The following is a 225,616-nucleotide window of genomic DNA, read 5'->3' as shown; positions in this document are numbered from 1 at the left end:
GCCATGGAGCATTCTAAGCAGAGGAGGGACATGACCTGGAGGCACATTACCTGACTTGTGTGTTTCCATGCCACTGAGGAGTTAACAAACTGTGAGGGGTGAGGGCAGGGACCAGGAGACCAGGTATAGTGAGGCTGGACTGGAACAAGAGGGGAGGGAAGAAATCCCCCAACCTTTACTCATCTCCATATTTCCTGCCCACCTAGGCTCCCAGCAGTCTGAGAGGTGAGGCTGAGGCTTCAGCCCAGGAGGCTGAAGGTTGGGGTGAGGGTGACTTGGGGTGGGTCACAGCAGAGAGTGATGGGTGGGGTCACACCTGGCATCTCCCACACCAAAGTGGCTGGACCACTTGGGCAGATGCGTGGGCTGCTGACACACATGCACATGCCACATGCCGAACTGGGAGCAACCCTGCTATGCCCTCACTGGGCTGGGACAAAGTGGCCAGGTATGAGGGTTCCCCTTCAATCCAGGCATCCCTCCTATGGGCTCAGGATCTGACACTGATCCACTGGGCAACTGGGGCAACTCTGCTTCTCTGGGCTTCAGTTTCCTCATCTGTAAAAGAGGAATAATAATAGTACCCATACACCGGAAAAAGAATAACATATGCAAAGGCCTTGAGGTAGAGCTGTGCCCCAGTATTTTTCAGCCTTAAATTCTCCCTAGGGTCCTGGCCCGATAGCTCAGCTGGTTAGAGTGTCGTCCTGATACACCAGCCAAGGTTGTGGGTTTGATCCCCGGTCAGGGCACATACAAGAATCAACCAATGAATGCATAAATAAGTGGAACAACAAGTCGATGTTTCTCCTCTCCCTTTCTCTCTCTCTCAAAATCAATTTAAAAAATCTTTAGCCCTGGCTGGTGTGGCTCAGTTGGTTGAGCATAGTCCCATGTACCCAGAGGTCACCAGTTTGATTGCAGGTCAGGGCACATGCCCTGGCTCAGTCCTGGGGGGCCGGGGGGGGGGAAGCATGCAGGAGGCCAGCAGATCGATGTTTCTCCCTCTCTCTAAAAATAAAAATTTTAAAAATCAATAAAAAATATTTAAAACAATTCTCCCTAGGACTGGAGCTGGAAAGGCCATCAAGAGGAAGAATCTGCCCTAGCCAGTTTGGCTCAGTGGTTAGAGCTTTGGTCCTCGGACGGAAGGGTCCCGGGTTTGATTCCTGCCAAGGACAGGTACCTCTGTCACAGGCTCCATCCTTGGCACCGGTCAGGGTGAGTGCAGGAGGCAACCAATCGATGTGTCTCTCTCACATCGATGTTTCTCTCTCTCTCTGTCTCTCTCTGTCTCTCTCTCTCCCTTTCTCCCTTCCACTCTCTCTGAAAAAGCAATGGAAAAAATATCCTCTGGTGAGGATTAAAAAAAAAAAAAGAGGAAGAATCTGCCTGTGCAAAACTTGGAGGTGAGCAAGGGACTGGCACATCCAGAGGATGAGTGGGGGTTTGAGAATTCTCTGACTGCTGCAGTGGGGCTGGGAGAGGGGCCACCGGGGTAGGGTTGAGGCTAGAGATTAACCAGCACATCCCCACGTCTTCCTCCCAGTGGAGGCTGCGGGGCCGGGCCAGCCCCCCGCGCCCGCTCACGCAGTCCCACCGCCGGGAGATGTCCTGACTCACATCTCCTGGCGCATCCGAGGGCAGCTGGACCCCCGGGCTCCTCTCGCCCGACTGGGGCTCATCCCATGGAGGCCTCAGGGGCGCTGTGGTCACTCAGGCCCGGGCAAGTGCCGAACACCTCTGTGCTCTGTTTACTCACCTGCGAAAGGGGAGAAATGAGAGTTCCTGTCGCACGTATGAGTGCAGGGCTGTGCTTAGTAAGCGCCCGAGATTACACTGATTATGGCGATTATGGTGATTATTAGTCACCTGGACGAAAGAGACTCCCCCGGAGTTCGAGGAACCCCCATCCCCTGGCCTCAGTCCTGGCGCCTCCCCCCCCCTTCGGAGCCTCAGTTTCCCCACCCCAGCTCCGAGGGGGGCGGCGGGGCGCAGGGGCGGCGGGCACCCGCCTCTGTGGCCGGCAGGGGCAGCACGGAGCGGCCCGGGACGTCCGGAAGGGCCCCGCCTCCGCCCGCCGCGCCCCGCCCAGCCCGGCTGCCCGGAGCCAGGACGCGGCGGCGGTGGCCGGGACCCGGACGGCGCGCGGCGGTGTCGGGACGCGGGCGCCATGGCGGCCGCCGAGCGCCGCGCCTTCGCGCACAAGATCAACAGGTAGCGCGGCCGCCGGGCTCCCTCCTGGCGGCCCCACGTGCCCGAGCCCCGCCCCAGGGTGGCCCGGCCCCACCCCGCCCGTGCGCCCCCCTTTCGAGCCCCTTCCGCCGGCCGCAGGTCCGCCGGGGCCGCGAAGGCGGGAGGGCGGCGGGGCCGAGCTGGCGTCGCGTGTGGGCACCGAGCGCGGTGGCGGCCGAGGTCCCCCTCGCAGCCGTGCACCGTGGGGGCGTGGCCCGGGGGCCTTCCTGGAGGCGGTGGTGCGGGGATAACTGAAGCCGGGCGTCCTCTGCATCCGCTCCCAACCTCCTGGCCCCTCTCCGGCCCCCGAGTCCGAGGGTATGGGAGTGGGGTGCGGCCTTTATGTCCCATCCTCTGAGCCTGGTTTGGGGCTCAGGGATTTCGGAACTGGGATAGTGCTCCTGGCAGCCTTTGAGTCCCGTGGAGAAGTTTCCCGTGCTCTTCCCCCCACCAGGGTCCCGTGTCCAGCTGTCTGGGGGGCAGGGGACAGCTGTGGATGCCCCCCCCCCCCCCCCCCGCCCTGCTTCAAGCTCTCCTAGCACCGGCTGGACTGGCTGGGGATGGATGGGTGATTGAATGGAGAGAGTGGGGGCTGGGGACGGAACCAGCTGGTGGGCAGACGGGGGAGGGGACAGCACCAGGCGCTGGGGGATCCATTTCCGTGACTGAAGATTATGAGAGGGATGTCGGACTCTGGGGATGGACAACCTCTTCCCTGTTGGGGCTTTTGCCTCTACAGAGGGATCAGAATCTGCTTAGTGGTCCTCTCCACAGGGGACCTGACCTGGCCACCCCCAGGTGAAAAAGCCACCCTGTGGGTCCACCCCTGACCTGATGGAGACACAAGAAAAAAATCTCACCCTTGGAGGCAGATGCAGTGGGGAAGACAGATGAGAAGCACAATAAAGTGGATTATTTGTTAGTGACAAGTTCTGTGGGGATACACAAGGCAGAGAAGGGAGACAGGGAGGGTGGGAGTTATTTTAGTTATGGGAGGTGGGTCAGGAATGCCTGGGTGAGAAGCTGACGTTTAAACAAGTATCTGAAGGAGGTGAGGAAGGGGTCCATTCCCATATGTGGGAGGAGGGTCCAAACTCAGGGAAGGGCCAGTGCAAAGGCCCTGTGTGTTCACAAAGGCATAGTGTGTGAAATCATCTGAGACTAGCCAGGCTGGTGAGAATGAGGAAGGGGACAGTGGTAACAGATCGTTTAGGGCCTTGTGGGTTGTGAGAAGGACTTTAATTTTATCCTGAGTGAGAGATGTGGCCTGGTGTCTGGGGCAGTTTTTATGTCTGTCGTCGCTATGTCTCTGAACTATCTCTCTGTCTTGGAACTTTGGTGTCTCTGAGCCTGTTTCTTTGCCTTTCAGTCCCTATGTCCTTGGGTGCTGGCTTCCACTCTGTGAGTAAGAGGGGTCCTGGGTCCCACCCTGGGGAACAGATGCTACCGAGCCCAGGGTAAGAAAAACAGAGAAGTTCCTGGGACCCCAGTGAACCATAAGCAAATGGCTGAAGTCTTCTAGTTACTCTGTGATGAGTTCCCCAGAACTGTCCAGTGGACACCCAGATGTCTACATACTCAGATCTGGGCCTGTATTCATTCATTCATTCATTCATTCATTCATTCATTCATTCATTCCACAAATACCATATTAACCTGAACATAAGATAGTCCCCCAGTTTCCTATTGAACAGAGTCTAGAAAAAAGATTTTGGAGGATAACTTCAAAGTACAAACTCCTACGAATGTAAATAATATAGATAAATGTTATTGTATATAATGTAATTTGTTCATTTTTTCACTTGTACTGTTTAAAATAAAATACAATATAGAATGGTGATAATGACGAGCACTTATAATATGCTTATCACATGCTTATTTCCATCTGGGATGTCAATTGTTTGTCACCAGAGTCTCTTGATGTAGGTATAACTACTGAAACTGAGACTCAAAGTGGTTAGGTCATTGTTGAAGGTCTCTTGTGGGGAAGTGAACCCAGGAGTGTGTGGCCCCAGACCACAGAACAATCTTGGAAACTGCCTCTTCCTGCTACCACATCCCCCTAAGCGAGTCTATTCATTCTTCCTAGGCATCTAACAGCAGCATCTTCATTCTGCCCCTCGGTGGTTTGATATGGGGCAGCTTGCATGTCTCATTTAAAGACATAATGATTTGTTGGACTAGTGGAGGTCCATGAAACAGACATTGACAAAATTCCAAAGGTACCTCTAGGATTTCAAGGAAATGGCTCCTTCCTGCTCTGTCCCAAAATATGTCTGCAAATATGAGCACATGCAAATATCATTACCTTTTTAAAAATTGTTATGTAAAACATGCATGCAGGAAGGTGCAAAGTTCACTTATAAAACAAATGCCAAGGAAAAATCACTTAGGTGAAGATGCGCGCTATCTCCTGCTTCCTGGGCCTCCTCACTCCAGCAGCCCCTCCTGAGCTGCACCTGGTTCTGCCACTTGGGATCACCTTGCCAATGGTGGCTGCCATCCCTTTCTCACTTGTGTTATGGTTTCTCATCCAAGGTGGCTCCCTGTCTACTGTGGGTTAGTTTTGCCTGTTTATTTATTTATTTTAAATTTTAATTTTTAACATTGATTTGTTGTTCCATGTGTTTATGCATTCATTGGTTGATTCTTGTATGTGCCCTGACTGGGGATTGAGCCCACAACCTTGGTGTATCAGGACAATGCTCTAAACAACTGAGCTACCGGTCAGGGCTTAGTTTTGCCTGTTTAGAGCATCTTATAAATGGAATCATGTGGGATGTCTAGTTTGGGGCGCAGCTTTCATCCAGCATAATGGCAGGAGGAGGGCTTATCTGTCCCCTTGCCTGTAGTCAGGTTCGTCCTTTACATTGCTGCATAGTATTCCCCCACCTGTGAATTCTCTGTCTTTGGTCAAGGAACATGTCAGTTGTTTCACGCTGGGGCTGTCACCATCAGGGCTGCTGAGAACATTTTCGGCCATGTGTTTCCTGCTGAGTATCTATGTCTCCAAGTGGAATTGCTGGATGGGCATATCTTTAGTTTCCCTTGAAAATTACAGGTGGTTTTACAAGGGGGTTTTACCGCCAGCACATGAGAGTTACTGCTGTTCTACTTCGTCACTGGCGCTCGTAATATTTGTTTTTAAAATTTTCTGCCAGCCCAGGGGCGTAGGGTGGGGTGTGAAGAGGAATCTCTTTGTGGTTTTATTTGGATTCACTTCTTCCCTCACTTTTTGCACAAGTGGGAACACACAGCATTCGGGGCTTCTGTTATTCTTGTTCTGGTTTATCGTCCTCCTCTCCTGTGAGGGTAGACCTCTGTTAATCCGGCCAGCCCTGGGGTAAGGTCCACAATCTCACATGAATTCCCAATGATGCTCTATCTTCCCCTCTGAGCATCTCTTTAGTGTCACATAGGGTTGTCAACTTTTCACCTTCAGAGGGTTGATCTCACTGATAGCAATAACCCACCACCTGATCTTTAGTTTCCCTCGTTGCAATTGTGAGATCACTTCCTGGGAAAATCACTCAGCTCAGCAGTTTGCTTGCGTTTTTGAAACCTGCTGTACATGGGGGCATCTGATATGGAGGTAGAAAGACAGGAGTTGGAGGTGACTCCCAGGGGTGGGTTCCAAACACTTGAGAGGGTGGGGCTGCCCTTAGTGAAACAGGGAGACAGTGGGAGGACAGGTGATGGTCATGCTATGTGTGGGATGCCTGTAAGACCCCCAACATGGGCACATGGAGGAGGCAGGTGTCACATGGGGCGGGCCAGAGGATTCATTAGTGTTTAGAAGGTGTTGAAGCTCCAAGGCTGGGTAGGACTGGTATGTAGGGTGCGTGTGGACCGGGATGAGGTAGGTTCAGGAGCCCCCTGTTCTGGGCCCTTTTCCTCGCCATGGGCCACATGGAGTGTCTAGCACTGAGGGGCACAGACTTTGACCTCCAGCCGCCCAGGGTTCAGTTCTGGCCCTGTGGCATTCAGCTGCTGACCCTGGGTGGGTTAGGACTCCTCTGAGCCTCCCTCACATTTGGTTCCAAAAACAGGGCCAGAATTCCAGTTTCCCAAGGTCCTCTTTGAGGCAACATGGTGACAGCGAGCCTTAATTGACTCCTTACTGTGTGCCAGGCCCTACACTCAAAACAGCTCCATAAAGTATGGATACTGTCCCCCCGATCTTGAGGCCCACAAGGGGGAGGTCAGCCGCTCATGCTCGCCCAGCTCCAAGTGCAGAGCCCTGTGACTCAGCAACTGGCTCCAGTGGCCATGGCGTTGTGGTCCTATCCTTTTCACACTTCAGGGACCTCTCCAAGCCTAATGACAAAATGAAGCTGGAGCTCCAGCCCTCCCCCCGCCCCTCTCCCTGCTCTGGGGCAGCAGCTGCAGAACAGCTGGGACCAGGACACAGACGGGTCCCCTATCCCGGCATCTTTTGTAAATTACCCCCAAAGTCCTGTGTGCCCAGGCTTCCAGAGGAGGCAGCCCAATTTTGGGAATTTCAGGACAAATCCCTAATTTTGAATACCCTTTGAATTTTCTGGAAGTTCCCCCTCCCCCACTCAATAGAAGCAAGACTCAGGGACAGTTGACAGAAAATAAATAGAATACAGGCAAAGCAATAGAATACAGGCAAAGGCTGGGGTCTCAAACTGTAGGCCCCATGTTGGATCAGGGTCATGGTGAAATTTTGTTGCACCCACACGAATTTGAATTCAGAGGCTTCTGGAGGGGGCTAAGGTTCTCAATTGGCCTCAGTCTCCCCCACCCCCATCCTGTCTTACCTGGGCCTACTGCAAACATCCATCTCATTGGTGGCCTGTGGGCCATCAAGTTTGCAATCCTCAGCATAGTACTTTTTGAGGTACAACTTTTTATTTTGAAAATTTCCAAGCACATAGAAAAGTGGGAAGCAGAAAGGAGGTTTGAACACTCGGGCAACTGCCTTCTCAATTTTAGGAGGAATTGAGGCCCAGAAAATGTGTTTCAACTGCCCAAAACCATACCGCTAAAAGGTCTGGGGCTTTCCCCAACTTTAAGTGGATTTAAGAAAGTTGGAACTGGTGGGAGTTTGGGAGGGATTCACTCATTCCATCAAAAAAACACATTTATTGAGCACCTGTTATAGGTAGGGTCCAGAGTTAGGGTTTCCGTGGGGACCACACAGTCCTGGCTCCTGCTTCACAGGAGCAGGAGTCCATGCTCAGAGCAGAGAGCCCAGCCTCAGGGCCTTTGCACTTGCTGTTCCCACTGCCTGGTACACTGTTCCCCCAGACAACTGCATGACCCTCTGTCCTTCCCTTCCTTCCAAGCTCTGCGGAAGGGTTGAGGGCCTGGAGGATCCCTGCCCCCACTGGGTCTGTCCCACATTTTCCTGCTTGCTCCCTCCCCTGTGGGTCTTCTCCCTCCCTGACTTTGAAAGGCAGTGCAGGTTTAGATTACTGAGGCAGGCCACAGCCCTAGCCTTGGTTGTGGGGTGTGCTCTGAGAGTTATCCTGGCCTCATACATCAGCAGCCTCACCTCAGACTCCCTGGGAACGTGAATGTGTGGAGTGCCCTCTGATTGCCAGGCCCCTGCTCAGCTTCCCACAGCAGCCCTGTGAAGTCAGGGCAGCCACAAATGGGTAAACTGAGGCTCAGAGGCAGGAGTGATCTGTCCAAGGCCCCCCAGAAAGCATGGGATGGGGCACACATACTAAATGAGTTGTTTGAGGGACCCCAGGGTGGACAGAGGTCCCCCAGATGAGAAAGCAGAGACCAGAGGGCTGGCTGGTTGGACAAAGAGGGATCTATGACCCCTCGTGGCCCTTCCCAGTGACAGTTGTCCCTGTGTGTGCTTGGAGAGGTGGCTAAGAAGGGCCCAGAGTATGAGATCTGTGGATCTGGAAGCCTAAGTTCTCTTGGCCAAGTGGTCTGTTTTTTTCTTGCCACAGCCTGGATTTTTCTCTTGTAGAATGAATTTGTTGGCCCCAAAGCCCAGGTTCTCAGGGCTCCGCTGCCCAAGTTTTCCTACCCCCAGTGGCCCCCTTCCTGTCCCCACAGGACAGTGGCAGCCGAGGTGCGGAAGCAGGTGTCCCGGGAACGCAGTGGCTCTCCCCACTCCAGCAGGCGGTGCAGCAGTTCCCTGGGGGTAAGTACTTGGGAGGTGCCCCCTACCCAGACCCTGCCTTCTGGCAGAGGTGGGGTTCCCCTGGGCCTGGCCTCTGTCTCACCCACTCCACTCACTACTGCCCTGTCCTCTGGGGAAGCTGAGATGACTTCAGTCCAGCTGTGGCAGGGGAGGGGTTCCTGGTCTGGCCCCAGTGCTGTCCCCATTCCTGCTTCCCTGTGAGTCTGGAGGGTGATTCCCCTCTCTGCAGCTGCTTCCTGGGGGCCAGGGTGGGGGGATCCCAGTGGGTGGTCAGGGTGGGTGGGGGAGAGGCTCCAGCCTGATGTAGCTCCACTTCCTGCTGCCAGGACCACCCAGACGAAGATGGGGGAGGGCAACCTGGGGGTTGGGAGGTACATCCAGCTGCAAAGGGAAGGGGGTGGGGCCATCTTGTCACTGGGCCTTAGGAATTGTCTGTTTCTTTGCTGCAGTCAATAGGCCTTTCCTTCCACCATTAGTTCCCTGCCCTTCCAGGCACAGGGTGTGATTTCCTGCCTGGAAAGAGGGGTGGGGCAGTCCAAGCTGGAATGAGAGAGGAGAGTCTGAGGTCACTGCCCTTCATAGAATCTCTACAGCTCCAGCACCCTCCATGGCTCCCACTGCCCTCTTATTTGAGTCTGAGGCCAGCCCATACCCACACTCACCCTCCACCCCCACTCCTAGTATCCAGGACAGGGGTGACAGCCACTTTGCTCTGACCCAGGTCCCACTGACTGAAGTCATTGAGCCCCTGGACTTTGAGGATGTGCTACTAAGTCGGCCACCAGATGCTGAGCCTGGACCCCTCCGAGACCTAGTTGAGTTTCCAGCTGATGACCTAGAGCTGCTGCTGCAGCCCCGAGAATGCCGGACCACAGAGCTCGGGATCCCCAAGGATGGGTGGGTTCAACTCCACTCCCTCCCTGTTCATAACTTCACTCTGCCTCCATGCACCCCCTTCTCATCAATACTTCCTTTCCCATCAAACTCTCAACAGCCCTGAATTCAAATCCTGCCTCCTCTGTGTGACTTTGGACAAGTCACCCTCCCTCTCTAAGCCTCTATTTCCCTATCTCTGAAGCAGGCAGAAGGGCATGCCCCACCTCACTAGTCACTGGAAGGACTAACACTAGGCCCTGCCTCTGTTTACCCTGATTTTATTTTGTGCAGAAAGCTAGATGCCCAGGTGAGGGCCGCAGTGGAGATGTACACAGAAGACTGGATCATCGCCCACAGAAGGTGGGTCTGGCTGGGGGCAGCTCAGGGTGGAGGGTCAAGAGGCCAGGTCTGAGCCCAGAAGAGCCCATTGTCTGCAGCCGGTCCTCCTGCTTATCTGCCCATTGTCCCTGCAAGGGCAGCTGGGCTTCAATGATGGTGTACGGGCGAGGTGGATGGCCTTGCAGGTATCATCTGGGCCTTGCAGATGTGTTGGAGTACATCGAGGAGCCCTGGGGATCCCTGATCCCTGCTACCTAACCAGCCCTGCCTCCTCCTAGGTACCAGCATCTGAGTGCAGCATACAGCCCTATCACCACAGAGACCCAGCGAGAGAGGCAGAAGGGCCTCACACGCCAGATTTTTGAGCAGGATGCTTCTGGAGATGAGAAATCTGGACCAGAAGACTTGGTGAGGGAGCCCCGGGTGGGGGTCACTGAAGGGGTGTATATGTGAGCTCCAGCCCCAGCTCTCAGTCACATGTGATGGCAAATGACCCAAATAACCTTGAATTTAAAAGGAAATATATTGACCCCATGAGCGGAAAGTGAAGGGTAATAATTATAAACATTTATTAAGCGCTTAGTGTATAGTAAATATTTAATACTTGTCTTTGTTTTGCATCCTGTGAGGCAGGGCAACCATTACACCCATTTTACAGATTAAAAAATTGAGGCACAGCAAGATGATTAGAGGGCCTTTACTGTCCCACAGCATCTCTAGCCTATATTTTGTCGACCGACATTTATTGAACAGCTATTTTATACCAAATAATAATTATACCAAGAATTATTGTTATTGTTTTCATTGTTACTACTTATAGATGTAGCTGGGGAAATGAGGCCCTTACAGTTATGGTCCAGACCTGGGGTCACAGAGCTGAGCTGGGATTTGAACCAGGGCAGTCTGGCTCTGACCATAGTTCTGTCTGGGAGGTCATGCAGGATCCTGGGCCAGTGACAGTCCCCCAAAGGAACTCTCCCTCCCTTGGCAACAGGGAGCAAAGTCCCAGAGAAGGCTTTCATTGGCCCAGCCCAGGTATGTCCTTACCTTGGAGCCCATCTCTGGGACTGGTAGATGTCGTGTTCTGATTGGCCAGATGAGGGTCCTGTGAAGCTCAGAACATGGGGATAGGAGTAGTCTTCCCAACAATGGTAAAGGAGGGAGGCTCGCCAAATAAGTTTCTAGAAAGAGGGTCAGCAAAGCCCCTAGGTCACCCTTGTAGTGATGACTAAGTGCTTGTCCATTCTCTACTGGCAGGATGACCTCCGGCACTCCTCAGGCTCCCCAGAGGACACGCCTCGAAGCAGTGGTGCCTCTGGCATCTTTGACCTAAGGAACTTGGCAGCTGACTCACTGCTGCCCTCGCTGCTGGAGCGGGTGGCCCCCGAGGACGTGGACCGACGCAATGAGGCCCTGCGGAGGCAGCACCGGCCCCGCACCCTGCTCACCCTCTACCCAGCACCTGATGAGGTGGGAGCCTGCAGGCCCACATAGGCCCCGAGGCCAATACCCGTCCAACTGACATGTATCTCTATATCTTATCCCACCCACATGTACTGGGTGCTTACTGTATACCCTTTATTTTTATTTAGTGGCTTATATTGGATGCCTAATATGTACCCCCCATATTTAGTCAACCAATACTTATTGTATACCTTCTCTATAGACCTCTCTTTAATCAAACAGAATTTATTTAGTGTCTAGTATATGCCTGTATTTATCTAACCAGTGCTTATTGGACACTCAATGTGTACTTTTATTTATTTTTTCATTTAAAAAAATTTTTTTAAATATATCTTTATTGATTTCAGAGAGAGGAAGGGAGAGGGGGAGAGAGAGATAGAAACATCAATGATAAGAGAGTTGTCATTGATTGGCTACCTCCTGCATGCCCTGACTGGGGATCGAGCCTACAACCTGGGCATGTGCCCCGACAGGGAATTGAACCCCGATCTCCTGGATCCTAGGTCAATGCTCAGCTGCTGAGCCACGCCCGGCCAGGCTACATACTTTATTTTCATTCAATGGCTTTTATTAGACATCTACTATATACCCTTATATTTATCCAGTCCACTTTTATTGGGTACCTAGTATTTTCATTCAACCATTTATTGGGTCCTTACTGTATCTACCTATATTTATTGAATCAGTGCTTATTGGGTATCTGGTATATATATCTATATGTGTCCAGTCAGCATTAATCGAATGCTTTCTGTATATATCTGTTTATCCAACTTTTAGTAGGTACCTACTCTATACCTCTATTCAGCTGACATGTTTGGGTGACTGTTATATGACAGGCACTGGGAATAAAGCCATGAACAAGATAGACCCAGTCCCTGCCCCCAAGTTCGCAGTCTAGTGGAAGAGAGACCCTACTACCAGGAAATTACAACCCAAACAGAGTAATACCATAATGATGTGCTGATAATTGTCCTTCATGTGGCCCTCAATGTCCCAGCCACATGGCCCATTGCAACAGAGCATTGTGAGCACTTGGAGGAGGTGCCTGCCCAGGCTTCTGTAGTCAGGAAAGGCTTCCTGGAGGAAGTGCCAGGTAAGCTGCAACTTAAACCATGAGCAGGTGTTGGCCAGTAAGGAGAAGGGGAGAAGAAAGGCATTATAGGAAGGGGAACAGCATGTGCAAAGGTTCAGAGGCAGTGGACTTTAGGTTTAGTCAAGCTGGGGGTAGAGCTGGTCTCAGGCTGTACATTCCAAGCTCTTCTTGGAGGATGTCCCAGCTGCCCCCCGGTTCTTGGCAGGACGAGGCCGTGGAACGCTGCAGCCACCCGGAGCCGCCCTGCGAACACTTTGGACAGAGAATCCTGGTCAAGTGTCTGTCACTTAAGTGAGTGTGCTTACCTACCCCCCTTCAGACATGCAAGGGGACCAGATAGATTATAGTGTCATACTATAATCTATCTATTTTGCAAAATGGGACTTGGTGCTCACTGCAAGAGCAGGACCATTAATGTGCAGCTATAAGACTCATGAGGCCTTGGGTTTTTAGGCGGGAAATAAGACTTCCTTTTTTGTTATTCAAAGCCACCAATCCTTAAGTGCTGTGTGCCAGGCTCTGTTCTCTGCGCTTCACATATATTAATTCTAATCTTCACTACAACCTTGGGAAGTGGGCACAAGCTGGGAAACTGAGGCACAGAGTGACAAAGTCACTTTGCCTAAAATCACACAACTTGTGAGGCCAGATTCCCCATGCTCCCACTCTGTTGCTGGGACCCAGGTGGAGGGGGGTACTGGTGACTCTGGGATTTGAGGCCCCCTCCACATCAGCCCCCTAGGGAGCAGCCAAAAATGCTTGGGAACTGAGCTGAACAGGATGTGGCCTTGGACCTGAGCCTGGCCCTGCCCCTTCCCACCCTGAGTTCCTGCTTGGACGGGGGCAGGAAAGGGAGGCCTGGTCTGGCTTAAGGCCCGAGTGGGCGGCCTGCCCCAAGCACAAGGGGTGGGAACTGGCTCTGTGGGCTCATCCAGTCATTCAACACTCATTGAGTGCCTACTGTGTGCAGGGTGTTTAATAGTAGGATGACCACACTGGGACACAGTACACACAAAGGCAGGGAGACATCTGAAAAGGGAAAAATGAGACCAAGAGGTGGGGTGGGGCCGAGCCGTGCAGGAATTTGTGTTCAGTGCAGTGGGAAGCTTTAAAATTTAAGTTTTAAGCCTGGCTGGGTGTGGCTCAGCAGTTGAGCGTCGGCCTGGGATCCAGGCGATCCGGGTTCGATTCCCAGTCAGGGCACATGCCCAGGTTGTGGGCTCGATCAATGACTCTCTCATCATTGATGTTTCTATCTCTCTCTTTCTCCCTCTCCTTTCCTCTCTCTGAAATCAATAAAGATATATTTAAAAAAATAAAAAATAAAATAAAATTTAAGTTTTAAGATGCTTCCTTAGAAGGCAGGTGGGGCGTGGCTCAGTGGTTGAGCGTCGACCTGGGATCCAGGGGATCTGGGTTCGATTCCCGGTCAGGGCACATGCCTGGGTTGCAGGCTCGATCCCCAGTCGGGGTCATGCAGGAGGCAGCCAATCAATGACTCATCACTGATGTTTCTCTCTCTCTCTCTTCCTCTCCTTTCCTCTCTCTGAAATCAATAAAGATACATTTTTTTAAAAAAAGAAGGCAGGTGGTGAGTGGGAGCCAGCAAGGCAGCGTAAGACATGCAGGTGGTTACAGTGGCCATTCAGGCAAGCGAATATGAGACTCGGCCCAGGGTGGCACAGGTGACAGAGGACACCACAGAGAGGGGACACAGGAAGACCCAAGAGTGGAGAATTTTAAGCTGGGGGGAGGGGTATTGTGCCAAAAGCCGCTTCTGTGCCAGTTGAACAAGGGCCTTGATTTTGGTGGGAGGGGCTCTGTGTGTTACTGACAGAGGAGGGGGAAAACTCAGTGCCTCAGCTTCCTCTTTTGCCAAATGGGACAGGCCTTTTCTGCAAACCTGTAAATGGTAGTTCTGTGTAGCTCAGTGGGAATTAGATGCCCTCATGCTGTGCCAAGGTTGAGTTGGGCCTCAAGAGGGAGTAGAGGGTGTGGATGGTGGGAGTATCAGGGACAGCCTCTGCCAGATCGTCCCATTCACCCACAGGTTCGAAATCGAGATTGAGCCCATCTTTGGCATCTTGGCCCTGTATGATGTGCGGGAGAAAAAGAAGGTAGGAGCCCCTTTCTTCCCCTTCCTCCTTCATTCCCCTCCTTGTTGCAAGGCTGTGGACTTCCTGGAGGTGGTGGCTCAGCTTCCTTTTGTGCTCCCAGATCTCGGAAAACTTCTACTTTGACCTGAATTCAGACTCCATGAAGGGATTGCTGCGGGCCCATGGCACTCACCCGGCAATCTCCACCCTAGCCCGCTCTGCCATCTTCTCCGTGACCTATCCCTCGCCTGATATCTTCCTGGTCATCAAGGTGCCCACTGGGACTGGGCAAGGGGGGGTAATGGTGAATGTCATAAGCGTAGTCCCTGCTCTCATGGAAGAACACAGACATGTCCCAAGAAGGATCAGGTCTCTTGTGGGGGAAGCACAGGCAGTGGGCAAGCCTGGAGGAGGCTCCTGACCCAGCCCACGTCAACAGAAATCACTGAGGGCTTCCATGGAGAGGTGACAGCTGAGCCATGAGTGGGCAGCTTATAGAGAAATGGCATCCTGACATAGGGGGACAGACCATATATATATTGATTTTAGAGAGGATGAGAGAAAGAAACATCAATTTGTTGTTTTACCTATTAATGCATTCACCAATCAACTCTTATATGTTCCCTGACTGGGGATCAAGCCACAACCTTGGTGTGCCAGGACAGTGCTCTAACCAACTGAGCTACCTGGCCAGGGCCTAAAATATTTTTTTAAGCTGAGAGCTTTTCAGTTTATTAGGGGAGGAAAAACCTAGTTGGCACATGTATTTAGGATTTTCTCTTTCTAGGAGTGAGCTTAAATTTCCTTTCCCAAAACGTTCAATTAGGTTACACTAATGACATTAATTGAGCACCTATAGGCCTGCACTGGTCAGTCAGGCTTCACAGGGATTCCCACCTTTAGTCCTCACAGCATCTCTGGGAGGTGGGGGTTGCCATGGCTCCATTTTATAGGTGGGGAAACTGAGGCACAGAACATGTAAGGGACCTGCTCAGGATCCCACAGCCCAAAGTGGTCAGGATTGAAGTCTAGTCTTATGGCTCAGAGCCATGCTTGGAGTGGCGTCTGTTTATACTGACAAAGAATTGTAGATGTAGGGAAAATATGGAGCCTTGGCTTTGAGGTGGGTTCAAAAGGTGGGGAGGAGGCAGCTGGCCAGGCAAGTCAACTCCTAGCACTCAATCCTGAGGACAGGGGAAGCCATGGGAAGTGTTGGAACAAGAGCTCTAGTGTATGGGGTGTCTGGGGGCTTATGAGAGGTCCAGGAGGTTGGGGGTAGGGTGGGGAAGTCAGGCTCCTGCAGCTCCTCACTGGGCCTGCCTGTCCTCAGCTGGAGAAGGTATTACAGCAGGGAGACATCAGTGAGTGCTGTGAGCCCTACATGGTGATGAAGGAGGTGGACACAGCCAAGGTAAGCGGGTGGAGGCTGGACCTGGTTGTGAATGGGCCACCCTGCAGGGCAGATCCTGCATTCGGCAGGCCTGGGGCATTGAGCTTCTGGGTGTTGGAGGGTCTCCCCACAGAACAAAGAGAAGCTGGAGAAGCTTCGCCTAGCAGCCGAGCAGTTCTGCACCCGCCTGGGCCGCTATCGCATGCCATTCGCCTGGACAGCCGTGCATTTAGCCAACATTGTGAACAGCGCGGGGCAGCCGGACCGTGACTCGGACTCGGAGGGTGGTGAGGCGGCGGGGCTGGTGGCCGGGGGCGGGGCTGTACCGGGGACGGGGAGGGGCGCCCTCTGCCGGCCGGAGTCTCTACCAGGCTGAGTCTCCGAGTTTCTCTGACTCGCCCGTCTCTGTCCCCCTCCATCCCTCACGGTAACTGCCTCCCTAGAGCGCCGACCTGCCTGGACTGACCGCCGCCGCCGGGGGCCCCCAGACCGGACGAGTAGTGGGGATGACGCCTGCAGCTTCTCCAGTTTCCGCCCTGCCACACTAACTGTCACCAACTTCTTTAAACAGGTGTCGAAGCCACAGGGCAGGGGGCTAGGGGAGGGGTGCCAAGGGACACCCCTGTGGCCACACAGCCCCAGGGGACCCAGCTCACGGGGGCGGGTCTGATGCAGGAAGCGGAGAGGCTCAGTGATGAGGATCTCTTCAAGTTCCTGGCTGACATGCGGCGCCCGACGTCCTTGCTACGGCGTCTACGGCCTGTGACCGGTGCGTGGCACACCCCGTAGACAAGAGGTGTCACTCACACAGTCACTCAACAAACACTGACCACCTGCTATGTCTGACCCTGGGGACTCAACAGTGAGCATGATAGACAAATCCCCAACTTCAGGGGCTGGACATTCCAGTGGGGGGCCACAGATTAGAAACAGAATTAAAAAGACACATTGGGTCACTTGGGGGATGTAGTGGCTGGGGGGACATGGATCTGGAGGGCAGAGCCAATCAAGCATGGGGGCCAGAGATGGGAGGTGAGGGTGATTTCTGGCCTTAGTACCTGAAGGACAGCCACCAGAGGGCATTGTGGGAGAGTCAGAGCCCTGACCCCAAAGCCCAGAGAGGGTGGGGCACCATCAAGAGGCAGGTGCAAACTGGCTCCCCCTCCCCAGCCCAGCTCAAGATTGACATCTCCCCGGCCCCCGAGAACCCCCACTTTTGCCTCTCCCCGGAGCTGCTTCATGTCAAGCCCTACCCAGACCCCAGGGGCCGGCCCACCAAGGAGATCCTGGAGTTCCCCACCCGTGAGGTCTACGCTCCCCACACAAGCTACAGGTACAGCCTCAGGCCCAGTTGGGCACTTGAATGGGGGTGTTCCGGCATCATGCAAAGTGAGGCCCCCTTTCTCCCAGAGACACACAGACACCCAGGGTGAGATGCCACTGCTTGCTTTAATGGTATGTAGTCATGAAGGAACACATGTCTTTCCTTCACCTCTCCTCAGTGGGGCCATGTCTTCTGCCTTCGTCCCCACCTGCTTCTGTCTCTGCTCTGTGGCCGGAAACGGGGCCTGACAGCCTGGCTGACCCTAGCAGACAGGCAGCTCCTCCCTGTGCAGGGGCCACATGGGGCGTGGAAGCATCCCTAGGTGCATGGCTGGTCCTCAGTTCTGCCAGGTAGGCTCAGGCTGGGAGCGCTGCTGTGTGGAGTCTGCAAGGGAGATGAGGTTTAGCCAAGGCAAGGAGTGAGGGGGGGGCATCTGGCTGCCCTGTGTACCCCCAATTCAGTTGCCCTACACGCCCAACCCCCACCAGGCTCACCTCTCCTGGATCTGTCGCAGCCGGTGCTGCTGCGCCGCCATCTCCCGCCTTTGTCGCTGAACGTGGCCTGTGAGGGCCCACACAATGTGGCTCTGCTTGTCAGCACGGGCCTGTGGGGTCAAGACAGAAACCTCAGCTGGGGGCCATCTCACTTCCCATCCCCTGATCCTACTCAGCCCCCTCTCCTCATTGCATCTGTGTGACCCAGTAAGTCACTGCCACTCGTAGACCTCAACTTCCCTATCTAGAAAATGGGAAAGAAATGGGACTCACTCGGTGGGATTATGAGCATGATATAATTAAAGGGCACAAAACAGTGCTGGGTACTTATTGGACACTCAAGAAATGTGGCCAGTTGCTCTGTTTGAGTGCCTAGCATCTTTCTGGCTCTGTGCTGAGTATTTTATCTGCACTGAGTCCCTGGCCCCTCTCTGAAGCATCAATTGTTGCCTTTATTTGCAAATGGAGAAACTGAGACATGGAAAGGGACATGGGTTTTGCCAAGGGTCACACAGGGAGAAGCCATGGAGCTGGGAGGCTAACCTGTGTGTGTGTGTGTGTGGGGGGAATCTCTAGGACTTGCTCTAGAAGCAAATTCTATCTGGGAATCAGGGTCTTGACTCCCCCAGGGCTGGGAGCCCCTTACCTTTAAGGCCTCAAATTCTTGATGGGCAGGGCCCAGCCAAGCACCCCTCAGCCGGACTTCTAGCTGTTGCATGCTCTCCCGTAGCACCTGCTGTCCCTGGGCCACCTCACCCAGCGCCTGGGCCGTGGCTTCTGCCTGCAGCTTTAGGGCATCCTCTTCTGTCTGTTCAAGTGACATTAGCAGGATGACCAATTTGTCTTTGCCTGAGACGTGCCTGATTTAAACACTGAAAGTCCTGTATTCCAGGAACCCCCTCTCCCTGGGCAAACCCAGACAGTTGGTCACCCTGGACATAACTCCACTGCAGATTCTTACCCACCCCATTAAGTAAGAAACTGCAGTGCCTACCTGCATCTCCAACAAGCTTGCTCGTAGCTCCTGGGCTGCATCCCAGCCATGGCTGACCTCCTGCCCCAGGAGCCCCAGTGCACGGCCGTAGAGGCCTAGGTTGTCCCTGGCCTCCATCAGCCGTGTCTCTGTGGCCCTGTATACACCATTGAGGGCCTGGCCCAGCTGCAGGGCCCCATGGAAGAGCAGGGTCAGCTCCTCGTGCTGTGCCGGCTCCAGGCTGCCCACGGGCGCCGTAGAGGCAGGCCAGGCCATTGTTAGCAGGCCACACAGCAGACACAGCGGGAACATGGGTATGCCTGAGTGGTTGGAGGTGCAGTCACGGCGCCACTGCTGCCTCCTTTTATGCCTCAACACCCCTTTAACCCCCGGTCAATCGTTAACCAGCCAGTCGGGTGCCTGTGTTGTGCAAGGGCCTGGCAGTGGCACGATGGTTGCATCAGGCGAATGTCTGGCCGGGCCACGCTGGAATCATGCTGGCTGGGGCTCAGAGCCAGGTGTGGGCTGGGGGCACTGGGAGAGGACAGGACCAGGTCTTGCTGGGGGACCATGAGTCTTTGAGCTTTGTTTTTCCCACCTGTGGACAGGCACAACAATAATGATAACAATAGGCTTTTATGAGTTCCACCGGTTTGCTCCGAGCTGTTCCACTGCCATGATAGTAACTGCTCTTGTACCTTTCCCACAAACCTCTGATGCTGGCGACTTTGTTGGCCTGGTTGAGGACTGGGGGAGTGGGTGCAGGTGGCGGGGACTCTCCCAAGGCCACACAGCCTAACTTTAAGACCCACACATGCCCCAGATCAATGCTAACTGCCAGTTTTCTCTGGATAACTGTGGGCAAGTGTCTCACTTTCCTTGCCTGTGAAATGGGGGTGACATTAGTCCTCCTTCACAAGCTGCTTGTGAGAAGTAAATTAGTTGTTTCATGTTGAGTGCTTAAACAGCCTGGCATGCAAGTGCCCCATTAGTGATTGGTACAATCATTGTCATTACTGTTTGTCATCTTTGGTATTGTTACAGAGGCTTAATGCCCCCATTATACAGATAGGGAAACTGAAGCCCAGAAGGAGGTTGGGGCTTGCACAGAGTTGCGCCTGGGGAGGGAGGCAGACCTCTGACCCCAGCCCAGCCCCTGTGCTGACTCTAGTCTGTTTTCCCACCTGAGAGACAGATCATATAACTAGTGGCTTCTCCTGGGGGAAGTGGTAGACAGGCCCCTGAGTGGGTGAGAGGCAGGTCAGCCCCGGCAGGGCTTATGCCTGATCACTGGCCACCTGGGCCACCTTGCAACCTCATTCCTGGGCATCCATTTGTCCCCCCTGCTCTTTGCTTCACCATGTCTCATTAGTGCCACCAAAGACCTCTGTGTTTCCACCCTTTGCCAGTTTCCCTACCTATGCTCTGAGGGTGCCCATCTGTCTACAGTTCTGCCAGTCACGTTTCTGGACCGTGCCCCTAATTGCTGCTCACCTAGCCCTCAGTGCCTCGGCCATGTGGCCATTGTCCTATGTCCCAAGCCGGCTTCGTTCCAGTAGCCCAGCCTCTTTTGTCCCTTTGACGCTCCCCTTCTCCCGTCCTCACAGGAACCTGCTCTATGTGTACCCGCATAGCCTCAACTTCAGCAGCCGCCAGGGCTCCGTGCGCAACCTCACTGTGCGAGTGCAGTATATGGCAGGCGAGGACCCCAGCCAGGCCCTGCCGGTCAGTGGCTGGACCCGGGAGAGGTGGGCGAGGTGTCCATGGCTGGCCACTCATGGTCCTGCTCCCCCAGGTCATCTTTGGCAAGTCCAGTTGCAGCGAATTCACCCGTGAGGCCTTTACACCGGTGGTCTACCACAACAAGTAGGTGTGGTGGGGGGATGGGGCACTGATGGGGGGACAGGAGCAGGAAGAGGGGAGGGGAGGGGAGGGGAGGGGAGGGGAGGGGAGGGGAGGGGAGGGGAGGGGAGGGGAGTTGAGTTTCTGGAAGTGCTAGTTGGGGAACCTGAGGCAGAGAGCAGAGACAGTGGGGTCTGCAGCACTGGGGAACATATGATCGAGGGGTGGGTTAGACCAGTGGCATCCTAGTCCCCAGCTGAATACCAGTCTGGTCTTGCCAGGTCCCCTGAGTTCTATGAGGAGTTCAAGTTGCATCTTCCAGCCTGTGTGACCGAGAACCACCACCTGCTCTTCACCTTCTACCATGTCAGCTGCCAGCCCCGGCCTGGCACAGCCCTGGAGACTCCCGTGGGCTTTACTGTGAGGCCCCCCTGTCAGCCCGCACGCCCTCTCCGCAGCCTCCCGGCCCCTGCCCGGCCCACCCCTTACCCCCAGCTTCTTCCTAGTGGATCCCACTGCTGCAGCACGGCCGCCTGAGGACGGGCCCCTTCTGCCTACCTGTGTCTGTGGACCAGCCCCCGCCCAGCTACTCCGTGCTCACACCCGATGTACGTGCCCCGGCCCTCAACCTCCCACCACTCTGGCCCCCCCATAGCTCCCCAGGCTCCTGCCTCATAGGCATTATACACCTTCCTACCAACACCTGGTGCCTCACCAACCCCGTTAGCATTCCCCACTGTCCTCGTGGTCCCCCATTCATGCCCTGCCTTCCTTCCCACCAACACCCCTGGGAGCCTTGTTAGGGTTTCCAGGGCCCCTCTCTGCCTTATCACCCCTGTTATTGCCTCTATGTTTCCTACTGCCCCTTGTGTCCCTGTCTCCAACTATTCCTGCCTCATTAGTGCCCTTTCATCTGCACTCAGAGTCCCCCACTAGCAGCCCTGCCTGCCTCCTTGATCACTGTCCCTCAGGAGCACTTTAGGACTAGTTATCCCAACCCCCCTCCATGAATGCTTTATCACCCTCCCACATACCCTCAAGCTGCTCATTAATGCCCCTGGGGCCTCAAGTCTCCCTGATTCTGCTATTTCCTGATTCAATCCCTTCAATTACTGTTCACCCTGGGTCTCCATTCTCAGCCTGCCCAGTGGAAGCCGATAGTGCTCCCTCCCAACTGCCCCCACCCCCATCTCTAGGCTAGGCTGGGGGCAGGGTGCCCAGGCAGGACCATGCTTAGGCTATGGTGTTGCAATAGCTGAAATGACGGGCTGGCAGCCTGATCAGTGGGGGAGGGCCAGTCAGGGCCCACCCGTGCGTCCCTCCCACAGGTGGCGCTGCCGGGCATGCGCTGGGTGGATGGCCACAAGGGCGTGTTCAGCGTGGAGCTCATGGCTGTGTCCTCCGTGCACCCTCAGGTAGGTGTTAGGACAGGAACCCAGGAGTTGGGCAACAGCTCCCATTGACCGGGGAGAGGCCTGGCCGTGGGCCATGGACATGATTTCAGTCAGCTGGCCGGGTCTCCCAGGAAGCTGCTGACTCAGGCATGGCAGTAGTGCTGGTGGCTACTCCAGCTGGGGCTTTGGCCCTTTGCATGGTCTCTCCTCCCTTCCATTTGTCCCCTGCTATGTCTGTGGTTACTCCCCCTCTCTCCTTCTTTCCTTCATCTAGTGTCTCATCCCTCTCCTTATTTTATTTTGAATTCGTTGACTCCCTGGCCTCAGTGTCTCTGCCCATTCAGCCCCCAACTCAGTCCCCTGAGGGCTTCCTGGACCAGGGCTCCTGTCCCCTCCCCACTCACCCCTGATCCCCCACCCAGGACCCATACCTGGACAAGTTCTTCACCCTGGTGCATGTTCTGGAGGAGGGCACCTTCCCATTCCGTCTCAAGGACGGCGTGCTGAGCGAGGGCACTGTGGAGCAGGAGCTGCGGGCCAGCCTGGCAGCCCTGCGCCTCGCAAGCCCCGAGTTCCTCGTTGCCTTCTCTCACCATGTGCTGGACAAGCTCGTACATCTGGTCGTGCGGCCCCCAATCATCAGTGGCCAGATTGGTGAGCAGGCATGACCTCAGATCTCAGTTTCCCCATCTAGACAAAGGCCCCTCAGTCCCCTGATCCTGGGTGACCTCCCCTAGCCCATTATCCCTCTGGCCTTAGTTTTCCCATCTGGAAAATGACCCCACCCCACTGAGCTGAGAGCTGGTCTTCTGTGACCCTTTGATGACCACATGACCCCTTGGGCCCTAAAGTCTCTCTCAGGAAGGTAGGAGGCCCTGGGCCCTAGAACCTGACCTCTGTTCTACCCGGCAGTGAACTTGGGTCGTGGAGCTTTTGAAGCAATGGCCCATGTAGTCAGCCTCATCCATCGGAGCCTAGAGGCTGCCCAGGACGCCCGTGGTCACTGCCTACTGCTGGCTGCCTATGTCTACTATGCCTTCCGACTGCCTGGCACTGAGCCCAGCCTCCTGGGTGGTGAGTATTGGTGGGAGAATCTGGAGGACAGGAAATATCCTAGACAAAGGGATATTTGCAAAGGGATATGTGCAAAGGTTCTGAGGCCACACAGACCTTGGTTGGTTTGGGCAACTTGCAAAAGGTGTAACTTTTTGCTCCACCCCCAGGGGTGTGGTCTTTGCATACTTGCTGGTAGGTGATTCAGCCAATCAGCAAGCAGAGACTCAAGCTGGGTTACCTGGGTTTGAATCCCAGTTCTGCCTCCTACAAACTCTAACCCTGGGCAAGTGACTTCACCTCTCTGAGCCTGTTTCCCCATTTGTAAAACGTCAGTAATGTGCCCCGTTTTTCTGTGGGTGCTGGCAATAGTAAGTGACATAGTAATCCATGCAAAATGCTTGGTACAATGAATACTCAATAAAGCTGGATTTTTTTTTCTCATTTGCTAAATAATTAATAATAACCACTACCCCTTCTGGGCACTTACTGTGTGCCAGGCACTATTCTTAGTGCTTTTAGTCTCCCCAGAATTGTTAAGATGCAGCAGCCATTACCATACCCATTTTACAGGTGAGGAACCTGGAGGCTCAGAAAAAGAAAATGACTTTGCCAAAGGCAGCCCACTGGGAAGGGGCAGGCCATCAGGGCAGGTATGCAGGTGGCCGACCATATTCCCTCCATGCTCAGGGGCCCCTCCGCTGACAGTGCAGCCTGCCACGCTGGCCCGTGGTCCTGGCCGCCCTGCAAGCCTCTACCTGGCTCGCTCTAAGAGCATTAGCAGCAGCAACCCTGACCTGGCTGTGGCCCCTGGCTCTGTGGACGATGAGGTCTCCCGCATCTTGGCCAGCAAGGTAGGGTGAGGGGGTCCCTGGAACCCTCAGCCTCAGTGGCCATGGTTGCCAGGTGGGTGGGTGAAGGATCTCAGTGTTGATGGAGGACAGGAAACAACAGACAACAGCTTGACCCTGGGCAGCAGAATCAGGCTGTGGCTGTCATAGGTTGGGAGCTATGACTTGGGCTTACACTGGGTTCCACACTCTGGGGCTGACCTGAGGATGGGTGGCTGGAGCTTGGCCTGGTTGTAAAAAGAGCAGTGTGTACATAGTGCAGTAGGTACATATACATATGTACCCCATACATGTAAATACATGGGTTCGTATATGTGTGCGCCCCACATATGTACTGGGGGCGCATATACATGTGTACACAGGTTACAAATGTGTGCCCCATGAGTGTACATACATGGAGCATATGTATGTGTGTACCCCATGTATATATGTTCACAGATGCATATCCATGTGTCCCCCCTACATGTATATAAACAGGTACATATACATGTTTGACCCTATGTGTGTATATATGGGTATAGATATGTGTGTGTCCCATGCACATGTGAACACAGGGTCATATGCTCATGCACCTCATGCACATACATGCACACCAGTTTTCCAGGGTTGCATGTGGATACCTACATGGGCAGTGTTCACACTTTTTTTAAAAGATTTTTTTATTGATTTTTAGAGAGAGAGGAAGGGAGGGGGGAGAGAGAGAGAGAGAGAGAGAGAAAGACAGAAAGAAACATCTATATGAGAGAAAAACATCAATTGGCTGCCTACTGCACTCCCTCTGCTGGGGATCGAGCCCGCAACCTGGGCATGTGCCCTAACCAGGACTTGAACCAGCAACCTTTCAGTGCACAGGATGATGCCCAACCAACTGAGCCCCACCGGCCAGGGCACAAACTTGGTTTTTCATGCTGGTTTCTTTGTTGTCTGCCCATGGATTCTACCACTTACCCATGTATCTCCAGGGTATCGACCGCTCACACTCCTGGGTGAATTCTGCTTATGCTCCAGGAGGCAGCAAGGCTGTGCTGCGCCGGGCACCCCCTTATTGTGGGGCCGACCCCAGACAGGTGCCCTCCCTTCCTGCCCTTGCACGTGTGTGACCCCACCTCAGCATGAGCTCCTTCTAAGTCCTAGCTGCAGCTGACTAACCTAGAGGGGCTTGCCTAAAGGAGGCGGCAGAACCCTTCTGCTTTTGTTTGGGTTTATGGAGTTGGTATGGTAGATATCACAGGGTCATCTTAACCTTCTGCTGTCACATGGACCATGCCTCAGACAAAGACAGAAGGGATGGGTGGTATGTAAATAGCATGTAAATGATATGCAAACCCAACCACTATAACCTCACTGCCCTGCATGGCCTATTTCTCTCCCTTTAATCCACTCTGTTCAGGAGACTCAACTGTTCTCTTGACATAGCAACCTGAATGGTCTCAAGGGGACAGAGCTGAACCTCTGGGCTCCCCCATCCTGTTTCAGACAAAAAGGGAGCCCTGTGGGCACCTCCCTTTATTCTACCCCTTCTCAGATACCTAGTATGTGGAGGGACTTTGCTTTCAGACAGACTTGGGTTTCCTGGCTCCACTGTGGGTTCGCCCTGCACCCCAGGCCCTGAATTTTCAGATGTGGTAAAGATTCGAAGTAAAGTGCTCAACGCAGCAGTCTCCAGCCTAGGAGAGTGTTAGGGCATTGCAGGTGGGGTGCTGTTGGTGACATAGATCCTTGGCCCAGCCTCGCCCCTGAGCTGCTGGCTAGTTGGGGAGATAGACACCAATTAAACAAATGCACCAGTGTATGAGTGTGCAGTGTGAAAATGCCTGAAAGGAAACAAGCAGATGGGGCCACAAGCCTCCCTCTGTGTCGTCTGGGGGCTTTTCTCCAGAGAGATGACATTTTTTCTGGGACCTGAAGGGTAAGATGGAGCCAGGAGGCCACAAGGACTGGTTTCCTTGCACACGGGGCCCTAGGCCCTGTTCCAGCTCTGTGTCCATCATTCAGGTGACCTGCACGATATGGTGGTCACAGGGACTATTAGCAGTATGGGCAGGGGGACTTTAGGACGGACTTTTCCCAGGATTGCTGGGAATCTGGGTTCATGGGTTCTCCTAGCCCCCCTGCATTTTTAATAGGACTCCCCCCACTCACTGCCCTCAGATTTCTGAGGTGTCAGCTGGGCCTTGAAGATCACGTAGGATGTGACTAGGTGGCAAGAGGGTGGGCATTCCAGGTAGGAGGTGGCACTGAGGCTGGCCTTTATAGTGGATGGCCCATCTGGTGCATGCTTGGAAGCCAGGGCATGTGGCTGGGATTGTGGGAGCTGGGAGGCCCTCCACTGCCAAGGCAGAGGCAGGGCAGGTCCCAGGGCAGGGCCACCTCCATCATTGGACCTGTTCTCCCTCCCAGCAACCTCTCCTCCTGACCAACAAAGGAGGAGGGGAGAGTGGAGCTTGTGCCCCATACCCGTTTTACAGATGGGGACACTGAGGCCTGGTGAGGCCTCGAGGAAGGCTGGAGTGGGGCCAGGCCTGGAACCCGGGGCTCTGAGCTGCTCCCACTGCCTCTCATCACCATCTACCTCCTCTGTCCTGTAATTCTTCCTCTCCTCTTCCATCCTCACTTTAATCTCCCTGTCTACAGTCTTTCCTCCACATCTGTCCACCCTGAACTCACTCGCTCACACTCTCCACCCTTGTCCACACTCACTCTTACCTCTGACCACACTCTTTCTTTACTGTCTACAGTGATTTTTCCATCTCCACCTACACTTCCCCACGCAGTCTCTCAGCTGTGCCTCTGCTGGCTCCTGCTCCGTCCTTGCTCACCTCGCACGTCCCGCCTGTGGGCTCTCTGGTCCACATTCTCACCTGTTCTGTTCACCCTGCTTGTCACCCCCTTATTGCCTTCCTTGTTGTTCTTGTCTCCGTCACACTCTTTCCTTCTCCGTCCACACCCCCGCTGCCTGTCCACATGGACACATCTTTCCTCTCTCCATGCCAGCCGGGTCTTTTCCCGTCCATACCATTTGCACCCACACTAACCCCTCCTTGCCATCCCATCCTCTTCACTCCATCCCATCGTAGGCCATCGACCGCAGCTCTACCCGAACCTCTTCCTACCTCGAGAGCTCCTCCTCGGCCCCACCAGCCACCCAGCCGAGACCCACTGTGAAGAAGGTAGCAGGAGGCAGGGGGTGGGTGACACAGTTTTGGCCTGGGCCTGCCAGAGGGGTCCGGAGCTCCTATTCCCTGAGCCCAGCAGGGTGTGGAGAGCCCAGGGGAAGGGCACATCTGACTACTGCTCCCTCTCTCCTGCATGGCCTTCTGCTCCTCTAACCCCAAGCCCTCCAGCTTCCCCCTCCCCCTCCATGCCCTCCAGAGGGGGTAGGGGCGGGCCCCTCTGCTCTCTGTGACCCCTGCCCCTGCCTCCAGCTGCTTCACGAGGAGCTGGCTCTGCAGTGGGTGGTCAGCGGCAGTGCCGTGCGCGAAGCAGTCCTGCAGCACGCCTGGTTCTTCTTCCAGCTCATGGTGAGACGTCTTCCCTGCCTGAGAGCGAGAGGCCCCAGGGGAGACTCTCTCCTTGGGGAGAGAAGCCCCCTGAGATTATACCTGAGACTCCTGAGAAATGGCCGCAAGAGACCCCCCCACACATAAGGAGAGAGATAAGAGACACCTAAGGGGATCTTTCCCTGGAGAGAGACCCCCTGAAACCCTTCATAGAAGACCCTCCCCCACCTTCCCTATGAGACTGTCTGGAGAGGACCCTGCCCAGTGAGGAGACCCCCCCCCCCAGGAGATATCCACAGAGAGAGAAGGAAAGCTCTGTGGAAATACTGGGGACACCACCAAAACTCTTCAAGAGGTGCCTTCAAGCCCCCACCCCCAATTGTCTCAGACCCACTCAGGCTCTGCCCATGGCCTTCTTAAGTCCCGCCCTCAGCCTCTCAGGCTCTGTCCTCAGCTCAGAGCTACCATGGGGCTCAAGCCCCACCCCTTATGCCCACATTTCCCTCACCTCCCTTGCTGCTAAAATACCATTTGCAGCCCCTCAAGCCTTGCCCTGGCTCTCACCCGGCCCCCAGGTGAAAAGCATGGCCCTGCACCTGATTCTGAGCCAGCGGCTGGACACGCCCCGCAAACTTCGCTTCCCCTCGCGCTTCCTCGATGACATCGCGGCTCTGGTGGGCTCTGTGGGCCTGGAGGTCATCACCCGGGTCCACAAGGTAAAATGGCAGGGGCCTCCGTGGGGGAGGGGCTTGAGAGAGGACATAGAACCGGCCAGTCAGGGACACCAATCCGGCCCAGGCCTGTGAGACCATGAATCCCATTTACTGGGTGAGTCTGTACATTCAGTATCATTTTTTGACTACCTATGTGTGCACAACCCTGTGCTGGGCGCTAGAGACACTGCAGTGAACAAAACAGACCCAAATCCTTGCCCTCATAGAGCAATTAGGGAGAGACTTGAAGGAGGTGAAGATGTCTATTTGACCTCTAGAGGAAGGGCATTTCAGGTAGGGGGAATAGCAAGTGAAAAGTCCCTAAAGTAGGACTGTGCCTGGGTAATTTGTGGAGCAATGAAGTGATGACTATTGCTGGAATGGTGTGAGCAAATCAGGAATGAATGGGAGCTGGGGGAGGCAGAGAAGTGACAGATCCCTTAGCCCTTACCACAGCGTCAGTATACAATAAGTGCTCAATAAATGGACATTAATGTTCTGAGACCTTGACAGTTGTCTAGGCCCTGGATCATTAATTCCAATGCCCTCAGGAGTTAGGTAGGCAATAATAATGATAGTAATAATACTGAGCATTTATTAAGTGCTTACTGTGTATCTAAACACTTGAGATGAATCACATCATTAAATCATCCCAACAACCCCATGAAGTTTGTATTATTATTTCCATTTCACTGATGGAGAAACTGAGGTGAAGAGATAACAACCTGATACCGCACAATTGAGAAGGAGCAGAATCGGAGATTTGAACCCAAGCTACCAGGTCCAGAGCCCACACCCTTATCATCAGCTTTAGTTGGGAAAGTGGGGGGATGAAGGACCAGAGGGCATGTGCTCATTAGCTGTAGCCAGAATGTCTGATTTTAAAAGTGAAATGGGACTTCTGGATTTTATGGGAACTTTCCAGATTTTTGAAACACCAGTCTGGCCCAAGCCAGCCCTTGTGCAATTCCCTGTGACCTCTGGGCTGGTCTCAAAGGCCTCGACCTTGTTCCACTGGAGCCTCCCCAAGGGCTGACATTCCCAGGGGCTGACCCAAATTATGAGGAAACCACCCTGAGAAAAGGTTGCAGAACAATGCCCCTGAGAAGCACCATCGTCATAGCTGCTAGTGGGGCATCGGTGACGGGCCACAGTGGTTTCACTCATGGAGCACCAACTGTATCAGGCCCAGTGCACAAGGCAGACCCAGCCGCTGCCCCACTGTGGACTCAGAGCTCAAGCAGATTTTGTATTTTGTTTCTTTGGGTTGCAGGGAACTAAGAGGCACTGAAGCTGACTTGTGAGGCCAGAGTGACTCACGAGAGCATGAGGGAAGGAAAAGCATCAGCTGGGCCTTGCAGCTATAGCAGCCTCCTTGCTGTTCCCCACATTTGCTGGGCACATCCTTCCCCAGGGCCTTTGCCGTATTCTTTCCTCTGCTTAGAATACCTTTTTTCTCATCCTTTGGGCTTCTCTCAAAATAGCAACCTGTTCAATTTGTCTTCGAAACACATAGAATTATCTGGAATCCTTTGGTTTATTGTGGTCCCCACCCTCCCTGCCCCCACTGAAACTGAGCCATATGCTAGTACATGCTCTTTAAATGATTGCTGAGAGCTTATCAGTTAGGGCAGAGGTTAATTTGCTCAAACATAATCACAAGTGGTTTAAATGTGACCGAAGTTTATTTCTGAGCATAAGTGGGCTGTGGGGGCTCCATTGTGTGAGCCTGGCCATCACGGTTCATTGTGGTGTTCATCACACTAGTTGCACAGCTGTGCTCAAGGCTGTGGGAACAAGAAGACCTGCCCCTTCCATTGAACTGGCCATGGTACTTGCCCTCGAGTCCCATTGGCCAAAATTTGATCATATGGTTATTCTCAGCTGCAAGGAAGGCTAGGAAATGTAGTCTTTACTCCTCTCTGAACTCATACCCTGAGTGATGGGGAGAGGGGATCTAGCAGGGAGTCAGTAGCCAGTCTCTGCCATCATGTTGTGTTATTTAAATCTGGTGAGAGAGGAAAGAAAATAGTGTCCTAAACAGGCCCCTGAGTAGTGTGGACATGTAAGTGTGGGAAAGGGAGGGGACAGTCAGAGGGAGGAGACAACCAGGAAGGCCTGGCGAGAGTGCAGAGATGGGTATGTTAAGACCCAAGGCTCTAGGGCAGTGATGTGGCTCCTGGAGGTCACTGGTGGCCTTGGTGAGAGCCAGGCCCTGCGTGGGGACTGAAGTTTGTTGGGCTGTGTGAGGGTGGGCTGACAGGCCCTGTGTTCCCAGGACATGGAGCTGGCTGAGCGCCTCAATGCTAGCCTGGCCTTCTTCCTCAGCGACCTGCTGTCCCTGGTGGACCGTGGCTTTGTGTTCAGCCTGGTCCGGGCCCACTACAAGCAGGTAGGGGTGGGCATATGGGAATGGCGCACCTGCCTATGGGTGACATGGTGGGTGGTGGGTATGGCACGCAGAAAAACTATAAATGTTACTCTCTAACGCCCTCCCTGGCAGGTGGCCACACGGCTGCAGTCAGCCCCCAACCCAGTGGCACTGCTGACCCTACGCATGGACTTCACCCGTATCCTGTGTAGCCATGAGCACTATGTGACCCTCAACCTCCCCTGCTGCCCCCTGTCGCCCCCAGCCTCACCCTCACCCTCCATCTCCTCTACTACTTCCCAGGTGGGTTGGCCTCACTTCTGGCTCCTCCCTTGACCTATGACCTCTCACCTTCAACTTGTCTTCTGGGGTTCCCTAGTCTGTCCATTTCACAATGGGCCACTGCCCAGGGGGACCACTCTCTTACCTCTGACCCTTCACCTCTGACCCCTCATGCTTAGCCCTTTCCTGGGGACCAGGTTCTAATTTCTCACCCCTAAATCTTAACTCACAGACTTGTCTTCCATCTGCTGTTTCTCAGACCTCTGACTTTTACCGCATTCCCTTCACCTCACAGATAGGTTAACCTCATTCTCTTACCTCTGACCCTGAACTCCATGCTCACTGTCACCTCCAGATAATTCCAATCTCTCACCTCTGACCCTTAACTTCAGATGAGTTCATCCTAATCCCTCACCTCTGACCCTTCACTCCTGGACCCCTAACATCCCTGCTTCCTGCCCCCTTCACCCTCTGCAGAGCTCCACCTTCTCCAGCCAGGCCCCAGACCCCAAGGTGACCATCATGTTTGAGCTGAGTGGACCATTCCGACAGCAGCACTTCCTCGCTGGGCTCCTGCTTACAGAACTGGCGCTGGCCCTGGAACCTGAGGCTGAGGGGTGAGCACAGGCCCTGTTTGGCTTCAACAGGTGGGAAGGTCTAGGCACTATGTCTGCTCTATCCTGAGCACCTCACTACTCCACAGGGCATCCCAGCTGCACAAGAAGGCCATCAGTGCCGTGCACAGCCTGCTCTGTGGCCATGATGTTGACCCCCGTTATGCCGAGGCCACAGTGAAGGCCCGTGTGGCTGAGCTGTACCTGCCGCTGCTGTCGCTCTCCCGGGACACACTGCTACGGCTGCATGATTTTGCTGGTCAGTGGGCTAGGGCAGGATGGAGTCACACAACCCAGGGGCTTGATTGACACAGAAGGCTCAGGTTGGGAAAGGTGGGAGAGCACAGTTAAGAGTAAAAACATGGCGTTAGGGTCAATAGATTGGGTTCAAGTGCTAGTGCAGGGCTCTGGCTAGCCATTAACCTCTCTGAGCCTCAGGTTTCTCACCTGTAAAATGGGGACAGTGGTAGCGCCAACTACTTCCTATAGTTATGTAAAAATTTGCAGAGCTTTAGCACTGGTACATTGCCAACCCACAATAAATGGGAGATGTTATAATATTTATTAGCTTCTAAGAAGAGAGGATGTGAGGAGGGAAAGTGGGGAACATTAGGGTAAGAGGGCAGTTGGACCCTGCGTTCGGTCATTCACTCATTGCACATTCATTAGCACTACTTAGGAACATATATACAGTGGTTGGAAGCACAGACTTGGGATTTGTGGGTTGATCCCCTTCATCATTTGGATGAAATTCTTAGTCTTTATTTCTTCAAATTTTTTTCTGCCTTCTTTTCTTAATTCTTTCCTTCTAGAACTTCAGTTACACATATGTTAGACCTTTACATCATGCTCTCTTCTGTTTCCTATTCTTTTTTCTCTCTGTGCTTCACTTGGGAAAATTTCTGTTCACCTATCTTTGAGTTCACTACTCTGTCTTCTTCTATGTCCAGTCTTCTGTTAACCCCATCCATTGAGTTCTGAATTTCAGGTGTTACATTTTTCAGTAGGAAAATGTCTATTTGATTTTTTTTTTATAGGTTCCAATTCTCTTGAAATTCTCCGTCTTTTTACCCATTTTAGTTCATCTTTCCCACTACTTTTTATTTTAGTCTTTGTTTGCTTTTGGTCATCTACATGCGTGCTTCTATTGTCTGTTTTTATCTCTTATCGATTTGTTCCCTGTCTCTTCACACATCTAGTAGCTTTTTATTGTATTTTGGACATTGTATATAAAAGGATCATCAGGATGGAAGCAATGTCATTTTTCCCTAATGAGGTTTCCTCTTTCCTTCTCATCAGCAGATGAGTTAAGGGGCTGATCACCTCAATCCAGTGAGAAATTGAGCTTGGTTAAGCTGTACTGGAGCTATAGTTAGACTCAGATCACCTTTTGTTTCAAGAATCTCTAGGGTGAGACCTATTCTGTATTTGTTGGCTGCTCCTCTCTCTGGGGAGACTTTTTGTGGGGGAAGGGGAAGGTAAGGGGCACTCATAGTATCATAGATTTTTAGAACCAGACCATTTAGGTTAAAATCCTCGCTTTACTATGTACCTACCTGCTCGTATAACTCCAGGCAAGTAACTTAACCTCTACAGAAAGGTTAACCTCAGTTTTCTCATCTATAAAGTAGGAATAATAAAAGTACTTATCTTACAAGGTTTTTTTTAAAGATTAGTACTTAATCTTTTTAAAGTTAGAATAGTACCTGGCACATAGGAGATGCTATGTAAGTGCCAGTTGGTGCCATAATAATAACAGCATACATTGTTGTTGTCATCACCATCATCATTTTTACTATTACTACTTCTGTGGGCCAGCCCATGTTCTGAGTGTTGAGCATATAGCAGTGGTCAGAGTAGATATAGTCCACACCTTTGTGGGTACAATGAATGTATCTGATTACAAGTACAATAAGTGAGTTCTGGGAGTAGTAACTGGAGATTCCACCCTGGTCTGGGGGATTGTATCAGGGAAGGCTTCCATGAGGAGGTGACCTGTGAGCTGAAATTCGAGGCAGAGGGACAATACTTACCAAGGACTCATTCTTCTCTCCCCTTGCTCTTCCCCCTAGAGGGCCCAGGTCAACGGTCAAGGCTGGCTTCAATGCTTGATTCAGACGCAGAAGGGGAAGGGGACATTGGAGGCACCATCAACCCCTCAGTGGCCATGGCCATCGCTGGTGGCCCCCTGGCCCCTGGCTCCCGGGCCAGCATCTCCCAGGGCCCAGCAACTGTGAGTACGGAGCTGGTCTCCAGAGACACTATCCAACCTGGTAATAGAAGTTACGTAATGAGATTCAGATCAGCCAGTTCTCATCTTATTTGGAGAAAATAAAAATCAACTCTGTCCCTTCTGAGCGCCTTCTTCCCTCTCTGGCCCCAGGGTTCTCGCTCAGGCTGTTCCCTCTCTGCCGAGTCCAGCCGGACCCTGCTGGTGTGTGTGCTGTGGGTACTGAAGAATGCAGAGCCAGCCCTCCTGCAGCACTGGGCTGCCGACCTGTCCCTCCCTCAGCTGGGTCGTCTCTTGGACCTGCTGTACCTCTGCCTGGCTGCCTTTGAGTACAAGGTTCGGCATGGGGGGGTGGAAGGCAGGGGGATAGGAGCCAGGCTGAGTATGCACATAGGGCTCTTGGCACTGTGGTCTGGGCATCAAGGGGTGGACCGTCCCCATGTGCCAGTTCCTGAGGGTAAAGGGGTAAACTGTTCCTGTGCTGAGCCAAAGAGAAAAGGGAGACATGTTTTCATGAATAGAATTTGGAAGGCGCTGAGAGCTTGCAGTAAAGAGGAGAACTGTGTCTTCAAGCATAGGGTCCCAGAGGTCGGAAAGAGCCGGAAGAAGCGGGACCAGGTTAGCCCAGGTCCCATGGAAAAGGGCAGTCAACCTGGAACCCGTTCTTTGACCTCCTAGGGGAAAAAGGCCTTTGAACGCATCAACAGCCTCACATTCAAGAAGTCACTAGACATGAAGGCTCGACTGGAAGAAGCCATCTTGGGCACCATTGGAGCACGACAGGAGATGGTGCGACGGAGCCGTGGTGAGAGGGAGGTGTCCCCACCAGCTGCTCCTACCCTGTGTCCAAGGGGCCCCAAGAGGGCCCATCCTTACCTCTGTCTGACTCACTTTTCCCAGAAGAAGTCCATGCATCATCCCCATACACATGGGTATCTGTGTCCCCATATATTCTCACCTGTCATTCATGTCTAACTGTGTAGGTCCACTCAGCAAGTATCTGTACCACCCAGTGTCCTCACAGGTTATTGCACCTGTGTATCTTTGTGCCTGCGTACTTCTCACAGTCATGTGTGTCCTTATGTTTTTGCACATCTGTGAACATGCGCCTACCCATCTCAGAGAGGAGCCCGTTTGGGAACCAGGAGAATGTACGCTGGCGGAAGAGCGTCACACACTGGAGACAAACCTCAGACCGTGTGGACAAGTAGGTGTTGGCCAAAGTAGACTAGTTTCCAGAGAACTGGCACCTCAGGGGCACCCTAAGGAGGAGAACAGCTCAGCTATAGGGTAGGGTCTGGCTTCAAGAGGCTCCCCAACCCCCTCCTCTCCCCTTTAGGACCAAGGATGAAATGGAACATGAGGCCTTGGTGGAAGGGAACCTGGCAACTGAGGCGAGCCTGGTAGTTCTGGATACACTGGAGATCATTGTGCAGGTAAGGCTTGGTCTAGCATCTCCCTAACCTCTGACCCCACCCCAATGCCTTGTGATCTTGGACTCTAGAATCCCTTTCCTTTCCTGATTCCATAACCAAACCAGTCTCTAACAGCTGGATTTCTGATCCCGCAGACGGTGATGCTGTCAGAGGCCCGGGAGAGTGTCTTGGGTGCGGTACTAAAGGTCGTGTTGTATAGTCTGGGTAGTGCCCAGAGTGCCCTCTTCTTGCAGCATGGCCTGGCCACACAGCGGTCCCTGGTGTCCAAGGTGAGCACCACTTGGGACCTGTGGGTCTCAGAGTCATAGTGACAACCCAGTCATTGAGCACCTACTGTGTACTCAGCAACTGCATGAGGCAGACACTCCTTAGCCACTGTTTACAGAGGAGAGAACTGAGGATCAGAGTGGTAAAGTCACTCACCCAGGGTCACACAGCAAGGGCTTAACCCAGGTTTGACTTCAAAGCCTGCTGTTCATGGCCAAAGAAGGTAGAATACAGAGAGGTGCCCCTGCCCAAGTCCCCATGGGGGACCTTCTGATCTAGCATGAGGAGGAGCTGACCAGTGTCTGTCTTGGTCCTGGGGGCAGTTCCCAGAGCTGCTGTTTGAGGAGGACACAGAGCTGTGTGCGGACCTCTGCTTAAGGCTCCTGCGACACTGCGGCAGCCGCATCAGCACCATCCGCGTGCACGCCAGCGCCTCACTCTACCTCCTCATGCGCCAGAATTTCGAGATTGGCAATGTAAGTAGGGGCAGCCGGCCAGGGGTTGGGTGTGGTAGATGGAAGGTGGGCAGAGAGGGGGTAAAGTCAGCATGTCGAGCAGGCCCTGGTGAGTGTCCGAGGCCCACAGGTGTGCTCTCCCTTTCTTCCCCTTCAGAACTTTGCCCGTGTGAAGATGCAGGTGACCATGTCGCTGTCATCCCTGGTGGGGACGACACAGAACTTTAGTGAGGAGCACCTGCGACGGTCACTCAAGACCATCCTCACCTATGCTGAGGAGGACGTGGGGCTGCGGGACAGCACTTTCGCTGAGCAGGTGACCCCACCAGGCCCCTGCCCTACTCTCGGCAACCCAAGGGTCTTTGCCCTGCCTGCCCGAATCCTGATCCCACCACCTTGGCCCTCTCACTTCCCAATGAGGTCCACTTTGCCACTCCAGGTCCAGGACCTGATGTTCAACCTGCACATGATCCTGACAGACACGGTGAAGATGAAGGAGCATCAGGAGGACCCCGAGATGCTCATCGACCTCATGTACAGGTGAGGAGGGCTGGGGGGACCTTCAGCCACTCACACCCAGGTTAGGGCACAGATGAGTAGATACATGAGAAAGTGAGGAGGGAGCAGGTGAGTAGATACATGAGAAAGTGAGGAGGGAGCAGGTGAGTAGATACATGAGAAAGTGAGGAGGGAGCAGGTGATATGAGGGACAAGTGAGGAGGGCCGGCTGAAGAGGGGCCAGGAGAGCAGATAGATGAAGAAAATCAGGTGAGCGTGGGAACAGGCAAGCAGACAGGTAAGGGTACAAGTAAGGTGGGGGCTCGTAAATGAACAGATGAAGGGGTGCCAGACGAACCTACAGGACAAAGACTAGAGGAAACAGGTGGGAGAGGTAGGTGAAGTGCAAACAGTGGGGTGACACATCAGGGGAATAAGCGATCTGGAGGAGAGGTAAGGGGTATTTAGTAAGAAACTGGGGAGTGGGAGATGGAGAGGCAGGTGATGCAGATAGGGAAGTTAGGGGCCATACGGGAAGGATGGGCCTGGGTAGGTAAGGTGAAATGGTGCTTGTGCAAGGGGATCGGTGAGTAGGCTGTGGCCCAGGGTTCCACAGGTAGAGTAAATGGATGAGCAGAAGGACAAGTGAGAGAATGACACTTGTGGACTGGGTAGTGAAAGGATGGACAGTGAGGACTGGATAAGTGAGGGACTGGACACAGTGAGGACTGGATAAGTGAGGAGACGGGTGAATAGAGGAAGAGGGGAGATGGGGAGACAGGTGAGAGGTTGGACGGGCAAGGAAATAAGCGAGGGACTGGACAGGTGAGACAGAAGGGGGATGGACAGGTGAGTTAAGGGGTAAGGGGATGGATAGGTGATTTAGGTGAAAGGATGGAAGGTAGGACAGGTAAGGAAACCGGTAAGAGGATGGACAGGAGAATGGATGGACAAGTGAGGACACAGGTAAAGGATGGACAGGTGAGACAGGTGAGGGATGGATAGGTGAGACAGGTGAAGTGTGGACAGGTGAGGAAATAGGTGACTGGATGGACAGGTGAATAAGGTACAGATGAGGAGACTGGCTGGTCGGTGGGGCAGATGGGTGGGGTAATAAGTGAAAAGGTGGACAGGTGCGAGGCAGACAGGGTGGGCAAGGTGAGTCCCCATCCTCACATCCCCCCTCACCTGGGCACCAGGATTGCCCGGGGATACCAGGGCTCCCCAGACCTGCGGCTGACGTGGCTGCAGAACATGGCGGGGAAGCATGCAGAGCTGGGCAACCACGCGGAGGCCGCACAGTGCATGGTGCACGCGGCCGCGCTCGTGGCTGAGTACCTCGCTCTGCTCGAGGACAGCCGCTACCTGCCCGTGGGCTGCGTTTCCTTCCAGGTAAGTGGGCAGAGGGAGGGTGGGGGCTGGCACATGTGGGGCCGGGACTAGGCTCTGACACCACTTCCCACCCCAGAACATCTCGTCCAACGTGCTGGAGGAGTCAGCCATCTCCGACGACATCCTGTCGCCCGATGAGGAAGGCTTCTGCTCCGGAAAGCACTTCACGGAGCTGGGGCTGGTGGGGCTGCTGGAGCAGGCGGCCGCCTACTTCACCCTGGTGAGGCCCGGGCTGCTGCAGGACACCGGGCTCGGGCTGGGTGGCATCATAGATCTGCTGATGGTCCAATACCTGCTCCCCGTTACTCAAGGGGAAGCTGCTGCCTGGCCCTTTCCAGGTGGGGGATTTACAGAGAAGAATAGGGACCCTTAAAGGCCCCCATTACCTGCCTTTCTCCCTATTAAACCCTTAACATACAGGCTGGATATTTTAAGCCTTTCACACATTTAGCTAGTATTAAAAATGTTTTTATTATAGAAAATTTCAAGCACACATAAAAGAAGAAAGTTGTACCCCTAACACCCCCATACCCAGCACTCAAATTCATCAACCATCTTATTTACCATCTTGTTTCATCTCCTCTTTACCCCTAGCTTTTTTGGGTTTTTGTGTGTGTTTTTGACATCTGAAAAAACAAGATCCCAATTTTCACAAATTGATGAAACCGAACGTGATCATTTGGGTTTATAAACCCTTGCTACTCAGTGTGGTCAGAGGACCAGCATTGTAGACATCACCTAGGGCCTGTTAGAAATGCAGAGTCCTGGGCCACCCAGCCCTCTGAACTCTGCATTTTAACAAGATCTCAGATTCCTGTACACACTGGAGTCGGAGAAATTCCAGCTTAAAACAAATCTGATATCAGTGTCACACCTGTGTGCAGCTCTGGCTGAGAAAGTCCCATTTACGCAACTTTTGTCCCACATGACCAAGTTAACAGGAATTATTATTTTTTTTTAATCCTCACCTGAGGATATTTTTTCCATTGCTTTTCAGAGAGAGTGAAGGCGGGGGGGGGGGGACATTGATGAGAGAGACACATCAATTGGTTGCCTCACACACGCACCCCGACCAGGGCCAGGGATCAAGCCTGTAACTGAGGTACATGCCTTTGGCTGTAATCAAACCCGAGACCCTTCAGTCTATGGGCTGACGCTTTAACCACTGAGCCAAACAGGCTAGGGCGAGGGTATGTTTTTTATTGATTTTAGATAGAGAGGAAGGGAGAGGGAGAGAGAAGAAAAAAAACATCGATGTGAGAGAGAAACATCGATTGATTGCTTCTTGTACTCAGCCCAAACAGGGATCCAAACCACAGCCTGGTTATGTGCCCTGACTGGGAATCAAACCCTCAACCTTTTGGTGTACAGGACAAAGCTCCGACCAACTGAGCCACCTGGCCATGGCATGCATGCATTTCTTTTTTTTTTGAGATAAGTTTCTTTTTATTTTTTTATTGATTTTAGAGAGTGAGGAAGGGAGAGAGATAGAGAGATAGAAACATCAATGAGAGACATCGATCAGCTGCCTCCTGAACGCCCCCTACTGGGGATTGAGCCTGCAACCCAGGCATGTGTCCTGACCAGGAATCAACCAGGAATCTCTTGGTTCATGGGTTGATGCTCAACCACTAAGCAATACCGGCTGGGCAGCATGCATTTTTTGATAAGTTGATGCCTGGGCATTTATTTTCCATTGCTGTAAAGGGACTTCTCCTCCAATTTTCTTTTTGTATGAAAGCAATTGGTTTTTTCTGCATTTTACTTGTTGGAGATGGGGACTTTGTTCCAAAAGGTTTTCTGGCCTGCTGGGGCTGGTTGTGTCCCTATGCTGTACAGTTCCTGTGTTTCTGGAAACTGGTAGTTACATCTGGGGCCCCACTCAATTTCAGGGTCAGGTTGCCCATCAAGATCTCTTTTCTATGGTGCCAGCTCTCAAAATGATATTGTTTCATTATCATCACTTTACTGGAGTCTCACAGACAAAGGCCTGTGGAAGAAGGGGAAGAAGCCAGAAGGTAGACATAGACCTGATAGTCAGCAAACATCCCAGGGCGCTTGCTGTATACCATGCTTGATGTTAGGGATAAGGGGCACCCATGAGCGGTCATTACCATGTACCAGGAGGCAGTGGCAAGGGAGGTCTTAGACACCAGCTAGGTGGGCTGGTGTTCGGCTCCTCGCCTTGAGGAGCATCTCCATGTCTCTGAAGTTCAGTTTCCCTTCTGAGGAATGGGGTGGGTGGGGGAACAGTACCTCCTCCCACCAATGAAGGAACATGGGCAAAGTGCAGATATACATAGTGCCTAGTCTATGGTAAACATGGTGGAGACCACAGTGGGGGTCTGTAGGGTCCAAGTGGAAAGGCTAGTGCCCCATCTGGGTGGGAGTGACCAGGGTAGGCTTCCTGGAGGAGGTGGTGGAGGATGGAGCCTTGGAAGGTGGGTAGGAACACAGAGAAGAGGGCAGGAGAGGACCCGGGAGGGAGCTGGGGACCCTGACTTGCTCCACCCCACCCACAGGGTGGGCTCTATGAGGCAGTGAATGAGGTGTACAAGACCTTGATCCCCATCCTGGAAGCCCACCGTGACTACAAGAAGCTCGCTGCTGTGCACGGCAAACTGCAGGAAGCCTTCACCAAGATTATGCACCAGGTGGGCCCACGATGCCCTCTGGGACCCTGCCCTTGTCCTCCCCACCCCACCCCCTTCCCAGGCTCAACTGATCTTGACTCTTCTCTTCCCCACAGAGCTCTGGCTGGGAGGTGAGTCAGCCTGGTGGCCATCTGCCTCTGGGGCCCCCAAGAGGCTAGTCAGCAGTTGTCAGGGACAGCCACCAGGGGGCGCTGAAGGAGCACAGCTGCCTGGACACAGGCGTAGGGGCGTAGAGGGAGATGACACACCCCCACTACTTTCCCCCAGATCCCCCCTCCCTGCCCCGGATCTCCAGGGCAGCCTGTGACTCACCCAGCTGGGAGCTCTCCTGAGACACCCCTCCCTCAGGCAGGGCCTGCTCAGTCACTGCCTGGGAGGGGGGCTCTGACTCTCCCTCTGTCTGTTTCGTTTTCTCTCTCTTTGTGTCTCTTGGTCTCTTTCCCTCCATTTCTCCCTGTCTCTGTCTCTCTCCCTGTCTTGATTACTCCCTCTCTGTCTCTCTTGGTCTGTCTCTCCCTATTTCCCCAAGCTCCCCCAGGAATCTCTGCTCCTCATTGCCATTTAATGCTCCCCCTCTCCCGCCTTTCCTCCACTTGGGTCTATTTTTAGGCATCTCCTAGTTTGGGGAGAATTTTCTGGCCAAAGATGGCAAGAACCCAGAGCCAAGGCAGGAGAGCTGGGTGGGGGCCGGGTGGGGCGGGCAGGTCCCCTCCCTCCCTGGATCTCTGGTCTCATAGGGCAGCAAAACCAGGACCTGGGGGTTTGGGGACTCTGACCTCTGACCTCCCCCATGACTTTGTCTCTCTGTCTCCTGCTCCCCACCTCCATCTCCTGGTGCCCACCCCACTCCTGGATCTGCCTTGGTGAGTGAACATGGAGCCACCCCTTCCTTTCTGGTGGTAGTGGTGGGGTCCCTCCTTCTAAACTTAGGGCTTGAGGGGGAGAGGATGCCCTGGAACAAATGAGGCAGAGCCTCTATACCAAGCATTTATTGAGCACCTGCTGCATACCTAGCCCAGTAGGCATTGAGGACACAGCTGTGAGCAACATAGCCCCAGTCCTTACTTCATACTGGTATCCAGGCTCCGAAGAACTGCATGGGATGAGAAGGAGAAGCAGAAAGTAGAGGCTTGTGTTAAATGAAGAGGAAGATTTGGGGGAGGTAGGAGACAGAAGATAGGGAGAAAGAGCCAAGGGTGTAGGCAGTTGGTGGTGGTCTGGGTCCATGCCCCAGTATTCAAGAGATCCCTCCTGCCTGTGGCTCTGATATGTTCTTGGGGTCCTCACATCCCCACCTGAAGTTCTCTGGATCCCCCCTGCCTGTGTCTACCTCTTCCACATGTGGGGCCCAAGGACCTGCATCTCTGGGGCAGGGGGACCTCCAGCAGGGCATCCTGGGCAACAACATCCCTTCCCACAGCCCCAGCGTGTTTTTGGAACATATTTCCGCGTGGGTTTCTACGGTGCCCGCTTTGGTGACCTGGACGAGCAGGAGTTTGTATACAAGGAGCCATCCATCACGAAGCTGGCTGAGATCTCACACCGGCTGGAGGCACGTCCCGGTGGTGGGGGGTGAATGGGGCACAAGGCTGCCCTGGGGTGGAGTGGGGGCTGCACCTGCAAAGCCTGAGTCAGCCCTGTGTCCCCAGGAGTTCTACACAGAGCGGTTTGGGGAGGACGTGGTCGAGATTGTCAAAGATTCAAACCCTGTTGACAAGACCAAACTTGACTCCCAGAAGGTGAGGGCTCCCAACCATCCCCTTAGGGTCCCCAAAATCCTGTAGTCAGGGTGTCTCTAAGTACTATTTCCTGGAAACCCTTAAATCCTTTTTCTCTGGGAATCTCCAAAGCTTATCTCCCTCGGGGACCCCCAAAGCCTTAACCTCAGGTAATTCCCATACATAAGGAGACCTGGCAATACCGGGTGCACAATTCCCAGACCCATGAAGGCCCAAATCCCTTTCTCCAGGGACAGAGTCCTGCTGGGAGGCGGGCAAGCCCCACGGGGTATGTTGGGACTGTGGGAATCTCACACCTGAGCCCTGTGCCCAGGCCTACATCCAGATCACATATGTGGAACCACACTTTGACACCTATGAGCTCAAGGACCGTGTGACCTACTTTGACCGCAACTACGGGCTGCGCACCTTCCTGTTCTGCACGCCCTTCACACCCGATGGGCGTGCTCACGGGGAGCTGCATGAGCAACACAAGCGCAAGACTCTGCTGAGCACAGACCATGCCTTCCCCTACATCAAGACACGCATCCGTGTGTGCCACCGGGAGGAGGTAGGTGGGGGCCCCAAACCTGGGTTGGGGGAGGTGAGGGGACTCCAAACTCCAACCTCCAGACCCGTCTCTAGCCTCAAATCTCTACCTCCAGCTGATCCAAGGCTGGACAACAACCAGACCAAAGGCAGCTGAGCCAGGCCCTGGCAGACTCAGGCAGGCAGGAGCCCCCACACACTGTTCATTACACAGCCACTTAAACCCCTCCCTCCCCAGCTGCCCTGGACTGGCTTGGGTCAGGATATCTTCAGGCCCCAGCCAGTGCATGCTGTACCCTGACTCTGCAGACAGTGTTGACACCAGTGGAGGTGGCCATCGAGGACATGCAGAAAAAGACACGGGAGCTGGCCTTTGCCACCGAACAGGACCCACCTGATGCCAAGATGCTGCAGATGGTGCTACAGGGCTCTGTGGGGCCCACTGTGAACCAGGCATGGCCGGTAGGGGATGCAGGCTGCCCGAAGCTCCCCAGGGTCCATGCAGACACCCTCACAAGGCCCTCTCACCCCACAGGGTCCCTTGGAGGTAGCCCAGGTGTTTTTGGCAGAGATCCCGGAAGACCCCAAGCTCTTCAGGCATCACAACAAGCTACGGCTCTGTTTCAAGGACTTCTGCAAGAAGTAGGCCTGACCTCACCCATTAGAGCCCCTCCAATCTTCATCATGGCTCTCTGCCTACTTTACCCCCCATTCTAGCTCCTGCCCCACCTCATGAACTCCTCCATCTCTGGTCTTGCTTTCTCTCCTGAGTGCCCTGCCATCTGGCCCTCAGGTGCGAGGATGCGCTGCGGAAGAACAAGGCCCTGATTGGGCCGGACCAGAAGGAGTACCACCGTGAGCTGGAGCGCAACTATGCCCGCCTACGGGAGGCTCTGCAGCCCCTTCTCACACAGCGCCTGCCCCAACTGCTGGCACCAACCACAGCCAGCCTCAGGTGCCTGACCCGGGCCCCCCATCCTAGAGAGGGCAAGAGGAGGCAGGCACAGGATAGGGATTGTCGTGCATATCAACACATGCACTTGGCTTTACACAAAAGGATGTGACTACTTGGACGTGTGCATAAATGTACGCTCTGGGCAGCCATCTCGAATCCTGGTGGGTCAGTTCCCAGACATGCGACTTCATCTTCCTGAGGCTCGGTTTCTACATCTATAAAATGGGCATGATACAGCTCTCTGGTGGTAGGTTCCAGGAGAGAATCTGTGAATCCATAGCCAGATCAGAATGGATGTGAAAGGAACAGGGAAGACTCTAGAAGAAGCTCTGGAGGAGGAGGAGGGAGAGGGCTGGGAGCATTATGGCATTGGGGGCCCTGTGTCCATGTTGACCCACCACATTCCTCCCCCAGGAACTCCTTGAACAGAGCAAGTTTCCGAAAGGCGGACCTCTGAGCTCATAGGGCCTGAAACCACACCCAGAGGAACCAGCACCCTAGCCTCAGCTATGTGCCTTTCTGGGAGTCTGTCCCACTGCCCACTTGGGGTGACCACATTGCATGTGGTGCTGGGCCCTCTGTTCCTGTCTGTGCACTGATACTTCTTACCTTTTTTAATTTAAAATGTTTTTTATGAGCAGCCTGTGTGATGTGGTCCCTGGGGGCTGGGTCTTGCGTGCAGTCTATCCACATACCCTGATCTTTGACAGCCACTGAGACCCTATTGGGTGCCAGGGACACAGCAGTGACCACAAGCATAAATGCCTGTCCTTGTGGGGCTGACGTTCTGGCGAGGAAGGCAACACACAAATGAAAATGTCACATATGCACATAGGGAATAATAGTAACATTTATTTTTTTAAAAGGAACATTTATTATTAAACCCTTGCTGATTGCCCAGCCCTGTACTAAAAGGCTCCGAGAGAGACACTGCCCCATTCATGGGTCTTTTCGCCCAGAGGAACTCCAATAGGCCCCTGCCTCATGGTCAGTGAATCTTCTCAGCACCACTATCAGGCAGAGTCTCAAGCTGGTCTTAGAGATGGGGAAACTGAGGCACCGAGCGCTGAAAGGCATGGTGGGGCTGGGTGTGCAGCCCAGGTGTTAGCCAGGGCCTGTGCAGCCTTGAACTGACCCAGCCCCCCGCCTGCCCCGCGCAGCCGTGTACCAGGCCTGCACTGGGCCGCTTCCAGCCCCGGCCTGCTGGGGGAGGGGTGATCTCCCGCCGCCGCAGCCGCCCTCTGCGCCCTCCCGCAGCTGGGGCCCGGCCAGCCCCGCCCCTCCCCCCTCAGCGGCCCGGCTGCAGCAGGCGGGGCAGGACAGAGGGGGGCCCCGACCCGGGGACTCAGGGAGCGGAGGCGCGGGACCGGGCCGGGCAGCCCCACGCGCGCGCACACACCTGTCCTCCGTGTGATCCGCCCTCGGGGCCGCATCTCCCCACCGCTGTCCTGCCCGCGGCGACTTGGGGGCGGCCCCGGGCCTGGGGGCGGGCACACTGGAGGGGGCGGGGCGGAGCTGAGCCCGGGCCGGGAGGCCGGGAGGCCGGGCGGCGGCGCGCGGACGACTCGGGCGGCGGGACGCGGGCACGGCGGCGGCCGGAGCGCGGGAGGCGAGTAGGACCCGGGGTCGGGTTGGGGTTCGAGTCCGGACCGGGGTTCGAGCATGGTCCCTACACCTCCGCCAACTCCGGGGCGTGACCTCGCGCGTATCGACCAGTCGCTGCCTCCAGCTCCACCATCTCAGCCCAAACTTCACGACTTTTGAGTATCTCTGCCCTGTTCTCATCTTTGACCCCCGTCCCTGTTTCTCTCCCCAACCCCGTCCTCCTCTTCCATCTGCAGCTCTCGCCCTGCCCCCCGCCCCATCACTGCCCCCCTCTGCCGCTGCCCCATCTCCGCCCTCCCCGCCTCGTTCCCTCCGCGCGGTCCCCCTGCGCCTTCGCCCTCCGCGGCCGGCGGGAAGGCGACCGGGCGTCCGGCTGGGCTGGGCCTTGGCCTGGCGGTTGGGCCGGCGTGGGGAGCGGCAGCTGTTTGCCATTAGCCAGGGACCCCGCAGGCCCCGCCCCTCCCTGCACGGGTGGGGTCCTCCTCACCCCCATCTTTGGGGCGGGCAGAGGGGCGGGAAGACCCTTAGAGACATCCAGCCGGGTCTGCGAGGGGGAACTTAGGGAGACCCCGTCGGACATTCGTGCCCACCCGGAGCCTGTGCCCCTTCCTTGAGCCCCTACCTTGTCTCCTCTTTAAGTGTCCTATCTTCCTTTCTCTCTGTGTCTATGTTGTGTCCCCCCGCCCTGTCCCCCAGGGGTTCCATAGAGGGAGAGGGGCCTCAGCCCCAGGCATCCGCACCCCCAATCTGCTTTCTCCACCTGGGGTCACCTAACCTCACTGAGGATGACCAGACCTGTCTCTGGCTGGGAAATGGGTTAGAGGGATGTGGAGTGAGGGTGAGGGTGACTTGGCCCGCAATGGGGGAATCGGCTAGGTTTCGGTTCAAATCCAGGACCAGCCACTTACCCGTCCAGTGACCCTGGGCAAGTCACTGCACATTTCTTTGCCCCCAAGTTCCCTATCTGGTGGGGTTGTCTGATACTCGGATCATTATTGTAGTTATTACTATTATTCACCCCATCCCTGTCCACCTCCAGGGGTCCCCACAGGCTATTCCAATCCTGCTCCCTGTCTCCAGTCTCTCGGGTCCCCAGAAATTATTTGTAATCCTGTTGTGCAGGGGATGAATCTTCAGGTGGAAGACCAAATTTCCTACATTTGTGTTCCAGGCATTGCAAGACAGAGAAGTTAGGATAGAGACAGGGAGAGACAAGTAGAGAGAGACGCAGAGAGACAGAGACGTGGAGAGAGATAAAGCAAGACGCTAATCAAGAAACAGGAGGGGTGTGAGAAAAGGACCAGCTCGGCAACCCCTGGAGCCCCAGCCCCGCCTTCATGCCCAGCAGGTGTCCCACCTGGCTCATCCTCCCAGGTACCCACTGCTCTGGCACCCACAGGTTGGAAAGGGTCCTCCCTGGTGGTGGGATGGGTCTGGGCCTCTGCAACAGGGTAGCTGGAGGTCAGACAGCAGAAAGGACTGGTTAAGCTCAGGCAAAGTGTTTGGGACAAAAGGACCCTGGCTGGACTCCAGGATTGGGAGGGTGAGTTAGTGAGAGGCCCTGATTGTCCCTCCCCTTTGCAGCCTCCAGGCACCCCCTCTTACTTCCTTCTGGCACCCCCATGACTTCCCGGGCCACCGCCCTGGCTGCTGGGCACCCCTCTCCCCAGCAGCCGGACATGCCCTGGGGGTGGGCAGGAAGTTCTCGTGTAGCCCGGCAGCGAAACTGTTTATTTTTAGAGAAAATTGTTTCCATAAAGGGGAAAGGCTTTGCTCTTTTTTGCCTCCCCACAATTTTCCCTACCCCCTCTACCCCAGCTTTCCTGACAGAACTCTGTTTTGGGGTCCCCTACCCTGAGCTGTAGCTCTGTTTTTGTCTCTGGGTCTCTGTCTCTTCAGATCCTTGCAGGATAGCTGTCCCCCTATTAGCACCCCAGCCCCCTGCCTACCTCAGCCCCCATCTGTCCCCATAACCAGCTCCTGGCCTGGGCTGAGGGAAAGGGGTGCAGGAAGGGTCAGGCCTGTAGGGCTTGGGGCCCCTGGCCTGGGGGCCTTGTGGAGGCGGGCCTGTAGGAACAGCTGGAGACTGTCCAGGAGCTGGACAGATGTGCGGGCAGGCTGTGAGGTTTGGTTTCTTTGTTCTAGGCCCTAGGGCCCCCACCCCACCCCACTCCTTTCCACAGCTTGGTTGGGTGTGCACCTATGAGAGGGTCCTTATTCGGGGAACAGGGGTGTTGGGAAGGATAGCTGTGGAGGGTGGTAGCCACATCCCCTCTCCTTCCCCTGCAGACCCTTCCTGACTCCAGTCTCCATTGCCCCCTCCTCCCAGGTAAGCCTCAGCCTGTGCTGAAGGCAGTTTGATTCTGAGCCTCCCAGTGACTTTTGAGGAACATCTACAGAGGGGAAGATGGCCCAAGTCCTGCACGTGCCAGCTCCCTTTCCAGGTCAGACTTCTGGAAAGGAAGAGGGCCCTGCCTGGGGGTTGGAGGGGAGAGGGGTGGGAAGATGGGCCTGACCTGGAGTTCTGAGGGAGGGAAAGGGTTCTGGGGGTAGGGGGAGATACATGGCCCTTCCTGGGATGGGGGATGGGGGTTGGGGGTGGACACAGACTTGCCCTGAGGGCCTGAATAGAGACAGCTTGGCTCTGTCCTGGAGGGAGACAGGGCCCTGTCGCTCGCGGGTGCGTGTGTGTGTGTGTGTGTGTGTGTGTGGAGGGGTGTTCTAAGACTGGAGACAGTTGAGCAGTTGAGGGCCCGGTGGGCTCCCATCCCTTAGGCAAATAAATCTTGACTCTCCCAGGAGGGGATCATTAGTTTTCACCCCCAGACAGCAGTGTTCAGAAGTTCTAGCTTTTCTCCTACCCTAGGGACCCCTGGCCCGGCCTCCCCACCTGCCTTCCCTGCCAAGGAGACTGACCCTCCCTACTCCGTGGAGACACCCTATGGCTACCGCCTGGACTTGGATTTTCTCAAGTATGTGGACGACATTGAGAAGGGCCACACGCTGCGTCGCGTGGCCGTGCAGCGCCGGCCCCGACTCGGCTCGCTGCCCCGGGGCCCTGGCTCCTGGTGGACCTCCACCGAGTCGCTGTGCTCCAACGCCAGCGGGGACAGCCGCCACTCCGCCTACTCCTACTGTGGCCGCGGCTTCTACCCCCAGTATGGCGCCTTGGAGGCCCGCGGCGGCTTCAACCCCCGGGTGGAGCGCACCCTGCTGGACGCCCGGCGGCGCCTCGAGGACCAGGCCGCGGCGCCCACGGGCCTGGGCTCCCTGACCCCCAGCGCAGCCAGCTCCACCAGCTCGTTGGTGGGCGTGGGGCTGCCGCCCCAGACGCCCCGGGGCTCGGGAATGTCCACGCCAGTGCCGCCCAGCGCCGGGCACCTGGCCCACGTTCGGGAGCAGATGGCGGGTGCCCTGCGGAAGCTGCGGCAGCTGGAGGAGCAGGTGAAGCTGATCCCCGTGCTCCAGGTGAAGCTGTCAGTGCTGCAGGAGGAGAAGCGGCAGCTCACCGTGCAGCTGAAGAGCCAGAAATTCTTGGGCCACCCTTCAGGCGCCCGGGGCCGCAGCGAGCTCTGCCTTGATCTTCCGGAGGCTCCCGAAGACCCGGTAACACTGGAGACCCGAAGCGTGGGCACGTGGGTCCGAGAACGGGACTTGGGCGTGCCTGATGGCGAGGTGGCCCTTGCCGCCAAGGTCGCGGTGCTGGAGACCCAGCTCAAGAAAGCACTCCAGGAGCTGCAGGCAGCTCAGGCCCAACAGGCTGGACCCCAGCCTGACCCCCAACCCCAGGGCAGGCCACCGCCAGACAGCCCAGTTCCTGTGGACACCGTCCGGGTGGTAGAGGGACCTCGGGAGGTGGAGGTGGCAGCCAGCACAGCCGCTGGGGCCCCTGCACAGCGGGCCCAGAGTCTGGAGCCCTATGGAGCAGGCCTGCGGGCCCTGGCAACATCTGGAGGAACAGAGAGCTCCCCTGTGTTCCGAAGCCATGAAGTGGTGGAGGCAGTGTTCCCCTCGCCCACTGCATCCACTGGCAATGTCCACTTGGTGAAGAAGATCAGCATCACAGAGCAAAACTGCAGTGGGGCAGCAGGTGAGCCATAATGGGCAGGGAGGACAGTGGAGGGTCCCTCTTTCTTCATTTGAACAGCAGGGTCCAGCCACAGCCACAGCCCTAGCCCTCGTCTTCCACCATACATATCGCTCCCTATCTTGGAGCCTCTGTCTTTTCATCTGCAAAAAGGGAACAGAATTGTGCCACCAACTCAATGCTGTAGGGATCATGCTGAAAAATTGGGTCTCTATTAAATGTATGTTCTCATGCTTATCTATTGCATTGTAAGTGTCCAGAAAACAGAAAGTATTTGGTGAGGAGCATCCCCAAGAGGTTGGTTTGCTGAGCAAAAAACCCTTCCTGTTTATTCAGTAAGTGGCAGGAACCAATCTCAGACCAGTTTAAGCAATGAAAAGGAAATGTGTTGTTCACATAACTTAGTGATAGCTTCAGGCATAGCTTGATCCTGGTGCTCTGGAATCTCTAACTCTCTTTCTCTTCCTCTGTGCACCCTGGAGGCTTCTCTCTCAGGCCAGCAAAGGTGGCCCCACCACTCTGGGCCTCTGTGCTTGCAGCTCAGTGGAAAGGGAGCCCCTCAGTCCAAATATTGCCAGTAAAAATCCCAGAGGTGGCACTCATTGGCTGGCTTGGGTCACATGCCCAACACTGAGGTAATCATTGTCCCTCACTGCCTAGCTCCTCTGGGTAGAGGAGCCCCACTCAAGTCCTGTGGCCAAGTCCTGAGGGGTGCTCCCTAAAGGAAGTGCTGAGTCCTCATGACAAGAAAGGGGATGTGGGATATGCAGCTGCCCACCACTGCTGCCCTGAAGCCCCTGGGAGAAGTTGCCAGAATGATTCATAATAATAACAACAGCTGTTCTTTATCAGACACCAGCCTGATGCCTGGTGCTGTGCTAAGTGTTTCACCCATAGGGGAGCTAAAGACAGGGAGCTGTGCAGCCAGGCAACCTGGGTTGAAATTCCACTTCTTGTGTGTCCCCGAATGAGCAACTTCTCTTTGGACCTCTGCTTTCCTATCTGTAAAGTGGCATAATAATGGTCCCTACCTCTAGAATGCCTGTGAATTAGCACACACAGTAAGTACTCAATCCTTGCTTATTCCATGTCTGCTGATGATTTTCAGGTCGACTCTATTTATAGTTGGGGAAACTGGGGCTTAGGGAGAAGCTGCACTTGCCCTGTGTCACATAGCCAGGAAACGGCCAAACCAGGATCTGGCCTGAACCTGCAGCAGGGCTCAGAGGTGGGACCCAGGTTCTCATCCCAGCCTCATATGTAGGATGCCCAGAGCCTCATGCTGGGACTCGAGGGCGCAGCTGGAGGGTGGGGACCCAGCTGTGTTTTCTTGCTTTTCCATGTTTTCGGCCAGCGCTGGGCACCACCCCTCTGTTCTGTATCTATTCCAAACACCCAGCCCTGTGACTGGCCTCTTGCCAGGGGCCCCGCCTGGCCCAACCTCAGGGTCTCTGAGAGGCAACCTTCATTCCAGACATGCCTCCCAGGACAGTCATGGGGCCTTCTGCCTGCAGGACACACAGACATAGCAATGATCCCACCCTAAGCAAGCTGCCACCCCCAGTAGTTCTTCCTTGTGTCTCACTTAACTCCGTCTTGATGTAGTCAGCCCCAATGTGCTAATCCATTTTAATGTCTGCTCATTCAGCAAATGTTTATAGAGTTCCTGTTATGTACTAAACTCTTCTAGGCACTGGGGACATAGCAATGCACAAGATAGACAAAAGCCCCTGCAATAAACAAATAAGAGACCATAATAAATAAGTGAAGAAATATTATTTCAGAGAACACCAGTTTGAAGCAGATAATGTGTTCGATGGGGTGGAGGCCTGGGTTTCCCTGCTCCCTAGCTCTGTGCCCTTGAGCAATTTATTTAACCTCTCTGTGTCTCATTTGCAAATTGGGGTCCTGACAGCCTGATGCACCAGATTAATGTGAGGCTTACATGCATCAATTCATGTTAAGTGTTCAATGGGGGCACCAAGATATAGTGGGTACTCAAGGATTAGCTGTTGGCTCTGAACCAAGATGTGAAAGTAAGGAAGCAGCCAGATGGCAAAGAAGTGGGAAGAAGAGTCTTCTGGGAGGGCATATAGCAGGGGGAAAGGCTCTGAGGTGAGGAGGGGCATGGGTGCATCCTAGGTGTTGAACAAACTGGAATAGGATAAGGCTAGAGAAGTGAGGTCCAGGATAGCCTGAGCACAGGGGTGGGTCCTTCAGGCTTTGTAGACTGGTGAGGAGCAATATAGGAAATAAAATGAGATACGACACTAGGAGGACTTGACAAATGTTTGGACCATGTATTCACTTAGGTGGGTCAGCTAGATGCATAGTTGAAGGGTGGGGAGGCTGAGTGACAGTCTTCCCCTCCTGGAGCACCCCAAAGTCCTGGCAAAGGCACCACAGAGAGATCAGTGGGAGAAAGGGTGGCCAGGCACATGCATCCCTGGGGTCTCTCCAAGACTTTGAAATTTCCTCTGCTCTTGTTTGAAACATGTTTCTATGAAAGCAATTTATATTCTCTGCGGAAGCTTTGGGAAGTACAGAAAAATCTAGAACACCAACCCCCCCATAAACCTATCACTGCCCAAACGCAGCTGCTGTCAACACTTCTGCTTTTTTCCTTCCAAATTCTTTTTAATATTTTTATTGATTTCAGAGAAGAAGGGAGAGAGAGAGAGAAACATCAGTGATGAGAGAGAGTCATTGATCGGCTGCCTCCTGCACGCCCCCAACTGGGGATCGAGCCTGCAACCCGGGCATGTGCCCTGACTGGGAATCGAACCATGTGCTCCTGGTTCATAGGTGGACATTCAACCACTGAGCCATGCTGCCTGGGCTTCTTCTGAATTTTTTAACACAGAAAATAATATGTATTTTTCAAATCTGGTAACATGAGGCTGGTGGAATTTGTTGTTTCTTTTTATTTTACTTTTAAAAGCATTTAAGCAGCCCTTACTATAGATCAAGGCATTATTTGACTCCCTTTTAATATTTTAATTCATTTTAATCCCCATGTTATAGATGAGGAAACTGAGGCACAGGCGGATTAAGGGATTTGCCCACAGTTCTCAAAGCAAGAATTTCTAATTTCTTTGATTTCTTTGATTTAACATTTTCCCAGGGACATTTTCTCATGTTATTAAGAATTCTTGGGATGCATTATTTATTTTTGAACAGCCACATCACTCTTAACTCTCAAGGGTGCCATGCAGACGTCTTTCCTCAGGAACTGATCTGTTTTTTCAGCACAGGTTTCTGAAAGGGCATTTTTGAGGGCCTTGATGTCTGTTACCAAATTGCTTTACACTCCCTTAGGTTCACTCCTTTCCAGCACTGGGTGGCTAAGTAATTTACGTTGTTAACAATTTCTTTTGCTCTTAAGGGGCTCAAACCCGAGTTAATGAAATTTCTTCTGCCCATGGTAACCACACTGATACTGTTTTACTTTACTCTTTTTTCACCTTCATTTCCACCCTCAATGATGAGAGTCAATAAATATTTTCAGCTTTGTGGGCCCTATGATCTCTCTTGCAATGACTCAGTTCTACTTGTTTTTCCCCAGTTTTATTAAGGTATATTATATACAATAATATGTGTGTGTGTATATATATATATATATATATATATATATATATATATATATATATTTTAAGTTCTCTACAGGTTTGGACATTCTTTTTATTATTATTGATTTGAGAGGGAGAGAGAGAAAACATCAATTTGTTGTTCCACTTATTTATGCATTCATTGGTTGATTCTTGTATGTGCCCTGACTGGGGATCGAACCTGCAGCCTTGGCATATCGGAACAACACTCTAACCAACTGAGCTACCCGGCCAGGACAAAAATGTGTATTTTTAATTTTATTATTTTTTTAATCCTCACCCAAGGATATGCTTAGAGGGGCGGGGGATAGGGAGAGAGATGACCAGGGATCAAACCCGCAACCCAGGTATGTGCCCTAACAATGCTCAACCAAGTAAGCCACTCCAGCCAGGCAAAAAATGTGTATTTTTAATGTATACATTTTGATGAATTTGGTGCCTCAGTTCTGCCTTTGTTGCATGAAAGCAGACTTAAACAATATAGGTATTAATAAATGAGCGTGGCTATGTGCCAAGAAAACTTCATGTCTCAACACTGAAATGTCAATTTCATATAATTTCCATGTGTCCCAGATGGAATCCTTCTTTTAATTGTTTTTCCAACCATTTAAAAATGTAAAAACTGCCCTGGAGGCCAATCTCTGCTCTATGCCATTCACACACCCCCTTCATCAGTTCTTAGCCTTCATCCCACTTAATATCATTCCTAGCAATCCACTTTCAGAAGCTTATTTAGATATTTGGGTGTCCTTGAAAAATATGCCTTGTGTGTGTTTCATTTCCTAAAATGGTATTGTGCTTTAGGGGGGAAAAAATCTCATTTCTTATTTTTTCCTCTGTACACAGTTTTTGAACTCTTCATACTGATGTTTATAAATCCGGTTTGTCACTTTTAATGCCCTAGTATGTGCTATACTTTTCTTTTCTGATCCCCCCTTGGTGGGCACCTGGGTTACTTCCAACTCCTGACTGCCGTGAACAGTGCTGGGACCATCCTCACCTGTTCCCTTCAGTAGGGTCACTGGGCCACAGGAGATGCACAGTTTCAGAAGTTCTGTCTGATCCTCTCTGGAAAAGCTGCCCTTGTTCACATTCCCACCAGCCACGCTTGGTTCGGAAGGCCCATTTCCCCACACCCCCACCAACATACAGTTTTATATGTCTTTCTAATGTTTTGCCCATCTGGTGCTGGTGCAAAGTGGTATCTCCTTGTTTTAATTTGCATTTCTTTGATTTCTGATGAGGTTGAGCATCACTATATGTTTAATAAGATCCCTCTGTGGATCACTTATTTGCCTTTGTCCATTTTTCTTTGGGCAGTTTTGAGAAGTTTCTGACATATTCCAGGATAGGGGTTGGTGAACTATGGCTTGTGGGCCAAATGCAGCCTGATGCCTGTTTTTATATGACTCACAAGCTAAGAATGGTTTTTATGTTTTTAAATGGTGGAACAATATGAAAAGAAGTAACATTTTGTGACATGAGCAAAATTATATGAAATTCAAATTTATAAAAACACAGCCACGCCTATTCATTTACTTAGTGTCTAGAGCTGCTTTTGCACTATTTTCTACTGAGACCTTATGGCCCACATAGCAAAAGTATTTACTGTCTAGCCCTTTACACAAAAAGCTTGTTGACTCTTGTTCTAGAAGATTATCACTTGCCCATTTTTGGCATTGTATCTCCTCCCAGTCTGTATTCTTCTATCTGTTGATTTTGTCTATGAGTCTTGGGTTTTTTGTTTGTTTGTTTTTATCAGATAGAAATCTTTATGTCAGACATAGTTAAACCAATCGTATTTAAAAAATTTTTTTCCATTATTATTAAGATGTAATTGACATATAACATTGTATTAGTTTAAGGTGTACAAATTAATGATTTTATATATGTATATATTATGAAATGGTTACCACAATAAGTTTTATTAACATCTGTCACCTTACAGTTGTTTTTTTTTTCTTATGATGAGAATGTTTAAGATTCACTCTCTTAGCAGCTTTCAAATATACAGTACAGTATTATGAACTACAGTCACCATGCTGTACATTACATCCCCAGGATTTATTTATATTATAACTGGAAGTTTGTACCTTTTCACCCCTTTCACCCATTCCCCATCCCCACCCCTGGCAACTACTAATCTATTCTCTATCTATGAGTTCAGTTTTATTAGATCTCACATATAAGTGAGATCACCTTCTATTTTTCATATATGGTCTGTGCTTTGTGGAATTTTTTTATTTATTTGAAGTTTCATTTGTTGAGGGTTGAGTGTTTTTTTTCCCCCATTACAGTTGTCATTCAATATTATATTAGTTTCAGGTGTACCACATAGTGGTTAGACATTGAGGAATTTGTAAAGGAATCTTTCCCCTTCCTGAGGCCCCAGATATTCTACATTTTCTTCCTGTGGTTTTGTAGTTGTACCTTCATATTACCCCTTCAGAGTTTATTTTCTGTGTAAGGCCTGAGATAGGGTTCCAGCTTGATTTTCTTGGCTAGAGTAAGCTGCTTTCCCCAGCACCACACCACAGAGCCCACCCTTGACCACTGGTTAGTGGAAACCCCTCTGTCTTACTCCCAGTTCCCTGAGGGGGCCCTGTGCTGGGCTCCCTCTCCTCTGTTCCCTTGGCCCATCTTTCAAGTAACAATGCCCCACTATTTGGACTGTTCTGGCGTTGGCATATATTTTACTCTCTCCTAGGCTGGGTTCCCCATCTCTGCCCATTTTTGTAAAATTATCTTAGCTAGTCATGGACTTTAGTTTTTCCATATAAATTTTGGTATCAGTTTGCCCCATCCCCCAGTGAAATAACAGCAATAAATATCATCATTTTTATTATTGTTATTTTAGCATTGCAGTGTCTGACCTTGACCTCATCATGCTGGAAGGAGTCACCCAAGGTTTTGGAAGCAGGGTGTGCTTTTCCTTGGGGCGGAATGGGCCGTGGTACTACTCCATTTTTTTTAATCTTTAAAAAAATTGTGGTAAAATACACATAATATAATATTTACCATCGCAACCATTTATAAGTGTCCAGATCAGTGGTATTCAGCAGTCATATTTTTTGTGCAACCATTACCACCAACCATCCCCAGAACTTTTCTATCTTCCCAAACTGAAATTCTGTCTCCATTAAACACTAACTCCCCCTCTCCCTCCTCCAGCCTCTGGCACCCACCATCTACTTCTTGTCTTTATGAATCTGACTCCTCTAGGGACCTCTTGTAAGTGGAATCACACAGTAGTTATGCTCTTGTGCCTGGTTTATTTCACTCAGCAAAATACTGCTTTACCTGATTTTTTTACCCTCCGAGGTATTTAAATTAGGGGCATGAATTTGGGGCACAAGGTACAAACTGGCCATCTGCTTCCTGACACATTTCACTTGTCCACATAATGTTTTTGTTTGTTTGATGTGAATTTATTGACAAAGTTTAAAAAAAAAAACCAGGAGCCCTGGCCGGGTAGCTCAGTTAGTTAGAATGTCATCCAGATACACAAAGGTTGCAGGTTCAGTCTCCAATTAGGGCACAAACAAGAAGCAACCAATGAATGCATAAATAAATGGAACAACAAATTGTTCTCTCTCTCTGCCCTCCTCTCTCTTTCTAAAATCACTTTTTTTTTTAAATCAGGAGGTTCACGTAAAAACCAGCTCTGGAATTGGCCTGGCCCAAGCCACACCCTGGGCTGGGGTGCTGTCTGTGTGCTCATGGCCAAGTGTCTCATCTTTTCTATGTGCTTGTCCCAAGTATTTACTCCCTGTTTTTAACTCAAGTTGAGTGTTGCCCAGGGACTTGAGGAGGTAGTTACTGTGGATATTAGAAGAAGTTTTAACTGTTAAAGAGAATTAAAATGAATTGGTCTGTGGAGCCTGTGGCCAGTGGCAGGAAGGGGACGTCCTGGGGAAGTGGTGACAAGGAAGCCACACATTGGCTGGGGGGGCCTGAACCATTCCAAGACTTGGACAGCCACTCACAGTGGCGACTAGACTTTTGTTCCTCATTTTAGGCTGGTGATCTGGGCCTGGAGCTCCCTGCCAGTTCCATTCCCAGGTGGACAGGGGGCACCCTCAGGGCCTTGTGCCCACAAAGTCACCTCTGTCCTTAGACCAAGCTAGGTGGGTTTTCTAAAAAATTGTGATAAGATATGCATAACATAAAATTCCCATTTTAAAGTGTCCGGCTCAGTGGCATTAAGCACATTCACGCTGTTGTGCAGCCATCACCACCACCCACCTCTAAAACTTTATCTTCCCAAACTGAAATTCTGCCTGGGTGAGGTTTTAATTGTCATTTTCCAATAGCTCTATTGTTTCTTTTCCCAATTTATTAAAGTAACACCTGCTTAGAGTTAAGTAAAGAAGGAAAAAGGAGCCGAATACAAAATGACGTTTTTAGCACAGTCCTTCTGTAAAAAATAAAAATAAAAATCATAGCCCTAACCAGTGTGGCTCAGTTGGGCGGGCTTCATCCTGTGCACCAAAAGGTTGCCGGTTCCCCTCTGGGTCAGGGCACAGGCCTGCAGTGCAGGCTCAATCCCCAGGACGGGTCATGCAGGAGGCAGCCGCCAATTGATGTTTCTCCTCTGTCTCTCCCTTCCTTTCGCTCTAAAAAGTCAATAAAAAATCTTAAAAAAGACTTTAAAAAAATCATAATATTAAGTCTTATCAAAATAAAGTTTGCAATTCTCTTGAACTAGCAGATGCTTCTTGAGCACTCTTGAAGTGGAGCCATTGTCCTAAGCACTTCATCTCACCTCACTGTCTAGTCTACAGAAGATGCCAAGAGTAGGAATGTCATTCTCTGGAGGCACTGAGAGGTTAAGTGAATTGCCTGAGGTCACATCTGCTCCTAGAAGATGTGATTCAAACCTGGTTTCCAGACACACTTAGTATGTTGTCGGAGGGGGGTCATGAGCCAGCACTGTGGGGCCATAGGACCTTCCCTGTCCCTGACCAGTGTGGGGCAGGCAACAAACCAGGGTTGGAATCAGATTCTGCTGCTTGATCACTGAGCAATCCTCTGGGGCCTCAGTTCGCTCATCTGTAATAATTCCACTTCTCATGGGCTGGGAAGAGTTGATGAAGTATTGGAATTAGCCCTCAGAGCCCCAGACCCCAGGAGGCAGTATTATTACTGTTATTACTTTGCTGTTGTTACCCACAGTGAGCCCCTCTTTCCTGCCCCTCCAGGTCTCCCACAGCCTTCTGCAGAGTCATCCTCATCACCCCCAGAGTCTGCAGCAGCCTCGCTGGCACAGCCCAAGAAGAACACAGGCTGGGTGCCTACCTGCAACACTACCGACAGGGAGCCCACCAGGCAAGCAGCCTCATGTGAGTCAGAGGAGGCCAGAGGTGCAAGTAAGTGTGCGTGGCTGCCAAGAGGGACAGAGCACTGGAGGCCCGGGCATGGGGTCTGGCTGTGGGCAAACCTTGTGACACCACCTCTCCCCGCAGGTGGGCCCCAGGTGGGCATGCGGTCCATCATGAAGCGGAAAGAGGAGCCTGCAGACCCCAAGGCCCATCAGAGGAGCCTCCAGTTTGTGGGGGTCAATGGAGGGTAAGAGGAGCCCCTAGCACACTCCCCAGCTTCCATGCCCCTGTTTGTTCCAAGAATATACCAAGGACCTGGCCTAAGCCCCTCACTTTGATTCATTCATTTAACTAATGCACAATAGACAAGTGAGGAAACTGAGGCACAATGAGGCTGAGTGCCTTGCTGGAGCTCACGTGGTGACCAGGAGTCTGCCTAGATGGTCTGGCTCTAGATGTATGCTCTAACCACTGTACTATGTTACCCCCTGGAAGGTGCCAGATTAAGCTCCCTGCCCTGATGAAGCTTTTGGACTATCGGGGCCTCAGGCCCCAATGGGAGGTCCCAGCAGTGTGGTTGGAGCAATGACAGGGACGCTCAGGCAGTGTGGGATCTTGGGGAGGCACAGATGTCCCAGAGAAGTCACTGAAGGATGAGCACGTGTGCTACAGGACAGCAGGACCTGGCAAAGTGAAGGGGGGTGGGGTGAGAGGGCTTGCCTGGTGGAGGGCACAGCCTGGATAAAGGCTCAGAGTGAGAGGCAGCACAGTGACATGATTAATGGGGGGCATGGGGAGCGATGGTCAGGGACAGTTTGAGACCTCAAATGCCAGGAAGCTTAGACTTTGTCCAGAGGAAGCAAGAAGCATGAGGGACCCATTCGAGGTAAGGCAAGGGTCTTACACCTGTGTAAGGAGCAGAGGGTGTGAGAGGTACCGAGAGATAGAAGGAAAAAGCAGTGTCCCTCCCTGACCTCCCCAGCGTGATCCCAGTCACAGCTAGTGTTTATTGAGCACTTACTAAGTGCCAAGTGCTGTTAAGACACATTCCTGAAGACCTGTGAGGTCCATGCTGACGTTATCCCCATTTAACAGATTGGGAAACCAAGGTCCTGTAGTCAGAGCCCCACACCCCTTCTCCACCATTTGCTATCCCATCTGCAGCATCTCTCCTGCCCCACTTATCCCTCTTCCCCAGGTGTGAGTCCTCATCTGAGGACTCCAGCACGGCAGAGAACTTCTCGGACAATGAGAGCACAGAGAATGAGACCCCAGAGCCCGAGGCAAGGGTGCCAAGTGTGGCTGAAGCCCCCCAGCTCAGGCCCACAGGTGCAGCAGTAGCCAAGAACAACCGGGAGGAGTGCCAACTATCTCGGGAGGCTCAGCATGTGCCCACAGCTGAGGGGGCATCGGGATCAAATGTGGAAGAGATCCGGTCAGTTTTCTGGGTGGGAGGCAGGGCCAGGGTTGTGTGTGGGGTGACCTCAAATCCCTCCATCCAAGCCTTTTGAGTGAATATCCCATCAGTCATGCACATCTTAGTCTAAATTAGCAGAGAAGTACTTTTCTCCCTCTGGGCATCTTGAAGGCTTGGAGGCTTTGATGAAGAGCCTGATGGGAGCAATTGGGCTGTTGGGTTAGGCAAGTAAAGTCCTTAAGCTACCCACCTTTTGGGGACATTTTTGTCCCACCTGTCTATCCTGTTTATCTCTTTTTTTCCTTGATGAAAAATCTGGCATTAGGAACATATTTTCCACCTGCCACTGACCACTTGGAGTAAACTAGCCTGTGTGCCCACTTTCCCTTGGAGTCTGTTTGTCCCCCATGTATGCCTGTGGAGTATAGTGTAAAAATTTGTTCTTGGTGAAGGGGCCTCTGAGGTTCTACCAGTCAGGTGAGCCCTGGAAGGACTGGGTGAGTGCCATGGTAGAGAGCACTGAGGCCCTTTCCGAGCACCCCAGCCAGATGTCGAAAGTAGGGGAAACCCAGGAGGCTGAGGTGGGTGTTCCTGAGATAAACTCCCTCCCCCTCACAGGATGGAGCTAAGCCCTGATCTCATCTCAGCCTGTCTAGCCTTGGAAAAGTACCTGGACAACCCCAATGCCCTCAGCGAGCGGGAGCTGGTACGCGGGGACCCTGGGACTGGGAGGGCCCTCCTCTGCACCCTGGCTTCTCCTCATCTGCAGTGCTCCCTGTGCCAGCCTCAGGGGGACCCTGGGAGCTTGGGGGCAGTGTGCTTGAGTCGTGGGCCTTAGAGAGGGACCGGGGAGGTGGGGAAGGGCCTGAGGATGATCGCCTGCTGGCAAACCTGGCCTTGGTTCCTGGTCCTTCGGGAGCTTGAGGGAAGGGGATGTCGTATTTCCCTCCACTGGTGTCCACACTTGCCTTTGAAGGACATATCCAGGATGGAGACGCTAACAACTTTCTCTGGGGGGCAGATCTTGGATTGCAGTGTCCCCACTTCCCTCTAGGGTCCTTGTCTAGGATGGGGATATAACACTTTACTCTAGGGGCTCCTCTTGGTGGGGTGCCCACACTCCCCTCCAAGGCTCCGGTTCAGGATCGGGACATCCGCACTCCCCTCCTGGGGCTTAGCCCTGGAGAAGGTGGGCTGCCGCCTGCCCTCACACCCTTCTTTCCGACCTGCATCCAGAAAGTGGCCTACACCACAGTGCTTCAGGAGTGGCTGCGCCTGGCCTGCCGCAGCGATGCCCACCCTGAGCTTGTGCGGCGCCACCTGGTCACGTTCCGGGCCATGTCATCACGGCTGCTGGACTATGTGGTCAACATTGCTGACAGCAATGGCAACACTGCGCTGCACTATTCTGTGTCCCACGCCAACTTCCCAGTTGTGCAGCAGCTGCTGGACAGCGGTAAGCCCTGCCAGGCAGGCTGAGGGGGCCCGGGAGAGCTGGTCAGCTGCCACCCTGCTTTGGTGGTCTGATGGGGAAGACACTGCCCTCCCACTCTGGTGGGGGAGATGCAGGCCCTACCTGTAGCCCCAGTATTCTGGGAAGGCCAGCCATGGTTCGGGGAAACATGTGGCCCTTCCACCATCCACTTAGACCGCTGTACAGTGGAGGTCATGCCTCTGGAACCCTAGTCTGAGGGATGGACATGTCCTCCAGCCTGGGGCTTGGAGAGAAGATGTGGTCCTCAATTCGGCAGGAAAATATTTTCCTTTCCCTAGTCAGACTGGGAAGACACAGACTCCTAGTTTGATGAAGGAGGTGGAACCCAGAATCTGATGGAGGAGACATAGACCAGTCTGAGGGAGACTGGTGTTCAGGTTAATGAGGGAGACACATCCTACTCCCAGTCTGAAATGTGGGTGCCAGTGCCAGGGGAGCAGTCTGATGGAGGAGTGGGATGGCTTCAATTATAAGTGGAGTGGCTCCATTTAGAGGAGACAGGTATCAGAATGGAAATGGGGGAAAACGAAGGAAAAAAAAAGAATGGAGACAGGTATCAGAATGGAAATGGGGGGAAAAGAAGGAAAAAAAAGAATGGAGACAGGTATCAGAATGGAAATGGGGGAAAAAGAAGAAAAAAAAGAATGGAGAAGGACATCCTGGGGCAGAATGGGGTTCTCAGTCTGAGAAGAGGGAGGAATTAGGCCACGTCTGGACTGATGGAGGAGACATGATGCCCAGTGCTCATTATGGTCGAGTGAAACAAGCTCCATCCCGGTCTGATAGCAGAGATGTGGCCTGGTCCTTGGGGACCCGCCCCCAGACCGAGGCAGGCCTAGCTCACATCAGCAGGGTCTGAGGGCTCGTGTCGTCCTGCCCCCTCCATCAGGTGTCTGCCAGGTCGACAAGCAGAACCGTGCTGGCTACAGCCCCATCATGCTCACCGCCCTGGCCACCCTGAAGACCCAAGATGACATCGAGACTCTCCTGCAGCTCTTTCGGCTTGGAGACGTCAATGCCAAAGCCAGCCAGGTACGGGCCCTGGGCAGCCTTTCCCATTTACTAAGTCCTGGCTGTGCCCCAAGCCCAAACATGACCTCGTTTCATGCCCAGGAGAGAGTTCCCACTCCACAGACAAGGAAACTGAGGCTCAGAGAAGCAGAGTCATTTTCTCAAGGTCATATTAGAGGAGGGGGATTTGAAGGGAGAGGATCTAGCTCCAGAGCCCTGTTCTTATGCCCTTCCCCGACAGGCCGCCTGTGTTGCAGGACCTTTTGGTGGAAATGGGTGGGGGATGGGAGAGGACATGGGGGTCCTCAGCCTTTCTTAACCTGACACCATCCCCCATGCTGCTTGGTAATTCATTGGGCAGCAAGTGGATGCCAGAGGCTCAGATAGTGGACAAGCAGGCATGGCCCCCACGTCCTGAAGCTCACTAGCCAGTGGGGAGCTCTGGGAGCCATGTGCATTTCAGGCAGCATGGAGGTTGGAGAGGTTTGGACACGGGCTGCAAAAAGCCACTAGAGGCGTTGCATCGGTGCAGTGGTGTGGCCCACTTTCTGATTTGAAATCTCCCTCCAGCTGCATGTTGGGAGCAGAAGCTGGGAGGCAGGGGAGTGGACAGGTGTAAGGCAGAAGAGTAGGGCAGCTAGGACACAGCGAGGAGGGGAGGGAATCAAAACAGCATAAAAGTGGGGAAAGAAAGAAGCAGGGAGCTGCGGTGCGCATACAGGAGCAGACCCTGCTTGCTTTTTTTTATTGATTTCATGTTTTTTAATTAAAAATAATTTTTTAGTGGTTTACTTTTTTTAAATTGAGGTGAAATTCACATAACATTAACTCTTTTAAATGTACAATTTAATGGCACTTAGTACATTTATAGTGTTGTGCAACCATCACCTATATCTATTTCCAGAACATTCCCATCACCCCCAAAGGAAACCCTGCACCCATTAGCAGTGACTCCCCACTCTCTCCCACAGTCCCTGGCAACCACCAGCCTGCTTTCTGCCTCTGTAGATTTACCTATTGTGGGTATTTCATATAAATGGAGTCAGGTAGTATGTGCCCTTTAGTATCTGGCTTCTTTCACTGAGCATAATGTTTTCAAGGTTCATCCATGGTGTAGTGTGCATGCCATAGTGCTTCATTTCTTTTGAAGGCTGAGTAATATTCTGTAGTATGGGTTTACCGCAGTTTGTTTATTGTTCATGTACTGGTGAACACTGGTTTACAAATTTTTATTGAGGTTCAACTGACATAGAGAAAAGTGTACAAATCTTAACTTGATAAATGTTGACATATGTTTACACCTGTAAGTTAGGCACCTGCTTTAGGTGGGGGTGGGGAAAGGAGTAGCATTTCCCTGAGGAGGCGGCATTTAAGCTGAGGCCTGAGGAGTGAGAATGAGACAGCAGGAGGAGGGGGTGATGAGCAAGTGCAAAGGCCCAGTGGTGGGAAGGACTGATTGAGGCACAGAAGGAGGCCAGGGAGTGGGGGTGCTGTTAGCGTCAGATTAGTCAGGAACCATGAAAGGTTCCAGTGCAGGGTGACATGTCTTGGAGCCTGCGTAGTTCATAAGCCTGTTTCTTGTCCTGCCCAGGCAGGGCAGACAGCCCTGATGCTGGCAGTCAGCCATGGGCGGGTGGATGTGGTCAAAGCTCTGCTGGCCTGCGAGGCCGACGTCAATGTGCAAGATGATGACGGCTCCACAGCCCTCATGTGTGCCTGCGAGCATGGCCACAAGGAGATCACGGGACTGCTGCTGGCTGTGCCCAGCTGCAACATCTCACTCACTGACCGCGTGAGTCAACACTCAGGTGCACCTCAGGGAGGGCAGGAGCTCAGTGCCAGGTGTCATTATAGCAATGGTGCTTTTCAGGATGGGAGCACGGCTTTGATGGTGGCCTTGGACGCGGGGCAGAGTGAAATTGCATCCATGCTGTACTCTCGCATGAACATCAAGTGCTCGGTGAGTCTCAACCCTGGCAGGACAGGGGGTGGGGGCCTTGGGAGGGGACAGATGCTTCTGAAGAACTTATGGTGTATGGATCCTGAGCCAGGGACTTAATAGTCATCTGATTGTTGAACTTCCATGGTGCCCCATGAGGAAATGAGTCACAGAGAGCTGAGACTGCATGGTCATGGTCGACATAACTATTTGAACTTGGTTCTCTGGTTCCAAACGCATGCTCTTAATCACTATTCACTCATTTGAGAAATATTTACAGAGCACCAGCTGTCTCTGGCCCTATTGTAGGTCCTGGCAGTCACAGCACTGAACAAAACAAAAAAGTTTCTGCCTTCATAGAGCAGACATTCTAATTAAAAGACAAAATAAGCAAATTAGTGTATCATAGCCAGAGAATGGTAAGTACTGGGATAAGAGGGAAAGTGGGTGATGGAGGAGCTACTTGAGACCTTGATGAATTGGTGACATGTGAGCCAACACTTGAGGAAGTGAGAGAGCAAGTTATGTGGCTCTCCAGGCAGAAGGAACAAACAGTGCAAAGGCCCTTAGGCAGGAACATTCTTGGTGTGTTTGAGGGGCATCAAGGAGCCCCAGAGGGAAGAGACGAGGGCAGGGAGATGACGCCACAGATCATGCAGGGCCTTGTGGGCCACACAGTGAAGACTTTGGCTTTTAAAGCATGTCATTGTATCAAAGGCCTTGAGAGGTCTCACTGTAAAGAAACCTAATTTAACTGTGTTTAACCCAACATTGCTCTTATTTGATCACAGAAGTCTGGGTTTTTTAAAAATCTTGTCTGTTAGCAAAACACTCTTCCAGAAGAGTAATAGGAGGGTGATGTTGATACTAGCTGTGTCGTAAGTGCCTGGTGGAGAAAAAAGCCCTTCTAGTCTGGTGGAGCACAGTCCCTTCCAGTCCAATGGGGGAGACGGAGGCAACCCCTGTAGGTGCTCAAAGTGATACTCTTGTGTAATGGAGGAGACAATACAAATACCAAGTGCCTACTGGGTGTGATTCCTTGAACCTTCCACAATAACCCGATATGTTTGCATAAAGTACTATTATTATTTCTGTTTTTCAGGTGGGAAAGTTGAGGCTTAGAATGGTTACATCCTTGGTTCAGGGTCTCACAGCCAGGAAGGGGCAGAGGCCCTGGGGCCTGTCTGACTCCAGACCTTGGGCAGGAGCCTCGCTGCCCCCTCCTCCTCACCCCCACTTGCACTTGCCCCAGCTTCCCTGAGGCATATCTGGGACCGGGTTCAAGAGTAGCATGGTGGGTGTCGACCACAGCAACTCCCCAAATGGTCCAAGAGAGGGAAGGTTGCAGAGACATATGCCATCTGTCTCCACCTGGCTCTCAGGTTCTTCTGAGGCTCCAAGTTTTTCTGGCTTCAGGATGCCTGGGCCTCAGTGGTGACACTCAGGATCACCTGGGGATCAGCTTTCGACCTCAGTTTCCTCAACTGGAAGATCGGGGTGATGGGCTGGTGATGCCTTGCTATCTGATCTGTGCTCCTGCCCCCAGGGACTCCTGAGGGAGGAACCCCAATTCTCCATCACTGTCTACCTGGACCACTGCCATAGCCTCTGCCCCCCCACTGTCCCCTCCTGTCTGCTCTCCCCACAGCAGCCAGAGGTCACTGTGGACACCTGAGTCAGAGCACACCCCTCCTGTACTCACAGCCCTCTCTCACTCCCACCTTAGTTGGAGAAAAAGCCAAAGTCATCTGTAAAGCCCATCAGGCCCTGCACAACAGCCCTCACCTCCACCCCTCTGTCCTTCCTCTCCCCCCGCTCACCGAGCTCCAGCCACACCAGCCTTACCACCGCCCCTGCTTCAGGACCTCTTCACTGGCTCTTCCCTCTGCCTGAAATTCCCTGCTCAGCCCCCTTGGCTGGCCCCTCAGCATCATTCAGCGCAGACATCCCCCTCCCTGACCACCTGCCATCCACTTTCATTCCCTTCCATCTCTTATCCCTGATGAAAACCCTCTCCTGCATTTATGTATTTGCTTCTTGGAGGCACCTCCCCCAAAGGTGGCCTCCTTGAGGCCAGGGGATCACAGCCTCTTGTTCGCTCACTGCAGCTGCAGGGCTAGCCAACAGCGCGGCGCCTGGGAGGCAAGGATGCCAAACAAGGAATTCTTCTCGTTTCAGTTTGCCCCGATGTCAGATGACGAAAGTGCTGCATCGTCCTCCGCAGAAGAGTAGCCATGAGAGGGGACCAGAGGTGCCTCCCCTCGGGGGCCAGTCAGCCCCAGAGCAAACCGCCCCTCCTCCCTTGTTCTTCCTCCCGGGCTCCTTCCTGCCCCACCCCTCGTACCCACCAAGGCCTCGGTCTCAAAGGCAAGTGGGTTTTTCTTCTGCTTCCCAGGGGGAACCCTTAACAGTGACAAGACTCCAGCTTAAAGTGGGGTTTTCCCTGTACCCCAGTTCAAAGCAGCCACAGTGCAGACCAAAACTACATTCTCATATAAATTGGCGCCAGAGGCCGATGCTGGGGCGTGGGTTTGTGGAGAGCCCTGAGAACACTCAACTGGCAGTGACGGGGAGGAGGGCAAGAGGAAAAAGTATTGTAGTTTTTGAATCACCATCGGGGAATGGGGGAAATCATACTACTTGTTGCCAAATTTGAAAGTCACTGGAATTGCTTATTCTCGTTTTAATCCTGAGTGTTATTACACACGGGTGGCGTCTGGAGTGGCTTAACTCCCCTTTGCCCCCCTGCATTTAATTGTCTGGTATATAATAGTGTTTTGTCCACTCCCCCCAGGCAGCTTCTTGGGGGAATTTTGTTCACAAAACAGATTCTGTCCTTGTCACCGGGAGTAGGAAATTTAGTCCCTTCTGCTTTCTCGCTGCCACTACAAGTGTCGCCCCCATTCAGGTGGGGGGAGCCTCAGGACTCTCAGCAGCTGAGATGTGTGAGCCGATGTGTGTGAGTTCATATCAAGAAATTACCCCCAAATCTGACCCCTCCCCACATGGAGGCCCCAGCAAATATTAATTTTCCTAGAAAATCCTTCAGACCTGGAGACACAGGAAATGAATCCTGTTCCCAGAGCCACTGATGAGTCCCTGGGCTTAGAACCCGGGTTACGGGCCGTCCTGATCCTCCTCAGACTCCAGAATTTCTCTCTTCAAAGGAAAGAAAACAGGCCGTGTGTTTGTTGGCAGAGCATGGGGCCGGCTCCAGAAACCCCATGTGTGCACAATTAAAAGTTGGCTGCCCCCGGAGGGCTCCCAGTGCAAACTTAAAGAGGCAGGGCCTTGCTGAAAACCAAACAAGGGCCAGCTGGGTTTTTTTTAACCTACACGCTTTCCGGAGCTGCCTGGAACAAGGCCTGCTGGAAATAGGGCTTGCCAGACACTCACAGTTTCCTTAATGGCCTGTTTTGTCCCCAGAATCTCAACATAGTTTTCTTTCCTGTTCCTTCCTTTTGTGAACCAAAAAAAGAAAAGGGATAGATTCCGAGCCTCCAGAAGTGCCTTTGTGACAGGGGAGTAAGACCTCTAGCTAATAGGTGTCCTGCCCTCCCTTGTCCAGTTCTCAGCTTGGTTGCCAGAGTCGAAGCCAGACCACAGGAGGACAGATCAGGCCCTGAGTGCTCACATGTTCATTCAATAAAGCGAAACGCTGGCTTCTCTCCTACAGAAGTGGGTTTCTTGGCTTGCGGGAGTCTGGCTTGCTTTGATTTTGATTGAAGGGATCAAAATCTTTTTTACTTTGTACCCAAGACAAAAGAGCTTGATGGTCAAAGGAGGAAGGCACCCTAGTGTGTGTTTGTGTGTGTGTGTGTGTGTGTGTGTATGTGTGTAAATTGGAGAGAAAACAAAAACCAAAGCTGCTTGGGGATGTCCACTGGTATCTGATGGAAGGAAGGCTGCAGCTTTGGGCAGCTTTGAGAATCGGTACAAGAGTTGTGTGCCTATGTGTCCTGGCCCAGAGTCAGGGGGTGTGTTTATTTTAAGCTTCTAGAAGCAGCCCATTGACACCGCCATATTTGTCCCTGTGTTCTCCTCTCCCCGGGGACCCATTGCGCTTGGCGTGATAGACTACCAGGGGTCCTGCCTTTGTCCCCATTCTCTTCTCACATGTATTCATGACCTTTAACTTTACTTTCCAACCATGGTACGTCCATAAAGACAGTATTACACTTAAATGAAGTATTCCTTTTTGTAATCATTTTTTAGATAGTAAAGGAATTTAATAAAGCTACCTTATAATAATGCCGATATCTGTGTCTGATCTGTCTCAGTGTATTCCTCTTTAAGCTTTAAAATAGGTACCTTTTTTAGAATTTACTTATTTTGAACAATGTTCATAACTACAAAAAAGTGACAAAACTATTATACCAAACTCCCTTATGCTCTCTCCTAGACCAGCACTGTCCCATACTGTTGCCCAGTTACTTTCTCACAAGTAATTGCCCTGGACCATGTGGCTGTTTCTATTTAAATGTAAATTAATTATCATTAACTCCTGCCTAGTATAATTAACGTGTGCCTGGTGACTATAGTATTGGGCTCCAGAGATAGAAAACATTGCACTGTGGCAGAAAGTTCTAACAAACACCCACAGTGAAGATTCTCAAACAAAATCTTTACAGAATATTTTTTCCTCATGACAGTAATTCATAGCAATTGTAAAAGGCAAAATTCAAACAATACAGAAATGTGTGGCATAGTGGAGGGTGCCATGGTCCTCCCTAGTATAAACACCTGCAATGTGAACACTTTGGAGTATCTCCTGCCAAACCTTTTTCTAAAATGTTTTGCTGTTTTATTTTTTGAGTTATGCATACATTTTGTGCACAAGACATGCACAAAAGTGGACTGCTCCATGGCTTTTCACAAACTGAGCATCCTGGTGTCACCAGCACCAGGTCAGGAAGTGAAGCATCCTGGGCTGGCCCTCAGTCTCTGGGCCCCTTCCTCTCACTCCCTCCAAAGGTGATTGATGATTCACGATTGTTCTCCTGACTTCTCACTTCCTGTTTTACCTCTGGATTTTTCTACCAGGAGATAATGGGTGGTTTTCAGAGGTTTTAGGAAACCCCAGGAATTTTATGCAAAGTTGTATATTTCTGAGCAGAAGGTCTACTGCACTCATCAGTTTTTCAGAGGAGTTTGTGAGCCAAGAAGGAGCCTTTGGAAAAATTTTTTAAAAGTTTTTTCTCACAAGTAATTGCCCTGGACCATTTTGTCATCTTTGTTAATCTTGTTCAGCTAATGCTGAAGAACCCATTCCCCACCACCATCCAGTTTCTTGCTTTAATTTTTTTAATATATGATTTTTTAAGTATCTTTTTGTTAATCCTCACCTGAAGATATTTTTTCCATTGATTTTTTTAGAGAGTAGAAGATGGGATGGGGAGAGAGAAACATCAACGTGAGAGAGACACATCATTGGTTGCCTCCTGCACCTGCCCCAACCAGGACCTGGAATCGAACCCTCGACCCTTTGGTGCTTGGGCTGACTCTTCAACCACTGAGCAACACCAGCCAGGGAAATCCAGGGAAACATGATTTTTAATTGTGGTAAAATATACATAACATTTACCATCTAAACCATTATTAAGTGTCCAGTTCAGTGGCATTAAGCACATTCACATTGTTGTGCAGCCATCACCACCATCTATTTCTAGGACTCTGTCTTCCCAAACTGAAACTCTGTCCCCATTAAACATTAGCCTTCAGCCCCTACCCCAGCTCCTGGTGCCATTCTTTCTGCACCATGAATTTGCCTGCTCTAGGGACCTCATATAAGTGGAACCATACAGTATTTGTCCTTCGCGTCTGGCTTATTTCACTTAGCATAATATCCTTCAGATTCATCCATGTTGTAGCATATGGCAGAATGTCCTTCCCTTTTAAGACTGAATAATATTTCATAGTATGTATATACCACATGTTGTTTATCCACTCATCCAACAATGGACACCTGGGTTGCTTCTACTTTTTGGCTACTGTCAATAATGCCGGTGTACAAATGTTGTAGACAGCGGGAACAGCACCAGGTATTAGACTGGTGGGGTCGGACTACATCTGGGTTCAGCAACCTTGGTACTTGAGTTATGGCTTGGAAAGAATTCAGAGCCAAGACTCAAACTATAAGAGAGCATTTATTTGGTAAATCACAGAAGTAGAAGTAACATGTAGAAGAAATGGGCTTAGGAAACAAGTTATAGAGGTCAAGGAAGGGCCCTTGGAGCTTGGGAGTCAGGAAGTTAATGGTAGAGGGCGAAAGTAAAGGCCCGGGTGCCCAGGTAGGGAGAGCACTCTGGGTCTTCAGTCCTAAGGGTTTTAAGGGTGGAAATCATAGGGATGGTCCCAGGGGAAGATCTTAATGGAATATTCATCAGCTTTCCAGGTGTGTCCTTTCAGGGTCAGGGTCTCCACTGATTGGTTGGCACCAGGGCAGGGGGTCATTATCCAATGCAGCTGGTCCTGAGGTCAGCCATGGGGTTGCTGGTCTGGTTTTGTTGCTTTTCTGGGCCTGGAGCTGAAATACAACTGAGCCCTACATGTTATCTCTAGGGAGGAAAGGTCAGGGGATCCATACCACATGATCATCTATATGCTAGGGGAAGAAAGGTCACCCTGGGGGTGGTGTCCCACCCTACAATTGTCCTTTGCTAGGCACCCAGGGCTTCCCACCCTGGTGACCTTCTGTACCTGGCCCATCATCCTTGCTCTGCTCATGTCTAACTGCCTACCACACAAATATCTCTTCAAGTTCCAGCTTTCAATTTGGGGGGTATATACCCAGAAGAGAAATTGCTAGGTCATATGGTAATTCTTTTTAATTTTTTTGAAGAACTGCTATATTGTTATCCATAGTAGCTACACCAAGGGTGCCAACTTCTTCACATCCCCGCCAACACTTGTTATTATCTGTTTTGTTTTGTTTTGTTTTGTTTTGTTTTGTTTTGTTTTGTTTTGTTTTGTTTTGTTTTGTTTTGTTTTGTTTTGAATCCTCACCCCAGGACATGTTTATTGATTTTAGAGAGAGGAAGGGAGAGAGGGAGAGAGAGAGAAACATTGATGTGAAAGAGAAACATCAATTGGCTGCCTCTTGCACACACCTCAACAGGGGACAAACCCAAAACCTAAGTATGTGCCTTGACTGGGAATCGAACCCACAACCTTTTGGTGTAGGGGGGATGCTTCTCCACCAACTGGGCCACATTAGCCAGAACTGTCTGCCCTTCCTTCCTCCCTCCCTCCCTCTCTCCCTTCCCCTCCCTCCCTCCATCCCTCCCTCCTTCCCTCCCTCCCTCTCTCTCTCCTTCTCTCTCTCTCTCTCTCTCTCTCTCTGTCTCTCTGTCTTTATAGTAGCCATTCTGCTGGCTGTGAAGTGGTTCTAGCTTTGCTTTTTGGAAAGGAGATGAGTGGCCTTTTTTGACTGGAACATTTATAACCGTCAGGCTATGGTTGTACAATCTCAAATGGCTTATCTCTTGAACATCCCCTCCCCCAGCTGATAAGAGAGCTATCATTAGCCCATGGCTTAGAAAGGTTAAGAACTTGCCAAGGTCACAGGTAAACTGCAGAGCCAGAAATTGAACAGAGGTCTTATCGCCTCTTTATTTCACTCTGCATTAAGTAATCCACCCCATTGCATTTAGGCACAGAAGGTGAACCCCTGCCACCAAAGGTCACACAGCTGATGATGACAGAGCAATGTCGTCATCCAGTGTTCAGCCATCGGGAGGATGAGCAACACTGGCCTTGAGTGCTACTCTGGAGACGTGGCTCCATGCCCAGACACCAATATTTCTGCAGGAAATAACTCAGGTGTCATGACTTCTTATATGTGAGTGTGTGTATAATATTTTTATTAATTTTCAGAGAGAGAGGAAGGGAGAAGTAGACAGAGAGAAACATTGATGTGAGAGCAGAATATCAATCAGGTTGCCTCCTGCACACCCCCTACTGGGGATCCAGCCTGAAACAGCAACCCAGGCATGTGCCCTGACCAGGAATGGAACTGATGAACTCTTGGTGCACGGTGCATGGAACGATGCTCAACCAACTGAGCCACACTGGCCGGGTTAGGTGTCATGACTTCTATATCTTCTAGCTGGTCCATAAGACAAAGGCTGGGGAGCTTCTTAACCCAAAAATCTGGGAATGGTCTTTTGGGGTCCTAAACTCAAAAGCTATTCAAAATCCCCAAATGAATGGATATTGGTTCATTTTTTCAAAGAAGAGCCTCTTTCATTGCTTTCATCAGGTTTCAAAGGGATCCATGACCCAACGAAGACTAAATAAATATATTTATTAGTCCTAAGTGTGTCCCTAGCTACGTGACCATAAAAACATGACCCCTGGGTCTTGGCAGAAACTATTTCATGGAAGTAAGCTCTGAGTAGGAAGGTGGCCCCAGGCCTGGGGCTTAGGACCTGTCAGATTCCTAATCGTCAGTTGAAAACATTTCCTGATGGCTCTTTGATAGCTTCTTTCCTCCTTTCCTGGCTGTGCCTTCTCTGTTTTGCTGACTTCTCTTCTTTTCTACAATGTCTATAGTTGGAAGGTTTCAGAGCTTAGGCCTTAGACCTCCTCCTCTCCTTACTCTCCCCCAAGGTGGTCTCATCTGATCTCAGCTGCACCCTGACAACTCTGGATTTTTATTCCCAGCCCAAATGTCTCTGCAGACTCATGTAGCCAAGCAATCACCTTCCTGATAGCTCCATGTGGCCATCTTCCAGGCATTAGCAACTTCCCCAAACTGTTCATTTCATTCAGTCCCTTACCTCCAACCCTGATCCTCCCTCTCTTGGCCACTAGCACCACCATTCATCCAGGTATTAGACTAAATACCCAGGAAGCTTCCTCTTTCTCTTCCTCATTCTATACATCCAGTCTTCCCGCAAGTTCTCTCAATTCCAAAAGATCTGGAATCAAGATCTTCCCTAGCTCACCCCTACTTAATGCATTCCAATGCTTCCTATTACACTAGAAAAAACTTCAGGGCTCCTGGCAACCCTCTCACTCACTCCACTCCAGCCACACCAACCTCCTTGCTATTCCTTAAACAAATTAAATTTTTCCCACACCTGAGCAACCTTTGCTCTTGCTCTTTCTTCTCCCTGGCTATTTGTATTCCAACACCTTTTCATCACTCAGGTCCTAGTTCATATGTCTCCGGCTCAGGAACTCCAACTCTGATCACCCTCCCCCACCCCAAATCTAGTGACTATCCTATGACCCTGTGTAACTGCCGTCTTAGCAGGTGTTCCTGTCTAAAAAGATTCTGTTCATGTTTTCTTGCTTATTATGAGGTCTTGCCACTACAGCAGTGACTTTCAATGATATTTTTATGTGCTCTATAGTAATATAAATTTCACATGTGACCCAGCCATCCAGGTGTTATGGCTGTGTAACAAATTACCCCCAAATTTACTGGCATTAAACAATGGCATTTACTTTCTCACAGATTTGCAGTTTGAGCAGGGCTTGACGGGGATAGCTCATTTCAGTGGCTCTTGATGTCAGCCAGGATGGCCTGAAGGCTGAGAGCTGGAATCATTTTTGTATTCATTCACTAGTCTGATGCTTCATGCTGGCTTAACTAGGGCCTTATATGGGACCTTTATGTTGCCTGGGCTTCCTCTCAACATGGCAGCTGGGCTCAGAGAGAGAGCATTCCGAAACTGAGAGACAGAGAGAGATACAGAGAGCTAGCACCAGGCAAAAGATGTATCCTAGTTTCTGACTTAGGCTTGGAAGTTGTACAGTGTCCTTTCTGCCACATGCTATTTGTTGCACAAAGTCCTGCTCATGTTCAAGAGGAAAGGAATTAGAGTCTACCTTTTGATGGGAAGTGGCAAGGTTGGAACTACAGTATTTCTGTAGCCATTTTTAAAAAATACAATCTGCCACACTTAGTACACAAATGCAGAGTTAGGAGTGTCCCCAAACAATACAAGTACTTAACTCGCCTTCCATACACAATGTACAGAATTTTTCCATTACATTTTGTAGAAACCATGATCCACTGCATATATTTCTTCACCTCAGTTTGAGGAACATGTCACAAGCGTGCAGTTTGTCTTTCCTGTAACCCTGCACATAGCATGATGCTTGATGCTTCAGGCACCTCGCCGGCTAGCGTTTCATATGTTTTATTTAACACCTATATAGCTCTTAGTGAGTAACAGATCGTCCTAATTTAATCATCACGCCAACCCTGAAGAAAGTGCAATAATGATCCTCATTTTAGTGAGAAGGAAAGTGAGGCACAGAGGGATGAAGTTATCTGCCCAAGGTATTAGCTAGTAAGCAAGGCTGGGATTGGAATCCAATAAATCTGGTGTAGACTCCGTCTTGCTATGCGGCCACCTGTAGAATTTACCGATGTATTGTGAGTCTCCCACGCACACTGTAGAGCCTCAGCTCCACTAGAAGCAATTGGCTGCTTAGCCGCTAGAACGTCGCCCCGCACACTGCAGGTGCTCCACCCGAGAAGTTACCAGCTTCAAGCTCTAGCAGCGGCTTTCTAGTCTGCGCACGCGTATCGGGTAGGACTCCCGGCGGCACCACCCTCCCCTGCGTTCGTTTGGCCAGGGTCGGTGACTGACGCACGATCCAGCGCAGGCGTACTAGGCGAGAAGGGGCGGGCCCCCATTTGTTAATGACTGACGGAAGACCAAGCCAATGGAAATGGGTCGCTTCAGGAAGGGGGCGGGCCGCGCAAGCAGTTAAATCTGCGCGGGATTGGCGCTCGCGGAGTCATGGCGGCCTTCCGCGACATGGAGGAGCTGTGCCAGGGCCTGCTGAGCCTCCTGGGCGCCAACCACGCCGCAGCGCAGCAACGGCGGCTGCTGGGACGCTACGGGCAGATGATGGACCGGCTGCTGAATACGCAAGATGGAGCCGAGCAGCAGCTGCGAGGTGAGGGCGGGGGCCACCGCGGGGGCGTGGCCCGGACCCAGGGCCTGCAGCCGGAGGGTGCGGCCAGGAGGGCCTTGAAACACCCTCCCTCCTGGGTGCCCCCAAGCCTTGGCCTATTTCCCTTGGGACTAGCAGGCGGGCGCTGCTCACTCAGAGCCTCAGTTTCTCCACCCGTAAAATGGGCTTTAGGATAGCAGCCATCTCCAGGGGTTTAGTGGTAAATATAGGAGTTTGCCTGGCGCAATTCTGAGTGCCTGGTGAGCAGGGACTGGGGGACTCCGGGTTTGAATTGGGGCCCAGGAGTCAAAGCGCCGGGTTTAAAACCCAGCATCTCCACTTCTTGAGGTTGTTTAGATGTTTTACTGAGCACCTGCTATATGTCAGGCATAGTGCCAGCCCTGGATGGCAGCAGGGAACAAAACAGACAAAGTCACTTAGGGGAGGTGATATGCTAGTGGGGAGACGATGTAGAATAAACAAGAAAAATGGAAAGGTGAAGTGGTGAAGGGCTAAGGTGAAAAACTAGGTTGTGTAGGGAGGAGTGGTGATGTTTTGGGGGCGGGGTCAGGGAAGGCCTCCTGAGAGGAGGTTTTAGCCAGAACCCCAAGGAGGTGAGCGAGGGAGCCAGGGCTATAGTCAGGATTAAATAAATTGATGTGGATAAAGTGCCTCCTGCTTTATGCGGAAAGAACACTGGACAAATAGTACCATTTTTGTAAAATCCAAGACGCCATCAAACATGACTCTTAGCCCTGGCCGGGTGGCTCCGTTGGTTGGAGTGTCTTGCAGTGCACCAAAAGGTTTCTGGTTCAATCCCCCATAGGGGCATGTCCAGGAGGTAACAGATTGATGTTTCTCTCACACATCGATATTTCTCTCTCTCTCCCTTCCTCTCAAAATCAATAAACATATCCTCCGGATGGATTTGGGGCTGGAGAGAAGAGTCAGTGTTCTAGAGAGCTGGGGCTTTGAATCAGTGAATCCCATTCAAATCTAGGCTTTGGAGCTATGTGCCTGTGAACAAGTCCCTGAACCTCTCTGGGCTTCTGTTCTTCACCTCTCAAATGGTGGGAGGGGTTAAGCCAATTCTCTCAGAGGGTTGTGAGAATACACGGAGTAGGGGCTCCCAGGTTATCCTGCACACTTAGCACACACTCAGGAGGGTGAGTGGAGAAGGGGCAGGAAGTCTTAATAAGAAGGCCAGACGCTCAGCGCTCCTAACAGGAAATCAGCAGGCACCATCTCAAATAGACAAATCAAGAAATAGCATTAGCAAATTATTTAGAAGTATGAAGGTCAGTGCCCAAGAAAATAGTGAAGAGTTGAGAGTCCCTGCCTCAGAGGGGAGGAGAGGCTTAGAGAGGGGGCGTGTGTGCATGCATTTAAATTTTCACAACCAGCCTGGTCAGTGCAGCTCAATGGTTGAGTGTTGACCCATGAACCAAGAGGTGGAGGTTCGATTCCCGGTCAGGGCACATGCCTGGGTTGTGGGCTAGATCTCCAGCAGGGAGCGTGCAGGAGGCAGCCGATCTATGTCTCTCATTGATGTTTCTGTCTCTATTCCTCTCCCTTCTTCTCTCTGAAATCAATAAAAACATTAAAAAATTAAAAATTTCACAACCATATACATGTAATAATACTTCGATTAAAAATTAACAATGTCAGTTTGTAAACACTTAAATGCCAGCCCTTTGGGAAGCATTTTCATCTGTGCTTTCTCTGAGTTGGCAGCTTCCTCCAACTCTATGGGAAGGAACACAGTAACCTTAAGATGTTTTTAATCTTTCTGGGTGTTTTATTCAACTTGTGTTTATTCCGAGTAGGTATTGGCAATACATGGTGACTATAAGATGTACTCTCTGATTTGAGAAAAAAAGAATAAATAATTCAACGTGAAAGGGGCTGTCATGGGAGCACAGTCCTGCCCCAGGAGGGAGAGGAGAGTGCCCCACTGTCTGTGTCTGGCATTACCTATGAGGTCTGGATATGGTCCATGGAGGACAGGCAGGTAGAGGCCCAGGACTGTGAAAAACCGGGCATTTGCACAGTGAGGTGTCTTTGCAGCCAGAGCAGAGAGAAAAGCATGTGTTGGGGTGAAAAGTAGGGAGAAAAGAGGCTGGCAGGGATAGTGAAGGTGCTCAAAGGGACCTGGACCTTGTCCTAGAGACACTGGGGAGCCATGGGAGGTCTTTGAGGAGGGGAATGACTTCACATTTGGCCTCTAATGCAGCCACTCTGAAGGCGGAGGGCAGAAAGGATCGGCAGATTGGCAACAGGGGAGAGCAAGGCAGGGCACCGGGGGAGGCTGTCCAGGTGGTCCAGGAGGGACAAAGGACTTGCACAAGGGAGGTAGGTGGACCTGCCAGTCCTGGATGGCCAATTGGAGGCAGAAAGTGAGTCAATCCCAGGTTTCTTGCTCAAGCAACAGGATGGACTATGACGTTGTAAATTAAGATTAGGTGGGCAAAGAAGGACCTGATTTATTTATTTATTTATTTTTGAGGATTCAGACGTGTTTCAGTGAAATGGCAGCACTTAGGCAAGGTCCAAGTGGAACTGTCTAGTGGATGTTCAGAAATAGGATGAGCAGTTGGGGAGCTGAAGATAGGGATGCGGGAAAGTTCATTGTTGATGGGGGTAGTTGAGGCCACAGGCGGCTGATGAACCACTGTCTGCTCCTTGGGCTCTCCCAGGACAGACCCTAGGAAGCCCGAGTTGAAGGGCCTCAGCCTTCTCCCACCCTGCAGAGATCCTCAAAGCAGAGAAGGATGTGGCCCAGAGCCTTCTTGATGTGAAGGAGCAGGCGTGCCAGGGGGTTGCTGAATTGCAGCAGATTGAAGCCAAGCTTCAGAAGGCCAGCGAGGAGGATACTCACCTGAAAGCCAGCCTTCTATATCCTTTTGTACTTGGGCCTCAGCCTCACCTGGTAGGTGTGAAATCATTCACACTAGAAAACGTGCTTGGTGGTAGAGGCCCTGGGCCCCATGTGGCTGGTTTTAGCACATAAGCAGCCCTCCCTCCAAAACCAAGGATCCTTAACTGCCTGCTTTACTCAGCTCACCAGGGAGCTAGAGGACCTCAAGGAGATTGAGGCTGATCTCGAAAAACAGGAGAAAGAAGTTGATGAAGACACAACTGTCACCATCCCTGCAGCCATGTAGGTCCCATAAATGCCAGTGTGAGTGTGTGCCTGAGTCTGTGTGTTCAGTCCCACAGCTCTTTGTTGGGGTTGACGCTGGAGTAACTTTCTTTTCTCTTTTTTTTTTTGGTCTTTTTGTACAGATATGTGGCTCAACTTTATCACCGAATTAGTAAAATTGAGTGGGATTATGAGTGTGAACCAGGGATGATCAAAGGCAGTATCCTTTGTGGAGAAAAGGAACCCTGTGCACTGGTGGTGGGGCTGTAAAATGCTGTAGCCGCTGTGGAAACGGGATGGCAGATCCTATACACTTCTGAGTATAAACGCAAAGAATTGAAAGCAGGGACTGGAACAGATACATCAACGTTTGTAGTAGCATTGGTCACAATAGCCAAAAGGTGGAAGCAACCCAAGTGTCCATTGATAGATGAATGGATAAACAAAATGCGGTGTACACAACACATATACAATGGAATAGTGTTCAGCCTTAAAAGGAAGGAAATTCTGACACATGTTACAACATGGATGAACCTGGAGGACAAGCTGGGTGAAATAATCCAGGCACAAAAAGACAAATACTGTAAGATTGCACTTACATGAGGTCCCTAGAGGAGTCAGATTCATAGACACAGGAAGTATATGGTGGATGCCAGGGACTGGGGAGTTAGTGTTTAATGGGGACGGAGTGTCAGTTTTACAATGACAGGGTTCTGGAGATGGGTGGTGGTGACGGCTGCACAACAGTACGAATGTGCTTGATGCCGCTGACCTGCACACTTAAACATGGTTAAGATGCTAAGTTTTATGTTGTATGTATTTTACCACAATTTTTAAACAAAGATAGTGGGTTATTAGAGCTTAAATTTTTCTTCACGAAAATTTGTTTCAGCCTCTGAATATTTTACTAACAAGTTTTTAAAGGCAATATCGTTCCACTGGGGGTCATGGCGAGGGCTGTGTGGCGGGTTTCCTTACATCGTGCCCTCAGTCCATCGTGGCCCCAGCGTTGCCCAGCCCATCCACCTGGACAGCACCCAGCTCTCCAAGAAATTCATCAGCGACTATCTTTGGAGTTTGGTGGACACAGAGTGGTAGCCAGGAGCCTCGTGGACTATGTCTTGCACATAGCAGGAATCATTTGTGGTGTGTGGTTAGTGCCTTGGTGCTGAGATCAGCTTAAAATTAAATGTTACACATAAATGGGATTTTTATTGGATTTCTTTTCCCCCCTGATTTTGGCCTCAAATGCTGGACTGGCCTGGGCTAGGCAACCATAGAGAATGGACTTAACTGTGCCAGGCCTGTGACTTCACTTCTGTGACAACACTGTACAAATGACACTGTAGTGTATGATGACAAATTCCAGGTCTTTATCATTTATTATTCAAGTTTGGCCCTTTTTTATTGATTTAGGGTGTATCTTTGAGTGCCACTGTATGCCAGAACTATGCTAGGTACCCAAGACAGGTGAAGGTGACAGAGATTCCTTTGGCCCATGGAAGAGTCATGTGTGAGCAGATGCCACCCTGGAGCTATGCCTGGCCAAAACATTTCCCAGTCTCTTTTGCTTAGTTCAGGCCAATGAAATGTAAGTGGAAGTGTTGTATGAGACTTCTAGAAGGATCCTTAAAAGGCAAGGGAGTATACCCTTTCTTTCCCCTCCCCTGTCCTCTATTTTCTGTAATTTGGGTGTGATGGCTAGAGTCCTGGCAGCTATATTGCCACATGTAAGGAGGGGTGCAGTTCTCTAGGAATGATAGGAAACTGGCTCCCTAATGATGGTAGAGCTGGTATCAGCTTTGGACTTCTTTAAGGGGGGAGAAGTTAACCCTAAAATACCTTGTGTGTGCCATTATTTTTGTGTTTCTATCACAACCAGCCAAAATAAGCCCTAACTGATTAAGCAGGTAACCTAGACCAGGGCTGTCCAATCAATGTGTTCATCTAAACCTCATTTTTGGTGATTTGGGTACTGCTAAGAGTGGGGAGCTTGTGGCCTGCCCACCTGAGGAGAGATATAGAGTCTCATTGATACCTGTTGCCCCCTAGATACAGCTTTGCCTGAAGCCAGGAGCTAGTTACATGAACCTCTGGGTGTTGGGTTCCATATACCTCTATACAGCTGAATTGTTTACAGTAAGCACAATTAGTGTTTTAATCAGAGAGGGAAATTCTAGGCAGAGGGAACAGTAACTTCCAGCAGCATCTGAGCACATCCAGTGAGCACTACATACAGTCCATTTCAGTGACCCTCGGAGGTCCTGGGGCAAGAAATCCTGCCTGTTGGGCTCTAGAGAGATGGACCCAATAAAGAGGGCTTGATAGTCCCTGAAGTGTAAGAAACCCCAGTCCATTTGTCTCACAAGATATCCAGAACTTCAGGGGCCCCGCTTCAGTGCCAGTGCCTGGCTATACATATTCAAGTAAATGTTCACACAGCCCTTCTGGGCTGCTTCTATTTTCCAGATCAGTAGAGTCTTACGATGTGAAATGGGAGCAGAGTCCCCATCTGTACCATCAACGTCCAAAGGGCAAAAGATGACCTGCACCAGGGTTTTCCCACCTCAGCCCTGATGACTGTCAGGGCCAGTCATTCTCAGTGGTGGGGGCAGTTCTGGACATTGCAGGACATTTAGCAACATCTCTGGCCTCCACCTGCTAGATGCTGGGAGCACCCACCTCAGTTGTGACATCCACAGATGTTTCCAGCTATTGCCGGTATCCCTGGGGGAGGCCCCCACAAACAAGGCTATGCACCAGCCTTGCCACCTCAGCCAGGAATAATCCAAGCTTTGGCCTGTGGTCGGCTGAGTAACAGTGTCACTCTGGTGGACATTTATACTAACAATGCTGGCCTCCCCACTTGCTCACCTGTGTGGGTGAGGGTGCCAGGAGTGCTCCTCAGCCCAGCTGAAAGTCCAGGGTGGGAGAAGAGCATATTTCCCTCTAGCAGAGTGCCTAGGAGAGAAAGCAGGCAAGGAGATGGGTTCCGTTAAAGAGGCTTATCTGTGCCCCTGGCCCAGGGCCTAAGTCCCCTATGGGCCTGCTATCCCTCCCCAAGCAATAGCCTGGCTTTGTTCTAGGGCGGTTCCATGGAGGCCTTTGCCTGCCTGGAGCTCAGTTTCTCCAAGAGGAAGAAGGTCCCTTTAGGGAGGCTGCATGAATCCAGGCTCAGAGGGCCATGTCTGTCCCCTACACTCCAATCTCCAGACAGTCCCAGGGATTGACCCAAAGAAGTGAGCAAGTTGGGGCAGAGGGGAGGGGAGAGCATGGACTGGCCAGGCCCCTGCCTGGATAGGTTCTGGGAGGTGCTTGAGCTCACAGGAGCCGTGAGAGGCCCTGGTCCTCTAACATGCCTGGGCCCTGACTCACTGCTGGGATCTGGCCAGATGCCTGGGACAGCCAGCAGGATAGGCTCAGGCCCACAGCCTCTAGCCTGCGCCCCCGCCCCCGCCCATTCTTTCTCTGAGAGCCTCTCCATTGGCAGCTACCAGCTCTTTTCTGAATTCCAGAGGCTGGCCAGAGGCACGCAGAGCACTAGGCCCAGCCCTGTGGAGGAAGGAGGAAGATTCATGTCCCCAGGACCAGGGAGTGGGGAGCCAGGTCACCAGACCTTTGAACTGAGGGTCAACCATACACCACCGCTCCCATTCCTAATCTTGCACCCCCACCTCCAGGGCTAGTGTGGGCCTGGCACCATCCTCAGTGGTGAGGAATATACATTTTACAGATGGGGAAACAGGCATGGCACGGACCAGTCAATTACCCAAAGTCATAGAACAGTGATGCCCAGCTGTAGGGCCCCAGGGTCCCTTGGCTTTTCAGATGAGAAGAAGCCTCTGAGATGTCTGCCCCTTGTCCAAGGTGACACAGGTAGAAAGAGACCAAATGAGAACTGGAACTAATACCTCTTCTTGGTCAAGCCCTAAAGGGTGACAGAAGCAGGCCTAGGTTTCTAGATAGGAAAAGTTATTGACTGGTGATGGCTGGTCAGATATTGCACACCTGGTCAACCTGGCTAATAGTGTAGCTGAGAGGCCCCCCTTACCCTGGACCTCTGACAGGCTTGGCGAGCTGAGGCTGGGGAAGAGGCCAGGAGGACTGGTCTCTGGGCATCAACACGGTGTTTGGATTCCCTGGGACTCTCCATGTGTGGCCCACACTGGTTCAACTGCATGGTGGCCCCAGGACCTCCTAGTGGCCTCCCTGACTGACTGAGAAATGTGACTGCACGTCTGTGACCTGCCAACCCTCCTTCAGGAAGCCATACTCCGGTGGAAATCATGGTTGAGCAGATGCGGTGTGCCTGGCTCCATGTTTTCTTACAGGTAAGGAAACCAAGGCACAGAAAGGTAAAGCTATTTGTGTAAGGGTTTGTTTGCAGCTGATGGTTGGCATAGCTGGGGTTTGAATTGGATCCAGAACTTGAACTTAACCCTGACCTATGAGTGAGGTCATTTCATTGATAAACACTGTTGCTATTTGAGGGGAGGGCTTTGTAGGAGGCCCAGGGAGGAGGTGTCATGTGAGCCCAGACCTGAGCCCCCAGGGGACAAAAGTATGGAGACAGTGATCCAGGCAGAGGGAATAGCAAGTGCGAAGGCTGGTTGTTCTGGAACCAAAAAGAGGCCAGTATGGAGGGAACCCTGAGGTCACAGGGCTTGATCACAGATTCCAGGGGGGCTGTTCTCACTATGAACCCCCAAGGCCCCTCCTTCATTGTAGGCAGCGTGGGAAAGGAGGCCAGAGTGAGTGGGGGCAGCCGGGCTGGGCAGGGTGGGGCTCGGGAAGGAGGAAGCCCCTCCACTGAGGGCAGGAAGCTGCATTGAAACATGAGCTGAACTGCCTGGAGGGGAGACTGGACCAGACCCAGGGGTGAGTGTAAGGCCTGTGCACGCTCACACAGCCCTCAGCCTATTCCTTCATCTTGGGGATTCACTTCCTGAGGGAAAGTGTGCTGCTTCCCCCCACCCACCCCCATGGAGGAGGGCCTGCCAGGCAGGGCATTGGGGGGCAGCTTTCCCCCTGCCCCCCTTCTCCCCCTTCCCTTCAGAGGACCTGGGCCCAGCCTCGCAGGCTCCAGCCTGACTCACCACAGGCAGCTGTGGTTTGGGATGCCAGGCCCGGGGGCGGGCAGCATCAGAGGACTTGAGATGGAGCATGGGGCTTGGGAGAACAGCTTCCTCTGCCACCCACCCGACCTGCCAGAGCTGTCAAGCTGGCACCCCATATTGGGGTGGCAGCCCCCAAACTCCAGACTGCTGCCCCTTACCCCTCCAGGACCAGCACCTTGGGTGTGTGCCAACCACACAAACCAGAGAACTGGCCATACGTCCAAGGGCTGAATCTTACCTGGGTGATACACCTTTCACTAAGGGACCCCATTCTGAGCCCAGAGAACTGCAGCCAGAAAGAGGATCACCCCCATGGTGAACATCTCAGGCTGGTGGTGGAAAAAGGCAAGGAGAGTCGGTCCAGGGACCCCAGCCTCTCCTTTCCCATATGTAAAGTGGGCACTGGTCACCGCTCCCTCAGGCGGCCATCTCCGGGAACAGATGCGTTAATCCTGGAGACATGTTTATCCTTATTTGTCACGAAGCTCTAACCCCAGTATATGCCATAGTCAGTGCCACAGTGGGGGCCTGATGAAGGACAACAGTGACTATTCCTTTAACAAAACCACTAAGGCCAGAGACCAGAGACTCCCACTACCTCTGGCCTCTCTCTCCCATGTACTCCATCCTGCCCCCACCTCCTCCCAGCTCCCTCAGCCAGCCCCGTCACCTCCCAGTGCAGGTCATTCAAGTTCATTTGGCCTGTTTGACACATGACTGAGCATAGAATCAGTCAATCAACCAATTATTGACCGCCAGTGTGCAGGCCCCTGATGCTTCCTGTTCGGCCTGTTCAGCTTTCACTGCTAGAGGCATTTTGGAACCTTCCCAAGACAAAAGGCGGAAGGAAGGAAGTGCCACCCTGTGGACAGAAATGATAACAGTCCCTGTGGCTCCTGGCCTTCATCTCCAACTACAGATCCCCACCCCCCAACCGACAGAACAGGGAGGTGGGATTAACCTTGGCCCTGTTTTTCGTTGGGGAAACTAGCTCAGATGGGCTCAAGGTCATCCATCTCAACCCAGGTGACCAGGCCTAGCCTGTCTTCTTTCCCACTCCAGTGCCCTGACAGCCCAGGTCGCCTGCTCCGGGGTCTATTCCTGCCAAGCCTTCTCTCTGCTGTGTCGTATTTCTAGTTGGCTCCTTGTCTCCTATTTGGTCTTTTAAAAAATATATCACTAAATATTTTAAAAATATTTTTATTGATTTTTAGAGAGGAAGGGAGAGTGAGAAACATTGATGTGAGAGTGGAACATCAATTGGTTGCCTCCTGCACACCCTGCAAAACCCAGTCACGTGCAACCTTTCAGTGCACTGGACAATGCCCAACCAACAGCCACACTGGCCCAGGGCCTCACTATTTTTAAATGTGATCAAATACACAAAATGTATCATCTTAACCATTTTTAAGTATACAGTGGCATTAAGCCATCGCCACCATCCATCTCCAGAACTTTCTCATCTTTCCCAACAGAACCTCTGTTAAACACTAACTCCCCATCTTCCTCCCCCTGCGGCTGGCAGCCACCATTCTACTTCCTGTCCCTGATTCTGACTCCTAGGCGCCTCCTATGACCAATCAGACAGTGTCTGTTCTTTTGTGACTGACATTTCACTGAGCAAGGTTCACGTTGTAACATGGGTCTGAATGTTCTGTTTAAGACTGAACACTATTCTATCGTAGGAACAGACCACACTTTCCTTACCCACTAATTTATCAATGGACACTTGGGTTGCTTCCACCTTTGGCTGTTGTGAATAGGGCTGCTATGAACCTTGGCATACAAGCAGCTGTTTAAGTCCCTGCTTTCAATTCTTTTGGGGTGTATATACCTAGAAATAGAATTGCTGGATCACACGGTAATTCTATTTTTAATTTTCCAAGGAACCACCATACTATTTTCCACGGCGCCTGCACCATTTTACATTCGCACCTGCAGTGCGCAAGGGCTCCGATTTCTCCACACCCTCACCAACACTTGTTATTTTGTTTTGTTTATTACAGTCATTCTCATGGGTGAGGTGGCATCTCATGCTCTGCCCCATTTTCTTATACTTAGGTCTCTGTAGTAAGTTCTTTCTGTCCAAAGACCTGCTGTGGGCTCTGACTAGACCCAGTTGATATTTCGGGTCTGTCTGTGGTTTGACTGCCATGCTCAAGGGCAGGGGTCTGAAATGGCCACAGGCCCCGGCTCAGGTAAAGCTGGGGTGCATGAGTGGAAGCGTGGGGTACTGAGGTGGACCGCAGTGTGCATAGCAGACACCCAAGGCTCTAGCCAAATATTTCCATGTGGAATTTGAAGTTAGATTCACCAAACTTCTTTGGATTTGGATTGTGAAATCTTGATTTTTGTATCAGTGATGAATGCAGTCAAGTTTTTATCCTTTGTATTATCCTTTAAGGGGCCCAGCAATCTGAAGGGACATGCCCTTCAGAAATACCACGTCCATGAGCCTGTGTGTGTCTCAGACCTAACGACCCCCCCCCCCAAATCCTCACATGGCCAGTTCCTATTCTTTTGGACTCAGCTCAAATGTCACCTTAGAGAATCCTTCTCTGTCAGGTATTTGTCTGTCCCATTATCCTGTTAACATTCTTTTAAAATATAGTAATTTTATCTGTTTCCCTTTCTAAAATGTCATGTCCTTGAGAGCCCAGACCCTTAGTCACTTCTATTGCAGTGTCCTACGTGCCTAGAACAGGACCTGGCAACACAGTGGGTGCCCAATAAATGTTTGTTGAATGAATGAACAAGCTGGAGATTTAGTAAAACCCCAACTCAGGGGAGATGCAGCAGAGTCACTCCCCAGCTGAGCACTCACCCCCAGGCCTGCTCCCTCTGCATGCCCTTCTCCCAGCCCACTAACTGACAAGGTGGGGAGGAGGGGACAAAAGACAGGAGTGCGCCAGGTTTAGCCAATGGTTCATTTAAGAAATTTAATTGGTCAAATAAGACATTCAGACTATAAAAACATTCTATACAGTGGTTTAAAATCAAAATCTGTCCCCCCAAAAGCAGCCCATACAGACAACGTGGACACGGCTCTCCTGAAGAGCACTGCGCACAGGCTGCGCAAATCATCTGCACAGAAAGACGAAGCATCTCAGTCGCCCCTGATGCAGACCCCTGAGGGGTCACCCAACAAACGCAGCACCCAGGGTTTGCAAAAATAAATAGATCTATTTTTCATATATGAGTGATAAATGTTTCAACAAATATACAAAGTGCAAACATAAAATGCCCCACTCATATGTACAGGGCTCTATTTACAGGCTTCAGAAAGAAACACCTTTCACAGTTTCCTGCAGGTGGGCACAGTGTTTGGTGGGTTTTGTAGTGCACGGCTGACAAGGGAGCCACAGGAGCTCCTCCCACTATCTCTTGGGTTGTAAATATGACACATGTGACAACTTCTGAAAGCATTCTTGTTTCATAAGCCCCATACAATGACCGCGCCCAGGGCATGTCTTAGAGCTGAAACACCATGCATATTTCAGATGGACACCCATCAGTGACAACTGTCCTGTTGCAGAGATTAATGGCTCAGGGGCATGTGCGTAGAAGTGGAAACACTAGTCAGATAATCACGATCTTGGCTTTGAAACGCTGGGAGAAAGGTCCTGAGACAGCACCTCATCCCCTCCCCACTCCCAGGTCCTCCCCAACCTGGGAGCCCATCCCAGCCAGACCAGAAAACAGTGCAAAATAATATCAGATGTAGCCTTACAGAATGTACAAGCCTGAACTGGAAAAGTGCAAGGGCACCTGGAAGGGGCTGGGACTGGGGCATGGGGCTGGGGTCCAGACAGCCACCTCAGGGGCTGAAGGACACTACTAGAGGTTGGAGGCCACTTATCTTCACCCACAAGGTACCTGGGTGTCTTAGGCACTCAATAAATATTAAGGACAATGGGTGGCTCAGTCTTTCCCGAGGAACTGTTGAGGTCCTAGTGAATGAATGGGGCTCAGTTGGCCATCCCCGGTGTGCTGGATTCAGCCATGTCATCACCAATGCCAGAGGCCCTTTCCCGGCTTAAGGGAAGGGCACACACCTGGCTTAGAAAACACTAATTTCATCCTGATCTAGGGGTAACAGAGCAAAAGCTTACTCTGCCATCCATCAAGGCTTGCAAGGCAGAGGTAAACACATTTACTCCTGAGGTTAGGGGCTCAGCAGTTGCCTGACCCTGTGGGTAGCACCTGTTCTCTGGTGTTCAAAGCCACTTGCTTTCTCTTAGTGTCCCTCTGTCTCTTAGTTCCTCAGGTGAAGAGCCAATTGAGTAGAAAAGGTCAAGAAAAAAATTTCAACCAAAACCCATTCTGTGTGCTCTTTCACCTGCCTCCCAGACGAATAAATATATAAAACACAGCTCTGGCAGACAAGCCCATGGCTGCCAGCGTCGAGGTGCAGCCGCCAGCAGTGCTTTTGGCCACTCCTTTGAACGGAACAGGAGGGTGTCAGAGGTCTGAAGAAGGGTTTTGGGAAGGTCAAGGGTTTGGGGAGAAAGTGTTCTTCCTGTCCTTGACCAGCAGCAGGTTCTGGGGAGGGACAGGACTCGAGGCAGCAGCTTATGCCATGTCATCCTCCATCCTGACCATCTGTCTCTGTCAACAAAACGATAAACGCCGGAAATAATCAGTCCAACATCCAGTAAACATGGCCAGAGGCCACCTGCTCCTCATCACAGGCCCGGACCAGCACAATCACTTCCGCCCTGGTCTCCTGGCTGCTGACCTCTATTCCAGTCTGTTTCCCCCAAGGCGGCCAGAGGGCGTGTGTGAGCACCCAGCCCAATTTTGCCCTCGCCCTTACTCTTATCCAGTCTGTCCTCCCACAGCAGCCACCAGGGGGTGCTTGTGAGCAGTAGAGTCAGGCCGCATCCCTCCTCTTCCCAGAGCCCTCCATGGCTTCCCCTTCACTCTGAGCAAAGCCCAAGTCCTTCCCATGGCCCACAAGGTCCAGCTCTATCTGTAAGGCTCCCTCACTGCCCTTGTCTCCTCTCTCTTTCCCCCTCTCCCCACTGTAGCCACACTGGCCATGGTGTGATCACAGGACTCAAACACACCAGGCATGGTCCAGCCTCAGGGCCTTTGCACAGGCTGTGCCCTCTGCACACCATACACTTCCTGCTTAGGGAAGCCCGCCCAAACCACCTTATCTAAAATTGCCTCCCCTCTCTCCCAGCCCCAATGGCTTTCCTCTGTTTGTCGCCATGACTTATGGTCTCTCCTATCCACCCCTTTGCTCCCCAACCATGAGGATGGCTTTGGAGGATCTTACACCCTCACAGGGAAGCCATGGGCCCCCAGCTGGGTGGGGCACTCACCGAGGGGTAGGTGTAGCCATCCTGGCTGTGGCAGATGTGGACCTCGTCCTCCGTGGTCTTCTGGTACACGGGGTTGTCAAAGTTGATGCTGTTGATGCTCTTCAGTCGCCAGTTCTTCCAGACGAGGAAGGTCCCGAAGCACAGGAGGGTAAGCAGCGCTGTGGGACAGGCAGCCTGGCGTCACTCCCTGCCTGAGCTTCGCCCTGTGCCTCGAGCGACCCAGTGACGCTACCTTTGAACTCTCTGCCTTTTTATTTGTTAATGGTTTTGTTCTGACTTAAAGAAATACTTGCTCATTGTAAAAATTCTATAAGCACAACCAATCTCTCACTTGAAGACCACTGTGATTGCCTCACCCCATAAATGCTCAACTGTTGTGGATCCTTCCAGGTTTCTTCTGGGAATACCCACACGTGGGGATGACCCACCCTGCCCGGGCATGTAAAACAGTCAGGCCTGTGCCCAGAGGGTGGGAGACACTTAGGCTCTGCTGGGAAGACCCAAGGCAGGTACACGCTTGGAGGCCACTGGAGAGGCGAGGGTCCCACCTGCCTTGTCTGTCAACCCACAGTCATACCACTGTTGGGCACCAAAGGAAACTATCTGTGGGCAGTCTGGATGTTGAAGGGACACCTCAAAAGGATTTCCTCAGAAAAGGGCAAATGAATGTGACGCTAAGCCAGCTATGACTGACAGGCTGCGGGAGGGAAAGCGGAGCTCTCCAAACCTCCCCTGTGAGAGAACCGTTCACCTCCCCTCCCCCAAGGGTCAGGGAGGCCCTTCGTGCAGCCGCTGTCACGGCACACAGGGACCCCGGCCTCATCTCTCCACCTGACGTGTCAGCTGCCTCACTTTGCTCACTGTCAGCTCCCTGGGGGCAAGGTGTTTATTTCTTTCACAGCTGTGTCCCCAGTGCCCAGGATTTGGCACACAGTAGGCCCTCAACTAGATTTGTTAAATGAATGAAGCTAGAAAGGGGAGTGCCGTGATAAACAGGACCCCTGGTGGCGACACTCCACTCCTGAGAGAAAAGGAGCCTAAGCAGGGAGGTCAGGGAACTGAGGGAGGGCCCGCCGGTGGGCTTACCGATGGGGAGGACAATGTACAGCGCGCTCGCACTCCGGGGCCTCTCCTCGTCCACTCTGATAGGCATGTCACCTGGGGCTGCATGGGAGAAGGGAGAGAGTGAGGCTCAGACTATCAGCCAAGGCCATGGGAACGCAGCAGGTATATGATGGCTGACACCCAAAGGAAAACACCTGATGCCTCTCATTGTCCTTAAAAGTTCAGAGGAACTTGGGGCATCTCCCAGGTTTGAGGGGTGCCATGCTGGCCTGTGCCAGGGCCTTGTTAGCAGTTGGAGTTACGGGACTCAGTGTGGTATTAAAAGGGTTCTTTAGCTCAGCACTGAGAGGCACTGGGGAAGGGACCATGGGTCTCTGAGGTGAAAGCCTGCAGTTACATTCCCAGTGGTCCCCCGTGAAAATTTTCAACCTGGTTCTGCATTTGATGGCAATGAGCCTTTTTTGCATTGGGTTCACCAATTCCAGAGCCTGGGTTAGATCACACCAAATCCCATAGTCCTGTGTCAACTATCCCTGGCTAATAAAAAATATTGGGGTGGGGAAGACGCCTCATTATATAACCATTTACCATGCAAATGCACCTGGGCCAGACAACAAAGGGGCTCAGTGCAAATGAAAATTTAAAGGTCTCTAAAGAGAAAAATGGGCTGGGAAGGTTGAATAAGCCACATCTGGGCCTCATATACGCTAATAAGCTGTGGTTACCATTGTGAGTCACATTCAAATCCACTTGAGTTTTAATTCTACTGGCTGTTGGACATGTGTATGCAAAATTTATACCCAATATTACATTTGTGCATATTTAACAAACCTTGTAACAACAATAATCTAGGGCAGCAGCAGGGTTTTTGAAGAGTTTTTCCCTTAAAAGGGCTCCTCTGCCAACTTCCACAACACTGAATGGGCCTGTCTGTGAAATGGTTTTTCAAGCAGTGCCCCCTACCCCCCACTCCAAGTGAGAAGGGTTCCAGGCATCCCATATGCACAGCAGTTCCTGTTTTATCTCATTTATGGTTGAACAAAGGCTTCAGCTACTCGGAGGTGGGGGAAAAAAATGTCTGAAACGTGCTGATGTGACTTTTTTTTCTGGCCAGAAAAGTCCATGAGCTCCATTTCCGGCTGCTCAAAAAACAGGTTGGACGCCCTCTGGTGGACAAAGACAAATGGTGGATCATCAATTCACCGAGCCTAGTTCTGACATCCTTCAAGGAGGTCATGACCTTAAGGACAGGCTAGGGTGAGGGGAGTCACTGGCCTCAAGCACAAGACTTAAAGGGCCCCCCAAAATTCAGTAATTCAGTAGTATTTTAATGCATTATTTTTAAAAATCAAAATTAATTCCAATACCCTGTGATGGACAAAATATCCAGATTTTTAGGAAGACTGGATCTGAAGCTACACTTGAATGATCCTGCTTACAGAACCCTAGGTCCGATCAAACTTTATTTACAAGACCAAGTGGTTGGCCCCACAGGCTATAGTTTGGCGATTTGATTTTTTTTTAAATGCCAAATAAAAATATTATTTGAGTCCTGAGTTTCTTGGTGCTCCCTCAGATGCTGCCCTGGGGAGTACCTCACCTGCCTCACCCTAGTTGTGGCCCTGCTGGGCATACACCTGAAAACAGGCAGTGAGTGGGCCTGGACAACACTTCACACTCCTAGGCCCCTGCACCTGGTGGACTCTGGGATTAGCAGCCATGATGCGCTGGGCTCTTCACACAAACTAGCCTATGGGATCCCCACTGTTACCGGGAAATGAGTGGGCGCTGCTACTAGCCTCATTTTATAGGTAGGGAAACCAAGGCTTCAGAGATACACGGACCATGTCAGAGAGAGTCAGCAAAGGAGCCAAAACTAACTCCACTCTCTAGCTCTTCATCAAGGTGCTCTGGCCTCTGAAAAAGCCCATCTAGATGCTCATCAGGATGAGCTGGGGGCCAGGGTGGTCCTAGCCTTTACCTTGGTGGGGCTTGGTCACCATCTTGGTGGTGGTGAGCTCAGGAATGGCCACAGTTGAGTGACCCATGGTGGCTCCCCGGGTGGTCACAACAGGTTCAGTGTCTGAAAGAATAAACATTTCCTGAGTGCCCTGTGTCCCGAGGAGCACTTTGATAGGTCTGTGCTGTTTACAACAACACATGCCAGTGAGTGCCAGTGGCCATAAAGAAATAACTGAAAACAAAAGCAGTGAAAATACAAACCCACTAATATCTACTTTCAAAAATGGAGATCTGCAGTATTATGGACACACTGGCTCCAAACTGAGACTTTCTCTGAGGATGAGAAGAATTGAAAAGGGCAGATTCTATTTCAACAATATACTTTCTATAACTTTTTTTTTTGAGCGAGAAACATCAATTTGTTGTTCCATTTATTTCTACATTCATTGGTTGATTCTTGTATGTGCCCCTAGCTAGGGATTGAATCTGCAACCTTGGTGTATCCGGATGATGCTCTAACCACCTGAGCTACCCGGCCAGACCTCAACAATATACTTTCAACACATAAACTTTGGGGAGGAGGAGGGAATCACAGCATTCATTACACAGCACCAGGACTTTGAGAGTAGCTTTATGAGTCACTCAGGCAGCCCTGTGGATAGGCCCATGCAGTGGAAAAGTAAGACTTTCTGCCAATAACAAGCATGAAACCGAGTCCTGCACCGACAGCTCCTGAGTGAGCAGCCTTAGAGGCAGATAGTCCAGCCCCAGTCAAACCTTCACGTGACTGTAGCCCTCGCTGACAGCTTCACTGCAACCTCCTGAGAGACCTTGAGGAGTGTACCCTGCATAAGCCTTGAATCTAATCTGAAGATCTTTTTCTTTGAAAGTTTCTGGATAGAAGGGCAAAACAATGAATATAATGAAGAAGGACAATACTATGAAAACAAGATGAATGACCCCAACTCTGCAGAAAGAAGGAAAAAGAAAAGGGAAGATGGAAGGGAGGCGGCAGTTTTCTCCACATTGCTTGTTATGGATGAGAAAGGGCTGTTAGCACGCACAGCGGCCTGCTCAGTGCCGGGAGAGCACATGTGAAATAATGAAATTTACTCTCCTGGTATCTAAGGCTATAGTATCATCAATTACAAGCAAGTAGTTCCTTAAGAACAGAGCCCAGCTGCCACTGTCAGGGGATACTTGTATCACACGGGCACAAGTGTATAAGCCACCAGCACTTGAGCACAAGCTTTCCCTGGGAGGGACTTACGATGCTGCCAGAGGCACCTGCACCCTTTCTTCCTACACACCGGAAACGGACTGGTCTGGTCAAGGACCAGAAAAATCAACCTTGAGCAAATGTACCCCAATTTTTCTGTGAAAGTTTTATAATTTGAAACTTTCAAATTATAATTATAAACTTTCAAATTATAATTTGAGACTGAATGTAAGATAATAAAAAATAATCAAGATATGCAGAAAAAGAGAAATAAAACAAAACAACCAACCACACAATAATGTAATATTTTCATAGGAGTTAAAAGGAGTCACTTAAACGTAGTAAGAAACAGGGTTCTGAACTGAAATGAACAGAAATATTTATGGCAGCAACAAAAAAACACAACAGTTTGTAGTTTTTTGGAAGGAAGGCTCAGAATCACATATTAAAGTCCACAGTGGTTTTTTAAATTCCTAAATATAAAGAGATTTCCCCTTCCTCAAAATAACCCAACTTATGAACTTTGGGGAAAATTAAAGTATATTAAGCTAATGGGTAAACTTCCTGACTAACTGGACTGCTAAAGGGTGCAAGAGTGGACGTGCCAGAAGACTTCAGAAAAACACTAATATTTGAAATAAAATAATTAATTGTTTTAGCAACATTAAAAAAAAAGAATTATTGAAAAGGGCCATTCCTCACCCAATGGTAGTGTGTAAAATCAGTCACCTCCCAAGGAACCCGGGAAGGAGTAGACCAGATAGCAAAGGTAAACCGAGTCTATCTGAGTGCCCAGCATAGTGCTGATATGAAAGGCCTTTAACATTCACGAAAGGCGGGCTATGGTGACCCCAGCTGAAGAGTCCTCACAGCGGCCTCCTGGGACCTCACGCTCCCATTTGACAGATGGGCAAACAGAGGCTCAGGGCTGAGCCGAAAGGGTGAGAGAAGCAGAGTTTGTGCCGGGTAGGCTGGTGTCCCCTACCTGGGACGCAGCTCCTCTTGTCCTCAGCCAGCAGCATGCCATCGGGGCAGGCACAGGTGAACTTGGGTGAGTGGGGATTGATCTGCGGGGCCGGGAGACACAGGTACTGGCAGCCACCGTTGGGGAGGGTGGTCTTCTCACACCAGTTCACCCCTGATGAGGAAAAGGCAGGGAGTAAGGGCAAGAATGAGGTCAGAAAATTCTAGAAAATTCCAGAGCTCCGTCAGGGAAGTGGGGGAGGGGGCAGCCACTCCACCTTTACCTCTTGGCTGTATGAGGTTGTGGAAAAGGACGATGTCCTCTGGGGACACCAGGTTTTCTGCCATCAAATGAATGTCGGACCCTGTGAGACGGTTGGCGCTGAAAATGGCTTCGTTGATGATATCCGTCCAAAATACTTTATCCTACGTGGGCATTAAGGAAGATGACAGATCCCATCAACCACTGGGACGGGACAGACCACTATCTTCCGAACCCCTGAATCTCTGAGGTTCTCTGGGAAGAAGCAGTTCTAGGTGGTAGCATCATTTCTTCTTTTTTACAATAAAATTTAATTGTAGTAAAATGCACATGACATAAAATGTACCGTCTTGACCACTTCTGTGTTCAGTTCCACAGGGTTAAATGCATTCACCCTGTTGTGCAGCCGTCACCACCATCCATCTCCAGAACTTTCTCACCTTCCCAAACAGAACCTCTGCCCCCATTAAACTCACTCCCCAGCCCCTGGCTCCCCCCACCTACCTCCTGTCTCTATCCATGTGACTCCTCTAGGGACCTCCTGTGAGTGGAATCACACGGTGTTTGTCCTTCTGCGTCTAGCTTGTCTCACTCAGCACAGTGGCCTCATCCATATTGTCACAGGTGTCAGGGAGAATTTCCTCCCTAGTTAAGGCTGAATAATATTCCACTGTATGGATGGACCATTGTGTTGACTCATCCTAGACAGACACCTGGTTGCTTTCACCTCTTGGCTATTATAAATCAGGCTGCTTGAACATGGGTCTCCCAGCGTAACATTTCTTTAGAGCAGAATTCCCTCACCAGGGTGCTCTTTGGGGCCAGATAACCCTTCGTAGTAGCTCCCTCTTGTAGGCTGTTCAGCAGCACCCTGGCCTTTACCTGCTAGATGCCACTAGTAACCCTCCCACAAGTTCTGACAGCTGAAAAGTCTCCAGACATTTCCAAATGTCCCCTGGACACAAGATGCCTCCACTTGAGAAATGCTGCTTTAGACCTTTTAGGATTCTTTTGGAGAATAAAACAGACATAACTGTTTAAGAGGCCTAAGACCTCTTCACCGTTGCAGGCAGTTTTCTGAGTTAGCCTTGGCTTGAATGAACTAGAAAATGTTTGTTGACCTGTGTGTATGAGCGTTCATACAAACAGCACTTGGCCACGAATGCCCTCAAGCCCCAAAGAGGAGCCAAGTGCTCCCAGACCCCACCTCAAAGATGGCCAAGGAGAAGGGGTGTGCCAGCCTTCTCTTGTCCTCCAAAATTGTCTTCCGGTTCCTCCCATTGACATCGATGCTGGAGATGGAGTGGAGCTTGGAGTCAACCCAGTAGAGGCGGCCACTGGAAAGATCTATAACCCACAGATGGACAAGGAGAGGTCACATGCTGATGCTTGAGGAGCCTTTGGGCCTGGCCACTCTGCTACAGGAAGGGGCCCCCAAATGATCCAGTGGAGATGTGGCCAGAAAAGCAGCTCTGGTCACACCCCTGTGGTGTGTGAGCCTGAACCAAATGCTGGGGGGGGGGGGAGGCGTGGAATTGGATGGAGGGTTTAGTTTCGGGTTATAAAAACCTTGAGGAGTGCATGGTTGTGTTTAGGGGCAGCCTGGCCACTCTCCTCTCTCCTCTTGACTATGCTCAACCCCTGGGGACCACAGTCCCTCTAACATACCCAGGGTGATTCCATTGGGCCACTGGATGTCCTCTGTCACCAGTGAGTGAATGTCCACACCATTCAGGCCCCCCTTCTTGATCTTGGCAGGAGTCCCCCAGTCTGTCCAGTACATGAAACTGGAGGGAGAGCAGTGAGAACAGATATTCAGATGTCAGTGGGGGCGGCCCCCAGCCAAGGATGAAGAGCAGCTTCCACCTGAAGCAGCCAGGCCAGGGCTCTGAAACAGTCCACAGGGAGACCCCAGATTGCTTCTTTCTGCTCCCCAGACTTGCCTACCCTACCTACCCCAGGACCTGCCATCTGGCGAGATCTGGCAGGATTTTAGAACCTTCAAGAAAAAAGAGAGGTTTTGATTCCAATGTCAGGATGGGGCCCAGGAATTTGCACCCTAAACACTACTTTCCGACGGGTCTTATGATTTTTTAAATCATTTTGCAATTTTAAATTTTTATTTTTTTGCTTTTCCAATATATATATATAGGCATACCTCAAGATACTGAAGGTTTGGTTCTAGACCACCGCAATAAAGCAGTGCTACTTCCTGAGTGGCAGGAAAAAAGGGGGAATAAAATTCTAAATTTTCATGTACTAAATAGCAGTGAAATAAATCGTGGCCCCTCCGGGGGACCCATGCCTGCTTTGCCCCCCTGTACCACAGGGTCTGTCCCATCTGTCAAGCTCAGAGCCAAGTGCTCCCTTGTCCTCTGATTTCAGCTGTCCATCCTGGGGTTGTCAATGCCCCTCTGGAATTGTGAAATTCCCCACATGACATGCTGCGGTGGCAGGTGTGGTCTGACACGTACAGACAGGGTCATGCTTTCCTTCAGGAGACCTGCCCTGTGGGCCCTGGAGTTGCTGCGTCAGCCACCAGCCCCTGTGGACACCAGCCTGGAGCCTCCACAGGGGGGTAACCTTCACTCCCTGTCACGTCCCCAAAAGATCTGTCTATCGATTAACATTAGACCTGCATAATCTTACTTTTCTCGGATCCTATCCTGGCACAAGAGACTAAATCCGAATTTTATTTTCTAATTTCTAATAAGTATTAATTTCTAATACCAATTTAAATCAGTATTTTAATTTCTGGGTTTGGATTCTATTCCACAGGGAAGACTTTTCAGAGTTTGCCTCCACCTCAGGTGATACAACAGACGTCAGAGGATGGATCCTCGTGGCCCCAAAGGGCATGTGGGGAAGGCCCCCATTCCAGCCCCCACCTCAGTCTAGTCTACTTTAGGCACAAACCTCCCCCCCAGGAGTCCTAACTGGTTCTTCATTCTCTCTGACCCCTCAGCTGGGGGAGTACCCACCCATGAACGGGATCCACCACAATGGCCCTTGGCTTGCAGTCTTTCTCCTGGAACAGGGTCTTTCTCTTCACACCCTTGGTGTCAGCCACAGAGACGGTGCCCAGGATGGAGTCGGTCCAGTAAATGTTGCTGTGGATCCAGTCCACTGCCAGCCCGTCGGGGGCCTGGAGGTCCTCCTCGATGACAGTGTCGTAGGAGGAGCTGGGCACTCTGTCGATCTGGGTGCTGAGGAGGGAGGAGGAGAAGTCAGTACCGGAGGCCATCGTTTCATCCAGGGCCAGGCTGGGCGCGGGCTGAGGCCCACCTGTAGATCTTCCTTAGGGACAAGTCCGACCAGTAGATTCTGTTGCCGGCCACTTCCATGTCCAGGGCGACCACATTCTTCAGGTTGGGGATGAGGCTGGTGTATTCACTGCGGTCCAGCGTCATCTTCCTCACCTCGTGGCGGTTGGTGAAAAAGAGGTAGGCGATGGTGCCTGTGGGGCCACAAAGGGCGCTCAGGGGAGCGAAGGGGCCCCTGACCCGTTAGTCACCCTGCGGGGCCTGGCTGATCCAGGGGAGACACCCAGGACATGGGATGGATGGTGCCTCCGGGTGGACACGGTTCTGACGCTCTGACTCTGGAGCCTTGCAGATCTCGAGGGACAGCCCCTCCCAGGCCTAGCAGTTCCTAGGCATAGCCACCCACTTGCTTCAAATGCAAACTAACCAGCCCACACCCACCACCTCCTTCCCCTCCTCACACTCCAGGCCACTGTACCCTTGCCCTGGTCACAGGCCAGGAACCAGACAAGCAGGGACAGTTCCTACACCCCAGAGCCCGCTGAAATTATTCTAACTAGCCAGTCCTAAGCCTGTTAACTCTGCCTCACCTGTTCCTTCCCAAGGAAACCGCAACAAAGGCTCTTGCCCACATTTCCCCCGCTCCCTCCGCTTCCATACCAACCTGGTGCTATCCCATGGAGCCCTGCCTGGTGCAATGTGTCCCCTCCTCTTGGATCTGTGAGTAACAAACTATCTTTTCAATGGCAGTGTCTCCTGATCTGTTGGCCTCACCATAGGTGCATAGTAATAAAATCTACATTTTAAAATACCTGGGGTCCAGTATTTTACATTTGAGAACAGAAAGATGAAGAAACGATCACGGTTAATGTGTACAGAGTGGTTCCTTAGTGTACAGAGTGGTTCCTTAGAGCAGGGAATCCTTTTTAGTGCTTTTCCTACTAATTTTTCCCTCGTTGATCCTCACACTCCTACAAGGCAGGCACTGTTGTCAAACCCTTTTTACAGATAAAGGGATTGAGGCCCAGAGAGGGAAAGTGACTTGCCCAAGGTCACATAGATAGTGAGTGACAGAGCCAGGATTTGAACCTGGGTCTCTCTGACTCTGGGAGCTGTGCTGTAACCATGACACCAATATGCACCAACAAACTGGCCACTTCTACAGCTGACCTCACTCAGAATTTCCCTTCCCCTGGGATGGCATCTGTACAGATACTGACCCCTACAGATTGGAATGAAAGTAAAATCTCAGATCCTGGAGGATTTCAGGAATTCAGCCCCGATTTTTTCCAGAACCAGGACATTCATGAGGATGTGACAGAGGGAGGACAGGAGGCTGTCTAAAGGGATGACAACAAGGGAGAAGGAGTGAAAGCCTAAGAGACGCTTGGGGAAACAGAAACAACTCTAAAATATTTCTGCAAAATTGACCCTCGCTGGAATCAAACCTCAAGGGCAGAACATGATGCAAAACAAAGAAGGTTTGGGCGGCAAATCTGCAGAACAATTACACCCCCGAAAACACAGGATCCCTTGGTTTAGGCGATTCTAAGAATTAGCGCACGCTTACAGTTCCAACCTAAAGTTCAGGTAGGGAAAAAATTCAACTGTTTCTACTATTGTTTCATTATGACCTATTATATTTTAGTGTCTCTTAAATGCATTTACTTTTTGGAGGGTACAAGTACCTTTTGCTAATAAGAAGAGCTGGAGGAGGTGCGGGCTGTTTGGGGCCATGACTTTCTACCTCATGCACTCTAATGTCCCCAGAGGGGCCTGAGGGCTGCAAACCATCCCCCAGGGGGTTGACCTTTGTCTGCTGAGAAACCAGACACGTGAGGGCAGCCTTTCAGCAAGCCCGATTCCTAACTGCACGTGTTCCTTTACCTGCCAGAGGTCTCTCGGGAGCAAACACTCTGTCCACAGAAGTTCAGATGATGCAAAGTTCAGATGATGAAATTCCCCACCCATCTGTGTTCGGAACAGCCAGGCCAGGCCCTTCCTGCCGCCTCCGTGCACTCACCCACAGCCTTGCAGGCCTTGGTGACGGGGTCCAGCTGGAAGCCCTCTTCACACTCGCACTTATAGCTGCCCTCAAGGTTCACACAGAGTTGGCTGCAGGCGCCGGGGTCCTGACACTCGTCGATATCTACAAGTCGGGACAGAGAAAGAGGTTTGGGGCACGTTCCCTACAGGTAGAGTGATGGGCTCCAACCCAAAGCTATGCCCCACAGTGCAAATGGAAATGGGGGACAGCATCTCCTCTGGGGAAGATCTCCAGGGTTGGCGTCTCAGTAACTATGAGGTTCAGAAATAAAGTTATAAAAACAGCTAAGAATCGTCTCCAACAATTACCCCTTACCTCACCACTCGCTTCTGGGTTAAGGCCAACAGGTCGAAGTTGTGTCAGCTGAGAAGTTTTTTTAATTACTATTTTTATTTTTAAAATTTGTTGGTTTTAGAGAGAGAGAGGAAGGGGAGAAAGAGAGAGGGAAAGAGAAGCATCAATTTGTTGTTCCACTTATTTATGCATTCACTGGGTGATTCTTGTATGTGCCCTGACCAGGTATTGAACCTGCAACGTTGGTGTATGCGGACAATGTTCTAAGAAATTGAGCTACCCAGCCCGGGTTCTATCTTTAAATTATTAATCCCAAAATGCAAGAACCAAGTGCTCCCCAAGGGCTAAGCCTGTGCTAGACTCCTCGTGCCTGTGACACATTGTTAAATCCTCCTAGCAGCCTTGTGAGTGCAGATGCCCATGTAACAGGTAGGGAAACCAAGGCACAGAGGGCTTGGCCACCATATAAGAGGAAAGGGCTGAGGAGGCCAGGAGCCCACGGAGCTTGGGAGTCACCTTCACATCTTAGCGGGTCCGCCAGCTGGAAGCCCTCGGGACACAAGCACTCATGGCCAATCTTGAGGTCTTTGCAGATGTGAGAGCAGCCGCCCTTTTTGTCCAGGCACTCGTTGGTCCCTGTAACGGGTGGGGCACAGATGGTCACGCTCAGGCTTCCGGCCACCCTTCCCAGCCACCCTCTGTTTCACTCTCTGTATCACAATCACCACAATGAATGTGAGGCCAGTGAAGTACCATGACCCCTAAGGGGACTTAAAATAACCACTGTCATATGCAATGCCATAGATGAACCTGGAGGACACTGTGCTGAGTGAAATAAGCTAGTCACAAAGGACAAATACTGTATGATCCCACCTATATGAGATCCTTAGAGGAGTCAAATTACAGAGACAAAGGGTGGAATGGTGGGTACCATGGGGAGAGGGAGGGAGAATTAGTGTTTAACGGGAACAGAAGTTCTGTTGGGAAGATGAGAAAGTCCTGGAGACTAATGGTGCCGATGGCTGCACCACTATGTGAATGTGCTTAATGACACTGAATTGTACGCTTAAAAATTATTATAATAAATCTTCATTCAATCACAATTTAAAAAATTTTAATGATAAAAACTGAAAACCACATATCACAGTTACATACAGGGGTGGGCAAAAGTAGGTTTATAGTTGTTTGTATGGAAAATAATACAATAATTAATAAATAATACAAGAATAAACTCTGTGTTTTATGAACTCACATCTGTAAACTTACTCTTGCTCATCCCTGTATATTTACTCATTTAATCCTCCCAGCAACCCTAAAGATAGGTGGGAAAACTGAGGCATGTTGAAGTTAAATGGCTTGCCCAAGATCACACTGCTGAACTCGAACCCAGGGCGGTTTGGCTCCAGAACCCAAACTCTAACTCTCTACATCAAGTGTAGGCCAAAGCCAGCCTACCACCTGTTCTTAAACAGCCCAACAACTAAGAATGGTTTTTAATATTTAAATAGTTAAAAAGAAAAATAAGAATTGGCGTGGTCTCTCTTCTTTCCAGTCCCCCTCTTCTTCCCCTGTTCTTCCCCCACAGGCATGCATCTCCTAAACTCTAAGGGACCCCCAAGAGATTTGCAACCAGGGAAGCAATAGGCAGCAGCAACTCATCCTGGGTTAACCCCTTGAACCTGTCTCCAAGGCCCTCTCTTCTCTGACTTCTCAGTGAGCCAAAGCAGCCCAGCCTAGTCTCTTTCTTGTTGCTTCTTCTATCCTAAATCCTTCCTTGTTTCACTATTCTAGCTTGAATAAATGTACTCTCAAAAAAATAAATAAAAATAAAAATATTTTGCACCACATAAAAGTTCTATGAAATTCAAATTTCAGTGTACATAATAAAGTTTTCTTAGAGCTTAGCCACACACATTCATGTGCATGCAAATGCATTCATATGGCTGCTTTCCTGCTACAATGGCCTAGTTGAATAGATGTGACAAAGACCGTATGATGGGAAAAGTCCAAATATTTCCACAGCTATGGGTCACAGAACATTGCTGAAACTTTACAAGCATCACATTGGCCAATCCCCAGCAGCCTGAGGATGTGTGAGCAACTACAGTCCCATCCTACAGATGTGAAACTGACACTTGGAAGCAAAACCACTTATCCCCAAGACCCCCACATCTGTCTCGCCCCAGAGCCAAAGCACTTGGGGCATGGATGGGCTGGAGCCTTGCAGCGCCACAGCACCCATGTCTGGGTCCTGCTTCCAGCTCCCCACAAGCTCCAAGAGCTGCCCGCACCCCGGGGCTCACCACACTCCTTGATGGGCTCATCCGACCAGTCCCGGCAGTCTCGGACCGAGTTGCACACTTTGTCCATGGGGATGCATTCACCACTGTGGCACTTGAACTTGTTGGGGCCCTTGCACACAGTCACTATGAGAGCCAAAGAAGAGGGTCAGGTGCTTCTGAGCTGCAGGACCCTGTTTAGTGCTTTTTAATAATATAATAATTTATACAAGATTATATGCAAATATATTCACTAATAAAACATAATAACTACTGAACACCCGTAAACCTAGTTTAAGAATTAGAATGACACCAAAAGCAGGATTGGGCAAACTATGAAACATGGCAAAACTGCTTGTTTATTTACATATTAAAATATTTAAATATTAAAAGTTTTACTGGCATGCAGCCCAGTCTATTCATTTACATACTGTCTGTGGCTATTTTCTCACAACACAGCAGAGTTGAGTAGATACAACAGAGACTGCGGCCCACAAAGCCGAAAATATTTACTATTTGGCCTTTGTGGTAAAGGTTTGCAGACCCCTGACCTAGATGATCACACTCCCTTCTCTGTCTCATCCCGCCACCCTCTGCTACACTCCCAGAGCAACAATGATCCTGAACTTTGGGTTTACCATTCCCGTATTTTTTCATTAATAGTCTATTGAAAATGTATGAATGAACAATATATTACTGGATTTTGCTTGTTTTCGAGTCTTGTAAAATAACTGCATTCAATAACCTCCTGCAACTTGCTCTCAGCTCTGAAGTTATGAGGTTATGAGAGCTTCTTGCTCTCAGCCCTGAAGTTATGAGGTTCTGTTGCTTCTTGGCCTTTGGGCTAAGTTCAAGTGAAGCTATGAGGTTCACCTGCCGCCTAAGGGCTGTGGCTTCATTGTCTGAGCTGTATGATTGGTATTCTACTGTGTGACTACATCACCATTTTAATATTATTTTCATACACCCATGTTCATAGCAGCATTATTTACAATAGCCAAAGATGGAAGCAACCCAAGTGTCCATCAACTGATGATTGGATAAACACGTGACCCATTGACCTAGGGCTCTCAAGGCATGGAGCTCACCATTGATGCAGCCAAGCTCATCACTCATGTCCTTACAGTCATGCTCCCTGTCACACTGCTGGCTGCCATGGATGCAGGTCCCATCCAAGCACTGGAACTCATCTGGCCGGCATGTGGCCACAGCTAGGAAAGACAAAGCACATGTCCATTTTTCTCAAGTAGAGGCGAAAATGGAAGAACCCTCACCTTTGAAGAGTTGATTTTCCAACAGCCTAACAGGAGTCAGCCTTGGGGACAGCATGTAGACGGAGGAACTTCAGGCATGAAAAACTCACCCAGTCTCCTCCACTAGTAGAAGACAGTGGCTCACTCATTTTATCTGTTTCTTTGAACAGGAAAAAGAGGAAAGAGGTGGCCTTCCTTCCCACCATGCAGAGAAGCTCCCCAGGTACATTTGTTTTCATATTCTAGAATATAACCAATGTAGTCCTGGCTGGGTGGCACAGTTGGTTGGAGCATTGTCCTGTACACCCAAAGGTGACGGGATCAATTCCTGGTCAGGGCACATATCTAGGTTGCAAGTTTGATCCCGGTTGGGTTGTGTATGGGAGGCAACTGATCATGTTTCTCTCTCCCCCCTTCCCCCCCCCACAAGACAATTAGTCAATTTTTAAAAATAAAATAAAATATAACCAACATAGATTTTAGAAGATTTTCTTTTATGGCGGAAAGTACTTTTTTCTTCAATAAAGAAGAATCATAAAAAATTATTACTAAAATAACAAAGCAAAGTTTGGAAAATTGGAAAGGGGAAAAGTACCCCAAATCCAAATATCCCAGCACAATGATTAAGGTTTTCCTAGACTTCTCTCCAGTTCTGCTTCATATGCATTTTTTAGATCACATAATTCATTAAAAAACTACAGACCCAACAAGCCATTCTCAGCAGAAAAGCAATAATATGGTCCCAATCTAGACAGAGGCAGGCCAAGTAAGTCATAATAAATCAGGTAAATACCACTGAGTATAATGTAGTCATTCAAATGACTGAGACAACAAACATGAATGAATGTTGATGACATGACACCATGTGATAGACGACATTACAATTAATACTCAGAGGACGCACGTGGTGACTGGAATGGGGTACTGCCGGCCATGGTTCAGACCTTGACCTCACACAGGATTTGTTTTATGCTAAGTTGTTACACTATATGTGTATGTTTTATGCACTTTCCTGTGGGCTACATTTCACAATAAAAATGTACACAATTTAAAATTTTGATTTTAGGATGTCAGTGAGAAGAGATAATAAATCTGTGAGCAGAAAAATTCCCTTCCCACCTTTAAAAAAATATATTCAGCCCGGCCAGCATGGCTCAGAGGTTGAGCATCGACCTATGATCCAGGAGATCCCCGCTCAATCCCCAGTCAGGGCACATGCCCAGGTTTCAGGCTCAATCCCCTGTAGGGGGCGTGCAGGAGGCAGCTGATCAATGACTCATCATTGATGTTTCTCTCTATATATCCCTCTCCCTTCCTCTCTCTGAAATCAATAAAAACATATATATTTTTTAAAAAGCCAAATTCTTGGAGCGCTGTGTGTTCAAGCGGACACTTGCTCTGCTGTAATCTATGTAAAAGGGGGAGGACCCTATTTTTAACCCATATGTATATCTTTGCAAAGGGAAAAAAAACAACCAAAGGCACTTTAACAAAGCCTAAACTCTGACGACAGCTAAAATGATAGGAGGATGGGATTTTCGTTTTCTCAGTTATGTGTCCTCAGAAGATTATGCGGCCTTTCAGTGCCCCAGTTTCCCTATCTGTAAAAAGTAAGGGAAGCCTGCTCACAAGTGATGGAGATTAAGTGAGTTTGTGTTAAGTTTTAGAACAGATCACATACAATGTCATGGCATTGTTTTTAAAACGTGATGTTTCTAAAGGTTTAATTACATCTACACAGTGATTACAACTCTATGAAAAGTGACACAGAAAGAGGAAAATACACAAGAGGATTCAGTGACTCCACACCGCCAGCCTCAAAATAGCAGTTTGTGGGTTCAAGGAGCACTGACACAGGGCCAGAGCCAAGGCGAGAGCTGTTATCTGCACTGTTCCCAACACAGGAGCCACTAATCGTGTGTAGCTTCTTAACTCTCAGTTAATTAAAATGAAGTAAAAATTCTGTTCTTCGGTCGCACTACCTGCGTTGGCTAGAGGCTACTGCACTGGGCACGACAGACACAGGACGCCTCCACCATCGCAGAGAGTTCTATTGATTGGCAATGGACTCTAACCCCGGCCTGCCAAGGCCAACGCTATTGCTCCATCCTAAGGGGAGGACACCGCGGCACAGTGAGGTTGAGTCCTTGGCCAGGGGTCACAGAGCTGCGCCCCCAGCCAGGCCTGGAGCACAGGATTCTTTCTGAACCAAAATAATACCGCAGCTGTGGCTTATTCCCCTCTCAAAAAAAGAGGTTAATTAAATAGGCAAGTGATTTGAAATCGTTTAACCGCCTAAAGGCACCACCAGCCCCACACCTGGGGGAGCACAGGGACAGGGGAGGCGCCCTTACCGCAGTTCTCCTCGTCAGACTTGTCCTTGCAGTCGGGGCTGCCGTCGCAGCGCCAGCTCGGGTGGATGCACTCGCCGCTGCGGCAGTGGAACTCGAGGGCCAGGCAGGGCTTGTCCGGGTGCTTGGCCGACGTGTTGCGGCCCCCGCAGTGCTGCGGCCACTCGTCCGAGCCATCGTCGCAGTCGGGGTCGCTGTCGCAGGCCCACAGCGCAGGGATGCAGGAGGAGCTGTTGCACTGGAAGCTGGCGGGGCCGCAGGTGGGCGGGGGGCAGGACTCCTCGTCCGAGCCGTCCAAGCAGTCTCGGTCGGTGTCGCAGACGAAGTCGGGGGCGATGCACTTGCCGTCGTGGCAGCGGAACTCGTCCTGGGAACAGGTCTTGGGGGCTGCGGGACGGAAGGAAGAAGAGCCGCTCACCAGGAGCCCAGCACAAGCCCAATGCACAGATGGGGACACTGAGAGAAGCCAGACCCCAGTTATGTGGACCCTGCAGAAGTGGGGGATAGCGGTCGGGGGTCCCAGGCTGGGAACCTCGGACTCTCAAGCTCCATCCGGGAGCCCCCTCGTGCCTCAGGGCCCCTATTACCAGGACTAGTGAGTAAAGCTCCCAGGTTGGGCTGGCAGGCAGGAAGCGCCAATTAAGGGTTTGCGATTATTATTATTATTAAAAGAGACCCTCCCCCCCAAAAAAAGTGGTAATTATGTGAGTTGATAGAGATGTTAAGTAATCCTACTGTGGTAATCACTTCACAGTATACTCATCTCTTGGTATCCTGGGGGGATTGGTTCCAGAAATCCTGCGGATACCAAAACCGAGAATGCCCAATCAAGTCCCTTGTATATTTGTACTTGTCTAAAACCTGTATTTGCATGGAAACTGTACACAGGCCACAGCAGGTTATACTTACACATCACTTCATTTGCCTAAATTCAGGATAGTTCTCAATATGTGGCAAATTCAAGTTTTGTATATTGTGGCAAATTCAGGTTTTGCTTTTTGGAGCATTCTGGAATCCCCCCCACCCCCAAATATTTTCAATCTGTAGTTGGTTGAGACCGCGGAGGTGAAACCAGCTATTACAGAGGCAGGATACATATGTGTATCAAATCATTGTATCTCAAGCCATACTCTTTAAACATTCACGTTTTGCTATCGTTGTTGCTTGCTTTAATCGGTGAATATTTTTATTAAACTCTCTACTATATAAGAGAAACCTAGGAAAGCTGTTTGTGGGCCTTTTGGTGTTGCTCCATTGAGTAAGATCGGCTGACCTGGCAGCTAAAGCTTCTACGGCAGAGACTCATGGAAGTACACGGGTTTTCAGTTCACATCTGCTCAAGACTGCCTCCACGGCAGCCCCCCAGGTTCGCAGTTGTTGGTCCTGAATCAGTTTGTTCCTGCCACCCTCTCAGACAGAAATCTGGGTCTCTGGGCCAATCAACTCTAAAATGTGGCCTGAGTGTCCTGGAGACAGGTAATCCACCTCCACTGAGTGTGACAGTTCATTTGCTGGGAAGTCACCTCTGCAGCAGCTGACATCCAGGTCTTTTCCTGCCATATTTTATTAGGAAGATGATACAGAGTCTGTGTATAAGACACACTGGTGTTGGGGATGAGGGGCTCTCCAGGATGTCTGTCCAGGATGCCCACGGCTAGGATGAGCTGCTCTCCTTCACTTAGTGCTTAGAGACGGCCCAGTGCTGAGTAGGAACCGGCCAAGCAAGACCCCTTCCAGCCTACTATTCAGTTCCTTCTTTTTTTTCCCCATTTCCTCTTTGCTTATCTTCGATGGCCACCTGGAATTACTCTTCCAGCAGGAAGAGCTTGCTGATGAGGTCTGCAGTGGCACTGGTGGAGGCCTGCTGGGGGCTGTAATCTGGTGTGGTCTACACACGGATGATGATTCTGTGCTCAAGGGGGTAAGGGACTTTGTAGCCAGCAAACAGCACCTGTGAGTCCTTCAACAGCTGTGATTTAATAATGTTTCCTAGAGTCTGATCTTCTTTGTTGATGGTAAACAAACAGGCATTGGGTACCTTGGAGTCCTTGTTAATGGTGATCTTGCTTTCAAACAGCAAGAATGACTTGAAGGCTGGAGGGGCGTTCATCATCTTAATGCCATGGCTGCCTCCAAAGTCGCACCTGCAGCCGCCACCACCTCCAGAGCCTATACTTACACAATGTTATATGTCATTCATATCTGAAACTGGAAGGAAAAAAAAAAAGAGTGCCTGGAAAAGAACACCTATCCACTTTATTTTAAAATGTTCCCCAAGAAGTCATTTCATCAGATTACCACTAAAGAAGGTTAATTGTGTATTTCTAAGGTAAATGTAAGTAAACGCATTTTGTTGTTTTAAAAAGTCTCTTAAGGCCCCAGCTGGTGTGGCCCAATTGGTTGGGGGCATGCAAGAGGCAGCAGATTGATGCATCTCTCTCACAACAATGTTCCTCTCTCTCTCTCTCCCTCTTTCCCTTCCTCTCTCTCTAAAACTCAATAAAAATCTTTTTGAAAATCTCTTAAGGATTTTTATATTTTGTGAATTTGAAGATTTAATGTGATCTTAGTTATTTAATTTTTCCCAGTTATTTGGGTTTTGAAATGAAAAAAAACCTACACAAGTAAAAAACCAATAATAATAATACATAAAATCAAAGAGCTGCCCTAGCTGGTTTGGCTCAGTGGTTCGAGCGTTGGCCCGTGGACTGAAGGGTCCCAGGTTTGATCCTGGCCAAGGGCACATACTTCAGTTGCAGGCTCAATCCTGGCCCTGGTCGGGGCACGTGCAGGAGGCAACCAATTGGTGTGTCTCTCTCACATTGATGTTTCTTTCTGTCCCTTCCACTCTCTCTGAAAAGCAGTGGAAAAAATATCCTTGGGTGAGGGGAAAAAAAAAAAATCAAAGAGCGAAGACAGACACCCAAATCCAAAGTGAGCTCCCTTCCAGGACTCTTGGCCTTGTTTCTTTGCAAAAGCCTCAGCTTTGTGAAGCTTTCTTCCTCTTAATGGTTAGTTGGATGAGCGAGTCTTGGTGGGTGAGTACCTACTGTGTGCTTAGCCTCCTGGGGTGGCTGAAGGTGGTCACAGTGGCTCACTGATGGAAGCATATGCCATGTGGAGGACACTTGGCAAGAACAGCCTCACCAAGCATGCTGATAACCCCAAGAGGGGCACCATCACTACCTGCTGCAATGCCTTCTAGTCAAGGTGGGTTTCAATGGGTGGGAGGGGATTTGGTACAAGCCCCAGGAGGTAGAGCTGAGTGAAGAGCCGGCGATCCACACTTTGGGCAAGGCTGCCTGGGGAACAATCTCTGCTAGCAGCCCAGAGCCCCATTGGGCCGCATGGACACCCTGTCATGCGAGGGGCCACACTTACAACAGCCTTGCTCGTCGGAGCCATTCTCGCAGTCCACCTGGCCATCACATCTCCAGAACTCAGGAATACAGCGGTTAACACGACCCCCACAGGCGAAGTCCTCTAGCCTGCAGGTGACAGACTCTGTGGGAAAAACAGGATTGAGTCTTACCTTGAAGGAAAAGCCAATCTGCTTCACCAGTCCTAGCTGTGCAAGGAAGAACCCAGAGTTTTCAGAAAAAGGGTGCCTTTCTAGGTCAAAATTTAATGGAACTTGTTAAAAATCAGACGCTAGGTTCTGGAATGAGATAGAGGTGGTAGATTGTTCAACACTGTGATGTATTAATGCAACTGAACTGGTCACTTTAAAATGGTTAATTTTGTTTGTGTGAATTTCACCTCAATTTTTTTTTTAAAAAAAAAGAGCCCGGCCAGCATGGCTCAGCAGTTGAGCATCGACCTATGATCCAAGAGATCAAGGTTCGATTCCCAGTCAGGGCACATGCCTGGATTGTAAGCTCGATCCCCAGTAGGGGGTGTGCAGGAGGCAACAGATCAATGACTCTCTCATCATTGATGTTTCTCTCTCTCTCTCTCTCTCTCCCTTCCACTCTCTGAAATCAATAGACATATTTAAAAAAAATAAAAAATAATAAAGAGCTGTTCAGCCCTGGCTGGTGTGCTCAATGGTTAGAGCGTTGGCCTGTGCACCAGAGGGTTGAGGTTTTGATTCCCAGTAAAGGGCATGTACTTGGGTTGCAGGTTCGATCCCTGCCCCCAGTCGGGGTTTGCAGGAGGCAATCAATTCATGTGTCTCTCTCACATCAATGTTTCTCTCTCTCTTTTCCCTCTCTCCCCCTCCCTTCCACTCTCTCTAAAAAAATCAGTGGAAAAAATAATGTCACTCCTTGGGTGAAGATTAAAAAAAAAAAAAAAAAAAAAGAGCTGTTCAAGTAATATCTTGGCTTTCCATCTCCCAATTCATGGTTGAACATATCAATCTAATGGCCAAAGTCCATCTCATCTGTCACCCACTATCATCAAAAAGGGTTGGGATGGCCTGGCCAGGGTGGCTCAGCAGTTGCATGTCCATTTACGAACCAGGAGTTCCCTGGTTCGATTCCCAGGTCAGGGCACATGTTCACGTTGCAGGCTCAGTCCCCAGTAGGGAGAGTGCAGAAGGCAGACGATCAATGTGCTCTCTATCCCTCTCCCTTCCTCTCTCTCTAAAAAAATAAATTTAAGAAAGCATATTTTTAAAAGGGTTGGGATAGGTGTAATACCCAAACGGGACTCACTGCATGTCTCCTGGGACTCATCAGAGCCGTCCTGGCACTCGGCACTCCCATCACAAACCCACTTGTAGGAGATGCATTTCCCGTCCTGGCACTGGAACTCATTTCTCTCACATTTGTCTTCCGCTGTGAGAGGAGAAAAGGGGGAAAAAGTTTTAATGCCAGGATCAGAAACTGACCATACTACCTATGTCCATTTCCTGCCAACTGAAGAACGAACCAGAAATATAACCCTATCGTAAAACTCTGGTTCCCAGGAAATGAAACATGCACAACAAATTCAATTTCATGAACCAAAAGTATAGTGGAGGATGCAAAAAACATATCCAAAAGTGAGACTTGTCCACAATGTGTAAGACTGACATAATAGTTTGGTGAGTCCAAAGTATGAATTCACTGGGATCTGGGAACAAAATATTAGCACTTTCATGCACGTTAATAAAGTAAATTATTTAGCATATTATAAACCTATATTGGAAACAGTAATAACAAAAATTGACACTGCAAAACCATTAAAACTGAGGTGATTTCTCCAGTAGGTAGAGAGGAAATAGAAAGAAAAATTATGATAAATTATCAATGTGGAGGCCAGAGAGCAGGGACCCAGCAGCAAAGGTAATCAAATATCTGAATGTCAGATCAAAAGAAATGGAACAGAAACAGTAACCTTAGATGTAATAAGAGAAAACTTTTCCTAGAAAAAGAAAGACTCTGGCCCCAGCCAGGTAACTCAGTTGGTTAGAGAAGCGTCCCAATATGCCAAGGTTTCGGGTTTTGATCCCATGTCAGGTCACAGACCAGAATCAACCAGTCCGGCCAGTGTTGCTCAGTGGTTGAGCATCAACCTATGATCCAGGAGATTCCGGTTCCATTCCCAGTCAGGGCACATGCCCAGATTTTGGACTTGATCCCCATTAGGGAGTATGCAGGAGGCAGTGGATCAATGATTCTCTCATCATTGATATTTCTATCTCTCTCCCTTCCTCTCTCTGAAATCAATAAAGACATCTTAAAAAAAAGTTGTTTAAAAAAAAGAATCAACCAATGAATGCATAAACAGGTAGAACAGTGAGTCAATGTCTGTCTGTCTCTCTCTCTTTCTCTAAAAATCAATTTTAAAAAAAGACTTTGCTTTTTAGGTAAAAATGAAGACAAAGTGTTTGGGAAACTTTCTAAAACGCTATTTTTGCACCTTCGAAAAGAGATCAAAATTATATTGACTGTGCCCTGGCCAGTCTGGTTCAATAGTTAGAGTATCAGCCCACATCCTGAAGGGTCTTGGGTTCGATTCCTCATCAAGGGCACATACCTGGGTTGCATGTTCGATCCCCAGTCCTGGTCTGGGCAAGTGTGGGAGGCAACCAATTGATGTGTCTTTCTCGAATTAATATTTCTCTCTCTCCCTCCCACTCTGTCTAAAAATCAATAGAAAAAATATACTAGTGTGAGGATTAACAACAACAAAAAATTATATTGGCTACATTTCCTTTTGGATATATATATATAATCCTCACCAGAGGATATTTTTTCCGTTGCTTTTCAGAGAGAGCGTAAGGAAGAGGGAGAGAGAGAGAGAGAAACATTGATGTGAGAGAGACACATCGATCGGCTGCCTCCTGAACACACCCTGACCAAGGTTGGGGTTTGAGCCTACAGCTGAGGTACATGCCTTTGGCTGGAATCAAACTCCAGACCCTTTAGTCCACAAGCCTACACTAACTACTGAACCAAACCGGCTAGGGGTCCTTTTGGATATTATACTTTAATTTAGAATGCACTGCTATGTGTAAACTGGAATCAAAGCCAACTTTTATTGGTTGGTGATTACCTGATAATAATAATCTTTTAAGCTCAAAGTATAAACTTTGATTTCCTATGTAAACTAAGACAATGAGGCAATTAAAAACTCTGATCTGGCTTATTTCAGCATACTTTATATTGAATAAGGAAATAAGACAAAAATAATAAAAGCAGCTAGCAGGATTTTCCTCCTGAGTCAGATGTTATGTAGGCAAACAGTATGTAAAATAAAAGTTTTGATTTATGGCTATATTACTTATATGTTTCATTATCCTTGAAGATGGGTAAGAAGACTTTTCCTTTTATCAACTGATTTTGAGTATTAGCCATAACAAAAAAATTGTTTAATTGTTTGTGCAAAATTTAGTCATTAGCTCATTTTGCACAAAGGTAATTTACACATGCATCATACTTGAAGCAGAAATCACATCTCCAGAAAGTTATTCCATTCTGAGAGAAACCCCAGACAAAAAGATCTGAAGAGCGTAAATCCTTTATGATGCTGCTGCCCCTGAGAGGAGCCCTTCCTTCATTCTTCAAGCGGAAGAAACAAGATCTTGGCCTTGGCCGGGTGGCTCAGTTGGTTAGCGTGTCATCTCCATAAGCCAATGTCGGGGGTTTGCCTGGTCAGGGCACATACAAGAATCAACCAATGATGCATCAACAAGTCAATGTCTGTCTGTCTGTCTCTCTCTCAAATCAATTTTTAAAAAAAAGATCCTACAAGCTGTGTCATACAGTCTTTTTTATTTTTTCCTGTTTCTTTTCTCCTTGATATTCTCTTTAAATGCCCACCAGTTTGAAAACCACCTTCCTGTAGAATGGGACACCGTTTGCTATGCTTTATTACTCTCCTCTGGCTTACTTCAGGAAATTGTTCCACTATCCAGAGTGTATTACATTTATATAAGGGGCAGACAGCCATGAGATGCCAGGGAAAGGTAAGATGGGTTGTGATTTTCCATGACCTGATTCCAGCTGTCAAGGAGTGTTCTGCATTTGTAGTACTTTTGGAGGACCTTGCAAAAAGATTATCTTTCACTGCCCTGGCGTCTGTGGAGCACAATTAAACATTCGGGTTGCTTTTCCTTGTAAAAGTTATTTTAAAAATAACTTATTTTACTTACGGATGTATGTATGTATTTGAGTTCTCAAATATGCGTGGACAGACAGAGAAATCTGATTTGGTGTTCCTGGCAAAGGGATCCATGGAAGGGATTCCTTTTTTCACTTCTACTATGATGATTTCCCCAGCACTTTGGTGCAGATTCCCTGAGAGGCAGTGTAGTGAGTTGTTTAGACAGATCTGGGTGTAAATGGCTTTCTAGGCCATTTAACTAGACTGATTTGGGCAACTGACTTAATCCTTCTGGGCCTCAGTTTCCTCATCCGTAAAATGGGAGAGAAGCTCAGTTCCTATTTTCAAGAGAATGTTGTGAGGATTAAAGATCAGAACAAAAACAGAGCCCTACCCAGATGCTGACATAATAAACTCAGCTTAAAAACAAGCTGGTGATGTCTTCATCCAACAGACATGACTTTGCAATAAAAAGGGACAAATAGCCCTGGCTGTTGTGGCTCAGTTGGTTGGGCATCATCCCATGTCGCCGGTTCGATTCCTGGTCAGGGCACATGCCCGGGTTGTGGGCTCGATCCCCGGTAGGGGGAATGCAGGAGGCAGCCGATAGATGTTTCTCTCTCTCCCTCTCCCTTCCTCTCTCTCTAAAAAGATCAATACAAACTTTTTTTTTAAAAAAAGGGTAAAAATAGCTGATAAAATGCATCGACACACATGACTTGCTGAACATTACTTGTGTCTGACTTATTTTGTTCAAGAGTACATACTCTGCATCTATATGAAGTTCTAGTTCAGGTGAAACTAATCTAAACTAGAACACAGATTAGCAGTTGCCTCTGGTGTGGGGGCGATAATTATATTAGAGAAAAGGGCACAAGAAAACTCTGGGAGGCTAGAAATAGTCTATATCCAAATGAGAGGTGATTATATGGAAACAGACATTTATAAAAACTCACTGGCCCTGGCCTGTGTGGCTCAGTTGGTTGAGCATTCCTCCCATACATCCAAAGTTCGCTGGTTTGATTTCCGGTCAGGGGAAAAAACCAGGTTACAGGTTCAATCCCTGGTCGGGTGCCTATGGGAAGCAACCAATCAATGTTTCTCTCTCCCTTCCTCTCTCTCTAAAAAAATTAATTAAAAAAAGAAACTCACCGAGCTGTTGTTCACTTTATATCTGTCCATTTTATAGTATGTCGATTATACCTCAATTAAAAACAAAACACTCTGCTTCTTCAAAGTTCAATTCCAATGCTCCTACCCAAGATTAGGAAACCAGTCAAGTGAGATTAGGAGATATATTAGGGGGCCCAGAGGAAGAGAGAGGTGATCAAGAGAGAAAAACAAGGACTGTTTCCAAGAATCAACAGAACTTGGTAAGTGTGAATTAGAAGGCCCAGGTGACAAAGACAAGAGTAGAAGAGAGGGCGTGAAGAGGGAAGGGAGTGAGTTGACCTTTGGAATCTGTCATCAGTGCTGATAATTGTATTGCCCAACCACTGATCATAACAGGATGTCTCTTTTGGGGATGCCTCTACAATACACCCCACTGACTCACAGCTGAATCATAATCATAATTATGCCAAAAGCAGGAAATGATACTTCTCCCTGCTGTTGGCACACAAGGTGGACAAAAAGCAATTGGAATTTGAGGAATCTCCAAAAAAAAACTAAAAAGGAAGTTCAGGCAAGGGGTACTGGAGATGAAGATCTTGGAGGAAGAGCTTCTGTCATCATCCCCCTCCTCCCATTGCAATCAAAGCTTCGGTTACCACTATAGACATAAGAACGTCCAAACCTGTAAAGAATTTTTTAAAAATCCTCCCCTGAGGATATGTGGGGTTTTTTAATTGATTTTAGAGCTAAAGGAGGGGAGGGGGTGTGAGAGAGAGAGCATTGATGTGAGAATCCGTTGCCTCCTGCACTCGCCCTGACCGGGAATTGAACCCAAAACCTTTTTGGTTCACAGGACTACACTCCAACCAACTGAGCCACCCGGCCAGGGCCCTGTAGAGAGTTTTTGTAAGAGTTTATTTGAGCCAAACTGACAACAGTTGCCAGGATGCAAGATCTCAAATGCTGGGCAGAAAACGACAGTGTTGCACTTTCTTTTATGCATTTGAGATTACGTGGAAGGTAAGTAAAATTACATGAAGGAATGAGAAAGCAAGGTGGGGATTGGATTATAGGACAGTTAACAGGATCATGTGCTATCTTAAGGGTGGTTATGCTTATTTCAAAGGTGTCTTAACCTAGATGCACAGAAACAATTGACAGGGCTTGCTTAAGGCAAAGGTAAACCTTTTTTCAAGTTACATGCCTGATGTGTGACTACCCACCATGACTGTCAAGTCAGACATTTATGATCAGAACATCCTGTGAAGTTACTTTCTGTAGAACCACTTTTTCGTCCATACCACTAAAGCTCTTGCTGCCCAGAGTTTGCACAAAGACCCATCTTACAAATAAAAGGTGCCACTGGAAATAATAACATCTTAAGGCCCTTTAAAGAGCGATAAAGATAAAAAATAATAAACCCCTTCTCTGGACATCAAGCCTTCACTTGGTAACAGTTCTCCAAATATTTACTAGGCCCAGATGGCTGAAGACCTCACCACTACCTATTTCTTTCAGACCAGGTCATCCAATAGCTGGCCATCAGTTTCAGACAATGTTTGAAAAGTAGATGGATTTTATTGTTATAGGGTCAGCCAGACAGCAGTTGGCTGAGAAATACGTTCCAGGGTGTTGCTGGGGGATAGGGGGCGGGGGCGATGGCAATCAGAAACAGGGAGCACTGCCCTGGCTTTTTTTTTTTTTTTTTTTTAATATATCTTTATTGATTTCAGAGAGAGAAAGGGAGAGGGAGAGATAGAAACATCAATGATGGGAGAGTCATTGATGGGCTGCCTCCTACACACCCCCGACTGGGGATCAAGCCTGCAACCCGGGCATGTGTCCTGACTGGGAATAGAACCCCGATCGCCTGGATCCTAGGTTGATGCTCAACTGCTGAGCCACACCCAGCCAGGGTGTCCTGGCCTTGATAGCTCAGTTGGCTAGAGCATTGTTCAGATAATCCAAAGTTGTGGGTTTGATCCCCGGTCAGGGCACATATAAGAATCAACCAGTGAATACATAAATAAATGGAACAACAAAATCATTTTTCTCTCTCTCTCCCTCCCTCCCACTAAAAAAAAAAAAAAATCAATGTTTAAAAATATTTAAAAAACACACACAACAACACAGGCAACACTAAGTAACAACACATCAGAGAGGTGTCCCCACCGCAGACAGAACTATCTAAAGTAAGGGAACAGAACTAATTCTGTTCCAAACACCACAGCCCAAAGAAACCACACATCTTTCTTGTTTCTTCCCTATTGCAGAAGCAGGGTTTGGGTTTCCCATGTCAGTTTCAGTTAAATTTCAGCAAAAGTAAAAGAGAGCACACACTTCCGTATCTCCTTCTGCTGGGGATGGCTAAAATTACATAAGCACTGCACCCCACCCCACCCTTGAAATGTCTAATTCTAGCCCTTAAATCTTTCCTGTTATCAGTGACAAGTCAGGAAAAAGTTATCGAAACAGAAAAGGAGAAAACACATTTCTGTTTTTTCTTAAGCACACAAATGAGGTAGTAAATGCCTTCGATGTTTGCTGTCCCATGCTACTTGTGGACAAAAAAGGGGCCACATTCAAACTCAACAAGCTCAGGGGAGGCTTGCATGGCAGGCTCTACAAACTCAGAGACTGAAAATAACCACATAGGATGGCCAAAACATAAAAATTCCTAACTAAAAGCGAGTCATGGCAGGTAGTCCATCCTAAGCCTGTAGCTTCCTTGACAAAGGTCAATCTCTACCTTAAGTGAGCCTGCCTACTGTCTTTTTGCATCTAGGATAACATATCTCTGAAAAGTCAGAGTGTGCTCGCTTGGGCAGCACAGATATTAAAATTGGAACCATACAGAGAAGATTAGCATGGACCCTGCACAAGGATGACAAGTAATTCATGAAGTGTTCCATATTTTTTCTGAGAAAAAAAGAAAGAGTAATCTTTTCCAAATCCCTCGGGCACAACCTCTGCACCAGACCAGGAGACCACAGAACCCCTCATTTTTACCTTGTTCCAGAAATACTATCTGTTTTGTAGGTTAATTGTTAACTATCCTGTATCCGCCAATGTAAAAGAAGTACGTGTCTCTCCGGTTTACTCTTTTTTTAATGTTTTTATTGATTTCAGAGAAAGGAAGGGAGAGGGAGAGAAACATCAATGATGAGAGTCATTGATCAGCTGCCTCCTGCATGCCCCTTACTGGGGATCGATCCTGTAACTCGGGCATGTGCCCTGACAGGGAATCGAACCTCGATCTCCTGGTTCATAGGTCGACACACAATCTCTGAGCCACACTGGCCGGGCCAGTTTACCTTTATCCAGTCTTAGAGATTTCCCCACTTTGCTTTCTCTCGCCCCCTTAACCTACCACTAATGGATTTCATGTAATTCTCCTTATGCTTCCTACTTGGATTCTAATGTATAAAATTAGCTGCAAAACTGCTATTTTCTGGAGCATTTTTTTTAGTCTGTTGAGATTTTGCTTCCGGGCAACTGTCATTATTTTGGCCCAAGTGAACTCATAAAAATTCTTTGTAGGTTTGGATGTTTCTTACATTGACATACTGAAGATAGTTGTGGTAAGGGAAATCAAAACTATAGATAAAATCATTTCCTAGAAAAAATAAATGACTGGAACTAACAGACTCAGCTGAAAATGAATGAGAAATCAATTTACTAGTGCTCTTTTCCAAGCTCAGATGCCAAGTTATTTTCCCCAGGAGTAATCTCAATGGTAGATTTTGTTGCCAGCAACTTTGGGGAGTGGTAGCATCTCCCTGTCAATGTTCACTGCTGGTTACTTACAGTGTCTTAGCAACAGTCACTTGTTTGATAGCTGGACAAAGTGTGGATGTTATTAATGTACTTAACATGGAATGCTAAGGGACCATCAAAGTACCCAGCAACAAAGGCATCTTGAATTGAGTCTTATCAGGGGAGGAATCCCAGATAAGAGCAGGACTAGCCTGAAAAGACAAAATGAGGTACATAAATCCCCTTAAAGGTTTGCAGCCTCAAAAAAGCTCTCCCTATCTTTTCCCAGTATTGCCCTGGAAGAAGTTACTAAAGCAGATACAAGTCTTAACAGGATGCGCTATTTTCTCTGAGTTTGGGTGTGCCCTTGGCATATTTGATACTCCACACAAACTGTTATATCAATGTAGATGTGAACAAAAACCATCTCCAATTTTGTGTCCCTTCATGCTGTGACCTTTGACCAAACTCACTGTCCTTAGTAAACATATCATATCTTTCTGGTTAACGAGTATCTGTGATCCTTAAAATCAAACTATAAATACTTTTGTTAGTAATGACCAGGATGAAAACAGAGATGAATATCAAACTGGTGATAGTATGGACTACCAGGATGTATGGCCCTTGGCACTACTCCATTCTTTGTCTCTTGGTCTTATCAATCATTATTACCTGAGTTATAATATTTAAAAAGGTGCAGTAACAGGAGTCTTTTTTCTTTTTAATCCTCACCTGAGGATATTTTTTCCCACTGCTTTTAAGAGTGGAAGAGAGAAACATTGATCATTGTAAGAGAAACACATCGATTGTTTGCCTCCCACATGCTGCCTCCCACACGTGGACCAAGGGGCTGGGGATTGACCCTGCAAAGGAGGCATGTGCCCTTGGCTGGAATTGAACCCAGGACCCTTCAGTCCTTGGACAGATGCTCTAACCACTGACCAAAACTGGCTACAGCAGTAACAGGAGTCTTTATCGGAGGATAATTTGCACAAAACTGTTGGGTTGTCTCTTCCACTCCAACCCAATCTTCCCTCAAGTAAACAGATTCTGTGATAGTCTATGGAATTGCCTGTTTCATTCATCGGTCTTAAGATACCTTCTCCTATGGTGGCCATTACATTTTTGCTCCATCGTCAGACAACTACTAAGGGATATTTATCAACTAAGTGAAAGCCTGCAGTTCAGATTCTAACTACTTTCATTTCCAAAGGAAGTGGACAAGAAATCCCCACCACCACCACCTGAAAAGCTTTGAAGACAGCCAAGGAGCAACCTGGAGCAACAGGGCTGCTACAGCGTTGTGTTTGCACAAGAAGAGAGAAGTAGCTGCCAGCTGTCAGGAGTCTGGGGAACACATCAGGACTCAAGCTTCCTTCAGAACAGGAGATACATCAGATCTCCAGCCACCCAGTGGGAGAGAAAACTAAAGTAAGCTACACATCTTGCTCAAGGCCTCACTGCCATTATTTCCTCCTGGGGAAGGAGTCAATCAGCGTGTAAACTACAGGTTAGTCAAGTGTCTCTTGATGGAACCACCATCCCTGCACTTCACAACTGGTGGCTGAATCATTACACTAGTCCTCTGCTATGTGGCTGCAACCTACCTCCCCCTCCCTCCTCTCCCAGCAGAAACTCATGTGTCACAGGTAGAGATTCCAGAGTTCAAAGTTCTCCAATCAAAGCCAACCCCCTCCCTTATTTAAAAAAAAAAAAAAAAAAAAAAGCTTCCTGCAATCCTGTTAATCAGACAACCCCCCTCCTTTTATGGGTTGAACCTGTTCTAAGTAGGAAAAGGGCTATATTATCCAGGGCAAGGTCAAAGACCTCTGGCGGTTCATTTCAAGCCACTCAGGATTGCGCACCAATTAACCTCTTGTCCAAATCTAAATTTGAAACCCCCTAAAGTGAAAAATCGTCAGAGAGGCAGTTCAACTAACCCCACTTAGGAGCCTCTGAACAAACAAGGCACCTGAGGGGCCGTTGGGTGTCGCACCCTCGCAGTCCCTGCCCAGCCCCGAATTTCCAGTCCCCCCCAACCAAGGAGAGCAGGTGTTTCTGAGGCAACGTTTCAGCCTCGGAAGGAACCGAGGTCCTGAAGGTCCCGGTTCTTCACGACAGCTACAGGCACCGGGCGGGCGAAGCGAGCGCGGCCTCGAATGAAAGCCTGGGCACGGGTCGCGGAGGAAACCGCGGCCTTCGCCGAGGGGACCAAGGCGCTCAGCGGGCTCCTGGTCCACGCTCGCGGAGGTGGCAGCAAGAGTCCGGGGAGTGTCGCCTCCTTTGTGATAGGAGCCCAAGACCCACGTGAGAGATGGGATCTCTGCGGGCCGCCTCAGTCACAACACTGCGGCGCGAACCCCGCGCCAGCCCCGCCCCGCGCGTGCGCCAGCCCCGCCCCGCGCCGCGCCGCGCGCGCGCCTCCGCAGTTGCCGCGTCCTATTGGTCAAGGGGAGAGACTCGAGGCTCGCCTGTTTGAATCGCGCCCAATGGGAGATCGGGAGCGCCCGCGGCTGGCCGGGGGGCGGGGTGGGAGGCGTTGGCCTTGGGCAGAAGCGCGCGTGCAGCGGCTGGGGAGGATGCCCTCTGCTCCGCTCCAAGAGCCTGCGGAGCCCTCGGGCAACACAAAGCGGACTTGGCCGCCTCAGGCGGGCGCGGGGAAACCGAGCTTCGGGTCACCGTCGCCCCTAGAATAAGTCTGGGAGCGGGGTTCCCCTCCCCATTCCAAAGCTGGAGATCCCGTCCCTGGGTCTGAGGGAGACAAGGGGAATATCCCCGTTCGACAGGACTTGTGGGGAAAGCCGTACTCCGTTTCCTCTGACTCCCCAAACCCTCGCACCCCTTAGCGTTCTCTCCAGCTGTTTGGGAGGACTTTGTGCCATTTTCCCAAGTCTCCCAAGGATGGAGTGATTTTTCGCTGCCCCCCCCCAAATTACCAAGGGGGCTCACCCCCATCCTGCGCGGGCGCCTGGAGCCACCCTTACCTGCAGCCACCTCCGCGGTGAGGAGCAGGGCGAGGAACCAGCACAGCCTCATGCTCTCAGCTAGGCCCCGGCCCCGGCTGCTGTTCCCTGTTCGCAGTGTCCGCGCTGGAACCCCGGGCTTCGCGCAGCCCGGCGCAACTGCACGCGGGGCCCCAGTCATTTGAAGCATTTCAATGTGAGGTTTCTCATAGGGGGAGGAGCTTGCAGTGGGGTGATTTTCAAATATCTTCACCTCGCTGCTAGAGGAGGAGTTTCGAATAGCTGATGTGACAAGGCCCCTTAACCCGTGAAGCCCTGACTGGGATTCCAGTGCTTTCCAGTGCCGCTCCAGGGCAGGACCCTTTCTTTGTCGAAGTTAGGCAGCCCGTGAAGAGCTGAGCCTCCCCAAACTGGAAATGTGTCTCCTGAAAGATCTTCTTTAAATTTCCCTCAACTTTTCATTGCTACGTTTTTGGTGTCCAAATATGAAATGTCCTTCCAAAACGTCTAATTGGCTAGTGACAATCTCTCCTCTGCCTCAATAGGAAAAACTGGATGTTGGAAAAGTTTCCCTTTCATTTCTCTAATTGCCTTATGTAGATTTTAACTGAGTTTAGTCCTATATAGTTTTTTGATGGTTATTCCAAATCACAGTATAAACTGTAATCAGTGAGGCATTTAAATAAAATCCTTACAGAAGTACAACCAAAAACTGATTTGGTCTTGTGGGATTCAGCACTTGGATGAATTATGAGCAAAAACATCTCTAAAACAACTGACCCATAAATATTGATTTATCCTTTTAGGAGAAGGAGATGAACGAGCAGGCCACTTCCTCTCCCCAAAGAAAAATCAAAACAAAGCGGAGCTTTCAGAGCTGAACCTCACTGCCCAACCCACAGAGGGCTGATGGAGAGCAGCTTTTAAGAATCAGAAGTCTTTTGGGATTTGTGCAGTTGCCAGTGGCCTCTGGCCAAAAAGGCTCACATGAGCATCTGACAGTCTTGGAGAATTACCCCAAGAATGAGTGGAGTTCTCTGGGGTTTACAAACTGAGCATGGCAGGGCACACTAAGCTCTCAGTACGCTGGTGGAGAAACCCATGAGAGAAGGCAGAAAAGAGCCAGAGCCCTGGTTGGGTAGCTCAGTCGGCTAGAGTGTCGTCCTGAAACGCCAAGGTTGCAGTTCAATTCCAGCCTCAGAGCACATACAGGAATCAGCCAAAGAATGCATGAATAAGTGGAACAACAGATTGATGTTTCTTTCTCTCCTCTCTCTCAAATCAATAAAAAAAAATTGAAAAGAAAAGAGGCAAAAAGGGACAATTGAACCTTCAGAAAGAAAAACAGTGATTATTACAGAGGAAGAAATTTATAAGCAGAGTGGTAATTAAGAGCCTCAACTTTGGAATCAGACAGACCTTGGGTTAATAAATTAGCTTTCACAACCTGGGAAGGAGAGAAAATAATGCCCTCTTCTCTTACTTGGCAAGTTCAGTGCCAGGGTCAAATGAGATAATTAGCGATCACCTGGGCAAGGATGGGCAGGTTCTGGGAGTTGCAACATTTATGAATGTGCCACCATTAAATTCCATTCCTGCCCTAGCCAGTTTTGCTCAGTGGTTAGAGCGCTGGCCCACAGATTGAAGGGTCTCAGTTTAATTCTGGAGAAGGGCACGTACTTTAGTTGCAGGCTCACTCCCCAGCCCTGGGTGGGGCACATAAGGGAGGCAACCAATTGATGTCTCTCTCTCAAATCGATGTTTCTCTCTCTCTCTGAAAAGCAATGGAAAAAATCCTCAGGTGAGGATTAAAAAAAAAAATCCATTCCTTATACCATATGCTATGTTTCTTTTTTCAATCAATTAGGATCATAGGCTTGATTTCCCTTCAGAAAAATTATAAGATATAACATGCTCTGTTTCTGTGGTGAGCACAGCTTTCCCTTAACCATCTGATGGGGCCCTTCTCAATAGGTCTGGAAGTAATGACCAGGAAGGGGCTTTCTTCAGAAAGGAACTTAGCTTACTATGTCTCCAGAGCTAGTCCTGCTTAGATGTGAAAAGGGCCACAAAGCTCTGACAAGAACATTCCTGGGGTGCAAGGTCCCCAGGACAGCTCTCCCAAGTCTTCCATTTACCTGCCTGTGGAAATCACAAGGCCCCTTCTGTTCCTAACACAACACATGGACATACATTGCCCCAAGGACAGGGTCACACGGATCAATTTCTCTACTTCTACCTCTTGGAGCCTCCATTGCTCTTTTGCAATTAGCTCAGAGGGTTATTAGGTAAATTTATATATACTTGGTATAATAAACATCTTATGTGGGTTTGATTGGGGGAGCTGTCTTAGTGTTGCAACTGCATCTTTTTTCTTCTCTTCAGGGAAGACTTTCTTTTTCCTGGGCACTTAAAAGTAATCTTTCTGTGGATCCACTTCATTTGAAAGTTCCTGGGCTTGCAAAATAATTTAAGACAACCCAACCTGCCTAGGCTGTTTCCTCATTCTAATGGACAGCCCGCCTTGTCCTGGCTTTCACCTCTCTAATTCACCAGGTGGCTCAGACTACAATAGTCTTCACCCGAGGAAGTCGGGCCTTTTGGCAGAGGTGAGCCATGGCAGATGTGGTCTGGCCTTTGGCCCAGCAGTCAGCAGAGAAAGGATGAGTAACCAACTGCAGGTGCCTTGGGGCTTTCCAGTAGGTGCAATTAGGGATCTGCCTTGGCTTGGTTGCCATCAATTATTTCCATAAAACACCCATTAGCCACGTGGGGGCAGAAACCATGGCTTATATCTCCAATACCTGTGTGTAGTAACGGTTAAATAAGTGAAAAATAAGAGCAAGTATGGGTGTGATTGCAACATCAGAGATGTGCTGTTTCTGAATTCCACTCTTCTTGAGATTTTGATAATTCGGAATTTAAATTTTGTCCTGGGCTGTCAGTCCTTCCTTTCAAATAGAACACCAGACTTGAAAACAAGCCTGTATTGAGAACATTGAGAGAGCCCTAAGTCAGGGTGTGTGTGTGTTCAAAACTGAACAAGATATCACTTTGTCCTCAAAGACTTCAGAAGAGAGAACAAGGCAGGATATGTCTATGAATGCGGGGCTGAAAAGTGCCTGAGAATGCAGAGGCCAATTTTAGCACACACAAAAAAAGTATATTTGCATTTAGTTCAAATCATTGAAAACATTCCTGTGGTTCAAAAATAAAATTTTATTTTTTTTAAGATCAAGAAAAAGGCAAGGATGCCCTCTTTCATCACTTCTGTTCAACAACATAGTATTGGAAATTCTAGATGCCATAATTTGGTAAGAAAAATAAATAAAAAGCATCCAATTAGAAAGGAAGATGTAGAAACGAAGAAGTTTTATGTGTAGAAAACCCTAAGAATATACACAGACACACACAGCTGTTAGAACTAATACATGAATTCAGCAAAGTTGTAGGATGTAAAACAACACACAAATAAACAGTTGTATTTCATACACTAGCAAAAAACAATCCAAAAAAGAAATTAAGAAAACAATTTCAATTATGATAGCACCAAAAAGAAAAAAAAAAATCTTAGGAATAAATTTAACCAAGAAGGTGAATGACTTATACATTAAAAACTAAAATATGTTTCTGAAAGAAATTGAAGACACAATAAAGGGAAAGACATCCTGAGTTCATGGATTGGAAGACTTAATATTGTTAATATGTTAGTATTACCCAAAGCAATCTACAGATCCCATTCAATCTCCATCAAACTCCCAATGATGTCTTTTGCAGAAAAAGAAAAAAAAAATCAACCCTAAAATTCATATGGAATCTCATCGGACCCTGAAAAGCCAAAATGATCTTAAAAAGAACAAATCTGGAAGTCTCATACTTCCTGGTTTTAAAACTTACAACAGAGTGATGGTAACCAAAACATTGTGGCATTGACAGAAAGACAGACATAAGCCAATGGAATAGAATAGAGAGCTCAGAAGTAAACTCTTGCGTGTATGATCAAATAAATTTCATTTATTGATTGATATTAGAGAGAGAGGAAGGCAGAGAGAGAGTCAGAGAGAGAGACAGAAACAGTGGTTTGTTGTTCTGCCCATCTGTGCATTCATTGGTTGCTTCTTGTATGTGCCCTGACCAGGGATCAAACCCACAACCTTAGTGTATCGGGACGATGCTCTAACCAACTGATCTACCCGACCAGGGCTTCTGTTTCTTCTTCTTCTTCTTCTTTTTAAATATAGCTTTACTGATTTCAGAGAGAGGAAGAGAGAGAGAGAGAGAGAGAAACATCAATGATGAGAGTCACTGATCGGCTGTCTCCCGCATGCTCCTGACTGGGGATTGAGCCCGCAACCCGGGCATTTGCACTGACTGGGAACCGAACCACGATCTCCTGGATCTTAGGCTGATGCTCATCCACTGAGCCACGCCTGGCCAGGCTATTTTTTTCTTTTATTGTTTAATTTTTTTAATTGATTTTTAAAGAGAGGCAGGGAGAGAGAAACATCGATGTGAGGGAGAACATCTATTGGTTCCCTCTGTACATGCCTCGACAGGGGATCAAACCAGCAACCTAGGTATGTGCCCTGACTGGGATTCCAACTGCCACATTTTGGTGCACAGGACAATGCTCCAGCCAACCGAGCCACACCAGCCAGGGGTTTTTGTTGTTGTTGTTGACACTATTACAGATGTCCCCATTCCCCCCCCCCCCCCCTTGGCCAGGGTTTTTTTAAACTTTCACAAGTAAGGGAGGAGTAGGGGAAGATAAGGGAAGTCAAGTGATGGGGTGAGGGTGTGTGTGTAAGGAGTTCATGCAGGGCCTTCTGGGTGGGAGTGAGGACTTCAGCTTTCACACTGACAGAGCTGGGAACCGCAGCGGGTTCTGAGCAAAGGAGGGGCATATTCTTAACAGACTCCCTCTGGCCACTGTAACAACAGCCTAGGGGCTGTAGGGAGGTGAGGCCAGAAGGTGTAAGACCTAGAAGGAGCCCTGGCCAGGCAGCTCAGTTGGTTAGAGCGTCATCCTGATATGCCAAGGTTGTGGGTTCCATCCTCAGGGCACATACAAGAATCAACCAATGAGTGCATAAGTGGAACAACAAACCAATGTTTCTCCCTCCCTCTCTCTCTAAAATCAATTTTTAAAAAATTAGGTAAAACAGTCCAAAAGGCAAACAGTGAAAAACCTCTTCCCACTCCAGGCTCCCAGTTCTCCTTCCCTTTGGCCATTGGACCTGCGACAGTTTCAAGTGTATCCTTCTAGAAACATTTTAAGCATATGCAAAAAAGTAAGCATGTCACAGTTCCCTCCTTTTGTTTCTCTGGAAAGTGCAGCACCTGTGCACAGTCTGAACCCTCTGCTTTCACTGCATAATGTCTCCTAAAGAATGTTCTGGATGAGAAGGTGGCTTTCACATGAGGTCATCCATGGACAGGATTTCAGCAGGCAGGAGAGGTGCTGAGGTGGAAGTGGGGAGAGCTGATGGGGGGGTATGGCATGGTAGGAAGTGGGAATGAAATTGGGATGGACACCAGAGGCCTTCGCATACCCCTTGTGTAAAGGAAGCTATTTTAGGAGAAGTGAGAAGCCAATGAGGCCATCAAGGCTGGGAATGGCAGGATCAAAGTGGTAAATTGGGCAGATAACTCATTAATTAGGTCACAGAAAGGGGAAGGGAGAGTGATAGGAGGCCTGGGCAAGAGTGGGGAGGGGCAGGGAGAGAAAGCGGGAAAGAGGGGGAAGTTCACACTACTTAGGTTATACTTTATACTTAACTCTCGGGCTGGTTATTTATCCACTTAAACCCTGAAATGACAAGTTCAGTCATTAATGGTTCTCACCTTGCCATTGTTTACGAAATATGTCCATGTGAAATGCATGGCTTACAGACTGCTCCCAGGTGGAGAGTTTCCTGGATGATTCTGAAATATCTGGAATGATGTGGAAGAACCTGGAAAGCTTCAGAGGTTTGAGAAGTCTGCTAGAAGTGGGAAGAGTCAGCACTCCCTCCTGATTAATACAATTTTGTGACCTTGGATAAATCACTTCTCCTTTCTGGGTCTCTCTTTTCCCCTATTTATTCCTCTCTCGAGTCTCTACTCTGTTTCAGGAACATTCTAGGTGCTGAGGACACAGCAGAAACAAGACAAAGACCTCATCCCTCCTGGAGCTGATGTTGCTCCAGTGGAGACAGGCAGGAAACAAATCAGCAAGATGATTTCGGATAACCAAATTCATGATAACATGAAGAGGAGGGATTAGTGTGCCAGGCGCCTATTTTTATTACTTTTTAATTGGGACATAACTTACATACAACAGAGTATACAAGCCTCAGGTATTCAGCTCCAGAGATTTGTTTTATATTATTACAGCTGTGTAGCCACCACCTGGAGCAAGATAGAGAATATTAGTTGCGTCCCTCCCGTCACTGGGCTGACCTTAGATAATGGAAAGGAAGGCTCTCTGAGGATGGAGACATTTTAGGTAAAACCTGGACAGCTAAATGGACCTGGCTGAGGGAAGGGCATTGTGGGCAGAGGAAAGAGCAGGTGCAAGGTACCTGAGGTGGGACTGAGGTTAGAACATTCCAGCAGAAAGGAGGCCAGTGTGGCTAGATGGAGTGGGGGGAGGCGAGGGCAGGGAGGTGACAGGAACAGGTGGTGTAGGGCCTTGTTGGTGGCAGGGAGGACTTTGGCTTTTTTTTTTTTTTTTAATATGTCTTTATTGATTTCAGAGAGAGGAAGGGAGGGGGGAGAGAAACATCAATGATGAGTCATTTATCAGCTGCCTCCTGCACCCCCCCCCCCACTGGGGATTGAGCCCAATACCCTGGCATGTGTCCTGACTTGGAATATAACCATGATCTCCTGGTTCATAGGTCGATGCTCAACTGCTGAGGCATGGCAGCTGGGCAGGACTTTGGCTTTTGCCCCAAGTAAGGTGGGAGCCATGGAGGATTCTAAGCAGAGGAGGAATGGGACCTGACTCAGTGCTCATAGGCACCCTCTGGCCACTGTGGGAAGGACAGACTGAAGGGGCCCAGGGTGGGAATTGAGAAATCAGGGAGGAGGTGACTGTACTGGCCCAGGTGAGCGATGATGGGGGTGGGATCTGAGTGGGCCATGGAGGTGATGAGGAATGGTCAGATTCTGTTTACATTTTGGCTGAGATGCCACAGGAAGTCCCAAAGGCTAAGATCAGGTTTTCATTTGCCAGCAGTGTTCTTGGTCTGCAAAGGCCTGGGCTGCGAGGCCTCCTGGATGGCAGAGCTGGGTGTGCATCTCTCCGAGGCTGCTGAGAACTATGCTCCTGAGTTTCCTGACTGCTGAAGAACCGAGGTGGAGAGGAAGATGTGGGTAGGAGCAAAGGTGGGCTAGAGGTCCTGACTCTAGTCCAGTTAAGACTGCACATCACTATCTGGGTAGCAAGTGGCTACTGCCTTGGGAAGCTCATACCCCTGGGTTCCACTCTGAGAAGGCAAGTGCTTTTCACTCCATGTCCTCCTACAATTGATGTCTTAGAAGGATGCGTCATTTTCATGTATTTTTACTTGTGTGATTAAGAAAAGAGTGAAGCCTAGGCTGGTGTGGCTCAGTTGGTGGGAGCAGCATCCCATACACTGAAAGGTGGTGGGTTCGATTCCCACTCAGGGCACGTACCCAGGTTGTGGGTTCGATCCCCGGTCAGGGCACGTATGGGAGGCAACCGATGCATATTTCTCTTTCACATCAACGTCTCTCTCTTTCTCTCCTCCTTCCTCAAAAAAAAAAAAAAAAAAAAATCAATGAAAAACATACCCTTGGGTGAGGATTTAAAAAAAAAAAAAAGTGACAAATACTGTGTGATCCCACTTGTGGGAGGTCCCTAGAGGAGTTAAATCCATAGAGACACAAAGTAGATGGTAGGTTCCAGGGGCTGGGGGAGGATGGCAGTTAGCTTTTAATGGGCAGAGTTCCAGTTTAGGAAGATGAGAAAGTTTTAGAGGTGGGTGGTGGTGTTTGCATAACAATGTGAATGTGCTTAACTCCACAGAGCTGTACACTTAAAAGGGGGTTAAAATGTAAATTTTATGGTGTGTATTTTGCCACAATTAAAAATAGAAAAAGAAAAAAAAATTGTACTTATTATTTTTTTTAAAGTATTGATTTCAGAGAGAGGGACAGGGGGAGAGACAGAAACATCAATGATGACAGTCATTGATCAGCTGCCTCCTGCACACCCCCTGCTGGGGATCGAGCCCGAAATCCAAGCATGAGCCCTGACCAGGAATTGAACCGCGATCTCCTGGATCCTAGGTCGATGCTCAATCGCTGAGCCACACCCAGCTGGGCTATTTTTTTTAATCCTGATCCAAGGATATGTTTTTCATAGGTTTTTTTAAAGAGAAGAAGGGAGAGAAACATTGATGTGAGAAACACTGATTGGTTGCATCTCATATGTGCCCCTACTGGGTATCGAATCCATAGCCTGGGTATGTGCCCTGACCGGGAATTGAATCCCCAGCCTTTTGGTGCACAGGATCATGCTCCTAGTCACCCGGCCAGGGCCCTACTTGTATTTCTTCTTTGTGGGGCTTTTGAAAATGAACAGCAAATAGGAAGGACTCCACTGTCAGTTCCTCAAAGTATTCAGCAAACAAGTGAGCATTTTTCAGTTTCCACCAATTCACCTTTCCCACATTCCCCTCCTGTTGATTACTTACCAACAAGCCTTCATGGGTGTCATGAAATGTCTTGAAAACATACCTTTTTCGGATTCTTTTAGGGAGGGCCTACATGCTCCCTCCCCTAGATTGTCTACAAAGGGAAGAAGGGGCAGGAAAGTGACTTTTTTTTTTTAATTTGATTTTGAGAGAGAAGGAGGGAGACATATTAGTTTTCCCATTTACTTATGCATTCATTGGTTGATTCCTGTAATGTGCCCTAACTGGGCAGATTGAACCCACAACCTTGGTGCACTGGGACGACACTCTAACCAACTGTGCACCTAGCCAGGGCAGGAAAATGACATTTGAGATGAGGCTCAGGAGATTTGCCAGGTGAGACATTATGGGAAGAGGGACATGTGCGTGCAAATGTCTGGAAGGCTGCAGTGTTAAATTCCACTGTGCCTGAGGTTTAGAGTGATATGGCTGGAGAGATGTCAGGCTCAGATGATCAGGGCCCCATATGCACTCAGGAATTACAAGTTTAGAAGTCTCTGGGCACATGGGACAAACAGCCTGGCGAGGAATGAGAGTGGAAGTTGGGGAACCATGGAGCTGACCACACTGTTCCAGACTAGTGATGGTGGTGGTGGTGACTTAGGTGGGGGCTAAGGATGGAGAGTTGGATGGACTGAAGAGTTACTTAGAAAGGAGAATGAGCTGAGCTGGGGGACTGACTAAATGGTGGAGCCTGAGGGAGGGACAGCTGACTTGGATAGTTGGGGGCCAAAGGGGCCACCTGTGAGGTAGAGACACAGGAGAAGGTGTGGGTGGAATGATGAGTTGGGCTCTGGCCACCTTTTAAGTGTATTAATTAAGCTCCAGAAGATATGAGTGACCTCACTGCAGTAGAAATCTGAGACCATGACATAAACTAAAAGTAAACATTTCTGTTGAAGCACACATTGGTGGGGAATCTAGAAATGGTTCTTAAAATGTATGAACACATGACCAGGACCTCCCCAGCTTGGAGAAGCTCCCAACTTCATCTTCTTATCCCTTGTCCCTAGCGGTAACAGTGCTTTGAGATTTGGTACGTTTGGGGTGTATCCTGATACACCTTTCTCTAAACGCTTATAGGGCAGGGATATGATCCAAAGCAAATATCCGGCATCCTGTGTGTGCCCAAAATGGCATCTTGCTGGACATTTCATTGTGCACCTTGCTTTTATCCTTAACAGTGCTCTAAAGATCTTTCCATGTTAGTTTAATTAACTTGTGTCAAAAAAACCTGTTTTTGGATGTTCTAATTACTGTTGCTGCTTAGGAAATCACCCTAGTGGCTTAAAACAACAATCAGTTGGGAAGGGTTCAACTAGGTGGGTGCACACGATGGGGGAAGAGAGCTGGAGCAGCTGGAGGTTGGCCAGCCATTCCTTTCTAATATGGTCTGGGTGGTCTCTCAGCTTGGGCTTGTCTGGGCTTCCTCAAAACATGGCAGCCTCCAGGCTGTTTCACGGCAGCTGGTGGCTTCAAGAGTAAGTGTTCCAACAAGCAAGGTGGAAGCTGTGGTGCCATGTATGACCCACTCTTAGCAGTCATACAGTGTCACTTCTACTGTCTCCATTGATTATCACTGAATCTAAACTCAAGGGAAGAATTTGGGAATGCAGACAGGTGCAGGCACTGTGGAAAGCAGTCTGGAGTTACCTCAAAAATTTTAAAAATGGAACTGCTTTATGACCCGTTGATACCACTTCTGGGAATTTATCTGAAGAAACCCAAAACGCTAATTTGAAAGAATATATGCAACCCTATGTTCATTGCAGTGTTATTTACAATAGCTGAGATTTGGAAGCAGCCCAGTATCCATCAGTAGATGAGTGGGTAAAAAGCTGTGGGATATTTACACAATGGAATACTACTTGGCCATAAAAAAGGAAACCTTACCTTTTGCTATAGCATGGATGGACCTGGAGAATATTATGCTAAGTGAAATAAGCCAGTCAGAGAAAGACAAACACCATACAATTTCACTTATAAGTGGAATCTAAAGAGCAAAATAAACTAACAAACAAAATAGAAACAGACTCATACAGAGAACAGACTGAGAGCTGTCAGAGGGGAAGGGGGTTGGGGGTGGGTGAAAAAGGTGAAGGATTAAGCAAAGAAAAAAACCCCTCATAGTCACAGACAACAGTATGGTGATTACCAGTGGGAAAGGAGGGTGGGGGAGGTAGAAGAGGGTAAAGGGGGGATAAATCGTGATGGAAGGAGACTTGGTTTGGGGTGGTGAACATACAATATATAGATTATAAAATTGTACACCTGAAACTTACATAATTTGATTAATCAATGTCACCCCAATAAATTAAATTAAAAAAATCAGACCCTATGTCTTGATGAGGGGAGTTGCAAGGTTCTAAAACTGCAAGTGGGAAGGGAGATGTCATTGTGGCATTCTGTCACAAACAAAGTCCCAATCTTCCTGATCACCCTCTCCCAGTCCCAGCTCTGAAGGCACTCTGTGGGCTCCTGTTTCGCCTTGACATCTGACATCCCAGCCTTAAGCCATTCCATGTAAATCCCCACCCATGGCTTGCTGTCTCCCCTGCCTCCTTGGACACAGAGACCTGCACCCCACTGTTCAACCTACCACGCTTTCCATGGAGCCATTTCACTCTGCCAGACCCAAGGCCTTTCCTCCAGACTCAGTACAGGTCCCTGCCACAAGCGTGAATTCAAATCTTTGTGGTCTTGCCCAGCTGGCGTCGCTTGGTGCTTGAGCACTGACCTATGATCCAGGAGACAGCGGTTTGATTTCTGGTCGGGGGCGTGCAGGAGGCAGCCAATCAGTGGCTCATCATTGATTTTTCTCTCTCCCTTCCTCTCTCTGAAATCAAGATACATTCTTTAAAAAATCTGTGTGGTCTTGGCAAGTGCCTCAACTCTCTGAGCCCCTTTTATCATCTGTGAAATAGGAACAAAGTTCCCCATCACTGAGGGTTGGTGGGAGAAATGGGGAAGGCACTGACTAGCAGGACAGAGATGGAGGGGAAGGGCCATCCTGATGGGTGCTGAGAACAAAGGCTGGTGGGGTGGGAGAAGGGAGCAAGCAGCTGTTACCAGGAGTCTCAGGAGTTAAGGCTGGTGGAGGCCCTTGGTTCATGGCCAGTGTCCACATGAGGTTGGTTCCAGGGCCTCAGGCCAAGGTTGATATGGAAGAGCCAGGCCAGAGATTGCAGCTCTGATCTCTCAACCCTACCAGAGCCTGTGACATTTGGCTTTGCACATGTGGATGCTCAAACTAACACTTTCTGTTGATTCCCTTCATTTTTTCCTCAAAACAATTGTTTTCCTTTTCATTGTCACAGAAAATACAGTAATGCCTGAAGAAGGAAGTGGAAACCTTCTTGAACATCTTTATTTATTTTTTCTCCCAGCTGAGGTGCAGAGAGCTGTCAAAGGCCACACAGGCTGGAAGTGGCAGGGCCAGGATTCAAATCCCTGACCATCTGGTGGCAAGCCCAGCTTGAGATCCACCTGTTCCAAGACTAGCTGTGCAGTATAGGGCAAATGCTTCCCTTCTCTGTGCCTGTTTTCACATCTGAAAATGGGATAATCACCTAATGGGTAGTGAGCTCACACCTCATTTCCTGGGTCTTCAGGTTTCACAAGCTTCCTTTTCAATGTGGCTCCCAATGCCTGGCTCCCTCCTTTCTTGGCAACAGAACTGCACCTTTAGATGGACACACAGTCAACAGCAGAAAGGCTGCATCTCTCAGCTTCCTATGCAGGTAGGTATGACCATTTGACTATGTTGTGGCCAATAGCGAATAAGAGTGACGTATCAGTTTCTAGAGAGGGTCTCTAAAGGTTGGGGTGGGGTGGTGCCTCCTTGTTCACAGCTGGAAATGTGTATTGGATAGAGCCCCAGTAGCCACCTTGGGCCATGAGGTGACCTTGGCATGTGCTCTTGCACTTTGAGGCACCAACTCCAGACTCTGACATGAACTCGTGTCTAACTTAAGTCAATATAATTTTGGATTTTGTTGCCATTCACCAACAAACTATATCATATTTTTCTTATTTTTAAGTTCTAAGTGTATTCCCCCCCACACACAGTCAAGGGACTCATTTTTAGTAAAAATTAAAATAAATTCAAATGTATTAAAATAAAATCAAAGCTATTTAAAAAAATGTGAACTTCCAAAATAATGGAGTGAGGATCTTGGCAAATTTCATCCCTAATAGTATAAATGAAACTAGACAGAGTTGTCAAAAACAACCATATCAGGATTCTGGAGGTTTATCAAAGGCATTTGACAAATTAAGAGTTTATTCAAGAAGACTGAATGTCATCTAAGGTTATAGTCTTGCCCCATCCCTAATGGCCCAGATTTGAGCAAGACAAACGTTAACACTGAGACTTCCTAGGAATAAGCCTTCCTAGCACTGTGGGACCCCGTTATCCGTTGAAATTCTGTTTCCTGGTACCTCTCAACAGTTTGGCTCAAAATAAACTCACAAAAATTCTTTAAAAAAAAAAGAGAAAACCCCCCCGACTGAATGGCAGAGTAGTGGAGATTGTGTTTTATTTGCCTGGGCCTCCCAGCTTCTTCCCACTGCCATAAAAATCACTGCTGGAGGGGACTGACTTGACTTGGAGCTGGGTGGAAAAACCTTAGGCCCCTGGGGATACTGGAAATAGGGATCTCAGAGTAGAATGAATGGGCTAGGCCAAGGTCTCCTATCTAGCTTGAGGTAGGGATCCTGGTTGCAACAGACTGATATAATCAGACAGGAAGTCCAGGGAATGAGACAGCTTCAGTTGGCCCCACACATCCCAAAAGGCTGCATGCATGCATGGGAGAGCTGGAGAGAGCCCCATGAATCCACAAATCGGTGCAACCTGCGCAAAAGGGAGGCTGTGTGCATGTGCTGAGAAAACGCAAGAGGGACAGGCAGGGAGCAAAGGTAGGTCTGCAAAATGAGCCCAGGCCACTGGCACGAGGCCTCACTGACTCCTGTGTTTGAGCACCGCTTCTGAGCCATCACTGGCTGACCTCGAAGCCAAGTTGACCTAGTGTAACACCTAGATTAAAAATAAGGAATTAAAAACAAAAACAAAAAACTGAGCAGTCATCAGCTGCTGCACGCTGTGGGGAAGACAGAAACTGTAGTTAGTTCAGCAATGACTAAGTAAACAAAAAACAAAACAAAAACACAACTCCCCATGTGAGGAATCAGAATTCAGAGTTGTTACAATCTACTATTTTTAAAATGTCCACTTTTGGTTCAGCTGGTTAGAGTGTCATCCTGATATGCCAAGGTTGTGGGGTTCGATCCCCAGTCAGGGCACATAGAAGAATCAACCAATGAATGCGTATATGAGTGGAACAAATTGATGTTTTTCTCTCTCTCTTAAAAAAGATAAATAAATAAAAATAATAAAATGTCAACTTTTGAACAAAAAATTTCAAGATATGCAAAGAAACAGGAAAGTGTGACCAACATTGAGGAAAAAAAGTAGTCAATAGAATCTTTTTCTGAAGGGGTCCAGATGTTGGACTTCAAAGCAACCATTGTGTTAAAAAACCTAAAGGAAACTGAAGGATTAAAGGCAAGTATAACAACGATTCATAGAAGGTCTTAATGAAGAGACAAAAATTAGAGAAAAGAACACAAATGAAGTTCTGAACTTGGGAGCCCTCCCTGTTCACTGGGCTCCCACATACCCTGGGCTTTGTGTGTCATGCACTGACCGCTTTGTATGGCACCTGCCTGTTTATATGACCATCTCCCTGATCTCACCTTGGCTGCTGGTAGGGAAGGGACAGAGCTGCTTGCTTCCTGTGTGACAGGGCGGGCTTGAACAAATGATGGGGAATGACAGTGGCACCCAGTAGGGCCAAAAGCCTGAGCTTGTCATTAGCTGGTGTGAAGCCCGGGCCTCAGTATCCACCCGTGAAAGAGGCTACCTGGGATCTGGTGACAGGACAGGAGGCTCCACAAAGGCTGCCAGGGCTTTACTGAAAATGTGCTAGGAGCCGGGACTGAGTCCAGCAGAAGAAGGCAAAGTTATGAATTTTGTTGTTGGTTTAATTTATTACTGTTTGACATCCAGTGACACTGACATACCCTCACCGGGCCTGCGGTCCCCGGGCCCGGCAAGTGTGACCTGTCCAAAAAATACAGTACAAGGAGTGGACGGCTACACACATGCATCCACAGCTTAAACTACAGTGATTCCAAACTGCGGCCGCAACAGTACTGCCAAGAAAGGAAAAGAAAAACAGGTGTCGTGTGTTCCCCGATTCATAATTCTCTGTCATTTTAAACAGTTAATGCTGTTAACAAACTCTACTGAGCCAGGACAGGACCAGACACAAACAGTCCTACATCTTCTCTGCCGTATAAATATGGAAGATTTTCGTTTATACAGTTTTACCCCACGTCTGAAACTACATCTGTTGCTACCCGTTACTGCTAAGAGCTACACCACCTCGGCCCTGGGACGAGGGGGTTAGGGTCGAGAATCTGGAATGTCGAGATTCAGTCTTCCTCGCTGCCACTTCCTGAGCGGTCCTGGAGGGGGAGAGGAGACAGCATGAGTTGTCTGTACCCTTGAGGGGACCCTGAGACTGAAACACTGGCGCAGGCAATGGAACTGCTTTTCCTGGGTGTATGTGAGCAGCACAGGGATTGTGAGGGTGGAGTGGTCTTTGGCCTCAGCCCCTTCTGCCACGCCACACCCCAATGCGATTTTTCTCCTGAGGACTGGCCCCTGTGCCCACACTGATTCTTTCTTGGGATCTAGGAGGCTCACCAGGCCCTCCCTGCTCCATCCCTATGCCCCTGACCTTGGGCTTCAAAACCACCTTGGTTGTTCCTAACCACGAAAGATCTTTACTAAAGATCTTTACTCTTCTGTTTAACATTTTAAGCAGCTTGGCAAGGGCCATAAAATGCCCTGATGGATCTGGACTGGGGCACTGTTATAGCCCAGACCTCCTCTCTTGAAACATGGGCACCCCTCCCCATGTTCAGGACATCATCGACCCCATCATAAGGTCATGTATGTCTCTGGTCAGATTTATTCCAAGATACTTAGTTTTGCTGTTATTGCAAATGGCTATACAAGAAGACCACCACCAAAATAGTGCTTACTACTGAGTCTGGTCAGGAGCCTGGCCCCATAATCTAGTCTACCTCCCTACTTTGTAGAAGTGGAAACTGAGGCTCAGAAGTGAAGTGAACTGCCCAGGTCCCACAGCAGGGAAGGGCCAGGTGTCTGGACTGGGATCAGGAGGCAAAGCTTACTTAAACACAGCAATTGGGTCTGCTCCCATACCTTACCCGCCAAAAACTGCCCACTGTGGGCTTGACAAGCCTGCAGCTTCTCCCCAGTGTGTGGGGACCACAACCTGTGACAGGGGACATGCATCAGTCCCATTCACGATGTTTGTTCCATGTCATTTTGTAACTGGGGAGCCAGGGATTTTGCTTTTTGTGGTGTTTTTTTTTTTTTTTTTTTAGCATTGTTAGGAAATCCTGCTAGGCAGGTCAGAACAGAGCCAGGAGCAGAGACCTGGGCACATGGTATATGTCACATGGGGTGAGAACAATGGCAGCTGTGGCTGGACAGCAAGGCACTGAGTTGGCTTGGGGAGGACAGATGCTGAGGGGATAGGGACTATATGGGGGGCATCTCGAATCTCAATGTCTCCTGCCCTTGAGCTCAAAGACCTGGTCCCACCTTGGGCCATGGCAAGACAGGCCTGGGGTCCTGCCAAACAGCTGTGCAGGCTGATGTAGTGGGAACAGAATGGGACACCCACCCTGTTCCCAGACACCCACTGGTGCTAAGAGCACTGCTTCTACAGTGTCACATGGACTTGGGCTTGAGTTACATGCCATATAGCAATGAGCCTCAGTTTCCCCACCTGTGGAGTGGGGATGTGAGAGCATCTACCCTCATAGGAACCATGGTATAAGGTACCTGGCATGAGGATGGATTTCCAATGACCCAACTGCCACTGGACCTCCTGCCTGTCCCAGGGTCCTGAGGCCTTACCTCTTCCTGCTCCTCTTCACTGTCATCGTCGCTCACCACTGGCTTGGCCCGGGACCCACGGCTTGGTCGCCGCCGGCCCCCCTTCAGCCGATCCTGTGCCTTCTCCTTCCGGCCCAGCTTGATCTTCACTTTGACTGAGCGGGCTGGGGTGGGGATCAGAAAGGGGGAAAGAAGAAGACATGAGCTCTCGAGAACACAGCACCTCCTGAGTTGGGAGCACCTGGGAGCTAGGAGGGCTATGAATGGACGGGGTGCGAGACCGCTGGTTCTCTCGGGTGGGCATGAAGCCAGAGATCCTGACCATCCCAGGAAGCCACAAACACCCACCCAGGCACCCTGGGACTCACACTCGGACTCCGAGCCTTCCTCCTCGCCCTCCTCCTCTTCCTCACTCTCCTCGCCTTCACTGTCATCCTCTTTCTCTATTTTCTGCCGCACGCTGGTGAAAACGGACTGCAGGACAATGGAATCTTCGTAGATCTGGGCAGAAACACCCGGGGATTGAATGGGCTGGGGCCCAATGTGGGGGTTGCCTGCCCATCCCATCCCATCCCATCCCATCCCATCCCATCCCATCCCATCCCATCCCATCCCATCCCATCCATCCCATCCATCCCATCCATCCCATCCATCCCATCCCATCCCATCCCATCCCATCCCATCCCACCCCACCCCAGCCACAGCTCTGGCCAGAGTAGCCCACGTGGGGCAGAGGGACATTTCAACTATCCTTTCCTAATCGGTGCCTAAGAGAACATCAGGATTATGAAATGGTTCCAGACAAAAGGTCAGGTGTGTGAGTTTAGATACAGCCAAAGGATCCTCCCCCAGAATCATAGTGAGTGCTTTTAAAGGCTCTGAGGAGGTCTGCAGTAACCAGAAATGCACATCCCTTGTTTAAGCCAGCATTTTCCCCATATTTATGACTGTAAAACCTCTTTTCCAGGAGGCACCTATGCCAAAAACACATGGGAAAACTTTGCTACTCTGAGACTGTGTGTGTGTGTTTCATAATAAGAGAGGACACATCCATAGGATTCAAGAGAGTCTCCTAGTGAATTCAAAATAAAATTCCAAGGTAAACATGAATTGTTCAGAGTCATCCTGGATGGATGGGACTGTCTTTCTCTATTTTACTTGTCTTTATTTTCTGCTCTTTTTTTTTCCCCAGTAATGAACACACACTGCTTTTGTAATTTGTAAAATATTCCAAGATGTTGGGAATTATTTTTAAACTAGTCAATTCAAAATGGAGCAAGGGGCATGTAGGTTTGGGGCCCAGCTGTAAAGGTGGCAAAGACTGGGAACGGCTGCCTACTCTCCCTGCCCCAGGTGCCTTCTCACCAGGGAGCCTTCCAGGTTGAAGGTCTGAGCGTTCTGACAGAGCAGCATGACATCCTTCTCCAAGTCGTTGAGGCTGCGGTACTTGTGGTTGCGGATGCGCTCCTGTGAGGGCAGAGGGAGGTGGAGGGGGAGGAGAAGCAGCCTTACCTTGGGAATCTACCTCGTGCCTGGGGACCCTGGGGCTGGGAGTCCCTCTGCTTAACAATGTCGCAGCTGAGTTTCCAGGCTCCTCTGTGCAGACTCAGGAGCTCAGACCCACTGAACACAAGAGCCAAGTGACTGAGGCCTGAGCTCTGGGTAACCCTGAAGGAGCCCTGACGCTGGTTGCCTGGTGACACATCCTTGGGACACTTGAGGCCATGAGAAATCCCAAGAGACAATGATCGGGTCTCTAGCCAGGGGGCCCAAGGTCTTCGGTCAGTGAGAGAGCCCCCTCCCCCAATCCAGCTTTACCTTAATCTTCTTGAAGTCCACGGGTTTGCGGATAAGCTCGTAGTACTCGGGCAGCTCCTTGCGGGAGGGCAGCTGGATGAACACCTCGCTGAGCTGACGTCCACTGCTACTGTAAGGGGACAGAGCAGGCATCACTCACAGGCCCTGCCAACTGAGGGAAGCCCCTACCGCCCATGGTTTGATGACAGACAGGACGAGAAAGTCAAAGCCGACTCAGGAGTTATTTCCTGTACATGTGCTATCTTGAGTGCTCTGAAACATTCCTGAGAGGCAACCATGCCTGGAAAGGCCAGGGATGCATTTCAATCCAGGCTCTGCTAACCCAACTTCCCTGACCACCTCAGCCCATGTGCCACACAAAGCCAGCCTTCGCATTGGAAAAATGATTATGCACAATGCAAAAATCTATTTGCTTGTACTGGAAGCATTAAGCACCAGCATTTTCAGAGAGGTGATATTTTGCAAGCATGTTGTGTGTCTCTTGCAGGCAGCAATTAGGAGCAGTGACTTTCAGAGAATCTGGCAAAAACCCAGGAGGAAACATGCCCTCCAGCAAGATGTTAATGAAAGATAAAAGCTGTTTTTTAGTCTTTTCCATTGAGAAAGCACTTGTTTTCCACAAGGGAACTGATGAAAGCCCTGCCATGTGTGGCCACGAGATGCCTGGGCCTCCTGTATCCACTCCTGGGTCTCACTTTTGAAGCAACCTGTGCACTAGGCCAGAAGGTCGTGCCACACCCGAGCCAGGTCCTGTGCTAGGAAGAGAAGCTAAGAGGTGACATCACTCCTGGGGAGGGAGTGAACAGGAGCTTGATTCAAGGCCTGAAAGACCAGGGGAGAAGACAATTCTCCCTGTGCCAGTCTCCCTTGCTGTTCAGTCAGCCTTGAGAATGGTGGTTCTGTCTCCAGGAACCTAACCTACCCCAGGGGTCCCACTGGGCCTCCAGAAACAAGCAGCAGAGGCCCAGGGCTGCTGTTTGAGCAGTTGGTGACCTGGTGGCAGCCCTGTTCTCTAGGACCCCTCTCCTCCTGTGTGGGGACCCAGATGCCCACACATTCTGGCCATGGTTTTATCCAGGTCCTGCTGTCAAAATGTCTGACCTGCTCGGCTGCCCCGGATCCTCTGGCTGCTTCACCACTCGTACTTTTCAGCCACTTCTCAGAGACCATTGATCTGGGCCCAGGGCTGCCAGTGGGCTGAGCCCCTTTGGCTCCGTTTCTTTCCTATAGAATTCTCAAAGGACAGAGCAGCCTGCCCACCCTATCCTGCTGTCTGCCCGCACTCCATTCTTTTTGTTCACTATACTGGAAGACAGCAGTGACAACACGATTGTTTTTCGGGTTTTGTTGCTGGATGCCCCAATTTCATAATGGCCTGAAGGAGCAGCTTGGTGAGGACTGCCTCTCTGAGGTTGTTCCCAGTGGGATCCCTGGAGGCCTTTGTTCACCTGGGGTTTTTGTGCATCATGAGGCCCCTGGCCTGAAAGACAGGGGCTGGAACCCGGTCCCCGCACCTTACTTGTCTTGGATAACCGCCATCACTTTGTCCTTGCTCTAGGCCAGGCACACTTTAACATGGGTTCTAACCAGTTATTTTAATTGTTATGATGAGGGAATTGAGGCAAAAGTTCACCTGCCTTGGCTGGACACAGCCTACCTGGTGTCTTGCCCTCCTCCGTTACAAGGGGTCACTAGCAAGAGGCAGCCTCCCACTTTCCTTCCTTTCAGCCACATCCTGCCCTGTGCCAGGTCCAGCTGTCACAGGTAAGGGAGGCTGGGTCACTCTCAGGCTGTCATTCCCAGTCAAGGAGCCCCTCCCTGGAGGCACAGGCTTCCTTTCTCTCATGAACAGGTTGGTGGGTGGTTTGGCAACAAGCAACTGAAATTCGTTTACGTAAACTCCAAAAATGAGAACAGGTAACAAAACAAGTGAAGAGCCCTCCTTTCTCACGGCAGTGTCATCCCACACTTTGGCACGATGCTGGGGAGCATTGTGTTTTACACTCTGACCCAGGACTCGCACCCACAGGCGTAAAACAGTAAGTTCCGTGGGGCGACAGTCTCCCTTACACAGTGCAGTGGACTCTGATTTCTACTCTATCTCACAGAAATGCCAGCTGGGACCCACAAAATTCATTTCACAGCCCACTAATGGACACAGACTCCCAGCTTGAAAAGCGCCGCCTGCAGTGCCAGGGCCAGTTGGGCCTAGCCACGTGCCCCATCATATGTGACATCTACGCAGGTGGCTGGCCTCAGGGGTGCATGTGGCCCTCTAGGAAGCTCTGAAGGTGGGACTCAAGTGCTGTAACACAGCAGAAAGCTTCATAATAAAACCCTCTCCTCTGTCAGCCTAAGAAATTGTTTGAAAGCAAAGAAAGAGGGCCTCCTCTTATAAACCTTTAGGGAAATTGAGTCTTTGAGGAATAAAGGCCCGCACCACCCCCGGCCAGGCAACCATTCTCAGCTATAATGAGCTCTGAGTGCAGATGGCTTCAAACTGGGTGTACGTGAGGGAGGAAGAAGGTGCCAGTACCACTGGGGACTTTTAAAACTGTCCTCTCTCAGACAGCCAAAGCCTCTTGGAAAGCCATTGATGTAGGATTTTAATTGCTCAGAAGTCCCTTGAAGAGTCAATCCCCCAAACCCCAAGAGACTGCCTTGAGGCCAAGAGCCATCCAGACTGGCTCACCAACCCTCATCTCTTTATTAGAGGTGGATACCCTACAGCTTCCCACCTCCTGGGAATAAATCCCAAAGTCCTTCTGATAGCTGCACAGTCCTCCAGGATGGGCTGTACATGGCCTCTGACTTCAGTGTCCCTCTGTACCTCCTCATACCCACCTCAAGGCCCACAATGTCACTGCTCCAAGAAACCCAGGCTCCCGCCCTCATCTCAGCACAAATATCACCTTCTCCTGTGAGTGTTCTGACCCGTGCCCACCTTGCCCTCACGTCTCTTAATAAAAAAGGAGGCTTAAGCTGTAAGACAAAGGTACACATCTTCAGCACTAGGCTCTCTGAGGTGCCCAAGACTCCTGGTGAGCCTCCCTGACCTTTGACACTGGCTGAATTTGGCCTCTTCTTGATGTTACAGGATCACACAGGGAGAGCTCCCAGGCCTGGCAGCACCCTTCATCACCATCTGTGAGATTTATCCTTGTTGGTACGTGTAGTAGCAGCTCACAGTTTAGATAACTGCTTTGTGCTCTAGAGCAGGCACCCCCCTCAGGGGTCCACTTGTCCATCCATTTGCTGTTGAGAGGCACTCAGACTGTATCTGTTTTTGGATATTATATAAAACAAGTGGCTGTGGACACTTGTGTCTGTTTGGCTCGCATCTCTCAGGAATTTACCTGGGGGCAGAAGTGCTGGGTCACAGGACAGAGGCCACCCAGCTTCAGTAGATACTGAGCCTGTGTCCAGTCCTCCAACAGCAGGTGAGTGTCTGGTTATGTGTAGCTGCACTTGCTCCTGTCGCTCCTCCTCAATGTGGGTGGTCTATGTCTTAGCTGTGCAATGCTATCTCCTTGTGATTTTAATTCACATTTCTACCTTTTCACAGGTGCATTGGGGGGCTGACAGCCTTTCAGGAACACCTATTCATGTCTTTGCTTCCCTGAGGAGTGCTCTGTTGAACACATTTATTGCAAACTCCTTCTCCAGTCTTATTACCTGGATGGTCTTTTGGTGACTAGATCTTAATCGAAGCCTAATTTATCAATATTTCCTTTTATACTGGGTGTTCTCCTGTCCTGTTAGATAAATCTTTGCCTATTCCCAGGTCACAGAGGTATTACATTTTCTTTTAGAAGCTTTGATATTTTCACCTTTTTACATTATTAGATATGAGGTCGGTTGCCCTGATTAGTCTCCATCCATAGAACTTACCATCCGCCCCACCACACCCAAAACATGAGCCATGAGGGCAGAGACCTTGCCTGTTTTATTCACTATTCTATCTTTGGCACCTGGAACAAAACCTAGGACACAGTAGGTACTCAATAAACATTTGATGGAGGAAGAGAGCTCAGGGTGAACGTTTCAGGGTCACAGGGCAAGGCTTGAACTTGCATCTCATGAGAGTCACCTCTAACTAGGGTGGCTGACCACCCCTTACCCCACGTAGTCATTTATATACCATCCTGTTATAGAAAAACTCAGGAGTCCCACTGCACACAGAGCATACCACACCAGCCTCCTGTTTTGTGAAACTTGCTCTGAAAAAGCTTCTGCAGAAATAGTTGTTCAGAACTCCATCCCCAGCCCTGTCCCATGTCTGGCTTCCCTGGCAAGGGCGGGATGGAAATGAAGGAGCCTGGAAGAATCCTGAGGCTGTCAGGATCAGCCCTATGACCCCAGTTCAGACATGAAGGAAGGAAGAGCCCACTACAGCCCTTATGCCTCCAGCCCAGGCTGTCACCCAGTTCGGCAACAACAGCAACCATGGCTGTAACTGATAACGCATATGATGATGATAACAATGATGATGTTATTCTGCCTCTGGATGTTAGCTCCCAGAGCAGGGAGATATTCCTCAACCCTGTCACCACCCAGTTCTCATCACTATGCAGGCGGTGCTCAGAGAGACCAAAGTCTTGTCTAATTTTACAAGTCCTTCTTCTTGGAGCCCAAATAGCCTTGGTGTGAACCCTTATTATTTAACCTGTCTAGACAGTGTCTGCCTCTCTGTGGAAAAGTGCCCCCCCCTACACCAACTTGGGGTTCTGGTGGGGCTGACCATCATCGAGTGGGACCACAGCACCAGCCAGCCAACCAACCAGAGTCCTTCCCTAGGATTTTCTACCAGCAGCTGGAGAAGCAGTGGTTGCTTGTGGTAGCCATGGTTCGGCCATGAGAAGTGTGGGAGGAGAGAGGTGACTGATGATTCTAGGTTCCAAGAACTAATCTTCACTAACTCCTCCATGGCCTCCAGGCCAAAGAAATCCCTACTCTGACTGAGGGGCTTAGAACTGGGTTCCTGACGTATAGAAGCCAAAAGTCTGAACTGACACATCCCTTTGAGTATATTATTGGGTTTAGCCTTAAAACAAAACTACAACTGATGGAGGAGGAACGAAGAGAATCAGAAGAGAACAGCAGCACCCTGAAAAGACAGAACCGTAAACTTTCAATATCTAAGGGATCATCTATCCATACCCCTCCCTAAACAGATGGAAAAACCACAGAGGCTATGAAAGCTGGCTAGACACACAGAAAATTGGTGGCAGGGAGGACTTGAGAAGAAGTCGCCTAGGCTAAGTCAGGGACTCTATCATCCTTTACCATACACTGCTCTAAATCAAGGGTCTGTAAACAGTCACTGTAAATATTTTAGGCTTTGTGGGCTGTGCCGTATTTGTCACAATTACTCAACTTGTCATTATTACACAAAAGCAGCCACACACTTTACATAGGCGAATGGGCTTTGGCTATGTTCCAATAAAACTTCACTTATAAACAATGAAATCTGAGCTTCCTATCATTTCACATCATGAGACAGTAGTCTCTTAATTTTCTCAAAATCATCTAAAAAATCCCAACATTCTCAATTCACAGGCTATCCATAGACAGGTGGTGGGCCAGATTTTTTTGGTTCGTTTGTTGCTGATTTGGAGATTTGGTTTGCTGACCTCTGGTGTGAAAACAACAGAAAAAATGTAACAGGAATGGTACCATACTGCTTGGTGTCCTTACTTCTACATCTTCTGATGGGGCAGATGTAAAAAATGGATCACAGCACTATCCCTTGAGCTCCCATGGTCTCAAGCAGGCACAAGCAATCAATCGAAGGTGGTGCTCAAGATAGATTCTCCTTGCCAAGTATAGAAGTGGTCCCGATCTGCCTGGAAGGACTCCCTCAGCCCTGTTCTCCTCCCTAGAGTCCAGTTCAGACAATTTTCCTATGACATCTCTCAATGATACCTTCTAGCCCTGGGTTCATTTTCTCTTTTGACTCTCAACCAGTGAACTGAGCCAGCAAAGGTCCTGGATATGAGCAACTCAGTATTTGCAAACCTGATTTAGCAAAGTATTTATCTGAAACAAATCTCAGAAGGTACTCCATAAACAAAATTTTGAAAATAAAATGATGAAACAGATAAAAAGGGAACTGTATTAGTACAGAATTATTTCCTAGGCTCAATTTTTGGGCACATTACCAAGTCAAGGATATATTAAGGATTAGAAAAGTAAGAAATCTGGGGTAGATCCACTTACTTTCAAATATTTACTAAGAGCCTCCACCTGTTGAGAATCCATCCACCCCTAAAGATGAATCTCAGTGTTGAATTTACAGCTCTATAGTATAGAAAAAAATCTGACTAAGCATGAGTAAGAGGAAAATGATATTTCACCAAGAAACCTACCAATGAGAATGGTCTGTAGGCTGCCCTGCATTCCCAGGACACTTTTCCAGCACAGTGAGTGAGTGGGGGAAGCTTTGTTGCAGGGTCCATGTGCTGAGGGCTACACTGGCTGTAGGTTCCAATGGTGATTAAGTATCTAATGAGCCAACATTTCTAATGAGCTCATAGTTGCAAATAAGCCAATGACACATCTGAGGGCACATGTCTCTTAATATAGTTCAACAATAAAAAAAAACCCTAGACCTCCTGCCCCCAACCCAATAACCCAAAGGAAACAGCTTAGTTTGAAATGAGCATTTTGGAGGCAAGATCCTGAGTTTTGGAGGAGAAAGACAGAAGGCTCAGGTCACAGAGCAAGTGGCAGAAGCTGGATCATAATCCAGGAATGCTCCTAAGTGTGGCATGCACTTTGTGTGTATGTGCCAGCTTCCTCAAGAAGACTGTGAATGCCACAAGGGTCCACATTGTGCTGTGTTCTACTGCAGCAGGCACTCAGAAGGCATTAGCTGTGGGTGACCAGGACATAGAACAAAGTACCCATGACCGGTTTATGGTACTGCAGACAGTGTTTCTCAGAGGCTGGCAGAGGTGGTCATGTGAGTGTCGGGAGGCCCAAGGCTACTTTCTGCAGAGCTGGGGGACCATGGCCTCAAGAAACGTGCTTTCTTTTCTGAATTAGTGTCAGCAGCTCTCAGAGTGCTGAGCAGGTCCATGGCAGAGGAGGCCTCAAGCCCCTTCTCAAGTGCCAAGCACATTGGGAATAGAGGGCACCCAGGGGGTGCTCTAGTCTAACCAGAGAATGGGTAGGAATGTGTCTGGGGTCAACAGATTGGGAAAATGTTGCTGCGGTACAGGGTTGACGGACCCACCTCCACACCTACCTTGAGACCCTCATACCTACTCCTTTTACCTTCCCTCCAGCTAATTTTTTACCTTAGTCAACTTACATTTAACTAGTTTCATCTCAGAAGTTCAACATTCCTGAATTCATCTTTCTATCCTTTTATCTAGCTGTCTCTTGGCTAAATTTTAAATTTTACCTATATTTTATGATTTCTTATTTACTCGACCCCATCTTCAGACTATTTTTGCCATCCTTTTCCTCTGCTTTTCTTCCTTTCCCCCATTTTATTTCATACCTCTTGTGCTACCTGTTTACTATCTCCTATTTTTATGAACATCCCTTTTCTGTTTTCCCTGCATACAAAAGTAGCACAAGCTTGTGGAAATGCACTGCGTACTCTAGAAGGTTCTCACAAGGACAGGACTCCAAGGGAGGCAGAGGGGAGGCGATCAAGGTTCAACCTGTTCACCCAAACCTACTTGTTTCCAGAGTCCAGGTATCTGTCCCTGTCCTGTTTGAAGATTTGATTCTAGTTTTAAGACCCTTCTAAACCTGCTGGCCTGTTTTGTTTTGTGAGGTAACAGTCTGATAAACAAGGCAGGTGGGCCGGCCGGGGATGGCTCAGCGGTTGAACGTTGACCTAGGATCCAGGTGATCGGGGTCCGATTCCCAGTCAAGGCACATGCCCGGGTTGCGGGCTCAATCCCCAGTCAGGGGCGTGTAGGAGGCAGCCAATCAACGACTCTCTCATCAATGATGTCTCTCTCTCTCTCTCTCTCTCTCTCTCCTTTCCTCTCTCTGAAATAAATAAAGATAAAACAAAAACAAAAACAAGGCAGGTGGAACTTGTTCCAGCAAATTCTATGGCGGGCTCAGAACCACAGCACGATTCCATAAGGGTGTCTGGCTAATCCTCCTGTGGCTCTGGGCCCCACTGGGCCCTTAGCCCAGCCTGCACCCACACTCAGGCTAGCCCCGGGCTTGATGATGGGATCAGCACTTTTCTCAAGGCATCTCATTTCGGTGCCTCTCATGTGCAACTCCTGGCAGGGTGCCGAGCAGATAGTGCTGACCCCATACCTGGACCCGCAGGCAGAGAGTCGCCTCCTTCTTCTGGAGCACACCCACTCTGACCGAGCTCGGGTTCCAGATGAAGGGCCATCTGGCCTTCCGAAGGCCAAGGCCAGAGAATCCTGAGGGATCCCTGCCCCCTTAGGGTACCACTCTCACCCTCTGCCCTCTCTCCCCCCTCCAGGGGCCCATCCTGAGGGCCTGGGAACCACCTGCAGTGACCTCTCCTAGAGAATGCTTCAACCTGACAACCTTCCCTGGGCTCATTAGTTGTCCCAGTTTTTCTTGGAAATCAAGGTATAACCTTTCAACTCTGAAGAGCCACCTTCTTTTTGATTCTAATCAAAGAGGTGCAAGGGCAGAGGTAAAGTGCAGTCACCATGGATCTGGCTGGGGCCCTTTTTCACCCACAGTTGTCTCTGTGCTGCATGCCTGACCCATTGGGGGTCTCCATAACCCAATGTAGGGGCTTCAATTTTTGTGCTGCAGACTTGGAAACAGAGAGATGCATATTGAAACCAGATCTCTGACACTCAAGCCCCACTGTCCCCACAACTACCGCAGCCTGGGGAGCACACAAAAAGGTCCTATGGGGCCCTCTGGAGCCTGACTGCCAAGGCAGTGCCTCAGTAAATTGCACTTCTCTGAAACCTTTTCCGAATCCCCAAGGGCATTTGCACACCTGCTAACTGGCTCTTGCAGACAGCACCTCTGAAGGGGCAGCATGCACAGCCTTGTGAAAAGGTCCCAACCTGACCCAGGAGCCTGTGCCTAACTTACTTGCATGCTTACATTTTGAAGTGCAAACTCTAATTCCAACTTAATTCCTTAATTTAGATTTTGATTCTGGCTGACCAGTGGATTCTTTGATGCCATTTGAGATTTCTAATCACCAAGGTGACGCGTGTGATGCCCTGCACTCTGACTTGACCCCTGTAGGCGCCCCTCAGCTTCCTCTGGTTCTGGGAAACCTGTGCACTCGGCCTTCAGGCTTCTGCACGTCCATCCTGTCCTATCTGCCTGTGACACTCGTTCCCTCCTCTTCCCTTGGTGGGACCCTGCTAAGCCTTCAGGCTCTGTGTATGAGGCACTTCTACCTGAGGCCACCCTGAGCGCTGGGGTTGTCTGTGCCAGCACAGGTCAAAGGCACAGTACTATAGACTCTCCAAGCTTTTCCCCACTATACCCCTAAAGCACAAAGTGCATTTTCACTACGATCCAATTGAGGACCACTGTGGCTGCAAAGGCCAGATGCCACACAACTCCAGGAAGTGCCACTCACAGGGCACACAGGGCTTTGGGAGGGAGGGGCAGGGCAGCCCTGAATCTGAACACACATGAAGGAAGCAAAGCTTACAAAACAGGACATTATCTTCATATGAACGGGGATGTAAATACAAAGATAATATTATACCAGATTGCACTGGTATTTAAAATACAACTGGGGGATCTTGAAACAAACAGTGAAAAGCAACATTTGGAGTGATACCAGCTGAATGAAAGGTGGCCCTGCTCAGACATGCAGCAGAGGCACAGCTGAGCCACTTCTAGTGAATTACTGCATCAAGGTGCAACCCTGGCTCCCACCTGTGGTCACCTGGGACAATAACAGCAGCACCACACCCTCCTGCTCCACAAGGCAGGCTCCCGACATTAAATTCAAATACTGACAACGTCCTGATATCATTCTTTGGCATCTAGGAAGAACCATCATGTAACAATTCATTCTCTCCTGGGCTCCAGACTGAACTCAAGTATAGAATTTAGCTAATTATAGGGTTCTGGAAAGCAATTAAAAAAAAATACAAATGTTTCATTTTCTCTTTCTGGAATGGAGTAACTGAAAGCTTGAGACAAGAAAGTGTGAGTTAGACACCCTCCAATTTTATTCCACCCCAGTTCTTTGGTGTGGCGCAGTGGCCAGTCCTTTGCAATCTTCCCAGTGTGTTGTAGTTGTAAAAAATTTAACCCGGCCCAGAAAGAGTCTGGCCTTTGCCCTTGGCTCCTAGGAGACTGTCTCTCAACCCCTCTGGAGTATCCTGCCTGATGGGTACCCTGGGCCCAGATAGTCTGAGAATGTGATTTAGGGCAGGGGCACTGGGTTACATGGTATCAACTTGACCTACAGAGGAGCTGGAGACATGTCAGTCACATGGGCAGTCGGTCATGTCTATGTGACCAAATTATCAAAAAAAATCTAGGCAACAAGGATTTCCCAGTTGGCAATGCTCTGTGCATATTGTCTCATAACGTTGTCAGTGGTATCTTGGCCTCCAGGGAGAGGATAACAGAAAGCACAAGGCGTGGAGCTCTCCTGGATGCTGCTCCATGCACCTCTTCTTTTAGCTGATTTTAATCTGTATCCTTTTGCTGTAATAAACTATGAGCATGAGTATAACACCTTTCAGAGAGTTCTGAGAGTTTTCTAGAAAATCGAGCCTGAGGGTGGTCTTAGGGACCCCAAACTTTGCAGATGGTGTCAGAAGTGAGGGTGGTCTATGGAATGGCACTTAACCTCACAACAGGATGAACCACATTGTTTTCCCTCTGGTTTCAAATTCAGTTTGTTAAGAACATCAGAAATATTATCCATTACATAAGTCAACTTTGTACCTAAACATCATCTTTAAAAGCATCTGCAAGATGAGGTAACTTTGCAACCAGGAATATGTGGCTGTTATCCTGAGTTTATATGCGCGCGAGAACTCTTTCTATATGACCACCGGCAAAACAGTAAGCAGAGGTCTTGCTCCAACCTCAAACCAAATGTTTCTCAAGGCTAGGACATGGTAGCTTCCTTTAATGGTCATATTTGCTGTCTCATTTGTAATTCCTCTATAGTTCTTCCCAGTCTAATGGAGAAATCCCAGTTCTGTGATACTATCCATATCAGGAGGATGTGAGAATAAATGTAAACCATGCATCACACCCTCTGATAAGGTGCCCTGCCATGTGGGTCTGATATCAGCTGGGAGTGCAGCTCTGTGACTCCAGTGTTGGTGTCCTCATCAGACTGGATCTCAGAATCCCTACCAGGTTCTTGTCATTCTGCAATAGAATGGTCTTAACAAGGGGTCACTGAATCCTAAAAGCTAGTTTTCATTTATTGCCTGATTTCTCACTCAAACCTTATACAGGCTGAGAAAACTGTAACAGTTGCGGAAGCCATTTTTGGAGCATGATATACAGCTAAATATGAGGCTAAGAAAGGTCTTTTAGTGAGTCATAGGACAACTAAGAAAGTGAACTGAGCCTGGCTGGCGTGGCTGAGCAGTTGAGCATCAACCTACGATCCAGGAGACTGCAGTTCAATTCCTGGTCAGCGACCCATGCCCCAGTTATGGACTCGATCCCCAGGGGGATGCATGCGGAAGGCAGCTGATCAATGACTCTCTCATCATGGCTGTTTCTGTCTCTCTCCCTTCCTCTCTCTGAAATCGATAGATATATATATTAAAAAAAAAAAAAGTGGACTGATATTTGACATATTTTTTGGGGTCAGAAAACATCTAACACCTCATTAACAAGTTCAGGCTGCCGTTGCCAAGTGTTTTTTTAAAGCTGAGGTATAACCTTATATAGGGGAGTGCACACATCTTTAAGTATACACCTTGATGACCATTTTCATGTATACAATCAGGCTAACAGAAAAAATATTCCCAAAATCCCAGAAAGCGCCTTCGTGGTCCTTCCCTGTCAACTTCTCCATCTTGAGGTAAATACTGTTCAAATGCCCATTGTTGTGGATCAGCTTCTGACCTTCATATAACTGGATGCACACAGTAGGTACTCATTAGTGTCTGGCTCCTTTCACTCAACAAATGTAAGATTATTCCAAGGCGCAGTGACATTTCTGGTTTTGTGGCAGTTAGAATTGTGCTGTACAATTGGACCACCATTGATATTCTTCCAGGGGTGGACACTAAGCTGTTTCGTTGGAGGAAGTTACCATCAAACCAGCTGTGGACATGCTTGTACAAGTCTTCTGGTGGACATGCACCCAGCTCTCTTGGGTTTACAACTAGGATTGGAGTTGCTGGGTCAGAAAGTTCATCCTTTATGTTGAGCTTTAGAAGATACTGCCAAAGAGCTGCACGTCCCTTGAGCAGCGTGTGCGGTCCAACAGCTCCACATCTTTGTCAACACCTGAAGGAATTGAAGACACTCTGTTCAGTGTGTAAGGCATCTCACTCTCATTTGATGTTGTCGATGCAATGATCCTGAGCACCTTTTCACATGCTGATTGCTCATCAAAACATCTTCTTCCAGAAGGTGTGGCTGTTCATGCCTTCTGCCCATTTTAAAACTGGGTGTTCTTTTCCCAGTCTGTGGCAGGAGTTTTCACTGTCTTCATGAGTGTGTCTTTTGATGTACAGTTGTTCTTACTTTTAGGGAAGTCTTTTAAGGGTAGTGGCATTTGTATCTTGTTGAGGAAGTCTATGCCTACTTCAAAGCCATGAAGATTCTCTCCCATACCTTCTCCTAGAACTTTGTTTTACCTTTCACATTTACGTCTATTATCCATTTCAAACTAATATATGTGTATGATGTGATGCAGGGTGAAGGTCTACATGGCTATCCAAAAGACCAGCATGACTTTTTGTCCATCCTTGCCTCACTGACCTTCAAGGGTCTTCTTTATTTTGGTAATTTTAAATTTCCCTTGCAAGAATACCATTAAGAAAAAAACATGGGGTCTGTTTTCTTTTTTAAAGAGAATCTTTTTAATCCTCACCCAAGAATATGTCCTTTTTTTTTAAAAGTTGATTTAAGAGAGAGGAAGGAAGAGGGAGGGAGGGAAGAAGGGAGGGAGGGAGGGAGAGAGAGAGAGAGAGAGAGAAACATGAATGTGAGAGAGAAACATTGATTGGCTGCCTCCTGTACGCACCCCAACTGGAGACTGAACCTGCAACCTGATATATGCCCTGATTGGGAATCCAACAGGCAACTTTTGGGTGCATGAGGTGACGCTCAACCAACTGAGCCACAATGGCCAGGGCCATAATAAGATTTTGTTTATTTGCTAATCCTCATCAGCGGATATTTTTCCATTGATTTTTTAGACAGAGTGGAAAGGGGGGGCGGGGAGGGAGAGAGAAACATTGATGTGAGAAAGACATATCCATTGGCTGCCTCCCGCACGCAGCCCAACCAGGACCAGGGAATGAACCTGCAACCCAGGTACATGTCCTTGACCAGGAACAGAACCTGAGACCCTTTGGTGTGTGAGCCAATGCTCTAACCACTAAATCACACTAGCCAGGGCATAAGATTCTTTTTAAAGGTCACTGTATGTTTTATTTGGATACCACAGTTGTCACCCCCCCAAAATGTCATGCTTAGTAAGAGTCCCACCAAATGATGCACTAAGAGCTTATGCCTCAACACTTTTTGCTCCTACAGATTTAAGTTCTCCCTTACTTTGCTTCACGACTAATTGCAAAGCATTACTATAAAATCAAGCTGTACAACTCGTTATGGGGACAGTCATATCGGCTGGTATGAACCAGAAAGTGTAGTAAGACATGAGCGAGTGAGAGCATAAGCCAAGTTCTGGGCAAGGTGCAGGCCTTGTGTCCCTAGCCACCTTCTACAGCTCCACACTACAGCACCCTGCGCTGGTAGAATGTGCACGTCTCCTATGAAGGCTGTGGGAGAACCACTATTTTATTATTATTTAAATGGTACTTGTGACCAACCAACAGATCCACTGCAGCTGAAATCACATACTGTCTTGTATTTGGTGCGGTCAGTTAACATGTGGCTGACCTGCGATGGCCCAGCATGAAAACCAGGCTTGCTCATCGTATAAGTATGGGGACAGGGAAGTGAGTGGGGAGTCTATAGAAGGAAAGTCACACCCTTTCAGCTCCAGTAACTCCAGCCTCCATCATAAACCACTGGCCATGAGATCAGCGCCCATCATAGCACAGAACTCCTCTCCTTTCACCTCACCTCATCACTAACCTCAAACCTGCAGGCCACTCCTCATCATTCTGGGGCCTCTCCACCTGCTGTTGCTTTCGCTGGAGATCTCATCCCCAGATCTCCTTTCCTCAGGGCTCCTGGACCTCCCCACCATGCTTTATTTCCCTCTCCTCATGCCGACATCACTTGTATGCTCCCTTGATCCAGAACGTAAGTTCCATGAGGGCAGGGGCATTGCAACACATAGATTCAAACAATGTCTGTGGAATGACTGAGCCACTAATGGACTCACAGGCACATGGAAGGCCAGGCAAGGCACCTCAGAGGACCCCCAATGTCTGCTCACCCGCCCAATTCCTCGGCTTACCTGTCCTTATACTTGATAACGGCGTCCACGATCTTCTTCATCTTTTTGGTGAGGTTTGGCGGGTTGGGGGAGAGCTTCTCGGCAGGTGGCCGCCCACGCTTCTTTTGCTTCTTGCTCTCCTCATCCTTGTCACGGCTGCGGGTGCTGGTGGTCGGGGTGGAGGAGCCAGCGTCGCTGTCCCTCTTGCGTTTCCGAGATGATTTCTTCTGCCGGACCTCCTCTTCGATCTCCTCCAGCGTGCCCTCCTCGATGGCCTTCAGGGTCAATAGTGGTAAAATAGGACAGCCAGCACCGAGGTTGACAAGGAGAGGCCGAGGCGCAAACCCGTGGGGTCTGGCTGGGGCGGAACACACACCAGGGCTCTCACAGGCTCCGAAAGGCCATGAAAGGCTAGCTCTGCCTTTCCAGAGCACACCCCACCCATGTCTGTCCTTCACAAACAGAAGGCTGTACTTTAAGAATTAAAGAGTTGTATCTTCACTGTGTGGAGCCCATGAGAACGGACTCCTGTAATCCCTCCACCCAGAGGTGATATTTAATACTTGTGCTCTGGACCCGCTGCATCTTTTTTAAAAATTTGGGGTAAACAAGTTTTAAGTGCACAGTTCAGTGGCATTAGGTACATTCACATTGTGTGCAGCCACCACCACCATCCAGATCCAGGATCTCCCTTCCCTTTCCATGTACATATGCACAACTAAGACAGCATGGAATCGTTACCACATACCATATAATGACTCATGCTTTTGCTTACTATATCCTGGATACATTTCCTGCCGTCTTTCTGCAACATAATGTTTAATGCCTGTTTAGTATTTTGTTACACAAAGGGCCTTAATTGTTCTTGGGCGCTTGGGTTATTTCCATTATTTGTGGCGGGTGTGGCTATTCTACATAATGCCATGACTGACATCTGTCTTTTTTGTACAGATTAGTAGAAGAGAAACTGTTGAGTTGAAGGACATATTAATTTTAAAATGATCCTGATTTATTCATTCTGAATAAGTAACCTGCATGTTTATCCCTGAAAACAAAAAGAAGAAAAGCCAGGTTTCCAGGTGAGCTTGGAATCAAAAAAGGGAGTGGGGCCTGGACCCAAAGGGATATGCTGGTCACTCGTCTCTCATTTGTCAGCTATGACTATGAAATGGGCAGGGGGCCTGGCATGGAGGACACAGCAATGAACAGAGCCAGATGGACACTGACCAAACAGACTTCCCACAAATGTGATAACTGTATTGAGTGCCAGGAAGAAGGGTGAGTGGTGCGAAGGGTGAGACATGTCCTGCTTGGAGGTGTTGGAGAGAGCTTCCTAGAGGAGGTGGCATTGAAGCTGAGAAATGAAGGGTGGGGTGAGGTAAAGGCATCCATAAAGGCATCTTGGCCAAAGAAGCACCATGGAGGGCTTGCGGCAAACAGGAGAGACTGAAAGAAGATTGGCATGGGGGAGGGCATGTACTGCAGGCCCATGGAGGTGGATTAAATACTATCCTCCAAAATTCCATCTGGAACCTCAGAACGGGATCTTACTTGGAAACAATCTTTGCAGATGTAATTACTTAAGAATGGAGTGAGATGAGTTTATCCTGTGTTACGGTGGGCCCCAAATCCAATGAGAGTGACCTTATGAGAGATTGAAAAGGCCACACAGATAGACACAGGGTAGAGACCACATAAAGGTGGAGGCAGAGAATGGAATGATGGGGCCACAAGCCAAGGAATGCCAGAGCCGCCACAAGCCAAGGAATGCCAGAGCCACCACAAGCTGAAAGAGGCAAAGAAGGATCTTCCCCTAGAGCCTTCAGAGGGAACAGGGTCCTGCTGACACCTGGATTTTAGACTCCTAGCCCTCCAGAACTGTGAGAGAATAAATTACTACTGTCTTAAGCCACCAAGTTTGTGGTAATTGTTATGACAGCCCTAGGAATATCTAATACCAGAATCTTTGGTCCCATGGCCTGCAAGGCAAGAACCAGGATGATTCTGGAGGATTTTGGCAAACAGGGCATTAGAGTAGCTATCAAAAAAGTGGTGCCAGTTACACGTCCACCACTAAGAAAGGAGCATCCTTGTTTTGGGCAAACATATTTTTTATTAGTGTAAATTTTATTGAGTATGACATATAAAAAGGCATGTGCTCAATGGGGAAAGAAGTCTTTTCAACAAATGGTACTAGGACCACTGGATATCCACATGTAGGAGAATGAAGCTGGACCCTAACTTATAGCTATATACAAAATGAACTTAAAGGGGATCATGGACATAAATGTAAAAGCTGAACTCTAAAACTTGAAAGAAAATATAGTGGTAAATCTTTGTGACCTTGCACTTGGTGATGGATTCTCAGGCATGATACCAAAGGACAAGCAATGAGAAAAAAACAGATAAACTGGACTTCATCAAAATTAAAAAACTTTTGTGCTCAAAAGGACACCATGAAGAAGATAACCCACAGAACGGGAGAAAATATTCACAAATCATACATCTGATAAGAGACTTGTAAAAAAGATATGCAGGTAGTCAATAAACACATGAAAAGATGTTCCATGCCATTAGCCACCAGGGAAATGGAATTCAAAACCACAAAGAAACATCACTTTATACCACTGAAATGGTTAAAATAAAATAGATAATAACAAGTATTAACAAGGATGAGGAGAAATTCTCTCATATTCTGCTTGGGGGAATGTAAAAAGGTGCAGCTGCTCTGGAAAAGAGTTTGGCAATTCCATAAAAGGTCAAACATAGAAGTACCATTTGATCCAGCAATTCCACTTCTAGTATATACCTGAGAGAAATCAAAACATATGTCCTCACAAAACTTGTACACAAATGTTCATAGCAGCATTATTCAAAATAGCCAAAAAGTGGAAACCACCCAAGTGTCTGTCAACTGATGAATGGATAAACAAAATGTGGTATATATCTATTAAAAAAAATATTATTCAGCCTTGAAAAGAAACAGTATGTGCTACAGCATGGATAAACCATGAAAATATTATGCCTAGTGAAAGAAGCCAGACATCAAAGAATCACATGTTGCATGATGCTATTTATACGAAATGTCCAGAATAGGGTGACGGTCAATGGCTAGGGGGAATAAAGGGAAGGAAGACGCTAAAGAGGAAAGGAGTTCTTTTTGGGATGATGAGAATGTTCTAAAATTGATTTGTGATGATAGTTGTATGAATCTGTAAATACAGTGAAAACCACTGACTTGTACACCTTAAGTGGGTGAATTCTACAGTATATAAATTATACCTCAAAAAAAAAAAAGGGTACAAAACATTATTAGCATATGGGCAAAAGGCACCCACTGTCTCAAAAATGTGGGGCTGGTGATGCTCCACAGAAGCTGTTACAGATCTGTAACTGGGCCCAAGTTCCCTTGTCAGGGGTTTTCTTCCTGGTCCCAGAGCCCTGGGCAGAAAACAGGATACTCCACCCACCACACAAGAAGGTTAGCCTGGTTCCCTGGCATGTTTCAAGAGCCCCTCTCATGCACAGCTCAGTGGGCAAGTTTGCAAGTGTGGGGTCATCTAAGCTCCCAGGCAGGGACAGGGTCACAGTTAACCCAGGAGAACCCCAGGGTGTATGACCAGAGGCAGCATCTCTCATTCTGGGATGTGGCACTCAGCAGGGTAAAGCAAAAGCCACCACCTATCTTCTGGGAAGAGTTGCTTAAAGGACATTTAAAGAAAAAAATTATGTTAGAGAGAGAGGAAGGGAAAGGGAGAGATAGAAGCATTGAAGAGAGAGACATCACATCCAACGGCTGCCTCCTGCAAGCCCTACTGGGGATGAGCCCACAACCCAGCATTCCACTTCTAGTATATACCTGAGAGAAATCCTCACATATGACCTGTCCAGGAATTAAACCAGCAACCTCTTGGTGCATGGTTCAATGCTTAACCACTGAGTCACACCGGCCAGGTGCTTCAAGGACATTTTTATGAAATAACTTCCAGGTTGGATTTTTAATCATTACCTCTGCACTCAGTGTAGATGCAGTCTCCTCCCTCCTCCCAGCCTGGCCTGAAGTCCAGGTCCTAAGGATGGCGTGCTGTTGGGGCGATGTGTCCAAAGTGAGGCTCCCTGACCCTGTCAGCGCTTCCAATCACCTCGCAGGGCGACTGTATGTTCATTAATCTCTTGCTGTGTTTCCTATGGACAGACACTCAGGACACCTGACCTCAGTATGGTCTCAGTATGATCTGCACTGTTTTACTTAAGACTTGTGAAGAAGTGAACCCTCACACTGAAAAGGCCAATTTCACCCAGCAGTGAGTTTTGAGCTGCTTGGGGATGGTGTTGGTGTTCCTTCCTGCATCTGGTCAGGAGGAACTGAGCAAACCTGACCCTATGTTAGAAGTGAATGAAAACCAAGAACGGCTGAAGGGAACCTCAGGTTTCTGACAAAGGCCGAGTCACTGTGGTTGTGCCTCTCCTCCCCCAGCCCTGACCCTCACTGGCCCTCTCCAGCATATACCTTGAGCCACTGCTTCTCCGTCAGCGAGTCACTGTAGTCCACTTCCTTGCGGTGGCGGGAGCCACGGCCAAACATCTTCTCCTCTTCTTCCTCACAAGTCAGCCGCTCCACCTCGGCATCGTCCTTAATGATCCATGAGGGGAGCTCGTCCTCCTCCATCAGGCGCGGCTTCCGCTTGGGATTGCGGGCTTCCTCACGCCTGCGGTCCAGGTCCATGCGCTAGGGAGAGGGAAGGGTGGGAACAGGAGAGCAGCGTCAGCCCAGGGACAGCCAATGGGACATTCAAAGGGCATGTTGATAAGGGGCTGCTCTTTGCCTCAGGGACCAATGCCACAACAGTAGTTAAATAGCAGCTCTGGGTATTTCTATGGCCAAGGTGGCCTGGCTCCTACATCAGGCCCTGGCTAGGGGCTCTGCTTTAGGGGCAGAGAAAACTGTAAAAAATAGGGAGGCTGCAGAAGGGGGGCCAAAAGCCCGTCCCACCCAGGAGCATGATGTGTTGGTGACGAAGGTCCTCGCCAGCACCTTGGCTTTAGGCAGAATTAACATCCTCTGAAAGGGAGCCTCAAGGACAACAAACTCAGGAGGGCAGACATTTGGGGACTGAGGGTCACAAACGGAAGGATGGCTAGGTATGTGTCCCTCTACCTCTGACACTCTTAGGACATAGAAGAAAGATGGGTCAATTAGAAGGCATTGTGAGGCCACCTATGGCTCCATTACCCACCAGGGACAACACCCAAAAAACTAAGTGTTTTTGCTCTGAGATCATCATGGCCGGGACACATGAACCTCTCCAGGCTCCCAATTTCATGTGGGTGGAAAACCGAGCTCCCTGCAGGTGTGGGAGACAGAAACGCCAACCTCAACTCCTGCCTGTGGTGCTTACCATGAACAGGTCAAATTCCTCTTCGTGCCGGGCAATCATCTGATTCACGGTCTCGTCGTCGGGCACTTCATCTTCTTCCTACAAGATTTCACATGATTAGTTTGGGGGTGGAGAGGCCAGGGTGGGTGGTGGCCGGGCTCCGAGGTGAGCGGCGGCACCCATGGGAAATGAGCTGGTGGTCCCAGTCCGGCTGCGGTGGATGGAGACCCACACAGCAGCGAGAGGCACACACACACACGCACACGCACGCTCCGTGGGATCAGGGCCCTTGCTGGCCGTCTCAGCCGAGAAGCCGAGGATTGAATGGGCATGGAGACTGAACTACCCCTCTCACCTTTAGAGGTGGCTCCTCCAAGTCGGGGTTGACGCCCGCTGGCGGAGGGGCAGTGTGGGCGAAGCTGGCACTGCCGCTGCCCGTGCTGCAGTGTCTGCTCTGTGGATAAATAGAGGACTTCAGTCTCCAGGGCTGTCAATCCGGCATCTTTCACCAGCAGTTTAGAAAAAAAAAACCACTTCAAAGAAAAAGCAAGTACTCATCCTCTTTCCTTTCAGCCCACACTCCCTTTACTCCAAAGGGATGCAAAAAAAATAAGAATGCAAAAAAGGTAAAAAAACAAAAATGAAAGCCGCTCATGCATTCACCACTCACGCTGGGGAGGGGGTCAGGGCTGGGGCTGCCCTCACCTCGTCCTGCTCCTCGTGTTCCAGGATGGCCTGCAGGAAGGCGCGCCTCTCATGGCTGGAGGACTTCTGGTCAAACATGCCGGCCTGGATCACCTTCTGGTCAACATTGAGCTTGTACTTGGCCGCAGCCAGAATCTTCTCCTCCACACTGTTGACTGTGCAGAGGCGGAGCACACGCACCTCATTTTGCTGCCCAATGCGGTGGGCTCTGTCCTGCGCTTGCAGGTCCTGGGAAAGAAACACTGGTCAGTTCCAAGCAAGCTCTTTAGAGTTTTAAGGGGAGATGACTTGCGAAACTACTGGGAGAGGCAGGAGCTTCTGATTATTGTGTGGCTGCCTCCTGCCTGGCCATTCTGCCAGCCCCAACCAGCAGCTGCACAGCCGAAAGTTCAGGTACAGGATGTAGAGCCTCTACCAGGACAATTTCATCCCAAGTTCCTGCAGAAGTATCACTTTCTACCTTAGGGATACTTCAGAAATAACTCAAGAAGATAGCTCAGTTTTGGAGGACAACACCCGGTAGTTATATTCCCAAGCAGCTCCTGTCACAGCTGCATCAGTCCCCTTGCCTACAGGACCCTGTGCTTGGTGTGACTGTATCATGGTAAGGGTATCATTTACAGGATAGGGGCAAAGTTGGACAGCATGTTAGCGGTGCCTGCTTTGGTTATGGACCCTAGTACTTCCTTGCTATGCAACTGAAACCAGCCTCTCTGAACCTCAAGACTCACTCTATTGACACGAGGCCCTCTCCTGGCTATTGTGTGCACGAGAGAAGCAAGTGGGCATTGGGTGCTCAGCCTAGTGCCTGGTATCAGAGCTTATCACTAAGCTCTGATAAAGTAACAGCCATGACTGCCAACCCTATTTATATCATCACCCCCAGCACAGAACCAGGAGGGTGCCCATGATATACTGTCAGGGGGCCGGTGCTATGTGGGGCTGAGCTTGAAATTAGCATCTAATGGGAGATGCAGAGGCCACACACAGTTGGAGACATGAGTGCCCTGTGTTCACTTCTGGGCGCCCTGGCAGGGCCAGCAATTGATGACAGCTTCTAGGCCCTGCAGTGAGCTTAGTGGCCTCTGACACTCCCAGTGTGACAGAGGGAGGACAGGGCTCCATAGGCGCCTCTGCCTGCTGACACGAGAGGCATACCCCAAACACCTCTTGGGAAATCAGCCAGTAATTAAGGTCCAGGCAGGAATTACTCCCCCAGCTGACAGTAGGAAGGGATAATAGCAAACACCCAGGGTATTCATCCATCAGATGGGCTATCATTTACACACTGATAATGGGTGCCATGCCGCCAGGCTGTGGTAAGGCATACTCATGCTCCGTCTGTAGGAGAGAAACCTGGGAGTAGCTACTGGAGGCCACTTGGGCAAAAGCAACTATATCATGAAGGGGACACACCCATGGACCAAGCAATTCCACCTCTCAAGGTTGACCTGGCTGGTGCTCTAAGAGAGGAATAACAGGGTTCCCCAAGGGGCTAGTGGTCATGCGAAAAAACAGAAACCCAGGCACCTGATAACTGGACTTTGAGTTAAAAGTCTCAGGGCCACCATATGTTGAGACAGCCAGCAGCTGATTAATGGCTCAGTAGAGACCCAGTGTGCTCACACAGAGGCAAAACACACCAGCAGCTAAAGGGAAGGGTAACATCCTGGAAAATGCTACATTTTTGTGAAAAACAACACACAGGTTAGATGCTGGCACACACTCAGAGAAGAGCAAGATGGGTGGGGAAGGGTAAAAAAATGGTCTCTATGTTACTCTGTTACCAATATTTGCATTAAAAAAGTTATTTATAATAAAACATAGGAAAAAGTTAAATATTTAAAACTGTTATATCTATAAGATACCACATCCTTGCATCTACTGGCATATGACCCCATGGAGTGTATACAGGAAAGAAACAGAGCAGCAGTACACAAAGTGCATAAAATACGCCCCAAATTTTGTTTTACAAAAGCACAAGTGTGAGAGTGCTCGTTTGGAACAAGGCCTAGAAGGTCGTGTGTCACTAAAACAGTGACGATTATTGCCAGCTGGTAGGATTGGGGCCTTTCTGTTTTCTTTCCACATTTACATTAATACCAAGATTCTTTGTATATATGTTATATATGTAACAATGGAATATATTTTTGGCATGATTTGAACAAAAAACTATTTTTGGTTTGAGAAACAGAGGGAAATGGATACTCTGAGCTTCTCTCCAAAGGTCTCAGGAGCTATAGGTGCTGCTGTTGCTTCAGGGCCTGGGAAATGTCAAAGATGCCAGTGGCATTCATAACGGTGGGCAGGGTCTCCCTGAGGCCTCATGCCTCTCCCCTCAGGGTGCCAGAGGCTTTTACCTGGTGGGGGTTCCAGTCACTGTCAAAAATGATCACAGTATCAGCTGACTGGAGGTTCAGGCCGAGCCCCCCAGCCCGGGTGCTGAGCAGGAAGATGAAATACTCAGAGCCAGGCTCGTTGAAGGTTTTCAGCAGCATGCCCCGATCCTCCGCTTTTGTGGTTCCTGCCAAGTATGATGAGAACGGGGTTAGTGGGGTAACTGAGGGGGAGGTAAGTGGTGGCAAGGTGAGACACAAAGGAACTGTGCTTTGGTGAACAAAGACCACACCTACATGTGGCCCACTGGGGCCACCTGAGGCACAGCCACACTCAGCTCATAGCCCTGAGCTGCAATTGATGACTCAGATTTATAGTGATACTACTGAATGCCACTCTCCCCACCCTAGAAGGCAAGAATAAGCCCCACAAAGATGGCTGCACCTCCTCCATATAAAATGGGGAAGCTGTAAGAACTAGACCATGTGGGGGCTGAAGCCCAGCAAATAGCCGGGAAACGAGGGCTCCCCATCAGTGCTATTGTTACCACCAACCCCTGCCCACCAGCTAATGCTGATAACACTGCAACCCCCAAACAAGCAACTGGCCAGAGCTAAGAGCCTGCCCTCAACCCTACTGCAATGGGATTTCTCAGTTCAGAGAGAATTGCCTACAGTTAGGCACACAGGTGCCTTATTTCAGGGGCTCATATCCCTTTGGGCAGTAGGCTTCCAAGAGTTACAGTGACTCTCGGGTGTTGGCCCAGGACAAGATCCTCAGCATCATGTGTCAGAAAGGCATCTAAGCTCCTCATGTTGCTGCCAGCTCAGAGCAGAGGTGCCTTGCCAAATTCAGGAGTCATTTTTGGTGATGAAACAAAAAAATTAAACACTTCCTGAAACACACCTACATGTCCCAATGAACAGCACAATGGCCTGCTGGCCATCAGAGCCTGGGCTCCAGATGTGCCCAGAGCTGCAACATATCTGAGGAGGGGCTGAGGCCTTAAGTGGGGCAGGAAGATGCCTAGGAGGAGGCGCCACCTCCCAGGTCCCCAGCCCACACCCTTACTCTTACCACTCTGATAGTGGAAGGTTCATTTTTCACAATGTGTCACTGAACCCTTCCTCCATCCTTTACTAGACGTCCTACCTATGTGTCAGAGGCCATGAGAAGTACTAGGGATGAACTATGCTTAACCCACAAAGTCTTCATCTTTATGGAAATAACGCTTGTCATGGAAGAAAAAGGGGAATAAAAAGGTAGGTGGAGGGGCACTGTGGTGGGTGAAAACACGCTTTCCAAATACCATATAGCCTCTCCTCTGGGGGTGACACAGAAAAAAAATGAGCCCTCCCAAAGGATGGAACAGCTGAAGAGGCCAAGGCACAGAGAGAGGGGCAAGGTAAGACATATGATCAGATTTGTGTTTTTAAAGGTTGCCCTGACAGAATTCCAAAAAAGGCTGAGAAAGGCAAGATTCAGGGCAGGTTCTGGGTGGAGGCAGGAAGGGCAGAGATCAACCGATAATTAGCCCAGCAACCACCAGTCCAGGCTCTGTGAAACCACAGTTCCACAAGATGCACAGTGAAAAAAAAGACAGGCACAGGGGTTTGAGGTGTCCAGCCATGGAGATGGACTTGGCAATGTGCTTAAAGATTCTGAGAAGTTGTGCGGGGAATGAGAAAACCTTCTTAACCATGTTCACCCCTATGGCTCCCAAGTTCATTTTTCTCATGAGCCCTATTCAATCCTGCCATCTGACAGAGGATGGGGACTCCCTGTAGGGCCTCCCTGGCCATTTGACATGTTACATCACATGTCTTGCATGTTATCAGCATCTTACCCAGCCCACTCCTGCCCCAAGCTCCCATGCAGTGGGAAAAGGGCAGGTGTGCAGGACTCCCTATGGGTGTACAGGGTCACAGCCAAGCAGTGTTCCCAGGAGGGTCTTGCTGCTCTTACCCCTATAGCATCTGCTTCCCTCCCTCTCTTTCCCATTCTCAGTGTTCAAGGTTCCAGCAGGTACAAGACTGATTCCAGCTCCAGGCCTGACCAGTGATAGCTCCACAGCCACCTGGGCAATGGAGAAATGGGCATGTGGCTCATAACAGCCTAATGAGAGCCAGCCCCTGGAACTCTGGGGAAATGACAGGCTGCCTCTCTGTTGGGGACAATGAGCAGGCAGAAGGGAACCCTAGAGAAGATGCCCAAGGACAAAGAAGCCAACTCCAGAAAAGCCCCTCCAACATCATCTGGACACCTGGATCCAGCTGTGGTTGTTATGTGAGTCTATCAAGACTGTTTTCTTTATGCACACAGGCTATGGGTTTGTCACTTCCAACCAAAACAGGACTGCTGGGTACCCCTTAACCACTGGACCCAACATTGTAATGCCAAGATCTAGCCACTCCCCTGAGCCATGGGCTCTGATCCAGTTACAATGCTTCCAGAGCCCTCCCTCCCAGTTCTGAAAGGGTATGTAACTGAGCATGCTGCTGGGCTCATTCCTGCTAGTACACCTAGAGTCTCTGGGCCTCACTCGGCTTTACAAGGGAGGGCATACTGGCCACAAGCTCTGCCAGCAGTAGATAATGAGACCCCTTAACAAATGTCTCCCTTGGTCATACTCACCATCGAGCCTGAGGTATTTAAAGCCGCGATACGCAAAATAATCTTCCATGATCGTCATGAGGGAGGTCATCTGACAGAAGAGTAGCACTTTATGGTTGGTGGCACGAAGTTTGGGCAAAATTCTATCAAGGAGCTCAAATTTCCCTGAGGCTCGGTAAAGGTCCAGCCTGGCGAGCAGAGGGAGAAGGGAAGAATACACATAATGTTAACAACGGCACCTAGCAGGTGGGTAAAGGAGGAGGCACAGTCCTGTCTCCAGGCTAAACTGAACCAGCCTACATGGGCTGGTCATCAGGTTCAAGGGCACAGAAGTGACTTCCTAGGCATCCACTTTCTTCCATATTCAGCAAAGCCATTTCAACCCTACTAAAATAAACTCAGGCCATCTTTGGTAAGGGTGACCACTGTCCAACTTGGATACTTGTAAGTGAGAAGAGGTGCTATTAGTAACTACGCGGCAACAATGTCTCCATTTTGTTAAAGAACCAGGAAAAACAACTCATGCTGTAGAGTGCCCACATTGAACCACACATGGCTAAGGGCCACCGCAGGTACTCTTAGTCACTTCAGTCTACAACCCCTGGTTTACAGATGTGGAAACTGAGGCTAGGGAGACAGCACAACACAGCTGCTGCTGTGCCTGAGGCAGGACTCAAACTCATCTGAGGGACCCCATTATGCAATTTGGAATAAAAAATACACCTCAAAAGAACTTTTTTGCTCTTTGATGTGGTGCCTCTGCTCTTGAAAGTGGCTTAGTATCCTGGAGAAATGATGGTGACTTTAGCTATATGAACGTTTTTAGCAAGGCAGTTGGCAATGGGCAAATCCAGATGCAGCTTCCACGTCGAACACCAGGGGCTTAATAAAGCCTGGGCTGTACTTTATAAACAATGCCAGAGAAAACAGAACCATGGCAAGGTAGGTAGCACACCATACAGAGGATCTCTCTGTCAGCAGACAGTTTAGGCTCAGAGTGGTGACGAAAGCTGGCAAGGTTCACAGAGCCTTGAGGGAAGCGCCAGAGTGGGGCCTGGAAACCAGGTCAGCCTTAGGAATTCTGCCTCTTGGGATTAATGGTGGGCAACTCTCAACCTGTAGAGGGTTTTTATTTTCTTCTTTGTCTACATTTTCTAAATTTTCTGCCATGAACATAATGCCTCTGAAATCGGACCAATGTGACAATAGCAATAGAGCCATGAAAATGTGTGAGAAACACCACTACGTGGCCAGCCTGCCTACTCTATCCAGTGGGGAAGGTTCTCACCCTTGGACGATGCCGCCAGTAAACCCCAGGTGCTCAGAAAAGGACTCCTGTAATGAAATGAGAGAGAATTCAGTGGGAAGGCAGAAAGAGGCTGCCCAGTGCCACACCTCTGACCCCTCATACCAGCTTAGTAACTGCCCACAGTGGCTCTGAGGCCACACACAGATGTCAAACACAGCCTTTCTATGCCACCCATGTCCCTTCCCTCATGTTCTTCCAATAAAGGAAAGGAAGTCATGACATAACATTAAACCACCAAAATGAGCACACGAGGACAGTGCCCGCCAGAGATCATCCTGGGAGTGCTAAAAGGGAACCCCAGGGGCACCAGGGGCATTCCAACAACCCTGAAACGTTATGCCAAAACATGAACATATGTGTGCTTTCCAAGAGTAGGGATCAAAATTCTCAAAGGGCACCATGACCCAAAAGGTTATGACCCGGAGACTTCATAAAGAAGAAAGCTGTTCTGAGTTAATGCAATGACCCAAGATGGCCCCACATGTCACTGAGTGGGAAACGCTAGTACCTTTGAAATCAGAACAACGTAACGATAGGCAGTATGACCCCACCAGGTGAAAAATGACGTATAGAGGAGTTTCCTAATAACTTGTGGTTATGTGACAGTGGGCTTTCAGGGGCTTCCATTTCTATTTTCCTGCACTGTTTAGATTCCTTCCCATAAGCACTTGCAAACAGCAAATCAACAGAGACAAATGTACAGGCATTGCCTATTCAAAATTTTATAAACTGGTTTTTTTTAAGCTGTCAGGGAGAAGCAATCTAGCTCTGCCTGGGGGCTCAGCTGTGCCTGCTGTCCCTGGTGATGGGTGCTCAGGGCAGCGCCAGGCTGGGCAGAGGGGGCCTCACCTCAATGTGCTGGAACATATATGGGTGGTTGCAGATCTTCCTCAGCTGCATGATGGTGTTCATCAAGGTCTTGGTGCCACCTTTGCCCTACAGAGGAAGAAGAGTCTCCCAAATCGGGTCTTGTCTGGGTTGGGGTAGGATGGGTGGTGGAGAGATGACTATGGGAAGAATAGCTTTAGGGGCAGATATGGCTTGTGGCAGAGAAATCATGAGTGAAGAGCTAGCTCCTGTGGGGGGTCAGAGGCTTGAAACCAGTTCTGGGGGGAGAAGAGCCTGCCTGGCACATTGGAGGGGTGGAAGGTAGGGAGTAAGGGAAATAAGACTGACAGAACTGAGGCTGAATCAGAAACACTTTGCGAGGCTAGCTTCATTCATGAGAATTGTGGCAAGTCCCTTGGGGCTGTAGCCATGACTTAGTAAGATAGCTGGCTATAGGGAGAGAAAGGATTCAGGGGTTAGTGGGTGTTGTGGGATAGAAGTAAACCAGTAAACATGCTGCTGCCACAGCTCAGGTAAAAAAGGGCCCAAACAAAACATCTAGAGGAGGAAATAGGGAGGTAGGGCTAAGTTCGAGGTACTGGGTGCATAATCAAGAGACCTGGGAAGATAACTTCAGTTCTGGTGAGGGGAGCTGGACAAGGGGGGCACTGGGACCTCAGAGAGATCCCAGAAGGCAGCAGCTAGCCCAGCCCCCATTCTTCTCTACTGTAAACAAGCCTCACCCCTGGATGTCATTTGCTAACAAGGTGAAGGGGCTAAGTGTTCATGGCTGTTGGGGCAGCTTTTTCCCAGCTCGGAAGGTGGGGCTCACTAAAACCTTCTAATTCTGTGGGAGTTAGTGCTGGTCCCTATGCTCCCACTGTCACAACAATGGGGGATAACATTTCATAAACAAAGAGGACACCAGACAACAGCTGACTCGGGAGGGTCTTAGGGACTTAAGTGTGCCCCAAAATCAGCCCATGAGCCTCTGCTCACACAGCCTTACTGGCTGAGTCTGTTCACACCAGCCATGACTTAAGCAATAGCTCTGTAATGCCCTCAGGATCACCACCAGATGGGGCCCAGACCACAACAAGCTCCAGAGGTGGAAGGCCCACTGGTTACAGTGCGCTCAAGCCCCACACACCTGGATGCCCCGAACCCACCCGCCTTGGACACCTAGGTGGGGAAGGGGGGGCTTAGGTGAACCTTCTTATCCTTCTCGGAGCCATCGGTCAGCAGCACCCCCTTGGCCTGCATGTGCCGGTATAACACACGCTGCAGGGCAGACATGTCACACTTGATGACGTATTCCACCTGCAAGGGACACATAGCGCCATCAGTGGGGGTCCAGGGGCCCTGAGCATAATCCCCCACCTGAGCCCATCTCTCTCTGAGGCAGGATGTCTCTTGAGGATGTCATCCCGGGCCCTGGGATGTGTGCTCTGATTGAGGCACATGAGGGTGACTCACAACTGGGTGCATGAAGGAAGTCATGGACTACGGTAGATGTACCAGGGCAGAGAAACATGGAGGGGGAGTCCTGGGCTGCTCCTACCCTCTACAGCATCTGCTTCCCTCCCTCTCTTTCCCACTCTCAGTGCTCAAGGTTCCAGCAGGTACAAGACTGATTCCAGCTCCAGGCTTGACCAGTGATAGCTCCACAGCCACGTGGGCAATGAAGAGATGGGCATGTGGCTCATAGCAGCCTAATAACAGCCAGCCCCTGGAACTCTGGGGAAATGATGGGCTGTTTCTCTGTTGGGGGACACATGTGGTCACCTTCTGAAGGCCTCTCTATAGCTGGCCAGAAAACAAAGGGCAAGAATGACTGGAAGGGTGACTGTGGCCAAGAAGCCCATCTGGCCAGGGGGGAGGAGAGAGAGCCCTGGGACCACTGTGGTACTACTGGTCCCATGAACAAGAATTCAGGGTCATCTCATGATGGGGAGCAGCCCTGAGAGCCCATGGCCTCCAAGCTCTTGTGATGTGGTTGGGCAGGACCTGCCCAGGCATCTAGCCCACTGACAACACATGGGATTCTGTACTCTAACCTACTACCCCTGCCTTCCACTTTAGTGATCCAGACAGGGTGAGTGGCGATCGCCAGGATGGAGTGACTCTAGAATGCCAGTGTAAGACCAAGACCATGAGACCATAGGCCAAGGATGACAGGAGAGCCACCTAACCAGGCCCAACACAGGGAAGCCCCGTACAATGCTGTACTGTGCTTTCTTCTACATAAAACCCTCATGGTACCTTTTCAGGCAACTGAGCTTCAACCTCCTTCTTGAGCCGCCGGAGTAGGAAGGGCCGTAGCACTTTGTGGAGGCGACGAATAATGAGGATGGTCTCCTCCTCGTTCAGGTCCACCTGGCATTCCACAAGACTTGTAAACCAAGCGTTATTTCCAAAGGGGGGAAGGGGCATGACGAAGGGTGCACAGCTCAGGTAAAGAAGGGCCCAAACAAAACATCTAGAGTAGGAAACGGGGAGGCAGGGCTAAGCTGGGCCATCTGGAGTCACCCTGCACCTTGCCCCTCCTTTTCAGACTGCCTTCTGCTTTATGAGGTATGGAAAGGCACCCTCTTCCTTTGGAAAAAGCGAGGATCTGGGTCCTTCCCTAGAAATGCCAGGACATGGAACCAAAGGCCCCAGAGCACCATGTTCCACAGGCCTTATGAAGAGAAACACAACAGCATACAGTGTAGTTTCCCTGCCAGCGCATCCAAATGAAAGCTAAGTGGCACTATGGGGGCCATATTCATAAAATAGTTGGTGTAAACTAGATGATTCTTGTGGAGGGCTCTACCACTGGGAGCCCCACATTCACTCTCATTTCAGCTGGGATGGGATAGAGAGGAAGAAATACGGCTCTCCTACGGTGACTGCTACTCTGATAAAAAGTTAATTAAAAAAAATTTTTTTTAAGTGAAAAATAAGCCCTAGCCAGTGTGCCTGGGTTGAAGAGTCTTTCTGTACACCAAAGGGTAAAGGGTGGGCTTCCTGATCAGGGCATATGCCCAGCTTTCAGGTTTGATTCTGGTTGATGTTTCTCTCTCACACTAATGTTTCTTTCTTTCTCTCTCTCATTTACTCCCTTCCCCCTTCTCTCTCTAAAATCAATTAAAACAACAAATGACATACTTACACATACAAAAAAGTGCAAAATAAGTTGACACCCGAACTTTTTTCTTCTGTGGGTCCCCTAAAAAAATCTCTTGGCAAAGCTTTTGCTCAACTTGAAAATAAATGAAACTAGAGTATTTGCTCTTCAACTAGTGGGACGGGGGTCCTGGGACTCTTGGAAAGGCCTCAGGTTCTCCTTCAGAAGGGCTTCAGCCTAAGCTGGTGTCAAGGACAGGGTACCTCGTAGATGATGCTGGCAGAGGCCCCTTCGTACACATGGTGTGGTTCCCCCAGCTGTCCTGCATCTGTCTAAGGAAAACCTCATAATTGGGAACTAGAGGGCAGTGACACTCCTCATCACCCCTACAATTGTACCTACTTCCTCCGCTGACAGGTTCTGGCGGCTTAAATGCTTTCAATAAAAATGCAGCTGGCCCACAAACACAGCTCAATAGCATGGCAGCTCATTTTCGAGTAAGCTTGAGGAGTTCATCAAATGATGAAGACCTGGCCCCTGACAACCCATGGGCCACAGTCTGGTTTTCAGACTGACAATACTACCCATGGTCATACAGACCTTGAGATACACTGGCGATAGAGATATTTAAAATAAAAATACACAGAATCTGACCGTGTTGTTCCTGTGAGTAAAAACATCCGAGCTTCCCACTACCCTTAGGGTAAAACCTAAACTCCCTAAAGAGATGGATCAACAGGTCCCTTGGGCCCTCCAGCTGTACCTGCACAACCTTGCTCTGGCCCCACAGCTTCCTCAAGGCCATATTTCCCACTGTGCCCTCTCTGTGCCTGGGGCACAGGGTCATGGAAGCCCTGAATGTTTCCCGAGTTCATCACTTCCATCACTGCTCTTCTCTGGGGCCCTTGTGGCTCCTCCAGCCTCAGGAACAAGGCTACCTGGTTCCACAAAGACACAGACTCCAGCCCTAACACCTACCACAGTCCCAGCCCATTGTGGTGGGCACTCAGTGCACACCCAACTTCTCTGAGGACGGTCCACAACCACAGTTCAGTTACCTCCCTGCCCCACCACCACATGGCTGGCCCTGCACACCCACCTTTTCTCCGGTCATGGCAAAGGGTGCGTTGAACCACTGCTCAAAGGTGCTACAGCTCTTGAAGATGGTGGGCAGCAGGAAATTGAGGAGTGCCCAGAGCTCAGGGAGCTTGTTCTGCAGTGGCGTGCCTGTCAGCAGAAGGCGGCGGGGGGCCACGTAGTGTGTGTTGAGGACCTGCGTCAGCTTGCAGTGGTGGTTCTTCATGCGGTGGCCTTCATCCACGATCATGTACTTCCAGCGGATCTGCAGGCCCAAGAGCAGGTGTTCAGAGGAGGAGAGGCTGTGGGGCTACCCCCAGCTGAGCGATACTCTCACAACCATTAGGCAAGAGGGCTCCAGGTGGAAAAGCTCGTTGAGGTGGAGAATGTGGGCATGAGAATGTCCCCTGACAAGGGACCAGCTCACCAAGAGATAGCCACACAACATGCCTCTATAAAGCATGGGGTGAGGACAAACAGAGAGACATGCTGGTGAACTGCTGCTGGATGAACAAAACAAGTTGCAAAAAAGTATTCTGGTTTCCCTCCCAAAACTACGTATGCTAGTATGTAGCACAGAAAAATCACCAAACAACATACCCCTCACTGATCAGAGGGGCCCCATGGGGGGAGGGGTGCTTCTACAGGGATGTGGTACAGTAATGAGTACATTTTCCAATCAGCAGGCTGTGCCTCTAAAGGTAGGGGCATCACAGGCAGGTTCTGAGTGTGAGCCTGGGGGCCGGGGCTGTGCTCCAGAGCCTGTGGGTGGCTATACATCTGATGGATAGGGGCTAGACATTGATTCTATCAGTGTGTGGCTGCCCTGTGCTTTAGCCTCCTGGGGACACAGTGAGGTCTGCGTGAGGCAGTGCACATCAGAGGCAGATCTGACTGGGGGGAGGATGCAGCAGCCTTCTCCCATGAGGAAACCTTGTTGCAGAGTGTTTGTTAATTAAAGCCACTGTCAGGTAAACACAGATGGCTTTGTACTGAGTCAGAGGCTGACCCCCACAATGTACATCTGCTCTCTAGGCCCCACTTTCCTCATCTTGTAGGCTTGGAGATGCCTATCAAGCACCCAATAATATCACTCTGACCAAGGCCCTGAGGCGTGGTAACTTGTAAACATCTCCTCCATCCCTGGGTCAAAGACTCTACCCTCTACTTCACTCCACTGGTTAGTGGTGAGACCAGATGCATCATCTTCAGCCTCGACCCCTCCTCAAACCAGGAAAGAGCTTTTTTTGCAGGCAAGGGATGGTGTCTGTTTTATATCTGGGTTACAGTATGTTCTCAGTAATTCACTATGGCCTAACTACAGCCACCTTCACAACTATGTCAGCTAAGGGGCCTGGGCCTGCACAGCCCCCATGAATGTGCCAGCCCAGTAGCCCAAGGCTGATGGGCCAGAGGGCCTCAGAGAGTATCATGGGCTGGTTTCACGTGGCTATGCTGAGGGAGGCACAGTCAGCAGGGACGGAGGGCTGAGGTCGCTAGACAGGTAAAGACAAGGCTGGCTTCTCCATGGCCCTACCAGGGACACTGCAGACAAGCAAGTAGGTCAGGAAGCATCTGGTGACCAGACTCTTTGGGCAAAAGCCCCAGGAGGAGCTAGCCCACGTGCTACACAGACGAACCTGTCTCTAGATCTAACCATGGGCTAGCCTAGAACAGTCAGAGAGGCAAACCCAAGGTCACCTTGACCAGGGCTTTTCACATACATAGCAGCTGTCTTTATACACATGTGCAGGGGAATCAGTGCAAAATTACTTGCAAAGGACTTTGAGAAGATGGGAAGTGTGACACACATGACAATCCTGGATTGGGCAGGATCACAGGCTCCCTGACAGCATTGAGTGCCTAGGGCTGGTGTTTTACACGAAGACATGCTACCTTCGCAAGGATGTGCTTGTCTTTAATGATGTACTCATACGTCGTTAACAAGACATTGAACTTGCCACTCCGGAGCTGGGGGACGAAAGCCCGTCTGGCTGCTGGAGAGCCCTGTGAAGAAAAGACATGCACACGATGTCAGTCTCCCAGGGACATGGGGGTAGATCACAGCTCCTGGACTCCAACCCCAATGTGCTGAGTGCCAAATGCAGCGGAGAAAGGCTTGTGGGACATTGGTAGCCTGGGCCCACTGGGAGGCTTGCTGCCTACACCACCATCTGCCTCAGTCTCAGTGGCAAATCAGCTCCCTACCTCTTGCTGGGTCCCACCCTCAGGCCTCTCCAAGCTGAAAATCAGGGCCTCCCCCTTAAAATCTCCCACTTGCTGGCCACCGAGGTCATTCCCTGACCGAAGCTCCAGATTATTTGCAATTAGCAAATCTGCCCAGGCCCTCTCCCAGGTACAAACTCCTAAACCATGTGACCAGAGCCCCAGTATTCTCTAGGTTCACATTCCACACAGAATGGTCTTCACTGGGTCCCATAAGCTTTTGCTAGAACTACTTTTAACTCCTCAAACATACCAAGGTTTCTCCACACATGCAGTACCTTCTGCCAAGACCTCCTCTTCCCATCACAGGCAGAGAGCCTCATAGCACAGGGTGAAAAGCCTGAACCCCAGAGCCCAGTGGCCAGGCATAACCTGGCTCTGCCACTAAGTGGCTGCATGAGGCCCTGTCTGCCTCAGTTTCCCCACCAGAAAACAAGCACAAATAGTCCCCACTACACAGGGTGAAATGATCAAAAATAAACATTACCCCCCAAAATAAATAAATGATCCCAAACCTGCATTAACACCACAATCCCAAGTGTATAACAGGAAAATGTGCACATATGCCTCATGCTATTAATGCAAGTTGACTTCCCTATTCATTTTTCTACATTCCCTACTCTCCTGCCCTGCCCTCACCTATGTCCACCTCCGCAGGCTGTGACATACCTTGTAGGACACCTTCACCACAGAGGGGGCCCACTTGTCAAATTCGTAAGCCCAGTTTGACAGCGTTCTAATGGGATCAAGGAAAGGAATAGTCAGGTTCTACAGGAGTCAACAATAGCTTAACATTCATATCAATGTCCCCTGGGAAGTGAGGCCAACGGGGCCATGACCCTCGGGCTGGCAGAGTAACTGATCATCTCTAATGGGGGCGAGTGAGGGAAGGTGGTCTGGTGGAAGGAACAGGGACACACAAAAGTGTGACAGTGGGGACAGGGGCAGGGAAGAATGTGACTGTATTTGGAAAAAGAGTTTCTAAAGAGGTAATTAAATTAAAATAAGGTCATTAGGATGGGCCATGATCCAATGACTGGTATCCTTATAAGAAGAGGAAATTAGGATACAGACGACACAGAGGGAAGACCATGTGAGGACATAGGGAGAAGATGGCCATCTGCAAAGCTAAAACAGAGGCCTCAGAAGAAACCAACTCTGCTGATGCCTTGTCTTCAGACTTACAGGAAAATAATGCCTGTTGTTTAAGCCACAAGGCTGTGGTACTTTGTTAGGAAAGCCCGAGTAAACTAACACACAGGTGTCTGAATGAAGGCTGGGGTGCCAATGAAGTAGGACAGCGTGGTATATGCCCTGGATATACCCAGACCTCCAGAGGTGGGCTCACTTACGAGAGAGGTACAATGATGAGGAAGGGCCCATTGATGCGCTTGTGCTCCATGAGGTACGTGATGAGCGCAATGGTCTGGATGGTCTTTCCCAGGCCCATTTCGTCAGCCAGGATGCCATTCAAGTTGTTGTTGTATAGGGACACCAGCCATTCCAAGCCCTTGATCTGCAAGGAGAGAGGTGGCCAACACTGAAGCCCATGCTTCAGAGACTCGACCAGGAACAAGTTCGGCCCTAGCCACCAACTGCCCACAGCCATCTTTATTTGGTGTTTTGCTCTCAATCACCCTACTCCTTTTTTCCTTAGGCTTATCTTCAGCAATCATTCCTATGAAATCATAGGGTTGCTATGTTAATAATATACATACATTATACAAAATCTCTTTTTCAAATACACATCTGAACTTAAATTTCTGTTACAAAGTCCATCTGTCACTGCCTGATACCAAGCCATGTAGCTCACTGGGACAAACCTGCCCACAACCATGTGACGCTTGATTCGGGAGATCTTTAGGGATTCAGGGGAACCTGCTGATGAATCCACCACAGGGCCAACATTAGCCTAACCATGTCAAGATGAACTGAGAGCTTCCCAAAGCTTGCATGGTTTCAACAATACTGGGAATTAAAGAGAAGACCGTTTTCAGTGGAATATAATGTTATGAAGGAAAATTTGGGAATTTTCTAACAGATTAAGGAAGTAATTTCTGGCCAAGTTCTGATTCCTTTGATTCCACTAGCCACTGGAAATTTCCACTGGTCATTGGCTTCGCCTCTTTGGAACTCAGTATTGGCATAGAGGTTCTGAGAGTTCTTTCAAGGGACGTTGGGATATAAGGGACACAAGCATACAGAAAATCAGGGAGATGTGTTCTTTGATCGAATATAAGCCAGCTGCCTCTTGGAAGCTTATAAATGAGCATGGAATATGGAGCCACAAAAAAAGAAATTTCTACTATGGCAGCTCTAATTCTTGGCTGTTCCAGGAGAGGTCTGACAAAAAGCTTTAGTGCCAGCGTCATGTCACCTCCATAGAAGGAAGAGCTAAGACCTGGGCTTCTGGCTCCAGACATCTAAGCTCACTCCTCACTGTCCCACACTGCACAGAGCTCCAGGGAACATGGACCTATGTCCAAACCTGGGTCTGGTACTGGTTTTACCACTCCCAAGCTGTAAGAGTTTGAGGAATCACTGCCCCTCTCTGTTTCTCAGTTGCACGCCCCCATCCTATAAAATGCAGAGAATGAGTGCTGACTTCAGAGTTGTTGGGGATTCAGGAGCTAACAGCATAGAACAAGGTATTATCCTGACCTGCACAGGTCAAGCACCCAGCAGATACTGATAAACTGTACCATTTCATTTCCTCCTGGTGGCTAACCTAACAGATCATGTTTCTACTCTACAGATGGGGAACCTGAGGCTGAGAAAGAAAGAGTAAGGTACCCAGAGACAAGAAGTAGAATGTGAACTTGGTTCTGCTCAACTTCAGCAGCCTCCCATAAGCTGGGAACCCATCTGTCGAGACTGCTATGTAGGTACAGCTCCCTCCTGCCTCACTCACCTGGTATTGTTTGAGGACACCGTTAACCATAAGCGCCGACTGCTTATCCACTCTTTCGGTGACAGCATGGGCCACAGCATAATAGGACTGCAAGCCACGAGCAAGGGCCTGGGACACGCCATACTCATCATCAACATCTTGCTTGGCATTCCTGGAAGCAAACACAATCACCATCTAAGGATACACATTTCTATCTGTGACAATGTACTTCTGACACAAGACTCTGGAGAGGCTCTTTCTGTCTGAGGCCCGGTGACATGAGCCTTAAGATAAGAAAAAGTATAACTGGACAGTCTAAGGACAAGCAAGGCAGCAAACAGAAATCAGGGGACGAGTGGGGGAAGAGGACAGCGCCAAGACTGGACTCCCATTTGTGGTCTCACAGTGGCTGCCAGGTGGATACTGGGGCCATCCAGGGAGAAGCTGGATTCTATTTTTCTGCGGGGGCCCCCTGTGAGGGAAGCTGGTGGAGTAGGAGCATGTATAGGGATGTCTTACTCAATGATGTGCCGGGCATCCACCTCAGAGACGTCATCACTGTCTGGATCTGGAATCTTCTTCTTCTCCTCCACAGGTAGGGTGGGAGGCTGTGCTGGCTGTGGCTGCTCCTCCTCTTCCTCCTACCAAGAGACAAGCCCGGGTCACCTCAAGACATCTCACAGGGACAGGCAAAGGGATTCCAGGGAGAAAACACACTTTTGGAAGCAACCGATGTTTTTACAATCCTCATGCCTTCTTCTTATCCCGAAATGTGTCATGCCTCCTCTTTGCATCTGCTTTTAATTGCTCAGCATATTACTTTTAGTTTTCCTAGCACAGAGTTCGGATACTTCTTTTTAAGGCTATCTCAGGGTACTCCGTGCGCTTTTGCTAATAGACTCTTCATGCCCCTGCCCCGATTACACAATATATACTACAAATTTATTCCTTGAATAACCTATTCAAGCAGTTTTTCACTGGAATCTCTTGGATTTTCTAAGAAGAAAATATATAATAGCCAATTTTCAATATTTGTTGCTTTTGATTTACTTCTAGCTTTACTGATATGGCTAAAATGCCTAAAATACATCAAATAATACTAATGATAACAAGCAACCTAGTTTAATAAGAGGTATTCTATAAACCTGTAAACTAAGTATAAGTTTTGTTTCATGGAAGTGATTTTTCAGCATTTACTGAGATGATAAAGGGATTTTTCCATCTGTCCTATTAATAAAATACACATAAATGCATTTCCTGGTAGTAAACCATCCTTGTATTCCTGTATAAATGATACAAAGTCCCAATAGTTATTTTCTTTATGTATAATGGAACTTCTATAAAACAAAAGCATTCCATTCATCTGCTAAAAAATTCCAATAAAATTCCAGTGGGAATTTTCTCAGGGCATGCAAAATGATTTTATAGATCATTTGGAATAATAAACAGATGATGACAGCACAAACGTTTGGGGCCACACACAAAAAATAATAACTGGTATAGACTTACCCTAACTGATATCATCATGTCTGAAGTTAATATAGGGGTGAGACTTTTGGCTGAGTCTGAGTCAGATTGTAGGCAAATTCTCTCTTCAAAACAAGACTATAGAGCTTGACAAAACTGGCAAAAGCAACCATTTCAGAGCTCAAGGAGACTGAGAAGTGTTAATGCTTGAAAAACTGCTGAACTTCGGATAAGAAGGGTGGAAATTGGTAGTGTTCTTATTTGGGACTGCTTCCATCTGTCCTACCCCCCCCAGGTTCATCATGAATATTCTGCCAGGGCAGGAGGCCACGAGGACTGGCACCTGGGGACTCAGTCATTTTATGGCAGTGGGCGATACCCATGCGGCACTGTCGGTGGAGGTGAGGCTTTTAGCTGGCATTGAGAAAGCATATTACTGACTGAGGCTGTGCCCATGTGTTGAGGAAACAAGAAAAGGCCCAGCAGAAAATAAAAGCCAGGGAGAACTTAAAAATGGCCTTAACCTGAAAGGTGTTTCCCCTATATACGCTAATCCACTGGTAGGAGACAAAAGCCTTACTAGGTGTTTGAGTACAATCTCTGCCCAATCATTGGATGACTACTAAGTTATGAAGAAATGTGTCCTATTCCTTGAGAATCAGGATTGAGAAAAAAACCAAAGCAAAGATAAACATGACCTGAACAGCACTATCCAGCAATTCAACCTAACTATCATAAATAGAACACTCCCACCCAAAGACTGCAGAACCCTTTTCAAGCAAACATGAAATATCCTCCAGAATGCTTAGCCATAAAATAAGTCTCAATAAATTTTAAAAAAATTAAAATCATGCATACAAGAGAATTAAAATAAAAAACAGGTAATCCCAAAGACAGTTTATGGAACCAAAACCAGGAGCTCTTGACACTATGATCTTAGAATGAAGTTCTCTAAAGGATATAATAGATACTCAATAGTGCTGTTTTCCTTAGGAGATAGAAGATTTAAAAAAAAAAAATCTGGGAAATTCTCAAATGCTTAAAATTTTAAAACACACTTCTGCCTAGCCAGGCGTGGCTCAGCGGTTGAGCGTCGACCTACGATCCAGGCGATCGGGGTTCAATTCCCGGTCGGGGCACATGCTCGGGTTGAGGGCTCGATCAATGACTCTCTCATCATTGATGTTTCTATCTCTGTCTCTCCCTCTCCTTTCCTCTCTCTGAAATCAATAAAGATATATTTTTTAAAAAAAAAACCCACACACTTCCAAATAATGCAAGGGTCTAAATAAATAAATACATAAATAAATTAAAAAATCACAAGGGAAATAAGAAAATGTTTTGAACTGAATGAAAACAGAAACAACAAATTAAAATGTATGGACTGTAAACTAAGCAGTGCATAGAAGAAAACCTATAGCTTTAAACACCTACATCAGAAAAAGTCTCAAATGAGTAATAAAAGCTCAGCCCTGGTTAGTGTGGTTCCATTGGTTGCACACCGTCCAGTGTACTGAAGGGTTGCTGGTTCAACTCCTGGCCAGGGCACATGCCCAACTTGAGGACTAGATCCCCAGTAGGGAGCATGCAGAAGGCAGCCAGTGTTTTGCTCTCACACTTATGTTTCTCTCTCTTCCTCTCCCTTCCCCTCTAAAAAAAAAAAAATCAATAAAAATATTTTTTAAATAATAACAAAAGCTTAGAGTGACTAGGAATCAAAATGAAAGGCAAATTACTAAATTACCAAAATGAGCAATGAAAAAGACGTCCCTACCAACCCCACGGAAATATGGTAATAAGGAACTACTATAAATAACTTTATGCCAACAAATAACTAAGATAAAATGGACAAACACCTAGAAAGACACAAATTATTTAAAAAAATCTTCTCACAATGAAGAGGCCAGTCCCAGGTGGCTTACCTGGAGAGTTCTATCAAATATTTTAAGACTAATACCAATTCTTCTCAAAACCTTCCAGAAAGTAGAGAAGAAGGGAACATTTTCTAACCCATTCTAGAACATCAATGTTAACCTAATATCAAAGCCACACAAAGATATCACAAGAAAACTACAGGCCAATATCCCTCATGAATACAGACCCAAAAATCCTCAACAAAATACTAGTAACATTACAACATACAAAAAAGATTGTAGATCAGGACAAAGTAGAACTTATCCCAGGAATGCAAGTTTGGTTTAATATCCAAAAATTAATTTACACAATAAAGCACATTAACTTATCTAATAAAGCATATTAGCAGGTAACAGATAAAAACCAATCCAACTTAATAGACAGAATGATAAAAACTTTCAATAAACTAGGATTAAAAGAAACTTTACTCAAACTTTAACCTGATGTAGGTGTTAAAGACCATCTACAAAAAAACCTACAGCTAACACCAAAGAGCAGTAACAGACTAAACTTATTATACCTAAGAGGGGAAAAAAACAAGGATGTCTGCTCTTGACACTTCTATTCAACACTGCACTGGAGAATCTAGCCAGTGCAATAAGGCAGGAAAAAAGAAATTGAAGGCACAGACAGGTAGAGTAGTAAGATTGCCATTATTTACAGATGGCATGATCTTGTATGTAAAAGTTCTAAAGAACCTACAAAAACAACAAAACTATCAGAACTAACAATATGAGTTTAGCAAGTTCATAGGCTACAAGCTCAATATTTCAAAACATCGATATAAAAAATTGTATTTCCATGTAATAGCAACAAAATATCCAAAAAATACAACTAAGAAGGTTCTATTCATAACAGCATCAAAAGGAATAAAATATTTAATAATAAATTTAACAAAAAAAGTGTAAAAATTGTACTCTGAAAATTACAAAACACTGCTAAGAGAAATTAAAGATAATTAAAATGAATGGAGAAACATTCCATGTTCATGGACTGGAAAATTAACTATTGTTAAGATGTGATTTCTCCCCAAATTGATAGATTCAACTCACACCCAATAAAAATCCCAGCAATCATTTTTGTAGGAATAAGCTGACCCTAAAATTTATATAGGAACATAAGAATCTAGAAGAGACAATAAAAGCAATAAAGCTAGAGGAATAACGCTACCTGGTTTTAAAAGTAATTATAAGTTACAATAATCAAGATAGAGTGGTAGTAGAACAAAAATAGATCAACAGAATAATGCTGGGAGGAGAAGAGAGACAGCAAAAACCTGAAAGCCTATTTGAAAAAATGACAGAAAACTTCCCTAACTTGGTGAAGGTAATAGACATGCAAGTCCAGGAACCACAAAGTCCCAAACACGATGAATCCAAAGAGGCCCACACCAAGACACATCACAATTAAAATGCAAAATGTTAAAGACAGAGAGTCTTAAAAGCAGCAAGAGAAAAGCAAGTTAGTTACCTACAAGGGAGCTCCCATAACACTGTTCATCTGATTTCTCAAAAGAAACTTTGCAGGCCAGAAGGGAGCGGCAAGAAACATTCAAAGTGATGAAAAGCAAGGACCTACAACCAAGATTACTCTACCCAGCAAAGCTATCATTTAGAATCTATGGACATATAAAGAGCTTCCCAGACAACAAAAAGGTGAAGGAGTTCATCATAGCCAAACCAGTATTATACAAAATGTTCAAAAGTCTTCTGGAAGAAGATAAAAAATATGAACAATAAAACGGTAACAAATACATACTTATCAACAATTGAACCTACAAACAAAATGAACAAGCACTACAGACATAGACTCATGGATACAGAAAAATATGTTGGTTGCCAAATGAGAAGGGGGAGTTAGGGGGATAGGTGAAAAGATTAAGAAGTACAAATTGGTTGTTACAGAATAGTCATGGTGATGTAAAGTACAGCATAGGGAATATAGTCAAAAATAATCTAATAACTAGGAGTGGTGCTGGATGGGTGTGGGATTTATTGGGGTGATCACTTATTAAGTTATGTAATGTCTGGTCACTGGGAGTGTACACCAAAACTAACATAATGATGTCAACTGTAATTGAAAATAAAAATTATTTTTTAAAAAAAACACAATGAGCTACCACTACACACCCACTAAGATGACTATAATAAAAAAGACAGATAAACCAAGTGCTGATAAGGATATGAAGAAACTGGATCCCATTGAATGGTACAGCCACTTTAGAAAACAGTTTGTCAGGTGATTTTTTTAAATCCTCATCTGGGAATATTTTTCATTGTTTTTCAGAGAGAGTGGAAGGGGGAGAGAGAGATGGAGAAAGAGAAACATTGATGTGAGAGAGACACATTGCTTGGTTGCCTACTGCACTCGCACCAACCGGGGCCAAGCCTGCAACAGAGGTATGTGCCCTTGGGTGGAATGGAACCTGGGACCCTTCAGTCTGAGGGACGACGCTCTAACCACTGAGCCAAACCAGCTAGAGCATAGTTTGGCAGTCTCTCAATGCTACTCCTAGGTACCTACCCAAGAGAAATGAAAACATATGTCTACACATAGACATGTACAAAAATGTTCACAGCAACATCATTCATAATAGCAAAAAATGGAAACACAAATGCCTAATTGGTGAAAGGGTAAACAAAGTGTGGTATATCCATACAATGAAATATGACTCAGGAATTTAAAAAAAAAAAAAATGATGCCCTAGCTGGTTCGGTTCAGTGGTTAGAGCATCAACCCATGGAGCAAAGGGTTAAAGGTTCAAGCCCCAACCCCAGGGTTTGTGTGAGAGGCAACCAATCGATGTGTCTCAATCAAATCTCTCTCTATCTCTCCCCCCCTCCTCCCTCCCTTCCACTTTCTCTAAAAATCAATAAAAAAAATCCTTGGGTGAGAATTAAAAAAAAAAAGACCATTTACTACACAGAACAAAATGGATGAACTTCAAAAACATGCTAAGTGTAAAAAGCCAGACACAAAATACTACATGTTATATGACTCCCTTTATATGAAATACTCAGAAAAGGCAAATCTATAGATAGAAAGCACATCAGTGGTCTCCTGGGGCTTAGAGAAGGGAGCAGGAACAAACTGAAAACAGACAGGAGGAACTTTGGGGGTTGAAAACATTCTAAAGCTGGTGGGCAGCGATAATTGCACATCTCCATAACTTCACTAAAAATTATTGAATTGTACACTTACTATGGGTGCATTTTATGGTATGTAAATTACGCCCCCATAAAGCTATTAAAAAATTACAAAAAAGTGTTCAATTAGTCTAAGAGTCATTAGAATGTTAGACAAAACTGAACAGGTAGCCCTAAAAAGATTCCAGTGGCTATAAAAACAAAATATACCACTTAAAAAATATATCACAAGTCAATGGAGAAGGGATGGGTTTGATGATATGCCAATTCACCTAGTACTACTGGGGACAAAGAGAAAGATATATATTTAGGTGAACAGTAAGTTGATTTTAGGCTGGGATAAATATAAAAGAGCACTTAAAAACTCAGTTTAAGAATACTCACAACTGATTAGAAGTAAGAAAATGAGGCAAACCATTCACAGAAGAAACCTAATAACACCCCTCCAAAATGTTCAACTTTCACAGCAATCAAGTAAATGCCTGTAAAAATTTCCTTTTTTAAAAAATCCTCACCTGAGGATATTTTTTTTCATTGCTTTTCAGAGAGTGGAAGGGGGGAAGAGAGAGACAGAAACATCGATGTGAGAGACACATCGATTGGTTACCTCCTGCTCGCGCGCTGACCAGGGCCAAAGATTGAGCCTGCAACCAAGGTACCTGTCCTTCGCTGGAATCGAACCCAGGACCCTTCAGTCTGCAGGCCGATGCTCTAACCACTGAGCCAAACTGGCTAGGGCTAAAAATCTCCTTTTCAAAAATGTATAGAAGTGGCAAAACTTTTTAAGGCACTTGAAAGCCTTTTAAGACACTCTCATCCCAGCTGAAGGGGGAGTGAAGACCACTCTGCTGATGCGGTGTGAAACAAACACGGCCTTCAGAAAGTGTAACCCCTAGCTCCCTCTGAGTTATCCTTCCCAAGGAGGCAATGCACAACAGGTAGAAGAGCAGGCTCTTCCCCATAGCTTTGTCAACCAGGGAAAAAGCAGAAGTCACTTTAACATGGAATAATGAAATGATTTAAAGAATATGCACAAAAAAGTAACCATTTATAATATTTTCAATGAAGAGATTACATTGAGCAAACATGTACATGATTTAATGCTTACAACTTCATACTGATGATTTCTTTTGGACAGAAGGCTGTCGAGTATTTGAAAAGGGGCTAATATGATCAAGGATGAGGGTTTTTAATTCTACTTAATTTGATTAATTTAAAATTAAAACAGTCATGTGTGGCTAGAGGCTACTGTATGGGACAGGGCAGCTATAAAGCACCAACTTTCCATCAGGACTGGGCCTTGGCTGCCTTCTGCCCATCTCTTATCCCAGGCAGCGTGGGAGACGATCACAGCATGCAGGGGTGACTGATACACAAGGGACAGAAGTCACACTACAGAGCACTGAAGGTCTTGACAGAAGGAAATGGACTCTTACCTCCTCCTCTTCTTCTGAGCCACTTTCTTCACTATCAGATCTTGGAGCTACTTCATACCTAGAAAAAATATTAGTGTTTTAATATAAATCTCCCCCAAACCAGCATAATTCATTTACCTTAGCAAATTGGCTTTTTTCCAAATGCAATCAAAATCACCCCCATCTGCCAGCCAGCTGACTCAGGATCCTCACTGCATCTGGAACTCAAGGGTCAACTCACCCTGGGTTCATCTCAAGCCAGGCCTCCAGCTGTCCTGCTTTGGGGGCATCTGTGCCTGTGAGAATCTTCCCACTTTCCACATGGATTACTTTCACAGGCAGGTCACTCATTTGGCTAGTCTCGTCCAGAGGCTGAAAGAGAGCCACATGTATGACTTTAGGTTCTGTGATGACCATATCTCAGATGTTCACTAACCATGCCACCTGGGGAAGTGCCCTCCAAATTCCATGCCCCAAAAATGGCACATAACCATGGCCAGTAGTTGTGAAAATGGGTTTCCTGTATATTAATAATTCAGGAAAAAATATATTCCATTGATGACACCAGTTTCTTTGAGGTAACTGACATACATGTGTTTATTTTCAAATAGGTAATATATTCACATAGTTCAAAATTCAAGGGTATAGAGCAGGGGTGGGGAACGTCCGGCCTGCAAAATCATGTGGTCTGGCCCTGCAAAGGCAACCACAGGCGGACTCGAAATTCGATAAATCTAGGAGCTTTTGTCATAGCTAATTTTAAAGTTGATAATTTTGTATGGCCGTGAATGATGTTATAAATATCCAAATAGCCCTAGACAGAAAAAAGGTTCCCCACCTCTGGTGTAGAGCATGGATTCTCCCCCACCCCGTCTTGGCAGTTTCTCTTTTCATAGATGCCCACCAATATCAGTTTCTCGTGCATCCTTACAGATCAATTCCATGCATACGAAACTAGGACTGGTTTCTCCCCATTTTTACACAAATGACTGAACTATTCACACTCTTCTGGTCCTTGATTTTTTTCCATTTATGATGTGTTTGTTACTTCAACAAAGGTCCTCGTTCTTTATTGTTAAATAGCTAACTGGAATATCTGAAAAACAAAACAACTAACTTCCTCCTAGCAACAAATATGAAATTCTTTGATTTCTCATTTTGAGATATCAACTTTGGATGAACATTTCCTCCTTCAAATTTCCTGAAGACTTCAGAATAAGGATGAAGTTCTTAATTTAAACCTTTGCATTGTGAAAATTAACCAACAAAAAATTAGATCAACTAAATTGGATCCAATTAAACTGAACTAAAACTGGAGTCCAGAAGGCCTGTAGAGGGAGCTCTCATGCCCTACCACTCTAAGTCAATTACATCAAACAGGAAGTAAATTACAGATCCCAGTAAGAAGAGACCTGCCTTGCAGTCCCACAAGGAAGTGCATCTACTATACTACTGCAGCAGGAGGAAGGCTTCCCTCCTGCACGGCAACAAGACCAGTCAAATGAAACCCAGCTCAAACAATGAGAAACTGTCATCACCCGAACTCTATTCCAATGAATTTTCATTTTTCTCTTGCTGACATTCTTAATTCATCCTCGTTACTATAAAAGCCTTTCATCAGTATAACTGCTCAGGGTGGCTCTCTGTTGGCTAGATGAGAAGCTACCTGATTTATGAATCATTAAATAAAACCAATTAGATCTTCAAATTTACTTAGTTAAATTTTATTAACAGCATCTTCCAGGGACTTATATCCTCCCTTCTGTCCAAAGTGCTGCACTACCAGCACCACCCACACAGCAGAGAGAGATTAGTCTCTGTGCACGAAACCACCTAGCCCTCAAAGTGGTCCACTATGGTGGGGGGGGAGACACTAACCTCAGATGCACAAACCATCAACTGGTGACTTTCACCCAAGTGCTCCTTGGGAGCGTTTAACGGTGCTGATGTCTGCACCTGCCCACCCAAAGAATTCTGATTCAACTGCTCTAGGGTTTTATAAAAGCTTCCCAGGTAATTCAAATGTACAGCCAAGGTTGAGAACCACTGGCTGGGAATAAGGACAATTCACAGCCACCACTGAGTTATGCTTCTGTTATGAAAAAGGCCAGGAAGAGAGCCCTCACCAGGAACCAACCTTGCTACACCCGGATCTTGGATTTCCAGCCTCCAGAACTGTGAGAACATAAATGTTATTTAAGCTACCCAGGCTATCTGTGCTATGGTGTTTTGTAACAGCAGCCCAAGCTGACTGAGAGAGCATCAAAATGTAATGCACAAGGAGGCTCATTATAACAATGTATGCAATAGGGAAAAAAGGAAACAATGGAAACAGGCACCAATAGGGAGGAGGTAGGTAAAGAGTTGCTCAGTGCAGGATCTTTGTAACAGCTACAAATGGGAAGCAACCTAAAGAGCTATCAATCTAAATAATGAAACAGATTCTAACGTCAACACAATAAAATGAAAATAGAACTAATGACTTGATATGGAAAGTGGCACAAGATATTGGGCTAAGTGGAAAAGGTCTAACTAATGTTCTGATTGACCCATATAGTCCCAAAATAAAACAAAGAGGATATAAGCATAAAGATTTCAGAAGTGCCTGGCTAGCGTGGCTCAGAAGTTGAACATCAACCTATGATCCAGGAGATCGCAGTTCAATTCCCTGTAAGGGCACATGCCTGGGCTGCAGGATCGAACCTCAGTAGGGTATGTGCAGGAAGCAGCCAATCAATGACTCTCTCATCACTGATGTTTCTATCTCTCTCCCCCTCTTGCTTCCTCTCTTTGGAATCAATAAAGATATATTAAAAAAAAAACAAAAAAAAAACAAGATTTTGGGAAGTTTAGAGAAGACGTGAACCAGGAATAAATATGCATGCCTGGGGCTTCCGCTTTTCATGTTATCATTTAAATTTTTTCTATAGGAAGTATTACATTTCAGAGACATTAGAAAGAATAGGCAAATTAAAAATGGATCTGCCGTTTGACCCAGGGATCCCACTTCTGGGAATATATCCTAAGAATCCCGAAACACCCATCAGAAAGAATATACGCACCCCTATGTTCACAGCAGTGTTATTTACAATAGCTAAGATCTAGAAACAGCCCAAGCACCCATCCATAGATGAGTGGATAAAAAAGCTGTGGTATATTTACACAATGGTATACTATGCAGTATATTTATACAATGGAATACTATGTGGCTCTAAGAAGGAGCTCTTACCCTTTGAGACAGCATGGATGGACCTGGAGACTATTATGCTTAGCCAAACAAGCTGGTTAGAGAAAGACAAATATCACATGATCTCACTCATATGTGGGATATAATGAACAAAATAAACTGATGAATAAAATAGGTCGAGGTATGGATGCATGGAACAGAATAACAGATCTCAGTGGAAGGGTGGGGTGGGGGGAGTAGGAGACAGGAAGAGATTAACCAAAGAACATATATGCATTACCCATGGACACAGACAATAGCATGGTGAAGGTCTGGGGTGGGGCAGGAGTTGGGTGGAGGGGGGGCAAAAAGGGAGAAAATGGGAGACATCTGTAATACTGTCAAAAGTAAAATAAAGTAAAATAATAAAATAAAAAACTTTTTAAATATAGTAAGAATACGGTAAGTGTCCATGAGGTAACATGGAGAGATATCTGAGAGACAATGCTAGGTGAAAAAACAAAACATCCAGTGGCTCATGCATAGGAAAGGCCAGCAGCAAGCATTCCGTTACTCATGCTTTCCCTCTGGGAAGTGAGATGAAAAAGAGGCAGGGAAGGTAGTAAAAACAATGTTTCTCATTTACACATCTCACTTTTACACATCCTACTTCCAACTGTCTGTATTATGCCAGAATGGTTGCTTTCAGGAGATGGGCAGGAATGTTGTGGAAAGATGGATGGGTGGGAACAGCAACCCCTCTCTGAGTGGGCCACTTTGTATGGTTCTGACTTTTGGAGCAAGCTAGTGTTTCACACACTAAATAAATCAATGAGTAAATAAAACCAACAAGGGTGGGGGAAACCACACTAACAGGGGCATAAGGGGAGAACTAATTCAAGTAGCTCTGTACACAATATTTGGAGAATAGGCTCTCGAGCTAAAGAACTCAAAACAAACACTGATCTCTAGCTTGGAGGCTCCTTTTATAGAGGGGGACACGTGAGCAATTCTGAATGTGCATCCTGCGTATTCTAGGACTAAGCAAATAGGAAAATGTATCCTGGCTAATGGGAGCCAGGTTTTTGCAGTTTCAGTATGAAAAGGGAGAAGGATAGAAATAACCCAGGGTATTGGATTAGAATTGGTGGTGTCAGTGTGATTTCAGGTTTTTTAATATTTGTATATCTAAATAACAGTGCATGTGTATATGCACACATACACCTATTTCCTACATCTGTCTGCTGAGAGGGCCTAGAAGCAATGACACCCAGGAGCAATGAGCATGCCTAGATTTTGATTTCGAAATATTCTTTGATAAAAGGAATCAGGGGTCCTTAGAGAAATGGCTGACTCCAGGGCTCAGGCAGGAAAAGAAGGTAAGTCTGGACCATTTTGGTGTACAAAGAAGTCAGGAAGCCCCCAAAGAATGATGGAGACACATCAAAAGGACACAGGAACCAATTTGAAGGGGCTCCTTCTGGCCCAAACTGGAACAACTTGAGCATGAAAATAAATACAGTCCTGGTCAGGTAGCTCAGAGCGTTGTCCCAATATGTAAGGTTGCAGGTTCGATCTCCGGTCAGGGTACAAACAAGAATCAACCAATGAATGCATTAATAAGTGAAACGACAAATCAATCTCTCTCTCTCTCTTCCCTCCCCTCCTCCCTCCCTCCCTCTGAGATCAATTTAAATAAATAAAAAGCGAAAGAAAAAAAATTAAAGAATGAAATAGACTTAAGGCCCAGGGATGGGCTGACATTTCCATGAATAAAACAACCCTGGTTCCTCACCTCGCCATCAGGTCCTATTGCAGGTGTCTGTCCTTCTGCGTTTTCTGCCTTCTGGAAATAAAGAGAGAGAAAGTCACTCCCTGATGGGGAGGCTGAGGCAACACACGCCAAGACAGCCAATCCAGTCCCCAGCGTACCTTCTTTTTCTTCTTCTTTTTTTTCTCCTTGGCAACCTGGGCTGCCTTGTGCTGCCGCACCAGCTCCGTGAGGTTAGCCACGTACTCGTCTGTCTGTTGTAAGAGGTAGGCCAAGCGCTTGTCCTTCTTCTGGTCGATGAGTTTCCGGTACCCTTCCTCATCTTCCGCCTGCAAAAAAGGTGCAGATACAGCATTTGCTTGAGAGACATGCTCATTCCTTAGCACCCAAGACGGGCAAGCCAGAGTTGAGAAGTTCACTGGGAATTGTTAACCAGCAATCAGACCCACATTAAGGGAGCTCTTAGTCACACCCTGTGCTGTGCTGTATGTAGGCCTTTCACATAACTATCACATCTCCCTTCAGTATTTCCCCAATTTTTACCCAGAGCTAGGCCCTGCCGGGACCTGGCTGCACAGACATGGTCCTGCCCAGAGCTATTTATAAAGGCAGTATCAAGTTCTGTCCCCTCTATTCATAAACATGTCCCAAATCCAAACTCTTTTCTCTACCTGGCCCAAGCAATATCTCTTCCACAGACCTCTGCAGTAAGCCCTCCCACCCCAGCTTTCTAAGAATAAATCAGATCAGATCACTCCACAACTTATAGCCTCTGTGACTCCCCATCATGTTTAGAATGAAATACAAAGCCTTCCCTGTGGCCTGCAAGCCCCCACATGACCTGCCTTTGGGACTCGGACTTCACTCCTCCCCTGCACCATTCTGTTCCAGGGGCCACTTGCTGTACCTTGCAATTGCCTTTTTCCTACCTCAGGCCCTTGACCTTGGTTCCTCAATCCCTAGGAGGCACTTCCTCCAGATGTGTGGATTTGTGGGTCATGCCTACTCTTTCAGTACACCCTGCCAATCCCACCCTTGCCCTGCTTCATTCTCTTTAGTGCACTTTCCACCACCCAAAACTGTGTGTTTTCCTTGGGCACCTATCTCCTTAGGCACTAGCACAACTCCCTTGAGGGCAGGGTTGTGTCCTTCTCTTTACTACTATGGCATCTGTACACATAGTAATGCCTTTTAATATCTACCCAATTAGAAAATCATCCAGGAATAAATGGTCAGAAACGTGGGGTGGGAGTGGGGGATCTGGATTGTACCATTGGTGGCTCACAGCCAGAAGGGGCTGCCACCTTTATCTTCTGGAGGACAAAGAGCAGCCAGCTAACTGGCTAAGATCATACAGTCATTCTAATGGTTGGTATGAGCGGACAAAGGTCTGAGGCCAGTTCCTTCAGACTCTCAAATCCAAGCCCTTTCTTTTTCTCTGTTCCACCTCAAACTCTGAGCAGCAAAATGCCTCAGCATACTGCAGGGTGATAGATCCTAGTCCCTGCAAAGCCCAGAACACACAGAAAGGGATACAGGGTTACAAATGCAGAATTTTACCATGAGCCTCCGCATCCTCTCCTTCTCGATTCTTTCATTTTCCTTCTTCTGTTCCCGCTCTGTGTTGGCGTGGTATGTGGCCACTGCCTTTGTGAGTTTTTGAATTTTGCCTGTGACTGATCGGTGATATTCTTTGAAATCCTTGGCATGCTGAAGAATGCTGTTGAGGTATTCCTACAAGGACACACAAGACAAGACTGACTACTCCACAGGAGTCACTGTAACACCTCCCTGAAAGAGACAAAACTTTAAAGGTAGCTTGTTTAAAACCAAGAGGATATATTCAAATAACACTGTAACACTGCTTGCCTATAAGGTTCAGTGTTCTCTGTGTGAGGATAAAACTCTGTGCTCTAACTGTGGTTGGAAGGGAGCTCCTTTATATTGAACAGGCAACCAATCTTGCTAAGACATGCTGACATGAACATTAACGTCTTCAAAATATTCCCACCTTCCAACCAAGTTATTCCATTGCTAAGAATTTCTTTTTTTTATGGAAATAGCAGAGCTTGGCCAAAAAAAAATTCAAAAACAAGAATGTCTAGCCCAGCCCTGGCTGGGATGGATGGAGTGTCGTCTCATATACCAAAAGGTGGCGGGTTCGATTCCCAGTCAGGGCACATACCTAGGTTGCAGGTTTGATCCCCAGTTGGGGTACATACAGGAGGCAACCGACTGATGTTTTTCTCTCTCTTCCTTCCTCTCCCTCTAAAATAAAAAAACAAATATATCCTTGGGTGAGGATTTAAAAAAAAGAAAAATGCTTACCCCAGTGTTTGATTACTATATATATACAGAATAAGGCTGAATGATATATGTACCAAAATATTAACAGTGGTCTACACCAAGTACTGACTTTTTCTATTATTTTAAACTACACCAGTAATAGATAGTGACTGGAGGAAAACTTTAGAAGATATAATGAGTGAACAACAAAGAGAATCATTCCAAATCCTACTTCAGTAGAAATTTTAGTCTCCTTGACTGATCCTGTAAAAACCTAACTTAGATCAGTTCCCCCTCTCAAGAGACTCCACGGAGGCTTCCACCTCACTCAGAGCAATAGTCCAATTTTCCCCTTGATTCACAAGGCCCAGCACACTCTGGCTGTCCTCTCCCTGTCCTCACTTCCTCCCACCTTCCCCCTTGTTCCACTCTGGCTACACAGGGATCCCTGCTTTTTACAGAACACACAGCAGGTATCAGCCCCAGAGCATTTGGACCTCCCCATCTATCTGGAAAGCTCTTTGCCCACATATCCACAGGGCTCCCTTCTGTCTCTGCTCAGATCTCACTTCCTCAAAAAAAACTTCTGCAACCATCCTGTGTCAACAGTTGCCCATCACCCTCCATTGCTGCTTTGTGTTTCTTTATATCCTATCTCCTCCCAACATGTTACATGCCCTTGGTTGTGGCCCATCTTCCCCTACCACTCAGTTTTGTTCAATAATGTATTCTTAGTTCCTAGAATACTATTATCATACAAAAAAAAAGAGAAATAGCATGTTTAGACACAAAACAAGACTCAACAATGTGCGAGCAGTGAGCATCCAGGTACATAGGTGGGCCAGCAGGGAAAGCTATGCAGCTGCTGGGGACACACCTGGTGCTTCTGCCGGCGCTTGCGCTCCTGCTCAATCTTCTGCTGCTTCTCCAGCTTCTCGGTGATGCGGGCCTCACGCAGGGACTGCCGCTTGCTGCGCTTATAGGCCTTGGCGTTGAGGGCCGTCTCAAGGGCGGTATCCCTCCTCATGCATACCACCACTTCCTGTCGCAGCTTCAGGAAGAGAAACATGGGCACACATTGGTAATGTCCACACAAAATGCACAATTACACCATGCAAGCCAGGCAGAACATTCCTGCCTCCAGAAGGGTTCTTGCAAAATGCCATAAACACAAATGTGTGTGTGTGTGTGCAGGAAGTCTGGTAAGTGCCCAAGGGTCAGGGGACAAGCACAGGTCAGGAGACAACTGCTTCTGGATACCCAGCAGAAGGTCCTCTTATACCTTCAGGTCTCTAGCTCTGCGTTCTCTCAACCACACACAAAATTTTTCTTATGGCTCATTCAAAAGTACAGCACCTTCAGATACAGATCCATTTAAGTTTCCTGCTTTAAGCTGGTAACTACCGCCCTAGGGAACCACGCTTACTCATACCAGCAATACCCAATGTGCCACCACTGTGCAGATCGTGAAGAGGAAGGAGGGCACAGTAAGCTAGTTAAGTGTAGGTGGGCACTGCTGCTTTCAATGGTCAAGGAACATTTATTTAATAATTGCCCAACAAGCAGTTATTTGAATCTAAGCATCAGGGGTGGCAGAAGGGGCCCTTTTCCTAAGGCTCCAGGCCTGAGTGTGTGCCCACCTGCCTCTGGAAGTTCAGCAGCCTGAGGGCCTTGAGTTCAATGGTTGCTTTGGTTCGCAAATCCCCGGCCAGTGACCCGGGTAGGTTTTCAAGTTCCTGAATTCGGTGAGCGATGCGAGCCTGCAGCCTGGGGTGCAAAGACAGAAAAAAAGACAGGCAATGAATGAGAGGACTGCTTACGAGGAGCCCACCTATGCCCTTTCTTTAAAGCTGGAGCATCATAAAAATCCATCCTTTGAGGGAGGCAGGAGATGGCTCAGAAAAGGATCCAGCCACAAAACACACAGGAAGGCAGCCACAGAGGACTTAGAGCTACAGCAAATAGAAAACCAGGCAGGGCACAGCTGACTTATTTCAGCAGCATGAGCCAGCCTCTGGAGTCAAGCAGGCCAGGCTCTCCCTCCAAGCCCTGAGAATCTACTTGGCCTGGGAGCTTCAGTGTCCACGTCTATGAACTGGGGAGATCCCTGAGAGCAACCTCTAGGCTGGGTCTAAAGTCAGATGGGGCAATCCCCTTACTCAGTCTTTCACACGTTTATTAAAAGCCCACAGCCTTATTGGGAAGACGAGCCATAAAGGAGTTAAAAAATTAAACACCTATGACCCTGGCTGGTCTCAGTGGTTAGAGCTGTGGTCCGCACACCGAAGTGTCAAGGGCATATACCTGTGCTGCAGGTTCAATCTGCAGTACTGGTTATGGCGCGTGCTGGAGACAACTAATAGATGTGTCTCTCCCACATCAATGTCCCTCTCTCTCTCCCCCTCTCTCTCCCCCTTCCTCCCTCCCTCCCACTCTATCTAAGAATCCATAGAAAAAATATCCTCAGGTGGCTTAAGAAAAAAAAATTAAACGTCTATGGTAATTCCAGAGATTGGGAAGTACTTTGAGGGGGCAAGAAGTGAGGGAGTGGGCAGGACCCCTATGAGGAGGTGACCTCAGCAATGAGGCCTAAGCAAAGACCATAAGACAGAAATAAACAAACGAACAACGAGAGTAGGATAGGAAAGGACAAAGCATAGGGTAGGGGCTGAACAGAAAGCTTACTAGGTGGATAAATGGAAACCCATGGCAGGTTTTAACGTAGGGAATAGAACTAATGTAAGTTGTAAAGAGAGACTTCCAACTACTGTGTGGAAACAAAATGCATAGGCAAGTGTGAGAGCAGGGAGGCCTCAGGGAAGTATAGACAAGTGGCAGTTAACAGTGAGGGGGGAGAACCATTCCTGAGGAGGGGAGTTGAGATGAATCAGTTAACCAAGGGGTCATGCACCACCTATGTAAAGGGGGATGAAGGAGGGGCTGCAGTGTCTGTGGCCCAATGAGCTGCTAGATAGAAGGTATATGGGAACAGAGACAGGAGGGTAAAGCAGGGGAACATGAAGATATCTGGACAAGTCATTTTCAAGTTGGAGGGAGGCACCTTGCTACACAGGCTGAAGCTCCAAAGCATCCACAGCTGGAATGCACTCTAGAGATGGTCATTAGGCAAAGATTTACTGATGCCTCTGGGTATATACAGTGAACGAGGCACAGCCTCTTTCCTCATGGAGCTGACATTCAACAAGGGAGGCCTGCCCTGAACAAGTTATAAATGCAATGGGGAAACGGGAAGTGCAAGGCGCTCAGGAAGTAAATCTCAGGCACCCCCGGCAGTGTGAGACGAAATATCACAGACCTACCGTGTGCCAGGCATCCTACATGGCACCCAGGAGGTCCTGGCACAGCAGCCAGTAACTAGTGATGTGTGAGAAGGATCCATTGCAGAGCTCACAGGGTTTTTTGGTGTGTTTTTTTAGTGTGATGACCAAAAGATGGATACACTGTGTTGGCAAGGAAAAACAGGTACTTTCACTCCCTCCAACATATATCTGAAAGATCTCTGTGGAGGGCAGTTTTGCAGAATCTATGAAATTCTCCTGTGTACATCCCCTGTACCCAAACAATGCCAGTTTCAGGGATTTATTCTCACACATGTGCACATGTGTGAAAAGAGAAACAAACACACAAATGCATTTACTATGACACTGTATTAACACTCGATTAGAAATAATCTAATGTGCACTCAGCCAGAGAACTGGCTGATTAAACGATGGTATCTTCACCAGGGAGAATACTGTGCAACAAGAAAAAAGAAAAGTGCCCTTTGGACAGACAGGGGATGACCTCTACTATGGGAGGAACAGTGCATATATCATGAACCATTTGGGGAAAATATGGCTACCTGTACCTGTCTGCTTGCATATGCACACAGTTTTTTGGGAAGGATACACACCAACTAAGGAGCTGGGAGCCTGGAGAGAGAGGTGTGCGGTGATTTCTGGTTGCATACCCCGTTGGCCTTTGGAACTGTGAACCACACCAACGTTTGTCAGGGCTGACTCAGTTGGCAACAGTGCTCTCACCTGTATTCCCGCTCCTGCAGAATCTCCACAGGGTCCAGGCCCCGGGGTTTCTGGATGGGGGTGATGCGGCTCTGCTTCTGGTGTAGCGGTACCATGGGGGCAGGCTGGGCAGGCTGCCCTGGCGACTGAGTCTGGGGAGGCATCACAGGAGAGGCAGCGGGCGGGACAGCAGGAGGCGCAGGTGAGGGGCGGCCGGTAGGCTGAGGGGGTATCAGCTTCTGAGGTGTGCTTGTGGGGGCAGCAGCATTTGCCATAGGTCCTGGGGAGAGTCAGGTAGTAGGAGCACAACACTGAGCTCCAGGTCAATTCCAAGGGGAAATAAAAAGCCTGCTTGGTGCTCACTGCCCCGGGGACAAACTGCGTAGGCCACACCTCCCCATCTCCTCACCTCTCACTGACCTGACATGGCAGGCAGCTTCTCATTCAGGGGTCTCCTCTCTCCTGCCTCAAGGTTCAAGCCTCTTCCAGACCTCAGCCTACATGCCCTTTCTGGAAGCCCTGCACTGATCCAAGTGCCGACCCTGAGTTCAGTCTTTCTGGGCAAGAAAGATTTTCTGATTTCCATCTCCCACGGTTCAGATGAAATCTGATTTAAGTGATTAGCTTGTCTATGCCCATTACTAAACCCCAGACTCTAAGAGGATAGGAAACAAGTCCATTTTGTCTACTGCTTCCACCCAAAACTGACCCTCAAATACTTGCTGATGACTACATTTGGTAGAAGAAAGAGAAGCTGCACACAGTGAGGAGACAGAACCTTGAGCCACCCTGTTATCTTGCCGGCCTCCCATAGTGTTAGGGAGTATTACAGGAGGGAAGGGGGAGTCAGCTGTGGCCTATAGGCTTGTAGGCATCATGTCCTGAAGCGTCATGTCTGTGGCTGCAGCCATGCCTCCCCATTGCCTCTCACTGGAGTCACAGTGGACTTGTTCATTCATATCCTTCTCTTCTTGTTAACAAATCAAAGACTCCCAGGATCTCCGTAAGTGACTCACAGGACAGGACAAGGGAGGAGTGAAACCAACCTAACCCTTTAGGAAATAACCAGGGATAGGTAAGACACAAAAAAGACAGCAGGAAGAAACAAGGGCTTGTCCTTGGCTCTCTCTCTCTAGCCAGGCTCATCTCAAGGTCCACACAACATAAGCTTGTGACAGGAATCAGGGCACAGAAATGTCACCAAGACAGAGGGAACTCACCTTCAGGCCATGGCTTGGGAGGCCCTCCAGCCGGTTGGCCCGGCATCCCGGGGGGCACACCTGAGGGTCCTGGGGGGGGCATGTTGGGCCCTCCCATACCTACACACAGGGAAAAACAAACAATAAGCTAAAATGTGTCCTATGTTCATCCCTTACCCACCCCAGTGGGCAGTCCTGTTTCCAGGGGACACACCCAACAAGCCACTCAATGTGGGCATCAAGGGAGAGAGGGGGAGCTGGAGAAAGAACTTTTATCCTGAAAGCAGCCTTGCCTACCTGTGCGCCCTGAGCACCAGGCACTATGCCAGCCCCAAGGGGGAAATCTATAGGCAGCAGAGCCCAAGTTTGCCCGACACTGCTGCCCCAATTTAGTCAGTGTGTTGAGACCCCTCCCTTCCCTGAGGGCTGGGGGTAGTGGGCCTTACCATGGGGCCTGCTGTAATTTGGAGGTGCTGGTCCTGGGCCGGGCCCAGGGCCAGGGCCAGGGCCAGGGCCAGGTCCTGTTGCAGACACAGAGGGTGGAGGTAGTGTTGGCACCTGCTGCTGCATGCCAGGCATTGGTCGCTTGCCCTGCACCGCCATCTGCAGGTGATCAGGCAGGGGCTGCCCCCTGGCCAGCATCTTGTAGGCCATGATCTGAGCTCTGAGCTGGTGCAGCTGGTTCTGGTTAAATGGTGTCGGGCCCCGGTTCTGCTGTCCCAAAGCCTGGGGGTCAACGCCATCCAGCGGGGCCCCTCCTGGTCCAGACGACATCTGTGGGCCCGAGGATGGGCCACTGGCTGGAACCGGACTAGAGGCGTGCTCGGAGCCACCCAGTGGTGAGGGGTAACCTGTAGGAGATAAAGATTTGAGAGGTCAGTTGGGAGCACACATCCAGTGATTTTTAAGGCAAAGACAATAACCTTTTTGCCAGCCTTACACTGGTACCTACCCTGAGACATGGGATGGCCAAATTTTTTCACTGTGACTCAAACAAGAGGCACTCAAGGGCACACACTGGCAACCTGACCAGCAGCCAGTGTGGTTGGTTTTGCATGGCCCACCTTTCAGTAAGTTGCTAATGGTTCATACTGAGAGGTTAGGAAAATGACCTTAGGACTCCTAGGGGTGACAAACATGAGAAAAGAAGAGAAACAAAATAATACCTTGGGAGTGCTGGTCCATGGGACTCGGTGGAGGCCCCATCCCTGCATGGCCCCCTGTCCGCATCCCCATCCCCTTCATCTGGTTGTAGCGGGGGTCATCTGACATGCCCTTCTCATGCATGGACTCCATTGGCTGTAAAAGGGGATTAACGACAAAGCAGGATTAGCAAGCAGGGACAGGATGAGGTGGTACAGCAAAGCACAGCCCAAGTTCAACATCACTGAAAACATCATGGCATTTACTGAATTGCAAACATGACCAAGCAGTTTAGGTCCAAGACATGGTTCGGGCAGCTTCTTAGGTGTCAAGCAGATACAACCAATGGAGGGTGACTGCCTAGGAGACCGGTGGTTGAAAGGCAAGAGGACAATCAGATCAGGGCACCCAGCAAGAGTAGCAGATAGTTTCAGATGGCCAGGATCCCACAAGGAAAGGACACAAGTGACAGGTCCTGGTCAGGGGCAGTTTTAGCTAGGACTCAGGACTCACTGTAATTGTCACAAGAAGACCTTATCACCACAAATCTTCAGATCAGGGACCCTCTTCCTTGGGAGACTGTAAATCAGAGGGACAGACAGAAACCTCTGCCCATGAGTATGATAACAAAACATCAGATGTCTTAACTGATCCAAGATTGGCCTCCTGCCTGCTAGCTGGAAGGGAGGCTATCTACAGCATCACTCTGTCCCTCCTAGGAGGCCCTATCAGAGCTTGGCAGAACGATGACACCTTTTTTCCCTCCTAATGTTCAGCACTAAGCACTCCCCTACAGGAATGGCTGGTAAAGGGGACATTTCTAAGACCCTTCCAGGACACTCTGATAGCCCTGGTCAAGGCAAATGTCCTGCTCTCCGAGAACTTAAATGGTGACCCAGCAAAGTCACCTGCAGCTCAGTATGTGTACAGTATGAGAGGAGGCCAAGAGGGTGCCTGGCTGGGACATGAGGGGCAACTGTCTACACAGAAAAAGGGTGGGGCCCTCGGGAGGCTGACAGGAGCCCTGGGTGGGAGCCTGCCCAATGGGCTTGCCTCCACACAGAGCGGGAGCTTTGTACAGACAAGAGGTGCCCCATCATCACCAGACCCTGGCTCCTAGGCTCTGGACACTAGACTGGAGACACAGTAGGCCTCTGAGAGATGTTTGTAAATGTACTTGGAGTGTGTATAAGTGGTTCTAGAAGGAAAAAACAAAATGGGCAGAGAGGGAAAGGGGGGTTATGCTGGAGGAGAAGCTGGCCTAAATCAGTGTTGTGTGTGGAGAGGATAGTCACCAACAACTTCCCAGGAAGGCAGTGACAAGACAGATACTGTACCAAAGTTGACAGAAATATACAGGAGATGGGAGGGCAGGGATGGGGGTGCTTGGCTGTGCTGGAGCCCACTGAGGTGGCACAGGCCAGGGGCACAGGGAGCAGCAGAGGGATGAGATGACTCTGCCACTAACTCACTGAGTGCCCATCTCTCTGAGACCCTGGTTCCTTGTCTATAAAATGGGCATAACACTCACCTATACCTGATGGGTGGGGGTGGAGAGCAGAATGGGGTGCAAACACATGGAAAGCCCAGGTAGGGAGCCCAGAGGGTTACCAGGGTCCCCTCACCCCCAGGCCGCACCATCTGCATCTTCTACCTGTGGGTCTCCTGTGGTCCCTGAGGCTAGCAAATGGCACCCTTTTCTGCAGATGCTAATACATGTAAGAGGATAGTTCCTCATTTCCTCCAACCACCTCCCAGGAACACAGAGAAAGAAGAAACTATTTGTGTTGAGAGGTTTTTTTCACCTCACTGGCAAAAGCAGCCCTGCTTGGGTCAGGTATGTGGTGACCAAATGAGGACAACTGCCCTGCTCTGTGGGTTACCTGGGGTGCACAGAGCAACAAGAGTGGAGGAGTCCACTTGCCTTAAGCAGTCTTTTAGCGATTTAGAAATTTTTATTCATTAAAAAAAAGCAATTTAGGAGTAATATTACCACATTTCCCACCTAGAACAATGGGTATGAGAGATACCCAGGGGTGGGGGGAGTTGGGTGAAATGATGACTGTCAGCTCACAGCAGGGTTCAGAACGAATGGCTCATCCTCCCGTCTCTAACTGAGAAAACCCAGCCAGTCAGAGCAGTGGGCCCAGGCCTCCTTACCTTGTGCATCTGGTGCATGTTGTCCTGAGGGTACCCTCCAGGCCCCTGGCTTGGGATGGGGTGTCCTGCTGAGGGAGGCCCTGGACTGGGCCCCATCATACTATGGGCAGAGCCAGGGGAGGGACCCGGGCTAGGGCCCAACATGGCTCCAGGGGAGGGGCCAGGGCCTGGGGAAGGGCCGGGCCGAGGAGTTCCACCCAGGGGTGGGTCTGGAGTGGACATCTTCACAGGAGCTCTGGACAGTGGTCTCCTGCTAGAGAGAAGTGGAGGTCAGTCTGAGGGTAATGGCCATCAGCTGGGTGGGTCAGGGCATTGTGAGAGGACCAGAGTTATGTCAGAAGCACCCATCTGACAGGGAGCTGGCACCTTTGACATGCAAGTCCCTGTCGCCTAGACCTTTCTCCTCCATTCCTCTGGGAGGAGGTCATACATCAGACACACAAAATCAGATAAGAGTCCCGAGGAAGGGGTAGAACAAGGGGGGGCAGGAGAGCTTTGCTTTCCTTGCCATCTTTCTGATTACAACAAAGGGTGGCACTGATCTGCACACCACTCTAATGCTTGCTCACCCTCCAATTTAACAAAAATGGACAGCATGACTAAGGCTCAAAGCCTTTGCCAGCAACAGCATCTGACTGGACCCTCATAAAGTCAACAAAAACAAATAGTCGTGCTCAGTAATACTGGTTTTCCACTTAAGGCAGTGAGACCAAGTTTCCTTTAAAATAACTGAATTTGCCCAGCCGGCATGGCTCAGTGGTTGAGCGTCAACCTATGAACCAGGAGACTGAGGTTTGATTCCCTGTCAGGGCACATGCCCAGGCGGCAGGCTTAATCCCCAGTAGGGGGAGAGCAGGAGGCAGCAGGTTAATGATTCTCTCTCATCATTGATGTTTCTATTTCTCTCGCCCTCTCCCTTCGTCTCTCTCTGAAATCAATAAAAACATACTTAAAAAAATAAAAAGAAAATAAGTTTAAAAAGCAAGTTCAATTAAAAAGAAGTATTACGTAAATAATGGCACTCAGATACCTCAAATATTTTGAGAGTGATAATCAAGTGTCTAAAGTTTAATAAATATTATTGTAAACTAAAAACTGTCACCCAGAGCTATGACCCAAAGCTTCTAACAACTCCATAAATGAACTAAAAAAAAATTCAATGATGTTGATAAATTATTCTTGCTAAGAAGAATCATGAGCTGATAAATTCTATAAATGCTTCCTACAACAAGGGTTCAATTTTCAAGTAACCCTTAATCAGTTATGTGGTTAGATGGCCTTAAATAAAATTTTCTTTAATAACCTCTTTCATCATGATGGAGTAATACAGTCTCAGTGGTGAAATCTGGAAAACACAAAGAGAATACAGAAGCTTAAAATCCTACCAGACACAGAAATAAGTGCTTGCTGGTCCTAGAGAAAGGAAGAAGCAACCGTGCCCTTCTTACCCTTCCCAGCATGGTGCAGGAGGTGTGTGGAGAGGGCTGGAGGGCTTCGAAGAGACCTTCAGAGACCCCCAGAGTGGTGAGGATGAACCTGAGACATCCAGGGTGGGCCCTCTTAGGACGGAGAGATGCCCTGGTGGTGTCTCTGGGACCCCGTCACACTTCAGTGCATCAGTCCTTCTACACTGTTCCACATACAGACACACACAGACACACCCTCATACACAAACACACACACTCTCTCAAAAAATTACTCAGCACATTGTAGGCAAGCTTTTTTTCATATAATCATAGCTATGAGGATTTTCATAATTTAATAGACTTCAACACCCCCCCCCATTCTCTCATCCCGTGCATCCTGAGTTACTGAAAAGCCACTCTCCTCTTGGCATGTCACAAATCTGGTTTGTTTCTGGGGATTTATTTGGTTTTTACAATGAGTCTTACTGCCCCTAGACTTTACCCAGCATTTCTGGTTCTAAGGAATAAATCCTGGTAAGAAGTTCAGGAACATTTTTAATTCTCTTGATTTAATTTGAAAGGTGGAGGCATTTTCCTTGATAATAAATCAAAAGCCCAAACTTCTTTGTTCCAGTTTCATGACCAAATAATTGGAGCAGAGAGGATCAGAAACTTTGGCTAGGCAGAAACCAGTGGCCACACATCAGCCTGACTGTGAAGAGACCCCAACATGGAGAAAATGCTCCTCCATCCTCTGGGCCACCCAGATTTCATCCGAAGCTCAAGAAGCCTCAGTGCTGGACCTTAAATCAACCTCACAAGAGTACTGGAGAATTTGTGTCTGCTCACAATCCCTTCTTCATAAATCCAAATCCAATAAGTTCAGGGAAACAAAATCAAACTTTTAACAATATATACAGCCCTGGCCAGGTGGCTTAGTTGGTTGGAGCATCATCCCAATACACCAAGGTTGTAAGTTCAATCCCCAGCCAGGGAACATACAAAAAACAACCAATGAATGTGTAAATAAGTGGAACAACAAATCAATGTTTCTCCTTCTCTTTCCTTTCCTCTCTCAAATCAATAAAAAATTAAAAATAAAATATATATACATTTAAGACAAACTCATTTCAAAGCCATTTGGAAGCCACATCTGACCTAATTCAGCTCTGTGTAAATATTCACACATTCTGCCACCAAAACAGAATTCTGTTGATCCCGAGACTCCACCCCAGTCTCTGTCATGTATTCTGTATCTCCTTCGTTAAAATCATGATTCTTGAGTCTGAAACTTCTGGTCCAGGGGTTTGTCTACCAGGAGGACGCACCTGCAGTCACGCTTCACAGGTGGGAAACCAAGCAACACTGACATGGCACAGCTGGGCAAAAGATGATGGCTCCCCAAGGGCTTCTCTTTGTCCCCTTCATGTCCACAGGCCCTCTCAGGCCCACAGAGCACTGCAGTGAAATGGGAAGAGGAATGGTGGTTCTGCAAATCCTTAAAGAATCCTGCAGCATCCATCAACTCACGGTTTCTTTCTCACATGGAGGTCTCTATTCTAAGTCAAGCCAACTGAAACTGACAGCAAAATAGAACCCATACCACCTAAGGAACATCATCTCCCTATCCAAAGGCAGACATGCTGACAAGCAAACACTGGGAAGTACCTTTGGAATGATGGCTCTTCTAAAGATAGTTTATACTTATAATCAGACCTTCCCACTTCTTCCCATCAATGCACGTGATACCTCCAGAAATTAACTGCCTCCACCGAGCAGGGCTAAGTTCATCGACAACACAGCACCCACCAAAGACACTGAAGGGCATCAAAAAAGATTTATGTGCCTAAGTATGACACTGTCCGCTTCTGAGAGAAGCACAGGGTTTCATGACACACTTTTAAAAATATTTGCTTCAGAAGCTGCCACCTCTAAAGAGTTAGGCTGCAATAAAGCAGGTAAGTGCACAGAGACACCATCAGCAGCAAACTCGTTTCTGGAGTAAAAGCTCAGACACATGTAGGGAGTAACAGTGATGGGGACCAAAAAAAGTACAGATACAATACAAAACCATTCCAAGCAGCACAAACGGTAGAGCTCTGTCAAACACTGAGGAGCCCAATCAGGGTGCTGGTGCCACATGTGGACAAGCACCGTCATGGTGGTGAACAGGAAAATGGAACTGGGAGCAGCTCTCTGGTTCTCAGTGTAGTACTGAGGAGCGGATTTTTATTTTAATTATCTGTAATGACTTGCAATGACAATCAGGGCATACCTAAAGTGCCCTGATTGTATGTACATATCTGGATGAATCCTAGATCAGACATAGCATTTCCAACATTCCAGAAGGCACTCTCAGTTCCTTTCCCAGTTGAAACCACTGTCCTATCACTGTAGATTAGTTTCACTTGCTATTGAACTGCATTTGAAAAGAAAATGACACAAGTAGTTGTCCTTTTGCTCATCTGGAAGAGGCATCCATGTTGTTGGGTATAGTGGTCATTCATTCTTTATTTGTCCTGTTCACAGATACTGTGCTACCAGGTTTGGGCTAGCGCGAATAAAGCTGCTATGAACAATGTCATTTGCAGGACACAGATGCTCATTTTTCTTGAGTATCCAGGAGTGGAACTGTTGATCATAAGGGAAACATAAATTTAGCTTTGGTAGATATTGCCAGTTTTCCAAATTAGGAATACAATCCTATATACCGCCCTGCCCCTAGCAGTGGGCGAGCATTTCAGTTCCTCCATATCTACACCAACACTTGGTGCTTTGCTTTTTTTTTTTTTTTTTAATGAATTTGTTTAATTACAGGCAGTACAGAATTCTGGATAGAACAAAGACTGAAGAACACACTCTGGCAAGACTTTGGACTGGGTTTACTCTGACCTCACAGCAAGACTGAAAGGACAGAGTGAAAAGAACTAAAGAGATGAGCCACTGCATGATTATTATTTTTACAGAAGTTTATTCTTAAATGTACAACAGGCTCCAAGGCAACACTTCATTCTATAGGTGACAACAGATATTGACAGAGAATCCAGATGTTCAAACAGGAATAGAATTACGGATCACCACTGCCCCAGGCACAAGGAACAGCTCATTTTTGCCAGATTTTTAAAAAATATATGTTTTTATTGATTTCAGAGAGAGGAAGGGAGAGGGAGAGATAGAAACATCAATGAGAGAGAGTTATTGATCAGCTGCCTCCTGCACGCCCCGTGCTGGAGTCGAGCCCAAAATCTGGGCATGTGCCCTGAGACTGGGAATCAAACCAGGATCTCCTGGCTCATAGGTCGATGCTCAACTGCTGAGCCACGCCAGCCAGGTGCCAGATTTCTTAATTCCACCTGTGTCCAAGGGGCCCTTTCCTGCAACCTTCGCTTTTAGCTACTCTAGTTCCTTCTGCTCCTCTTTTTGCTTCTGCTCCAATGCCTTATCTTCGTTGTCCATGTCCTTGGCCTGCTTCTTGCCACCTTCTTGGCTAAACACGGTGCCTGCTACTCCTTCCCCAGACCCTTCCACCGCCACGGGAAGCTCCAGTCTTTTTAATTCGTAACATTCTGGTGGGTGTATAATATTTTATGGGCAGATGTTTATTACACAGAAAAACAGTTACTAAGAGGCAGCCGGACAGGAGCATTGCGATGAGTGCAGAGGCAGCTGGGGAGTAATGTAGCAATCAGTGTGGCATTGTCTGAATTAGGAGACCACATGGACAGTAGGCCACAGGAAACCAGTAGAAAGCAAAGAGAACATCTACCCCAGATATAGAACATACTTGCTTAATAAGGACTGAAGGAGTGAAAGGATTACAAAGTAAAAGTTCAACAATTTTGACTAGCTGGAAAGTTGTATTTCTGAACAATAAAAATAACAGTGGTAAACACCAGACTAGCGAGTGTCTGCACTACCACAGGCCCAAGACCACCAGCTCTGTGAGAGTGTGTTTACAGCCCACAGCTCGAGCCACCAGGTACATGGCACAGATGTACTTTCCACCAGGGTGATGTAAGAACACCAATATACAGGAAACAAACATACCAAAACCAAGAGGCACAGACACCAAAAACAAACAAAACTAGAATGCCATGCGGGTAAAGCTGCAGTAACACAGGGCACACATGGTATGACGGGGAGCTCCTAGGAGACAGTGACTTCAGGTCTCATAAACCCATGTCTATGGGGTCGACAGATAACTTCGAGCCGAAGTATCAGCACCACCCCCATGGCCAAGCCTGTATCCTGGTGGGACTCTGGTCAAAAAGAGGACTACCCAGCAGTTCACCCAACAGGGGGCTGGAGTTTGTGAAGAGTAAACCAGCAGACGGCAAACTTCAAGCTTAGCACACAGAGGTCCTCAGGCATTGGACCTGGAGGCTATCATAGCCCCCAGCCTGTTCCTTCTCTTATCCCAACACTACTTCCTTGGGCCTCAGAAACACCATCTTTACCCCTCCATCCTGGCTCACTGAGAAACCTCTCTGTCCTGCTCCAGAACAAATGTCCAAGTGTTCCCAGGGCCATGGCCTTCCTCCCTGGTGCTGAGGCTGCAGGGCCCATGCCCTAATCCCATCTACTCTGCAGCATCTTACAGTCTAGCTCACTTGCAGAGGTAACAAATGATCACACCTTAGTACCAAATTGGAGATGAACGCGAGAGGTCACTAGAAATAAAGCCCAGGTGACACCCTGTTGCCCACAGGCTCCACAGGAATGCAATGGACCCTGAATATCTTATGATTTTAATTTGCATTTCCCTTGTTACTAATGTTGTTAAACACCTTTCCATATTCTTACTGGCCATCAAGATATGCACTTCTGTAACAGCTCTACGTTTCTGCTAACGTTTTATTGGAAATAAGTGGTTCAATTATCATATCCCAGTCTACGGCTCACCTTTGCACTCTCTCAAGTGTCTTGTGATAAACAGAAGTTCTTAATTTTAATGATGTCTGATTTATCAAGTTTGTTCTTTTATGGTTAATGATTTTGGGGTCCAGTTTAAGAAATTTTTGTCTACCTGTGACATAATCTACCTTCTGTTCCTGACACAGAGCTTCTAAAACCCTTGTAATTTCCTAAGTGATAGGGGCGATAGGATCATTTTACACAGAGCTCCAAAATCACTTAGAACTCCATGAGTGATAAAAGTATTTTTTGTTCTAATGAGGCTTCTCTTGGTTGGCTCCTGGATGGCTCCAGGATGGGTGGGGGTTGGTTGCCAGAAAAACCAAGCCATGGTTAGCAGCTTAGAACTTTCAACCTTCACCCTCCAGGGATGTTTACATGATAAGGCTTCCATAAAAATTAAACTACATGTTCAGAAAGCTTCTGGGTTGATGAACATATCCATATGCCAGGAGGGTGGTAAATTCCAACTCCACAGGGACAGACGCTCCTACATCTGGGACCCTTCTAGACCTCACCTTACAAGTATCTCTTGCCCGGCAGGGCTTGGCTCAGCGGTTAAGCGTCAATCTAGGATCCAGGTGATCGGGGTTTGATTCCCAGTCAGGGCACATGCCCAGGTTGTGGGCTTGATCAATGACTCTCTCATCATTGATGTTTCTATCTCTCTCCCTCTCCTTTCCTCTCTCTGAAATCAATAAAGATATATATTTTAAAAAAACACACAAGTATCTCTTCATCTGCCTGTTCATCTGTATCCTTTACAATAACTGGTAAACATAAGTAAATGTCTCCTTGATTTTATGAGCTGTTGTAGCAAATTTTCAAAACTGAGGAAGGGATTCTGGGAAACCCTGGTTTGTAGCTAAGTTGGACAGAAGTGTGGGTAACCTGAGGACCCACTACTTACAAAGGTGTCAGAACTGGGGAACAGTCCTGTGGGACTGAACCCTTAACCTGTGGGGTATGCACTAACTCCAGTTACTTAGTGCCAGAACTGAACTACAGGACAATTAGCATCAGCAAAAACTTGTAGAGAATTGCTTGGTGTAGAAAATCCACGTTTGATGTCAGAAATGTGAGCAGAGGAAACAGGTTTTCTTCTACTACCTCAAGGTCATGGGATAAAGGAAGGGAAGGAATATTTTAATATCCAAGGGGACTGTGCCTTGTCCCTGCCCCTAGTGATTTACAACTGCTGAGGATGCATCGGATGCAAAATCACAGGAAGGAAGATCCAGCCAGAGAGAGCTGTGGGCCCGTTTGGTGGTAAGGAACCGGATTTACTCACCAAGCCATACCACCACACTACAGGAAAGGAATATCATTGGTCCCACTGACAGAGGTGTCCCTGAGGCTCAGATGCCACACAGGTCAGTGGAGGAGATAGGGTCACAAAGCCAAGATCACAGTGCAACTCAGACTCTGAGTGAGGACGCTGTCGCCTACTAACTGCACAATGCTGGATAAGTGACTTAACTTCTCTGAGCCTGTTTCCTCTTCTGTAGGCTGGAGCTGAGACCAGTTCCTCAGGGGTCACAGCCAGCATCAAATAAGCTAACACATGCAAGGCACATATAGGCAGAAAGCGTGACCACAAATCTGGTGAAATCAAGGGTCCTAGCATTTACTAAACAGCTGCTTACTGCTTGTCACTACTGCCCTAGAAATGTCACACAGATTAAGAGTTTCCACCCTCCTTTCCCCAAAAATGAGTAAACTAGCCACATAATAAGTAACCACTGTAGAGAATTTGCTTCCTAAATTTAGCTTTCCTGCTAAATTGCTAAGGGACAAACCTTGATTAATGCTCCCATCCCTCAACAGTCTTGCTTCTCCCCTCAAGAGGCAGAGGCTGCCTGAAGACCAACACAGGTCGGTGCAAACAAGGTCCAGCCTGGCAATCAATGGCCAGGATTTGGGCTGCTGCAAACTCCCCCTTGCCCTCTTGGTCCCCACTGCCACAAAAGCAATTTGTTTAGCCATTATCAAGTTCCTTTTAGCTAGCCAACTGAGGGGCAGGAAGTGGGCCTGGCCCTGCTGAGGGCTGGAGAGGGTGTGGGAAAGGATACCACAGTACTCCAGCGAGATGCCTACTCAGGGGGGCCAGACAGGATTGACCAGGTGAGATCTTATAGCAACGAACACCCCTCTTCCCCATCCCTTCTTTCTTCACCACCAAACACCCCTGCCCTTTCTACAGAGGAAACTAAAGAGTTGGCTTTTCCAACAAATTCCTTGGGTCCCAAGGGTAGTCCTAAGGCCTTGTAGGTCTCAGGTGGCTTCCATGCTGCTGCCATGAAACTCCCACAATGAACCCTTTTCTGACAAGTCACTTGGTTGGGAAAGTAAGGGCAACTTCACACACACTGAAATCCATCTCCAACCAGAGAGCTGCACCTAAGCAGAGACACAAAACGAAGGACAAGGGGACACAGGGGCCAAAATGGCGAAACTGCCAGCATGTGTATCTGAGAGCCTAATCAAGACGTGTGTGGCCCATGGGTTGGATGTGTTTGGGGTTCCACACGAGGGAACAGAGCTTGGGAATCCAAGTGGGCAGCCAGAAGGAATGTGAACACTGCGGCAAGAATCAAAAAGCTGAAAGCTAAGACATTCAGGAGGCCACAAGATAAAAACAGGCTCCCAGATTCCCCAGTCACAGAATCTGGAAGTGACTTGACCAAGTCACCTCAATTTCTCTGAGAAGCACCCCAAATGCCAAAGAATCAGGACCCCCACACAATCCCTGTTGCAGAAGTTGTGGCACCATTAAAAGTGAGTAAGGTAACTTTGTGCACAGAGGATGGTCCAAAACAAAGCAGGGAAAAAGAGATCAAAATGCTTGGCTTAAGCCCCAATTTGGTAAGAATAATAATACAGTTGACCCTTGAATAACAAGGGTCACTTATACACAGATTTTTTCCCAATAAATACTATATTTTCTCTTATTTATGATTTTTCTTAATAACATTTCCTTTTCTCTAGCTTATTATACTGTAGTATCTATAACATATGTATTAATTAACTGCTTATGTTATCAGTAAAGCTTCCCATCAACAGTAAGCTATTAGTAGTTAAGTTTTGGAGGAGTAAAAGTTACTCATAGATTTCCAACATTGTTTAAGGATCAACTGTACTGTATATGCATGTTAATCCAAGCACAGAAGCCAACACACCAAACTGTCGGTAGCAACCAGCAGCTCTCTCTGGAGGTGTTTAATGGGGAATATAACATTTTCCATATCAGAGATTTCTGGTGTCTTTTTCTTTCTGTGTGTTTGGTTTTTTTTTTTTACAATAACCATCTATTACTTTTGTAATCAGATTTTTAGAAAACTTTTAAAAATTTAAGATTTTTTATTGACTTTTTTAGAGAGGAAGATAGGGGAGAGAAACATCAATGTGAGAGTGATACATAGATCAGCTGCCTCCTGCATACCCCCCCACTGGGGATCAAGCCCACAGTCTGGGCATGTGCCCAGACCTGGGAATCAAACCGGCAACTTTCAGAGCATGGGACAACACACAACCAACTGAGCCACACTGGCAAGGGCTAGAAAACACTTTTTAAGGAAAAAAGCCTAGGTTAGAAAAATACTTGGGAACAAACACCCAGAAAAGATGCCCAAGAAGTGCCTTTGTGGAAATAAAAGAGAAAGATGAAAGGATTTGAGACTGCATTATTTTTAATCTACTTCATCAAAATTATTTAATATAGAAACGTCCCTCAACATTCAAATGCGGAACCAGACTGCTGGAGAATTAAAGGTCGAGTTTCTTCTTTCCTAACACCCTTGCTTTTTGTTTTATAAATAAAAAAGGACTCCAGTGGCCAGCCACTGTGGTAGGACAAGCTGCTAACAGGCAATCTGGACCATCTAGTATCTGCTTGCTGGGAGTATGACGGGTTTTTGTTTTTTTCATCTTACCAGAAAAACAGCATTATATTTCAAGTTGGCCCAGGATATCTGCTATGTGTTTTGGGGTGCGTGTGGAGAAATTTGCTCACAGACATGTTTCATCAGCAGATATAACACTGCAGTCAAGTCATACCAGGTTGCTCATACCCATCAATGACAGCTGGGTAAAATCAGCCCCATTCCTTACATTCAAAATACAAAACATTTCCCTCCTAACAAATATAAGAAAAACCCTTCACACCAGACCTGATGGTGTGAGGTGCTCTAGTCCATGAACCTAAAAGGATATTAAGGGCAGAGTATCTGTGGTCTTAGGGACCCTGTGGAAATGGCTTATTCTTGAGACTGCGCTTCCCCATCACTATGTGTCCAGTAGCACTTTCCTTGCAATACAATTAAGTAGCAAAACCTTGCCCTGCATTTAAAAGGGAATTCACTTCGGAAAGGAAAAGTCATGTCATGATAAATTAATGTCTTCTTGGTTCTACTTAAAAGGTAGGCACGCTGAATTGGCACCAAGTATTATTATTATAATAAATTTTTTTTTTTAATCCTCACCTGAGTATATGTTTCCATTGATTTGCGAGAGAGAGGGAGGGAGAGGGAGAGAGAAAAAAAAAAAACCATCAATATGAGAAACATCAATCGGTTGCCTTCTGCATGCACCCTGACCAGAGATCAAACCTGCAACCTGGGTATGTGTGTTGACAGGGAATCAAACCTGACACCTTTCAGGGTGTACAGGGCAGGACGACACTCCAACCAAAACACACCTGCCAAGGCTCAAGTATTATTTTTAGCACTGGGAATTATATATCATTTTATTCATTGGAATCCACCCTCGCCCATTTAAAGTTTTTCCATTCCCTTCAAATCCACTGACGAGTACCTCCCCATATACAACATGCCAGAAGACATGACAACCAGGTTGGTTTTCTGCCCTGAGAAAGTTCAGTCTAATCTGTCAGGGAGGTGTAATGTCTATACTTCAAGACTACAAACATTATCTTATCTATCCACTACATGTGTGTTTTTTAAACCCTCTGACCATGACCCTGAGTCACAACCTGGCCCAACACAAATATACACCAAGTAATTGCAACAAGCTTTACAAATCTTTCCTGACCCTGTTCCTGTTAAGGCTGGTCAACCCTAGATGGATGTCATGACTCACTGCTGGGTCTGTTATGGCCTGCTATATACTCAACACTGAGCAAGACGCATGATCTGTGGAGAGGGCTGGAGGGAAGTCCCCCAAGAAAGGAGCTTAGAAAGTGCAAGAGTGGGCAGGGAGGCGTGGCACCTATACATGTTGAGTATCACTTGGGATAGGCCCTCCCAACCACCCCAAATACCAACTGACTCTGGGCTAAGCAGGGTTCTGGGCACTGGGCACCCACTGTCTGGTGGGACTGATAATTGAGTAACAGAGACAAACACACAAATAAATATAACACATCATAGAGGGGGTGGAAGTGCTTTGATAAAATAATCAAGGAGTTAACACTCAAGCTGACAGCAGGTGCTCTTTCAATCATGGTGGTCAGGGACGGTCTCAGTAATGGGGACATATCTAAGCAGAAACCTGAAGTGAAATGGGAGCCACATGGCTATATATGAACAGAGGGACCAGCAAGTGCAAAGGCCCTGAGGTGGGACCTTGATGGGAGTGGAGCAGGTGATGGGGGTGTGGCAGATGAGGTCAGATATTGGTGGGGAGGGCAGATTACAGATCTTGAGGGCAATGGTAAGGAGGTCAGGGATTTACTCTAGGTGGAATGGGAAACCACTGGAATGTTATGGACAGGGCAGTGACACAACTTGATGATGCTTTTAGATTTCTCTGGACATGCTGATGGAACAGATGTGGGGGTGAGAATCAAGGATGACCAAGGTGACTAGGAGGGCCTCAGCTAGCACATGCCATTTGAAATATAAAAGGTGCCCCTTACTTGGGGCTGCCCAACACTGGAGCCAAGCTTGGTAAAGCCCAGCCAGGATGGATTTCAGCCCCAACTCACATCCCCTTGGTTCAGCATTGACAACTGAAGAGACTACAGGAGGAACAGAGGACTGTATGCTCAGAGAGGTTAAGTCATTTGCCCAAAGCCATGCAGGGAGTAGACTTCTGCCTCAAGTCTATCTGACTACAAGGTATAAGTAACTGATTCCGCCTGAGGATCAGAAGGTATAAGAAAGCCTGGAAGGGTGTGGAGTGCAGGCAAAGAGAAGCCCCTCAACAGGCGGGAGGAGCACGCAGGAGGTATTCTGGGGAGATGGGCAAGGGTGCTCAGTGTGCCAGCAGTCCAGGCCATGATCGGAAACACACTGAGCAGTAACCAGGGCCAGGTGCAGCTCCCAGGGTGTAGCGAACAGCTCACTGTGCTTCAGCATCACCATTAGGACAGTGAGACCATACATTGTGTCACTTTACTGGGACTCCCAGGGCAAGTCAGGGTGGCACACATCAAACTTGCCAACTCAAGTCTCCCACTGTAACATGTGAAGCAGCAACTGTCATGCAGCCACCTGCTTCCTGAGCCAGCGGGGTGCAACCTGCCGGTTAAAGGAGAACTTAAACCAGCCCAAAGAACCATTTTAAAGGCCATTGCTACTAAAAACAGAGTCAACCCTCCTTTACCACACTCAAGGCTGGTGAACTTCACACTGAGCAAAACTCAAGACTGTTCCCAGTGACAAGTGTCCATGTGCAAAAATGAAGACATGTTCCTTTAGCAAAGTAAACAAGTACCAAAGTGAAGCTGTGGAAACCACTTGGGTGTGCAGAGGCCAGGAAGGGGCCAGGGCAGGTTTATGTCCACTAACATGTACCTGTTTTCTAAAGAAAGCACCTGACCTGAGAGAATTAGAGAGAAATCGATGCATCCCCTTTTTCTCTGCCCTGTGAAATCTGATCTCCTCATAAACCCAGCTACACCTGGTGCTTTCCCTCCCTGCCCACCAGGAAGATGAGTACCAGCCGAATTTCATTTCTCATGCCCTTTAATTCTAATTTTTTAAAAAGCTTCAATTTGCTCTGAAGTGTTCCAATCAATGTTACAAGTTGTAAGAAAATATGTGAAATGAACAATAAATGTTTGCTATTTCTCAAAAGCCATGCCACCAACCATGCTTCCTCCTTTCCAATGCCTTTTGATGAAACTGAAAAGCATACAATTTTTAAGTATTAAGGAAAAATGGAGGAGTCTATTCCTTTGTTACCACCTTGAAATCATACAAAATGATTACAATTCAGCAAAAATATATTCTGTACCCACCAATATGCTGTAGGAATTCTAATAAATAACAACAGCTACCAACTGTTTAGCACTATGCACCAGGCACCCTTCTAAGCAATTTACATTTGTCTTTTGTTGTTGTTGTTTAGTCCTTACTGCAATCCTACAAGTTGGGTACTATTACTGCCGCCCTTTGCAAATAAGAACCAGAACAGGGCCCTTGTCTGCCTGCTCCTGGCTGAATCGCAAGCCCCCAGCAGAGCCTGGCTCATGGCAGACACTCAATGCACGTTTGTTCGCTATATGAATGGGGAATGAGTGCTTGGGCTGCTTCTTGCACAACTCCCATTCACATTGTGTTCTCTCTGTGGCTGGTGAATGAGTCCCTCTTGAGCCACTTCTCTCACAACTCCAGGGGGCGCCTTTCACATTGTGTTCAGTCTATTGTTAATGTGAATAGGTCCCTCTGTCCATGGCAGCCAAGGGATGATAACCAGGGCCAAAATCAGCTGGCACATCTGAGGATTTACTATGTGCCAGGTACTGAGACTTCCATTTCTCTGAGGCACCTAGGAAAGTGGTAAAGCCAGGAGTCAAACCCAGGGTGGCTGACTGGAGAGTCCCTGGTGAAGAAATACCCCTGGATGTGTTTCTTTGCCAGCAGAATGTTCTCACAAGACAGTCACCCAAAGTACCTAATTCTTCCCACCCTCCCACATCTGCTCTAGGGTTACCTCCCAGTATTTTGAGGGTCCACAAGGAGTGGCAAAGGTGTGCAAATAAAAATGTGTATGTTTGCTTTTCACAGACAGAAAAAGTTTGGCGATCAGACACTGATGATGTCACAGCTCTGACATTATCCCCCAGCCCTGACTCTAAAATCCACAAGACCAAAATCTCCTGAAGAGGTGGACACAAAATTATTTTAGGTGGCACATGGAAAAACATTTTTTATTTTCACAATTAGGTATGCAGAGATTTTAAAACAAATTAGGAAAAAATATATGTAACCACTCATTACACGCCAGGCACTGCAGTGTGTTAAACATATACCCACATTATTTCATTCAACTCTCACAACCACTGTTTGAGGTGGCATCACCGTCATACTTGTTTCACAAGTGGGGAACCCCACTAGTAAGTGCCTTGCTTAAGGTAAAATTAAGATTTAGAGAGCTGGACCCTGGCCTGTGTGGCTCAATGGGTTAAGCATCATGCCACGCACCAAAAGGTTGCCAGTTCAATTCCCAGTAAGGGAACATGCAGTTTGTGGGTTCAATCCCTGTTTGGGGTGCATACAAGAGGCAACCAATCAATGTTTCTCCCTCACATCAATGTTTCTCTCTCTCCCCCTCCTTTCCCCTCTCTCTAAAAATCAATAAATATATATTTTTTAAAAACATTGAGAGAGCTGGGTGTGAAACCAGGAGGTCTGATTCCAGAACCAGCACTCCTCACCACCATCCCACACTACCACCCCATACTCTCTCCTTCCCAGGAGAATGAGGTTTGGGAAACAATGGCCTGGAAAGTTAAAGCCCAACAACAGCAACTAATGTTTATTGCTTACAACCACTCCGGTCCTGTGCCAAGCACTTCACACACATGTTCACTCAGTCCTTCCAAGGGCCCTTCATTCATTGCACAAATGTTCACTAGGGCCTACCACGGGCCAGACCCAGGGAACTATGGGAGACACAACCCCCTGCTCTGATGGCCCTCGGAAAATTGATGTCTAATTACAAACTGAGGTTAACTTCTACACAGGAGAGGATAGAGGCACTATGGTAGTGTAGCAGAGGGAACAATGACTGTTACAGGGCACTCAAAATACGAGACTGGACATCCTCCCTAATTCTGAGTAAAAGTCCCCTCCTATGCAACCTTCCTGATCTCTGGCTCACACCACTCCCCTGGGCATCCACTGCTTTGCTCTCACAGAAAGAGTTGTGAGGATGAAATTATAGGCCAGAGGGATTTGTTCCCACATTTCCCACCAGTAACCCTAAAGATTGGAGAGGGTTCTCCCAACCATCTGACACCCAGTAGGGACACGGATTTGCTGAACAATGAAAGAGAATGGACCAAACAGTAACAGTGCTTCCACTTGCCAGGAACCATTTTACAGGCTTTCACCCAGCTCCACTTGTAACATTATTCCCATTTCACAAAAGAGGAAACTAAGAGGTTCAGAGAGATTAAACTATCTGCTTAAAGTCACACAGCTAAGTGACCAAGCCAGCGCCAGAAATCAAACAATAATCTGGTCTGTCAATTCAAACTGAAAACTTGTTTCAAATTCCTGGGAAGTGGCTCTTACACTTATCTCCTATTTTCCCAAGGATTCACTGAGGGGAAAAAAATCAAAACCAGTATCTTCAAGCTGGCACAAAACACTCTCCTGAAAGGTCCACGTTTTAAATAAAAACCTTAATCTGGAAAATCAACTGGCAAGAAGGGAAAGGATGCAAAACAAAAACAATGCTTTCAATAGCAAATAATCTCCCCAGTCCTACCCTACTTGCTACCGACCCCTCTCTCCACTCAGGACAAACGTTTTAAAGTCACTACTTGCAAGGCATGGGGCGAGTTATTTACCTTCCCTTGAAAATCTAGAATATGTGATTTTAAAAGATTCTTAGGTCATCGAGCCCAAGGGGGCTGCGAATGCTCGTATTCGGGAGACACCCCACACATTAGGGGTTCTTCCTACTAAGCCGCGACAGCAACCTCGCCCAAAAGACAACATTCGGGTCGGACCCGTTATAACGTAGCCAGAAAATCCTCGACGCCTGGCTTTTGTTGCAGCCGCCGCGGAGACCACGATCGCGGCCGGGACCCTGGCTCGCCAAGGGGGCGGCAAGCTTTGTCCGGCGAATCCGGTGAGAGCGCGCGCGGGTGGCGCGCGGCCTCCACGCGGCACCGGCCCCCACCCCGCCGGCCCGCGGATATTAGAGCCGCCGCGGCCTCACTACCCTGTAGCTTTCCCGGCGCGCGCGGTGCCGGCCGGGCTTCTTGACCCTTGGGCGCCGCCGTACCCTTGCCCGGCTCCGGGCGCCAGCAGCCCCCTCCCCCCTCGGCGCCCCGACTCCATTCAAACCGTCCTCCCAACCCTGTACCGCTCCCTCCGCGGCCTTCCTTCCTTACCGGGAGCCGCCTGCACCGTCGCCTTCCCAGCGCCGCCCCCGCCCCTCTGCTCTGGGCCAGGGGCAGAGTGGGCGTCTCGCCTCTCCTCACGAAACAAAGGAGCCGCCGCTGCCGCCACCAAGCGAGGATAAACCTCGTGCGCGCGCCCGCCCGCCTTGGCCTCCCCCCACCCCACAGACTGGCCGCCCGCGCCCCCGCGGCGCGCGCACTAGACGACTCCTCTACCCCCCCTTACGGAAGGCTTCTCACGCTTCCGCCGCCCTCCCAGCCTAGTGCGCGCGCCCGTCCGCTCTTCCGCTCCCAGTGCGCATGCGCGTCCGCTCGGTACCAGGGTAGGTGGGCGGGGCTAGGGACTGCACAAGAGGCCGACGCACCTCCCACCTCTGTCTGGGACAGTCCTGCGCCAACGCGCCGGGGTCTTCGTCTTCCGACGCCGCGCGCACCCACGCCGCCGAGCGTGCGCAGAGCGGACGGCACTGCGGCGGCCGAGATGGCGGCGGCCGAGATGGCGGCGGCGGTAGCGGGAGGTTGGGGGTTGGGACTGGAGGTAGTGGTGTCTGCGGGGAATGGGTGGCAAGGCGCCCGAGACTCGGAAGTGAGGGCCTAGGTCATGCGTGAGGCTGAACTGAAGTTGAGCAGAGTCGGCCAAGCGTAGGCCTGGAAGTCGCTTTCATCCCTGGTCGGGTGATGGTGGGTCCTGTTCGACGGGGCCAAGGGAGCCTCGATCGTGGCTGCCCTTTCTGCTAAGCTTACCTTGTGCTATTAATTAGTTTAGCAAATATTTATTGACCTGCTTCTGTGTCCCAGGCGGAACACAGCACGGAACACACAAAAATCTCAGTCGCTGTGGTGCTCACGGTGTAGTGGGGGAGGGAGGCGAGAGGCAAGAGAAATAAGTACATGGGTTGGGAGGGAGACATGGTGGGTCATGGAAATTTAAAATGGGGCAGCCAGAAATTTTAAAAGGCCTCGCTGCAAAGACACTTGAGTCAAGACATGAAAGCAGTCATGAAAGCAGTGAGGGGGAGAGAGCCTTGTTCCGCATGTGAGCGTCTAGGTGGCCGCTTCTGTGTTCTAAAAGGATCTCCAGGGCCCACCACATTTAGTTCTGCAACTGAACAAGGGTCCCCAAGGTCAGGTACCACACAGCCTGTAATTGTCCCTGCCCGTCCTCATTTTTCAGGTGTCAGCTCACCACCTCAAGCCTCTCCTTTTTGGTGACTGCTTCCTTTTCCCTTCATATTTCTTTTTTTTTAAATGTATCTTTATTGATTTCAGAGAGAGGAAGGGAGAGGAAGAGAGAGAGAGAAACATCAGTGATGAGAGAGTTGTCATTGATGGGCTGCCTTCTGCAGGACCTGGACTGGGGATCAGCTCGCTACTGGGGCATGTGCTCTGACAGGGAATTAAACTGATCTCCTGGATCCTAGGTCATGCCCAACAACTGAGCCATGCCTGGCTGGGCTCCTTCATATTTCTTAGGTACCCTCTTTCTATTGTCTGTCTCCCTGCCCTCAATTTAAGTGGCAGAGATGTTGCCCTGGCCGGTTTGGCTCAGTGGCCTCCGGACTGAAGGGTCTCAGGTTCGATTCCAACACAGGTGCAGGCTCCATCCCAGGCACTGGGGAGGCAACCAGTTAGTGTGTCTCTCACATGAATGTTTCTCTCTCTCTCTCCCACTCTGAAAAGCAATGGAAAAGATACCCTCATGTGAGGATTAACAAAAACATAAAAAATAAAACCTGACTCCAATGTTGACAGTAGCTGGGGGTGCCAGGAAAGTTTATGGGACTGGTTTACACTTCCCTTTCTTCACCTGTAAAATGGAAACAATGGTGCCCACCTCCATAGGCTGGTTATGAGGAATCCATGAAAAGCAGCAACTGAAAGGATGCATTTTACTTTTCACATATTGGATACAGTTGAGCTTTTTATTTCAAGTCCTTATTGTTGAGTCAAAAGATAAATCAATTTTCTCTGCAATGGCTGATTTAATGCATCAGCATGAGTATGGCACCAGTTGTTTGGTCAAATACCAGTCAAGATGTTGCTGTGGAGATATTTTTAAAGATATGGTTAACATTTAAATCAGTCAACACTGAGTAAAATGGATGACAGTTCATAATGTGGGTGAGCTTCATCCAATCAGATGAAGGTCTTACGAGCAAAGACCAAGGTTTCCCAAAGAAGAAATTCTCTTCAAGACTCTAGCATAGCCCAGCTGGTGTGGCTAAGTGGTTGATATTTGTCTTTCGCTGAAAGTGAATAATTTTTAAGTAATCTCTTCTGATCTTCCTTGCAACATGAAATTGCTTATTTATTAACCAGGCATGTATTTATTCCTCAAACATTACCTACTACCCTGAAAAGCGGGCCTCACAAAACAATTTTCCCAGATCAAGCAGTGAGATGTGTAGTGTGGGAAAACAAGAAGCAGTCTTTCCAAATGACAAACCCAGAATAGATTTCTTGCAGTGGGTAGCCATGGTTTTAACCCATCATAGCAATAACCAGCATGTCACATTATGCTTGCACTAAACCATGCCCTTTCCTGCAACTACAGGTGGAAACCTAACTGCTCACATTTGTCAAAATTTTTGTAGGTGTTTTATTCTAGGTATAGTATGTTTTATTTTAGGTTGCATTTATTACGCTCTTCTAAAACCTTGTTCTGAATTATTACACTTTAATCCTCCATCAAGAGTAATCAACAATTGCCCAGCTGGGCGTGGCTCAGTGGTTGAGCATCGACCTAGGATCCAGGCAATTGGGGTTCGATTCCCAGTCAGGGCACATGCCCGAGCTGCGGGCTCAATCCCCAGTCAGGGGCGTGCAGGAGGCAGCCGATCAATGACTCATCATTAATGTTTCTATCTCTCCCCCTCTCCTTTCCTCTCTCTGAAATCAATAAAGATATATATATTTTTTAAAAGTAAACAATAGGTTTTACATACACATACACACACACACACACACACACACACACACACACACCCCTCAAACATATAATTTGGTCTAGGCTTGGTACATTTAGACATTTGACCAAAGAGGATATACAGATGGCAAATAGGCTAAAATAAAAATTAGTGACAACACCTTGCTGGCTGGGTAAATCAGTTAACCAATAGAGCGTCATCCCAATGTTCCAAGGTTGTGGGTTCGATCCTTGGTCAGAGCAAATACAAGAATCAACCAATGAACGCATAGATAAGTGAAACAACAGGTCAGTGTTTCTCTCTCTCTCTTTCTTCCTCTCTAAAATCAATAAATAAAATAAATTTTAAAATTAGTGATAAAAACAAATGCTGGTAAAGATGTGGAGAAATTGGAATATATTGGAATATGTGTGAATACATTGCAGGTGGGGATGTAAATGGCACAATCACTCTGGAAAACAGTTTGGAAATTTCAGAAGAAACTAAACAGACAACTATCACATGACCCAGTAATTATACTCCTGGGATTTTATCCTAGAGAAATGAAAATGCATGTTCATGCAGAAAACCTGTGCATGAATGTTCATAGTAGCTTTATCTGTAATAGACAAAGTGTCCCTCACATAGGTGAATTGTTAAACAAACTAGTCCATCTGTACCATGAACTACTACTTAGCAATAAAAGGGAATGAATTATTGATTCATGCAACAACCCAGAAGAATGAATCTCCAGGAAATTATGCTGACCAAAAAACAAAGCCATTCTCAAAATGCTTACATACTGTCTGATTTCATTTGTATAATATTTTTGAAATGGCACCATTTTTGAGATGAAGGACAAGATTAGCAGTTTCCAGAAGGGAAGTGAGTGTGGTTATAAAAAGGCAGCACTGGAGATCTTGTGGAAGATCATTGGAACTGTTTGGTATCTTGACTATGGTGGTGGATATACAAACCCACACACTTGTTAAAATTGTATGGAACTTAATACACACAAACACACATACACAAATGAGTACAAGTAAACCTGAGAAAATCTGAATAAGATGAGTGAATTTTATCAATGTCAATATCCTGGCTGTTATAGCTCAAGAAAGCTGGGGGGTGGAAATAATGGAGTTATGTTTTATATATATATATATATATCCTGGCTATGATATTATAGTATTGTTTTGCAAAAGATTACCACTGGGGACTCAAACAAATTAATTGTACACCCATAGCAGCATTAGTTACAATAGACAAAATGTGGAAGCAACCAAAGTGTCCACTGAGAGATGACTGGATAAAAAAATGTGGTCCATACATACAATGGAATATTATTTACCCTTGAAAAGGAAGGAAATTCTGGAACATTCTACAGCATGGGTGAACCTTGAGGACACTGCCCATGAAATAAGCCAGACACAGTGACAAATACTGTGCGATTCCATTTGAATGAAATACCAAGAACAGGAAATAAATGGAGGCAGAAAGCAGAACAGAGGTTGGGGAAGGGGATGTGGAATCAGTGTTTAGTGGGGACAGAAAGTCAATTTGGAAAGATGAAAGAGTTCTAGAGATGGATAGCAGGAATGTTTGCACAACAATGTGGATGTACCTAAAGCCACTAAACTGTACACATAAAAATGGTAAAGTTTAGGTATATTTTATGTATATTTTACCACAAATTTTTAAAAAAGTTACCATTGGGAGAAAATGGTAAAGTGTATGAGGGATCTATCTGTATTATTTCTTACAACTGCTTATGAATGAACAATAATCTAAATAAAATTTTCCATTAAAATATTAAGTCAGTATGCCCTGGCCGGTGTGACTCAGTGGTGAGAGCATCAGCCCATGCACCAAAGGGTCGCTGGTTCGATACCTGGTCACAGGCATGTACCTGGGTTGCAGGTTCCATCCTCGGCCCATCAGGGCACGTGCAGGAGGCAACCAATTGATGTGTCTCTCTCACATTGATGTTTCTCTCTCTTTCTCTCCCCCTCCCTCCCTTCCTTCCATTCTCTCTCTATATATATATAATCTCAGGTGAGGATTAAACAAACAAAAAAAATAAGTCAATATGCAGATAATTAATCCTAACATTATTACATATTTTGGCTACTACACAAATGTTTTGCTTCTGCCATATAAGAGTCTCCTTCAAAGATTTTAAAACATGTATATGAAGATCTTAAAGATCATTGGGATAAAAATTCTCATAAACATATTAACATGAGCTTAAACAAAGCAAAGCTGCAGACTTTCTTGGATGTCTTTAAGCTGCCATCCAGGGAAGTCAGCAAGGTGTTTAGGATAACGTGGTTTTTGTTGTTGTTATTGTTTTTAATGTGTGTTTCTTAATTGATTTGAGAGAGAGAAGAAGGGAGAAGGAGAGAAACATTGATGTGAGAGAGAAAGATTGATCAGTTGCCTCCTGTATCCACCCCAACCAGGGATTGAACCCACAACCTGGGTATGTGCCCCAACCGGGAATGGACCCTGCAACCCTCCAGTGGATGAGACGATGCTCCAAACAACCGAGCTACATGGGCCAGGGCAGGCTAACGTTCACAAAGAAAACTTAGCTGTATTTGTTTGGGTATGTTTGGTCTCTGCTGGTCTTGTGTGAGTGTGTGTGTGTGTGTGTGTGTGTGTGTGTGTGTGTGTGTGTGTGTGTAAAATCACACCCCTTGTGGCCTTTCTCGCTATTTACTCCTGAAGAAGCAGCAGGAGCAACAATGAGATCTGGTCAGTACACTCAGCTTCCCCTCCTTCCCAGCTTATTCAGGACAATGGAACAGTTTAAGCTCTGTGTTACTTTCCCTCCTAGATCTGTAAGAACAAGGCACTATATTCTGAAGTCTGTAGAACTCACCATCATGGCTTTTGTATCATTAGCTATGTATAACGTATGGTTATTTAACTTCACCAGGTTTTTAAAGCACATATGAATTTGGGCAAATGAATAGATGAGCAGGTTGAGGGAGATACATCCACTTATCAGTGATCTCGTAAGATATGTTGGGTCCCTTATCTGTTATAATCATACCTTAGTTGCTAGAAGAAACTTAAAATGAAAAGGGCCTCCTTTCTGAAAGCTATAGTCACATTGGCTGGTAAGACAATTCCACAAAAAGGACTTAACTCCTTACTTGGGTTTTTCATGTGTATTGTACAACTCCTCTGTCTTGCTGGATGTTATGTCCTAGAGAAATATACAAAGAAAGGGCATCAGCCTGTGCAGCTCTCCCCAAAATCAATAGGTAGGTGAACTGCTGAGGGGGCTTGTTCAAAACACAAGCCTGGAGCCCTGGCCAGGTAGCTCAGTTGGTTAGAGCGTTGTCACCTTATGCCAAAGTTGCAGGTTCAATCTCTAGTCAGGGCACATACAAGAGTCAACCAATGAATGCATAAATAAGTGAAACAACAAATCTCTCTCACTCTCCCTTTCTCTCTAAAATCAATAAATAAAAATTTAAAAATTAATTAATTAAAATGTAAAAAAAAAACACACAACAGAAAATCTCCTGGAGATTATGAGACCCTCTTTGGGGGCTCCAGAATTTGTTAATAAAAAGTGCCCCGCCAAACATTCAAAGAAGAATTAACACCTATCCTCCTCAAACTATTCCAAAAAACTAAAGAGGAGGGAAGACTTCCAAGGCCAGCATTATCTTAATTCCAAAACCAGATAAAGACACTACAAAAAAAAAAAAAATTACAGGCCAATGTCCCTGATGAACATAGATGCTAAAATCCTCAACAAAATATTAGCAAGCAGGATCCAGCAATACCTTAAAAAGATCATGCACCACGACCAAGTAGGATTTATTTCCAGGATGCAAGGATGGCTCACTATTCAAAAATCAATAAGTGTGATACACCATATAAACAAAATGAAGGACAAAAAATATCAATAGATGCAGAAAAAGTATTTGACAAAATCTGATAAAAACTCATTTCTGATAAAAACTCTCAGCAAAGTGGGAATAGAGGGATCATACCTCAACATAATAAAGGCCATATATGACAAACCCAAAGCCAACATATTCAATGGGCAAAAACTAAAAGCATTTTCCTTAAGATCAGGAACGAGACAGGAGTGTCCGCTTTCACCGTTCTGATTCAGCATAGTACTGGAAGTTCTAGCCACAGCGATCAGACAAGAAGAAGAAATAAAAGGCATTAAAATTGGAAAGTTTGGCTCAGTGGTTAGAGTATCAGCCCATGGACTGAAGGGTCCCAGGTTTGATTCTGGCCAAGGGCACGACCTCGGTTGCAGGCTCAATCCCCCGCCCCAGTCGGGGTGCGTGCAGGAGGCAACCAATCGAGGTGCCTCTCTCACACCACTGTTTCTCTCTCCCTCCCCCCCTTCCACTCTCTCTGAAAAAGCAATGAGGAAAAATATATCCTCAGGGGAGGATTAAAACAAAAATTGGGAAGGAGGAAGTAAAACTGTCATTATTCACAGGTGACATGAGGTAGTATATAGAAAACCCGAAAGACTCCACCCAAAAAAACTTAGATTTAATAAATAAATTCGGCAAAGTAGTACAATACAAATTAACACACAGAAATTGATGGCGTTTTTATTCACCAATAATGAACTCTCAGAAAGAGAAACTAAAAAAAAAGTCCCATTTACCATTGCAACAACAAAAAAATAAGATACCTGGGAATAAATTTAACCAAGGAGGTAAAAGACCTGTATTCAGAAAACTATAGGACATTGAAAAAGGAAATAGAGGAAGATACAAACAAGTGGAAGCATATACCGTGTTCATGGATTGGAAGAATTAGCATCATTAAAATGTTCATACTACCCAAAGCAATCTACAAAGTTAATGCAATCTCTATTAAAATACCAATGGTGCCTGGCGGGCATGGCTCAGTGGTTGAGCATTGACCTGTGATCCAGGAGATCCCAGTTTGATTCCTGGTCAGGGCACATACCCGGGTTGTGGGCTCGATCCCCAGTAGGGGATGTACAGGAGGCAGCCGATCAATGACTTTCTCTCATCATTGATGTTTCTATCTATCTCTCTCTCTCTCCCTTCCTCTCTCTGAAATCAGTAAAATTATATTTTAAAAAATAAAAATAAAATACCAATGGCATATTTCACAGATCTAGAACAAATATTCCAAAAATTTATATGGAACCAAAAAAGGCCCCAAATAGCCACAGCAATCTTGAGAAAGAAGAGCAAAGTTGGAGGGATCACAATACTGGATATCAAACCATACTACAAAGCCACTGTAATCAAAACCGCCTGTTACTGGCACAACAGGCATATAGACCATGGAACAGAACAGAGACCCAAGAAATCAACCCACAGCAATATGTCAATTAATATTTGAAAAAGGAGGTAAGAGTATACAATGGAAGATGGGGTGGGTGGGTGAAGATTAACCAAAGAATTTATATGCATATATCCATAACCATGGACACAGACAATAGTGTGGTGAAGGCCTGGGGTGGGGAGTGGATGCAGGGTGGGAGGAGTCAATGGCGGAAAAGGGGGGCATCTGTAATATTTTCAACAATAAAGATAAATTTTAATAATAAATGGTATTGTGAAAATTGGACAAGTACATAAAAACAATGAAACTAGACCACCAAATTACAACCATACATAAGAGTAAACTCAAAATAGATAAAAGACTTAAATGTAAGTCATGAAACCATAAAAATCCTAGAAGAAAACATAGGCAGTAAAATCTGAGACATCTCACATAGCGGTATTTTCACCAATACATCACCTAGGGCAAAAACACACAAAAAAAACACAACTCCCACCCTCCCAACCCAGGGTTATCACCACCAAACAATGTCTCTGGACATGGCCAAATATCTGTTGGAGGGCAAAATTGCCCCCATTGAGAAACACTGATTTGGATAGCTTCTAATCATCCTTTTGCCTTCACCTGTCTTGGGACGATGATAGCAGGAATGACTTGTCACCTTAGCCCCAGGATTTGTGCAGACTCTGCAGCAGGGCATGGGTGTGACAGAGCCAAGTAGCTGTCCCACTGGCCCCTTTCCATCAGCCTTCTCTTTGCCTCTCTTGTGCTTTCTCCTACCTTTCTTCCACTGACCTCATTTGCAGTGCAAATTGAGCCTGGGAGTGGCATTTGTGATTGTGGCAGAACAGGTTGTCCAACCCTGAACTGGAGAAACAAGAACCTGTCTCTGCTGGAGCTGGAGTTCCAAGAACTTTGCCTACACTTGTGCTCCCATCTGCAGGGTGACCTTGGGAAAGGCACAGTAGTTAGGGCCTCAGTGGCTCTGCTTCTCTCAGGGGAAGGGCTCCACTGTCCTGGGTTTC

At 48.5% G+C, this 225,616-nt stretch overlaps 6 protein-coding genes, 2 non-coding genes and 1 pseudogene across 28 annotated transcripts; 5 read left to right on the top strand and 4 right to left on the bottom strand.

Moving 5' to 3' along the window:
* Window positions 1-2,156: 2,156 nt before the first annotated feature.
* DOCK6 (dedicator of cytokinesis 6) lies at window positions 2,157-43,828 on the top strand. Of its 3 annotated transcripts, XM_087816738.1 has the most exons (50): window positions 2,157-2,217; window positions 8,278-8,365; window positions 9,087-9,262; window positions 9,533-9,601; window positions 9,859-9,988; window positions 10,838-11,050; window positions 12,343-12,428; window positions 14,188-14,254; window positions 14,355-14,504; window positions 15,564-15,644; window positions 15,757-15,910; window positions 16,067-16,194; window positions 16,299-16,392; window positions 16,794-16,956; window positions 20,022-20,139; window positions 20,210-20,280; window positions 20,538-20,676; window positions 20,763-20,864; window positions 21,585-21,671; window positions 22,073-22,304; window positions 22,563-22,724; window positions 23,394-23,557; window positions 24,517-24,621; window positions 26,632-26,724; window positions 26,980-27,075; window positions 27,630-27,770; window positions 30,046-30,159; window positions 30,271-30,441; window positions 30,898-31,037; window positions 31,124-31,293; window positions 33,107-33,267; window positions 33,418-33,600; window positions 33,943-34,069; window positions 34,387-34,471; window positions 34,604-34,700; window positions 34,835-34,969; window positions 35,291-35,443; window positions 35,580-35,738; window positions 35,862-35,962; window positions 37,120-37,312; window positions 37,389-37,532; window positions 39,835-39,966; window positions 40,062-40,076; window positions 41,393-41,518; window positions 41,616-41,705; window positions 42,019-42,255; window positions 42,543-42,686; window positions 42,769-42,875; window positions 43,027-43,188; window positions 43,603-43,828. In XM_087816738.1, the coding sequence occupies exons 1-50, from the start codon at window positions 2,174-2,176 to the stop codon at window positions 43,643-43,645; spliced, it is 6,342 nt and encodes a 2,113-aa protein (XP_087672864.1). In that variant the 5' UTR covers window positions 2,157-2,173; the 3' UTR covers window positions 43,646-43,828. The 3 variants fall into 3 exon arrangements, with proteins under 3 accessions (XP_087672864.1, XP_087672866.1, XP_087672865.1); XM_087816740.1 differs by lacking the exon at window positions 24,517-24,621; XM_087816739.1 differs by lacking the exon at window positions 26,632-26,724.
* On the bottom strand, window positions 17,112-18,862 carry ANGPTL8 (angiopoietin like 8). The gene is given in 5 exon segments (XM_016207880.2): window positions 17,112-17,249; window positions 17,251-17,320; window positions 17,442-17,551; window positions 18,088-18,249; window positions 18,436-18,862. Coding segments are annotated over 5 exon segments (771 nt in total). The 5' UTR covers window positions 18,727-18,862.
* A 1,822-nt stretch (window positions 43,829-45,650) lies between the features above and the next one.
* On the top strand, window positions 45,651-67,928 carry KANK2 (KN motif and ankyrin repeat domains 2). Of its 2 annotated transcripts, none has more exons than XM_016207881.2 (12): window positions 45,651-46,167; window positions 47,123-47,237; window positions 47,660-48,883; window positions 57,690-57,857; window positions 57,954-58,056; window positions 59,008-59,244; window positions 59,845-59,932; window positions 60,463-60,682; window positions 61,611-61,753; window positions 63,324-63,524; window positions 63,603-63,692; window positions 65,850-67,928. In XM_016207881.2, exons 2-12 carry the CDS (start codon window positions 47,201-47,203, stop codon window positions 65,901-65,903), a joined length of 2,565 nt encoding a protein of 854 aa, XP_016063367.2. In that variant the 5' UTR covers window positions 45,651-46,167; window positions 47,123-47,200; the 3' UTR covers window positions 65,904-67,928. The 2 variants fall into 2 exon arrangements, with proteins under 2 accessions (XP_016063367.2, XP_016063368.2); XM_016207882.2 differs by having other exon boundaries at window positions 45,652-46,167; window positions 57,690-57,830.
* A 6,503-nt stretch (window positions 67,929-74,431) lies between these two features.
* Window positions 74,432-79,492, top strand: SPC24 (SPC24 component of NDC80 kinetochore complex). Its single transcript, XM_016207888.2, has 5 exons — window positions 74,432-74,591; window positions 77,339-77,517; window positions 77,648-77,748; window positions 77,874-77,950; window positions 78,722-79,492. The coding sequence occupies exons 1-5, from the start codon at window positions 74,432-74,434 to the stop codon at window positions 78,826-78,828; spliced, it is 624 nt and encodes a 207-aa protein (XP_016063374.2). The 3' UTR covers window positions 78,829-79,492.
* Window positions 79,493-85,772: 6,280 nt separating this feature from the next.
* LDLR (low density lipoprotein receptor) lies at window positions 85,773-120,690 on the bottom strand. Of its 2 annotated transcripts, XM_016207883.2 has the most exons (18): window positions 120,522-120,690; window positions 109,794-109,916; window positions 108,517-108,639; window positions 105,139-105,522; window positions 102,620-102,742; window positions 101,556-101,678; window positions 99,769-99,888; window positions 98,935-99,060; window positions 96,934-97,105; window positions 96,630-96,854; window positions 95,317-95,435; window positions 94,856-94,995; window positions 93,671-93,812; window positions 93,409-93,561; window positions 91,224-91,325; window positions 89,264-89,341; window positions 88,178-88,335; window positions 85,773-87,455 (listed from the first exon to the last, which is right to left on the bottom strand). In XM_016207883.2, the coding sequence occupies exons 1-18, from the start codon at window positions 120,688-120,690 to the stop codon at window positions 87,420-87,422; spliced, it is 2,616 nt and encodes an 871-aa protein (XP_016063369.2). In that variant the 3' UTR covers window positions 85,773-87,419. The 2 variants fall into 2 exon arrangements, with proteins under 2 accessions (XP_016063369.2, XP_016063371.2); XM_016207885.2 differs by lacking the exon at window positions 91,224-91,325.
* LOC107533211 (DNA-directed RNA polymerase II subunit RPB11-a pseudogene) lies at window positions 106,877-107,444 on the bottom strand (annotated as a pseudogene).
* Window positions 116,594-116,699, top strand: LOC148093350 (U6 spliceosomal RNA). Its single transcript, XR_015714496.1, has one exon. It is a non-coding gene; the product is annotated as a U6 spliceosomal RNA (small nuclear RNA).
* A 14,546-nt stretch (window positions 120,691-135,236) lies between the features above and the next one.
* SMARCA4 (SWI/SNF related BAF chromatin remodeling complex subunit ATPase 4) lies at window positions 135,237-216,469 on the bottom strand. 17 transcript variants are annotated; one of them, XM_087816730.1, is made up of 35 exons: window positions 216,370-216,468; window positions 201,044-201,085; window positions 199,741-199,993; window positions 197,604-197,736; window positions 196,884-197,288; window positions 196,459-196,557; window positions 195,260-195,518; window positions 192,857-192,983; window positions 192,094-192,267; window positions 190,491-190,664; window positions 189,092-189,259; window positions 188,955-189,005; window positions 184,235-184,365; window positions 184,015-184,072; window positions 176,571-176,692; window positions 176,073-176,223; window positions 174,514-174,677; window positions 173,831-173,897; window positions 172,832-172,942; window positions 170,958-171,200; window positions 169,012-169,125; window positions 167,962-168,069; window positions 166,771-166,857; window positions 165,901-165,947; window positions 164,634-164,800; window positions 162,023-162,186; window positions 159,663-159,890; window positions 159,313-159,411; window positions 158,979-159,056; window positions 158,090-158,308; window positions 153,601-153,854; window positions 139,023-139,131; window positions 138,570-138,671; window positions 137,226-137,705; window positions 135,237-135,736 (listed from the first exon to the last, which is right to left on the bottom strand). In XM_087816730.1, the coding sequence occupies exons 3-35, from the start codon at window positions 199,960-199,962 to the stop codon at window positions 135,704-135,706; spliced, it is 5,148 nt and encodes a 1,715-aa protein (XP_087672856.1). In that variant the 5' UTR covers window positions 199,963-199,993; window positions 201,044-201,085; window positions 216,370-216,468; the 3' UTR covers window positions 135,237-135,703. The 17 variants fall into 17 exon arrangements, with proteins under 17 accessions (XP_087672856.1, XP_087672855.1, XP_087672862.1 ...); XM_087816729.1 differs by having other exon boundaries at window positions 199,741-199,990; XM_087816736.1 differs by lacking the exon at window positions 216,370-216,468 and having other exon boundaries at window positions 137,226-137,368; window positions 137,573-137,705; window positions 139,023-139,128; window positions 199,741-199,990; window positions 201,044-204,322.
* LOC148093349 (small nucleolar RNA SNORA25) lies at window positions 178,398-178,522 on the top strand. The gene has a single exon (XR_015714472.1). It is a non-coding gene; the product is annotated as a small nucleolar RNA SNORA25 (small nucleolar RNA).
* Window positions 216,470-225,616: the final 9,147 nt, after the last annotated feature.

This window comes from Miniopterus natalensis, chromosome 4, assembly GCF_054644295.1.
Source record: "Miniopterus natalensis isolate mMinNat1 chromosome 4, mMinNat1.hap1, whole genome shotgun sequence".
Lineage (NCBI taxonomy): Eukaryota > Metazoa > Chordata > Mammalia > Chiroptera > Miniopteridae > Miniopterus > Miniopterus natalensis.
The sequence above is the reverse complement of the archived record's forward strand: the minus strand, read 5'-3'. Positions and strand labels throughout refer to the sequence as shown.

Excerpts from the sequence above, each read along its gene's own strand:
- DOCK6 (XM_087816738.1), top strand. The coding sequence starts at position 2,174 with ATGGCGGCCGCCGAGCGCCGCGCCTTCGCGCACAAGATCAACAG. Across the intron at positions 20,677-20,762 it reads AGACTCCCGTGGGCTTTACT|TGGATCCCACTGCTGCAGCA; the intron begins GTGAGGCCCCCC and ends GCTTCTTCCTAG. Across the intron at positions 35,444-35,579 it reads AGAATTTCGAGATTGGCAAT|AACTTTGCCCGTGTGAAGAT; the intron begins GTAAGTAGGGGC and ends CTTCCCCTTCAG.
- KANK2 (XM_016207881.2), top strand. The coding sequence starts at position 47,201 with ATGGCCCAAGTCCTGCACGTGCCAGCTCCCTTTCCAG. Across the intron at positions 59,245-59,844 it reads TCAAATGTGGAAGAGATCCG|GATGGAGCTAAGCCCTGATC; the intron begins GTCAGTTTTCTG and ends TCCCCCTCACAG. Across the intron at positions 60,683-61,610 it reads GCAGCAGCTGCTGGACAGCG|GTGTCTGCCAGGTCGACAAG; the intron begins GTAAGCCCTGCC and ends CCCCTCCATCAG.
- SPC24 (XM_016207888.2), top strand. The coding sequence starts at position 74,432 with ATGGCGGCCTTCCGCGACATGGAGGAGCTGTGCCAGGGCCTGCTGAGC. Across the intron at positions 77,518-77,647 it reads TTGGGCCTCAGCCTCACCTG|CTCACCAGGGAGCTAGAGGA; the intron begins GTAGGTGTGAAA and ends TGCTTTACTCAG. Across the intron at positions 77,951-78,721 it reads ACCAGGGATGATCAAAGGCA|TCCATCGTGGCCCCAGCGTT; the intron begins GTATCCTTTGTG and ends TCGTGCCCTCAG.
- LDLR (XM_016207883.2), bottom strand. The coding sequence starts at position 120,690 with ATGCTTCAAATGACTGGGGCCCCGCGTGCAGTTGCGCCGGGCTGCGCG. Across the intron at positions 93,813-94,855 it reads TCTCCTTGGCCATCTTTGAG|GATAAAGTATTTTGGACGGA; the intron begins GTGGGGTCTGGG and ends ATGCCCACGTAG. Across the intron at positions 89,342-91,223 it reads GGTGACCAAGCCCCACCAAG|CCCCAGGTGACATGCCTATC; the intron begins GTAAAGGCTAGG and ends TCTCCCATGCAG.
- SMARCA4 (XM_087816733.1), bottom strand. The coding sequence starts at position 199,962 with ATGTCCACTCCAGACCCACCCCTGGGTGGAACTCCTCGGCCCGGCCCT. Across the intron at positions 172,943-173,830 it reads TGGTGAAGGTGTCCTACAAG|GGCTCTCCAGCAGCCAGACG; the intron begins GTATGTCACAGC and ends TTTTCTTCACAG. Across the intron at positions 165,948-166,770 it reads ATATGTTCCAGCACATTGAG|GAGTCCTTTTCTGAGCACCT; the intron begins GTGAGGCCCCCT and ends ATTTCATTACAG.